General features: G+C 42.5%; 1 pseudogene; it reads left to right on the top strand.

Moving 5' to 3' along the window:
* The first annotated feature begins 70,212 nt into the window (after positions 1 to 70,212).
* On the top strand, positions 70,213 to 70,701 carry LOC129650971 (enhancer of rudimentary homolog; annotated as a pseudogene).
* The last annotated feature ends 217,657 nt before the right edge of the window (positions 70,702 to 288,358 follow it).

The following is a 288,358-nucleotide window of genomic DNA, read 5'->3' as shown; positions in this document are numbered from 1 at the left end:
TTCATATGCTGAATTATCTCAGTCTTTGGCACAAGTCTTCTGCCTTCATCTTTACCCTTAACTGTATACATTCATTCATTCGGTATTTATGAGAGCCTGTTCTATCAGTCATGCAGTCCTTTGTCCTCCTATTTGGTGGTCTTGATTATCCTCCTAGAAGTAGGATATAGAATTCAGCATAAACTCCAACTAACCCAAAACCCAAGGTCTTGTTGCCCTTGACAGTCTATCAGTTGACAGTCTATCATTCTTCAGGACTTCCAGGTATAAAGCGTCCCTGGACCACTTGAAACTACACTTTCCCAGCTAATTGGAAGTCTAACTACTACTTTCTGCTTGGCTCACAACTGCCTTAATCACTTCTTTCCAATTTCCCTGGCCCTATGGATCAGCATTTACAGAGGGTCACACCCGGCTCTCAGGCCCCACTTTCTCCTGGTTATACTGTTTGGAGCCAATCATCATCTCTCACAGGAGAGTCCTCATGATTACCAGGGAGCTCTAGAGCAGTTTCTATTTCATAGTCAAGAACTTTCAGAAAATTCTGTGAAGGCTTTCCCAATAGCCCTAGACAGGAAAAAAAAAAAAAAGAGTTGGTGGGAGAGATATTGCCTGTTATTTTGCTTTACCAACCTCTAGATATTCACCATCTTCTTTTTAAATGAATCTTTCTCTTCTGGAAGTTCTGTGAGATTAGGATCAAATTGTGTTTTTAGGGATCTGCTTGCTACTGCTGCTAAGTCGCTTCAGTCGTGTCTGACTCTGTGCGACCCCATAGACTCCACCAGGCTCCCCCGTCCCTGTGACTCTCCAAGCAAGAACACCAGAGTGGGTTCCCATTTCCTTCTCCAATGCATGAAAGTGATAAGTGAAAGTGAAGTCACTCAGTCGTGTCCAACTCTTAGCGAACCCATGAACAGCAGCCTACCAGACTCATCCGTCCATGGGATTTTCCAGGCAAGAGTACTAGAGTAGGGTGTCAGTGCCTTCTCCTAAGGATCTGCTTAGGATGGATAATTGTATTAGACTAAATGATCATCTTCCCTGATGACTCCATGACAGGGTAACAGAATGAATGAGTGTTAATCAATTGGAAGACACAGAGATGACAAAGGTAAGGTTCCTGACCACAGACAGGCCTTTACAATCTTTGATAATCATGGTCTAGCAGGAAAATGGTCATGAACATGCTCCACTTGTGTACATGCTCAGGGGAAGAAAGTGTCAACTGAAAGAATAAGCAAGAACTGCAGAAGCCCCAAGGAAGGAGACATTCTTTGTCTAGAAGGCCCATGGAAGTACTCCAGAGAAGAGGGTTCCTGCAGAGGAGGGGTTGGGGGGGGGGAACAGCTTCTACTCTTCCTTGTCTTTCAGAAGTAAGATTTACCAAACATCCCTTTAGAAGGTCCTGTTGGTCTGCATTGGTATTGAATTCTATTTTCAGGCCGACTTGGTATGATGCTTCTCAAAGAGGTATATTCTAAGTGAATTGATGTTTTTCTCAGACTGTAACATGTTGCCTTCACTGTACCTCCTATGCTTTTCTCCCCAAGACAACTAGTGCAAGCAGATCTAACTTCTCCCTAGCAGTTCAGAAGGGATTTTTTGCTTGTCCATAGAAAACAAAAGAGGTTGATAGCATTGGAGTTTCAGGCACTGTGGAACCTGACTGCTATGGAAGGTCAGTATTTTGGAATAGAGGTACCTCTCTCATCCATTCCGATAGAATTAGGTGATAAGTACGTGTAATTGTTGGAGAGGAAATGGCAACCAACTCCAGTATTCTTGCCTGGGAAAATCCCATGGACAGAGGAGCCTGATGGGCTACAGTCTATGGGATCACAAAAGAGTTGGCCATGGGGTCCCAAACGAGTCAGACACGACAAAGTGACTAACCAACAAAATGTGTAATTGTACCTTTGGAGGGGGGTTCCACTTAATATCACTAGTCAGACAGCTTTGATTCTTGTCTACTTCCAAACATCCTTGAAATAAATTATCCAGATACTTTTCCAGTTCATGGACAAGAGATCACTTTCCTCTCTTTGCTCACAATACAGATGGAGTCAGGGAGGGTGGACAGCATAATAAGAGTATTGCTACATTTGCTACATATTGGAGAAGAGTGTGCATTTGGAACTCGAGGCTCAGCACTCGGGTCTGCCATGCTCACAGAATGACTCAGACATTACATTTTTATAGAACAGCCACTTTCATTCACCTAAAAGTGATCTTTACTTAATAATAACAGAGCTGGTTAAGTTGCTATTCGCATCACCCACAGACCATCTTGGAAAAATCTTATTTTAAACTCTTTGGCTTGTCCTACCCAAACATGAGGGAAAATGCTATGCTTTCCTCCAAGAGCTCATTATCTAAAGAATCGGCTGTTCCCACTGAAGATTCAGGAATTCTTGAAATTATGGCTCTTCAGGCTCTTCCTGAAGAAGGGAGGGGACAGTATTCTGAGATTTTTCATATGCTTGAGTCTCATCTCCTCTACTGAGCTTTCTCTGACTATTCTAGTTTCATTGATAGTCTCCTCAAATTCATTTTCTTTAGAATCTTGTTGACAACCATGAATGAATGGCCTTGGGGCTGCACATAAAGGTGTAGTCATTTGATTTTTATAATGAAATGTATATTTATGTATTAGTCTTACCTCTAATTTTATCATAAGTCCTAGATGGCAGGGGCCATGCCCCGATGTGTAATTCTTTATATAACATATAGTTGCCTATGTAATATAGCATCTCACTTAGGAAATACCTAGGGAAAAAAGAGAATATAGGCAGTTCATTGGGTTGGAGGTACCTCTCTATTTTTATTACACTTGACTTCTACTTTTGCCATTTATCAATGTATTATAGTATCCTAATAGTGTCTGGCACTAAATGGGTGCCCAATAAATTTTTACAGAGTCATTAAATGATATGAGGACTCAGAATTCAATGGTTATTTTTTCCTAACTTCTCCCTCACAGAAAACAAACAAACAAAACTCAATAACCTGTTTATATCTAGAAATGTTAGAATGGGAAAAGATGTTGAAAGTGCTACCTTTTCATATTCTTTATGAACACTAATTCCATTCACAACACAGTTAGTGAAAAATCAAGAAGCTCTCTAGTTTTCAGGGCAGTTCAGTCTCTCTAGGGACACCTCTAACTACTGTAAAACCTTCCAATGTATGCCCTATTCCTAAGCAATAGGTTGTTTCCATAGAATTGATAACCAAAACCGAAAACTAAAGAAAGAAAAGAGGAGACTGTCCTTAGTGTTCTGGAAGAAGCCTCCCACATTTGGGGTCTGGGCTAATAAAGAGATGATGAGGCAGCCTTGCAACCACCTACCATAGTCTCTGATTTCACATTGCTCCCCACAACCCATTCCCAGTCTATATGCGTGCGTGCATTGTGCTCAGTCTTGTTCGACTCTTTGCGACCCCATAGACTCTAGCCTGCCAGGCCCCTCTGTCCATGGAACTTTCCAGGCAAGAATAATGGAGTATGTTGCCAATTCCTACTCCACCCAATTTATATGAGAAGAGGCTAAAAAGGGAAGCTGAATGTGAAATTATTTAAATTGTATGCCCTTTAACTCAGTTTTAGCCACACACCAGGCTGTGCAAGGAAGTTTCAGGAGAACCAGTGTAGCTATTGAAATATACCTGCAGGAATGGACACCAAGCTTTCACTCCCATGCTGGATGCTTATCGAGCTATACAATACATCAAGTCCACAGTGGTGCTGCCCAGGAGTGATGAAGGGAAACTGACATGAGTATTTTGAAGGTTAGGATGTACATAAAGATAGAGATGGTGCCAGATTCCTTCCTGGACATTTCTTACAGAAAGTGGCTTGCTAGAATAGGTCTAAATCAGGAAATTTAATATGGACTATGTGTGGGGGTGGTGGTTCTCCTGGGAAAAAGATGGGACAGTTTCCACTCCAAGAAGAACTCAGAAGTTTCAGGAGTCCATCTGAACATTCAGATGAGAAGAAGAACACTATCAGCCCTATGAAGAGGGCTTGGGAGCATGACAGCTCCCTGCTTCTTGCTTCTCCCAGGAAACATGAGAACTCCCCTCTGAGGCATCCATAATTACTGAGGAAACCAAATACTACCCCCAAGAAATCTAGGCTTACAATTTCCACAGCCATCACTGGATCAGGGATGCCACAAATAGCAGAAGAACCAGACTAACCTAGGGACCATATAGTCAAGACCACCTCTTCCAATATATTTTGTCCTCTTGTATCAGTCTCTGACAGCAGCAATAACAGCAACAGGAACAACCTAGAGAGGGAGCAAAGAGGAACAAAAGCATAAACTATAGGCCCATCACACTTAAGATCCTGAGCTAGGCCAAACCTCAGCTGAGGGAAAGGAGAGAGATGATAACATTTAAATTTAAAATGGGCTTTATTGAATTAACAAAAAAAAATACTACAACATATGTCATTGAATTTTGACAAAACATTAGATTTATCAAACCATGATTGAAGGCATTCATTAAAAAAAAAAGTTTATGCACCACTAATTTTGACCATTCAAGAAACTAGGTATATTACCATTGAGCCAAAATAAGATTAAAAATGTTTATGCCCCACTAATTTTGACCATTCAAGAAACTAGGTATATTACCATTGAGCCAAAATAAGATTCCCTATAACATCCACCCATTGATCCTAGTCCTTCCATCTAAAGTCACACTCAACTTCCTCTTTCATATAAGGACCCTTGAGCTACCGAAAGATGGTTGCTTGTTCTTCTCTAGACTGCACTTGTGCTGTTTTATTAACTGTTTTCCTAGGCTTTTGCTTCCAGATTCCTTACTTTTCTGTGACTCTCCTTTGAGTAGTCTCCTGTTTGTCAGGATCTGTTTAAGAATGTGGGGACACCCTATGTACGAGACAGCAAAAGAGACACTGATGTATAGAACAGTCTTATGGACTCTGAGAGAGAGGGAGAGGGTGGGAAGATTTGGGAGAATGGCATTGAAACATGTAAAATATCATGTATGAAACGAGTCGCCAGTCCAGGTTCGATGCACGATACTGGATGCTTGGGGCTGGTGCACTGGGACGACCCAGAGGGATGGTGTGGGGAGGGAGGAGGGAGGAGGGTTCAGGATGGGGAACACATGTATACCTGTGGTGGATTCATTTTGATATTTGGCAAAACTAATACAATTATGTAAAGCTTAAAAAATAAAATTAAATTAAAAAAAATTAAAAAAAAAAAAAAAAGAATGTGGGGACAGAAAGTATATCTAGCATTCCTGCTAGCCAGAATAGAATAGAATGGGAAAGCGTACTTTCTCTTGATCTGGAAGCCATGTGTATTTGTACATGCTCAGTCATGTCTGACTCTTTGTGACCCTATGGACTGTCCCCCCAACGTTCCCTTGTCAATGGAATTTTCCAGATAAAAATGCTGGAATGGGTTGCCATTTCCTCCTCCAAGGGATCTTCCCAATCCAGGGAGTGAACCCAGGTCTCCTGCATTGCACACAGATTCAACAAATGGCAAAAAACAAAACAACAACAAAAGAAAACTCTAGAGTAGCTACATTGCTCTCAGACACACAGATTTCAAAGAAAAGAATATTAGCAGGAATGAAGAAAGTTATTTTTAACATACTAAAGAAGTTAATTCATCAAGAGGACATGACAATTCTATATGTTTATGCACCTAATAACAGAGTTCCAAAATACATGCAGCAAAAACTGACAAATAAATCCACTTTATGTTTGGTGATTTCAATACCCTTCTCTCAATAATTGACCAAACAAGTAAAAAGAAAATCACTAAGAATATGAAAGACTTGAACAATCCTATTAGCCAACTTGACCTAATTTACATTTAAAGAATATTTTATCCAACAGCAGAGTACCATTCTTCTCAAGTGCACACAGAATATTTACCAAACTAGACTGTATTCTGGGTTATTAAAAGTGTTTCAATACATCTAAAAGAATTTAAGTTATACCAAGTAGGATCTCTGGCCATTGTGAAATTAGGTAAAAAATCAATTAACAGAAAGATATTTGGAGAAGGCAACTGCAACCCACTCCAGTACTCTTGCCTGGAAAATCCCATGGATGGAGGAGCCTGGTAGGCTGCAGTCCATGGGGTCGCTAAGAGTCAGACATGATTGAATGACTTCACTTTCACTTTCACTTTTCACTTTCATGCATTGGAGAAGGAAATGGCAACCCACTCCAGTGTTCTTGCCTGGAGAATCTCAGGGATGGGGAGCCTGGTGGGCTGCCGTCTCTGGGGTTGCACATAGTTGGACATGACTGAAGCAACTTAGCAGTAGCAGCAGCAGCATTTGCTTACTAAATTGTTCCTTTGAATCATGCTTAGATCAAAAAATAAATTGAAATGCAAATTAGAAATTATTTGAATTTAATGAAAAACTTGGGGACAAGATCTAAATGTTAAATCTAAACTTCCAGTTTCTAGAAGAAAAGAAGAGAAAATAGTCGTGATTTTGGATCTAAGTCAAATATGTCTTAGATATGATACCAAAAATTTATTTATAGAAGAAAATAAGGCAATTAACTGGACTTCAGTGACAAAAATGAATGAACTATTGATAAATACAATAATATAAATGGATCTCAGAATAATTATATTGACTGAAAGAAGTCAAAAAGTGCATATTGCATGATTCCACTTATACAAAGTTGTAAAAAGTGCAAATGAATCTATAGTGACAGAGCACACATCAGTGTTTGCCTGGGGAAAGAGTCGGGGTGGAGCTTGACAGAGGCACTGCAAAGGAGGAGATAATGACTGTTCATTATCTTGATCATGATGATACTTTTATAAGTGCATACACATGTCAAAACATACCAATTATACACTTCGAATATGAGCCATTTATTGAATATCAATTCTGTATCAGCAAAGCTCTTAAAAGATCCTTTGTAGTGAGCCTTCTCATAAACCCATCTCACAGACGCCAAAGCTTAGCTACAGAGATGTGAGGTCTTTCAGTTTTTATATCTAGATGTGACCAAGCCAGTATTTGAACCCAACTCTGACTTTAGAGTTCATTGCCGCACTAGAATAATTCTTTCCACTTAAAATGTTACCTCACATTCAGGAGGCTCATATTAAGCTAGTATTTCATTAGATGAGTGAGGTCTTTCTCGTGTAAGCTGTGAACACGTGGTGTAACCTGATGATCAAGGCTGCTGCTGCTGCTGCTGCTAAGTCACTTTAATTGTGTCCGACTCTGCGCGACCCCAGAGACGGCAGCCCGCCAGGCTCCCCCGTCCCTGAGATTCTCCAGGCAAGAACACTGGAGTGGGTTGCCATTTCCTTCTCCAATGCATGAAAGTGAAAAGTGAAAGTGAAGTCGCTCAGTTGTGTCCAACTCTTCACGACCCCATGGACTGCAGTCTACCAGGTTCCTCCGCCCATGGGATTTTCCAGGCAAGAGTACTAGAGTGGGGTGCCATTGCCTTCTCCATGCTTAAGGCTGAGCTTTTGTCAATTCTCTGACTGTATTTGCTCCCTAAGTGATATCAATCAGCCCTGTATGGTCAAACACCATCTCTATGCTTTATAACTTTCAAATTTGCACCTTCATCCCTAAGTTCCAGACTTCTGTATCCTATGCCTCAGACACAGAAAAGAATTACCCCTAATGCTATGGACTGAATATCTGCATCCCCTCCCCCAATAAAAACCTAACCCAGCAATGTGATAGTATTAAAAGGTGGATCTTTTAGTGGGTAAGTCATGAGGTCACGGGGCTTGGATTTCATCCCTTTCTCCTTCTGACACCTGAGGGCGCAGCTAGAAGACAGTCTTCAATGAACCACGAGTGGATTATCACCAGACCTGGAATCTGCCAGCACCTTAATCTTGGCCATCCTGCTTCCACAACATGAGAAATGAATTTCTGTTTATAAGCCAGCCAGTCCATGGTACTTTGTTATAGTGGCATGAATGGACTAAGACATTTAACAACAATGAAATATATGCTGAAAGACACTTCATTGACAAAAGGGACCCATTGAAGGAACCATCTCTAAAAATAAAGTAGGTGAGTTTATAACAAGAAAAACCTTGCCAGGCTTCATCTCATAAACACCTGGAAAGTGAAAGTCTCACTCTTTGTGAACCCATGGACTATACAGTCCATGGAATTCTTCAGGCCAGAATATTGGAGTGGGTAACCTTTCCCTTTTCTAGGGGATCTTCCCAACCCAGAGACTGAACCCAGGTCTCCCACATTGCAGGTGGCTTCTTTACCAGCTGAGCTACCAGGGAAAACACCTGGAAGCGGACAGGAAAAATTTTTCTTCATTCTTTGTCATCTTACTCAGGTCTCAAAGACCCGCGTCTTCATGTTCTTCATCAGAGAAAGTGATTCTTCCATTAGCAGGAGTATAACCCATATATCCTGCATGTTGGCCAATGCTAGAATCTTTTAGGCTTATAGAGAGCTACAGTGAGAACAAAGTCACAGAAGCATGTCCTGATGACTCAGAGGAGGAGCACTACTCCAAAAACATCTACTGCAGGATGAAAAGAGAAAATTCAGGAAACTGTTTGACATTTTCAATGAAATGCAAAATAATTGGTTTCCAAAAAAAAAAAAAAAAAAAAAAAAAAGCAAATGATAAAGAAAAGAAGTAAAATAAATACAGGCAGAAAATTATAAGGTAAGGACCAAATGGGACAAATATAACCAGATGAATTTAAAAGGAAAAGAAATAACATTGGAAAGAATTACAAGAAAACTGAAAAATGAAGAAGCAAAATTAAAATCCTTTTTTTGAGAAACTGGCCCAGACCAGAGATTCTGGAGAGACATGGTGACTAAATGCATTTTAATATCCTGGATTGGATCTTTGATCAGCAAAGGAACATGAGTAAAAAATTAATGCAATTTAAATAACCGGAGTTTCGCTAGTAATAATGTTATGTTCTGTGACTTCCCTAGTGCCTCAGCTGCTAAAGAATCTGCCTGCAATGCAGGAGACCTGGTTTCAATCCCTAGGTTGGGAAGATCCTTTGAAGAAAGGAATGGCAATCCACTGCAGTATTCTTGCCTGGAGAATTCCATGGACAGAGGAGCCTGGTGGGCTATATATAGTCCATGGAGTTGCAAAGAGTCAGACACAACTGAAGCAACTAACACTCTGTTCTAAGGTAGGTTGAATAATGCCTGCCCCTCCTCTCACCTCAAGATGTCCACCTCCTAAGCCCTGGAATCTGAAAATGTTACCTTACATAGCAAAAGGAATTTTGCAGGTGTGATTAAATTAAAAATTTTGTGATGGAGGACTATTCTGGATTATCTGCATGAGTCCAATGGAATCACAAACGTCCTTCTAAGAGGAAGGCGAGAAGGTCAAAAATGCAAGATGAGACCACAGAAGCAGAGGTTGGGGTGATTTGCTTTGAAGATAGAAGAAGGGACAGTAAGACAAAACTGTCAGCCTCTAGAAATTGGAAAAGGCTAGGAAGTACATTTGGCCTTAGACCTCTGGAAAGAAAGCAGACCTGCCATTACCTTGAATTTAAACATCTGAACTCAGAGGAAAGGGTTCCTGACAGTCTGTTTTCATGGAAGTAAGAAACTGGTACACTTACTAGTGTCCACTTCCCAGTGTGACAAATGTTCCACCATAATGTACGATGTTAACCTTTGGAGGAACTGGGTGAAGGCATATAGGAATTATTTGTATTATCTTTGCAACTTTTCTAAAATTTAAAACTATTTCAAAAGAAAAGCTCATTTAAAAACTTCTTTTTTGGAGCCCTAAAAAACAGAAATAAACCCTGAAAGAAAATCACTTAATTAGTGTAGAGATCAACTCTGAGTCCCTCTTGGACTACAAAAGAAAAACACATAAAAATGGTCACCAATAAATTACAGATGTGGAGATTGCATTTGGACAACCGGTGTTTTGGAAGAAGATATCAGAATGACAAAAAATAGAAACAATAGATTTACTGTGCTAGAAGAAGATATTTCAGACTAAATAAAAATCTGAGATTCTAATCCTATCTGGCTTTCTTTCTCCTTAAATAACAGAAAGGAAGAAAAAATCCTATAAAATGTCACACAGAAAAGCTAATTACTGTGGTGGGCACCAGTCAAGTTGACTCCTAGATCTAAATGATTTCCTCTTGCTGAGCATGTCCTTAGGGTACAGTGCTAGGTCCCCTGCCAATTGGCATTCCATATCATTCCAAGGCTGTTTGATATTATGATATAGCTGGCTTAAGCTGGACCAGTCTGATTTTTTTCTCCCAGAAATGGGAAACTTTGAATCAATGAATTGTTGAAAGTATTCAAGTTAAATTACCTTAATAACATCACCCTACAAAGATCTATGAATCTGTGTGTGTGTTTGTGCTCAGTGGCTCAATCGTGTCGACTCTTTGCAACTCTATGGACTGTAGCTTGTCAAGCTCCTTTCTGTCCATGAGATTTTCCAGGCAGGAATACTGGATCTACTCCGGGGGATCTACTTCCCAATGCAGGGATCGAAGCTGAGTCTCTCGCGTCTCCTGCATCGGCAGGCAGATTCTTTACCACTAGTGCCACCCATGAAGAACTTGTAATTACCTTCTTTCCTGACTTTCCCAAATTTAGGATTTCAGCTCTTCCTTCAATTCTGTAAAATTATCCTTTCAATAAATACCTTGTTTTCTTAAGTCTTAGTCCACTTGGACTATTATAACTAAATACTTATAAAAACAGAAATTTATTTCTCACAGTTGTAGACTGGGAAGTTCAAGATCAAGGTGCCAGAATAATCGCCCCCTGGTGATGGTCCACATTCTGGTTCATTGCTGGTGACTTCTTGTCTGGCTTCACATGGAAAAAGGGTAGACAAATCACTCTGGGCTCTCTTTTTTAAAAAATAATCTCATTTGTGAAGGCTCCATCTTCTTGACTTGAGCACCTCCTAATACTGTCACAATGGACATGAATTTGAGCAGACTTGGGGAGAGAGTGAAAGAGAGGAAAGTCTGGGATGGTGTAGTCAATGGGTCGTAAAGAGTCCGATATGACTTAGCAACTGAACAACAAACAACGACAATACCATCACACGGGGCATTAAAATGTTAACATATGAATTTTTTTGCAGGGTGTGGGGTACAAGTATTTAGACCATAGTAGTTAATCAGTCATTTTCCTTTTCTTACAACCAAAAATGACTTTAATTATACAGTTATAAAAGAGTGAGATCATACTGGCCTCAGAATTCTCCTCTGTAACATTGAAAATCAGAAAGTAATGGAGCAACCTTACATGAAATTATAAAGAGAGGGAGCCTATTTTGCAATAATTTTATAGTTATTAAAATTTTCTTGGCAGAGAAAGACACATATCATATATCATTTATATGTGGGATCTAAAAAAGTGATACACATGAACTTATTTATAAAACAGAAAAAGACTCACGCACATAGTAAACAAACTTATGGTTACCAGTCAATCCTAGAGGAGATCAGTCCTGAATTTTCATTGTAAGGACAGATCCCGAAGCTGAATCTCCAATACTTCAGTCACCTGATGTGAAAAACTGACTCATTAGAAAAGACCCTGATGCTGGGCAAGATTGAAGGCAGGAGGAGAAGGGGACAACAGAGAATGAGATGGTTGGATGGCATCACTGAATCAAAGGACATGAGTTTGAGCAGGCTCTGGGAGTTGGTGATGGACAGTGAAGCCTAGCGTGCTGCAGTCCATGGGGTTGTAAAGAGTCAGACATGACTAAGCGACTGAACTGAACTGATGGTTACCAAAGGGGAAAGGTGGGAGGGGGGATAAATTTGGAATTGGGATTAACAGACATACACTACTATATATAAAACAGATAACCGACTAGGGCCTACTGTATAGCACAGGGAACTATATTCAATGTCTTGCAATAACCTATAATGGAGAAGAATCTGAAAAAGAATATATATTCACATATAAATATTCATATATATATATATATATATATATGTATGACTGAATCACTTTGCTATACACCTGAAATATAGTGAGTCAACTATGCTTCAATAATTTCTTTTTTCTTGGCAGATTTACACCTGCCAAGATAATATAGCACCCAGATATACCTCTAGTAAAAAATTACTTAAAAATACATTACTATCCTGGACAAAAATAAGAGTGAAAGAATGGGAAAATTACTCCAATATTCTTGCCTGGAAAATTCCATGGACAGAGGAGCCTAGTGAGCTATAGTTTACAGGGCTGCAGAGAGTTGGACATGACTGAATAACTGAGCACACACACACACACAGTATAGAAGAAATAGTGATGTCATGCAACCAGTAACACATAGAATTAAGCCTTAAAATTTCAAATCTGGCTCAAAAGGAATGCATGCATAAAAGTGTCTCTTGAAAGGGAGAATTTATATTGTAAGATTTAATAATTTGAAACTGATAAAGTAGCTGCAGTTTTATTAACAGATTATATTACATTATACTAACAAAATTATATTAATAAAAACGTGCAAAGGTGAAAGGTAAAGAATGGAATAAATAAAAAATGTTCCCAAACTCTTGCCTGAGGGATATACAAATATAATGCTGATTCATTTTTCACTTTGATAATTACAGATAAATAGATTTAGAAAATGCTTTTGAGAAACATCACAAACAAATCATCAATGTAATAAGTTATATAATTTAAGAATAATAGGCATGATAAAAACCAAGCTAAATATAAATCACATAATCAAAGACATTAAGTAAAAAAAAAAAAGAAAAGAAAAGAAACAACATAGAAAACTCCAAATGATAAGATTTTAAAAGTAAGACCGAACTTTTAATTACGGCAGTGGCTGAAACTGTAAATAATAGTTTAACTGTATTTGTTGCTGCTGTTCAGTTGCTGAGTTGTGTCCAACTCTTTGAGATCTCATGGATTGCAGCATGCCCCAGGCTCCTCTGTCTTTCACTATCTCCTGGGGTTTCCTCACATTCATGCCCATTGAGTTAGTGATGCTATCTAACCATCTCATCCTCTGCAGCCCCTTTCTTTTGCCTTCAATCCTTCCCAGCATCAGGGTGGCCAAAGTATTTGAGCTTCAGCTTCAGGACCAGTTCTTCCAATGAATATTCAGGGTTGATTTCCTTTAGGATTGACTAGTTTAATGTCCTTGCAGTCCAAGGGACTCTCAAGAGTCTTCTCCAGCACCACAATTTGAAAGCATCAATTTTTCAGTGCTCAGCCTCCTTTATGGTCCAACTCTCATATCCATACATGTGTATTAAATATATTAAACTCTTCAATTAAGTCAAAGAGTTGGAGATTGGCCCAAACAGTAAATTGTTTCACTAAGAGAAGACTAAACAAGACAAAACTATGACAAAACTAAGTGTGAATAATGAAAAGAAATGAATAAACATATACCAAAGGAAATTTTTTTCAAAAGACAGCTTTAATATTAGACAAATGAAAATTCAAGGCAAAAAAGCATATTATATAGAAATGGAATTCTGCACATAAATTTCAAGCTGTTCAGCATATTAGTGTGTGTAAAACACATCTTTTATTTTTAGTGCTTATGAAACTTTATAAACTTTTATCATTTAATAGGCAAAAAAATCAATAAATTTAAACGATTCCTGTAGGTGATATTCTTTATTAATAATAATATATAGTAATTCTAGAAAATAATAACAAGTTTATATTTTAAAATTCATAGTCATTCATAATTAAAAGCCATGAAAAATTCCTAATTACTTCTTTGTTCAAAGAGAAAGAAAACCATGTGATTAGAAACTATGTACAAAAGAGTAACAAAGTAAACGTTTCATGTCAAACTATGGGATATAGCCCAAACTGTATTTCAAATGAAATTATTAATCTTAAATGTTTATATTTTTTTAGTTTGAAATGATGAAAATAAATTGAGTATTCAACTAAAGAAGTTAGAGGAGGAATATTTCACATGAAAATTAAGGAGAAGGAATTAATAAAGTTTTATTTTATTTATTTTTAAAATTTTATTGAAGTATAGTTGACTTACAATATTGTGTCAATTTCTTCTGTAAAACAAAGTGACTCAATATGAATTTATATATGAGTGTGAAGTCACTCAGTCGTGTCCAACTCTTTGTGACCCCATGGACTGTAACCCACCAGGCTCCTCTGTCCATGGAATTTTTCAGACAAGAGTACTGGAGTGGGTTGCCATTTCCTTCTCCAGGGGATCTTTCCAACCCAGGGATCGAACCTGGGTCTCCCTCATTGCAGGCAGATGCTTTACCATCTGAGCCACCATGGAAACCCCTATATATATATATATATATATATTCTTTCCATATATTTTTCATTGTCACAGGAAGTTCCCTGTGCTATATACAGTAAGGCCTTGTTAATTATCTAAACACTATTTAAAATAGCCAAGACATGGAAACAATCTAAATGACCATCAACAGATAATCATATAAGAAGATATCCAAAGGAATAAAGATTTTTTTAAAGTACTGAATTCAAAAAAACAAAGGAAGAATTCAATATAATAGGGTATCCTCTTTTCTTTACATCACATTGCTTCTATACAAATAAATAATACAAATATTTATTAGAGAATTATCTAGCTTATTTTCAGTGTACTAACATTAAAAGAAAATAGAAATAGAAAGAGCAGAGGATACATCACTAAATTGGGTTTTGACCAACATCCAGACTCAAACAACGCTGGGAAGTCCCATGTCACAGGACATCTGGAGTCCCAGTTGGGAAAAGGTCCCTGGCAGCATGTCCGCACCATGGGTGAGACTTTGAAGATTGCAGTTTGGGGTTCCCGACTATAATCCCAGGACACAAACTGGTTTCATTGTAAATATGTGAGAGAGAATTGCAGCTCTAGTTTCACATTAATGCTGTTGGTTTTGTTGTGTAAAACTTGGAATGTTGTTAAACCTGGGTCTTTGTTGGCCAGACTCCTTCCACGGGCTCAACAATCTCAACATTTGTCCCCCATCTAATCTAAGATTCCAGTGCACCAAGGCTTGCACTCAGAGCAGGTTGTCACTCACAACCAGGGCAATGTCCAGGCAGGTTAGAAGCAAGGTCAGAGGCCTCCTCTGCTTTGTCTCTGAAGCCTGAACAAGACTATTTAACTTACCTGTCAGAAGGGTGAGCTTCCACTAGGAATTTAAGGAACACAGTTTGGCCGAAAGTAAATCGGAATCCACCGTACTATTTGCAGTGCAACAGAACACTGGTCTCAGTTCAGTTCAGTTCAGTCGCTCAGTCGTGTCTGACTCTTTGCAACCCCATGAATCGCAGCACACCAAGCCTCCCTGTCCATCACCAACTCCCGGAGTTCACTCAGACTCATGTCCACCGAGTCAGTGATGTCATCCAGCCATCTCATCCTCTGTCGTCCCCTTCTCCTACTGCCCCCAATCCCTCCCAGCATCAGAATCTTTTCCAATGAGTCAACTCTTCATGTGAGGTGGCCAAAGTACTGGAGTTTCAGCTTTAGCATCATTCCTTCCAAAGAAATCCCAGGGCTGATCTCCTTCAGAATGGACTGGTTGGATCTCCTTGCAGTCCAAGGGACTCTCAAGAGTCCTCTCCAACACCACAGTTCAAAAGCATCAATTCTTCGGCACTCAGCTTTCTTCACAGTCCAACTCTCACATCCATACATGACCACAGGAAAAACCATAGCCTTGACTAGACAAACCTTTGTTGGCAAAGTAATGTCTCTGCTTTTGAATATGCTATCTAGGTTGGTCATAACTTTCCTTATAAGGAGTAAGCGTCTTTTAGTTTCATGGCTGCAGTCACCATCTGCAGTGATTTTGGAGCCCCCCAAAATAAAGTCTGACACTGTTTCCACTGTTTCCCCATCTATTTTCCATGAAGTGATGGGACTGGATGCCATGATCTTCGTTTTCTGAATGTTGAGCTTTAAGCCAACTTTTTCACTCTCCACTTTCACTTTCATCAAGAGGCTTTTGAGTTTCTCTTCACGTTCTGCCATAAGGGTGGTATCATCTGCATATCTGAGGTTATTGATATTTCTCCCAGCAATCTTGATTCCAGCTTGTGCTTCTTCCAGCCCAGAGTTTCTCATGATGTACTCTGCATAGCAGTTAAATAAGCAGGGTGACAGTATATAGCCTTGATGTACTCCTTTTCCTGTTTGGAACCAGTCTGTTGTTCCATGTCCAGTTCTAACTGTTGCTTCCTGACCTGCATACAGATTTCTCAAGAGGCAGGTCAGGTGGTCTCATATTCCCATCTCTTTCAGAATTTTCCACAGTTTATTGTGATCCACACAGTCAAAGGCTTTGGCACAGTCAATAAAGCAGAAATAGATGTTTCTCTGGAACTCTCTTGCTTTTTCCATGATCCAGAGGATGTTGGCAATTTGATCTCTGGTTCCTCTGCCTTTTCTAAAACCAGCTTGAACATCAGGAAGTTCACGGTTCACATATTGCTGAAGCCTGGCTTGGAGAATTTTGAGCATTACTTTACTAGTGTGTGAGATGAGTGCAACTGTGCGGTAGTTTGAGCATTCTTTGTCATTGCCTTTCTTTGGGATTGGAATGAAAACCGACCTTTTCCAGTCCTGTGGCCACTGCTGAGTTTTCCAAATTTGCTAGCATAGTGAGTGCAGCACTTTCACAGCATCATCTTTCAGGATTTGAAATAGCTCCATTAGAATTCCATCACCTCCACTAGCTTTGTTCATAGTGAAAGCTTTCTAAGGCCCACTTGACTTCACATTCCAGGATGTCTGGCTCTAGGTCAATGATCAAACCATCATGATTATCTGGGATGCGAAGATCTTTTTTGTACAGTTCTTCTGTGTATTCTTGCCACCTCTTCTTAATATCTACTGCTTCTGTTAGGTCCATACCATTTCTGTCTTTTATCGAGCCCATCTTTGCATGAAATGTCCCCTTGGTATCTCTAATTTTCTTGAAGAGATCTCTAGTCTTTCCCATTCTCTCATTTTCCTCTATTTCTTTGCATTGATCACTGAGGAAGGCTTTCTTATCTCTTCTTGCTATTCTTTGGAACTCTACATTCAGATACTTATATCTTTCCTTTTCTCCTTTGCTTTTCACTTCTCTTCTTTTCACAGCTATTTGTAAGGCCTCCCCAGACAGCCATTTTTCTTTTTTGCATTTCTTTTCCATGGGGATGGTCTTGATCCCTGTCTCCTGTACAATGTCAGGAACCTCATTCCATAGTTCATCAGGCACTCTTTCTATCAGATCTAGGCCCTTAAATCTATTTCTCACTCCCACTGTATAATCATAAGGGATTTGATTTAGGTCATACGGTCTAGTGGTTTCCCTAATTTCTTCAATTTAAGTCTGAATTTGGTACTAAGGAGTTCATGATCTGAGCCACAGTCAGCTCCTGGTCTTGTTTTTATTGACTGTATAGAGCTTCTCCATCTTTGGCTGCAAAGAACATAATCAATCTGATTTCGGTGTTGACCATCTGGTGATGTCCACGTGTAGAGTCTTCTCTTGTGTTGTTGGAAACTGGTCTAGGATCCCCAAATGAATGTACATACTGTCACCTCCCAGCCTTACCTCTCTGCTACTTGGTCTTAACAAGCAACCTTGTCAAATAAAAATAATACTACAGCAAGCAATTATATACAGTATAATCATGGTGATAAAACAGTTACTGGTGCCTTCTTTTCACCAATTTATATTTTACCTTACTTGCTGCCATGTACAATACTGGGTCACCTGAAAAACAGACTGAGAATATTCATAGAACAAGAGCAAAGGAAGGGCACCCAAAATCATTGGTTGGTGAAGATTTAGACATTTGACATTTCAGTTATCAAAGTAGTCATCAGATTTGTGTTGGGCTTCCTTGGACTTATATTAGTTTAGTATTGGCTTTACTGAATTACAGGATGGTTTTAGTTCCTAGGACACCTAAAGATTTTCACTGGGCTCTCTCCATAAGCTTTATCTCACATCATTCCATGTAGCAAAGATGATAGGTTCTCTGGAGGCACAGAACTCTGGCTTTACATCCTAGCTCCACCAATTTCAAGTTGTGTGACTTTGGCAATGTTTCCTCTTGATTAAATGGGGTCTTTAGCTGATATTCTCAACAGCAAACAGATGTAGTTTTCCTATGAGAGTTTAGTTAAACAATTAATATAAAGCTCTTGGTAGAGAGCAGGAATCTGGTACATATTCATTTCTTTTCCGTTGATGGGTGCAACCTTCTGTGTGCTCGGTGTGCCCCTCATTTTGTGGGAAAGATAAGGACCATGCTCCCAAAGATAAGGAGTTCTTAACCAGCCTCCATACTTCCCACAAAACTGAGAGTACTGTTTTCTTACCATGCTTCACTCACCTTTTTCCTCTTCTTTCTGTTTTTGTCAGCTCTAATGACCCGGCAGAGGACTGACTCCTGTAAAGTTCTAGTGAGAATAAAGATTTAGTAGTAGTAGTCATGTCCAGTCATGTCCAACTCTTTGTGACACCATGGACTGTAGCCCACCAGGCTCCCCTGTCCATGGGAAATCTCGAGGCAAGAATACTGGAGTGGGTTGCCATTCCCCTCTCCAGGGATATTCCCAACCCAGGGATCAAACCCAGATCTCCTGCTTTGCAGGCAGATTCTTTACCACCTTAGTCACAAAGGAACCCCCTGAGAATAAAAATCTGGAGTCCCCCCAAACTTCAATTAACAAGGGTAATTTCTGGCATATCCTTTGTCTTCTGCCCCTTACAACAGCCAGCAATATGCAACTTTCACCTGCTGCTTCTTCCCTTCACCACCTCTTAAGTGCTCCTGGACCACAGGTCCAGTTTAGGTCAATCAACACGTCTGCCATCCAGAGGACATTCCAGCCTCTCCCAGGGCATGAGACCCTTAAATCATTAAAGCCATTCAATGTTTTTCAAAATGAAAACACTTCCTCCCTTTTGAAAGTTTCTAGCTATCAAAAATATCTGAAAGATGCTCTTATGATACCTCTCCAAAAATTTTTAGATGACATTTTTGTAAAAAAATTTGTTTTCTACTTTCAACTCTCTCAATTTTCAATATCCATAGATTCAGAGAAGTATATATGGTGGATATTAGAAAGGGGACAGGGCTGGTTGACAAATCCCAGAATTTGCCTAGAATTTTCCTTTTTGGAGCAAGCAGGCCTGGGCCTTTTCTATTATGATGAGTTTTCTCCCAAGATGAGAAATAGATTTCTGATAGGCCCTTGTGTATCTGAATCTCCTTGATGAATACAGCCAAACTCCATTGTTCTGTTCACTGATGCCACAAACCTGCTTCCTTGAGGTTTTCTTGGCAAACTCAACCTCAATGGGCAAGTGTTCCTATATGGAGGCTTAGGAATCTCTTAGAAAACTGTGTATATTTTACATTGAAAAATAGAAGACAGAAAGACAAAAGGGAAAACAAACTGTGGAATTTAGTAAATCATTATCAACACCTATTATTAATAGTAGCCATGTCGAGAAATAGAATATTATCAGGCCCCTTCCTCATAACAGCTCAGACGGTAAAGCATCTGCCTACAATGCGGGAGACCCGGGTTTGATCCCTGGGTCGAGAGGTTCCCCTGGAGAAGGAAATGGCAACCCACTCCAGTATTCTTGCCTGGAAAATCCCATGGATGGAGGAGCCCGGTAGACTACAGTCCATGGGGTCGCAAAGAGTTGGACACGACTGAATTCACTTCACTTCACTTCCTCGTAACATAACCCATCCACTCCCCTAAAGGCAGCCATTATCCCAACTTTTATGATAAACACTTCTTTGCTTTCCTTTATATTCTGTATTAGTTTCCTAGAGCTTTCATAACAAATTACTGAAAACTGGATGGCTTAAAACAAGTGAAATTTATTTTCTCACAGATCTGAGGACTAGAAATTTGAAGTCAAGGTGTTGGCAGAGTCATACTCTTTCTAAAAACTCCAGGGAAATTTTTTTCCTTTACTGTTCCTAGCATCTGGTGGCTCCAGGCAATTTTGGCATTCCTTGGATTGTAGACGTACCACCTTAATTTCTGCCTGTCTGCACATGGCATCTTCCCCATGTGTCTCCACATGGTCTTCTTATAAGGACATTCATCACTGAATTTGGGCTTGCCCTAGTGCAGGATGACCTCATCTTATCTTAATTACATCTTCAAAGACTCTGTTTCAAAAAAATTGTGACATTTCCATGTGTCAGGAGAATATGACTTCTGGGACAGCACTATTCGACCCAGTGCATATTCTTAGCACTTAAATACATGCATTCCAAAGTACTCTAGCTTCATGTTCCCTGATTTTGAACTTTATTATATGGTATAACATATACACACTATTATATATCAAATAGATAACCAACAAGGACCTACTGGATAGCACAGAGAACTACACTCAAGTTTTTGTAATAACCTAGAAGGGAAAAGAATCTGAAAAATAATATATATAACTAAATCACAGTGCTACACGTCTGAAACTAATTCAATACTGTAGATCAAATATATTTCAATTTAATAAAGCACAGATTAGTAAGAAACATAAGAAGACCACAATAAGAGGACCTCATTCATTCTGTCAGTATTTTTGTTAATTATATATACATATATATATTGCAGTATTGCTGAATCTTTACAGTTGTCGTCCGACTCTTTGCAACTCCATGAGCTATACAGTCCATGGAATTCTCCAGACCAGAATACTGAAGTAGACAGCCTTTCCCTTCTCCAGGGGATCTTCCAAAACCAAGGATTGAACCCAGTTCTCCCACAAGCAGGTGGATTCTTTACCAGCTGAACCACCAGGGAAGCCCTAATAAGAGATAGGTAGGCCTTTAAAAACTTAAATTTCCACATTTGTAAATGGGAAAATATGTTAATTATGCTACCCAGTTTTTGAGACTCTAATGAAGAAATGTATATATAAGTACATTATAAATTATTGTGGACTTAACAAGTTTAATTAGAAAAATGGGAGTGGGGTTTCCTAGTGTTTCAGTGGTAACGAACTCACCTGTCACTGCAAGAGACACAAATTTGATCCCTGGTCCAGGAAGATCCCACATGTCTAGAAGCAACTAAGCCCAAACACCACAACTATTGAGCCTGTGCTCTAGAGTCCAGAACCCCAGTTACTGAGCCCAGGTACTGCTACTACTGAGGCCCGTGTGCTCCAGAGCCTGTACTCCACAACAAGAGAAGCCACTGTAATGAAAAGCCCATTCACCACAACTAGAGAGTAACTCCACTCCCCGTCAACTAGAGAAAGGCCCATATATCAGTGAAGGTCAGGCATAGACCTAAATACATAAATAAATAAAATTATTTTTAAAACACATTTATAAAAAATAATGAGATGAAATTTTAAAAAATAATATCATACAGTATGTATTCTTTTGCACCTGTTTTCTTTCAATCAACATTAAGTTTATGTTATTTAACTGTCAGTATCAGTTCAGTGTTCAGTCATGTCTGGCTTTTTGCAACCCCATGCACTGCAGCACACCAGGCCTCCCTGTCCTTCACCATCTCCCAGAGCTTGCTCAAACTTACGTCCATTGAGTCGGTTATGCCATTCAACCATCTTGTCCTCTGTCATCCCCTTCTCCTCCTGCCTACAATCTTTCCCAGCATCAGGGTCTTTCCTAGTAAGTTGGCTCTTCACATCTGGTGTCCAAAGTATTGGAGCTTCAGCTTCAGCATCAGTCCTTCCAATGAATATTCAGTAGTGATTTCCTTCAGGATGAACTGGTTGGGTCTCCTTGCTGTCCAAGAGACTCTCAAGAGTCTTCTCCAATACCACAGTTCGAAAGCATCAATTCTTTGGCATTTAGCCTTCTTTATGGTCCAACTTTCACATCCATACATGACTACTGGAAAAACCACAGCTCTGACTACACAGACCTTTGTCAGCAAAGTGATGTCTCTGCTTTTTAATATGCTATTTAAGCTTGTCATAGCTTTTCTTTCAAGGAGCAAGTGTCTTTTAATTTTGTGGCTGCAGTTACCACCTGCAGTGATTTTGGAGCCCAAATAAAGTCTCTCACTGTTTCCATTGTTTCCCAATCTATTTGCCGTGAAGTGATGGGACCAGATGCTATGATCTTAGCTTTTTGAATGCTGAGTCTTAAACCAGCTTTTTCACTCTCCTCACATTCATTACGGAGAAGGCAATGGCACCCCACTCCAGTACTCTTGCCTGGAAAATCCCATGGATGGAGGAGCCTGGTAGGCTGCAGTCCATGGGGTCGCTAAAAGTCCGACACGACTGAGCGACTTCACTTTCACTTTTCACTTTCATGCATTGGAGAAGGAAATGGCAACCCACTCCAGTGTTCTTGCCTGGAGAATCCCAGGGACGGGGGAGCGTGGTGGGCTGCCGTCTATGGGGTCACACAGAGTCGGACACAACTGACGTGACTTAGCAGCAGCAGCACATTCATCAGGCTTTTTAGTTCCTCTTCACTTTCTTCCATAAGGGTGGTGTCATCTACGTATCTGAGGTTATTGATATTTCTCCTGGCAATCTTGATTCCAGCTAGTGCTTCATCCAGCCTGGCATTTCACATGATGTTCTCCTCATATAACTTAAATAAGCAGGGTAACAATATACAGCCTTGACATACTCCTTTCCCAATTTAGAAGCAGTCCATTGTTCCAAGTTCGGTTCTAACTGTGGCTTCTTGACCTGAATACAGATTTCTCAGGAAGCAGGTCAGGTGGTCTGGTATGCCCATCTATTGAAGAATTTTCTAGTTTGTTGTGATCCGCACAGTGAAAGGCTTTAGCATAGTCAGTGAAGCAGCTGTAAATATTTTTCTGGAATTCTTTTGCTTTATTGATGATCCAATGGATATCGGCAATTTGATCTCTCATTCCTCTGCCTTTTCTAAATCCAGGTTGTACATCTGGAAGTTCTTGTTTCACATACTGTTGAAGCCTAGCTGGAGGATTTTGAGCATTACCTTGGTGGCATGTGAAATGAGTGAATTGTGCTGTAGTTTGAACATTCTTTAGCATTGCCCTTCTTTGGGATTGGAATGAAAACCGACATTTTTCAGTCCTGTGGCCATTTCTGATCTTTCCAAATTTGCTGGCATATTGACTGTAGCACTTTAACAGCATCATCTTTTAGGATTTGAAGTAGCTCAGCTGGAATTTCATCACCTCCACTAGCTTTTTTCATTTTTTTTTCATTTTATTTTATTTTTAAACTTTACATAACTGTATTAGTTTTGCCAAATATCAAAATGAATCCGCCACAGGTATACATGTGTTCCCCATCCTGAACCCTCCTTTCATAGTGATGTCTTCTAAGGCCCACTTGACTTTGTAGTCCAGGACATCTGGCTCTAGGTGAGTGAGCCAGATTAAGAACTTTTTTGTATAGTTCTTCTGTGTATTCTTATAGGGCTTCCCTAGTGTATTCTTACAGGGCTTCTCTGGTGACTCGGATGGTAAGGAATATGCCTGCAATGTGGGAGACCCGGATTCAATCCCTGGGTCAGGAAGATCCCCTGGAGAAGAAAATGGCAAAGGCTACAGTCCATGGGGTCACAAAGAGTAGGACACGTCTGAGTGGCTCACACTTTTCTGTGTATTCTTGCCACCTCTTCTTAATATCTTCAGCTTCTGTTAGGTCCATACTATTTCTGCCCTTTATTGTGCCCATCTTTGCATGAAATGTTCCCTTTGGTATCTCTAGTTTTCTTAAAGAGTTCTCTAGTCTTACCTATTCTATTGTTTTCCTCTATTTCTTTGCATTTTTCACTTTGGTAGGCTTTCTTATCTCTCCTTGCTATTCTGTAGAGCTCTACATTCAGATGGATATATCTTTCCTTTTCTCCTTTACCTTTCACTTCTCTTCTCAGCTATTTTGTAAGGTCTCAGATAACCACTTTGCCTTTTTGCATTTCTTTTTCTTGGGGACGGTTTTGATCAGTGCCTCCTATATAATATTGCAAATCTCTGTTCATAGCTCTTTAGGCACTCTGTCTATCAGATCTAATCCCTTGAATCTATTTGTCACTTCCACTATATAATCATAAGGGATTTTATTTAGGTCATACCTGAATGGCCTAGTGGCTTTCTCTACTTTCTTCAATTTTAGTCTGAATTTTGCAATAAAGAGTTCATAGTCTATGCCACAATCAGCTTCCAGTTTTGTGGGGTTTTTTTTTGTCTGTATAGAGCTTCTCCATCTTTGGTTGCAAATATAATCAACCTGATTTCAGTTTTGACCACCTGGTGATGGTTATTATATGTGCTGTTATAGTTTTATTTATCTCTAATAGAACATATAAACAAAGTATATTCATTTTCATTGCTGCATGGTATTCCATTATATGACTATCCCTTATTTATCAGTTTTACTCCTAATAGCTATTTATGTTTTTCAAGTTTGGGTTTATTATCAGTATGTGCCACATACATTCTTGTCCGTGCCTCCAGGTAAATATGTCTATGCATATCTGTTGAATATATACTTGTAGTGGTCTTCCTCAGTGGCTTAGCAGTACAGAATCCATGTGCAATGCAGGAGATGCTGGTTTGATCCCTGGGTTGGGAAGATCCCTGGAGGAGGGCATGGCAACCCACTCTAGTATTCTTGCCTGGAGAATTCCATGGACAGGGGAGTCTGGTGGGCTAACAGTCCATAGGGTTGCAATAAGTTGGACATGACTGAAGCGACTGAGCATGCATGCCTGTAGTAGGCTGAAAATAGCTCTCAAAGATATCAAGTCTTAATTCTTGTCATTAGGATTCCCAAATACATGTTATTTTATTTGGGTAAATGTCTTTATGTTAAAGGTCTTGAGATGAGGAAGTCATTCTGAAATCTCTACATAGACCTTGAAAACAATCAACCACAAGTGTCCTTACAAAGGAGGGATGAGGGAGTTTGACACAGGCAGAAGAGGAAGAGACAATATGACCATGTAGGTGGAAATTGGAGTGACGCAGCTGGAAGTCAAGGAATGCCAACAGCACCAGAAGCTGACAAAGTCAAGGGACCAGTTATCTCCTAGAGCTTCCAGAGGGAATGCGTCTTGTTGTCCTCTTGATTTTGGCTATGTAATACTGGTTTCTGACTTTTTGAAATATGAGAGAATAAATTTAGTTCATATTAATCCACCAAATTTGCCAACAAAGGTCCTTATAGTCAAGGCTATGGTCTTTCCAGTAGTCACGTACAGTTGTGAGAGTTGGACCATAAAGAAGGTAGAGCACTGAAGAATTGATGATTGTGAATTGTGGTGCTAGAGAAGACTCCTAAGAGTGCCTTGGACTGAAAGGAGATCAAACCAGTCAATTTAAAAGGAAATCATTCTAAATTCCATATATATGCGAGACAGCAAAAGAGACACAGATGTATAGAACAGTCTTTTGGGCTCTGTGGGAGAGGGAGCGGGGGGATGATTTGGGAGAATAGCATTAAAACATGTATAATATCATATAAGAAATGAATTGCCAGTCCAAGTTCGATGCAGGATACAGGAAGCTTGGGGCTGGTGCACTGGGATGACACAGAGGGATGGTATGGGGAGGGAGGTGAGAGGGGGGTTCAGGATGGGGAACACATGTACACCCGTGGCAGATGCATGTTGATGTATGGCAAAACCAATACAGTAGTGTAAAGTAAAAAATAATAATAATAAAAAATAAAAATTCATTAAAAAAATAAATAAATAAAAAATAAAAGGAAATCAACCCTGAGTATTCAATGGGAGAATTGATGCTGAAGCTGAAGCTCCAATACTTTGGCCACCTGATAAAAACAGCTGACTTATTGGAAAAGACCCTGATGCTGGGAAAGATTGAAGGCAGGAGAAGAGGGTGACAGAGGATGACATGATTGGATGGCATCACTGATGCAATGGACATGAACTTTGGCAAACTCTGGGAGATGGTGAGGGACAGGGGCGTCTGGCATGGTGCTGCAGTCCATGGAGTGGAGAAGAGTTGGACTTGACTTGGTGACTGAACAATCAAGTTTGTGATAATTTTGCGGTTACAGCAGAATAGGACATAATATAATACCCCAAATAGAATTGTTCAGGCACAGGTATGCCTATTTTCAAAGTTGGCATATTAACATTTAACAGTTTTCTTAAATGGTTGTAGCACTTTACACCATTAATATAGAGAAATCCCTGTTACCCTATGTCCTGGAAATGGAGCAAAGGCCCTAAGATGCAATTAAATTATTCTGTGCAGGCTGCAAAGATTTCAAGCCAAAGGCACCTGCTCAGCATTTCATCTACATCTTTCAGGATGATTACCTGTTGTGGGAATGAGAGTTCTAGTTGGATTAGTGAGCTTTCCGGTATTAGACTTCTGAGACTAGATAAGCTATCTTGTCTGGAGTTTGGAATTGAATAGGCCCAGGAGAGACAGGGCTGGCATCTACTGTGCAAATCCAGTTCACAACTTTAGACAAAGACGGAATTCAAGAATTAGGTTTTATTAATTTAGGAGGTAAGCTATGTTTTCTCAGCACAAAAGGAAAGATAGGATCTCTTAATTACTGGGGCTCAGGTAGCCAGTAGCTTCCTCTTTTTGGGGTACACTGAAATGACTAGATATATATTTAGCAAGGAGTACCAGAGGGCCTAGGAATAAAACACCCAGTCAGGGAGAGGCCAACTTACAAAATCCATGCCATGCATTCTGTTTGTTCAGAAGCCACTCTGTATTTTAGAAGATGCAAGTAACAAGATGGGAAAAGCTCAGGGACAGAATTCCTTCTCCCAGAAAAAACAGCATACATTAGCAGTAGGTGACTGTTACAGGTGATTTGGTCAGGATATGCCAGGGAAAGGAAGCAAACATGGGAAAAGGCATTAAAATAGAAGGTAATGATGAGTTTGAGATAGAGGTTCCATAGGAGAGCTTTTGGGTGGCAGGGCTTTGGCTTCAGAAACAGCAGAGGAACTGGGCATACATGTAAGGAGGGAGAATAGATCAAGGTAGAAATGAGCCAGAATGACACTTTCCAAAGACAAGGATTCAAATTTTAGATAAGTTGATGCTGCCAAAAAAAATGATGATATATCAGGAAGATGGGCAAAGGAGAGAAGAACAAGAATGAGGTTTGCAGAGACTCAGAAGTCCAAGACACTAATAGAACATGGCCAGGCAATTCTTGAGCCTCTTTGGGATCTGCAAGGTAGCTTGCCACAGAAGTTATTGAAGTGATAGAATGGTGGCATAAGAAAAGTATAGATTTTAGAAATAGACAGACCTGAGCACAGATCTCAGTTCTATTGTTTACGACCATGTGCAACCATGTGTGACCATGTGCAAGTGAGTCAGCCTTTCTAAGCTTCAGTTCCTCATTTGTAATTCAGGAACAATGATATCATAGGCTTGTTATTATGATTAAATAAGACGAGGGATGCAGAGAGAGTCTCATGGTGGCTTAATAAATACTAAAAATCCTCCTCTGCACCACCTCCTTCTCTGCCCACCTTCCTCCTTGGTCATAATGAAACAAACTCCTGGGACCTGTGAAGGCTATGGCTTGGTGGGCAGGAAAATACCCACTGATCTGGAAACACCAGTTTTCAAATCCATACCAGCCAGATTAATTTCAGACTTCATCCCCTAAAGACAGAATTCTGGTTTATTTTTTCTCTTGTGCTCAGTTCAGTTCAGTTCAGTTCACTCAGTCGTGTCCGACTCTTTGCAACCCCATGAATTGCAGCACGCCAGGCCTCCCTGTCCATCACCAACTCCCGGAGTTCGCTCAGACTCACGTCCATAGAGTCAGTGATGCCATCCAGCCATCTCATCCTCTATCGTCCCCTTCTCCTCCTGCCCCCAATCCCTCCCAGCATCAGAGTCTTTTCCAATGAGTCAACTCTTCACATGAGGTGGTCAGAGTACTGGAGTTTCAGCTTTAGCATCATTCCTTCCAAAGAAATCCTAGGGCTGATCTCCTTCATAATGGACTGGTTGGATGTCCTTGCAGTCCAAGGGACTCTCAAGAGCCTTCTCCAACACCACACTTCAAAAGCATCAATTCTTCGGCACTCAGCTTTCTTCATAGTCCAAATCTCACATCCATACATGACCATTGGAAGAACCATAGCCTTGACTAGACAGATCTTTGTTGGCAAAGTAATGTCTCTGCTTTTGAATATGCTATCTAGGTTGGTCATAACTTTTCTTCCAAGGAGTAAGCGTCTTTTAATTTAATGGCTGCAGTCACCACCTGCAGTGGTTTTGGAGCCCCCCAAAATAAAGTCTGACACTGTTTCCACTGTTTCCCCATCTATTTCCCATGAAGTGATGGGACCAGATGTGATGATCTTCATTTTCTGAATATTGAGCTTTAAGCCAACTTTTCACTCTCCACTTTCACTTTCATTAAGAAGCTTTTTAGTTCCTCTTCACTTTCTTGTGCTAATCAGAATAAATTTATAAATTTGCTGATAATGAATGAAATCAAAATATGGAGGGTTATATTGAACCATGCAACAAAGGCAGTGAGGACAAGAAAGGCAGGATCTGACACTGGATAAATCAGGAGGAGCTTTAAAAGTCTTCTTTGAAAACACCAAGTAGTGCCTAGAGTGATGTGATGAACATTCAAGTAGAATGGTGCAGAACTGAGGACCTCATTGGGTGACCCAGGGATCTCAATTAATGAGGAGAAGACCATGGAGACTGGATGCCTCCAACTGGGAACGGTTTTTCCAGAAGAAGGGCAATTGCTTTCTTCTTGTCACATATGCCTTCAACAGGACCTGGTTACTCTACCACTTTTAAGAGATACAGTAAGTCCCTTACATATGAACCTTTAAGCTGTGAACTTTCAAACATGCGAAAGTGTGTTTGCATGTCCAGTCATGTAAGTTAGTTCACGTCTTACATGTAAGTTAGTTAACGTCTGGCATACATTGTCATGTGTGTGCATCCTCTACAAGTTGTCTTCTGTGTATTTTACTGCAAAGTACCATACAGATTATAGTCATACAGTATCTTTATTTCAAGCCCGGGATGCCTGGAAGCAAGCGTAAAATCAGCAGCAATGTAGTTGGTATTGTTAAGAAGCACCAGTTGTTACACTGTCCTATTGTGCTTTTCAAGGCACTGTACTGGAAGATGAGTTATTTTTGTGCTTTTTCTGTGTATTCACATTGTGCTTGTTTTTTATGTATTCAAACTTTTGTGTGAAAAGTATTATAAAGCTATTACAGTACAGTGTTATACAGTACTATATAGTCAGTTGTATTTGCTAAATACCTTGGCTGGGAATGGCAGCCCACTCCAATATTCTTGCCTGGAGAATTCCATGGACAGAGGAAGCTGGAGGACTATAGTTCATGGGATCACCAAGCATCAGACTTGACTGAGTGACACAGTAGGCTAACTTTATTGGACTTAAGAACAAATTGACCTTACAAATGCATTCTTGGAACAGAATTCATTCATATGTAGAGGACTTACTGCACAGCAAAATATTTCTGAATACCCCAATTTCTATTAGCAATTTTATCCTTCCTGAATAGGCCTTCCTGCCATAGATAGGAATCCATGAGTTTAAGTTCTATACAAAACAAACAGGGCCAGTCAACATTATTCTCTATCTCCTACTGCAACCTGCTGTTTTGTGCTTCTTATCGCCAATGTCTGAGTAAAGAAATCATTTAGTGACTCATAACTGATTCTGTTTAACCTTCCAGCTGTGAGGCCCATGTCCCACCCACTGAAAGGACCTCAGAATTCCACTTAAACTCACCAAATTCCCATGATAGTAGTAGTATAAAGGTTAAAACCCTGAAAAGAGAAATGTTAAATGAAAAATAAAGCAGAAAGTTAATCTGCTTGGCATCTTGTTACCTCTCTTCTGAGTATAATATGGGAAACTGCTAATTGCTTGATTTACTGCAATAATCATTCTGCCAACAGCAATAAATAAAGGTAATTAATTGAAGGTAACTCACTGCCAGGAAAGTTAGTAATTACCAGGAAATTGGAGACAAGTTTTCTTCATGATACCTTTATTTTTTTTAACTTTTTATTTTCTATAGGAGTATGGCCACTTAACAGTTTTGTGATAGTTTCAGGTGGACTGCAAAGAATCTCAGCCATAAATAAATATGTATCCATTCTCTTCCAAATTCCCCTATCATCTAGGCTGCCACATAACATTGAGCTGAGTTCCCGATGCTATATAGGAGGTCCTTCTTGATTATCTATTTTAAATATAGCAGTATGTACATGTCGATCCCAAATTCCCTGACTATCCCTTCCCCTCATCTTTCCCCCTGGCAACCATAAGTTAATTCTCTAAGCCTGTGAGTCTGTTTCCATTTTGTTAGTAAGTTGATCTGTATCATTTCTTTTTAGATTCCACATGTAAGGGAATACGATATTTTTCCTTCTCTGTCTGACTTACTTCACTCAGCATGACAATCTCTAGGTCTATCCATGTTGCTGCAAATGCTATCATTTCATTTTTTTAATGGCTGAGTAGTATTGCATTGTATATATTTCTTCATGATATCTTTAGAAGAGAAAAATAAAATTCACTATCCTCTTTCCTGAGTATCTATCATGTTTGTATTTGCTTGCCTTAAACTGTCTGCAGAAATACTCTTGAGTTCTATCATTTATTTCCTTTCCTTCCCTCCATCATGATGACTGCATACTTGTGAGCAAGAGTAAAGTGAAATGAAAGTCGCTCAGTCATGTCTGGCGCTTTGCGACCCCATGGACTGTATAGTAGTCCATGGGATTCTCCGGGCCAGAACACTGGAGTGGATAACCTTTCCCTTCTCCAAGGGATCTTCCCAACCTAGGGATTGAACCTGGGTCTCCTGCATTGCAGGCAGACTCTTTACCAGTCGAGGTATGAGGGAAGCCCCTAGAGCAAGAGTAACTAGGGCATATCTATCTATACCTCCTGCTACCATGGGAAGCTGAAACAGCTTTAGATTGTGTGGTCAACACAGTGGGGTTTATGAATATATCCAGAGCTTTCTATTGGAAGGGATCCACTAAGAGAAACAGACAGGAATATCTTGCTCTGATCACCCAACATGTTTTCACTTATTATTTTTTTTTAATCCAGGGCTCTTTCTTAAACAAGACTTACAAGTGGCATGTTGTAATGGAAATAGAATGGTCTTTGGAGTTGGAGACCTGGGTTTATACTTGATAGCTGAGAAAATTTTTAAATATTTTTAAACATCTTGGACCTTCAGTTTCCTATTATCTAAAATAAGAGCCAATATATTTTGCATAGCATTTATTTTGGAAATAAATGGGACAGTTGCTGAATAAATATTAGCTTCTCTTTCCTCAGCCTATTATTAGAACTTTCCTTTAAAAATTATAGCAGTCTTTCTTTGTTTTCCATCTTGAGTTGGGTGCTGGAGAGTTTAGAGACAAATTTATCTACCCCTTTACTAAACAAACATACAATATCTATCATGTATACTAAGCACTTATAACATCTTATCTTTGCTATTCTGATTTTTCTTTTCCCCACTTTCTTCATTTGAATATTCTGAACTTTCTTTCAACTTTTTGTATATAGAGTCACCTTGAATCCTTTCCAGATAAAGTGTTTATGAATACACACATGTATATGCATATACAGATTTAATATATGTATGTATGCTTCTGAATATATGGTATATAAGTTATATTCTACATTATTCTCTTTCTCATAGTCAGATACAACACTGTTTTGTTCACTAGTTGGTTTTTAATTAATTCTTTTTATTGAAGTATACTTGATTTATAATGTTGTTAGTTTCAGATGTATATCAAAGTGATTCAGTTATACATGCATATGTATCTATTTTTTCAGATTCTTTTCCCTTATAGGTTATTATAAAACACTGAGTAGAGCTCCCTGTATTATACAGTAGGTCCTGATTGATTATTTTATATATGTGCATGCTAAGTCGCTTCAGCCATGTCCGACTCTTTGTGACCCTGTGGTCTGTAGCCCATGAGGCTCCTCTGTCCACGGGATTTTCCAGGCAAGAATACTGGAGTGGGTTGCCATGCCCTCCTCCAGGGGATCTTCCCAATCTAGGGATCGAATCTGCATTTCTTAAATGTAAGGGTGCACACATTTCTCATGTACCCTTTGAGAATACATTGAAAATGTATCCCCTGTATGGATAAATGCAGGCTTCTCTAGTGGTTCAGATGGTAAAGAATCCACCTGCAATGCAGGAGACCCAAGTTTAATTGCTGGATTGGGAAAATTCTCTGGAGAAGAGAATGGCAGCCCACTCCAGTATTCTTGCCTGGGAAATCCCATGGATTTTAATCTTCTTGGATATGCAGGATCTTCAAGCAACAGTGCTACTTAAACTATAACTCAAAACTGATAACCTTGGGATTGTTATTTAATATACGAATGAGAGCAATATGTATATCCAAGTAATGTGTATGTTATCTCTAAAATCCACAGAGACCCTCCAAGCATTTAACATCTCTCTGAAAGATAGGGGAAGCAACGACAGCAAATTTTCTTCACTTTGGAGAGACAGTTCACATGTACCTGGATGAGATGAAAGATGCCTGCATCATCATGGAAATTGTTTACATCTGTCTAAAACGCAATTGTTCTTATAGATGTCCAACAAACACATAAAAAGGTTCTCAACATCACTAATTATTAGAGAAATGCAAATCAAAACTACAATGTATTATTTACCTCACACTGGTAAGAATGGCCATCATCATAAAATCTACAAACAGTGAAAGATGGAGTGGGTGCGAAGGAAAGGGAACACTTATGCACTCTTGGTGGGAGTGTAAATTGATACAGCCACTATGGAGAATATTATGGAGGTTCCATAAAAAGTTAAAAAAAGAGCTGCTTTATGACCTAGGAATCCCACTACTGGACATACACCCAAAGAAAACCATAATCCAAAAAGATACCTGCGCCCTAGTGTTCATAGTGGCACTGTTTACAATACCCAGGAACATGGAAGCAAACTAACTGTCCATCAACAGAGGAATGGATGAACAAGATGTAGTATACTATCTTATAAAGACGTGGTATATATACAGTGGAATATTACTCAACCATAAAAAGGAACAAAATTGGGTCATTTGTAGAGCCATGGACAAACCTAGAGAGCATCATACAGAGTGAAGTCAGAAAGAGAACAGCAAATGTCATATATCAATACCTTTATGTAGCATCTAGAAAAATGGTACAGATGATCTTATTTGTAAAGCAGAAGTAGAGACAGATGTAGAGAACAAATATATGGATACCAAGGGGACATGGGGGAAGGAATTGGGAGATTGGGATTGACAATTATATGCTACTGATACTGTGTATAAAATAGATACTAATGAGAACATACTGTATGGCACAGAGAACTCTGCTTAATGCACTGTGGTGACCTGGATGGGAAGGAAGTCCAAAAGTGAAGGGATATAGGTATATGTATGCCGCATTCATTTTTCTGTACAGTAGAAACTAATACAACTTTGTAAAGCAACTATACTCCAATAAAAATTAATTAAAAAATGTGATGCAGTGAAATGGTAAAAAAAAAAAAAATTAAAATAAAATACATATGTCCTTTTTGGTTACATACTACTTTTAATTCTGTAAGTTCTATCAAACCTAAACATAGTAATTCAGGGAGTTATTATCCTTCCAAAGGGGAAAAGTAGTGTAGGGAATATTTGCTGAACAATTATCAAGTCTATTACATCACCCCTGCATATTCTAAACATTGATGGTGCTACTACTTTTTGTAATTTCTGCAGGATTGCGGCCTTATTTATTGTTTGCTTATTTGGAGAACTAAAAAGCTTTTTCTATAATCACCCTACTTCATGACTTCCCAGGACATACTGCAAAGTGACTTAAGTTAGAGGTTTTGCGATTAGGAGAAAAAGTGGGGATGGGCTATTAGAAAATTAGCTTCTTCTTGCAAGGTAATTCATTTAAGTGAGATCCTTACAGGATCTTCAGTCAAGACAGGAACATCCTAATTAGACAAGAAAAAAAGGATGCTGATTTGACTATTAAATTATGCTTCAGATGGGCTTGGAGGGCATCATATTTTTAATTTTCTGATTTATGCTAAATATCTCATTGCAAGTTTTGGAGTGCCACTCTTCCCCCATAAATATATTAGCTTTAACCTGAGAAACATAGTGAAGCTATGAATACAATGGGTATTATACCTGATACTTACAAGATCAAATTTTAAGCTTGGTGTTGATGGTCTCAACGTTTATTTATTTATTTTTTTGATTTTTTTTAATGTGGACCATTTTTTTAAAGTCTTTATTGAATTTGTTGTAATATCACTTCTATTTTTTTGTGTTTTCATTTTTTGGCCGTAAGGCATGTGAGATCTTAGGTCTCCAACCAGGGATCGATTGCCAGGGAAGTACTTCTTAATCTTTAATATGGAAGAAATTGGTGTCTCTTAGTACACTTATAGAAAGTGCCTGCTTTTCCTGTTTAGAAATTAGAAGCTTGATTAGAAGAATTTAGAAGCTTGATCCATTCCCTTTCTTTTATTTTGAAGCACTAAATAAAAGATAATAATAATTGAAATGTATTGAAAAATAATTGAAATAATTGAAAAATCCTTCCCACCCAACAGTGATTGATTTGCTCTTGCCATTCACACTGTTTAATGTAACTTATCACTTGATTTCACAAAGTTTTGCCTTCAATAGCCATGTTACAGAAGACCACAGGTGATCATTTGCTGAGCAGTTTCACCACTGCAGGCCACTGTCAGAATTCTGTCCTATATCATGTTTTGAACCTGGACTGGCAACTCGATTCATACATGATATTTTACATGCGCTGGGAAGACCCAGAGCGATGGTATGGGGAGGGAGGAGGGAGGATGGTTCAGGATGGGGAACACATGTATACCTGTGGTGGATTCATTTTGATATTTGGCAAAACTAATACAATTATGTAAAGTTTAAAAATAAAATTAAAAAAAAATACAAAAAAAATACAAAAAAAAAAAAAAAAAAAAAAGAATTCTGTCCTATAGTGGAATTTGGATATTGACTTCCCCCAAATTAATAAGAACTGATTATCAATTCCAGACTTGAGGGTCTGTTGTCTTTGACTACACTTCATGCCAATTTCTGCAACAGTTAGTTCTTAATTGCAACCAACAGTAATCAACTTTAGTTGGGTTTACAGAAGAATTATTTTTTTTTCCAAAGGAAATTGGGTGACTCACAAAATCTTCAGGAAGATCAGAGAATGAGAGTTGATGGCTAGAAAGCCAGGAACGCAGCCCCAGATCACATCACAGAACTAATGAGAGGAAAAACCAGTGATCCACAGGTTGCCTTGTGGTTTGCCACAGAAACTGGACACAAATCACAGATGCCACTGTTGCCCTTGGGTGCAGACGTGGCTGCTGTTGATCTCCTATTGTCACCACTCTCTAACAAAAATAGATTTTGTGGGCTCTTTTTTTCTTTGTTGCTAATTTATGAGTTTGTGTGTCTAGTTGATTGAGCCAGATCATGTATCTTTACTGAACTCGAAAGGCAATCTAGGATTATATAATGATTATATAGTGGCTAGTGATTATATAATGGCTTTTGATAACGTATCATAGGATATTCAAACCTCTTATGATTATACAGTGGAAGTGAGAAATAGATTTAAGGGCCTAGATCTGATAGAAAGAGTGCCTGATGAACTATGGAATGAGGTTCGTGACATTGTACAGAAGACAGGGATCAAGACCATCCCCATGGAAAAGAAATGCAAAAAAGCAAAAGGGCTGTCTGGGGAGGCCTTACAAATAGCTGTGAAAAGAAGAGAAGTGAAAAGCAAAGAAGAAAAGGAAAGATATAAACATCTGAATGCAGAGTTCCAAAGAATAGCAAGAAGAGATAAGAAAGCCTTCTTCAGTGATCAATGCAAAGAAATAGAGGAAACCAACAGAATGGGAAAGACTAGAGATCTCTTCAAGAAAATCAGAGATACCAAAGGAACACTTCATGCAAAGATGGGCTCGATAAAGGACAGAAATGATATGGACCTAACAGAAGCAGAAGATATTAAGAAGAGATGGCAAGAATAGACAGAAGAACTGTACAAAAAAGATCTTCACATCCCAGATAATCACGATGGTGTGATCACTGACCTAGAGCCAGACATCCTGGAATGTGAAGTCAAGTGGGCCTTAGAAAGCATCACTACGAACAAAGCTAGTGGAGGTGATGGAATTCCAGTTGAACTCTTCCAAATCCTGAAAGATGATGCTGTGAAAGTGCTGCACTTAATATGCCAGCAAATTTGGAAAACTCAGCAGTGGCCACAGGACTGGAAAAGGTCAGTTTTCATTCCAATCCCAAAGAAAGGCAATGACAAAGAATGCTCAAACTACCGCACAATTGCACTCATCTCACACGCTAGTAAAGTAATGCTCAAAGTTCTCCAAGCCAGGCTTCAGCAATATGTGAACCGTGAACTTCCTGATGTTCAATCTGGTTTTAGAAAAGGAAGAGGAGCCAGAGATCAAATTGCCAACATCCACTGGATCATGGAAAAAGCAAGAGAGTTCCAGAAAAACATCTATTTCTGCTTTATTGACTATGCCAAAGCCTTTGACTGTGTGGATCACAATAAACTGTGGAAAATTCTGAAAGAGATGGGAATATCAGACCACCTGATCTGCCTCTTGAGAAATCTGTATGCAGGTCAGGAAGCAACAGTTAGAACTGGACATGGAACAACAGACTGGTTCCAAATAGGAAAAGGAGTACATCAAGGCTGTATATTGTCACCCTGTTTATTTAACTTATATGCAGAGTACATCATGAGAAATGCTGGGCTGGAAGAAGCACAAGCTGGAATCAAGATTGCTGGGAGAAATATCAATAACCTCAGATATGCAGATGATACCACCCTTATGGCAGAACGTGAAGAGGAACTCAAAAGCCTCTTGATGAAAGTGAAAGTGGAGAGTGAAAAAGTTGGCTTAAAGCTCAACATTCAGAAAACGAAGATCATGGCATCCGGTCCCATCACTTCATGGAAAATAGATGGGGAAACAGTGGAAACAGTGTCAGACTTTATTTTGGGGGGCTCCAAAATCACTGCAGATGGTGATTGCAGCCATGAAATTAAAAGACGCTTCCTCCTTGGAAGGAAAGTTATGACCAACCTAGATAGCATATTCAAAAGCAGAGACATTACTTTGCCAATAAAGGTCCGTCTAGTCAAGGCTATGGTTTTTCCTGTGGTCATGTATGGATGTGAGAGTTGGACTGTGAAGATGTCTGAGTGCCGAAGAATTGATGCTTTTGAACTATGGTGTTGGAGAAGACTCTTGAGAGTCCCATGGACTGCAAGGAGATCCAACCAGCCCATTCTGAAGGAGATCAGCCTGGGATTTCTCTGGAGGGAATGATGCTAAAGCTGAAACTCCAGTACTTTGGCCACCTCATGTGAAGAGTTGACTCATTGGAAAAGACTCTGATGCTGGGAGGGATTGGGGGCAGGAGGAGAAGAGGACCACAGAGGATGAGATGGCTGGATGACATCACTGACTCGGTGGACGTGAGTCTGAGTGAACTCCAGGAGTTGGTGATGGACAGGGAGGCCTGGCGTGCTGCGATTCATGGGGTTGCAGAGAGTCGGACAGGACTGAGCAACTGATCTGATCTGATCTGAATAGGATATACATTATATAATGGCAGTCAGTTTCTGACTCAGAAGATGGGGAATTCCTCCAATGTATAAGGGGATCGGTCATTATATGGCTAAAATCATGCCCATGACACTAAGACATTAGTGTTCTACGAAAGAAAAATATTTTATCTGGTTGTTTGCATGAGTTTTGGATAATTTTTTTTTCCCCCCAAAAAATTCTGTTCCTTTGCCAGTATATTTGTGTGTTTATGTGTGATGTGTGCGTGCACATGAGTGAGATGTAAAACCCCTGGAAACCTACCTCTCAATAGTTTCCATCACATATACATACACACACATGTACACGCACTGTTTAACTATTTCAGAATACCTTCATCTGGCGCCACAATAAGCTTGATATTTCTAATATTCTTCTTGTCTGGCTTTTAAAAGCCAAACAAAAAGAGACATCTCATCAACCCCAGACCAAACGCACCTGGTACTTTCCAGGCAAAGCTGGGCCTAGGAATCACCCTGGGGAGGAGGCAAACCACAAAAGCCTGGAATTTATAAATAGCTGAGTTCGGAGGCTTGGCTGGTGATGATAGATCTCAATCAGGGATGAGACACAGCTCATAAGCACATGCTATGCTTGCCATATGCCAAGCGTTTGCAGGGTTCAGACGTCTCTCCATGAGTCTGAGAGAGTCTGACGGCCTACAACAGCTGATACAGACAAATTGGCTTAGAGAAAGGGAATGACATCTAATGACCCCATTCCAGAGCCTTGATAAAATGGCACCTCATCATCCTGCTAGTCTGCGTGAAGAGGCTTTACTAAGTGGCCCGTGCAGTCTGGGCCACACTGCAACTGCTCTCAACCAATGAAGGGAGGCGGAGAGAGTGGAGAGGCTTGTTCAGAACAGACGGTGACTGAGAAGCATGTGGAGAAGTGGGTGGGTGGGATGGGAGTAGAAGAGACACCGGGATTGAGGTTTAAATACCAGGTGCTGCCTGGCATCCTATTACCTCCAGCTATTCTACCCTCTGGGAAGATTTCCCAGTCTAATTATAATGTGGTTGTCAAGCTGTTTTCCCCGATCTGTGTGACCCAAGACGGGCTTGGCAGGATCATTTGAGCACTACAATGTCTCACCATATAGAGGAAATTTACAGACAGTTCTTGGCCTCTTTCCTAAGAATACTTGCATAACAGTAGAAAGCAAGGAGGGAGTTCATATTGACCCAACGGCTTTGCTCAATCCTACCCTATCAGAGTGAGATTGTTAATCTGACCTCTCTCTTTAACCTGAACCTTCCCCCTTTCTTTTTTTTTTTCAATGATTCCATTCTCATTGTCATGCCTGACACCTCCCATCAGAAATTAACCCCCTGGTGCATGCCTGCATTTTAGTTCTATAAGAGGAAGCCAGGAAGTGAGGCAATACTAATTTCTGGACAATGGATGATCCAGGTCACAAGGGTACTTGAGAGGGAATATTTTGACACCCTGGGAGATGCTTTCACCAACCACACGTGCCAAAAAAAAAAAAAAAAAAACAGTTTCAAAAATCTTAACTGTGGCCATCTACTCTGCAAAAACCATAGGCCATTCTTTAAATATCAGTCTTAATGACTGTCAGAAATGGAATTGAACCCAACCATCTTCCTCTGTGCCACCTTTTCTCCTTTCTCCTCTTCTTTTCCCTTCTTCTATCTGTTCTTCTGTCCCCATCTTCTCTCTTTTCTCCTTCTCCCACCTCTAGCCCTTCATCTACCCAAATAAACTTCTCCCTTCATTCAAGGCCAAGTTTTGAGCAGCCTGCTCTGACTGGAGTGGACCAGGACACGTTAAGTTCCAATCTGTTGCTTAGCACCAAGGTTGCTTGGATACATCTCTCAATGACTACTGGCCTTTGCCTTTGACTACTTATGCATGTAAGCTATGCAGTGAATACCCCTGTTCAGAGAAGCACTGGGCCAGAACCAACTTTCACAATCTCCTTTTGAGTGGCCTTGGTGGTGGCAGGAGTAGCAGGTTGTTTTAAAAGAAAAAAGACCTGATTTTTTTTATTGCTGGTTTATCAGTGATAAAGAACTAGATAGTAAGGAATGAAACAAAATCATGCAGTGAACACAGCTCTGGGGCTGTCTTCATACCAGGATAGGAGTGAGTCAAGAGAAATATACCAGGATCTTCAGGAAAAAATAATTCCTATCCTCCTCCCCCATGAATCATCACCCGTACCTGTGATCTGTATTCTTAAGAGAAAAAGTGCTGGTGAATGTGTGTGCCTGTGTGGATGGTGAATGCATGTGAAGGGGATGAGGAGAGAGAAAAAGAAAAAAAAAATAGAACCTTTCCACAAATGTCAAGGCAAAGTGAAGAATTATAGTCTCTGTGCATAAATACACCAAGGAGATAGAAATGGTACTTAGAGTTTGCAGAGGCCATCATTTTATTGGGTTCTCAGGCATACCCTTGGGAAGTGACAGTTTCTCTGCCCCCCATTCTTATGTCCAGGCTTCACTTGTGCTAGAATCCTTTAATTCAATCTCTATGTTCCATCTTGTCTGAGAGACTGTGCTTGGGGATAAAAAGACCAAGGGAAAGGTGGATATGATTGAAATAGTGTGCAAAGATGCAGAAAGTGCCAGACCAAGGATGAGAATGAACTGAAGATGCAGATGGGGGTAAAGGAATGGACAGACCCCAGGAATCCTCTTCTGTAGGAGGAAAGCATTCCCAGGGTGGTGAGCAGAAAGCAAGACTCAGGGTCAAGATGGAGTGAGAGATAGAAGGGTGAGTAAGGGCTGATTAATGATCTGTGCAGTCGAATGAGGGGAGAGGGCGATATCCAAGGGCTAACAGGGGTAGGTGAGGTGGGGTAAGAGCATGCTGAGCTTATCTAAAGAGATTAATACAGAAACATACATGTCATACTATACAGTTCAGTTGCTCAGTCATGTCCAACTCTTTGTAACCTGATGGACTGCAGCACGCTAGGCTTCCCTGTCCTTTACCATTTCCCAGACTTGCTTAAACTCATGTCCATTGAGTCGCTGATACCATCCAACCATCCCATCCTCTGTCGTCCCCTTCTCCCCCTGCCCTCAATCTTTCCCAGCATAAGGGTCTTTTCCAGTGAGCTGACTCTTTGCATCAGGTGGCCAAAGTATTGGAGCTTCATCAGAACTTCCAATGAATATGTGTTAAATCGCTTCAATCATGTCCCGGTCTTTTCAACCCTACGGACTGTGGCCTGCCAGGCTCCTCTGTCCTTGGGGTTTTCCAGGTAAGAATACTGGAGTGGGTTGCCATGCCCTCCTCCAGGGGATCTTCCTGACCCAGGGATCGAACCCAAGTCTCCTGCATTGGCAGGTGAGTTCTTTACAACTAGCATCACCTGGAAAGTCCTTGCAGTGAAGAGTCAGGTTTGATACATGTCCTAGTGCTCTGCATCCTTGCTGTAGCATTTTCCCTTCTTTTCTAAGTGATGGTTATCACTACCCTGATCAAGTTAATGTATCTTTGCTGAATATCTATTCTGGGTATAGTCTCGTACATGGAGGACACACACAAGGCACAGCCCCTGCCTTGTTGAGAGTCTAGTCATAGGGACACGATGGAAAGGAATAAGAATGCAACATGTAATGAACTTCACGGCGGCAAGAATATTACAGAGTGAGTTTACATGAGCTCACAGAGGAGAGATGGAGTGAGCTAGAAATAGAAAAAGAGACATTGGAATACCCTTAAGAAGAAAAGGTGAGTTTTAGTGATGTGGCACTGAGTAAGAACTCACCTTTCTGAACTTCAGGTTCATCCTCTGTTAATGGGAAGACAGGATCACTAGATGACTTCTAGCGCCAGACTTCACATGCTATGGGTCTAAGATGAGACCACACCCAGTGTGCTTCTGAATCTGAAGGTCTGCCCATTGACTTTCACGCATCACTCACTTTCCCTTGCCCCTGAACGTCTTCTTTGCAGCTGCACCAGCAAACTTGAGGTTCATTCCCAGTGTCAAGTGGTCTTGGCTGAGGCTTGGGAGAGAGGAGATGTGTGCAGCAGAGAAGAGAGCTGTGATGGTTTTTGCCAAAATAGGGAAAGTTTCTAGGCACCCCTTCCCTGTCCCATATCCTTGTGAATAGTGTCAAGAAACTGCAGGTGTGTGCTTGCTTGTATCAAGCCTCAGCCCTATTAATGACCAACAATGGGGCTGAGCCTTCCTTTCTCCCTACTTCTTCTATACGAAGCCCCTGACATATAGTAGCCATTGTTGTCATTTGCCCTGATTTCAGTATTAGCACATTGCTCAAACTTGGGTACTCTGCTTGTCAGCAGGGTTCCAAACTTGGAAAGATGTCTTAGAGTTTCTGAGAAAAAAGATTGATACTTGGAAGGGAAAAATAATTTGCCCCACATCACCTAGCTAGTTAGACAAATTGCAGAAAGCTGGGTTTAGAACTCAGGTCCTTTAATACCCATCCTGCAGAAAGTCTGGGTTCCAAGACCCTTGGCAGTAGGTAGGGGCTTACTAAATACTTGATGGAGTTGAGATTTCACTGGGTCTGAATGATAAAGGTTAAGGGAGTGTGACCTTGTTCTTGTTTAGTCACTAAGTCATGTCTGATTCTTTGAGACCCCATGCACTGCAGCACACCAGACATCCCTGTTCCTCACTATCTCCTGGAGTTTGCTCAAACTCATGGACATTGAGTTGTGATGCTATCTAACCATCTCATTCTCTGCACCCCCATTCTCCTCCTACTCTCAATTTTTCCAAGCATCAGGGTCTTTTCTAATGAGTTGGCTCTTCGCATCTGGTGTCTAAACCATTAGAGCTTCAGCTTCAGCATCAATCCTTCCAATGAATATTCAGGGTTGATTTCCTTTAGGATTGACTGATTTGATATTCTTGCAGACCAAGGGACTCTCAGGAGTCTTATTCAGTACCACAATTCGAAAGCATCAGTTCTTTAGCGCTCAGCCTTTCTTTATGGTCCAATTCTCACATCAGTACGTAACTACTGTGGCCACACCACTTCTAAACAGTGCATTAGCTAGTTCTCTCTCACATCAGGGGCATTTTTTTTTCTTTTCTGACCCTAGAGATGAGCTCCTTAGTAGAAAGTCAAACAGAAATTTTCCTTTGGAATGGAAACTGAGTTCCTGTAGAATCAAATTCCTCTGCTGAGCTTATGATTAACCTCTTTATCCAAAACTTTATTTCCTTTCTTGTCCTGGACCTTTTCCCCTCAGGACTAAAAGGAAAAATCAAAGAAAAACCGGGTATGGTGGGCATTGAAATCAAGGACTCTGCTGGACCCTCCTGGGTACAAAAGTTGTTCTGTGTCCGCATCTCTTGCTTTTACAAAAAGGCTTTGGTCTCCTAGGCTTTCCTTGAGTTACAAAGAGCAGCTTCAAGCAGTTACTAATTAGGAAAGTGAGAGAATGCAGAAATGAATTAAAAGTGGTCAAGAAACAAAGTGTAGTGATAAAACAGAATCCTACATCTTCCTCAAGGGACAAGCATAGTGATCTGAAACATGCCTTCAAGTTGTTCTCCAGGAACAAAGGTCCCAGCCCAGTGATGGATGTTGACTTGATGCTGAGCACAAGCACAGAGATCCCAGACTGGATGGAACCAGGAAGTGGATGATGAAGATTTCTCATCACCCTCTTCCCTCACCATCAACCCATCAGAAGAAAGCTATGTCCCTTGCAGCCCTTGCCCCAAGTGGCATATAATTGTTGATAGTAGTCTCTTATGATCCTTTGTATTTCTGTGTTGTCTGTTGTGATCTCTCCATTTTCATTTCTAATTTTATTGATTTGATTTTTCTCCCTTTGTTTCTTGATGAGTCTGGCTAATGGTTTGTCAATTTTATTTATCCTTTCAAAGAACCAGCTTTTGGCTTTGTTGGTTTTTGCTATGGTCTCTTTTGTTTCTTTTGCATTTATTTCTGCTCTAATTTTTAAGATTTCTTTCCTTCTACTAACCCTGGGGTTCTTCATTTCTTCCTTTTCTAGTTACTTTAGGTGTAGAATTAGGTTATTTATTTGGCTTTTTTCTTGTTTCTTGAGGTATGCCTGTATTGCTATGAACTTTCCCCTTAGGACTGCTTTTACAGTGTCCCGCAGGTTTTGGGTTGTTGTGTTTTCATTTTCATTTGTTTCTATGCAAATTTTGATTTCTTTTTTGATTTCTTCTGTGATTTGTTGGTTATTCAGCAGCGTGTTGTTCAGCCTCCATATGTTGGAATTTTTAATAGTTTTTCTTCTGTAATTGAGATCTAATCTTACTGCATTGTGGTCAGAAAAGATGCTTGGAATGATTTCTATATTTTTGAATTTACCAAGGCTAGCTTTATGGCCCAGGATGTGATCTATCCTGGAGAAGGTTCCATGTGCGCTTGAGAAAAAGGTGAAATTCATTGTTTTGGGATGAAATGCCCTATAGATATCAATTAGGTCTAACTGGTCTATTGTATCATTTAAAGTTTGTGTTTCCTTGTTAATTTTCTGTTTAGTTGATCTATCCATAGGTGTGAGTGGGGTATTAAAGTCTCCCACTATTATTGTGTTATTGTTAATTTCTCCTTTCATACTTGTTAGCATTTGTCTTACATACTGCGGTGCTCCCATGTTGGGTGCATATATATTTATAATTGTTATATCTTCTTCTTGGATTGATCCTTTGATCATTATGTAGTGACCGTCTTTGTCTCTTTCACAGCCTTTGTTTTAAAGTCTATTTTATCTGATATGAGTATTGCTACTCCTGCTTTCTTTTGGTCCCTATTTGCATGGAAAATCTTTTTCCAGCCCTTCACTTTCAGTCTGTATGTGTCCCCTGTTTTGAGGTGGGTCTCTTGTAGACAACATATGTAGGGGTCTTGTTTTTGTATCCATTCAGCCAGTCTTTGTCTTTTGGTTGGGGCATTCAACCCATTTACGTTTAAGGCAATTGCTGATAAGTATGATCCCGTTGCCATTTACTTTATTGTTTTGGGTTCGAATTTATACACTGTTTTTGTGTTTCCTGTCTAGAGAATATCCTTAAGTATTTGTTGGAGAGTTGGTTTGGTGGTGCAGAATTCTCTCAGCTTTTGCTTGTCTGAAAAGCTTTTGATTTCTCCTTCATACTTGAATGAGATCCTTGCTGGGTACATTAATCTGGGCTGTAGGTTATTTTCTTTCATCACTTTAAGTATGTCTTGCCATTCCCTCCTGGCTTGAAGAGTTTCTATGGAAAGATCAGCTGTTATCCTTATGGGAAATCCCTTGTGTGTTATTTGTTGTTTTTCCCTTGCTGCTTTTAATATTTGTTCTTTGTGTTTGATCTTTGTTAATTTGATTAATATATGTCTTGGGGTGTTTTGCCTTGGGTTTATCCTGTCCAGCAATCCCACTGCTGGGCATACACACTGAGGAAACCAGAAGGGAAAGAGGCATGTGTACCCCAATGTTCATCGCAGCACTGTTTATAATAGCCAGGACATGGAAGCAACCTAGATGCCCATCAGCAGATGAATGGATAAGAAAACTGTGGTACACACAATGGAGTATTACTCAGCCATTAAAAAGAATACATTTGAATCAGTTCTAATGAGGTGGATGAAACTGGAGCCTATTATACAGAGTGAAGTAAGCCAGAAAGAAAAACACCAATACAGTATACTAATGCATATATATGGAATTTAGAAAGATGGTAACAATAACCCTGTGTACAAGACAGCAAAAGAGACACTGATGTATAGAACAGTCTTATGGACTCTGTGGGAGAGGGAGAGGGTGGGAAGATTTGGGAGAAAGGCATTGAAACATGTAAAATATCATGTATGAAATGAGTTGCCAGACCAGGTTCGATGCACGATACTGGATGGTTGGGGCTAGTGCACTGGGACGACCCAGAGGGATGGTATGGGGAGGGAGGAGGGAGGAGGGTTCAGGATGGGGAACACATGTATACCTGTGGCGGATTCATTTTGATATTTGGCAAAACTAATACAATTGTGTAAAGTTTGAAAAAAAAAAAACACAAAAAAACGATCCACATTAAAAAAAAAAATCTTAAAAAGAGAAAAAAAAAAAATCCTACCTTGAAAGCCATCAGAGAGTTTAGGTCTTTTGAGCATGAGCTGCCCATTCTCCTTGGCTGATGCCCTGCAATAAACCTTTCTCTGCTGTAGACTCTGATGCTTTGGTTTGTTTGGCCTCACTGGGAATCAGGCATGTGGACTTGAGTTCAGCCACCAAATGTGAGGATTCTTATTTCTCCCATGTTGTTGTTGTTCAGTCACTAAGTTGCATCCAACTCTTTGCAACCCCATGGACTATAGCACACCAGGTTCCTCTGTCCTCCACTATCTCCTGGAGTTTGTTCAAATTCATGTTCATTGAATCAGTAGTTCTATCTAACCATCTCATCCTCTGCCATCCCCTTTTCCTTTTGCCTTCAATCTTTCCCAGCATCAGGGTCTTTTCCAATGAATCAGCTCTTCACATCAGATGGCCAAAGTATTAGAGCTTCTGCTTCAGCATCAGTCCTTCCAGTGAATATTCAGAATTGATTTCCTTTAGGATCAACTGGTTGTATCTCCTTGTAGTCCAAGGGACTCTTGAGAGTCTTCTCTCATATGTTCGGCTGAAGTCTGTTGATTAGGGCACAAGGTTGGCTAATGGGGAGAAACATTAGCAAAAAATGTTCTTGCTCAACATCCATGTTACCATCTATGACCTTAGTTTTCTGATCTTTGAAATATTAAGATGCATCAACCTAAGGGACTTGTTAAAAAAAGACACATTCCCAGTGTCCTCTTAGGACACATGGAATGAAAATGTCTGGGGCTATGGTCCAGGAATCTGCCTTCATAACAAGCTGCTCAGATGATTCTAGTGATTCTGGTGTGCACATTACCCCACTGCATAAGCCTTGAAATTCCTCTGGCCTTATACTATATATGAAGGGATGCAAGGAAATATTTCTCAAAACCAAGAGGTTTATACTCTCTAGGTGTCCTCATCTAGTAGAGAAGTAAGAGAAAGAAAAGCAGCAGTTGTAAAGGCGAGAATTTCCTGGGGCGCCATTGTTTTCTTGCTAGGATTTCTGCGGAATGAGAAAAACTTCAGGGCATTGGGCCATCCTTTTAAGATCAGGTTGTCTGAAACCCTATTGCTTTTTGTTTTCATTTCCCTTCTGTTTTCCCATCCCCTTTGATGAAGCCTTGTGTAAACGTTTCAGCATGGTTGCAATTGTGCTATAAAGTATTGTGGTTTGGGTCATGTTTTGTCTAAGACATGGTACATGTGCGTGTCTGCATGCTCAGTCACTTTGGTCATGTCTGACTCTTTGCAACCCTAAAGACTGTAGCCTACCAGGCTCCTCTGTCCATGGGATTCTCCAGGCAGTATGCTATAGTGGGTTGCCTTGTCCTCCTTCAGGGGATCTTCCTGACTGAGGGATCAAACCCATGTCTCCTTCATTACAGGTGGATTCTTTACTGCTGAGCCACCGAGGAAACCCATGCAGTGCATAGTTAGAGGGAAATTCTGATCCTACCCTCTATATCCCCATCTGAGATCAGGTCATAATCAGTGAGACACTCTAAGAAGGTGAAATTCAGCTGCCATAAGCAAAACTATTCTCCTTCCAAAAGGAATTTTCTTCCAATGTTTGTCTTGAAGGTCACCATATTAATTTTAATTACTAAAGAGAATTTTCCTTCTAGAAAATCCTACGGGGTGTGTGTGTGTGTGTGTGTGTGTGTGTGTGTGTGTGTGATACAGAGACTCTGAGATTCTCTGCACACTCACTGAGGGAACACCAACATGTCAGTCACTGCAAATGACACATGTTGATCATCACTTGGGACCTTGAAAGAGGAATGAGGATTCGTAGCTGGGAGATGGAAACAAGTCCCTGGAATTGAGCCTTCATCAGAACATAATTCAAAAGAGGCTTGGTTGATACCAAGGCCAGTATACCTGTGCTTGCTGTTCTTAGGCTACAGACTATAGATGCAGTGCTGTGCCTCCCTGTGGGGTCCTCTGTCCCCACCCAGGGCAGGACACTCCAGATTTCTCAAGAAAAGAGGCATCTGTTAGAGAATAGAGAGCCAGTCTCTCTGATCAGAAGGCAAATGGTAGCCATGGGGAGATTGGTTTCCCTCACAAGTGAGAGCAAAAGTGCTGCCTGTGATAAAGAGCAGGGATGTTCAGGCATGTACCAGAACCAGAAGCCACCATGATGATCACCATCAAAGAATCTAGAGGCTGGGGTCACCAATGGTTAGCACTATCATATTGACTATTCCTGTAAGGACTCTGGAGCAGTGAAGCAAATGGGTAGTTCTAGGAGTCTACTCAGCTCCTCTTTTTTGCCCTGAGAAGATAGCTTTCCCTAGGGCAGAGAAGTCACTGAGCTAATGCAGCCCCATGAATCACCTTTTGTAGGTGGTATATTTCCACAAAGGTATTTTGAATTTGTAGATACAATATAATGCAAAGACATATATACATATGTGCATTTCCTATGGTTCCAATAGTTCCAAAAGTCCAATAGTTCCAGTTCTCCTGCTGGTCATCACCTATGAAGCCACATGTGTGGTTTGTGTGTTCATGCATGCTCAAGTATGCACCTATAGATGCCCACACATGCGCCTCCTCACACACATACGCATCTGTGCCCACATGGTGGATGCTCTCAGCTGCAGTGCCAGGTGGAGCCCCTGCCATTCACATATAATGAAACACACAGATTTGCCTTCTGTTCGGGGTGTTTTCACTCCTTTATCAACCACATTAAATGTTACAAGCACTTGACTTTATGACTCCTTCCATCTGCATATTAAGCAGCTGACACAGGCAGCGTCCTCTTAACAGTGGTCTGTGCAAGCCCGCAGTGTTATTTAGAGTCCTGCCTTGAGGAGAAAAGGGTCTTTCATGTCAGGCCAGGTAGCCTTTGACGGCAATAGGATTCTTCGCATTTCAAAGCTGCTCTTCTTTTCTTAGAGTGGGGGAAAAAAAGGATTGGGAACTAGACTTCTTGCCACCCCTATGCAGAGGAATAACCAGCTTCTCAGCTGCTATATTTGCTTGTTCTCTTAATAAGACCCTGGGCTGCATATTACCTAGAAAGTTCAGGTGTCCTTTTCAAAGCCCTTTTCTCCTGCTGTTGGAGGTGAGAGTGCCTGTGTGTAGGGAAGGTTGCTATAACTTCTTGCTTAAAAGTCATCCGGAAGGTGACAAAGCCTCATTAGGAACTTGCTGATCACCAGATCGAGCTCTGACTCTGGGGCCAGGGAAACCCCTTGCTCGCCTTTCTCTCTGCTTCCCCTTCCTCCCTCCTTTCCTGTCCTCATCTCCTCCCGTATGCATTTTCACCTCCATTTAGACTCTCTCACCCTCATCCTGTTATCCCTTCTCCTGACTTCTGACCTGGACTCCATCTGTATTTGTTAATGAGGAATTCTGGAAAGTCTGTAGTCCGAGTCCCAGAAATGACAGGCAGGCTCAATTGCTCATTTTGAAGGTGAAGAAATGAGCAGCAGAGGAGTTCAGCAGAAACCCTCCACTGTGTCCACACTCCTCCGTGTGAATGTCCTCTCGTCTGATCTTCCAACCCCCTACTTATTTCCCACATCCTCTCTCTGCAGCCTGCCCGCCTGGTCCTCTGTTTTCCCACCAATCTCCGTGACTTCTCGGTTTGTGAGCAGCTTTGCAACGTCAGGGTGTGATTGAGAGGCTCGGGGACAAGCTGCCAGGGAGGCATTCTTGCTTTGCTTTCCATTTCTCTTCTCCCATGGCCCACCAGCCAGGTATGAAAACAACCATGCCCTGGGTTTACACAGAGCCTCTCATCCAAGAAATCTCAGAACGGTTTTGCCAGCAAGTCTGATTACACTCATTATTCTGGACAGGGAAAGCATCTTTTTGGGAAGGGAAGTCAGTTGCCAAAGACTGTTCTAACTACCCCAGGGAAAAGCTACAGGATGACTGGGCAGCTCTCCCACTGGCGTCCTGGGCTGCCTGCTGGTCCTCCCTAGCTTTGGATGGATAGATTTAGATCATGGGGACCACAGCCCAAAAGACATTTCCAGAACAGAAATCCAGCCCTAAAACTGTGGGATGAATTAGGATGAAGTATCTCCCTCCATATCAACTCCTTGCTTTTTGGTTAAGTAGAAGATAATCATGAGCTATTGCAATCTCTAGGGCCCCTATTTTGGTGATATCCAATTCATTAAACTCCATAATCCTAAAAGCAGACTGTCCCATGAGTATCTGGGTGTCTCACCTGATTGCTACTCTTCTGTGAGTCGAGCCAGCCCAGGAAAGTGCCAGAGTCTTTTTTTTTCCCTTTTGAAAGTGTTAGTTGCTCAGTCGTGTCCAACTCTTTGTGACCCCATGGACTGTAGCCCACCAGGCTCCTCTGTTCATGGGATTCTTCAGGCAAGAATACTGCAGTGGGTTTCCATTTCCTTCTCCAGGGGGTCTTCCTGACCCAGCGGTCAAACCCAGGCCTACTGTCTTGTAGACAGATTCTTTACTGTCTGAGCCCTCAGGGAAGCCCCAGTGAAGCATGCAGCCATGTCTGACTCTTTGTGACCTCATGGACTGTAGCCCACCAGGATCCTCTGTTCATGGAATTTTTACATGAACATAAATGCTGCTTGGACTGCTTCCCTACCACTGAGCCTCCTTCTTCAAGCTGAGAGGCTAGCAGTCTGTGTATTTTAAGTGAAGCAAAGAAATAAGGAGAAGGATAAATGGAAGAAAGGAGAGAGAGAAGGGAGAGGAGGAAAGGAAGAAAAGACAATAGAGAAAAACAGGAGGAGAGGAGGTCAGTTTGCTGAATTTGCAGAGATCACTCTTGACTGGGTGTTGATTCCAAGTATGTGGGAGTTTCAGACATTGTATTACATCATGAGTGTACCCCTCCTACCATCTTGTCGGGGTTTTTACGTCTTTGGATGTAGAATATCTTTTTTGTAGGGTCTAGTCATTTTTTTATTAGTGTTTGTTCAGCAATTAGTTGTGAATTTTGAGTTCTAGTCGGAGAAGGTGAGCTCAAGGTCCTCCATTTCGCCATCTTGTCTCTGACTCTCAGATACTGTGTTAGTTCAGTAGGGCTGCCCTGACAAAGTAGCACAGGCTGGGTGGCTTCAACAACAGAAATGTATTTTCTTACAATTCTGCAGGCTGGGAGGTCAAGGGGTGCTAAGGGTTGGTTGCTCCTGAGGCCTCTCTTATTGACTTACAGCTGGCTGACTTCTCCCTGTGTCCTCACATGGTCCTCTTTCTGTCTGTCTACGTCCAAACTTCCTCTTATAAGGATGTGAGTTGTGTGGACTAGGACCCAGGATGGACCTCCTTTTAATTGAATCACCTCTTAGAAGGATCTCTCAAAAGTAACATTTTAAGATACTGGATTGGGGCAGGGAAGAGCGGGGTTAGGACTTTAACATACAGATTTGGAGAGGACACAGTTCAGCCCATGAAAGACAAATTATCTCTAATCTTGATGATACCTTTCAGTCATTATAAGTATCCCCATTTTAAAGCTGTGAACCTGGAACATAAGAGAGATTGGAAAACACACCTGAAGTCACATAGCTAGTAAGCAACAGAGATGGAAGGCACACCAGTCTCATCTCTCCAATGCTGAGCCACTGCAGCCGTGCCATGTGGCTTCTGGACAGGGGAGGGGTGGCCAGATAGTGGACAAAAAGGAACATGGCTTCCAGAGCCACACCTACCCCGGCTCCTTCCATCACAGCTTGACGATGACCATGACAATGGTGAACATCTCTCTGTTTCAGATATCTCATTTTTGTTTATAAGCCCTGCAATAACAAATCATGGCTAACAATAAACAACACGTCCCTTCCTCATGGCCATTCTGCATGTCATACACAAATGTGAATGGGTATGATAGTCTATGGCAAATATTGAGTTATATTATTATTTACTACATCTTTTCAGAGTCATCATATATGCAAATGTTGCTTCCCAGGTGGCTCAGTGGTAAAGAATCGGCCTGCCAATGCCGGAGGCACAAGAGATGTCATTTCAAACCCTGGATAGGGAAGATCCCCTGGAGGAGGGCATGACAACCCATTCCCATGTTCTTGCCTGGAAAATCCCATGGACAGAGGAGCCTGGTAGGCTACAGTCCATGGGGCCCATGGGGGTGGGCTACAGTCCTTGGATCACAACTGAACAACAGCACACATGCACACACTTGTGCAGGACACAAAAGGTGGGGCATAGAAATCTAAACCCCTGACAAGATCACTTGGCAACGGGTTTGGTTCTCCCCATTGTAATGACTACGATTTAGCTACAGTGCAGTGCCATCGTGAGCTGTGATACTGGTTTTATCACCCCTATGTAAACAGTGATATCTCTGAGGGCAGGCAGGGGGGTTATTTTCCACTTCTCCTGCATCTCCACAGAGCCTACCAATGTGCTGGCTGGTAGCAGATCTTATAAATCCTCTGTGAGTGAGGGAGGGACCTGCAGAGGGAGAATTTAATAGCCACGCAAATAAGTTCTTATATTAGTTTGGCATTGCCACAATGATGCTATAACAACCAGCCACAAAATATCAGCGTTAAATAACAGTAAGTAACCATCTCTCAGGAGAAGGCAATGGCACCCCACTTCAGTACTCTTGCTTGGAAAATTCCATGTGTGGGGGAGCCCGGTGGGCTGCAGTCCATGGGGTCGCTAAGAGTCGGACACGACTGAGCGACTTCACTTTCACTTTTCACTTTCATGCATTGGAGAAGGCAATGGCAACCCACTCCGGTACTCTTGCCTGGAGAATCCCAGGGACGGGGGAGCCTGGTGGGCTGGCATCTATGGGGTTGCACAGAGTCAGACACGACTGAAGTGACTTAGCAGCAGCAGCAGCAGCAACCATCTCTCACTCATGGGTCTTCAGGCTCACTGGGCAGCTCCCCTTAGTAGGGTGGGCTTGAGTGGCTCTGGTCCATGCATCACTGACCCTTTCCCTGCTAGTGAGCCAGCCAGGGCATGCTTTTCTTAAGGAGGTGGCAGAAAGCAAGCCCCACTGCTCAAGTACATTCCAAGACCCTGTTCATATCTACTGAATTTTGTTCAATGCAAATCCCTTGATTGTACCCCAAGTCAAAGGGTAAGGAAGTGTGCCTTTCCCACAATGAGGCAAGAGTGTGGTTCCCAGGAAGAGTGAAGAATTGGGACCAACAGTCTAATCTATCATGGTTCTTCTGAATCCTCAGACATTGTTAATACTCTGCCATTCTGCTCATCCTGTATTCCCCATTCATAGGAACTGTTGGGAGAACACCAGCCTTTTTTATCTCTTTCAGATAATGTACCAAGAGCGTCACTCCAGTATTCTTTCCTGGAGAATCCCCTTGGACAGAGCAGCCTGGTGGGCTACAGTCCATAGGGTCACAAAAGAGTCAGACATGATGAAGCGACTTAACATGCACACAAACACATACCAAGAGCATATTTCTTGTGTCTAGAGATTGATTACAGGGAGCCATGACATAGTTGGATCTAGAAATGAAACCAGAGGATTAACATCCCCAGCACCCAATCTCAGAAAAGTCATCTGACTGGGCTGTGCATGTCATGCTTTGGAAATCACGAGAAACACTGGATGTTGACCTTCTGTGCAAGATAAGCTGAGTTCATCCCCATCACTGGCTGTGACCCACATCTCCAGCTAAAAAAGTAAAACTAGTGATCTATAACCCAGAGGCCGGGAAACCCTTGCGGGGCTCCCCATCCCTCCTCCCCAGTGTTCTGCTGTTCAGAGAGGTCATTTTTAAAGCTTTTAATTTAAAGGGACTTTCAAGTGCGGTGCTTAGGCAAATACAATTACAAGGAGATATGATAAAGTGATTTTTTTAAAGTGGACAGCCTGAGGCAGAGCCAAAGGACAGCCACAAGTCTGTAAGAGCTGCTGGAACAACCAGTTTTAAGGGAATTACAATTTGGTACAATCTTAAGTGGCAGAATCTCCTCTCCCACTAATTCCTACCCTAAACAATTGAATAAAGCTCAGTGTCTGGGGAATATTTTCCATCTTATTACTGGCACATTTTCTTTAATAGACATCTGTGGGTGGGCACATGATAAGTGACCAGGTGGAATAATGCATATGCAAGGGATTATATATGTGCAATTATGATAAAATAGCTATCCATTTGCTCATCTGTACACACGCTTAGAATAACCCCCCTTCTTCCATGAAGATTTGATGTGCATGAGCATGTTTCTGTCTCAGGTTAACAGCATTCTCTCCCAACTGACTATCGTGAGCATGTTTCTGCAACTCCAAGTCAGACACACCATCGGAACAATAATGCTTGTACCACTTCAGATTAGAATGAGTTCCTGGCTCTGCTGGTTTCAATGTGAACTTGGGGAAGTCACTTAATCTTTTACAGTATCCATTTTTCATCTATAAAAGTGGGGTTAATGACCCTTGCCTCGGAGGATTGTGGTGATGAATATCAGAGATAATATACTTGTACTTGGCAAGCAACTTTTCAATAAGTTAATTTCATTTCATGCAATGGGGATGCTGAGAATGGATACTCTCAATGTTCACAGGGATGGGACTTTTGAAAGTCTGGATATATGGGGGTTGTACAGCTGAAGGTTTAGCCTCCTAAAACAGGAACAGAGACCACAGCTGTAGCTTTATTGGTCATTTGGGAATTGATGTTGCCATTTTCATTTTCATAGTGCCTAAGGAATGGGGTTAGAGAATGAAGTTTCCACCAGCATCAGCAGCAGAGGGTGCGAAGGTGGCTGTGGTAATTGGGGTACAGAGAGGCAAAGAGGGTCCCAGAAGAGCCTGTGGGCTAAGGCAGAGACAGTCTTGGTAGGTGGATCCCCACAATCAGGTCTCTGCAAGACCACTCAGGCTTGAGTCACTCTAGTAGATGGACCAGCATCATTGGTATGGAATTCAATGTTTTTAGTAAGAGGTTTCAACACCTTTGGGCTTCCCTGGTAGCTTAGATGTTAAAGAATCCAGGCATAATCCCTGGGTTTTCAAGATCCCCTGGAGAAGGGAATGGCTACCTACTCCAATATTCTTGCCTGGAGAATCCTATAGGCGGAGGAGTCTGGTGGGCTACAGTCCATGGGGTCACAAAGAGTCGGAGACAACTAAGCAACTGATACTTTCACTTTCAACATTCTCAATGTTATTTATAAATATATTTACCTCTTTTTCATCTTTACATGAGGTAAATAAGGTAAATAGTTTGTCAATCTTATTTTCTGGAGGAAGAGACTGATTTTATAGGTTAGTGTACTTTGTCTGAGGTCACAGTGAGCAAACTCTATCTGACTCCATAACCTACATATTGGCAGTTCTGCAGCAGTTAAGGCTCCAGCCCCCTGAGAGCAGGAAGCAGGTCCAACCCAGCAGGCACAGAAATGCACACAAGCATGAATAAAGAAAGATCTCACAGTTTCAACGCAGCTTAAAGCACATTCTCTCCAGGTAACCTTCCTAGACTGCACCAGTACCGCCTCTTTGCCCCTCTCAACACCTGTGACACTTAGAATTGGATCCAAACAAAGTCCATCCTTGAGCCATCTACTCTGTGATTGTCTTATTTCTTGTATTGGACCATTTTCCCAAGGCATTCTACCCATTTCTCAGAAAAGCTGAAATACCTATTTTTTCTGTAAATCCCCTTAGATTTAGAGAAACACAAACCTCAGCCCCAAAGATGCCTATTACTATATTTTTAAAATCCTCTAGCATTTGTATAGCAGACTTGTTTCCTCAAGCCACACTATTTGCCATTCTTTGTGATGATGGCTGCTGTGAGCTCTTTTCATAAAGAGAGGCCCTGTAGCTAGAATATTGGTGAGAGCCAGGTAGTTCAATGGAGGAGAAATCCAGAAATGTTGTCAACTCAGCTTAATGTCATTTCAGACCCATCAGCCCCCATCACACTGAATCAGAGAAAGGCGTTGGTTTATAGTGGTCCTGCAGGAAGCAGATGGGTGGATAGTGACCACCACTGTGGGCTTTTCAGGTGGCTCAATGGTAAAGAATCTGCTTGCAATGCATGAGACTTGGGTTCAAACTCTGGGTGGGGAAGACCCCCTAGAGAAGGAAAATGGCAACCCACTCCACTGTTCTTGCCTGGGAAATCCCACAGACAGAGGAGCTTGGCAGGCTACAGTCCACAGGATCACAAGAGTCAGACATTACTGAACAACTGAACATGCGCACATGATCACCACTGCAGGCCTACACACACTCTAGATATTGTGTAGGTGCCCTTCCTAAAAAAAAAAAAAATATATATATATATATATATATATATATATATATCCTTCTCTAAATGATCTCAGTGTCTGAAAGTCTGCTGTTCATTTTAGGTTCCTTTGGTTTTGTATTTTTTTCTGTTATTTTTTATGTTATTTTTTCTGTTAAATGGAGAGTTTGTTCATTAAACTATTACCAAGTTGGATTAGTGAGTCCTCTTGAAAGGCAATGAAGGAAGCAAAAGGAGAGAATTTCCATAAAGGAATGGGACAAAGGGTGCAGATCTGATGAGGGGGCGGGGACAGATGAGAGCTAGTTCTGGTATTAATGCATAGGAGGCTGCTTGGTGACAGAAGAACATTTAGGAAGAATAAAGGGAGGACCAAGCCATATCCCTGCTTTAGAGTCTCATTGGCATCTCCAAGCCTCCTGGAGGTTATCCTGGCCAGGGGCCCTGCCTCATTGTGTGATGCTCCATCCCATGTAACTGGCCTCCTTCCATACTGCCTCTCATACGCTGCTACCCCAGGGCCTTTGCTTGTGCTATTTCATCACCCTAGAGCACCATTTTTACCTTATCTGCCTATATATCATATTTATTTCTCAGGGTTAAATTCAAGTGCTGTTTCTAAGAAAAAGCTTTCTTGGATCCTTTCAAGTTCCAAAGTATTCCTCTTCCCACTCTATCTGTCTATTATTTACAGTTCTCCAACCTAGGCTATGAGTACCTGGTATCTCAGACGGTAAAGAATCTGCCTGCATTGCAGGAGACCCTTGTTCAATCCCTGGGTCGGAAAGATCCCCGGGAGAAGCAAATGGCTAGCCACTTCAGTATTCTTGCCTGGAGAATTCCATGGACAGAGGAACCTGGCGGGCTACAGTCCATGGGGTCGCAAAGAGACACGACTGAGCAACTAACATGTTCACTTTTCTCAAGAACAGAGGCTATAATAGCCCCAAAACCTAGGGCAGTGCCTGCTAGGGTAGAGATTCCAAACCTTCCCAAGGAAGAAGCAGAAAGGAGGAGAGAAAAGGGTATGGAAGAATGGGCTTGGCAGGGTGCCACCTGGGCTTTTCTTTCTAGGACCAATCCCTGTGACAGAATCATTTGCCTTCAGATCAAGAAAAATAAAATCCACTGGGAAAGAAGTAAAATTTATTTGACTCTATCAGGTGAATTATAAAGAACCCAGACCCTCTAGCACTCCCACACTGCAAAATGAGGAGGGCAAGATTTACCACCCTGCCACCTGCTTGAGGTTCTTATGACCTTCACATTTGGAAAATCCATTAGATCTTTGAGAAGTGAGAAGAAAATCCTTGTCCATCATTCTTAGTGAACATCCACGATTTTCATTGCTTATTAAAAGTTCCCCAGAATCTTAGACTGGGAAGAAGGCATTTAATGCATCGCCTCCCTTTTTAGATTGGCATGAAGTCTCATAACAGAGCCGACACAATAAATAATTGTTGAATGAATAACAGAAGGAATTGTTGAAGCCTGAGGCTGCGCAGTTTATTAGAGTCAGACCTCATTTAGAAGCCAGGTCTCCTGTCCCCCAGTCAAATTTACTAAGAGATCACCCACCCCTCATGGTAACTTCTGTCTCATTGCAACTACTAAGTATCACATCCACATTCTTTTCTGTTTAAAATGCCGATGTGTGCTACTTCCATTTCAAAAGTAAGGCACATGAATCATCGAATCATTGAACTGCAATGAATCACTGAATAACAAAAAATGTATTCCATGTGGTAGATTTCCAAGCTGATTTTCCATCAGGTGGATAAACATGATATATCGAATAGAAATACAGTCCCAGGTACAGTTTTGCCTAATTTTTAAATATCAGAATTTTGTGGCAGACTACAGCTGCTGGGGTCTCCAAGGCAAGGAGGTGGATGAAGATTAGGGAGTATGCTTGTGTGGGCTGATTCCAGAGAACTGGAGGCCGTAATCTTCAGGCTTCCTCTCTTATTTTTGTTTTAAATATTTCACTGAAGTGATAAAGGGTATCTCATGAATCTGAAGGCAGAAAAAAAGGATTTTGAAGGCATGTAAAATAATACTGTTCTAGAAACCCTGTCAAGTCTTTAAGAAAGGGTCTCCGTCTCTGTCTCTCTCTGTATTTCTCCATCTTTGTCTCCCTCTCTATGCGTCTCTCTGTCTCTCTGTCTCTTGGTCTCTCTGCCTCTCTCTCTCTCTCTCTCTCTGTGTCTTTCTGTCTTTGTCTCTCTCTCTCTCTCTAGGTCTCTGCCTCTCTCTCTCTCTCAGTTTCTCTGTTTCTCTGTCTTTGTCTGTGTGTGTGTGTGTGTGTGCCTCTCTGTGTCTCCCTCTCTTTCTCTCTGTCTCTCTATTTCTCTCTCTCTCAGTCTTTGTCTGTGTGTGTGTGTGTGTGTGTGTGCCTCTCTGTGTCTCCCTCTCTTTCTCTCTGTCTCTCTATTTCTCTCTCTCTCAGTCTCTCTATCTCTGTTTCCCCCGTCTCTGTCTCTATATCTGTGTGTGTCTCTCTCTGTCTCTGTCTCTATATCTGTGTGTGTCTCTCTCTGTCTTTGTCTCTCTCTCTCTCTGTCTCTTTCTCTCTCTCTCGCTTGCTCTGTCTCTCAGTCTCTCTGTCTCTGTATCTGCCTCTCTCTAGGTCTCTCTCTCTCTCTGTTTCTCTCTCTCTGTCTCTCCCTCTCAGTCTGTCTCTGTCTCTCTGTCGATCTCTCTGTCTCTCCCTTTGTCTCTCTCTCTCTGTGTCTCCCTGTCTCTGTCTCTTTTATACTCCATTTCTGACTACAGTCCAGGCAGTGGAAGATAGAAGGTAGAAGATGAAGAAGGGCTTCAGAGAAAGGTCTGTGTGGGGTAGAGGATGAAGTGGAGGCATACCTCCAGGCCAAAGGAGCTAGAGTAATGCTGCAAGTGAGCAGCATCACACTGGAAGGGGAGTGGCTCAGGGCTCTGCCACTGGACTGAATGGGTGGGAAGGATTTCCAGGAATACCACACAGGTAGTCATCAGGATGTCCGCAGGGCACTTGCAAAAACTGTTGGCAGTGGTTACAGCGCTGCCAGTGATGCTATTCTCTCAGATAAGACAGAGGCTGGGAAGGCTCCTACAATGAGTTAGAACTGCATCTTGACCCACTAACTTGGCCCTTCTGATGATGGAGCCTGTGAGCCTTTCCCCACCCAGTGCACTCAAAGCCACAAGCTACTGGCCTTTTATTGCCATGCATAGGAAAAAAGTTTGCTTCCAGGTTTCCCAGCTCTCATGATTCCTCCTTCAATCCCTGCTTCCCCCACCCCTCGCCTTCCAAGTGACCCCATTCCCTGGAACCTGGGACATTTATATGGTCTCCATCTTTCTCCCTTACCCCAGCTATTTCTAAAGAAAAGGGTCTGATCAATAAATCCACCATGGGATATAAAACACTAATAAAGTTTAATAACTTGCCTCTCCCAGGAGTATTTGCATTTTAACAGGGGAATTGCAGCCTAAGCTAAAGGAATTAGGCTGTAATGGTACAATTTCAGGCACCATCAAGCAGCTAAGGGAGGTTTTCTGGGGGGATAGGGGGTCTCCCTAGCACCTCTGGGGCTCTCCTGTTAGATGCTACCTCCTCCAAGGTCGACCAGTTGATCAAGAGAGCAGGAGTGCTCACACTTTCTGAAGTTTCATTCCTAGCCCAATCTGTAGGCTTACCTTTCTGGAACTGCTTACTCCTTTACCCTGCCCTTATTCTCTTGTTCACCTATTGTTTCAGCCTGCAAACTCTGACTGGCCTGCTTTGTGCCTGGAGACCCCCTGTGAACTCGGCAGTTCCAAAGATCAGAAATAGCTTAGACCCAAAAGTCAACTTGCCTAGACTCTGCTCCTGCTGCTGTGTGCCCCTCCTTCAGACTCTTTCTCTATTAAAAAAAAAAAAAAAGATAATCATATCACCTACCTTAAGGATTAGAATGAGATGCTGCATGCAAAGTTAAATAATAATTGCTTGGTAAATATTTTATATTATTATCATAATATGAGTATCTATAGATTCCAGGAGCCTGTAGCCCAGAAGCAGAGTGTTATGCAAATAACTCCAAAGCCCATAGGAATTTTCTCTCATTCTTCCAGGCTAAATGGAAAAGAGTCATCCTGCTGGAGCAGCTCATTCTCAGGAGGGGCAGAGGAGGGAGCAACCAAGAAACAGCCAGTCTGGTGTCTGTGGATCGGAGGCAGAAAGCAAGATGGAGGTCACTTTTGCAGACCCTTGCATGTCAGGGAGCATTTACTGTCTTCTTCAACAGACGCCCCATCTGTGCTTTGAGAAGACAATTCTGGCCAGGTAGGAGGCAGATAAGAAGCGAAGAGAGCACTTAGGTGGCTATTTGCAAATGAGGCAGATCAGACCTGAGACCGTAGATGGATGCAGACAAGGAGGTAATAGGTTTCCCAAGATCTTACAGCTCTCTTTCTCATACTGTTGGTTGATACATTCCAAAGGTGCATTTGTGGGTATTCGGATTTCATTTTGGTGGCACTGAGTATCAGTTTATAAGCAAAATACAGTAAGCCCAGACATATGAATCTTCTAGTTGCGAACTTTCAAAGATGTAAAGTTTAAAAATAAAATAAAATTAAAAAAAAAAAAGATGTGAAACTTTGAAATGTTGTTCCATCAACATCAGGTGTGAGTAAAATCTCAGCTTGCCCTCCATCTCCTATTGCTGATGAATCTTCAGCTCTACCATCTCCCACCTCCTCTCCCTCCTCCAGTCAGTAACTCTTCTTGCCTGTTCACTTGATGCCAGCCCCTGTATGCTAGCTGTTGTACTGGACTACTGTACTTTTCAAGTGCTGTACTGAAAGATTTCTTTATTTTTAGTGTTTGTTATGTATTATTGTGTATAAAGTATAAACCTGTTAGAGTATAGTACTAAATAGCCGATTGTGTTAGTTGGGTACCCAGGCTGTCAGCCTTACAAATAATTGGGCTTAGGATCTTGCTCTTGGAACAGAACCCATTCATATGTAGGGCACTTACTATATTTCTATTTTAAATATTTTAAGGATTTGCCTGTGTTCTCAGGAAGTTCCCACTCTCTCCCAACATCAAAGATACCTTGCATTGTCTTTCTCCTTTTAAATCTTCATCTTTCCTGTCATTTCTGGGTATCTCCCTACAGTGACTTTGGGACCAATATATGTATTTTTTTTCAAGAGCTGCATAGAGAAGATACTTTCTCTGACTGTGTTCCTTCATACTCCCCATGCCCTCCTTCCATCTGAGCAAATCTTCCTCTAGAGTTTGAGGCAACTTCTGAAAAAGAGTGACCTCCTGGACCTATTCCAAAAGGGCAAGTGCATCAGCTCTTGTTACTTTTATGAGTCTGTGGGCTCACGCAGGGCCCTGTGAGCCATGGGTACCCCACATGTTATATATAACTGAGGGGCATGAATGGGATTTGATCCAGCAGCACCTCCATTCTGACTCCCAGTCATGCCCTCGGGAATGGAATGATGGATTGGAGAGATTCAGGTAGCCTAATATGAACATGGAACGCTCCCTCTGATATTTCATAGTTTTATGAAGAATAAGGGCAGAGGGAAGTACGAAAAGGGAACAGAAATCCAGTGGGTTCTTGACTAAATCCCACTAGATTGAGGACCGCTAGAAGATGAGTCAGAGAAGGCAGTGGCAACCCACTCCAGTACTTCTGCCTGGAAAATCCCATGGATGGAGGAGCCTGGTAGGCTGCAGTCCATGGGGTCGCTAAGAGTCGGATACGACTGAGCGACTTCACTTTCACTTTTCACTTTCATGCATTGGAGAAGGAAATGGCAACCCACTCCAGTGTTCTTGCCTGGAGAATCCCAGGGACAGGAAGCCTGGTTGGCTGCCGTCTATGGGGTCGCACAGAGTCGGACACGACTGAAGCGACTTAGCAGCAGCAGCAGCAGCAGCAGAAGACGAGTAGTGGGTCTTATATTTGTGTCTCTACATCCCAGATCCTCAATGCCTGGCATAGTATAGAAATTCAGTGATAAAATGAGATCACTGGAAGTGTCGGCTGAGGGCATTGGAGGGCAGAGAGTCACTGCCTTGCAGCTGGGGTCAATAACAGACATATCCTGGCCCAATTTCCAAACCAACTCTGATTAGAGGAAACAATGAGTTAGTCACCTTGGCCTGCCAGAGGATGCAGTCTAGAATTACCCTTATTCCTCTGGGCCAGGTTTCTGCTGTATCTGGCAAGGGTCCTGGGCACCTGCTTATTCAACTCCCTGAGCATCTGCCAACCCCCAGCCTCAACTAGTAGAGAGGTGACTGCCATCCTTGATGGCCTGCTGCCTTCCCCATACTCTGGACCTTTTATATATTGACTATAGCCCAAACCAAGCCTGTGTTAGCTCTAGATTTCTGTGTGTCTTATATATTCTATATTAACTGTAGGGCTTCCCAGGTGGCACTAATGGTAAAGAATTCGCCTGCCAAGCAAGAGACAGGGATTCTATCCCTTGGTCGGAAAGATCCCCTGGAGAAGGAAATAGAAACCCACTCCAGTATTCTTGCCTGGGAAATTCCATGGACAGAGAAGCCTGGAGGGCTACAGGCCCTGGGGTCACAAAACAGTCTGACACGACTTAGCGACTGAACAACAACAACAATCCTACCTGGGGCCCAGCTTGGCTCACCTTCACACCTGCCTGCATTTTGACACACCAGCTGGAGCTCAGAGTCTCACAGAGAGGCTTAGAGGAGGCAGGCAGATCCCTGGATAGATGTGAGCCTGTCCCCTCCCTCTCGGCCCAAGGATCAGTGACAGTTGCTCAGAGGGGAACAGTAATGGACTTTTTATTGCTTGTGCTTCATTGCATTTGATCCTAATGCCAGAAGGTTATTGTTCAGATTTTTTTTTTTCAGGTCAATGCTAATTAACTTTATTAATGCATTTTTGGTAAGGGGAAAGCAATAGAGCTATGTTCTGCTCACATTTGTTTGGCCCTTACTGTCAAGCAGCATTGGGCTTAGCATGTCTATTTAGAATCTGGGGCTAAGAGGCAGTGACCTTTCTGGATGGTCCAGAAAATTGAGTGTAGAGCCCACAGGGCTGAGAGAGGGCCATCTCCTAAGGAGAGAAAGTGGGGAGAAGGTGAAGTGGCACAAAAGAGATAAAGACAAAATAAACGAGTGAAATGGAAAGAAAGGCAAGGCAATGTGCTAGAAGGACCTCTGAATTTGAAAACTTCCCCGATATAATATTTAACTTGTAGAGAGTGAAAAAGTTGGCTTAAAGCTCAACATTCAGAATACGAAGATCATGGCATCTGGTCCCATCACTTCATGGGAAATAGATGGGGAAACAGTGGAAACAGTGGCAGACTTTATTTTTTTGGTGATGGACAGGGAGGCCTGGCGTGCTGCGATTCATGGGGTCGCAAAGAGTCGGACACGACTGAGCGACTGAACTGAACTGAACTGAACTGAAGTTTTCAACATATGTTAGTTGAATTTTAATGGGATCAGTGTGACTGAGGTGTGGTGTTTCTTTTTTTCATTAATTTTTTTTCTTTGAATATTTACTTAGTATCTATTGCAATCCAGGCATTGCAGTAACCAAGGATGTAGCAGAAAGACATAAATACTAATAGGACCTCACATTCTAGAGGGCGAATATGTCCCAAAATAAAACTACTCAGTACCTTATATTTTTATTGGACTTTGCCTAATTGCTACCTCTTCTTGTTGACCCCATAGGGTAGGAACCATGTCTTATACCCCTTGGCATCATCACTTTGAGCCTCCAATCTACTTGTAATACATGATGTAATACCACTACATGTAATACCATGATGCTAACCCAAGGAAAGGGTTCCAGAAAGGACCCTACCACCTTGAGAGAAGGGGCAAGAATATGAGACAATGGGGGCCAGCCCAAGATCCAGAAATACCCTATTCTCTCTTCTCTCAGATGGGAGCAAGACAGAGGTCAAAGTTTATATCTTGAAACTTAGGAACCCATCATGTTGGAAGAAGAGCTTGAGCTGCACGGGTCTGAGAGCCTTTGAGCTCTCTGCAGCTATGTATGCTTCATACCTTAATCAGAGAGATTCTCTGAGAGATACTTATTAATTTCCTCAACAACCACGCACTGGGGGGATGCCGTCATCAGCCTTGAACCACGTAGGGAGAGGGACCTTGAAGGCAGGGTGTTTGGGCACCACAGAGGTCCTTGGCTAAGGTCAAAACTAGGCACCTGTTTTGGAATCTAAGGACTAAAGAGAGGTCCAGGCCATTGTGCATTTCCTTTGGTAAAGGAAAGACTGTAAAGGAAGACTTCCTGGTTGCCCAGTGGTTAGAATTCTAAGCTTTCATTACCGAGGGCCTGGGTTAGATCCCGGGTTAGGGAACTAAGATCTCACACACACAAAGAAAAAAAAGAGGTGGGGGAAGAATGTAAAGGGTAGGATGAAGAAGTTGAGGGTCTCAGGGGTTACTGAAGAGTTATTTCAGTTGGCACGTTCTCCATAGCACACACAATGTCTTCTTTCTCTCTCACACACACTAACTAACGTACACACGCCACAAATAAAGACTCTAGACTCCTAAAATATAATTCCACACAAACTATGTCCAACCCCTACTCTCAGAGAGCATGAGTGTCTATAAGAGAATGGGAGACCAGTGCACAAACACACATGCTCACAACACACTGCTGGGCGCGCGCACACACACACACACACACAAAGATCCAGATGAGGAAACAGCCATCAGGGGGCTCTGCTGCCTTACTCTTCCCACTGACTTTTTTTTTTGACAAATACATAAATAATAAAATAGTAATAAAAACTCCATTACAGTTTGTCTGCTGACATGGAATGACTCATCTCCGTAATTCTGCTTCCATTTCCCAAGCGGCTCCGAAGATCACAGAAGAGATTAAATGTCCTCATGTGTGATTGGGAACATTTGCACAGCTGAGAATTCACAGCATGCAGTGCCAGGCTGAGCCGTGACTGGCTGCCACACTGGGCAGGTAAGCAAGCTGACTGATGCTGGGGTGACCTGAATTCAAATCCTGGCTCTGCCACTTCTATTGCCTGGCCTTAGGCAAGCTGATTGGCCTCAGTTCCCTCACCCCGGAAGATAAGAATAAGGGTTTACCTAGCTGGACTCTGTGAGCCTTAGTGAGGTAATTTTCATTGATTGAAGTGTCTCTTATTTGTTAAGTAAATGAATGTCCTTTTGGTGTTAAACAAATGAATATTCTAAACATTTCCCTAGTGTGTCTCTGAATATTAATGTATGGTCTCGGAGTTCTCCATTTTATTTCAGCAGTCCTCCTTAAAAATGGAGCTTTCAATTACTTATTTGTTTAAATTAAAATGATTTAAGATGAATTATCTTGAATTCTGACAAAAAAATTAAAGACACTCTAGGACATCTGAGAATTTAACCTAAGAAGATTAAAAGATTCAAATCCTGTGGATGATAACCCATAATATTCATACAGGAATCTTACTTTTAAGATCATCTCTCATGTAGTAGGGGGCTTCCCTGATGGCTCAAGCAGTAAAGAATGTGCCTGCAATGCAGGAGACACAGAAGACGAGGGTTCGATCCTTGGGTCAAGAAAATCCCCTGGAGGAGGAAATTGCAACCCACTCCAATATTCTTGCCTGGGAATTCCCATGGACAGAGGAGGCTGGCGGGCTACAGTTCATGAGATCACAAAGAGCTGGAAACAACTACGCTCACAAGCCACCTCAGGTATTAGGTCCTCAAAACACACGGTGATGAGTGGAACGGTGGAAATCATGGAGGCAGCCAAGCTTCAGAGCTGACCTGCCCGCGAGTGGGAAGGCTGCAGAGCCCGTCAAATGATGTCTGGACCAGGACAGAGTCAGCCCCAGCTCTCAGCCTCCAGACTGGCCCTGACTCCAGGAGGCTGGCCCTGTGACCAGCAAGCGGTCACAGCATAGGTCACTGTGCTGGCCTGGTCAGTACCACCTACCACCCATGCTCTGCAGCATCTCACACTGCATCACTGCTATCTCATCTCAGGCCATGGTGAAGCTAGCTATGCCCATGAAGGAGCCTCGACATAACCACAAACTGCCTGCAGGCTCCCGGCACCCACACCCCTCCCAGGCAACTTGAGCATGTGTATCAGTGTATCAGACTAAACTCTTCCTTAAATCCTACAGCTTCCACCCACCACTCTGCTTCACACAGCCTTTTTGTCTCAATTATTTGAAAGTGAAGATCCTGATTAAGAGTGTATTTAAAGTCTTGATAGAAATTTCTAAATTGTTTTACCTAATCACCAACAGTATATGAGAGCGTCTGTCTGCCTCACACCTTTCCCAGTTCTGAGTACCCTGTATGTGTATGTGTGTGTGTGTGTACATGTCTGTGTGTGAGAGAGAGACAGAGGAAGGATGGAGGGTAAATCTTAGTAATATTACCAGCAGGGAACACTCTTGGGAGTAGTCTTTCTGAAACTGGAGAGATGTGGAAACTGATTCTTCTGACATGAAAGGGCGTGAAGGCCATTTTCCTGGACCGGATAGCTGGAGAGTTCGTTGTCAGCTGGAGGTGGGAGGATACATTCTCCTTATGCTTCTCTGTTTCCCCAGAGAACTCTGGGGATTTGAAGCAGTACAGTTGCTATCAGTTTCTTTTCCTCTGCTTCTGTCTTGCAGATCCCATTTTATTACAGGAAAATCCTCAAGCAGAAAGTGAAGAGGCATGTTTTCTGGAGATTTGATTTCCTTCTTTTATTCTTTTTTTTTTCTAATTGAAGTGTAGTTGATTTACAATATTGTGTTACTTTGGGGTGTACAGCAAAGTTAATTGGTTACACAAATATATACATATACATAGGGGCTTCCCTGGTGGCTCAGTGGTAAAGAACCCACTTACCAATGCAAGAGACTCGAATTTGATCCCTAGGTCGGGAAGATCCTCTAGAGAAGGAAATGGTAACCTACTCCAGTATTCTTGCCTGGAAAATCTCATGGAAAGAAGGAGCCTGGTGGGCTACAGTTCGTAGGGTCACAAAAGAGTTGGACATGAAATAGCAACTAAATAATAACAATCAGTTCAGTTCAGTTCAGTTCAATCGCTCAGTCGTGTCTGACTCTTTGCGACCCCATGAATCAGAGCACGCCCTGATTCATACCCAGAGCACTCCCTGTCCATCACCAACTCCTGGAGTTCACCCAAACTCATGTGCATCGAGTCGGTAATGCCATCCAGCCATCTCATCCTCTGTCATGCCCTTTTACTTCTGCCCTCAATCCCTCCCAGCATCAGGGTCTTTTCCAATGAGTCAGCTCTTTGCATCAGGTGGCCAAAATATTGGAGTTTCAGCTTCAACATCAGTCCTTCCAATGAACACTCAGGACTGGTCTCCTTTAGGATGGACTGGTTGGATCTCCTTGCAGTCCAAGGGACTTTCAAGAGTCTTCTTCAACACCACAGTTCAAAAGCATCATTCTTCAGCACTCAGCTTTTTTCACAGTCCAACTCTCACATCCATACATGACCACTGGAAAAACCATAGCCTTGACTACACTAACCTTTGTTGGAAAAGTAATATCTCTGCTTTTCAGTATGCTATCTAGGTTGGTCATAACTTTCCTTCCCAAGAGTAAGCATCTTTTAATTTCATGGCTGCAATCACCATCTGCAGTGATTTTGGAGCCCAAAAAAATAAAGTCTGACACTGTTTCCAATACACACACACACACATATATACATATATTTATACATATATATGTGTGTGTGTGTGTGTTTATTCTTTTTGAAATCCTTTCTAGAGATCTGATTTCCTGATTATTCAAACTTTTATTTTATTTTTAATATACACTGATATACTGCTTGCTCCTTGTCAGGTGATACATTAATCATGTTGCAAATACTAATTCATTTAATACTCATGGAAGATCTAAGAGTGGATCCCAATATAGCCTGTTTAAAAAAATTAAAACAACCCAAGTTGCCTCTATTTATAGGAGATGAACTCAGCATGTCCAGTTCCATATCCATGAGCTTATCAGCTTCTCTAGGCTTTACCTAACATGCTTTGTTTTGGTATAAAACCTTGTCACTGAAAAGCTTTAAAATTTTTATGTACACTTCAGCAAGTGAAGTGGAGTGAAGAAAATAGAATTTCTCTGGGGTGACTTGAGAATCCCACAGGGTCTTGAGGTCATTTTGATGGGTTCCTGGTCCCAGTGGACAGACCTGTGGCTTGGCCCAACAGCAGGTTCAGGAACCCGGGGCAGATGTGTCTTGATCCAAGAACTACACCCCTGCCCACCACTCACTGCCAGAAATTGTTTTTTGTTCTTTTTCATTTTCTGCTAAATTGCTGCTACAAATTTGCTTCTGGAAAGAACACCAGGTTTTGAAATAAGACACATATCACTGTTTCATTGCCATTAGCTGGCTGACTTTTAGCAAGTCACTTATTTTTTCAGAGGTCTTCACTTTTCTCATCTGTAAAAATATCATGTTGGCCAAAAAGTCCATTTGGGTATTGATATGATAGTATAGGCACATCCAATCGAAATTTTTGGCCAACCCAATAGGTTGCCACATTTGTAATGGTTAAAGAAAAGATAACTTATCACTACTTAAATCAAAGGTTGACAAATGTTTTCTGTAAATGGCCAGATGGTAAATATTTGAGGTTCTGCAGACAAAGAGATAAGATTGAGGACATTTTGGCTTCTCTGTCCATGGACTTCTCTGGGTGACCATATTGGGGTGGGTTTCCATTCCCTTCTATGGGAGATCTTCCTAACCCAGGGATTGAACCTTGGTCTCCTGCACTGCAGGCAGATTCTTTACCATCTGAGCCACCAGGGAAATACCAAATATTTGAAGCTCTGCAGGCAAAGAGATTAAATTGAGGATATTATGTAGGTTCTTACACAAGAAGAGAGAAAATAAATTTCATTAAAAAGAATACATTTGAATCAGTTCTAATGAGGTGGATGAAACTGGAGCCTATTATACAGAGTGAAGTAAGCCAGAAAGAAAAACACCAATACAGTATACTAACACATATATATGGAATTTAGAAAGATGGTAACAATAACCCTGTGTACGAGACAACAAAAGAGCCACTGATGTATAGAACAGTCTTATGGACTCTATGGGAGAGGGAGAGGGTGGGAAGATTTGGGAGAATGGCATTGAAACATGTAAAATATCATGTATGAAACAAACAAAAAAAATTTGTTGTTGACAAAATTTAAAATATGATCATAATAATTAATACTATGTAATTAGAATACTTAAAATTGAGGTCAGTATTTCCAACTTTATTAAGGCATAATTGACAAATAAAAGTTGTGTATATGTAAAGCAAACAAAGTAATGTTTTGGTATATGTACACATTAAAGAATCATTACCACAATCAAGCTAATTAACATGTCCATAACCCTGTATAATTTGTGTATGTGTATGTGGTGAGAACACTGGGTATCCCTCTCAGCAAATTGTGAATATAGTTTTTTACAATGTGCATGTGTGCCCGCTAAGTCGCTTCAGTCGTGTCTGACTCTTTTTGACTCTATAGACTATAGCCCGCCAGGCTCCTCTGTCCATGGGGTTCTCCCGGCAAGAATACTGGAGTGGGTTGCCATGCGGCCTTCAGAGGATCTTCCCAACCCAGGGATCAAACCCTTGTCTCTTACATCTTCTGCATTGGCAGGCAGCTTCTTTACCTTAGCACCACCTGGGAAGCCCCAGTTTTTTGTTTTTTGTTTTTTTTTAAATACATGTCAACTAATAAAATGGAATTGGGGTGGGGAGGGATTGCATTTCCCTCATTTGGGGGTTCAAAGTTAGCTTTTTCTGTCATCAAATTAGTTGAAAATATTCATTTGTGGGAGGAAAAACAAAAACAAAAACCTTTAGATTACAGGCTGTAAAAAAGAAAAAAAAAAAGGACCAGATTTGGGTCACTGGCCGTGGTTTACTGGCACCTGACCTAAATCATTCATGGGTGCATCATAGATTTTTAACAAATACCTGTTTCCTTCTCCATGAAGTAAGCTGACTGGATCGTACTTAACAGAATGGCAGCCCTTTAAAGGGAATGATGGTTTCAAAAACCTTCTAAGACTTTCTCCTTAGTCATCAAATCTCACAGCTGGCTCCAACTGTCCATTACAGTGGAAGCAGCAGGTCTGTTAAAAAAAAAAAAAAAAAAAACCTGTGTCTCAGTTTTTCTCTTCCATAAAATGGTGATAAATGTTTTCTTTATGTTTTATAAGCCAGTCAGGCTAATGGTGGTAAGTGGTAATTGTATTAGAATAAAGCGAGAAGGAGAAAAAACTGTATTTAAAAAAAATCATTTACAAAATATATATCTGATAAAAGCCCTATATCTAGGTTTTGTAAAGAACTCTCAGGGGATTGGCTGTGGGTGGTGCTGCAGATAAGCTCCTGTGTGGCGACAGCAGGAGACTTTGTCCTGACGTTTCATGCCATTGTGTGGGTACAGCCTACCAAGAGGCCAGAAGGCAGAACTTCCACTGACTATGAATCTGTGAATAAGTGCATGGAAGGTATTTGTAAAATATATGAACAGCATCTGAAACAGCCCCTCTATCCCATATGATATCAGTCAGTTGTTTGATTTTATTGATGACCTGGCAGACCTCAGCTGCCTTATTTACCGAGCTGATACCCAGATATACCAGCCTTATAACAAAGACTGGATCAAAGAGATCTACCTGCTCCTTTGTGGACAGGTCAAACAGGCTGGGAAATAGTTTGAATATGGAAGCATTAGGGAGATGGGGGTGGGCTTGGAGCACAGGTGTGTGCAGCGTGCTGTAGTGGAAGTTTTGTATTATAGTAATCCTGTTTCCTAGGTCTTCCCAGGGGGCACTAGTGGTAAAGAACCTGCCTGCCAATGCAGGAGACACAAGAGACATGGGTTCAACCCTTGGTTAGGAAGATTTCCCTGGAGGAGGGCATGGCAACCCACTCCAGTATTCTTGCCTGGAGAATCCCATGGACAGGATACCCTGGCGGTCTACAGCCTGTAGGGTCAGAAAGAGTTGGACACAACTGAAGCAACTTAGCACAGATGCAATCCTGTTTCAATTTTGGTAAACCTTAGCTAGGCTTGAATTTATTAGATAAAATGTGATGATCTTGTTCAATCTGAAACCACTTTTGCCCCTTCCCCCCTTCTTTTTACTTAAACATTTTTATGATGATTTAGATGGAAATTGGTTTTTGTCAGTTAATGTTGGTTCCAGTCTCTCAAACTGTTCATACTTGCTTTATAATATTCACTGTACTAACCCTTATTCAAACTGAGGTGAAGGTGGTGGCACAATTTATTTATGTCCTCCAGATAAAGTCTTAGTGAAAAACAAATGCTCTTTAGTCATATATATATATATATATGACTCTCAAAACAATAAAAAGAAAATAATTTAAAAAGTAGGCAAAATATTTGAACAAACACATCATCAAATAAGATATAAAGAAGCACATGAAAAGGTGTTCAATGTCATAAATCTTAGAGGAATGCAAATAGAAATCTCAATGAGATACTGACACACCTTGATCAGAATAGCTAAAATTCAAAACAAACACACAAAACCGAACCAGAAAAGCAAACATTATCAACTGTTAAAAATCTGAGAACTGAAGCTCCCACAACCTTGCTGATGGGATTGGAAAATGGTACAGCCATTTTGGAAAATAGTTTGCCAATTTCTAAGCTAAACATGCGCATGTCTGTGCTCAGTCACTCAGTAGTGTCTGACTCTTTGCAAGACCCTATGGTCTGTAGTCTGCCAGGCTCCTCTGTCCATGAGATTTTCACAGCAAGAATACTGGAGTGGATTGGCATTTCCTCCTCCAGGGGATCTTCCCTGACCCAGGGATCAAACCTACATCTCTCGTATCGGCAAGAGGATTCTTTACCACTGAGCCACCTGGGAATCCCAAAGTTAAACATACACTTACCATATAACCCAGTAAATACCCTAGATGTGTACCTGAGAAATAAAAACCTATGCTTCCACAAAAATCAGTATGTGAATGGTTGTGGTGACTTTTTTCATAATGCCTCCAACTAGAAATAGCCTGTCTATCAACTTGTGAATGGATAAAACTGTGGTATAGCCACACAACTGAAAACTAGTTAACAATAAAAATGAAGGAACTACTGATTCACACAATAATGTGGATGAAACACAAATGCATTCTGCTAAGTAAAAGAAATCATATTCAACAGGCTGAATATTATATAATTTCATTTATACGACATCCTGGAAAAAGCAGAATTACAGAGACAGAAATTAGATCAGCAGTTTCCAGGAACTGCAGTTCGAAGAAGGGTGGATTAAAAAAAGTGGCAGAAATGTTTTAGTTCTTGACTGTGGTGGTGGTTAACATAACTGTATGCATTTGTCCAAACTCATATAACTGCTTCCTCCCCCAGACTGTGATTTTATTTTATCAGAATGTAATTGCTTCACCATTCAATATCATGGTAATTCAAGTCTATGCCCCAACCAGTAATGCTGAAGAAGCTGAAGTTGAACAGTTCTATGAAAACCTACAAGATGTTCTAGAACTAACACCCAAAAAAGATGTCCATTTCATTATAGGGAACTGGAATGCAAAAGTAGGAAGTCAAGAAACACCTGGGGTAAGGGGCAAATTTGGCCTTGGAATATGGAATGAAGCAGGGCAAAGGCTAATAGACTTTTGCCAAGAGAACACAGTGGTAAAAACACCCTCTTCCAACAACACAAGAGAAGACTCTACACATGGACAACACCAGATGGCCAACACCAAAATCAGATTGATTATATTCTTTGCAGCCAAAGATGGAGAAGCTCTAAATAACCAGCAAAAACAAGACCAGGAACTGACTGTGGCTCAATCATGAAATTCTTATTGCCAAATTCAGACTGAAATTGAAGAAAGTAGGGAAAACCACTAAACCATTCAGGTATGACCTAAATCAAATCCCTTATGATTATACAGTGGAAGTGAGAAAGAGATTTAAGGGACCAGATCTGATAGAGTACCTGATGAACTGTGGATTGAGGTTTGTGACATTGTACAGGAGACAGGGAGCAAGACTATCCCTAAGAAAAAGAAATGAAAAAAAGCAAAATGGCTGTCTGAGGAGGCCTTACAAACAGCTGTGAAAAGAGGAGAAGCCAAAATCAAAGGAGAAAAGGAAAGATATAGCCATTTGAATGCAAAGATTCAAAGAATAGCAAGGAGAGATAAGAAAGCCTTCTTCAGTGATCAGTGCAAAGAAATAGAGGAAAACAATAGAATGGCAAAGACTAGAGATCTCTTCAAGAAAATTAGAGACACAAAGGGAATATTTCATGCAAAAATGGGCTCAATAAAGGACAGAAATGGTATGGAACTAACAGAAGCAGAAGATATTAAGAAGAGGTGGCAAGAATAGACAGAAGAACTGTACAAAAAAGATCTTCACAACCCAGATAATCATGAAGGTGTGATCACTGACCTAGAGCCAGACATCCTGGAATGTGAAGTCAAGCGGGCCTTAGGAAGCATCACTGCAAACAAAGCTAGTGGAGGTGATGGAATTCCAGTTGAGCTATTTCAAATCCTGAACGATGATGCTGTGAAAGTGCTGCACTCAATATGCCAGCAAATTTGGAAAACTCAGCAGTGGCCACAGGACTGGAAAAGGTCAGTTTTCATTCCTATCCCAAAGAAAGGCAATGCCAAAGAATGCTCAAACTACCACACACTTGCACTCATTCCACATGCTAGTAAAGTAGTGTTTAAAATTCTCCAAGCCAGGCTTCAGTGATACATGAACCGTGAACTTCCAGATGTTCATGTTGATTTTAGAAAAGGCAGAGGAACCAGAGATCAAATTGCCAACATCTGATGGATCATTGAAAAAGCAAGAGAGTTCCAGAAAACATCTATTTCTGCTTTATTGACTATGCCAAAGCCTTTGACTGTGTGGATCACAATAAACTGTGGAAAATTCTGAAAGAGATGGGAATACCAGACCAACTGACCTGACTCTTGAGAAATCTGTATGCATGTCAGGAAGCAACAGTTAGAACTGGACATGGAACAACAGACTGGTCCAAATAGGAAAAGGGGTATGGCAAGGCTGTATATGGTCACCCTGCTTATTTAACTTATATGCAGAGTACATCATGAGAATTACTGTGCTGGAGGAAGCACAAGCTGGAATCAAAATTTCCGGGAGAAATATCAATAACCTCAGATATGCAGATGACACCACCCTTATGGCAGAAAGTGAAGAACTAAAGAACCTCCTGATGAAAGTGAAAGAGGAGAGTGAAAAAGTTGGCTTAAAGCTCAACATTCAGAAAACAAAGATCATAGCATCTGGTCCCATCACTTCGTGGCAAATAGATGGGGAAACAGTGGAAACAGTCTCAGACTTTATTTTTTGGGGCTCCAAAATCACTGCAGATGGTGATTGCAGCCATGAAATTAAAAGACACTTACTCCTTGGAAGGAAAGTTATGACCAACCTAGATAGCATACTGAAAAGCAGAGATATTACTTTTCCAACAAAGGTTAGTGTAGTCAAGGCTATGGTTTTTCCAGTGGTCATGTATGGACATGAGAGTTAGACTGTGAAGAAAGCTGAGTGCTGAAGAACTGATGCTTTTGAACTGTGGTGTTGAAGAAGACTCTTGAAAGTCTCTTGGAGTGCAAGGAGATCCAACCAGTCCATCCTAAAGGAGACCAGTCCTGGGTGTTCATTGGAAGGAATGATGCTGAGGCTGAAACTCCAATACTTTGGCCACCTCATGCAAAGAGTTGACTTATTGGAAAAGACCCTGATGCTGGGAGGGATTAGGGGCAGGAGGAGAAGGCGATGACAGAGGATGAGATTGTTGGATGGCATCACCGATTCAACGCACATGGGTTTGGATGGACTCCGGGAGTTGGTGATGGACAGAGAGGCCTGGCATGCTGCGGTTCATGGGATTGCAAAGAGTCAGAAATGACTGAGTGACAAATGAACTGAACTGAGACAGCATATTAAAAAGCAGAGACATTACTTTGCCAACAAAGGTCTGTCTGGTCAAGGCTATGGTTTTTCCAGTATTCATTTATGGATATGAGACTTGGACTATAAAGAAAGCTAAGCGTTGAAGAATTGATGCTTTTGAACTGTTGTGTTGGAGAAGACTCTTGAGAGTCCCTTGGACTGCAAGGAGATGCAACCAGTCCATCCTAAAGGAGATCAGTCCTGAGTGTTCATTGGAAGGACTGATGTTGAAGCTGAAACTCCAATATTTTGGCCACCTCATGCGAAGAACTGACTCATTTGAAAAGACCCTGATGTTGGGAAAGATTGAAGGCAGGAGGAGAAGGAGATGACATAGGATGAGATGGTTGGATGGCATCACCAACTCAAGGGCCATGCATTTGGGTGAACTCCAGGAGTTGGTGATGGACAGCAAGGCCTGGTGTGCTGCAACCCATGGGGTCTCAAAGAGTCAGACACGACTGAGCAACTGAACTGAACTGAATTGCTTTACATTGTTGTGTCAGTTTCTGCTGTAGCATGACATGAATCAGCTCTGTGTATATCTATATCCCCTCTCTCTTCCCACTGCCTTCCCCACCTTCTGAATCACCACAGAGCACTGAGTTGAGCTCCCTGTGCTATGCAGCAGCTTCCCACTAGCTATCTATTTTACACATGGTAGTTTATATATGTCATTTCCAATCTTCCAATTCATCCCACCCTCTCCTTCCCCTCCCCATGTCCACATGTCTGTACTCTACCTCTGCTTCTGTTTTCCTGCCCTGCAAATAGGTTCATTTGTACCATATTTCTAGATTCCACAGATATGCATTAATACACAATATTTGCTTTTCTCTTTCTGACTTACTTCAGTCTGTATGACAGACTTTAGTTCCATCCACATCTATACAAATGACCTTATTTCATTCCTTTTAGTGGCTGAGTAAATGCCATTATATATATGTACATCTTCTTTATCCATTCTCTGTGTTTGGATGTTCAGGTTTTTTATTGAGTTTAGCTCAATAACCTGACTTTAGTAAGAAAAAATAAGCATCCATCACATAGGGAAGGTTCACTGGTAAGCCTTAGATTTCAGGCAGTAATGTGTCACAGGTCATGTCAGGAATAGGTGAAAGGGGTATTAGGTCCGGGTGACCTGGAGATTGCAAACCATAAATCTGATTGTTTCTTCTGGAAGGCCATTCATCTGCTCTCTTCTTCCTCTGTCTTTCCTGTTCCCCACTCAGTGGTCCTCAGTTCCAGCTCTGCAGAACACCTCCAGTGTGTCCTTCTACTCCAATACTCCGCCAGAATATGGGCCATGTGGAAGAGAGGCCTCCCCATATCAGCCCCCACCCCCAGCAAGCACACCTTTGTGTTTGGGAGAGGAAGACTAGACTACAGGTAGAGCCAGTCATTATGCTGGTTTCTGGCTGGTGTGGGCATGTAAATAGAAGGAAGCCAGTGCAGGAAATTACAGAAATCATGAGCTCTTGTTCTGTCCAGGCCAAGTTTAATCAGGAGGGCTCAGCTTATATTTGGGCTATATTTTGTAGCCCTCAGGAATGATCTGAACTAAAGTCAATGAACATCTCTATTTCCAATTGAATTGCTGTCTTGGTATGATTGGCGAGCCTCTGAACAAGGAGTGTGGGTGTGCAAGGATGGACTCTGAACAGCCTTGGGGATCCCACCTCTATCTCAAGGATCCTGGGGAAGCTATGCTGAGACTGGAATTCAGGTCTTTCACAGGATGCCTGGTTAATAATTGGGCTTCCCAGGTAGCGCTAGTGGTAAAGAACCTGCTTGTAAAACAGGAGACATAAGAGATGCAGATTTGATCCCTGGGTTGGGAAGATCAACTGGAGGAGGGTATGGCATCCCACCCCAATATTCTTGCCTGGAGAATCCCATGAACAGAGGAGCCTGGCAGGCTACAGTCCATAGGGTCACACAGAGTTTTTTATATATATATATATGAATCACTGAATTTTAAATCAACTCAATCACTTGTTAACTGAATCACTAAATTGACTATAACTTCAGTTATAAAAATAAAAAATTATAAAGGAGCCTCAAGACATAGCCCTGCTGCCTTGCAGCATAGAGATTAAGAGCAGAGTTCTCACCCAGACTGGCTGAGTTTCTGCTGTTTCTCTGTCTCTTACCACTCACAGCAACACAAACCCTCTAAACAAACCTTTGAGCCTCGGTTTTCCCATTTCTAAATGGGAATGCTAGCAGTATCTATCTTGAATTGTTATGAGAATTAAACACGGATTGAAAAACTGAAAGCTCTTAGAATGTTATTTAGCTTATGGTAGACAGATGAGAAAAGACAGATTCATTGCTATTTGCTGGTCAAATTCTATTCAGCCCTGACTTTGGAAGGGAAATCTGATGTAAGCAGCACTTTCTGGAAGGCAGCAGGAGATGGGACATATGTGGGAAATGCATCCTGTGTGATATCCGTCACAGGCTGCAGGAGGCCAGTTATGGGGAACATGACACCTACTGATTTCTGTCATCAGTCACCAGAGTTGGTGCTCCCTTGAGCTCCCTTGCCCATAAGAGACCACTTCTAGGAAGGGTGGCAGAAGGCAGGTTGAAAGGGTGTCTGACAATGAGGACTGTCCCATCCTTTCTCCAAGGCTCCCCGCTGCCCAAATGCAGCTATCTCATATTTATTTCCATGGCTCTGGTTTTCTGATACAAGCCTGGCCTTTTGAGAAACTGAAGATCCCTGACGCAGTGAATGTGATTTAGGATCCAACTCACAGTTCCCACCTCGTGCTGAAGATGTTACAAATCGTCCCTGGAGGCAGGATGTCTCCATATTGAAAACGAGAACACAGCAGTGCAGGAACAATCAACAAGGCCAAACACCGTCTCCTGACCTTTACATCAGTAGTGGGTAGCTCGGTTCTGAATTAATGAAGGATTATCATTTCAGGCCAAGCACCACACCTCCCACCTCCATCCCCAGCTGTTCAGTGCCATCATCTTCTGCCTTGTGTGTTTCTACTCTGGAAAACTGCCAACACTCTCCAGCCCTCCAGCCCTATACTGGTTTTACTGGTTTTTCTCATTGTCAGGTGGAGTCTCTACTCAACAGTACTTTTCTTTTTTTTTAATGTTTTATGTGGACCATTTTTAAAGTCTTTATTGAATTTGTTACAATATTGTTTCTGGTTTATGTTTTGGTTTTGAGGCTGCAAGCCATGTGGAATCTTAATTTCCAAGCCAGAGATCAAACCCACATCCCCTGCATTGGAACGTGAAGTCTTAACCACTGGACCACAACAGAAGTCCCTCAACAAAGCTTCTCATTTCAATTCCTTCTGGCCAGTATTGCTGAGACAGAGTGCTAAGGCTCTAATTTGGTCTAATTTGCTGATGCTATTCAGCATTTCCTCTCTGATTATGGCTCTCCTACACCCCACAGATTTCTTAGCTTTTCTATTAATACCTTTGCAGCTCACCCTCTTCTGCAACACACTCCAGCTCTTAAGGAGCTGTGCTGGGAAAGCGGTCAGAGTGATCCTCACCAAACTTGACCTTGCTTGACTGCTCCATCAGTCTTTCCCAAAGCAGAGTATCACTCACACTGGAAAATTCCCTCTGTTTACCCCACAACCCCCTCCAGCTACTGCTCTGTTCTTTTCCTTTACTCCAGTGACAAAGTTTTGTAAAATTCATATTTATTAGCTGCCTCTGACTGCTCATTTTCCGTTCATACATCAGCCCCCTTCAGCTGATTTTCTGCAATTGCTTTCACTTACTCGCCTCTAATCCAGGACACAAATGACCTCCATGTTGACAAGTCTGCTGGAGACTTTCCTGTTTGATTTTACTGGAACATTTAGCACTGTTGATGACGCCTCTTCCTTAAAACTCTCTTCTCTTGATCTCTTTGGATGCCATGCTCTCCTAGATTTTTCTTTCACATTTTTTTACTCAATTGCAGCCTCCTTTGCTGCCATGACTTCCCAGGACCTTGAGGAGAACTGCTATGACTCCTTCTTTTCTCTCTCTTCCTGCCTATCTCATCTGTTCTCCCTGTTGCAAATGCTCTCTGGGTATTCAGTTCAGTTCAGTTACTCAGTCATGTCTGACTTTTTCTCTGGGTACTGGCAACTTCCAAATTCATATCTCCAAAGTAAACCACATGTCAGAGCTTCAGTCTTGTATATTTAATTGTCTACTTAACATCTCTATTTGGTTTTTTTAATTTAAAACCTTAAAAAATTATTTTACTGAAGTATAATTGATTTACAATGTTATGTTAGTTTCTTCTGTACAGCAAAGAAATTTATATATATATATATATATACATTCTTTTTCATATTTTTTCCATTCTGGTTTATCACAAGATATTGAATATATTTCTCTGTGCTATACAGTAGGGCCTTGTTGTTTATTTATTCTATATACACTAGTTTGCATCTAATAATCACAGACTCTCAATCCATCCCCCTCATGTCTCTTTTCCTCCTTTGCAACCAACCACAAATCTATTCTCTATGTCTATGAGTCTGTTTCTGTTGAATAGATAAGTCCATTTGTCATATTTTAGATTCCACATACAAGTGATATCATATGATATTTGACTTTCTAACTTCACTCAGTATGATAATCTCTAGTTGCATGCATGTTGCTGTAAATTGCATTATTTCACACTTCTTTATGGCCAAACAGTATTCCATCACATGTATGTACCATATTTTCTTTATCTGTTTATCTGTCAATGGGCATTTAGTTTATTTCCAAGTCTTGGCTATTATAAATAGTGCTGCTCTGAACATAGGTGTGTATATATCTTTTTTAATTATAGTTTTGTCTGGGTATATGCCCATGAGTGGGATTGCTGGGTTATATGGAAACTATTTTTAAATTTTTGAGGAGCCTCCATACAGCTTTCCATAATGGCCACACCAACTTACATTCCCACCAATAGTGTAGTGGGGGTCCCACATCCTCTCTGGCATTTGTTATCTGCAGATTTTTTGGTGATGACATCTCTGTTTGGATTTTTGACTTGTTTAGGCTTAACATGTCTGACACTGAGCTCTTGATAACCCTCTCTACTAGTTCCTTCTCCAGTCCTCCCCATGCCAGAAACATAAGGGTCAGTCTCGATTGCTCTTTCTTATCTCCCAGATGTAATCCATCAATGTGCATGCATGCATGCTAAGTCATTTCAGTCATATTTGACTCTTTGAGATCCCATGGACTGTAGCCCACAAGGGTTTTCTGTCCATGGGATTTTCCAGGCAAGAATACTGGAGTGGGTTGCCATTTCCTCCTCCAGGGCATCTTCCCAACCCATGGATAAAATCCAAGTCTCTTTTGTCTCCTTCATTGGCAGGCAGGTTCTTTACCGCTAGTGCCACCTGGGAAGCCAAGTGTTCTCAATTTTATTTCTAAAATAGATCTTGGAAACCTCAACTCCTTTCCTCTCTATGATGTAATCATCATTGGCCAAAACCATATCAATATCCTTCCAACTGGTCTTCCAAAATTCTCTACAGATGCCATCAAATCCATCCCTCACATTAGAAGAATCCACTGGAAACACCAATCATCTTCTCTATTGCAAGGCTGATAAAACCTACCCACAGAAGCATGGTTCTGATCTCATTCATTCCCCGCACTCATATACACAAAATGTTTAAGCGATGGCCTACCCCTTTGCCTTCCTTTCATTTTCTCTTTTTATTAGATTCCTAGAATATTTCCACATATTGGAACCCCATACTTTTTATGCTGCATGGCTGCATGCCCACTGGAAAATCTAGCCTAGTAACCAAAATTAGGTGATGTGCTATCAGGGTTGGGTCCGAACATGTCTTTTCATTGTTCTTCTCAGTACATTTTTGGGTTCCAGCTTAGAGTCAGATGTTAATCCTACATCATTTATTAGTTCACTCTGGAGAATTAAATGGCAACCCACTCCAGTGTTCTTGCCTGGAGAATCCTGTGGATGGAGGGGCCTGGTGGGCTGCTGTCCATGGCATCGCAAAGAGTCGGACATGACTGAAGAGAATTAGCATGCATACATGCATTGGGGAAGGAAATGGCAACCCACTCCAGTATTCTTGCCTGGAGAATCCCAGGGACAGAGGAGCCTGGTGGGCTGCCATCTATGGGGTCACACAGAGTCAGACATGACTGAAGAAACTTAGCAGCAGCAGCAGCATGGAGAATTAATTGTTTGAAGAAAAGCTGAGAGCCATGGAACGGTGTATAAGCAGCTGTCGCTATCAACTTTGAGGAGCATGTAGAAAGCTCCAACTCTATCCCAAACCACTCTCCCAGTGACTTGCATCCAACACCTGGGGTTATCTTAATAGAGCCGCTCATTTAACATTGTCTTCAGTGGAAAGAATAAAAGTTGATTTACCAGTCAATAGTAATTCCAAACGGAATGCATGGGGCTTTATTTTAAAAAGACATCTAGGTGGGAAGACTTAATAAAAGGAAGGAAAGAGCTACTTGCCACAGGCTGGCCAACCTGGAGATGAGACAGGACAGCACTAAAAGCTCAAGGTCACTCTGTGCAAATGGCAGGTGGAGAAGAGCTGGCTGAAGTGGGCAGTGGGCACCTTCCCAGTGTTGCCAAAGGCTCTAAAGGCTTATCTTTCAGTCACAGGTTTTCTTTTCTCCTTGGTTCTCACCAGCCTGTGATTCTGTCTGCTCCAGTAGACAGTAATCTCCTAATGAACTAAGATGCTTCCTCACCATTGTCCCCTCAGCACCTCTTATACCCAGCACACAGTAGTTCCTCATTAAATATGGTCTGCATTCAAGGAAGAAGAGTTGCTGTGTGTTACTCTGGGAGTGGACAGGGGCAGTGAAATTGGAGATACAGGGTTATAAATGGGCAACATCACCAACCACAGATTCCTCTGGAATTTCTTTGTGTCTGGTCCTGTCAGACATTGGAGGAAATTCAAGAGTTAAATAAAATACCCTACCCCTTGATCTAATCGAGGACTTCTAAGTAGAAATGAAGTAAGTATAACAGGGTGCACAGTAAGAATTCTGAGAGAGAAGAATAAACGAGCTGGAAATATGTCTACAACAAAGACGGCACCTAACAATTTCAGACAGAAGCCAGGAGAAAATGTCATTTTGGAAAAAGATGAGCAAACAACCTACACAAAGACAGAAAGGTAGAACCCAGTGTAGCTCATCTTTGAGTCAATGAGGGGCCCACCTGGGAAATCTGAATGGAATCAGGACTCAGAGGCTGGGAAAATAAGCAGGTTTGCTGGGGATGCAAATCAGGGTGGGTCTAAATCATCAGGCCCCAGGGGTCTGGGTGTATAGGGGTAAGTTAAAGACCTAAAGCAAGATGCTGGAAGAACTATGTTGGGATCTGGGCTGTCACTTCAGTTTCATGCTCCTTCTCAGTACCTTCATTGTATCCAACTCTTTGTGACCCCACGGACTGTAAACCACCAGGCTCCTCTGTTCACGGGATTTCCCAGCAAGGATGGGTAGCTATTTCCTTTTCCAGGGGAATCTTCCAAATTTATTAAAACAAGGATCTCTCACACCCTTCTCAGCTTCTGATTTCTCAGAGACTCAACTGGGAACCCGTGTACCCAGGAACTGTTCCAGAAGCACGGTTTCTATGAACTCTAATGTGCAAAATGGAGAAGAGAGAGACTGACCAGACTCCTTGGAAAACTCCTTGGAAAAGCCTCTGATTATAATCCTCCCTCAACAGTGTTGGGGGGTGGGGGGTGGGATTGCATGAGAGCAGTGAGCCTGCAGGACAAAAGTCCTGAGTCTTGGATAGGGTCCCATCACTTCATAGGCTGTGTGACTTTGTACAAGTGACTTCTGTTCCCCAAATGCCAGTTTTCCATCTGAAAAAGGGGCTATGGATATCTGTTTCCAAAGTTGAAAGCATTTGATGGGAGAGCATCCCTGGAAATGCACACCTGGGTGATCAGCAGAGACTCTGTGCCCAGTAACTACGCTGAGCTTCCAGGCTGTCATCGAACCAAGATCGCATCAGGCAACCACAGTGGCAACCTCACTCCCAGGTGGAGTTGAGGATGGCTGAGTCCCTTCGCCAGGGCTCAGCCCCTGGAGCCAGACCCCCTCATTAATGCCTTTAGTGTTCATTTCCGCTCTGTTGAGTCCACTGTCAGTGACACTGCAACCTTCCTACGCAGGGGCCTCCAGTCACGTGGCCATGAGAGAACTGGAAACAGTGATTAATAAAAACCCAGGACCTCTGCCCTTCTGGGGAGGGTGCTGTCTCCTCAGCATGAATATGCATAGACCCCCTGGGCTTACTTGAAGCCTGGAGAGAGGACACGGTGGGCTGGCCCACAGCTGAGAGTGGCAGGCAGGCTGGTCACCGGGGAGATGCAACAAAGCCCGCTCTGCTCCTCACTGAGTGGAGCAGAGCAGGCAGCTTTCAGCAGCAGCGCCATCAGCCTTGCCATCACCCAAGAAGACAGGCTGGCAGATGTGAACATAAATACACCCCCCTCTTGCCTCACCTCAGTGCCCTGAGGAGCTATTAGAGACTTAAAATTACCATTTCAGTAAATGGAGAGAGAGAGAGAGAATTGGAGAGGAAGAGGCTGTATTTGTTAACTTGGGGACATTGTTGGCTTTTCTGACTCCTTTTTCCTCTGTGGCACCCTGGGGAGGGTGGAGACAGGCTGGGTCTTCAGAGGTGCAGGAGCGACACCTTCAGATCCTGCCCTGTCCCTTCTCAAACTCAGATTAGGATCCAGCCTCGCCTAAAGCCAAAGAGACATCCATACCATATTGCAGAGGGTTCTGTGATGCCAGGGAGCTAGGAAGGTGTCAAGCCTGAACCCCCTTCGGGTCCCCACCCCCAAGGAGAGGGGCTGGGGCCTGAGTTCACAGAAGTTTTCTAACCCTAAGTCTGGTGGAGCTTAGATTCATTACAGTCATTCAATAACTGCTTATTTAGTTCGAATGAATAAATTCTAGATGTTTAGTAAATATTTGGTGATGGATGATTGATTGAATCAAGCAAGGCATTTGAATCCCCTTGTACAAGACAACAGTCTCTGGAAAGAATCATCTAATATGCTAGGTAGTCACTTAAGCCTAAATATGTCCCATCATGACTTAAGTGCAGGTTTGAGTGGAGAAGGGGAAAGAAATGTGCACGCACACACACACAAAACATATGCATGACTCCACACTGTGGTCATGCAAACACACCCACCAGCAGCCCGTGGCCCTCGTTTATTCACACTGCAAGTGTCAATGGATGACCTAATTTGGCATCGTGTGTATGTAGGTGATGGAAGGTGAGCCAGGAGGGGGTCTGCCCCCATGGCATGAACCCTCCTGTGGGGAAGTCAGAATATAAACAAGGAAAGGAACAGGGCAACTGGGGATCTAGAGAAGCCCTTAAACATACATCTTCCTTCCTGCATTCTGAATTTCTTCTTTAGCTCCCATGAACATTTAAAACAGCACAGCAGAATGGGTAGCTAGCTTTCTAGGGTACAGGGCCAAATCTAATCTCTGAATTGTTGTCTTATTGCCCTGTATCTCAACAACAGGACCAGGAGAGTCAGCCTGCCCTGCAAAGGAGAGCGTTAAAAAGCTGCCTGTGGCCCACACTGCAGAGCCTGGATTTGAAGTTGTTTCTTAAGCCTGGATGCCTTTTCACTCAGCTCCTTTTGGATTTAGGCCAAGAGTGTCAAGGGGGTGGGTGTGTTCAAGATCCAAGTGGATTTCCTTTTCTCTCCTTGTGAAGGAATGGCTTATTTGGCAGAGAAGGTACAATCTGAGAAGGTCTTTGTGCTTGGCTTAGTACCCTAGATTCACCAGCTTGAAATTCCTAGTACTTTTGAACCAGGGAACCAGCATGTTTATCTTGCACCAGGTACTGTAAATTATGCCATTGGTCTGGCTTTCAAAAACTGGGTAGAGCTTGACTTTGGGTTCATCAGTTATCTCCTGGAAATTCCCTTTCTTCTAGAACATGAGTCAGCATTTGTTCTAAGCGTTCTTCCAAGCCTGATGCCCCAGGAAGGATACTTTGAATGTCAGTCCCAGACTAAGTGTCTGAGACCTGGAGATCCAGTTCTTGAGAATAAAACAAGAATGAGTAAAGCCCCATCCAGAACCCATCCATGCTGGTGCTCCTACTGTGATCGAAATCTCTGCACTTTATCTAAGATGTTAGGAGACTCTCTGGAGGCACTTGGTGAATGAAGATCCCAGCCTTTCTACTGGGGTAATAAAATGTGAGACAAAAACACACAAGCAAAATCCTTCTTCTCTTTGCTACCTTTACCACTTGAGCTGAATGCTGCATCTAGGAAATAGCTCAAGACTGAAAGAAGAGGCAGAGAACAGTGGTCTGATTGTTTACACCCTTCCTTCTGTTTGGGATCCTCTGAAAGCTGGGAGCAGACTCCATCAGGAGGAAGACTCAGTGTTACAGATACTTTAGTTTAATCTATGGACAATCAGTCAGGATAAGCTTGGTTATTCTGAGGCAACAAATGATCCCTAGCTCTTTCAGAATCAAAGATCACTCTGGCTCATACTCTGTGTCCAGGGAGAGCTGGCTGTGGGACTCTGTTCATCCTGGCCACTCAGCAACCCACATTGATAGGAGCTTCATCACAACACAGGCTCACATGATCACTATAGCAGGAAGCAGATGTGGCAAGTGGTACCCTGCATCTTGGAACTTCACTGGAGAGAGGGACTTGCCTGGTGCTCCAGTGGTTAAGACTCTGTGCTTCCAAAGCAGGGGGCATATGTTTGAGTCCTAGTCACGGAACAAAGATTCCATATGCTATGTGGCGTAGCCGAAAAAAAAAAAAAAAAAAACCTCACTGGAAGTGACATACATAATTTCTGCTCACATTTAATTAGTCAAATCATGTCCTGTGGTCATAACTAATTTTTATGACAATCCTACTGCATGTTCAGAAAGAGAGAAAACTGGAAATAGCTATGAGTAAAATCAACAACTATACCCACGTGTCAAGGCTGAATATCCTTCGTCCCCACCACACCTGGCATTATGGAAAGAGTGACAAAGAGCAGGGTTCTGGACAGAGTCTTTTCTTTCCATTCTTATTAAAAAGACTTACCTTTCCTACTGTCCTCAGGGATAATGTAAGCAGTGAGTAGTGGATGAAAAAAACAGATAACATTTGTTGAATACTCAGTGCCAGGCGCTGTTGTAGCACTCCAATCCTCATGGCAGGGCTATAGCATAGATCAAGTATCAGCCGCTTCACAAATGAGGAGGCTGAGACACAGAGGACTGTGTAACTAATCCTAGCTTATGCAGGCAGAATCTAGGATGTAGTACGTGAAGTCCAGTCTAAAGCTGGCTCTTAAGCACTGTGTTGGGCTTGTGTGCTAAGTCACTTCAGTCATGTCCAGCTCTTTGCCACCCTATGGACTTTAGCCTGCCAGACTTCTCTGCCCATGGAATTTTCCAGGTAAGAAATACTGGAGTGGGTAGCCATTTCCTCCTCCAGGGGATCTTTCCAACCCAGGGATTGAACCCATGGCTCTTACATCTCCTGCACTGGCAGCTGGGTTCTTTACTCTAGCACCACCTGGAAAGCCTGCACTTGATAGGAGGTTCTCAATAAGCTTCCAAATGCCATCCTTCCTCAGTATTGACCCACACTTCTGCCTCGGACTTCACTGTCAGGGGCCTGTCAGGGGCCTCCAGGAGGTCAAAGGAGCATCATTGCTTTCTCCTGGGACCCCACACTCATAAACAAGTATCTGGGATCTGTCAGGTCTCGTATGACCTCATCTTTCTGCTCATGAGCTCAGAGGCCAAGGCACAGGCTGCCTGAGCCCCAGAACCTCCCAAATTCCAAGAAAAAAAGAATAGTTCTCTGTGCGAGCCTTCTCTTCACCCCAGTCAGCTTCTCGTCTGACTTGGAGAAACACAGCCAAGGGTGGGGCTCCCTTCCTCCTCTAGCTCTCTACCTGAAACACTCAGGAGCCATGCGTTTCACTTCTCGGAGGCTATCTTCCATAAAATAACATCTGTCACTGACAGCCGCCCTTGAGGGCCTTGCACTGGGGGCTCTTTCTGCCAAGAAGACAGGGCTCCAGAAAGTTTGGGGGGCTCAGGAGATGCCTGTGAAAGGATCTTAAAGGCCAGAGCCTCACAAATGAGGAGGGGGAGCCCAAGTGGAAAACGAGACCTCTCTGTGTTCTGTGTTGCTCCGGAGAACAGACTAACAGGCTCGCGCTGTGTCCACTCTGGCTGTGAGCTCCTCCGAGACACGGTTTCCTGTGCCCTTCTTTGCCAGCCTCCTGTGCCCACCCAGATGAATTACCACTGAGCTCAGGGGTCATTCCTGGGATATGGGAGATGATAAGGGAGGAAGATAGAGATGCCTCAGGTCATAAGCTAAAATTTGCAACCTGAGCCCATACTGTCCAGATTAACACCCCTCTCTCCAGAAGACCATAGACTAGAGCAAGAATTACCCTCCTGGGCAGAATTTGAAGGCCAGCAGCAGATCCACTGCCTCCTAAACATAAAATTCAATGCCTTGGTCCTTAGGGACACTTCTTTGAGTAAATAGAAAGACACTGACTTTTCTTCAGTATTTTCCAACAACTAAATGCTCCCATTTGGTGATGGTGCTCAGTCATGTCCAACTCTTTGCAACCATATGGAATATAGCCCACCAGGCTTCTCTGTCCATGGCATTTTCCAGGCAAACATACTAGAGTGGGTTGCCATTTCCTCCTTCAGAGGATCTTTCCAACCCAGGGATCCAACCTACATTTCTTGTGTCTCCTGTATTGGCAGGCAAGTTCTTTACCACTCAGCCAGCTGGAAAGCCCTGATACTCCCATTCGGTCTCCCCTAACTCAGGGTGAATAAGCTTATCAGTTTTCCCCCTTCTCACAGACAGGGGTGGCCAGGCAGTATGAGAAGGTCACGGCGGCTGGCAAAGTGCAAGGGGAAAGGGACATGAGTGGAGAAAAGCCCACATGGGTCATGGGCCTTGCAGTGCAGAATGGGAAAAGGCCTTCCTTCTGGGGACCCTAGGGGTCAAAGGGCCTGCCCCACAGAGGCACCTTGCAAGGTGTGGAGAACAAGGCAAGCATACACCATAGCACTGGAGTCTCCAGTTTCATTCTGCATTTAAGAAGGGGGAAACAGGCCCAGAGAGTGCAACTGGATCACTGCTCTGGGCCGACCAGACTCAGACTCTGACTCCATGGACCACTGGGTACAGGTACATCAGAACCTAGGGCACCTGGATGAAAACCCCAAGGGGACAGGTCAAAGGTCAGATTTAGCAGGTCTACCTGAGTGCCGAAGAATTAATGCTTTCAAACTGTGGTGCTAGGGAAGACTCTTGAGAGTCCCTTGGACAGCAAGGAGATGAAACCAATCCTAAAGAAAATCAATCCTGAATATTCATTCTGTTCTGTGAAGTCGCTCAGTCATGTCTGACTCTTTGCAACCCCATGGACTGTAGCCTACCAGGCTTCTCCGTCCATGGGATTCTCCAGGCAAGAATACTGGAGTGGGTTACCATTTCTTTCTCCAGGGGATCTTCCCGACCCAGAGATTGAACCCGGGTCTCCTGCATTGGAGGCAGATGCTTTAACCTCTGAGCCACCAGAGAAGCACTGATTCTGAAATATTTTGGCTACCTGATGTGAAGATTCAACTCATTGGAAAAGATCCTGATGCTGGGAAAGACTGAGGGCAGGAGGAGAAGGGAGCAACAGAGGATGAGATGGTTTGGATGGCATCACCAACTCAATGGACATGAGTTTGAGCAAGCTCTGGGAGATGGTGAAGGACAGGGAAACCTGGTGTGCTGCAGTCCATGAGGTTGCAAAGAGTCAGACATGACTGAGCAACTGAACACCAACAACAACCTGGCACTCAGGCACATGAGGTGACTAGATGCTTCCCAGCCACTCAGAGAACCTGACCCAGCCTTGGATCTACTGCCTGGGGCGCCCCCTGGAGAGCTCAGCCCAGGTTGGCCTGCATCCCTGATGCTAGCTTCTGGGTAGCCTCTCTGAGGGCCTGGGGTGCTTGGAGAGGGGTCAGCTGGGAGCCCAGGGATGCTGATCTCATTATGCCTGGAACAAGTAGCAGGCACAGCATGGGTGCCCAGCTCAGATCAGAAGAGGATTTCAGGGCTCCATTTAACCTAATTGGGCCAGCAATCCTGTAGTACAAAAACCCAGGCGCTGCCTGTTTTGTTCCACTCCTTGCTTTAAAGTCTTGCCTCATCGAGTTTTTAGACAAGAGATGCAAGCATTTGGTTGCTCATATTTAATGTGTAACACAGGAGATCAAAGAGCAGATAGAGATGGAAAACATCGGGGCAATAATTAGGGATTACGCCAAGAGCCATGCCAGCTCCCCTCCCTTCCCAGCACCCAGCCCCACTCATTCCTCAGCCCTTCTTTCATCCTCTCCTTAATTTTCTCCACCCTCCCTTGTCTCTTTCGTTCATCTCTGCTTCTCATAGCCTCCCTTCCTCTTTATCTCTCCATTTCACCTCCTTCCACCTTTGCCATCTCCTCTTGTCATGACAATCACCCACCCACCTAAGCTCCTGCTGTCTTTCCCAAATTAAAGATCCTTCAATTGGGACTTCCTTGGTAATTCACTCATTAAGAATCCATGCATGCACTGGAGGGGGCATGGGTTCAGTCCCTGGTCTGGGAACTAAGATTCTACGTGCTGTGCAGTGAAGTAAAAAAAAAAGAAAAAAAGACCTTCTGATCTTCCAGGAATCCCCCCTTCTCTGCCTTCTCTTCCTCCTTCCCTTTTCTTTCTGCCATCTTCTCTCTCTGCCTCTCTTTCTCTTTCTCTCCCATCCACACTGCCTTGCCTGATACTAGAGTCACCATGACAACAGGCCTCCATGACAATGACAACCCAGGGAACATGGCTTCTTTCCAACAGGGATTCCAATGCTTACTGGAGTCTACTCCCTGACTCCTTAGCTCAGGTGGAGAATGAGCCTCTCCACAGTTTTGCAAGGCCAACAGCAACCATAGAGTGGGAAAATCAAAGAAGAAGTGAACATGGGAGAGAGTGAAAGAAGAGCAGAGAGTTCCAGTTCTCTGCTTCCTCTCTGATTGGGACAGAAAAGGACCACAGACAGCAAGAGGGAGAGTTATAGAGAATGGGGTGTCTCTTTTCCCATCCTGCAGGGCTCAGTAGAAAGGAACTTAGGGTCAGAAACAAGAACAAGGAGTACAACATCCAGAGTAATGTGTGTGGCAGAAATTTCTCTTCCAATAAATGAGAGTGAAATAAACACAGCTCCAAACTCCTTTGCCTGGTTCTTGAGACTCTTAACATTTTATTATTCTACCTTGATTGGAAGGGCTGATGCTGAAGCTGAAGCTCCAATCCTTTGGCCACCTAATGTGAAGACCTGACTCATTGGAAAAGACCCTGATACTGGAAAAGATTGAAGGAAGGAGTAGAAGGGGCTGACAGAGGACAAGAAGGTTGGGTGGCATCACTGACTCAATGGACTTGAGTTTGAGTAAGCTCAAGGAGATTGTGAAGGACTGAAGCACTGGTGTGCTACAGTCCAGGGGGTCACAAAAAGTCAGACACAACTGAGCAACTGAACAACAACTTTGATTTGGAAGATATTCCCTGGCCACATGTGTACTAAGTGTCTATTTCATATGCAATCCAGCAGTGGGATGCAAAGAATAGCATATACCCTGACCTGAAAAAAAAAAAAAAAAAATAGATGTGACAGTCTTTTGCAAAGATCCTAGGTAAGCAACCATATATTCAATCCTTAAGGCTAAAAGAAGTAAATAACAGATCGAAATAAAAAGATGCAAAGAGACACAGCACAATCATTTCCTTATAAATTATGAAACAAATGTTAAGTTCAGAAAGAGTCCTTGCCAACTAGGTACTCTGACAGGCTTTAAGAAATGGAGTTCGAGTTTTCTCTGGTAGGCTTAGTAGGGTCTAAGTAGGCAGATGAGTTTGGGGAGGGCAGCCCAGGCAGCCTGGAGCAATAACTTAGCCACATGAAGAGAGGACTTGAATGCCAGGCTAATTTGTTTAGACTTGATCCTGTAGTTTACGGGGAAAGCACTGAAGACAGATTGCACCTACTTACCCACAAATTAAGAAGTTCAAAACACATGTAATTCATTTTACAAAAAGTGAGTGGTACTGAGAGATATTGCTAGAAATTCTGTGCATGGAAGAAGGGGTATCTAGATGTGGGAGTGACCCCACAAGCTGACTGCCCCACTAACCTCACTCCCCAGCAATGAGGACACTTGGCCACTCCTCAGCCCGGTCATAGCAAGACTTGCTGACTTACTGGCCACCATGATATCACCTGCTTCATGCTTGATGCTACATAGAAGAGATGGGGTTTGCCTTGGAAAGCTTATTTTCCTTTTCCAGAAAGGAAAATTCAAACCATGTCAAACACCTATAGTATCTTATTCACAGAAAATATAATCAGTGTACATACACGCATGCTCAATTGCTCAGTCGTGTCCAACTCTTTGCGACCACATGACTGTAGCATTCCAGGATCCTCTGTTCATGGAATTTCCCAGGCAAGAATACTGGAGTCGGTTACCATTTCCTCCTCCAGTGGACCTTCCCGACCCAGGGATCAAAACTACATCCCCTTGCATCTCCTGCATTGCAGGAGGACTCTTTACCTCTGAGCCACGGGGGAAGCCCCTCTGACCAGTGTATGGTCTATAAATTTCAGTCTCGGAGCTGGAGATGAAACGAGGTCAGGGTGGCCTCTCTGATGCGCAAGGTGAATGATCCGGTAGAAAGGAAGCATAACCAGAAGGCCATGCTGGGGCCTAGCTCTGCCACCTGCCACCCAAGGGACCTTAAATGTCAGATAACCTCTCTCAGCTTTAATTCCTTCATTTAAAAAATGGCCAAAATCCAATGGAACCTGTTCATCTCATCAGGCTGCTATGGAGATGGACAGAATAAATAATAAAAGCAAATGCCCTCAGGATGGTGAAAGTTACCTCTGACTGATGGAATGCATGTCCTTTGCCATTGGTGGGTGACCCACACACCTGGTCTAGGAAGCCCCTCTGTGAAAATAGATGTGATCCATTGGGCCTCAAATTCCTCATTGGTCAAAAGCAAAGGTAGAACTAAAGTCCTTTTTTTTTCTCGAAAATGCAGGGCAGTGAAAAATGACTCAAGGTGGGGCAAGAGCAGAGCATGAAGCTACATTTAATCAGTGAGAAATTTATTTCCTTTTTAATTATCTTTCAATCCTTCAAGTCTCAGCTTGGCTCGAATTTTCAGTTAACACCTCTCTAATATCTGCTAATTTGTCTTTCCAAAGAAGAGAGAGTAGGCCTCCGGCTTAGAACCTTGGCAAGCAGCAGTACCTACCTAGAATTTAATGACTTAGCCGAGTTCTCCTTGTATTTCTTTTCTGCCTTCCACTTAATGGGAAGTAATATTGGTTTTTCCATTTACAGTAACGATGGTTTCCTTTCTGGACATGTTTACATAAAAAAGTGAGTGCTATTAAAGGAAACTATCATATCAATAATAGTGCAGAGATTATACAGATAATGGAAAAATCAAGGCAGAAGTTTGAGAAATGCTGGGCCAGCTGATCCCTAAAATTCTTTCCAGTTGTTTCTTTCCCCGACACTCTCCCTCCACTTTCTGATAGGGGTGCAATTCCCACCATGGCTTGTCTCTACCTTGGAAAGAATCAGACCTTCGGAGACCCTCATTTAGAACAAGAACAACAGTGAAAACAAAAGGAGGGCCTTAGAAAGTTCGCACAGTACATTCATGTATGATCTCCCATTTGATTTCCACCATTGTACAAAAGAGAAAAAGGAGACACCTCTGCATTTACACAATTTGCCTAAAATCATTCTGTAAATGATCAATCAGGGCTCTAACAACATTCCTTCAAAGCCCTGATTCTTTCCAGAATTTCTCACTGTTTCTATACCCCCATCATACCAGGCTATGAGATACCAAGAGATCCTTTTGAGTTGAAAAAAAAAAATTAATGGGATTTCTTCACTGCAGGGAAGAAGCCAGCTCCTTCACCCACAGTTATATGATGGATACTACACATTATACTTTAACAGAATGGAAAGAGGAAAAGTCCCAGCCTGCAAACCTTTTACTCTTTTAACAGGAATGGCAGGTAGAGCAGTGAAGAAAGATGTAATTGACATCTTCCATTGACGTCACAGCTACTGCCTCTTTAGGGAACTTTCTTCTTGGTCAGAAATCCCTCTGCCATAATCCTTTAAATGAATCACATTGAAAGGATCATCTATTACTCATCTAACAAACACCACGTACCTTTGATGTGCAAGAGTGTAAGAGATAGGCCATGAACAAAAAGACTGCAATCTTACAGAAGGGATTACCGTTGAGCACACAAATTACTATAATACAAAGCAGAGTATGATAAAATAATCATGATTATGAGCTATTTCGATATTTGGCAAAACTAACACAATATTGTAAAGTTTAAAAATAAAATAAAATTTAAAAAAATAAATAAAAATATACATTGGTGAAGATTTAACTGTGTGCAGTTGTGTGACTCATTGGAAAAGACCCTGATGCTAGGAAATATTGAGGGCAGGAGAAGAGGGCAGCAGAGTATGAAATGGTTGGATAGCATTGGCGGCTCAACAGACTTGAATTTGAACAAACTCTGGGAGATGGTGAAGGACAAGGAAGCCTGGGGTGCTATAGTCCATGGGGTCACAAAGAGTCGGACACAGCTTAAAAACTGAACAACCACTGTGTGCCAGGTACTATTCTAAGTACATTACATATGTACTGTACATTATATGTACTGTACATTATATATGTACTGTACTCAACAACCACTGTGTGCCAGGTACTACAGCAATGTAGTCCTACATTGGTATAATGTACCAATGTATACAGGTACATTATATATGTACTGTACTCAACAACCACTGTGTGCCAGGTACTATTCTAAATGCATTATATATATACTGTGTGTGTGTGTATATATATATATATATATATATATATATATATATATAATACATCAATCTGCAGAACAATTCTATGAGATAAATACAACAATACGCCAGTTTTTCAGATGAGGTGACCAAGGCTTAGATAAATAAGCTGCTCAAGGTCAGCCAGGTCCTAAGTGACAGAATCATGCTAAATGCACCTGACTCCGGGACCTGCAGAACCACCTACTCAGTGCCTGCCAGAGCTGCATTCTCTGCTAAAGCATCTTTATCCACTAACCCACTTTTACTCTCCATCAGGCAGTGTGGCAACGTGACTGAGGGCAGACCTGGAACCAGGCTGCCAGGCTTGAATCCCTGCACTGGTGATCCCGGTTCTGTGGCACTGGGGAAGTTACTTAACTTCTCTCTGCCTCCATTCTATCTCTAAAAGAGGTTAGTTGTATAATGGTTTGTTGTTGTTGTTGTTCAGTCACTCAGTCATGTACGATTCTTTGTGACCCATGGACTGCAACATGCTAGACTTCCCTGTCCTTCACTATCTCCTGGAGTTTGCTCAAAGTCATGTCCATTGAGTCGGTGATGCCATCCAACCATCTCATCCTCTGTCACCCCCTTCTCCTGCCCTCAATCTTTTCCAGCGTCAGGGTCTTTTCCAATGAGTCAGCTCTTCGCATCAGGTGGCCAAATTATTGGAGCTTCAGCTTCAGCATCAATCTTTCCAATGAATATTCAGGGTTAATGGTTAAATAAGTTAATAAATGCAGAGTGCTTAGGAGCCTACCCAGCATGTAGTGCATGCAAGAACTAGATGAGTAAATGCTATTATTATGATGATTTAGATATTATTAGTCTCATCTTATGGGCAAAAATACTAAGATTCCAAAAATGAAGTAGCTTGGGCGAGATTTTATGTCTGCTAACTCTTTCCATTATGTAAATGAAGTAGTGTTTAGATGAACAAAAAATTAATTTCAATCCAAAGGAGAGGATGAAGGGAATTCAGAGGCTAGATAGACTCTGGTTTCCAAGTAGAGGCAACATGATGGAAACTGCAGGGAAGGAAAGATTGGAAGTGGCCAGTAGATTCATTGGGCCAGAATGGGGGCCCCTAGGAAAGAACATTCATCTCATGGGAAGTCTAAAATGACAAAAGATGTGGAAAGCTATGGAGAGCTTCAATCAAAGGAGTGGTATCAGAACCAGCAGCAGGTAAAATATAATGACAGGAAGGACAGAGTAGAGACTAAGAAGTCAGAAAGACACTGACTCGACCCAGCAAGGGGTTTTGTACAGGTAGGGGCACTAAAAATCAACAGGTGGAATGTGTTTATATATGTATTCATTCATTAAAAACCTGTTGTGTACATGTTAAAACACAAGGCACTAGGGATACGATGCTTACTGAGCAAGGTCCAATCCCCGTCTACAGGAAGCTACATACAAAATTGAGTCAGTAATCATAGTGCAGTGATAAATATCACCATTAAAATAATATTGATATATGGAAACTAACACAACATTGTAAAGCAACACTACTGCAATAAAAATATTTAAAAAATTTTAAAAACATATTCTTCTTAGTAAATTTACCAAGTTATGCAAATATCACCAAAATCCAGTTTTAGAACATTTTAATCACCTACATAAGATCCCGCATGCTTATTTACATTTATTCCTTGTTCCTATCACCAGCCTTTGTTCTACTCTATTAATCCTCTATGTCGCTTGATTTGCCTTTTCTTAAAATTTCTTATAAGAGGAATCACAAAATAAAAAATAATAGTGATGATGACATAATGATAAGTGTGACAAAATCATGTAGGAGCAGAAACTAACCTAGATTAGAGGGATCAGAAAAAACTTCCTAAAGGAAAAGATAGCTAAATGATGAGTAAAAGTTAGCCAGAGGAAAGATGTGGGCAGTTTGTATTCCAGACCTGTGCAAATGCCCTGAGCATGTAGGTCACAGTCCTGTCAAGAAGGAGAGTATGTTGGTGGGAATTGATTAGAGAGAAGAGGGAATGAAACCTGTAGCAGGAGCTAGATCATGTAGGGCTTTTGAACCAGCATCAGTGGATCTCTATCATAGGGACCAAGGAGAGCCATTGAATAGTTTTAGATAGAAAAATCATAAGATTAGATTTATTATTTAGAAAATCCACCACTATGTGGATTGGAGGAGGCAAGAGACATTGAAGGAGATCCAAAGGAAGACAGAGTTGTAAACCTGGTTAGAGAAGACAGTCTCTTTTAGAAGGACACTGTGATTGAAATAGAAAAGAATGTATTTAAACCTAAGTTCCGAAGGTATGAATTGAAAAGATTTGGTGATGATTAGATGTTGGGTTGTGTAGGAGGGAAAATGAGTCCAGTCTCCAGAAATATGGCACTGCCAAAGCAGGAACAGTAAGGTCGGGCAGAAGCAGTTGGGGGATGAAATAGTTATGATTCTCTAGATAAACCATATATAAAAATGGAGAGAGAGAGAGAGGGAGGGAGAGAAAAAATGTATTTTAAGGGATTGGCTCTTGGAATTTGGGGGCTATCAAGTCTGAAAGCTGCAGAGCAGGTTGCAGGCTGGCAAACTAGAGAAGAATTGATGTCACAGTCTTGTGTCCAAAGACAGTCTGGAGGGTGAATTCCTTCCTTCTCAGGGACCTCAGACATTTTTTTTTTTAAACCTTCAATTGGTTAGAACAAGTTTTACCCATGTTATAAATGATAAATTGCTTTATTCAAAGTCCTCTGGTTTAAATGCTAGTCACATCTAGAAAGTACCTTCACAGAAATATCTAGACTTCTGTTTGACCAAACAATTGGACACCATAGCCTAGGCAAGTAGGTACATAAAATTAACTGTCATGTGAGAGAAAGATGATTTGATATCTAGATCATCTGTCACAGTGGGGCATCCTGGAGGAAATGTTGACAAAACTGGTTCAAGTTCAGAAATTGGGTGGTGGATCTGGGGGTCTTGTTCTAGAAGCAACTCTGGGAGGGAGAGGCAGTGAGAAGGAAGAAAAAATATGACAGAGAATGTGCTCCCTACTGAGAGGGAAGAGAAGCCAGAGTAGGAGACTGAAGATGAGGGCAGAGATCATTGCAAACAGGAAGACGTGGTCCCAGAATATTTATTCTAGAGAGGAGGATAAGACACTCCACTGAGTTTAGATCCTTTAGTTATTTATTCAACAAGCTTGCAAAAGAATGTATTTGGGGTGTCCCGCATGCCAAGCAGTCCCCTGCCCGCGCCTTTCCAACTAGTTCCCAGGCAGATTTCTTGCATTTTTGGCTTCCTTAGACATTCCTCTGGTGTATCACTCGCCTCAAGACTTCCAGTAAGTCTTCTGGATCAGGCACGCCCAAAACCAGCTCTTCCTTTCTTGAGTGTACCCCAGGGCCCCGTGTTCTCATGCTGTGATAATTTGTACATCTTAATGTGCTCCACACATTTCATGCTTGCTGCTCCAATTTCCTCAAATAGATCTCTGGCTCCTCAGGGAAGGGGGATTAGGTCTTTCATACTGTTAGAGCTTAACAGCCACCCCCAGGCCACTGACACACCTCCTGCAACCCTGGAAGAGTGTCGTGTGTCCACAAGTCCCAGTCAAATGGCTGGTGGACTGTCCCACTGCCTCACTGACCAGCTATCTCCCTTTGTGTCCCTCTCCAGGCTTCCTTCTCATCTGCCTCCAGAATAACTACCTTTCAGTGACAGGCAGCATCACACTTCTCTGCCATGATTCCTTCTCAGCATCACCTGTCAAAAGAGTACCTCTAACTTCCCCAAAAGAGTACCTCTAACATGTGTCTCAAAATGGCCCTTCAACATCAGGCCTGTGCCTTCTCTTCTCCTGATTTTTTCATTCAATATTCTTTCAAACAATTATTTACAGAAAAAAAGTAGACACAGGTGATCCAGAAAAATAGGAAAGATGCTTGCCCACATTGGCTTACACTCTGGTGTGGAGAGAAAGAATTAAATGAATAGGTTTTAATTTCAGATGGTGAGTGATGAGGGGCTTCCCTGGTGGCACAGATGGTAAAGAACCTGCCTGGAATGCAGGAGACCTGGGTTTGATCCCTAGGTTGGCAAGATCTTCCAGAGAAGGGAATGGCATCTCATTCCAGTATTCTTGCCTGGAGAATCCCATAGACAGAGGAGCCTGGTGGGCTACACTCCATGGGGTTGCAGAGTCAGACACAACTGAATGACTAACACACACACACACCGTGAGTGATGAGAGCTATGAAGGTTCTGGAGCAAGATAAGAGAATGAGAGGGAATGGGTGCTGCATTATACATGGAGGAAGGCTTCTCTGAGAAGGAAGCAGGAGGAGAGGCCTGCTTAGGTGAGGCTGAGAAGCATACACTAACTACCTGGAAGGGAGGTATACAGAAAGAACACAGACCCAAATGGGTCTGGGTCTTAGACCCACCCCACAGGGATGGGTCTAACACAGGTCTTAGATGGGTGTTCTCATGTCCCTTTTCATACCCTTTCCATCTGCAGAGGTTGGAAATCTTAAAAAAAAAAAAAAAAAATTCCCAGAATCCCTTGCAGCTATGATATTGAAAACTAATTAGGTTGTACCAGTGACCTCCACTAGCACAAGACATGGAAGGTGGAAGTGAGATGGTGATCTCTTCCCATGGTTTCTGACTCACTCTTCTTGGGCAAGTCATGGCTTTCCTGCAATGGTGCCTCTGCTTGTTTGTTCTCTGACTTCCCAGAGCCCAGAGGCTGCTCCCAGGGTGCCCATTGCTCCCAGAGATCCCCTCCACAGCCCAGCTCTCAGCAGGTACTGACATCTGTTTCTCCTGCTGCTGCTTTAAGCCATGGGACACACATTCTTCCCACATTGCCAGTTCCTGGTGCTTCACCATGCCTCACTGGTGCCCTGAGCCTGCCCTCACCTGGGTCCCAAGTCCCTTCACTAAGCTCTCTTTGGATAATCTCCCAGGTGGGCTGTCTACTTCCTGAATAGAAGTTAGCCCAAGAGGTGAAGGCCTGGAGCCTTCCAGGCTGAGATGCCACTGATGTGAAGTGAGTGGTTCAAAGGAGCAAGAGGGGACCAAGGGAAATGAAGCATGGCAGGGCCCACAGAGCACAGAGTAAGGGACTGGTAGTGTGCTAGGCAGGGGCTGGTCACACAGGGAGTAACCAGGCATAGCCAGAAACCAGAGGTCTCATCCTGAAAGCAAATACTCTTTCATATTCTATCCCACTGTGCCTCCAGGACCCACACTCTTTATGTGCTTACTCTTTCCTATCTCATCCTCCTTTTGTTTCTGGTATTTTCCCAGAAATCCCACAGGGAAACGTGGGCTTAAAGAACCACCTGAGGGAAACTTCCATAAGTGGTTAAGAATTCACTTTCCAATGAAGGGGACATGGATTCGATCCCTCATCGGGCAACTAAGATCCCATAGGCTGTGGAGCCACTAAGTCCACATGCCGCAGCTATAGAGCCCATAGATTCTGGAGCCTGCCTGCCACAACTAGAGAAGAATCTGTGCACTGCAATGAAAGACCCACATGCCACCACTAAGACCCAGTGTAGCCAAAAATAAATAAATATTTTTTTTTAAAAAGAGCCACCCTGGATGGGAGGGGGATTTGGGGGAGAATGGATACATGTATATGTATGGTTAAATCCCTTCACACCTGAAACTACCACAGCATTGTTAATCAGTTATACCCCAATACAAAATGGTTTTGGTGTTAAAATGAATAAATAAATAAAATGCTTTAAAAAAAAAAAAAAAGAGCCACCTGGGGAAAAGGGCAGATGAGCCAGGTCCCCCCAACTTTGCTTCTATCCTAACCTATCACCCAGCCAGGAGGAAAGAGCTCTGAACTCTGCCTACAGTGGCTCAGGGAGGTAGATATGAAGTCTACCAACACCATGAGCTGGTCAGTTTCATTCCCTTCTCTTGGACCAGCATCATGGCCAGGGCAGCCAAAGCTTCCTCTCAAATTTCTCATGCTTCATATATATGGAATCTAGAAAGAGGTACTGATGAACCTATTTGCAGGGCCACAGTGGAGATACAGACATGGAGAACAGACTTATGGACATGGACAGAGGAGGGGAAGGAGAGGGTGAGATGAATGGTGAGAGAGAGTAGCATGGAAACATATATATTACCATATGTAAAATAGATAGCCAATGGGAACTTTCTCTATGACTCAGGGAACTCAAACCTGGGCTCTGTGACAGCCTCTAGGGGTGAGAAAAGGTGGGAGTTGGGAGGGAGATTGAAGAGGGAGGGGGATATATGTATACCTATGGCTGATTCATGTTCATGTATGGCAGAAACCAAAGCAATATTGTAAAGCAATTATCTTTCAATCAAAAATAAATAAATAAAAAAATTTCTCATTCTTTCCTGTAGTGCCTGCCACCCACAGCTGCTCCTCTGAAGTGCCAACAGAGCAAAGGCTCAGGTGCACTTGATTCTGTTGTGTCCTCAGCTTTTAATGCACTTAGGATTGATGACATATTTCCTCAGCCTTAAGAGCTATCATCAAAACCCCATGTCATGAAAAGGTTTCCAAGCTGCTCTTAAAAGCCTAAACCTCAGCATCATCTGGGGGCATTCAATGGAGTGTCAGTTAGTTTGAAGAGAGCTTTGCATTAAGGTGAAAACTCTCAGGGATACTTGGCAGGTCAATAAGTGTTGGCCTCCAGGTTTCTAAGACAACTTTCTGACACTGGGTGAACCCTTCCCTTTCACCTCACTCCATGTGACTATTTTTGGAAATCTTTCTTTGCCTAAGTTGAAATCTATGTCATTCAGAATCATTACCATTTTAAACTCAGTGTGAACTCATGAAAAATCTAAAATTGTAGAATGTTAATGAATGCAGCATATATGCTTTAAAGCAAGTTGAGCCCCTTTCCATTTGTGATCTGTTGTAATGAACATGTAGGCATCATGTAGGATCCACATACTGGAGTTATACCAGGCGCAGGCTTAGGAATTGTCACATTACTGCTACTGCTAAGTCACTTCAGTCGTGTCCGACTCTGTGTGACCCAATAGATGGCAGCCCACCAGGCTCGCCAGTCCCTGGGATTCTCCAGGCAAGAACACTGGAGTGGGTTGCCATTTCTTTCTCCAATGCATGAAAGTGAAAAGTGAAAGTGAAGTCGCTCAGTCGTGTCCGACCCTCAGTCACCCCATGGACTGCAGCCTACCAGGCTCCTCCATCCATGGGATTTTCCAGGCAACAGAACTGGAGTGGGGTGCTATTGCCTTCTCCACTTGTCACACTACTAATGCTTAAGTGCCAAAAAGTCTCTCCCTGCAATGCTGATTATTCTGTTTATCAACACAACCAAGTGTTCGAATGCACCATTCTTGCTAGCCAAATTCTACCCATCCTTCCAGACCAGTCCAGGCCCTACTTCTTCCATGAAGATAGTTCTGTTCTCATTGATCTTCCTCATCATGACTTGCCATTGGGTTTATTATCTTTCCCATTCATTTGGTTTGACCAATTAGAACAGTAGACTGATGGAATTTCAAACATGGTACATGCTGAGTCACTTCACTCATGTCTGACTCTTTGCAACCCTATGGACTGTAGCCGGTCAGGCTCCTCTCTGTCCATGGGATTCTCCAGGAAAGAATACTGAAGTGGGTTGCCATGTCCTCCTTCAAGGGATCTTCCCAACCCAGGGACTGAACCTGCATCTCCAGTGTCTCATGCATTGGCAGGCAGGCAGTTTCTTTACAGCTGGTGCCACCTGGGAAGCCCTCAAACATGGTAAGGACCTCTTAATTGGGAGGTAGTTTGAAAATGGAGGGAAGTATTTTTGGTTCTCATAATACTTCTAGAGCAGCAGTAGCATGTGGTGGAAAGAGAGCAGGGATGTGAGAACTCCTGCAATGCTGGGGACAGATCTTATACAAACCTTGAATGTCCTGCTGGATACCCAGAATGCATGCCTTGACACATGGTGGGATCTCACATCCAAGACACGCCTTCCACAATGCCCATCACATCCCATCCTGTGTCACAACATCAGGCGTTATTTTGACACTACATTTATAATTAAAGATCAACCCTTTTGTGAGAAATAACATGCTTCCTCATTTTCTCTGCTTCCACAGCCTATAATTTGAATGGTGTGCTGTCCTTGCTTCAATTAAAGCTATTTCTCTCTTTCTCTTTTCATATACAAATAAGTCTGCTCTGGTACTCATTACCCTTACATGTGTTTTAGTCCTAGAATATAAGCATGTACCTCTGCTCTTTCATTTAATGTTCCTCTAGCACAGAATGGCTTCTAATCTCACTTCTCTTAAATCCAAATGTTCGTTATAAGCAGGTGCAACTATCTGACTACTTCATTACATCACCTACTGCAGTTATGCCTGAAAATTTACATTTTGAAGTATACATTATTTATTTGAAAATGCCTACTTTTTTATTTCTCCTTTATATTATAGTTAGGGCATTATACTGATTTTTATTATGTATATAAGTACCTTACAATATCTGCAAATTTCATTTCGATTTGGTAAATGAGGCATTACAAATTATTTGTTATAAAAGGGGATATTAAATACAATAAGTTTGAGAACCACTGATCTATTACAATCCTTCATTCTACAGAAGGAGAAAGTGAGGTACAGAGAAATTAAATGGCCTGATCAGTAAGTTGCTGATCTGGAATTAAAACCCCGATCTGACTTTCAGTTCAGTTCTCTTACTTTGTTCTCTAATTTTAGCTGAACATTGCACAGCTCTTATTTCAACTGTAGGATTACACTCACAATCTCCTTGAGAACAGAACCATTTCATGCCTTCATTTCTCTGTAATCATCACAGTGACTAACACAGCATTAGACATATAGTAGTTACATGATATATATTTAATATATTGGTTGGGTTGAACTGAATTGCATTAAATTAAAATGAAATTATGTGAACCAAATAGGGGAGTGTTAATGCTTTATGGCAAGTAGTGCCTTGCAATGAGAAGCAATCAGAGCCATCAGTTCTGGGCCAGGAAGTCACTGTTTGCAAAACTGTATCAGATGCCCCTCGTCACCTCTCCTTTCCCTCACCTGTTAACAGGCTCTTGCCATGAATGACATTTTTGCCTCCCTCTTCTCACACGTCTTGGCTCAGGACACTTCCCAAAGACCTATCAGCATTTATCTCCAGCTGTTTGTTCATTGTTCATATCCTTCAGGATATAGATGAATGCAGTATTGGAACAGGTCTTCCAGGCCTGAAGAGATTTTCAAGGAAAGAGCTAAAAGTCTGTTTTCAAATTTTTTTAGATGCTGAATAATTTTTTTACTGACTCTTTCCAAATGTGTTAGAACATTTGGTCTAGAGTGAGATGCTGTGTTGACATGAGACAGGAGCTAATTTTATGTGTCAGTGGGAATGGCACCAAAACACTGAGTCAGAAGCCAGATCTAGTGAATGTGTGTGCACGTGTGTATGTGTGTACATACATAAAAGAAAGGAAGAGAAAAGATCACTTCTACTGGGTTATACCTAATTCAGCTACAAAAATGGAAAATGAGTCACAAGGAGGTGAGAGATACATGAAAAGGTATCAAAAGCTATTTGCAAAACTATGGGGTCAGAAGACTTGAGACCAGACAACATGACCTACAAGGACAAATTATCTGGGACAGTGATAGAAAAATAAATATCATGGGTCTAGACATTGCATAAAGGAAGCTTAAAATCCTTAAATTCTGCTTTTGTAAATGACACTTTCAAATACACACATACACACACCATTGCTACCAGCACCACGAATAACACCAACATTAACCATAACCAAAATAGTCCTGCTTTTGACATGATGAAAAAAGTTATGAAATCATCGTTTCCATCCTAACAACCAACAGAAAATAAATTATGCAAATAGTAAAAAAAAAAAAAACAGAAACAGACTCATAAGCATAGAGAGCAGACTTGTGTTTGCCAAGGGATGGAGGGTGGGAAGGGATGGACTGGGAGTCTGAGGTTGGTAGATGCAAACTATTACATTTAGAATGGATAAACAACCAGGTCCTAATGTACAGCACAGAGAACTATGTTCAATATCCTGTGATAAACCAATAATGGAAAAGAACATAAAAAATAATGTATATATGTGTATAACTGAGTCACTTTGCTGTACAGCAGAGATTGACACAACATTGTAAACCAATCATATTCAATGTAAAAAAATTTTTTAAAAGAAAATAAATGTTGTTTCATAAAACCATCAAAGAATTGAAAACTCAAAGAACTCTCAATGAGCTGCCAAGAGAGAACTCCCAAGGCACCTCAGACCTTCTGAAGACCTCCAGTAACTGGGAAACTGGCAGGACTAAGTGCAAACACCCACGGTGCAGAAAGCAGTCAGTAGGACTTGATGGTAAAGAGAATTCACTGCTACTGCTAAGTCACTTCAGTCATGTCTGACTCTGTGCAACCCCATAGATGGCAGCCCACCAGGCTCCCCCCAGTCCCTGGGATTCTCCAGGCAAGAATACTGGAGTGGGTTGTCATTTCCTTCTCCAATGCATGAAAGTGAAAGTGAAGTCGCTCAGTCGTGTCCAACTCTTAGCAACCCCATGGACTGCAGCCCACCAGGCTCCTCCATCCATGGGATTTTCCAGGCAAGAGTACTGGAGTGGGGTGCCACTGCCTTCTCCAAAAAAGAACTCACTAATGACCCCAAACTTGTCAGTTAGGCTGTAGGGTAGAGAGAAATCTCCCAGATATCTGGAAGCCATGAATCAGAGGTAAATTTCCAGAATCTTACCAGCTGTGACGTCTCTTAGTTCCTGATGTAAAGAAAATGTCTACTTTGTTCTCAAGGCATTTGTTCCAGTGGTGAAGTAAGTAAAACTAAAGGGATAACACAGCTGAGACCCTTTTTGACCCAGCTTAGTCCACCTTAGGTTGACTTAGCCATCACTCTCATAGTGGAACAGAAAAACAAGACTGAACTTTTATGGATACAAACATTATTGAATTCAGTGTTTAGTGTTCTCCTATGTGTTATAAGTACACAAAAAGGAGAGAAAATGGAGCTCAACGTCGACAGTAAACAGCAGAAGCAATATCAAGAGATGGCCTGGATAATGAAATTATCATAAAGAGACTCTAAAAAGATTATGATAAAATGGAAAGGAGCTAGGGGAAAGGTGAACACACATGTGAAGAATGGGCAGTTTAGCAGAGATGTGGAAATGATTTAAAAAAAAAAAACAGCAAATGAAAATGCTAGAAATGAAAAATGTAAGATCATAAATAATTTGTTAAATGGATTAGCAGGATGCTGAACACAAAATGTCATACCAAAAGACCATCCTGAATGGTCTAGTTGTTTTCCTTACTTTCTTCAATTTAAGTCTGAATTTGGCAATAACTAAGCAACAGTCAGCTCCCGTTGTTGGGTTGAAATGGGTCTCAGCTGTGTTATCCCTTTAGTTTTACGTAGATTACCTCTGGAATAAATGCCTTGAGAACAACAGGACTAGATATGATAGACAGAGTGCCTGATGAACTATGGACAGAGGTTCGTGACATGGTACAGGAGACGGGGATCAAGACTATCCCCAAGAAAAAGAAATGCAAAAAAGCAAAATGGCTGTCTGAGGAGACCTTACAAAAAGCTGTGAAAGGAAGAGAAGCCAAAAGCAAAGGAGAAAAGGAAATATATACTCACTTGAATGCAGAGTTACGAAGGAGAGATAAGAAAGCCTTCCTCAGTGATTAGAGGGGGAGGAGCTAAGATGGAGGAGGAGTAGGACGGGGAGAACACTTTCTCCCCCACAAATTCATCAAAGAACATTTAAATGCCGAGTAAATTCCACAAAACAACTTCTGAATGCTGGCAGAGGACATCAGGCACCCAGAAAAGCAAACCAAGTCTTCGAAAGGAGGTAGGAAAAAATATAAAAGACAAAAAAAGAGACAAAAGAGGGAGGGACGGAGTTCCATCCTGGGAAGGGAGACTTAAAAAGAGAGAAGTTTCCAAACACCAGGAAACCTTCTCACTGCCGAATCTGTGCCGAGCCTTGGAAGCACAGAGGGCAACATAACAGGGAGGAAAAAAAAATAAACAATGAAAACCCGCAGATTACGAGCCCTACGGTAACTCCCCCAGCGGAGAAGCAGCACAAACGCCTGCACACGCCATTAGCAAGCGGGGGCTGGGCAGGGAGGCGTGGCGCGGGCTGCATCGCTTAGAGTAAGGATCTGGCCTGAATACCCTGAGCGCTATTTGAGCGAAATAATTTGGGCTAGCAAACCAGACTGTGGGATATCTACCACGCGAAAAGCCAGCCCTAACCTAAGACACCACCAGGCCCGCTCACGGAACAAAGGACTGAACAGAGATAGCAGGCTGCAGACTATCCCCCTCCGGTGACAGGCAGCCAGAGCCGGAATGGGGCAATCGCAGCCCCAGAGAGACACTATCTATAAAACTGTAAGCAGGCTTCTTTGCTAACTAAGACTTCTTGGGGGTCTGGATGGTCAACATCAGCCTGAGAAGGTGTGCTGGTTGTACACCTAGATAACTGAGCGGAGGGGAGGCAATAAGTCACAGCAATCACGCTCGCCAAACACCTCATCACCTGAGCTGCTTGGATCTGGGAAGGGCACAAAACGCAGGACCAACCGAGTCTGCGCCTCTGAGGACTACCCGAGTGCCTGAACCTGAGCGCCTTGGACCTGGGAGGTGCAAGCAGCCCAGGGCCAGCCACGGATGGTTCCCGGCAGAGCAACCTAGAGCCTGAGCAGTGTGGGCAGGGAGGCTACACGCGCCGTGAGCGGGGGCAGACACAGTGTGGCTGAGGCACTGCGAGCACGCACCAGTGTTATTTGTTTGCAGCGTCCTTCCCTCCCCACAGCATGACTGAACAAGTGAGCCTTAAAAAAAAAAAAAAAAAAAAAGTGTCCTCCACCGTCCCCTTTGTGTCAGGGCAGAAACCAGACACTGAAGAGACCAGCAAACAGAAGAAGCTATAACAGAGGGAACTGCCTTGGAAGCTACAGGCAATAGATTAAAACCCTGTGGTTAGTACCGTCTACATAGGAAGGGGCCTATAGATCTTGAGAAATATAAGTCGGACCAAGGAACTAGCCGAAAATGAACTGAACCCACAATACCGACAAAACCAGAGAAAGTCCTAGATATATTTTTACAATCATTCTTTCTTTCTTTTTTTTTTAATTTTTAAAAAAATTTTAAGTCCTCTATTATTCCTTTAATTTTCACTTTTATAACCTACTATTACTTTGCAAAAAAAAAAAGACCCTATTTTTTTAAAGCAAACTTCATATATATATATATTTTTTTATAATTTTTTGACCTTGTTTCTTTTTTTTTCTTCCTCTTTTCTTTAACATTGTATTTTTGAAATTCCAAACTCTACTCTAGATTTTTAATTTTAGCTTTTTGGTATTTGTTATCAATTTTGTACCTATATATATATTTTTTTCTTATAATTTTTGTGACTTTTTTTCCTCTCTTTCTTTCTCTTCTTCTTTTATATAACATTGTATACCTGAAATTCCAAACTCAACTCTAGATTTTTAATTTATGCTTTTTGGTATTTGTTATCAGCTTTATACCTATATTTTCTTTATAATTTTTACGACTTTGTTTTTTTTTCCTCTCTTTCTTTTTCTTCTTTTTTTTTTTTTTTAACATTGTATTTTTGAAATTCCAAACTCTACTCTAGATTTTTAAATTTTGCTTTTTGGTATTTGTTATCAATTTTATACCTATATTTTCTTTATAATTTTTGTGACTTTGTTTTTGTTTGTTTGTTTGTTTTTTTCTCTCTTTCTTTTCCTTCTTCTTTTCTTTAACATTGTATTTTTGAAATTCCAAACTCTACTCTAGATTTTTAATTTTTGCTTTTATGTATTTGTTACCAATTTTGTACCTTTAAGAACCCAATCTTCAGTACCCATTTTTCACTAGGGAGTGAGATTACTGGCTTGACTGCTCTCTCTCCCTTTGGACTCTCCTTTTTCTCCACCAGGTTGCCTGTGTCTCCTCCCTAACCCCTCTATACTCTACCCAACTCTGTGAATTTCTGTGTGTTCCAGACGGTGGAGAACACTTAGGGAACTGATTACTGGCTGGATCTGTCTCCCTCCTTTTCATTCCCCACTTTTACCCTCCTGGCCACCTCTGCCTCCTTCCTTCTTCTTCTCTTCTCTGTATAACTCCATGAACATCTCTGAGTGGTCCAGTCGTGGAGTGCACATAAGGAAGTGATTACTGGCTAGCCCACTCTCTCCTCTATTGATTCCACCTCATCTCATCCGGGTCACCTCTAACTCTCTCCTCCCTCTTCTCTTCTCCATGTAATGCTGTGAACCTCTCTGGGTGACCCTCATGGCGGAGAAACTTTTCATCTTTAAAGTAGATGTTTTATCAATGGTGCTGTATAGAAGGAGAAGTTTTGAAACTACTGTAAAAATAAGACTGATAACTGGAAGCAGGAGGCTTAAGTCCAAACCCTGACTCCAGGGAACTCCTGACTCCAGGGAACATTAATTGACAGGAGCACATCAAACGCCTCCATACCTACACTGAAACCAAGCACCACACAAGAGCCAATAAGTTCCAGGGCAAGACATACCAAACAAATTCTCCAGCAACAAAGGAACACAGCCCTGAGCTCCAAGATACAGGCTGCCCAAAGTCACCCCAAAACCATAGACATCTCATAACTCATTACTGGACACTTCATTGAACTCCAGAGAGAAGAAATACCGCTCCACCCACCAGAACACCGACACAAGCTTCCCTAACCAAGAAACCTTGACAAGCCACCTGTACAAACCCACACACAGTGAGGAAACGCCACAATAAAGAGAACTCCACAAACTGCCAGAATACAGAAAGGACACCCCAAACTCAGCAATTTAAACAAGATGAAGAGACAGAGGAATACCCAGCAGATAAAAGAACAGAATAAATGCCCACCAAACCAAACAAAAGAGGAAGAGATAGGGAATCTACCTGATAAAGAATTCCAAATAATGATAGTGAAATTGATCCAAAATCTTGAAATCAAAATGGAATCACAGATGAATAGCCTGGAGACAAGGATTGAGAAGATGCAAGAAAGGTTTAACAAGGACCTAGAAGAAATAAAAAAGAGTCAACATATAATGAATAATGCAATAAATTAAATTAAAAACACTCTGGAGGCAACAAATAGTAGAATAACAGAGGAAGAAGATAGGATTAGTGAATTAGAAGATAGAATGGTAGAAATAAATGAATCAGAGAGGAAAAAAGAAAAATGAATTAAAAGAAATGAGGACAATCTCAGAGACCTCCAAGACAATATTAAACGCTACATCATTCAAATCATAGGGGTCCCAGAAGAAGAAGACAAAAAGAAACACCATGAGAAAATACTTGAGGAGATAATAGTTGAAAACTTCCCTAAAATGGAGAAGGAAATAATCACTCAAGTCCAAGAACCCAGAGAGTCCCAAACAGGATAAACCCAAGGCAAAACACCCCAAGACATATATTAATCAAATGAACAAAGATCAAACACAAAGAACAGATATTAAAAGCAGCAAGGGAAAAACAACAAATAACACACAAGGGAATTCCCATAAGGATAACAGCTGATCTTTCCATAGAAACTCTTCAAGCCAGGAGGGAATGGCAAGACATACTTAAAGTGATGAAAGAAAATAACCTACAGCCCAGATTATTGTACCCAGCAAGGATCTCATTCAAATATGAAGGAGAAATCAAAAGCTTTACAGACAAGCAAAAGCTGAGAGAATTCTGCACCACCAAACCAACTCTCCAACAAATACTAAAGGATATTCTCTAGACAGGAAACACAAAAACGGTGTATAAATTCGAACCCAAAACAGTAAAGTAAATGGCAACGGGATCATACTTATCAGTAATTACCTTAAACGTAAATGGGTTGAATGCCCCAACCAAAAGACAAAGACTGGCTGAATGGATACAAAAACAAGACCCCTACATATGTTGTCTACAAGAGACCCACCTCAAAACAGGGGACACATACAGACTGAAAGTGAAGGGCTGGAAAAAGATTTTCCATGCAAATAGGGACCAAAAGAAAGCAGGAGTAGCAATACTCATATCAGATAAAATAGACTTTAAAACAAAGGCTGTGAAAGAGACAAAGATGGTCACTACATAATGCTCAAAGGATCAATCCAAGAAGAAGATATAACAATTATAAATATATATGCACCCAACACGGGAGCACTGCAGTATGTAAGACAAATGCTAACAAGTATGAATGGAGAAATTAACAATAACACAATAATAGTGGGAGACTTTAATACCCCACTCACACCTATGGATAGATCAACTAAACAGAAAATTAACAAGGAAACACAAACTTTAAACGATACAATAGACCAGTTAGACCTAATTGATATCTATAGGACATTTCATCCCAAAACAATGAATTTCACCTTTTTCTCAAGTGCACATGGAACCTTCTCCAGGATAGATCACATCCTGGGCCATAAAGCTAGCCTTGGTAAATTCAAAAAAATAGAAATCATTCCAAGCATCTTTTCTGACCACAATGCAGTAAGATTAGATCTCAATTACAGAAGAAAAACTATTAAAAATTCCAACATATGGAGGCTGAACAACACGCTGCTGAATAACCAACAAATCACAGAAGAAATCAAAAAAGAAATCAAAATTTGCATAGAAACGAATGAAAATGAAAACACAACAACCCAAAACCTGTGGGACACTGTAAAAGCAGTCCTAAGGGGAAAGTTCATAGCAATACAGGCACACCTCAAGAAACAAGAAAAAAGTCAAATAAATAACCTAACTCTACACCTAAAGCAACTAGAAAAGGAAGAAATGAAGAACCCCAGGGTTAGTAGAAGGAAAGAAATCTTAAAAATTAGGGCAGAAATAAATGCAAAAGAAACAAAAGAGACCATAGCAAAAATCAACAAAGCCAAAAGCTGGTTCTTTGAAAGGATAAATAAAATTGACAAACCATTAGCCAGACTCATCAAGAAACAAAGGGAGAAAAATTAAATCAATAAAATTAGAAATGAAAATGGAGAGATCACAACAGACAACACAAAAATACGAAGGATCATAAGAGACTACTATCAACAATTATATATCAATAAAATGGACAACATGGAAGAAATGGACAAATTCTTAGAAAAGTACAACTTCCAAAACTGGACCGGGAAGAAATAGAAAATCTTAACAGACCCATCACAAGCACGGAAATTGAAACTGTAATCAAAAATCTTCCAGCAAACAAAAGCCCAGGTCCAGACGGCTTCACAGCTGAATTCTACCAAAAATTTAGAGAAGAGCTAACACCTATCCTACTCAAACTCTTCCAGAAAATTACAGAGGAAGGTAAACTTCCAAACTCATTCTATGAGGCCACCATCACCCTCATACCAAAACCTGACAAAGATGCCACAAAAAAAGAAAACTACAGGCCAATATCACTGATGACCATAGATGCAAAAATCCTTAACAAAATTCTAGCCATCAGAATCCAACAACACATTAAAAAGATCATACACCATGACCAGGTGGGCTTTATCCCAGGGATGCAAGAATTCTTCAATATCCGCAAATCAATCAATGTAATACACCACATTAACAAATTGAAAAATAAAAACCATATGATTATCTCAATAGATGCAGAGAAAGCCTTTGACAAAATTCAACATCCATTTATGATAAAAACTCTCCAGAAAGCAGGAATAGAAGGAACATACCTCAACATAATAAAAGCTATATATGACAAACCCACAGCAAACATTATCCTCAATGGTGAAAAATTGAAAGCATTTCCTCTAAAGTCAGGAACAAGACAAGGGTGCCCACTATCACCATTACTATTCAACATAGTTCTGGAAGTTTTGGCCACAGCAATCAGAGCAGAAAAAGAAATAAAAGGAATCCAAATTGGAAAAGAAGAAGTAAAGCTCTCACTGTTTGCAGATGACATGATCCTCTACATAGAAAACCCTAAAGACTCCACCAGAAAATTACTAGAACTAATCAATGACTATAGTAAAGTTGCAGGATATAAAATCAACACACAGAAATCCCTTGCATTCCTAAACACTAATAATGAGAAAACAGAAAGAGAAATTAAGGAAACAATTCCATTCACCATTGCAATGGAAAGAATAAAATACTTAGGAATATATCTACCTAAAGAAACTAAAGACCTATATATAGAAAACTATAAAACACTGGTGAAAGAAATCAAAGAGGACACTAATAGATGGAGAAATATACCATGTTCATGGATCAGAGGAATCAATATAGTGAAAATGAGTATACTACCCAAAGCAATTTATAGATTCAATGCTATCCCTATCAAGCTACCAACGGTATTCTTCACAGAGCTAGAACAAATAATTTCACAATTTGTATGGAAATACAAAAAACCTCGAATAGCCAAAGCTATCTTGAGAAAGAAGAATGGAACTGGAGGAATCAACCTACCTGACTTCAGGCTCTACTGCAAAGCCACAGTCATCAAGACAGTATGGTACTGGCACAAAGACAGAAATACAGTTCAATGGAACAAAATAGAAAGCCCAGAGATTAATCCACGCACATATGGACACCTTATCTTTGACAAAGGAGGCAAGAATATGCAATGGAGAAAAGACAATCTCTTTAACAAGTGGTGCTGGGAAATCTGGTCAACCACTTGTAAAAGAATGAAGCTAGAACACTTTCTAACACCATACACAAAAATAAACTCAAAATGGATTAAAGATCTCAACGTAAGACCAGAAACTATAAAACTCCTAGAGGAGAACATAGGCAAAACACTCTCCGACATACATCACAGAAGGATCCTCTATGACCCACCTCCCAGAATATTGGAAATAAAAGCAAAAATAAACAAATGGGACATAATTAAACTTAAAACAAAGTTCTTCTTCTGCACAACAAAGGAAACTATTAGCAAGGTGAAAAGGCAGCCTTCAGAATGGGAGAAAATAATAGCAAATGAAGCAACTGACAAACAACTAATCTCAAAAATATACAAGCAACTCCTACAGCTCAATTCCAGAAAAATAAATGACCCAATCAAAAAATGGGCCAAAGAACTAAATAGACATTTCTCCAAAGAAGACATACAGATGGCTAACAAACACATGAAAAGATGCTCAACATCACTCATTGTCAGAGAAATGCAAATCAAAACCACTATGAGGTACCATTTCATGCCAGTCAGAATGGCTGCAATCCAAAAGTCTACAAGCAATAAATGCTGGAGAGGGTGTGGAGAAAAGGGAACCCTCTTACACTGTTGGTGGGAATGCAAACTAGTACAGCCACTATGGAGAACAGTGTGGAGATTCCTTAAAAAACTGGAAATAGAACTGCCTTATGATCCAGCAATCCCACTGCTGGGCATACACACTGAGGAAACCAGAAGGGAAAGAGACACGTGTACCCCAAAGTTCATCGCAGCACTGTTTATAATAGCCAGGACATGGAAGCAACCTAGATGCCCATCAGCAGATGAATGGATAAGAAAGCAGTGGTACATATACACAATGGAGTATTACTCAGCCATTAAAAAGAATTCATTTGAATCAGTTCTAATGAGGTGGATGAAACTGGAGCCTATTATACAGAGTGAAGTAAGCCAGAAAGAAAAACACCAATACAGTATACTAACACATATATATGGAATGTAGAAAGATGGTAACAATAACCCTGTGTACGAGACAGCAAAAGAGACACTGATGTACAGAACAGTCTTATAGACTCTCTGGGAGAGAGAGAGGGTGGGAAGATTTGGGAGAATGGCATTGAAACATGTATACTATCATGTATGAAATGAGTCGCCAGTCCAGGTTTGATGCACGATACTGGATGCTTGGGGCTGGTGCACTGAGATGACCCAGAGGGATGGTATGGGGAGGGAGGAGGGAGGGGGGTTCAGGATGGGGAACACATGTATACCTGTGGTGGCTTCATTTCAATATTTGGCAAAACCAATACAATATTGTAAAGTTTAAAAATAAAATAAAATAAAAAAAAAAAAAGAAAGCCTTCCTCAGTGATCAGTGCAAAGAAATAGAGGAAAACAATAGAATGGCAAAGACTAGAGATCTCTTCAAGAAAATTAGAGATACCAAGGGAACATTTCATGCAAAGATGGGCTCGATAAAGGACAGAAATGGTATGGACCTAACAGAAGCAGAAGATATTAAGAAGAGGTGGCAAGAATACACAGAAGAACTGTACAAAAAAGATCTTCACAACCCAGATAATCACAATGGTGTGATCACTGACCTAGAGCCAGACATCCTGGAATATGAAGTCAAGTGGGCCTTAGGAAGCATCACTACGAACAAAGCTAATGGAGGTGATGGAATTCCAGTTAAGCTATTCCAAATCCTGAAAGATGATTCTGTGAAAGTGCTGAACTCAATATGCCAGCAAATTTGGAAAACTCAGCAGTGGCCACAGGACTGGAAAAGGTCAGTTTTCATTCCAATCCCAAAGAAAGGCAATGCCAAAGAATGCTCAAACTACCGCACAATTGCACTCATCTCACAGACTAGTAAAGTAATGCTCAAAATTCTCCAAGCCAGGCTTCAACAATATGTGAACTGTGAACTTCCAGATGTTCAAGCTGGTTTTAGAAAAGGCAGAGGAACCAGAGATCAAATTGCCAACATCCACTGGATCATGGAAAAAGCAAGAGAGTTCCAGAAAAACATGTGTTTCTGCTTTATTGACTATGCCAAAGTCTTTGACTGTGTGGATCACAATAAACTGTGGAAAATTCTGAAAGAGATGGGAATACCAGACCACCTGACCTGCCTCTTGAGACACCTGTATGCAGGTCAGGAAGCAACAGTTAGAACTGGACATGGAACAACAGACTGGTTCCAAATAGGAAAAGGAGTACATCAAGGCTGTATATTGTCACCCTGCTTATTTAACTTAAATGCAGAATACATCAAGAGAAATGCTGGGCTGGAGGAAGCACAAGCTGGAATCAAGATTGCTGGGAGAAATGTCAATAACCTCAGATATGCAGATGATACCACCCTTATGGAAGAAAGTGAATAAGAACTAAAAAGCCTCTTGATGAAAGCAAAAGAGGAGAGTGAAAAAGTTGGCTTAAAGCTCAGCATTCGGAAAACTAAGATCATGGCATCCCATCCCATCACTTCATGGGAAATAGATGGAGAAACAGTGGAAACAGTGGCAGACTTTATTTGAGGGGGGGGCTCCAAAATCACTGAAGATGGTGACTGCAGCCATGAAATAAAAAGATGCTTACTCCTTGGAATAAAAGTTATGACCAACCTAGACAGCATATTAAAAAGCAGAGACATTACTTTGCCAACAAAGGTCCGTCTAGTCAAGGCTATGGTTATTCCAGGAGTCATGTATGGATGTGAGAGTTGGACTATAAAGAAAGCTGAGCGCCAAAGAATTGATGCTTTTGAAATGTGGTGTTGGAGAAGACTTTTTTTTTTTTTTGTCTGTCATGGGTGTTTTATTTATTTATTTATTTAAATTTTATTTTATTTTTAAACTTTACACATGTGGCGGATTCATTTTGATATTTGGCAAAACTAATACAATGGAGAAGACTCTTGAGACTCCCTTGGAGTGCAAGGAGATCCAACCAGTCCGTCCTAAAGGAGACTAGTCCTGGGTATTCATTGGAAGGACTGATGTTGAAGCTGAAACTCCAATACTTTGGCCTCCTCATGAGAAGAACTGACTCATTTGACAAGACCTAGATGCTGGGAAAGATTTAGGGCAGAAGAAGAAGGGGACAACAGAGGATGAGATAGTTGGATGGCTTCACCGACTCAATGGACATGAGTTAGAGTAAACTCCGGGAGTTGGTGATGGACAGGGAGGCCTTGAGTGCTGCAGTCCATGGGGTCGCAGAGTCAGACATGACTGAGTGACTGAACTGAACTGAACACAAATGGGGAAAGGGTCCATGAACCTAAACACACATCATTAGAAAGTGTCCAAACTAGAACACAAAGACAAAGATGGGTAAATAAAATACAGGTAGAGCAGAGCATCCTAGATGTGCTGCGTAATAGCAAATGCTTGAACATACAAGTAATTCAAGTCCCAGGGAGAGAAGAAAGAGAGTGGGGTTGCAGAAATATTGGAGGAACAATGGCTAGTAAGCTGGAGGGACAATGACTGACAGATCCCAGAAGGTCACTGAGCCCCAAGCAGAATAATTGCTACAAAAGCCACACCTAGGCACCCTTTAATCAAGCACCCCAGTATTCTTGCCTGGGAAATCCCATTAATAGAGGGATTAACTGATTCACTTTGCTGTGCAGCATAAACTATACAACATTGCAAATCAACTATACTCCAATAAAATTAATTTTTACAAAAAGAGGCAATGGGATGGTATATTAAAAGTGCTGAAAGGAAATATCCAACCTGGAATTCTACCTAATGAATATATTCTTCAGTTTTTGTGTATCTCTCTCTCTCTCTCTATATATATATATATATGCATATAAATATAATTATATATTTATATGCATTAACTTATATGGCACCCGACTCCAGTACTCTTGCCTGGAAAACCCGATGGATGGAGGAGCCTGGTGGGCAGCAGTCCATGCAGTCGCTAAGAGTCGGACACGACTGAGCGACTTCACTTTCACTTTTCACTTTCATGCATTGGAGAAGGAGATGGCAACCCACTCCAGTATTCTTGCCTGGAGAATCCCAGGGATGGGGGAGCCTGGTGGGCTGCCGTCTATGGGGTCGCACAGAGTCAGACACAACTGATGTGACTCAGCAGCAGCAGCAGCATATATGCAATAATAAACCAAATTATATACTTATGTATAAATATATTGTATATATATTTTATACGTAATTATATGTTGCATATTTAATTCAATTATACAAATTTATACATACTTTTGATATAAATATGTATTTTTATATTATATTTGCAATATATTTCCTGTATATATAAAAGTGAAGATATAGTCACTAGGTAAAATTCTTAGTTGATATGTGAATATATCACAGACAATGTATATAAAGGACTACTGTCTTTCTAAAGAAACAGCAATGAATCATACACAGTTATAAAATATAGGCAATAAGAACACAAAGTGCTATATAAAATTATACAATTGGAGACTCATATACTTCTGTGAGCCTGGTGGGCTACGGTCCATGGCATCGCAAAGAGTCGGACACCACTGAGCGACTGAGCACAGCACAGCACATACTTCTGTGACATAGTACAGCATATCATTTTGTGCTAACTCTATTACTGAGAATTTTTGAGAGAATAGTAAATGTATGAATTTCAGACAGGGTTAGACTTGAGTTGACTTTCTCCTGCTTTTAGTTCAATGTATACAAAACCCATATGTACGTGTTGATCCAGAACATATTTTACTTTCCTTTTTTCTGGCCCAGTGAAATATCTCAATTCAAAAGCATAATTTCTCAGCCATTCTGTTAATTTTACTAACACAGACCGATACACTGTAATATTCAAAGGTAGCATGGTACAGTGGAAAAAGTATTGAATTCAGGCAGCCAAGAGTCTAAATTCCAACCCTATTGCTTGTGCGCTGTATGACCTTGGACATGTAACTTAAACTTTCTGAACTCAATTTTCTCATCTGTAAAATGAGACCAATAATTCTCATTTCACAGGATCACAGAGGCTCAATAAATGCTGATTCTTCAACCTTCCTCAAGCTCCAAATCTACTTGCCAACCAAGAAAACCTAGTTCAATTCTCTATGTATCTGTTGACTTGCAACCTCTGAAAATATGACTTTATATTTTTATATATAAAATACTGCCAGGGAATGATATCTTGGCTTAAAAAAAGAAGGTAAAAGAGAAAAATTAGCATTATTGGGAGCTTTAAAAGCCACACTTGAATGAGCCATAGTGAGCACAATGACTCAGAAACAAGGACATTTTTCTGCAGATGCTCTTGGAGTTCTCAAGTACTTAGGAGTCAAATCTGGCAGATTCATAAGAAGATTCATAAAGTCTTAGAAAGTTGTAAAGCATGTGAGGGAAGAAGCAAGAGAAGAAAAAGTGATGCTCCCCTGAATCTATGCAACCTGGCAGAGTGGTAGGAACAGGTGTCAGGGACAGACCTCCAAGGGGTCTGCTCTCTGAAAGTACCCTTTTCCTACCATTTACTAACTGTGGGACTCCAGGCAAAGTCCTTGACTTTTTTGACCTTTAGTCTCTTCCACCATGAAATGACCTAATAAAATTCACTTTCTAAGATTGCTGGAAATAATAAATCAGATCAAGCATATAAAACAAAGTTTGAAAACTAGAAATCTTTAGGTCAAATCTGGTAAGCAAATATGTTTTGCTTAGCCTGAAGAATGCAGGATAACATTTTCTATTTTTTAATTATTTGCCAATCATTATATATAAAAGAATTCACACACTTAAAAAAAAAACAACTGCATTTCTGCACTCTTCTGAAAAACTGAAAGATCTGGTAACATTTCACGTAAATTTTCCCCAAAGACTGACCAGTTAAACCTAAGTACAGTAGTATCTATTTTCTGTATATGGGGTTTATTTTCTTCGGCTCTCCTCAGACCCCACTGTTCCTCACTGTCTCACTTGTGAAAAGTGAAAGTGAAGTCGTTCAGTCATGTCCAACTTTTTGTGACCCCATGGACTGTAGCCTACCAGGCTCCTCCATCCATGGGATTTTCCAGGCAAGAGTATTGGAGTGGGGTGCCATTGCCTTCTTTAGGTGATCTTCCCAACCCAGGGATCAAACCCAGGTCTCCCATATTGCAGGGAAACCCTTGTACTTATACTAGTCTCACTTGTACTAAATGCCAATTCACTCTTTTATTTCACTTGCCTGACCCTATGGAAACTGTTTTCCATAGTGATGTGAAGTGTCTAGCACTCCAGTTAAGGGTGAATAGATATCCTCTTTCCACTCTGCTATCCACCTTGATGGCCAAATGGGGTTCAGAGAGAAACACAACTGGTAGAATCATTTCCTTAAAACTCAGCCCCTTTTCTTAACCTTAACCAGCTATCCTCACTTCAAGAACATAAATAAGAAAGAGGGGGGAGGGAGGTCATAACACTTTTTTGGCTGAGAAACATAGAATCCTTTCTCAGAAGGCTGGACTTAAGTGCTGGCTACAGAAGACCATCATGATGCATCTAAATAAATTTAAAATTTTTTTCCAGGAACCCAGGGTCTCTCTCAGAGACCCCATCTGAATTTGATGCATCCCATTTGTGAGGAAAAATGTGGAGGCCCTGCGCTCTGAAGTTCAGGAGGAGTGGGAAATCAGAGGCAATTCTCCCACAGAAACCCATTAAAATTCACTTGTTCTTGACTCTTGTCCAAATCCATCAGTGCTAGTTTCATTAAAGGAAGCCACAATCCTCCAGAGGGTAAGGCAAGAGGGGCAGAGCCTGTTTCCATCCAGGGCATTACGAGCTGCAGGGGAACTCTGGGAAGAAGGAGGGGAGAGATGATGGGCTGGAGGGGAGGTAGCATGCTAGAGGCCCTCCATGGGATAAAACCCCTTTCAGCAGATGAGTCTATCGTGACAGCACAAGAGAGCTGGAATGCATTTGAGAAAAGGTGATGCAACTGGAAATTCTGCAGTTCAGCCTCTGGCTTAATGTGGCAGGCAATAGATGTATAAATCAAACAGGTCAGGCAAGAGTCACTGGGAGCTGGCAGCAGGTTTGTTAAGATGACAAGCATTCATAAATCCAGGGCTTCAGCATCTGCTGTCTATAATTAAAAATTGACTGGAGGCATCTGACCTCCCTTTTTCCCCAGAGCACTCAGCTATGGACATTGGGGGAAGCCAGAGTCCTTGAATGAGTATTTGGAAATGACAAAGTCAGAGACATGGAGTCCAGGAAGGAGCTCTTAAAACTCAGTGTTCTGGGATCAGATGATGGCCTGTAGAGATAGAATTGTGGATCTTAGCAGAAGCAAGGACATGTGACTTCTAAGGACCTTAACTTTCATATCTGGAATTCTCAGATATCACAACTGGAAGAGATTAATAGGGTAGATAATTCAACCTCCTTTACTCTACTACCACTACTACTACTAAGTCGCTTCAGTCATGTCCGATTCTGTGAGACCCCAGAGATGGCAGCCCACCAGGCTCCCCCGTCCCTGGGATTCTCCAGGCAAGAACACTGGAGTGGGTTGCTATTTCCTTCTCCAATGCATGAAAGTGAAAAGTGAAAGTGAAGTCGCTCAGTCATGTCTGACTCTTAGCGACCCCATGGACTGCAGCCTACCATGCTTCTCCGTCCATGGGATTTTCCAGGCAAGAGTACTAGAGTGGGGTTCCTTTACTCTAGTTTTTATCAATAAGGAAATAAACTTCTTCAGAGAACAAGTCACTTTCTCAAATTCTCAGGTTGGAAGAAGGGGTGATGTTAAAACTCCTGACTCCAAGAACTTTATAACCCCAGGCAGCATTCTTTGCCTTATCCCCTTGCCTGGCCTCAAGATTCCTAAGCCATGAAAACTTGGGCAAAGAAGTAGACTTATGAGCTTTGCCCCCAAGGACCCTCTGATCCATTTTCTGTTTCATGAGAGTCTTGGCAAGGCTCACAATGGCGACAGCCCCTAATCCCCTTACTCTGAAATTCAAGCCTTGATTACTGGAATTTACTTTAATAATAAATCTACTATTATTTGTTTACAACCTACTATAGACCAGGCATTCAGTTAAGCACTAATGTGTTTCATTTAATCTTTATAAAAAACCCCACCAAGTGACCATGCCCACTTTATAGATGGACAAAAAAAAGGTGTGTAGTAACTTACACAAGGTATCATCATAAGTAAACAAGAAGATCTCCAGGTCTGCCTGAAGATGGAGCCCTTACTCTGGGCATCTCCCTGGGCTCTCCTACTTCAGCTCCTCATGCCCTGTCCTCCTGGACAACTGGTTTACCCATGGCCCTCTACCAATAGTATATCATTACTATCAATCATAAAAATGGCTTCCATCAACTACATAGGGGATGCGTTTTGTTATCTCAAGGTATCTAAAAAGTTGGCTTCCTCCTCTCTTCTACCAACACTTCCCTGACCAGTCAGCACTATATTCATTTCTCCCTCTTGTCAACATTCCCCTTTAGTCACCAAACGGCTCTGTCAGCAGTTCAATAGAGCCCCCCAACACTGCTTCTTTCCTTTTATTCCCAGATATTTCATATTTACACTTGCTCTAAGTTATATGATTATTCTAAAAGAGGTGCCTGCCTGATGTTTCTGTAAAACAATACATCTTTTGCAAGGAAGGGAGGAGAGAAAGCCTCATCACCACAAGGGGTAATCTCTGCCTGTGCTGATGCAAAGTCAAAGGGGTGAGCCATTCATTGCTTACACATTCAAGTCTGACCTCTGTTATTGGGCAAATGGAAGAGAAAGTAATTAGTTTCTTTAATGGCTCAGAAACACACCAAAAAAGGGGGGTGGGGGTGGGCAGTGGTGATTGTTCAAATCAGCAGGTTTGGAAGTTTAATTTCTTTGTATTCATTAAGCTTCAAGATCTTTTTGACATGCTTCATTATAATACAGTGGCCCAGCTGGAAGAGCCCTATTATCAAGTTATGAAAATGATAAATTATTGGGACAGAGGTTATTTGTTTCTTGAGCTGCTTTTTGAAAATTCTGGGCATAGAATATCTCTATGAAAGGGAGGAATGGTGAAGATATTTGTTTCCCTCTGTTAGACAGTATCCAGAAGAGAAAGCAGAAAGTTTTCCCCAAGCCAACCTGACAATGTCCCTCAGCAGGTGAGCCTCACTCTCTTACTGAGGCCTTTCTCTAAGATTAATGACAATGGCAAGAGAGTTGGCCAAAGCTCCCTGAGACTTGACATCCCCCCAAAGTCCCCTAGCATCAGGATTTCTGGAAGTTACTGATGGAACAAGAAACTGGTAAGCCCCTTTGCCCATAGTTCTTTTCATGTTTAAAGCAGACAGTGTGCTGCAATGGGTAGCACATGGCCTGGGGTTCAATCGATCCCAGCCTTCTGCAGTGTTCACAAATGGCTAACATCTCTGAGCTTTCTCTCTTGCTAACTAGGAATAAAATGATCCTGCAAGATTATTGTGATGACTTAGAATTTTCCATGCAGTATGAATATATTTATTTATGTATTTACCCTAGCACAGTGCCAGACCCATAGTGGGTACCCATGGATTGCCCTGGATTAGTCACTTCATCCTGCTGAGTTTTGCCTCTTTTGTCATAGCCAACATGAGTCTGTGTAAAGTACTTGACCATATCCTCCAAAATATTGTATTAGAAAGTCATGCAGATTTCACTTAGATTTCATGCAGAGAGAGGAAGAGGTTTTATATGTCACACAAAATAGCAGAACTGTAATGAAATTTTCCATCAGACTTTTCTGGGGAGGTTGCATAGCACAATCTATGTTAATGGCACACTGTGAAGATGTGTAGTACACGGGTTTCCAGCTTTGCCTCTTGTGGGTTCTTCTCCTAAAATTCCTTGCCTATTGACAATGGTCTCATGTTCTCTCCCCTTCATGGTAATGTCTAAAATAATTTTTATTATACAATTCCATCTACTTTGGACTTTACCTTCAAGCTCGACTAATAAAAAGCTCACTAGTTTGTTCAGGAAGACCTTGCTGTGGTTTTCACATGTTTCTTAGGGTGTTCAACCCTAGTATATTATTAAAAGTAGTCACACTTTCCTTGAAGGAGGGTGTGGAGCTGCTGCTCATGGTGGTACACAACAACTAAGAAAAACTTCCATAAGGCTTACTCATGCTCACCAGAGATACAAGGAGCATCTGCTTCAAGAGTGTTTGCTGCAGATCTGGTGTAAGGAGGGTGCCCCAAAATGAGGATAAACCCTTCCAGGAAGTGCACCAGTAACTTCACAAGGACCAACAGCCTCTGGGCAGAAACAGAGCTAGGCTTGCAGCCTTAGGTAATGTGTAGGCACATATAAGGAGGAGGGCATGGCAACTCACTCCAGTATTCTTGCCTGAAGAATTGCATGGACAGAGGAGCCTGACAGGCTACAGTCCATAGAGTCTCAAAGAGTCAGACAGGACTGAAGCTACTGAGCATGTATGTGGGCACATATAAATTGGGGACAGTAATCTATTCAGTCTCAGAACCATAGAATATTATTGGGGATGCCCCTGCTTTACAAAGACACTTGTTAATTGGTGTTTTGAATAAGTTCCAATGGAGAGACTATGCTTGAGGGGGAAAAAAAAAAAAAACCTCATAAACTCCTATTTTGTTAAGAGGATGTTTTATACTGTAAAAGACATTTTGTATAACTTATTTCACTTAAATATTACTATAATTCTGTATTTTTAAATATTATTTATTGTTACTATCTTATAGATGAAGAAAAAAAGGAAAGTTCATAGCTTGCCAGAAGATACACCTCTAGTGAGATATTCCAAGTCCAGTGCTCTTCCCATTCTGTCTGTGGTTGCACTAGTTACAATCTAATGCTGCAGTATAAATCAACCCAAACTTCATAGCTTAAGGAAGCACCCATTTACCATCTCACAGTTCAATAGGTCAGAAGTCTTCCCAGGCTCAACTGAGTCCTCTGCTCAGGATATCACAAGGCCAGCAACAAGATGTCATCAGGGATATACTCTTTTCTAGAATCTCTGATGGAATCCAGTTCATGCAGTTGGCTGGCAGAACTTAGTTCCTTGAGGTTGTAAGACTGAGGTCCCTGGGAGAAGCTGAGGACTTTCCTCTCAGTGTCTTAAGTGTGCCTTCATTTCTTCTCATATACACCCCCTCTGTTGTAAATTAGCAATGGTTAAGATAACCCCTTCTGCCAAATCTTTCTAAAGTCTTCTGCCTTTTACAGGGTCCCTGTAATAGATCTAGTCCTCCCAGTTAATCTCTATATTTTAAGTCAACTGAATAGAGATATTACTTCTATCCGCAAATCTCTTCCCAGCAGCACCTAGATTTAGTATTTGAATAGCCAGCCATGGCTCACTCAGCAGGTATGTTGGGGGGGGGGCGGGGTGGCAGGGAACAGGGCATCAGGAAAATCCTACATACCACAGGAGTTCTTTGTCTTTAATTAAGAATTCCATGCAGTATGTGTTGACAGAGGCAATGCTTGGGCTTTTCTCTATAGATTCTGGTTTCCCTGTTTAAACGTCTTCTCACTTAACAGGCCCCCCTCCCACCTCCTGGCCCTATTGTGACTCTGACTTGAGTGATCCTGGGGCCATCCTTTGAGGAGCACTGTTCTACATTTAGTTATACCAATGATAATTTCTCAAAACTATGCACCAGTTTTCTTCTATTTCTACAAGTATTAACTCAATCGTCACAACAAACATTATGAGTTTAATACTCTCAGTAACCCAGTTTTACAGGCCCAAGAACTTAAGTAATTTGCTCAGTATCACTGTTAGTAGGTGGAAGAGCTGGTATCTGAACTCAAGCAGGTTGGTCCCAAATTTATTTTCCTAACTATTATGTTGTATCATCAATTAAAGCATACATTTACTACAAGCCCTGAACACAACACAGCCCTAAAGACAAGTGTTACTGATATATGATATGAAAAGGTATAAAGGCAGCAGGCCAGGTGAAAGGATGCAAGTGTTAGTCGCTCAGTCATGTCCAAGTTTTTGGGAGCCCATGGACTGTAGCCCTCCAGGCTCCTCTGTCCATGGAATTCTCCAGGGAAAAATACTGAAGTGAGTCAACATTCCCTTCTCTAGGGGGTCTTCCTGACCCAGGGGTCAAAACCCAGTCTCCTGCATTGCAATCTGAGCCACCAGGGAAGTCCCTGGGTTAGTCAAAACAATCCCAAGCCATGTTAGATCTACTTCCTGCTTATCCTTGAAAAATGTTATATTTGTCACATACATCATTTGTGATATTTGCTTCAGTTGGCTTGTGGTCAAGATCACCATCAAAAATTGGGATTGGAGGATGACTGTAGGGTCTGTAGTATGATCAGGAAGGCGCTCATCCTAAAGAAGCCAGGTTTCCCCAGGGTACAAGACATCCCAATAGTGCCTGCAATGTTCAGAGATGGCCACTCATAGTACATAGACCAAACAGAGCATCAGCTCAAGAATTGGCCTCCTGCTCTGACAACTGATAGAGATCCAATATCACTTGACTTCAATGGACTGTCATCACCATTCACTTGTCAGCTTCATTGATGTTCCTGGACATCATCAGCAAACCTCTCACCACAGCACAGCAGTAGAGTAAGAATTAGGACTTTGGGTCACTATTCCACTGTGAAACATTTTCTGCTGTAACAGTAAACAAGAATATCACAGTCATCAGGGATTCCGGCCTTTCAAATGTAAATTTATGAGCCCAGAAAACAATACCAGCTATCCAGTAGCTATCAACTCCTTCTCCTGTAAGCACTGAGGAGCTCAGGGGGATGCAAGAAAGTGCAAAAGGCAGCCATCACCACATCTGCCACCCTTAGTGTGAATGAGGAATTAAGAACAGGAACAATCAAAGAGCAGAATTTGGCCCGAGATAGATGAGGTGCATATGAAAGAAGTTATTTCAGTAAGCCCATATGCTTGCATCTTCCCATACATAAAAGAAAGAAAAGAAAGTGAGGTCGCTTAGTCATGTCGGACTCTTTGCGACCCCATGGACTGTAGCCTATCAGGCTCCTCCATCCATGGGGTTTTCCAGGCAAGAGTGCTGGAGTGGATTGCCATTTCCTTCTCCAAGGGATCTTCCCGACCCAGGAATCGAACCCGGGTCTCCCGCATTGCGGGCAGATGCTTTACCGTCTGAGCCACCAAGGATAGGATGTATCTGGTTTTCCTTGCTTGCTTGCTTGCTAAGTCGCTTCAGTCGTGTCCGATTCTTTGCGACCCCATAGACGGCAGCCCATCAGGCTCCCCCGTCCCTGGGATTCTCCAGGCAAGAACACTGGAGTGGGTTGCCATTTCTTTCTCCAATGCATGAAAGTGAAAAGTGAAAATGAAGTCGCTCAGTCATGTCCGACTCCTAGAGACCCCATGGACTGCAGCCTACCAGGCTCTTCCCCCCATGGGATTTTCCAGGCAAGAGTACTGGAGTGGGATGCCATCGCCTTCTCCGCTGGTTTTCCTTAATTAACAATAATCTTTTAATACTCAGATTACCTGCCCCTTACTGTAAAACTTCTATGTAGTGTGACTTCTCCCCCAGTCTCCTTGGAAAACAGTTCTCCAAGGGTCACCTGGGATGCTTGAGGTCCTCATAGTTTCCACCAAATAAATCTAACTCTCAACTTTTAGGCCACGTATAGTTTTTCAGTGGATACCACAAATGTACTACTTCCATATTCCTTGTTTGCTGAGTCCCTCTGATTCTCATGGTTACAGTATCCAGGTACCATTTCATTTGCAAGGCCTCAGTCTTGCTGCTCAGTGTGTGGCCTTGGGAATGCTAATAATTGGTAGCAGACCCTCAGCAGAACCCTGCTCACTGTCCCAGACCCAGAGCACAGGTGGCTGGTTCTTGGGTACAGCATCCAGCCAGCACAGGGAGGACCCAAGCAAGAAGTACAATGGGAGCTGCCCTCCTCACTGCCTACCCACAAATACTACACATCTTCCCTTTGCAGGTGGTCCACAAAAAGACTAATAGTTTCCAATCTATCGTGATGTAATAAATGACCTGCTATATTACACAATCTCTGGAGGGACTCATATTCAAAGAGACAAATCCTGCCACTAAATGGTAATTAAAAAGGAATCACAAGCATTATTTATGCCTCTTAAAGAATATGAAAGGGGATCTAATTCATAAGCCAATGTAACTCTGTTCAAAGCCCCTTTGTCTACTTCCCAATTCTCTTACATCCATGGCTGTTTCAAGGCGTTTACATGCAATCTCCCGCACTCTCTCCAGATCCTCCCACTGAGCTTCTCCTCCCTTCCAGGGCAATGTAACATGTTGGTCAGTTTAGCCTCTCTGCTAAACTCAATCCTTTTTCTCTCTCCTTTCAGGCCAGTCAAGTCTCTCTCTACTATTCTCTTGATTCAGCATCACAGTATCCCAATAGATTTAGAAATATGCTACTGTTGTAGCCACGTGTTCTGGGAAACAAACTCACTCAGAAGGACGATGCAGATAGTGAAGTGCAGTTTATTACACCAGCGGGCCCAAGGCAGAGTCTCCTCTTAGCCAAGGACCCTGACCAGTTTTTCTGAAAACCTTATATACCCTAAGTGTATGTGCCCAAACCCACCTCCCCAAGTTCCCTGAAACTAGTCCAAACAACAGAAAAAGAAAGATACAATCAAAGTTAACCCATGATTTATACGCCTTAAGCCTAGGTAGTTAACAGTGGACAATTATCAATAGGCTTGTGGTCATACCCCAATAAGCATAATAGAATGTATGATTCTATTCGATTACACAGATAATTAAGGTATTCTTTTAGGCGATGGAGAGCCCTGGGGCTCTTCCTTCTTGGGGCCTGGTTTTCCAGTTGGTATGTTGTTTCCATAGATACTGGGCATATAGCTCTAAGTCCTCAGTCCTGCCCAAGATGGAGTCCTGCTTTCAAGATAGAGCCTGTTCTGTTTCCTCCTTCATTCCCCACTCTTGATGCTCTTAACGCATAGTATGAGCATCATTCATAACGATATATTGCACCCTGGCTCTCCGATCACCAATTTGGGAGAACGACACCAACCTTTGTGTTACAAAGTTCATAATACATTGTAAAATGAAGGGTCCACAGAGCAGAACTATCAAAGCAACTATAACAAAGGTAAATATAGTTTTCCACCAATTACCCTTCACCCAAGATAGTACCGAAGTCCAGAAAGGAATGTTTTCATTTGACATTGCTTTTACCTGTTTTTTCATGACATCTAAAGCAGCTGATACATTTCCAGATAAATCAGGAATATATATACAACATTCAACTTTAATTATAGCACAGGTCCCTACTTGAGCAGCTGTGAGCATGTCTAAAACCATTCTAATTTGAATTACCGCTTCTGTTACTTTTATGAAACTGGTGTTTACATAATGTGTAACCCCATGACCTGAGTCTATTGACTGTAGGTCTGGTTTACACCTAGAGAGCAGGGAGAGATTATGGTCCACAAGAGAAAGGAAAATCTCTTTTTGTTGTCCCAGAAAAGAGTAGACTGGTTTAAAATCTCCTTGGTGGAGCAGTGACACCCACCAGGGAAGTCCATCCATCATAGACAGAGGAATAGCCCCACATACCCAATAGTTGAGGTATTGTGGAAGTCCACATAGGAATGTGCACGTTGATGAGACCAAGCAGCAGGAGTTGATTATGCGACTTCATCCTGAAGGGGCTCCTCCAGGATCTTCTTTTTCTTCTTCTTAAGGATGATCTTGATCTCTCAAGGGTCAGCAGGGTCCCTCTGTGCAGTCCACTCAGCGTTTTCTGGGTCTGCATGCTTTGCTCTCTTCACCCTCTCTTCATCCAAGGGGCAATACCTGCAACTTAACTGCAGTAGGGGTAGATAGAATAACAGTATAAGGGCCCTTCCACCAAGGGGGCTAGTAAATCATGTTTCCAATCTTTGACCCATACTTGGTCACCAAGCATAAACTCATGAATCTGTTCCCCAAGGGGGAATGGCACCCTTTTTTGTACAAACTTAGTTACCTGATTTATTACATTATCCAGTTCCATCTGCTGTGAAATCCTATACCCCCTTACTTGAGGCAAATTTGTTGACACCTGCTTTATTATGGGAGGGGGCCTCCCATACACAATTTCATATGGAGAATAGCCTTGGGACTGTGGGGTCATCCTGAGTCTGAGCAGAGCCATCGGAAGCAAGTCCACCCAGGAGCAGTCAATCTCTACGATCCACTTGAAGAGTGTCTCTTCAAGTGTCTGGTTAGTTCGTTCCACCATCGCAGAACTCTGGGGCCTATATGCAGTGTGCAGTTTCCATTTGATGTTTAAAGTTTTGCTTACTTGTTGTACTAAATCAGCTACAAAAGCTGGGCCATTGTCTGATCCAATGCTGGTAGGAAATCCAAATCTGTGAACTATTTCCCTAAGCAGGCACCAGTCTACTTCTGATGCTCTTACAGACCACATAGGCAAAGCTTCTACCCATCCCGAGAACTTAACGGTAGTGTCCGTGAGGTTTCATTTCAGTGAAGTCCACTTCCAGGTGTTCAAAGGGCAGCGTGCTTTTCAGCTGAATCTCTGGAGGTTTTTGTCTGTGCCGAGAGGCAGCATTACCCTGTGAGCAGGCAGTGCAGTTCTGAGATTCTGTCCTACGTAGGGAAGAGAGGCAGGGAACCAAAAAATATTTTTGAATTAGCTCTTCCAGTTTATCATGGCCTAAGTGGGTCACTTGGTGTGTTTGGCTTACCAGAGTGGGTGCCAGCTCCTCTGGTACCAATAATTTGCCACTTGGCAATTCCTATCATCCCTTTTCAGTCTTGATAGCCCCTTCTGCTTTGGCTAGTTGGTTTTAGGCTTCAGTGTATTTTGGAGACTCCAGCGTTAGCTCAGGCAGCTCCGCCAATATGAGAGCTTTAATAGGGGCCTCACTTGTCATCCTCCATGCCCTTGGCTGCTTGTTTAGCAGTCTTATCTGCCAGTCTGTTTCCCTGAGCCTGGGGGTTATCCTCTTTTTTATGTCCTCAGCAGTGTATGACTGCAACCCTTTCTGGTTCCCAGATAGCATCTAATAGGGTCAGAATTTCTTCTTTATTTTTAATATATTTTCCACTAGCTGTCAAAAGACCTCTTTCCTTATACAGAGCCCCATGTACATGTACTGTGGCAAAAGCATACCTGGAGTCAGTGTACATGTTTACTTTCTTGCCTTTTCACAGCTGGAGTGCTCGAATCAAGGCCCATAACTCATCTCGTTGAGCAGACCAGTGTTGTGGCAAGGAGCCAGCTTCGATGATAATCTTTTCTGTGACTATGTTGTAACCTGACAGCTGTTGTCCTTATTTTATCAGGCTAGTGCCATCAGTATATAGGACCAATCAGGGTCTGGAATCGGTTGGTCTCGGAGGTTGGGTCTGCTAGTGTAGACCTCTTTTAAGATTTCTCCACAGTCATAAGAAGGTCCATCCTCTCCCACTGGCAGGAGAGTGGCTGGGTTTAAAGTCTGGCAAGGCTCAATACGGAGGTTAGGGTTCTCACATAGCAGCCCTTGATATTGAATAATCTGGGATGTTGACAGCCAATTATGGGGGTCCCCTCGCAGGAGAGTGTTGACCTCATGTGGGACTTTTATGATCAAATCTTGGCCCAGATTCAGCTTGGTTGCCTCCCGGACCAGTAAGGCAACCACAGAAAGTGCCCGTAAGCATCCCAGCCACCCAGTGGCAACATTGTCCAGCCATTTCGGGAGATAAGCCATGGGTCTGTCCCATGTCCCCATAGTCCGAGTACAACACTTCCATAGCCACCTTGTCCTTTTCAGTCACATAAAGAGTAAATGGCTTAGCAAGGTCTGACAGGCCCAAGGCGGGTTCTGACATAATTGTACAGAGTTTGAGTTCTATTACCACTGGGACTTGTTTTGCAAACCTGGGGGGGGTGGGAGGTTGTCTTCTGCCCAGACCTCAGGGAATATGTTGAGTAAACTCTCTCTCTCCACAGTTTAGACCGTCTGGTTTCCCTTCCGGGAGATCATGCAACCTGAATTCATCTTGAGGTGTGTCTGAGAAAAAGAGTAAATAGGTGGGTGAGCCCACTCGAAGAGTGGATCTTTCGTGGGGGGAAAGGTCACTTGTGCCCCCAATTTAGACAGCAAGTCTCTTCCAAACAAAGGTACTGGGCATTTAGGGATGTATAAAAATTCATGAGTCACTTGGTGCCCCCCAATCTGACATTTTTGGGGTAGGCTTGAGACACGAAGGCTGCGTTTAATCACTGTCTGAGACCCAGCAGCCTCTGGATCTATTGGTGTATAAAGTCTATAGGCCTTGCACAGTCTTTCATAGAACTCAGAGGGTGATTCACTTTCCCTTAGAATCACTTTGGAGGATTTTCCCATACTCATAGCTTTTCAGGCCCCCCTCTTGAGACCTTGTAAAATAGTCACCCGATATCTCTCCAGGTGGCCCCTCCCTTCCTCTGTGTTACAGTCCCAATTGGGCCTCTCATCGGGTGTGGCTAGTTCTGCCCACTGCTGCAGGTTTGCAGTACCCTCAGGTACCATTTCTCTTAACCATTTTCTGGCCTCAGTTAGGATCCCGTGTCTTTCCTCAGTGCTGAAGAGGGAGACTAGTAGTTGGAGTGTGTCATCCCATGTAGGGCAGTAGGTTCGAAAAATAGTCTCCATTAGCCTAATTTGGTAAAAATAGGCTATGGGGGGCTGATAGTAGTGGCCATCTGTCCCCTGAACCGGAGGCTGCTGTAACTCTCTGAAGGGCATTTGTAGCGGGGCCCTTTCCTCTGGCTCCTTAGCGGAACACAGCCTCCGTTTGATTCTGAGGAAACCCTTCTTGTCAGTACTCACTGGGAGAGGAGGGTATAGCTTGGGCGGTTCATCTGGAGCTGGATCCTGGAAGTGTTAGTCAGGGGCTTCTGCCACCAGGATTGGAGCCTGCCGAGGTGGCAGCTCTACGACCTCCGGGAGAGCTGGTGGAGGAGCAGCGGCTGCAGTAGGAACTTCACCTGGCCCTGGATCGGGCATTAAGGTGGCCTCCGGTCCTGGTGGAGCACTGGGCGGCAGGCGCATCATCATCCAGTATGGGAGAGGGGCAGGTCATCCTCGTCCAAATCCTGCCAGATCCCAGAGGGAGAAGGGGGATCAGAGTGTCTTACTCTGCTGGTCAGCATGGCCGAACCAGAACACCATATGGTCCAAGACTGTTTCTCGCTTAAAGTCCGTTCTGACTTGGTGTCCTTGATCAGGTGTGGATGAAAACACAGATGGGTTAAATATCCCACGTCCCAGGCCATCTCCAGAAAAGCCAATTCATACTCACTTATGTATCCCCCTCCTTCTAGCCTGACAGTTCTGAGGGGGTCAAGAATTTCACAGCAGACGGGACACCTCCTAGGGGAGAGTAGAATATGAGCACACAAGGACCAAGTTTCTTCTCCTAAAAATCCACTGGTGATTACTTGGTTATAATTTTCCCCAAGACGGCATGGACACACCTCCTAAATGACCTTCACAAATTTCCTTCCTAAGCCCTAACACACTCGTCGACCTGTGTACCAAGCAATTGCTGCTGCCTGCCTATTTCAGGCTCCTGTGGGTCCGTGCCCCTTCTAGTCCCCCCCAGGGGGTGATCATGCCCCCTCTTCCACCCTACTGGGTGGGCTTCTCCTCACCTGAGCGCTCAGTTGCCCTGGGGCTGTCCACTACCTGCTAACGTGAAAGGTCCAGGCATTGAGAAGCAGAATCCTTCCAGAAGGGTGAGGCGCCTTCCCCCGTCTAGAATATTCAAGCTGCAAGTCCTCTTAGTAGTCCCAAATGGGACTTGTCTCCTCAAAGTGAGGAGTTCCCCGGCCAATGCACCAAATGTTGTAGCCATGCATTCTGGGAAACAAACTCACTCAGAAGGACAATGCAGATAATGGCGTGCAGTTTATTACACCGGCGGGCCCAAGCAGAATCTCCTCTTAGCCAAGGACCCTGACCAGTTTTTCTGAAAACCTTATATACCCTAAGTGTATGTGCCCAAACACACCTCCCCAAGTTCCCTGAAACTAGTCCAAACAACAGAAAAAGAAAGATACAATCAAAGTTAACCCATGATTTATATGCCTTAAGCCTAGGTAGCTAACAGTGGACAATTATCAATAGGCTTGTGGTCATACCCCAATAAGCATAATAGAATGTATGATTCTATTCGATTACACAGATAATTAGGGTATTCTTTTAGGTGATGGAGAGCCCTGAGGCTCTTTCTTCTGGTGGCCTGGTTTTCCAGTTGGTATGTTGTTTCCATAGATACTGGGCATATAGCTCTAAGTCCGCAGTCTGGCCCAAGATGGAGTCCTGCTTTCAAGATACAGCCTATTGTGTTTCCTCCTTCACTAGTGAAACCTCTTCTGTAGAGGACAGAAAAGGAGGTGTGAGTAGGTGCAGTTGAAGAAGTCACAGGATATGGGCCTGAAGAGTGAAACATTCATGTAAGAGAAAACCCAATTCATGTCCCTTTAATAAAAGTGAAAAGAAATGAAGAAATTAAGATGAAATAAAAACTAAAAAGAATACAAATCATGATGTATATTCGTGTGTATCTATGTTGTCCATAGCATGTTCACATCTACTATTCTACTTGGTCCTTACAGTTTCTTTGAGAAATTGCCCTGGCAAATATTCTTTGTCTATGTTTAAAAGGAAGATACTAAGGTTAGGAGTTAAGAACTTATGCTAACTTATTTAATAAGGGACTAAGGGAGACCTCTATCCTAGTTTTGCCATTCAGACTTCAAGTCATAAAATCACCAAAGTTCATATTTGAAAGAGATATTACAGATTATGTCTAATTCCTTTATTTTACTTGAAAGCATTGCTCAACTACTTAGAGACACCCCTCAGGAAGGAGTCTCAGATAACACTTTGTCTTTTGAGATCCCAGAATATTAGAGAAAACATAGACACTGAGAAAATATATTTTTGCATATTTATGTTGATGGTTTACATTGTTTCAAATGTGTCCATAAATTTATATAAATCAGATACCAAAATCATAACACAAGAATTTTCTAAGCATTGCTTAAATAATACTAAGTCTGGCTGCATTTTCCTGAAATACTACAACAGCTTCAAAGTCTCTCACCAGCCACAGTTGTATAGACATCATAGATTTGGCATTCCCCAAGATTTGTTAACTATGAGACTTGTCCCCAGACCTAGGTATACCCTTGCCATTGCAGACAGTTGGATCTGTGTAATAGAATACAGATTTGTTGGGCCTTATGAAGGATTACATGCAGGTGAAGGTCAAAGGAGAAGGAGAGGGGAAAGGACATCAGATTTTCACACCTGAGTAGCACATGTCTCTTGCCTCCAAGCTTGGAACAGCATCTCCTTACCTCCTCCTTGCTTTAGCTCCTGGCACACTTGTCTTGTCCAGTGACCACATTCTAATTACCTTTGGAAATAGGTTCACCAGGGTATGAGTCTCAGGAAATTTTTGAATCCCTTTGCAAAAGTATGAATAATCATATCTATTTCAGATGGTGGTCATAGAGATTCCATGAGCTAACAATAGAGAAAAGAGCCTAATACAGTAGTATTTGGCTGAGTAAATACATTCTTCATTTCTGATTGCTCTGGACATGGAACTCCAAATTTTGGCCAGCAACCTCAGTTTGGCCAGTAATAGAAGTGAGACTGTGCTGTGCTTGGTTGTTCAGTCATGTCCAACTCTTTGCAACCCATGAACTGTAGCCCGCCAGGCTCCTCTGTCCATGGCGATTCTCCAGGCAAGAATTCTGAAGTGGGTTGCCATGCCCTCCTCCAGGGGATCTTCCCAATCCAGGGGTTGAACCCAGATCTCCCGCCTTGCAGGCAGATACTTTACCATCTGACACACCCGGGAAGCCCAGAAGTGAGACTAGAACTTTGTAAATGACAGCTATGGCTTCAGCTTAGCACTGGAAGGCTCTGCCTTTCTGGAGAAGGACAAGCATCATGGAACAGTGCTCTGGGCTTACAGCATGCCCTACACCCTTTCTCGGCCCCTGGGAAAGCCACATCCAAGCCTGGCTATGTGCCCACAGTGTAACAGAAAGCCACTCTGAGAGGCTGGGCTCCCTTACACCCAACTAAGCTGCACATTTTCATCTTTTTTATGTGTTCGGGATGTTACACTAATTGTGATGGATGTTCTCTTTGTGCTCACACTGAGGGGCGGATGATGAAGCCATAATGTAAGGTAATATGTCTATTAAAGATTTAAAATAACCCGCCTGGTGGATGATTCCTCACTCTGCTGGCAGATTCAAGCTCCTTGGGAAGAAGTTGGTGCTAAATTAGAGATGGCAATAGGGTGGGAGGGAGGGGTGGAGGGACTCAAGGGATATTTTCTAACTTCTGGAGTGCTGTCAAACTGATCTATCTTTTCTTCATTTAATTAAGGAACATCTTTTGTGCAAGGCTTCAGCACTGGCTCTGGATACACATGGATGGGCAATGACTTTGGAAGCTCTCTATTCAGGAGCAACATTAACTAGACTTAATGAAAAAGGTCATGGTATTTACGGAGTCGTGAATTAATTGTCTCTCTCTCTCTCTCTGATGTCCAAACCAATGTTAGAACCCTAAGTTATGAGAACTTATGAGTATATCATTAGAAGTGGCTCCTGGGACTGTTTGGCCCCCACACTTCAGAGGTGGATAAAACATGTTGATGTATGGCAGAAGCCATCACAATATTGTAAAGTAATTATCCTCTAATTAATATAAATAAATAAAAATTTTTTAAAAAAAACATAGACTAATGGGGGCATAAACTTCAGCAAACTCTGGGAGGTAGTGAAGGACAGGGGTGTCTTGCATGTTGCAGTCCATAGGCTCACAAAGAGTCAGACATGACTTAGCGACTGAACAACAACAACAATAGGGGGTCCCTCTGGTGGTCCAGTGGTTAACATATAGTTAACATATGGTCCAGTGGTCCATATGGTTAATCCATATGTCCGATGCAGGGGACATGGGTTGTATCCCTGGCTGGGAAACTAAGACCCCACATGCCATGAGGCACAACCAAAGATTTTTTAAATATTTAAAAAAATTTAAAAACCTTAGACTAATAGGCCCAGAGGTAGTCTCAGCCATATCTATTCCTAGCAGATAGAATTTTGGTATCTTCTGCAACTGTCTTCCTGCCTGGTGGTCTCTGTTTCTCTAAAAAGCAAGATATGCATGTCCACCCCAGTCAGAACCTTTGGGCCATGTGGCTGTGGCAGCTTGTAGGTTTACTTAGGAGAGACATCATGTCAACAGATGACCTGCAGGAAAGCCAGGTCTTATAGAAGATCAACAGCCTAGACACACCACTAGTCTCAGTTCTTCCTCCTGGGCTCCAAAATCTCTGACCAGACTTCAGTCTGCCTACCTAGTGTCATTCGTCACCCACTGTTCCCTTCATTGCTAACTAACCTCTGCCCTTCACTGTCCCCTCTTACCCATTTCTATGTCTGCTCCCTCCCTCACTCAAACCCCATCCTGAGTGCCTGCCTCTCTCCCTTCTGTCTCTAATCCTTTTTGAACTTCTAGGTAGACATGATGAATGGAGGAAAATAAGCAACATCCCACCCTAAAACCGGCTGAACCTAACCACAATAACAAAGGATCACTGTCAGCAACAAAAAATAAATAGACATGACCTCATGTCATACAATTTTTAAAAGTGGTCCCCAAGAAAATGGATAGAGGAAATACTTGTCCATGGCTCATCATAAGTCTTTCCCCTCCCATACACACCTCCAACAAATGATATGAGACAAATGTAGTAAGTTAATAAAATCCCAAGAAAGCAACCCCATTTAGAAAGAGGCAGAATTAAAGAGTGAGTGACTGAGTACCCAGCTCAGGGCAAAAGCAAAGAGATGCTCTCTGGAAGGAAATTTTCATATTTCACTGCAATAAAATAATCATATCTAACATGTTTTGAGCAAGTGTGGCAAAATGTACATGCTCAGTCACTTCAGTCACATCTAATTCTTTGCAACCCCATGGACTGTAGCCCATCAGGCTCCTCTGTCCATGGGATTCTCCAGGAAAGAATACCGGAGTGGGTCGCCATGCCCTCTTGCAGGGTATCTTCCCCACCCAGGGATCAAACATGCATGTCTTATATTTCTTGCATTGCAGGCAGATTCTTTACTGCTGAGCCACCGGGGAAGCCTGTGACATGATGATACACCAGTATATGCAACATTCTATTTGAGACTCATAAGAATCTTATGATATTACTAGCTGCATAGTTTACAGAAAAAAATTAGGACCAGTTGATCCTAAGCATTATACTGTCTCAACAGAGGCAGAAAAGCTACCCCTTGGATTCACCATTTATCAGAATTCCAGTCTAAGTCACGAGAATGATCTAAAACAAAAGGGTGTTTCCCCACAAGAGTAGAATATATCCTTGATCCATATAGGGTAATCTATAACAGAGTATTTTTTTTATCTCAGAAGAAAGACTAGGCTTCTAGTTTTCCAAAGAATCTTCACCCACTCCAGCTGAACTTTTTGATTTGACTGAGCCACCAAGGTAATGAAAAGCAGTAAGAAAATGATATTTCTCAAATTTGGCTCAGAAGGGAAGTAAAAAAATGTATCAATAAGATGAAGGAAGGACTTCTCTGATGGTCCAGTGGTTAAGAATCTACCTTACAATGCAGGGGATGAGGGTTCAACCTCTGGATGGGGAACTAAGATCCCACATGCCATGAGGCAACTGAGCCCATGAGTTGCAACTAGAGAGAAACCTATGCACCACAATGAAAGATCCTGTATGCCACAACTAAGACTTGAGGCAGCAAAATAAATAAATATAGTTTAAAAATAAAAATAGAGGGAAGTGGAGTTGCATTAAAAAAAAAATATGGGTGAAATGTTAAGAAGAATTTACCCCCACCTCTCCATGACTGTCAGAGTTTCCCATACTTGGCATGAGCACAGGAGCAAAGTGAGCATGTCATGGTGACTGTGAAAATCTATCACACAAAAACCAAGAAAGAAAGCAAGGCTACAGGGGACAGAAAAATAACTCAAGTGACAGAAAATATAACCTAAGGAACAGAAGAAGATTCCCTGCAAGGGCTGCAGGCTATGGAATAATTTGATAATAACATGAATTCTATTTCTTACAAAGGAGTTAAAGACAGGATGTCAAAAGAACAGAAGGACATTAAAAGAGGGATTGCAGAACTAAGGGGACAGAACACCCAAACAATATCATTACAGAACTAATAATTAGAGCAGCCAAAACAGAATAGACATGGCTGAAAATTTAATTAAAGTCTTGAAATGAAAGTCCTTCCAGAGAGAATGTAAAAGGAAGGAAAGGAAAAGATAAAATGAGTACAGATAAAGCTACAGATATCAAGGGCAGGCAGAAATGATACAACATATGGATGAAAGGTATTCCTGAAATAGAGAACCCAAAAATTGCAGCAAAAATTATTCCAAGATATTTTTACAGCTAAATGTCCTTAAATGAAGGAAGAAAATCCAGGCTTCCTTTGGACGTCTCCAGAGCACTATCCAGTGCCAGAAAATAAAGGGATAGATCCATTTTTAGCAGTAAAATCACCAACCAAACCACAAAAAGGCGGAAAAGGTAGCACAAAATAGACCACAAAAAGGACATTTATTTACAGTATGAGAGTTGAAGCAAGAAAGAAGTCAGTTGCCTTGCTCAGCTTCAGTTGGGAATGTGAACACTAGGTGACTCAAATTTTTCAGTGCTCAGTGCATTGTCTTCGAATTACTGCAAGTATGCCATGAACATGAATTTGGGGGTTGCAAATGTATTTTAGCTAGTAGGTGAATTTGCAAATTCAGAACATATGGATTATATAGGTCAACTGTATTCATTGAATACTTCTTTTGTGCTAATTTGCTCAGTCGTGTCTGACTCTTTGCAACCCCATAGACTGTAACCCTCTAGGCTCCTCTGTCCATGGGATTTCCCAGACAGGAATACTGCAGTGGGTTGCTATTTCCTCCTCCAGAAGATTGTCCTGACCCAGGGATCAAACTCACATCTCCTGCATTGGCAGGCAGATTCTTTACCATTGAGCTACCTGAGAAGCCCGAATACTTCTTACTTCCAAGTAATCCTCAAGGCCCTGAAGTTACAAGAATGAACAAAAACAAGTCAAAAAAGAAAAAAAAAACACCCTTCTCTCATTGAGCATATATTCTAGGAAGGGAGAGACCATGAATAGAATAAACACAATAATTACTGTAGAAAAAATAAGCAGGGTAAGGGAAGTGCAATTTTAAATTGGTAGTCAGAGTAGATCTTAGTGATTGATGCCTGAACAAACATTTGAAAGAAAAGAGGGAATGGGCCTTGCAGATACCTGGAGGAGGAGTGTTTCAAGTAAAAGAAACAGCCACTGCAAATGTCCAGTGACTGCATGCTAAGTCACTTGAGTCATATCCAACTCTCTGAAACCTCTGGACTGTAGCTGGCCAGGGTCCTCTGTCCATGAAATTCTCCAGGCAAGAATACTACAGTGGGTTGCCATGCTCTCCTCCAGGGGATCTTCCCAATCCAGGGATCAAACCCTCATCTCTTACATCTCCTGCATTGGCAGGCATGTTCTTTACCATTAGTGCCACCTGGGAAGCTCTCAAATGTCCAGAGGTGGGGACTATTTGAGGCACAACTATGAAGAGGCCAGTGCGGCTAGAGCAGAATGAGAGGAAAGTCATAGAAGGTAAATTCAGAGAGATAATGAGGTCAGAGTGTTGGTCCCTGCAGGCCATTGTAAGCATACTGACTCTTACCTGGAGTGAGCTGGGGAACCGCTGGAGGGTTTTGAGCCTTTGAGCACAGGAAGGCTCACTCTGGATGCTGTATTGAGAATAGGTGGTAGGTGGGAAGACAAAACAGTGAGTAAAGGACCATTAGGAGTCTATTACAAAAGTCCAGGCAAGATTAGGATAGTGACAGAAATGGTGAGAAGGGGCCAGATGCTGGATGTATCATAAAGGAAGGGCTAAGGTGGTTTCAGGACAAGTGGGATTTGGATTTCGAGAGCCGGAGTCAAGGATGACATCCAGGTTCTTCTTCTGTTCAAATGGAAGGATGACATTGTCCTGAGCTTTGATGGAGAATCATGTGAAGAAGGGTTTGGGGAGTTAAGATCATTCGGACATGATAATTCTGTTATTGCTATTAGGCATCACTGTTGACTAGCCACTGGATGGAATCAGGAGTAAAGGGGAAAAGTCTGTGATGGAGATACAAGTCATCAAGGCAGAGCTGGACTGTGAAACTACAGATGGGATGAGATCACCTAGGAAAGCATTGTAATAGAGAGGAAATGAGGTCTAAGAACTGAACCCCGATGCACTCCAACAATAAGAGATAAAGGAGAAGACGAGCAAATAGAAAAATAAATTGAAATATTACCAGTAAATTCAGAGTAAAACTAAGAGTGTGCAGAGTTTAGGAAGCCCAGGGACAAAAGCATTTTCAGGAAGAGGAAATGAATAGCCATGAAGTGGTTACTAAAAGGTCAAATACTATTAGCTTTAAGAATTGGTTATGGATTTAGTAACAGTTAAGTCATTGTGACCTTAAACAAACAAGAGTCGTTTTCTTGGAATAGTTGAGGGCAAAAATCTTGTTGGGCATGAGATTAAAGAAAATGGAAGCTCAAGAATTGAAGATAGTGAGTAGAGAGAAATACTGCTAGGAGTTTTGAATTCTTATAGGCTAAAAGTCACTTGATAATATATTATTAATAATTATTTTTTAGTGTTCAGTTGACTGACACTGTTTACTAGCAGTTTGATTAGGTTCTTCTGCACTTTTGCTGAAAGCAAAGGATTGGAAACCACCTTATATAAAAATGAATAGGGGTGTGTGTATGTGTATGAATTTTTATATATTTACTTTCCATTTCTGAATGTATTAGATGCATTCCCTTTTTCAATTTCTGGGAAGAATACCAAAAAGACTGTTAAATTTTATTAAAAGACCAGTAATTGTACCCATTGCTTTTTTCCCCCATTTTGTTATTTAGCATGATATACACAGATAAAATTGGAAAAATTTAAATTGTTGCTAATGTCAAGACAGCTCTGACCATACAATATTTTTCTATAAACTGCTTCTATCTCATCCCATTCTTTAAGTTTAAATTTTGCTTACTCAGACTAGGGGGAACTGTCTGCCTCATAACCTAATTGGAAACGTCAGTCATCACTGTCAAACCACCAGGCCAATCAGACTCGCTTTCTGTCATAAAATATCTGACTTCATTTATCAATTCAAAATTAATGAATAGATTAATATACATTTCAGGAATATTATTGAAAATCACTGAGTAATATATTATGGGACTTGGGCTTTTTATGAGAGATTACTAAAAGCAGTCAAATCAAGATTAAACTGATATAAAACTAATATAGTCTGTCTTTATAATTTATGAAAACAATAATAAATCTACATGCTGTTGCTCGCTACTTAGTTTGAAACAATGCTGTGTAATTTGTAGCCAAAGAAACATGTTATTTAAGAAGCAAGAAAAATAAAACTCCTGGTAGTCCTTTGGTAAATGTACGTGCATGCATGCATTGAATCTTTCAGCTCTTGAAAATCATTAAGTAAGAATTATGTATATAACTTTAGAAATAATGTCATTAATATTGTGAAGTGTGATCAAGATTTTCCCCACATATTTCATGAAAGAGAAATCTACATACTGGTAATGACAAAATGGTGCAGCAGCTAAAATATCATTTTCTTTTATTAATCAGAGTTAGAAAATAGTAAGAAAAAAATAAGCAGAGAACTGACTAAATGGAATAAATATTTCATGATAGAGTTTGATAACCTAGATTTTAACTAACTTGTTGAAGGATACACACACATTGAATTTAAAAGAAACCAGGGAAAGCTTTTTCCCCAGGTTTTATCATTTGGTAGCCTTGGAAAACATTCCCATTACATTTAATAGAATCCGTGTCACTAACCTCTACTGTTTCAGCTGTTCCAAGGTGCTTTTCTTTCCAGATAATGACACTTCCCAAAGATGAGTACTGAGAACAGCTGAACATAATTGCTTGTGATTAAATTTGTGAAAAAAAAGAGACATTTTTAGCATTCAATATTTCTTACCAATTTTCTCCTCTGCTCTGCTCTCACCATTTTCTCCTACAACAGCAAAGCATTATTTGACAAAAGCCAGACTTGGGAGAAGTGAGGTCGTTAAACAGAACTGCCATCACTCTCATTGTCTCAACCCTCCCCAAAGAGGCTAACATACTCCATTTCTATCACCATGCTTCATCCTTAACAGGAAAAATGTATAGAATCAGTAAAAAGAGGAAACTGTCCCATGAGTTTCTAGTGCTTTCATTAATACAGGAGGTTTGGCTTCCGGGAGGTGTTTATATCCTAGAGCAATCAATCAGAGTAAAATTGGGGAAGGATGCATGCCTTGGTTTTGTAAAATGGAAAAGGGCTATTTTTGAAAGGAGAAGTAGGTAGAGAGAGCAGAGAGGACCTACCTAATCCAGGAAACTGTGGCGGTTGAAGATCTGGAAATTAATTCCCTAAAACAATCAGTAGAGTCACCCCTGGAATAAAAGCTTAGAGCTCCTGATATCACAAGTTCACTCTGACTCCTCAGAGGATGACTGAAAAGTGGCTTATGCAGAAGAGATAGATAAGGAAACGAGTGCATGGTCCTAGGAATTTGCAGTCTTTAGGGTATGACTTTGAGCTTCCCCGATGGCTCAGCCAGTAAAGAATCCACCTGCAATTCAGGAGACAGAGGAGACTTGGGTTTGATCCCTGGGTCAGGAAGATCTCCTGGAGGAAGAAATGGTAACCCATTTCAGTATTCTTGACTACAAAACAGAGGGGCCTGGTGGGCTACAGCATCTGGGGTCACAAAGAGTCAGACATGACAACTTTGTAGGGTGCGACTGCAGAGGCAGTCCATCAGTCTTTGGGAAGTAATGGAAGAGAAGGGAGAACAAATAAGAGAAGAAAAAAGCAGAGAAAGTTCTTGGAGGGAAAAAAGCAAATGGATGGCATTAAAAGTTCAAGATTAGTATCCCAATTTCTTCCCCCTCCTATTTAACCACTAAGTAGTATATACCGGCCCACTCCAGTACTCTTGCCTGGAGAATCCCATGGACGGAGGGGCCTGGTGGGCTGCAGTCCATGAGGTCGCTGGGAGTCGGACATGACTGAGCAACTTCACTTTCACCTTTCACTTTCATGAATTGGAGAAGGAAATGGCAACCCACTCCAGTGTTCTTCCCTGCAGAATCCCAGGGACGGGGGAGCCTGGTGGGCTGCCGTCTATGGGGTCGAACAGGGTCGGACACGACTGAAGCGACTTAGCAGCAGCAGCAGCAGCAATATATACCGGAATTGGTAACAAGTGCAAAGGAAATGAAGACTGAAAACAAGGTTCATTACAATCAGGAGCTGCGCAGGGAGAATGAACGGTTTCTAGGCTCCTGCATCTGTGACTCCAGGTCTCTTGTTGCTTAAGAGGCGATGCCAGCTCCTAAGGCATGGCGTGCAGGTGCCGTCTTCCTCCAGTGACCCAGAGCGCACGTGTGTTGTTTTCACTACAACTTGACCAAGCAAACAAACATGGAATGTACACTCTTTTTAATGGTGATGTTTAATGAGTGTGACAGTGTTAATAAACTATAGGTATGTCAGCAATCATTGCCTGCCACCTATCATAACACCTCAGGCTGTGAGGTAGACAAGGGCCCTCTTTAGGGAGGTCTGTCTGAGACACCAGGTGTGCCATAGAGAGCCCTGGACATCACCCCCAAGTCCCAGGAGCTCATCATCATCCCCGAGCTCAATCGTGTCTGACTCTTTGCGACCCCATGGACAGTACCCTGCCAGGATCCATGGGATCTCCTATGCAAGGGTACTGGAATGGGTTGCCATTTCTTTCTCCAGGGGATCTTCCCAACCCAGGGATAGAATCCACATCTCTTGTGTCTCCTGCATTGGCAGAAGGATTCTTTACCCACTGAGCCACCTGGGAGGCCCTTGGATGACATATTTGGACTCCATTGTGCCAGGGCCATGTTCTGTTTTCCAGAGAACCCCATATCAGAGGGACTGTTGTGGATTTGTCTTTTTATTTTTTAAAGAAATGGAAATAATAAACAAAAAATGCTCTTATAAAAACTTAAATAGAATCAATAAACCACAGTTTTCAATGGAAAACTTGGCACTAAAATCTTGGAATAAGAAATATTCTGAATAGTAAAGCAAATGCCAGAATTTTAAAGACAGAGAGCTTGAATACTATCCATTAAAAGTCTATGTTTGTCAAAACTCTAACAATTTATCAAAGAAAACTGGAAAAATATTCACCAAAATGATTTTAAAAAGCAATTAACTTTTAATGGTGGACATTTAAGTGATTTTTACTCTCTTTTTTGTAAGTTTCTATATTCAGTGTTTTAATCAAGGAATATGGGTCTTCCCTGGTGGTACAGTGGATGAGAATCCACCTGCTTATGCAGGGGACATGGGTTCAATCCCTGGTCCAGGAAGATTCCACATGTTGTGGAGCAACTAAGCCTCTGGGCTGCAACTATTGAGTCCATGAATCACAAGCACCTAAAGCCTGTGCTCCACAGCAAGAGAAGCCACCACGTGGAGAAGCCTACGAGCCACAACTTGTTGTCCCTGTTCACTGCAACTAGAGATAGTCCATGCACAGCAATGAAGGCCAAGCACAACTAAAAATAAAAATAAATAATTTAAATAATGCAGTCACTAAAGCCAACTGGTTCACATTTTAAAAAACCAGGAATATGTAATTTTTAAAATATTATAAGATGTCAAAAATGAAAAAGCCAATGAAAGAAAATTTTCAAAGTGTCAAAAAAAAAAAAAATGAAAGTAAGGTTTTTCACTTGATGGTGAGGTAGGGTTCTGGGAGTGGAGAGTCAGGGGATAAGGAGAGGTTTCATGAGCACAATCTTAGTCGATGAGAAGATTCTAAGACACACCAAGCACTCACATGAATGGACAGAAGGGGAGACAGTTTTTCCATGGTTGTCATAATCAAGGCAAAAGTCAGCAAGTTAAGCCACAGAATCCATCAATTTGTAAGACCTTAGTGTGTATCCATTCCATACCCAGCCGTTGAGGGCTCTGGGCTCCAGGGGGCTTGACCACTGCCCTCCTATTACCTAGAGCCATGTCCTTGGCTCAGTGTGGCCTTCAACAAGTCACATGGCCACCATACCATAGGCACACTTTCTATTTTACTCTGATTTATATGTGTGAATCAACATCTGTGTATAAGACTGATCTAGATGGTCGAGGGTTGGTGTGACTGCATAGAGGTACATGTACGTATGTGGATGGTTGTTTTACATGTGTGTTTCTAAATCCATATATGAGTATCTTTATGCTTGTGTGACTGAATGTAAGTGTGTGTGTCCTTGTGTCAATGTGTGGAGGGAGTATATGTGTATATTTACTTACGTGTGCAAGACTACTGGAGTGGGTTGCCATTCCCTTCTCCAGGGGATCTTCCAGAGATTGAACCTGGGTCTCCTGCATTGCAGGCAGATTCTTTAATGTCTGAGCCACCAGGGAAGTCCACGTGTACACACAGGCATGCATAAATGTTTCCATGCATATGTCTACCTGTATAGGCTGAATCCTTCAACCCACCTGATAAGCAGACCTTGCATGATATATATTTACCTCCATAGGCTTATCAAGGTTTCTGTTAGAAGGACCATTATATCTGTGCTTGATGTAATCTGTGCCCTGATGCCAGTACTTAGCTCAACTCCTCCTTCTTTAAATCACAACCAAATGAACCTCTCCATCCTTGACTAGACAATGTCCAAGGGAAACTGGGACTCTGTGGCTCTCAAACTCCCTGTGCAGCTGTCTCCCCTCTCACCAGAGTTTTTCCTCTCCCATATCATCTAATTAGACTCACAAGGGAAATTGAGACTTCACCTCTCTTCTGCCCATCCCTTCTGTCTCTGCTGTGCTCATTTCACCCTTGTTCTCTCCCACAGAAGCTGTCACTTACAGGTCATGCCTACCTGGGTGGGGGGTGGGGTGTGGGGGCGGTGGGGAGGGGAGCTGCTGCTGCATTGGACTGGTCACGCACATGACATCAACAGGTCAGATCTTGTCATGGACACCCTTTCATGAGAAGGACAACTGATTTGAAGAAAGGAGGGAAAAACCCTGACTTCATAATCTGAAGCAAGTTGGGCAAGTGAAAATAGGTGTGCCCTGGTCAATACTTCAAGGCTTCATTGGAGCCAGGATTGGGTCATCGCCACCCTATTGTTATTGCTGTGACTGTTTTTGTATTATCTGTGGGAGGAAATGTGAAGGCCCCTGGCCTTCTGAGTGGTCATGAAGAAGAAGGTAAACAAGCACTCAAAGTTATAAAAGGTTAGAAACGTGTAAAAGAAGTCTTGAGGTTGGGGAAGAAGGAGAGCAGGGCAGAGATGGAGGAAAGAAGAACAGAAGTCTTCTTAGCTCACAAATTCAACTTTTTAACTAGCTATTAAGAAATGAGGGACTTCCTTGGACACCCAGTGGTTAAGACTTTGCCTTTCAATGCAGGGGTTGAAGGTTCTATCCCTGGTCAGAGAGCCAAAATCCCACATGCCTTACAGCCAGAAAACCAAAACATAAAAAGACACCCAGAAGCAATATTGTAACAAATTCAATAAAAGGATTTAAAGATGGTCCACATCAAAGAATCTTCAAAAGAAAGAAAGAAAAGAAACTGCTGGTTCTCAACACATGCAGTTGTATAGAAGATTTTGCTCACAAAGTCCTTCTGGTGTTGGGGGGAGTCCCTGTCTTGATAGACTTTCTCCAGCTGCTGCTAAAATGTCCGCTGGGTTGCAGCTGGGAGAAGGGGGATGGAGGAAAGGCAACGCTATCCCTGGCACTTCCTTTGACCTGCAGTTCTGAGGTTCAATGTGTCCAGCCATGCCTTGGGGCTCTTGTGAGAATGCAAATCCCCAGACCACTTCCAGCAACTGACTCAGTAAGCCTTAGAAGGCATCAGCATCAATGGTCTTCCAAGGAATTCAGATGCTGATGGTACATGGGTCAGTCTTGGAGAAAGTCTGCCTTCCACCAGAGAAAGAATTCAGTTACAGCATATACAGTGAAATAGGAGAGACTTGGACTTGGGCCTTAAATGGACAATAAGGGTGCAGACTGGGGGCTACACATGCAGGAGCAGAATGGAGTTTCAGTTCAAAACTGGAATCCTAAGGCAGGAGAGGCTGTGGAGCTAGAAGAGGCTGCTCAGTCTTCCGAGGAGATGAGTACCAGTCTGTTCTGTGGTTTTTGGGTCAGCCATCTCCCCTCTCTCAGTTTTACTCATCTGTAAAATGAGAATGTCAGTTCTGATACTTTCAGATTCTATTGACATGAAATAATTTCCCCTTTTGCATTTTCTTTGCTCCTTGTTCAACTACTTCTTTGTTTCCCCTGGTTGGGCTCCTAAGACTGGGAGAGGATTGTGACTCATGTCTTCCCACCGAAGAGTTCTTTTTCTCCCCCTGTGTGGTCTTAGGGAAAACAGATGTGAACTGCTTTGTGGGTGATCTTAAACCCTTAGCTTGGGGACTGCTCTCAAGGGGATAAAAGGCTGATAAAAGCATATAAACAGGATATTAGCAAATGATGGTTTTTTCCAGTAGTCATGTACAAATGTGAGAGTTAGTCCAAAAAGAAGGCCAAGAGCTATAGACTTGATGCCTTCGAATTGTGTGGTGCTAGAGAAGACTCTTGAGAGTCCCTTGGACTGCAAGGAAGTCAAACCAGTCAATCCTAAAGGAAATCAACCCTGAATATTCAATGGAAGGACTGTTGTTTAAGCTGATGCCCCAATAGTTTGGCCATTTGATGTGAAGAGGCAACTCATTGGAAAAGACCCTGATGTTGGGAAATATTGAGGGCAGATGGAGAAGGGGGTGACAGAGGATGAGATGGTTGGATGACATCACTGACTCAATGGATATGAGTTTGAGCAAACTCTCAGAGATAGTGGAGGACAGAGGAGCCTGGCATGCTGCAGTCCATGAGGTCACAAAGAGTCAGACATGACTTAGTGACTGAACAACAACAGCAAGTGGATAAAGAAGGACCAAACTTCATTCATAGCTTCTTTTCTTCTCTAAGCATCAGCAACTCCAATTTCAGATACAAAATTTGTGGGAAACTGGAAGGCTGCCATGGGACTTGATTCAACCATGTTACCTGAACTTCCACTGTTGGAGACATAATCCTTTCAACTGTGCCTTGTGCTTTTTATTTCAGTGCCAAATGGCCAACCAAAGGTAGATAGGTCATTTTTAACCACTGACAGTTTCAAATAGAGAACTTTATATTTCATATTTCCTCATTTATAATCTCTTTATATAAGCTAATGCACGAGAGAGAGAAGAATATGTGAAAATAAAATAAATGTAGCAGATTTTTTTTTTTAAAAAAAAGCAAGACTTAAATTTTCATTGTTATATAAATAAAGACTATGCAGTCCTGGGCAACTGCTAGCCATAGATTAGACACTAGGCTCTTAGGGTCCTTGAAGGAAAAGCATACATGAAAATAAGGTCACTTACAGTATGCTTAGTGGAGATACTAGTAGCCATGCCCTCCAAGAACTAGAAGGCTCTTGAATCAAGCTTGTGGAATACCTATTACAAACCACATGTACCTGTGTGAGGACTCACAGAGATCCAGAAGGTAGAGGACAACAGTCCTTGCTCTCAAAGTACTAATAAATGTAGCTCGTTGTGGAGAAAACACACTTACAGACATGGGCGAGTGTAAGCATACTACAAAAGAAACCTCATAGTTGTATGCTAAAGGTACAAATTGCTCAGCGAAGGGAGGCAAGTAAGTGCCTGGGGAGTCAGAGGAGGTTTGTGAAGAAGGCTGGACTTTATCTGGATCCAGTAAAATCATGTTGACTGCTGAGGCTGGCAGGAGGTCTTTGAGGTTGGGAAAATTCAAAGGAGGTTCCAGTATCCTGACAAGACTAGCCAGGCTGAAGAGAGGGAATTTTCAGTATGCCTGTCTCCTGGGAGGGGCTTCCGAAGAGGCGCTAGTGGTAAAGAACCCACCTGCCAACGCAGGAAATGTAAGAGACATGAGATGGATCCCTAGGTTGGGAAGATTCCCAGGAGAAGGAAATGGAAACCTACTCCAGTATTCTTGTCTGGAGAATCCCATGCACAGAGGAATCTGGTGGGCTACAGTCCACAGGGTCAGAAAGAATCGAACATGACTGAAGTGACTGAGCATGCACACACATCCCCTGGTGAGAACTTCTCTTGTCTTACTTGAACAAATGATGGAGAAACATTTCCTGCTCTGGTCTTTCTTGCTGCAGCAGAAAGGTGAACTAGGGGTGCAAGGGAGCCCAATCCACATGTAATTTGTTGAAACAACATTTATTAAGCATCTACAATGTGCCAGGTATCGTGTTATAGGAGACAGGATGGTGCACAGAACACGTGCTTGCCCCATCTGTCTGCTAACTTACCCTTGATGGGAGAGTCCTAGTCACCTAGGGGAAAAGGAGAGTCAGGTCCTCTTCACGGTGGGCACAAATGGGGTGTGTCTGGGTAGTCCAGTTACATTCCATACAACCTGTCTTGAGAATCCACTGGGAAAATATTTCATTTTTTTAATAGAAAATTAAACAAAGTCACATAGAGGGTGAAACAAAATGACTTCTACAATTACAGGCTTTATAAACTGCAGGAAAATTGAAACAAAAATAAGCCACTTTACTTACCTAAAAGCAAGAGCCAAATGCAGTGTTGGGCTTCTCTTCAGTTGTCTAGCAAACTGCACAGACTTTCTCCCACTCTATGTATTTGAGCAAATATACCACACATGCAAGCATTTATTTCTCCATTTCTTACTTAAGTACCCTTATAGATTTTTTTTTTCATATATCTGTCTTTCACTAAATTATAGAGCCCTCAAGAGTAGCAATAGTGTGTTTTAGTTCTCATACCTCCCACTGCTGCAGATCTTAGGAGACAAAGTGATTTAGAGGAAGAACCACATGGTCCCAGTCCAGGCTCTCATCAACTGGCTGTATGACACTGATGAGTTATTTCCCTTCTCTGAGCTTCAATATTCTCAGTTACATGAGACTGTTGAGTAGGTCAACTCTAATAATACTGATAACTGCCATTGAATGTGCTCATATAATGTGCCAGCCACTTTACATATATTCTTTCTAATTATCACAAGGACCCTGAAAAGCACTACCTCCATTGTGAAAGTGAGGATTGTCAGTATCAGGGAGTTAAGCAACTTTTTTTCACATGAGAATAAAGTGGCTAAGGCAGGACTACAAAGTCCAGGCTCTTTACTCTATACCCCACAGTCCAAGATCTTTGTTCATGCTTCCACTTCCATGATTGCCTACTTTCCAACCCCAGAGTTCTTTCCACAGAGAAGCTGGAGTAGGAAGTTCAGGTATCAAGAGGTAGAATCAAACTCGCCATGGCTGAAGCCAGTCCTCTGGGCTCTCAGAGGGAGTTCGGCATTTCCCAGATGGAGGCAGGACCATGTCCTTCTCCCTTCTTGTCTCCCATTCCACGTGTAAGCAGGGAGTATCAAAGGAAGTTCTGTCTCTAGCCCATGGGTTCAATCTTGATCCTGTAAGAGCTGCATAACAATTCTACCTGAAGTATATGTGGGTTAAGGGAAGCTGCTGGAGGTTGAAGATTATTGTTCCCTATGGGCTTAAATTTTAATCACATCTGCACATGTTATACACACACATACACACATGCACACACGCTTTCCCACAGAATGTTGCAATATGAGTTGTACTCTTACAGTACTTTTGATTGTTCTGTTTATTTTTCCTATTATGGTGACCATTTTTCCTGAACCCCAAAAATCAAAACACAGCAGTCCGTCATATGGTAGTCATTCTGGCTTATGACACATGAACAGAATCATGTGTAATCAAGATGTCCCAGAAAGTGGGGATTTATGGGGTTCTCCTAATCAGGGGAGAGGTTTTTGTTTTTATCTGTGGCTTTGCTCTGCCCCTCCACATTTTTCAGAACCCAAGATTATTCAAGGGCATGGTTGTCTCTTTTCTAGACCACCTATGGACCAAGGCTGTAAACACTATAAAGATGTTTGTTCTGGAAACTGGAATTTAGTCTGAGAAATTATTTTTTCCCCTTCCTTTTGATATCATACCCAATTTGCCTGCCACGGGTTGGTTTCCTCCACTGTGTCCAGAAGGAGGGTAGGCTTAAGGTCAGGAATGGTTTTTCAGGAGGTCCCTTGTTATCTCTAGAGTTATGTGCCACTGGTGGTGGGGGTGGGCTGGTGGCTGGGATGATCCCAGGCACAGAGAGAGAAAAATGCAGAAGAGGCACTCTGCTTCTCTGAATCAGGCAGTAGGATCCTAAGAGTGTGTGTGTGCTAAGTCACTTAGGTTGTGTCTGACTCTTCATGACCTTATGGACCATAGACTGCCAGGCTCCTATGTCCTTGAAATTTCACAGGCAAGAATACTGGAGTGGGTGCCCTTCTCCAGGGGATCTTCCCAACCCAGGGATCAAACTCACGTCTCCTAGGCCTCCTGAATTGCACGTGGATTCTTTACAGCTGAGCCACCAGAGAAGCCCCTAGGATCCTAAGAGGAAATGGCTGCAAATCTTGGGGACAGAGAAAGTTGCAGATGTAGGCTGGAGAATGAATGGCTTTGGAAACCAGGCTTAGAGGCCCATTGAGAGAACCTGTCACCAAAATTGAGCACTGAGTTTGGCAAGAGGAATTCAACTGTCTGAGCTATCCAGCTTCCCTTTTCAACTGGCACAAGAAAGCTCTCAGGGCATTTAGAAATGGGTTTTCATGGTGGCAGTGGATTCATCCACAAGATATTGAGCATCTGTATGGGCTTGGCTCTGCTTGACACTGTAGAAGAGAAAATGAAATGTAAGTCTGCGGAGACCTGGTTCTTTATCCATGAGGCTATTTGGTAAGGTGGAAAGAATCTAGGCTTTTAAGAAAGAAAGAACAGAATTCAAAACCCATAAATGTCACTTACATTGCATAAACTTTGGCAAGTTACTCGATTTCTATGAATCTTGATTTCCACATTTGCTAAGTAGGGAAAACTCCCTCATAGAGTTTTTGTGAAGTCTAAATGAGCAACATAGGAAAAGGGCAATCTACATCAGGTCATTTTTAAAATGCTCAAAAATGTGAGCCTTTGAAGATCTCCCAATTGAAAAATAACTACTCCCACAGCTAACAGCATGCTCAACAGCAAACACTGAAAACTTTTCCTCTAGAATCAGAAACAAAACAATGATGCTCATTTCCATTATTTGTACAGGCTTATCTTGAAGATGGGCTTCCCTGGTAGCTCAGCTGGTTAAGAATCTTCCTGCAATGCAGGAGACTCCGGTTCGATTCCTGGATCAGAAAGATCTCCTGGAGAAGGATTGGGCTACCCACTCCAGCATTCTTGGGCTTCCCTGGTAGCTCAGACGGTAAAGAATCAGCCTGCAATGCAGGAAACCTCGGTTCAATCCCTGGGTTGGGAAGATTCTCCTGGAGGAGGGCAGGGCAACCCACTCTGGTATTCTTGCCTGGAGAATCCCCATGGACAGAGGAGCCTGGCAGGCTACAGTCCACAGGGTTGCAGAGTTGGACATGACTGAGCGACTAAGCACAGCACAGCACATCTTGAAGATATTGCAGGTTTAGTTACAGACCACAGCAATGAAACAAATATCACAATAAAGTAAATCATACTGTTTTGGTTGCTCGGTACATAAATTGTGTCTGCACTATGCTATAGGCTCTTAAATGTGCAATGGCATTATATCTAAACAAATAATGTAATACCTTAATTTTTAAAATTACTGTATTGCTAAAAAAAATGCTAATCATCATTTGAGCCTTCAGCAAGTTGTAGTAGTAACATCGAAGATCACTGGTCACAGAGCACCGTTAACAAACATAAGAATAATAATAATAATAATGAGAGACACAAAGTAATCAAATATTGTTGGGAAAATGGCATCAATAGACTTGCTTGACCCATGGTTGCCGCAAACCTTCAATTTTCAAAAAATACAATGTGTGAGAAGCACAATGTAGCAAAGCACAATAAAATGAGGTATTCCAATATTCAACATGGCCCTGACATTCTATCCAGGGCAATTATGCATGAAAATGAAACAAAAAAGCATTCAAATTGGAAAGGAAGAAAGAACATTTCCTCTGTCCACAGACAACATGACCCTACATGTAGAGAGCCTTAAACATTATGCACACACACTCACACGCTTTTAGAATTAATAAACACTCAGCAAATTTGCAAAATTAGAAACAAATTAACATATAAAATCAGTTGCATTCCTGTACATTGACAATGAACAGTCCAAAAAGGAGATTTAAAAAACAATTTCATCTACTATAGCATTAAAGAGAATTAAATACTTAGAAATCAATTTTGCAAAGGAAACATAAGTCCTGTACAATAAAAAAATATAAAATATTGCTGAAAGAAATTAAGAAGACACCGATAAGTGAAAAGATACACCACATTCATGGACTGGAACACTTAATATTGTTTAGATGTTAATACTACTACGCAAAGCAAATGTACAGATTCAAGGTTATCCCTATAAAAATTTTGATGACCTTTTTGTAGCAGAAATAGAAAAATTCATGCTAAATTCATATAGACTTTCATAGGACCATAAACGGAGAAGGCGATGGCACCCCACTCCAGTACTCTTGCCTGGAAAATCCCAGGGATGGAGGAGCCTGGTAGGCTGCAGTCCGTGGGGTCGCTAAGAGTCGGACACAACTGAGCGACCTCACTTTCACTTTTCACTTTCCTGCATTGGAGAAGGAAATGGCAACCCACTCCAGTGTTCTTGCCTGGAGAATCCCAGGGACGGGGGAGCCTGGTGGGCTGCCGTCTTTGGGGTTGCACAGAGTTGGATACGACTGAAGCGACTTAGCAGCAGCAGCAGGACCATAAACTGTCAAAATAATCTTGGAAGGAAGCAAACTTAAAGCCTGCATATTTCTGTATTTTAAAACTTCCTGTAAAGCTACCATAGTCACAACATTGTGGTGCAGACATAAAGATGGATATATAGAGCAATGGGATAGAATTGAAAGCCCAGAATTAAACCTCTCACATATTTGGTCAAATGACATTCAACAGGGCTGCCAAGACCATTCAATGGGAAAAGACTGCCTTTTCAATAAATGATGCTGGAAAAACTGGATATCTACCCACAAAATAATGAAGTTAAGTCCTTACTTCATAACCATATACAAAAATTAACTCAAAATGGATCAAAGATTAAAAGGTAAAACTTTGAAACACTTAGAAACGATATAGAGAAAGCTTTATGACATTGGATCTGGCAATAATTTTTTGTATATGACACCAAAAGCACAAGCAACAAATGAAAAAAAATGAGTTAGACTACTTCAAAATTGAAGTGAAAGTGGAAAAAAACTAGTAAAAAAATACAAATATTGTACAATTCCACTTATAGGAAGAATCTAGGGTAATCAAATTCAGAGACAGAAGATAAAATGATGAAGACCAGGGGCTGGAGAGAGGGGATGGAGAGCTATTGTTTAGTGGGTTCAGAGTCACAGTTTTGCAAGATGAAAAAGGATAAAGGCGATAGCTGTGCAACAGTGTCAATGTCCTTATTACCACTGAACTGGATGCTTAAAACGACTCGGACAGTAAATCATGTGTGCTCAGTCACTCAGTCGTGTCTGACTCTTTGCAGCCTCATGGGTTGTAACCCACCAGGCTCCTCTGCCCAAGGAATTTTCCAAGCAAGAATATTGGAGTGGGATGCCATTTCCTATTCCAGGGGATCTTCCCTATCTGGGATCAAACCCAAGTCTCCTGCATCTCCTGCAATGGTAGGCAGATTCTTTACCACTAGCGCCACCTGAGAAACCCAAGACAGTACATTTTCTGTTGTATGTATTTCACCACAATTTTTAAAAAATCTATCAATTAACAGAAACTAGAGCAATTTAAATACCTTACACTATGAGAAGTTAGAGAATTGAGGCATATTTGTGGGATGACTTCCCTTGTGGCTCAGCTGGTAAAAAATCTGCCTGCAATGCAGGAGCCTGGGTTCGATTTCTGGGTTGGGAAGATCCCCTGGAGAAGGAAACAGCTACCCACTCCAGTATTCTGGCCTGGAGAATTCCATGGACTGTATAGTCCAAGGGGTCACAAAGAGTCGGACACGACTGAGCCACTTTCACTTGTGGGATGAAGCAGTCATAAAACACTTCATGGAGGATTTGTGAATGATTTGGGTAAGAGGATAAAGAAGTGAGGGGACATTGCAGACAGAGAAGAGTATGAGCAAGAGAATATAAGAGAATGAACGTGGTGCTTGGGAGATGAACAAAAGGGGCCAGCCCCAGTGCATGAACCAGAGGTGTAACGTTGGGAAGTAATGAGGTAATAACCCTAGGGTAGGGTTTTAGAATCTGAATGTAGATGGCCTTGAATAACACCTGACGGCAGAGTTCTGGCACGTGGGTCTCTGGCCTGGCCTGGCCTCTCTCTGAGTAGTGAAGGAGGCAAGGAAAGGTGAGATCACATGTTTGCAGGGTATCTCATGATGTTATGAAGAGAAAAGAAGAAAGAGAGAGACAAATCTAGCATATTGGACACGTGAAACAGATTGTGTTTTAACATCCTTCTCTGTAAAACAAAGTTATTTTCAGTGATGATAATGCAATAAAATAAATATATGTCATGAATAAATTAAAATTTGGACTTACCAAATAAATACTCTTGAATGTCTCAATTGTCATTCTGTTTTTACTTTTTGTTTTTTAGATTAATTTTTATTGGAGTAAAGTTACTTTATATTGTTGTGTTCATTTCTACTGTTTTGCAAAATTAATCAGTCAAACATATTCATATAACCCCTATTTTTGGACCTTCTTCCCATTCAGGTCACCGCAATGCATTAAGTAGAGTTCCCAGTGCTACAGTATGCTTTCCTTGTGGTTGTTCTTCAGTTGCTAAGTTGTGTCTGACTCTTTACAGTCCCTCGGACTGTCACACACCAGGCCCCTCTGTCCTCCACTATTTCCCTGAGTTTGCTCAAATTCATGTCCATTGAGTTGGCGATGCTATCTAACCATCTCATCCTCTGCTGCCCGTTTCTCCTGTGGCCTTCAATCTTTCCCAGCATCAGGGTCTTTTCCAATGATGCTCTTCACATCAGTTGGCTAAGGTATTATTCTCATTAGTTATTTTATTGTTATTATATTACTATCATTATATTATTATTGTTATTGTTGTTCAGTTGCTAAGTCTTCTCCAACTCTTTTGCAACCCCCATGGACTGTACCCTTCCAGGCTTCTCTGTCCATGAAATTCTCTAGAATTCTCAAGAATACTGGAGTGGATAGCCATGCCCTTCTCCAGGGGATCCCCAGGGATCAAACCTGGGTCTTCTGCATTGCTAGCAGATTCTTTACCATCTGAGCCAAGTCTTTAGAGTAATGTCTAATTAGGATTTTCTCCTGTTTTTTTATTTTTTTTAATATTGATATGCAGGAGATGCTTGTTATATTTTGGAGATTAACTCTTTCTCAGTTGCTTTATTTGCAAATATTTTTTCCCCATTCTGAGGGTTTTAAATCGTAACCACAAAAATTCTGAGAGGGTCACGTGGAATGACAGAATTGAAGTGGCTCACACATTATGTTTCCTCAGCTTTACAATTATGGTACTATCATTTTTTTAATTTATCATTTAAAGATAAGACTATATACTGGGAACAAGTTTGGATGATTAATAGCTTATGTATTCACTCTGGAAATAAACAGGTGTATTTAGGCCACATGTATCTGGAGTTTGTACAACTAGAAGTTGTACAAATTAACTTCCATTTGAAATGCAATGTTTGTTAAAAGTAGTAAAAATGTAACAATTTGAAGCTCGCATGTATATTATTAAAACTCAATAGTAACTATAGCAATTATTTCAAATATAGAATTATTGGAAGGAAGATTATTTTGTCATTGATTGAGTAGAATGGGTTTCCCAGGTATTACCAATTGTAAAGAATCCACCTGCCAATGAAGGAGACAGGAGACACAGTTTTGATCTCTGGGTCGGGAAGATCCTGTGAAGGAGGGCATGGCAACACACTCAAGTATTCTTGCCTGGAGAATCCCATTGGCAGAGGAGCTTGGAGAGCTACAGTCCATATGGGCGCAAAGAGTCGGACACGAAGCGACTTAGCACACATGCATTAATTAGAATTGTCAATGAATTGTGATTACAAAATGGTGAACAACTTTTAGTCAGTATTGTTATAGTGTTGTTATATTTTTAATTCTGTACAGACAAAATATATCATTATCACCTATACCCAAGGCAGGCAATGGCCACTGAACTCCTAAGCCTTTGGCCTAACACTCAAGGGAAAATCAATTAGATGATGCAGAAGAGGAGTGAGTGAGTAGCCATAACCATTTTTGCCATACAAAGCCCTTCAGTTATGCCTTGTACCCTTTCAACAACAGAGCACTCCACTGGCCTCAGGAGTTCCTTCCACTTGAAATTCTGACAACTCATTCAGCAGAGTGCATCATTTCCTGGCTAATTCCTGGGCTAAGAGCCACAGCAGGAAAGCACACAGAGCAAGTTCATCGGTATGCTTTGATTTCGAAAGCTAATGGTTTATTTAACTAGCAGGTTATTTCTTAATTACAAGCCCCTAATAGGCTGAAATTGTGTTTGGATTTTATAAATTAATTTCACAAAGCTTGCATTTCAAAACAATATGTCAAGTTCAGCTCATTCTTACACAAACCTTTCTAATAAAGGCAAAGGGAATAAGCTTTTATTTATAAATAAGGCTGTAAACAATCAGCTTTTAGATGAGAAGAATAACTTGACACACATTTACTCTACAGATGTTTATTAAGGGCACAGTGTACTGAGGGCTTGAGATTTAAACTGATTAAAATAAACTCCCTTGTTCCACAGGGTTCAGAGTCTAGAAGAGGAAGCTGGTATGTAAAAATACATCAACTACACCACCATCACTTCAACAAAACCATAATGTGTCCAAGTCTGTTCAGCACCTTTTGGAATCTTGTACATGCCCTGTGTTCCTGTGGCTATCCCAGATCTCACGGGGTCACACCAGCCCACCTGGCCAAGTTTCCAGGCCAATTCTCATGCCTCTGGTTCCCATTCCTCTGATTGCTGCCACCCTTTCAGACAGAATTATTTTTTAATTCCAATGTGATGTCCAGCTCAGGTTTGTAGAATTTTTATTGGATTAGCCAAAATGTTCATTCTTTTTTCCCCCATACAATGGCTCTAGTAGCGCTTAGTTGTCTTTAACTTCATTTGAAGCAATTTTGTTAGATTTATTGTGACAGCTGTCATATCAGTGTGCATTAAAAAGACAAAATCAAAATTGGTAAATTGTTATATAGCCATTTTAATATTTGAAGAAAGAAGAAAAAAGCAACATTTTCAGCATGTTATACTTTATTAATTCAAGAAAGGTAAAAACACAACTGAAATTAAAAAAAAAAGAAAATTTGTGCAGTGTATGGAGAAGGTGTGACTGCTTGGGTGTGTCAAAAGTGATTGGTGAAGTTTTGTGCTGGAAATTTCTTGCTGGATAACACTCCACAGTCTGATAGACCAGTTGAAGTTGATAGCAATCAAATTGAGACATTAATTTAAAATAATCAATGCCATACCTTGTGGGATATACGCCATATACTCCAAATATCCAAATCAAGCATTGAAAATCATATGCACAGCTTGGTTCTGTTAATCGCTTTGCATTGTGTGCATTCTGGGATGTCTGCATTCCACATAAGTTAAGGGATAAAAACTCTTGACCACATATCCCATGCAATTCTTTACTTAAATGAAAAAAAAATCCATTTTTAAAGCAAATTGTGACAGGCAATGAAAACTGGATACTGTACAATAACGTGGAATGGAAGAGATCATGGGGCATATGAAATGAACCACACCAACCACACAAAGGCTGGTCTTCATTCAAAGAAGGTGATACTGTGCATGTGGTGGGATTGGAAGGGAGTCCTCTATTATGACCTCCTTGTGGAAAACCAAACAATTCCAACAAGTACTACTACCAATTAATCAACTGAAAGCAGCATTTGACAAAAACATCCAGAATTAGTCAACAGAAAACACATTATCTTCCATCAGGATAATGCAAGACTGCATATTTCTTTGATGACAGGCAAAACCTGTTACAGTTTGGCTGGTAAGTCCTGCTTCATCTACCATATTCACCAAACATTGCACCTTTGGATTTTCAGTTATTTCAGTCTTTACAAATTTCTGTTAATGGGAAAAAAAAATTGATTCCCTAGAAAACTATAAAAGGCACCTAGAACAGTTCTTTGGGAAGATGGAATTATGAAGTTGCCTGTAAAACAGCAGAAGGTAGTGGAACAAAATGGTGAATATATTGTTCAATAAAGTTCCTGGTGAAAATGAAAACTGTGTGATTTGTTTTTACTCAACAACCAAAGGAACTTTTTGACCAACCCAAGTTCCATGATCTGTGGCATGTGAGTTTTCTTGGTCCCAACCTGAGTTCCAAGACCCCCAGTTGAATTGGGAGCCATGTTGTAAGCCCCAACTGTGGAGAGAAATTCAGACGTGGCATGTGTGATTAGTACACTGATGGATGAAAAAGTACTGCTGTGGGACAGGGATGGGGGTGGCGTCAAAAGAGATTGTGATCAACTGTGCAGATATCATCAATACCCTTAATTCCTTCAGAATCCAGCACATATTTACTGAGCATCTAATAGGTGCAAGACAATGTGCTAAGCTCTGATGGTGTAAAAATAATAAAAATACAGACCAGGTTCCTGTCTGGATGCGACAGTCTTTGTAGAGGTCGAATACTAAAAGAACCACTAAAAGAGTTTTATTATCAAAGAGAAGACATAGCCTACAATGGAAACATGAAACAAGAGGATTTAACTTATACTGGGGATTTGGACCAGAAAGACCTCTCAAAGGAAATGTTATCTAAGCTTGAGTAGGAAATTAACCTGGGGGAAAAGGATAGTAAAAGGGAAGGAAGCAGCAAAAGCATGGTATGTTTGGGGGAAATATAGGAATTCCACCATGAATGGAGATGGGGATCAAGAGAAGGAAAGTATTGTTAGATGATGTTACAGAGAGAAGCTAAGGATAAAGGTAATACTGGAAATAAATCTTTGATGAAAAATAGAGTGTTGCTATGACGAAGTAAGAAGACTAATACAGGATGAAAGAGAGTTGCAGGTGCAAAGATACACTTTGGTGGTCATGTTTTGGTAATAAGAGGTGTTTTGGTATCACTGGAATGTTTAGCACATGGCAAAGAATAAAGCTAAATAAATAGGCAGATATCAGATCATAAAGCATCTTGATAGACGAGTTCTAAAGTTTGACTTCGACGTGCAAAGAACAGCCCTAAGGACATGGGGGGAGGGGAGGAGAGAGCGGGTTAGATGTATGGAGAGAGTAACATGGAAATTTATAATATAATTGGTAAAATAGATCGCCAATGGGAGTTTGCTGTATGACTCAGGGAACTCAAACAAGGGCTTTGTGACAGCCTAGAAGGATGGGATGGGGAGGGAGACAAAAGAGGGGTTTGGGAGGGAGGGGACATGGGTGTACCAATGGCCAATTCTTGATGACGTATGACAGAAAACCACAAAACTCTGTAAAGCAAATATCCTTCAATGTTGTGGCCCAGCGTGAGGCACTCCACCCGTGGCAAAGGTCATGAGGAAGGAGGCTCGACATACACAAAGGCGGGATCGAGCCTCAGGAGTCCCCCTGGAAATTCTCCAGCATCTACCCCCATAACCAGAGCCTGCCTACTTTACTACTTTGTGCTCTCACCTACACCTCTGACTTTACAGGGGGCTATCCCCCGCCACCTCTTTTAACTTAGAGCTCCAGTTAATAATAATTCCTGGGCATGACAGGGGTGTTTCAACCTACAAACTCCTCTGAAGGTTCTCTAGCCTGCCTGACAGGCTTGTCCGGCCACATGTGATTGCTCACAGCCTCCCAACCGTGAGAGGCACGAGATGCTTTAAACCTTCTAAAAACAGGTTCTTTAGAGAAGTTAGAAAACTATTAGTATACTATAGTGGGCTGATTAGAAATTGTATTGGTGAAGGGTTTTTCATTTGTTAAGCCAATGCTTACTGCTAAGTCTACACATCCCCTGCCCTTATACACATTAATGAATATATAGAAGAAATAAGTATTAACCTTTGATATAAATCACGTTAGACCTTAGGCTAAGTAAATTCTTTCCTTAACTAAAACCCACTACACCCTCACTCTATAGGAATGTAACTTTATTTGGGTGGTGTCTGTTTTAAGAATAATCACTCCTGGAGAAATGTGTTGACTGACCACTGTCACAAGGAGAGGGTCATAAATTGTCAGCAGGCCCCCCTGGCCAGAAGATGATGTAACACCCCTAAGACCTCTGTAAACATTTGTATGAAGCACCTGACTTTAATAAAAGTCAGGACTGCTGATCCCGCATGACTTTTGTATAACATCTCAGTGTATAAAAACAGACTCTGGAAAATAAAGAATTGGGATCAGTTCCTCAAAATACTGGTCTCCCCATGTTGTTCTCTCTCTCAAACTCTGGCTGAGTCTCCATCTGGAGCGAGGAGCCCGCCATGCTTACTAATTATGCCTGGGCTTCTAAGATCCGACCGGGGAGGCCTCAGTGTCTCCTCTCCTTCGGGAGAACGGAAGGATGCCTGCGACCTACGTAAGTGGCGCAAGCTTCTTGTCTTGAAGTTTTATTGGTCTCCCGCGTAAACCAAGCTACTCAGCCTCTTTTCTCCACTGAATTTTCCTGCTGAGCTATCCTCATTCTATTACTCTTTATATCTCTAATTAGTGCTCGCTTCGGCAGCACATATACTATATCTCTAATTAATATTTAATTAAAGCTGTTGTTTCCTGATCGCCGAAGCCGTCTCCCCTTCGAATACCCTGGATCAGCCGGGGCTGGACCTCGGCACTTCAATCAAAAAATAAAGTGGCAAATGGGGAAAGAGGTATTGAAGGGCTTCAATTAGAGAAAATTCACAAATAATTTATGCTTCAGGAAATTGACTTTGGTGGTATTATATAGATTCAAACCCAGTTAAAGGTCTGCTACAATTTCTAGGAAAAGATGGTGAGGTCTGAAGTGATGGTATCAGCGTAGATGAAGGGAGAGAAAAATTTTGAGAACCCTTTAAGAGCTAGAGTTGGCATAACTTAATGACTCATTCTTTGATCAGAAGGGATAAGATGAGAAAACAAGAATGACACTCAGGATCTAGCCTTGAATGATTGAGATGGTGCTGTTAGTGTTGGTCAGAAAAACATAAACTATGTTATGCCAATTCTAGCTCTTAAAGGGTTCTCAAAATTTTTCTCTCCCTTCATCTACAAAAAGTTATAACCAACCTAGATAGCATATTGAAAAGCAGGGACATTACTTTGCCAAAAAAGGTCCGTCTAGTCAAGGCTATTGTTTTTCCAGTGGTCATGTATGGATGCGAGAGTTGGACTGTGAAGAAAGCTGAGCGCCAAAGAACTGATGCTTTTGAACTGTGGTGTTGGAGAAGACTCTTGAGAGTCCCTTGGACTGCAAGGAGATCCAACCGGTCCGTTCTGAAGGAGATCAGCCCTGGGATTTCTTTGGAAGGAATGATGCTAAAGCTGAGACTCCAGTACTTTGGCCACCTCATGCGAAGAGTTGACTCATTGGAAAAGACTCTGATGCTGGGAGGGATTGGGGGCAGGAGGAGAAAGGGACGACAGAGGATGAGATGGCTGGATGGCATCACTGACTCGATGGACGTGAGTCTGAGTGGACTCCGGGAGTTGGTGATGGCCAGGGAGGCCTGGCATGCTGTGATTCATGGGGTCGCAAACAGTCAGACATGACTGAGCAACTGAACTGAGATGAACTGAATATTTTATAGTAGGGCTGTTTGGGGGGCCATGTAACAGGCTACTGGATGTGTTGGGCCAGAGCTGAAGAGAAAAGTCTTTCAAGACAAAGTTACAGTAAAAAAAAAAAAAAAAAAAGGTAAAATTGCTCAGTGAATATGTAAATTAAGAAGCAAGAAAACCAGAAAATGAGTCAGAAAGCATTCAGAATGAGGAGATATTCAAGCCACCTGACTGAAAGAGGGAGACTAAAAGGAGTATGTGAAGTACAACAGAAAAGCCAAAAGAGAAGGCATTTTCATTATAGGAGGTTAAAACTTCATGTTCAAAAAAAAAAAAAAACCCAAGGAAAAATAAGAGAGACTTCCCTGGTGGTTCAGTGGTTAAGAATCTGCTTTGCAATGCAGGGGACGTGGGTTCAATCCCTGTTTGGAGAACTAAGATCCCACAAGCTGTGGGACAGCTCAGCAGGAGCTCCAGAGCCCTGGTGCAGCCAAATAAATAGAAGAATATTTAAAAAAAAAAAAAGAAAGAAAGGATAAAGAAAGAGGAGATGAGGAGGATTTGGCAATTAGGGAGGAGGTCAAAAGGCAATTAGGGAGAAGGCGTTTGTCAAAATGCCTTCAGGAGTCTTACATTTAGAAAAAGTTAAGGGCTCATAGGATGATGTGACAAAACCAGATTGAAGCTTGGGTGAAGTGAAGGAGGAAGCTGTGAGTGGAAAGTAGGGTATTAGAGTTTTATATTACAGAGGTAGAATCTCTCAGCATGTGATCTTGGGAGGCGGTTGTGAAAGGGAAGTTGGAGTGTCAATCACTGAATTAGGGAGGTGAGGAAATTACCAACACAGCACGGCAGTCATTCAAAATGAAAGCAAAGGGGATGGAGAGAAATACTCTTGGACAGCTGTCTAAGACCTTGAAGAATGTAAAGGGTTAAACATGAAGACTGATGGGGAGTAGTGAAAAAATAGGGCAGAGTGCAGCTGAAAGCCTGCATCTCTGAAGAGGGGTTTAAAAAGTAGGTCCAGGAATACACCTTTGCAGCAATAGCAATAAATTGTTGGAAGGCTAACAATGTCACACAAAGATGAACAAGTTCTACAAGGGGGCAAGCACAGGGTATCAGCAAGGATAGTGGAAATCTTTATTTTAAGAGTGATTAAAATAATTTAAAATTTGTTTATAATGTAGCAAGTTTTCAGAAGAAAGAGCAGAAAGAGTTAAGATAGAGGACAGAAGTTCAAGAAGAAGTAAGCCAAAGAGGAGAAGGGCAAGTGAGTGAATGAAGAAGCTTTCATCTTGACCAAACTCCAAAAAAGTCCAGGAGGACGGGAATCAATGGAAACAGCTTCAGTTCACACTCTCAGGTGGAAATGTGTCATAGATAGTTGATGACTGGAAGCTCAAGAACTTCCCAAGTGTGGAACTTGATGCCTAATTTCTGAAATGATTCTTTCTCAGTCTGTGTTGAGTTGAGACAGTGATAGTTCACACATCTGCCAACTGTTTCTTCTTGCCGTGAGAAGCAACCTGTATTTTATCATTGGCATGCTATATTCTTATGGCATACGAATCTCATGTGTCTCACGGACATAACTCTCTACATGCCAAGCTTGTGCTCTACTTCATAAACTTATTCCTACATTCAGTCATAACTCATGTTAATATCTTACACAGATGTGAAATTTCATAGTCAATTTGAATGGCAAAAGTGCCATCAAAATTATAAATAGGATGAAGACAGCTTAGAGATTTTTGGCCAACAAATACGACTGAAACCACATTATCTCTTCCCTTTGTTTAACCTGTATAAAAAGATATTTTGACATTTCAGTAAGCTGCTCTTACTTTTTAAAAAATTAATATCTGTATCTTTCCCATTGTCTCAACTTTGGGTGAATTCCATTTCTTTTTCTGATTTCATTAGTTGCCTGAGCACAAGAAAAACCCTTTCATTTTCCTCTCAAGCCACCCACATCTTTATGCTTGAGCAATTCACACACAGATCACTCCCTCACCATGGCTGCCTCATTAAGGACTACAGAGAGAGACATTCAGAACCTCACCTGCCGGAGGAAGAGTTAGAGCAGTCACACAGCCTGTTCCTCTGGGGCTTACAAGGGAATTGGATTTACCCCAGTCCTATGAGGGGCTTCCCTCGTGGCATGGTGGTACCGAATCCACCTGCAAATGCAGGAGACATAATTGGCGCAAGTTCGATCCCTGGGTCAGGAAGATCCTCTGAAGTAGAAAATGGCAACCCACTCCAGTATTCTTACTTGGAGAATCTCATGGATGGAGGAAACTGATGGGCTATAGTCCACAGGGTCACAAAGAGTCAGACAAGACTGAGTGAGCACAAGAACACAGCCCTCTGACAGCTGCCCTCAAGTAATGGCCGAAGCAGATCCAACATGTCAGAATCTGCTTGGATTCACTGACGTGGTCCTCACCTGGAAGAGACAGCATGTGGGGAGTAGGGGAGAGAAGAGCCAGGTAGATAAACAGAACCTCATTATTGTCATCATTTGCAAGCTCAGCCTGCTTCATCCTTCCTCAATGGAGTATGAAATGGGACACACATTATTCCCTGTTAATTAGTTGGCCTGGTAGCACCACATTTGGTACCCAAGGTCTGAAACTCAGGTCAGCAACAATTATCTGAACAGGGGTTTGGGGAGATAATGAATCAGGGGAGAGCCCCTCCCTGGCTAAGTTGTTATTGTTTAGTTATTAAGTCATGTCAGACACTTGTGACCTCATAGACTATAGCCCTCCAACTTCCTATGTCCATAGGATTTCCTAGGCAAGAATACTGGACTGGGTTACCATTTCCTCCTTCAAGGGATCGTCCTGACCCAGGGATTGAACATGCGTCTCCTGCATTGGCAGGTGGATTCTTTACCACTTCCCTGGCTTAGTACCTATATGTAAATTGATCTTCAGTCTCTTTGCAGTTATCTCAGGGATTGGACTTCAAATGAGAAGGACCTTCAGCCTCATTGAGGGTGTCATGATGCCTGAAATTATCACAGGGTAAAGGCACTGGAGTTCCCCAGCTAAAGAACATATAAGCTACTCACCAATCTGTAGAAAGATGACATGGGCTTCAAACTGAATAAAATTTTGTTAATAAAATGAAAGAGTTACAGTCTAGGAACTGTGATATGGCGTTGGAGAATTTTCTGCTGTTGAAGGCAGTGTCCACAATGAAACTACATGGGTTTTAGAATGAGGCAGAAATAAATCAAATTCTGGCTTCTTTACTTCTAAAGCTATGAGAACTTGGGCTAATTACTTAACATCTCTAAGTCTCTATATTTTCATTTGAGTAATATACATTATGAGAGAGAAGATAAGTTTCAAGAATTAGATCAATTAAAATATATATAACATACATATTATATACATATGGCATTAGGAAAATTATATTTTCTATAGTGCTTCTTATTTTTAGCTTATCTCCTGTTCCCTGGAAAGGCTCTGAAGGAATGAGATTTAGGATATATATTTGTTTGGAAGTTAAAGGGAGTCAGACACCAAGATGGGGCAACTCTCAGTGGGAAAAATCTAAGAACACTTCAGAACAGGAACTGGCTGCTGTACAAAAGAGGTGATCAGTGAAAGACAAGTAGAGAAAACTTAAGAAATGGAATGTTACAAGGTAAATCAGTCAAAGGATGTGGGTTTGAGCCTTGGCTTGGCTGCTTTTTAAGTTGGAAGGCCTAGAACAAGTCACATAATTTCTCTCTACCTATTTTTACTTATCCACAACAGAGAAATAATACGAGTAGCTTCCTCATAGAGAGGGTAACCAAATTATTTTATCTTTCAAAAAAGGACACTTTTTAGAGTTAAATTTTTCTGGAACAACATGAGTAAACCAAGACCCTCTTGAACAAACCTAAATATTTTATTTATTGGGTTGAATGCGTGAGGTGACCTAGTACTTGTAATTGGTTTTGCTTCATGCCTGTCATGTTGCAAACACTCAACAAATATTGCTGTTATTTTTGCTGGTAATTTTATCTTCCCAAGTCCAAGTCCCTAAATCTATCCAAGCCAATTTCCTTGTAAAATGGGGATAATACTATTCAGTTCAGTTCAGTTCAGTCGCTCAGTCATGTCCAACTCTTTGCGACCCCATGAATCACAGCACGCCAGGCTGCCCTCTCCATCACCAACTCCCAGAGTTCACTCAGACTCATGTCCATCGAGTCGGTGATGCCATCCAGCCATCTCATCCTCTGTCATCCTCTTCTCCTCCTGCCCCCAATCCCTCCCAGCATCAGGGTCTTTTCCAATGAATCAACTCTTCGTATGAGGTGGCCAAAGTATTGGAGTTTCAACCTCAGTATCAGTCCTTCCAGTGAACACCCAGGACTGGTCTCCTTTAGGATGGACTGGTTGGATCTCCTTGCAGTCCAACGGACTCTCAAGAGTCTTCTCCAACACCACAGTTCAAAAGCATCAATTCTTTGGCGGTCAGCCTTCTTCACAGTCCAACTCTCACATCTATACATGACCACAGGAAAAACCATAGCCTTGACTAGACGGACCTTTGTTGGCAAAGTAATGTCTCTGCTTTTCAATATGCTATCTAGGTTGGTCATAACTTTCCTTCCAAGGACCATTTGCAGTGATTTTGGAGCCCCCAAAAATAAAGTCTTACACTGTTTCCACTGTTTCCCCATCTATTTCCCATGAAGTGATGGGACCAGATGCCATGATCTTAGTTCTCTGAATGTTGAGTTTTAAGCCAACTTTTTCACTCTCCTCTTTCACTTTCATCAAGAGGCTTTTTAGTTCCTCTTCACTTTGTGCCATAAGGGTGGTGTCACCTGCATATCTGAGGTTATTAATATTTCTCCCGGCAATCTTGATTCCAGCTTGTGCTTCTTCCAGCCCAGCATTTCTCATGATGTACTCTGCATAGAAGTTAAATAAGCAGGGTGACAATATACAGCCTTGACGTACTCCTTTTCCTATTTGGAACCAGTCTGTTGTTCCATGTCCAGTTCGAACTGTTGCTTCCTGACCTGCATATAGGTTTCTCAAGAGGCAGGTCAGGTGGTTTGGTATTCCCACCTGTTTCAGAATTTTCCAGTTTATTGTGATCCACACAGTCAAAGGCTTTGGCATAGTCAATAAAGCAGAAATAGATGTTTTTCTGGAACTCTTTTGCTTTTTCTATAATACTACTATTCCCTATTACATAAAATTATTGTGAAGGATTTAGTAGAATAATGCTTATGAAGCACTTGCCACAGTGCTTAGCATATAGTAGATGCTTAATTAAAGTAGCTAATATTATTGATTTCAGGGTTGGGGATGAATGAGATAGATAGGAGAATTCTACAACTTCTGAAATTACTTTCTTTAGTCAGTAGAATTGGTAATTCACACATTTCGTAGGTGTTAGTCCTTGCTATTAAAGGAAGCCCAAAAGGAAATTTAAATAAACCTTCACTTTAGTTAATAGTGGTGAGTATAATGTAATGAAAGGTGCACTGATTTTCAAGTCAAAAGATTTTGTCCCAGTTCCAAATTCATATTTACTAACTGCATGGCTTTAGGCAAGTCACTTAACCTTTTTAAGTCCCAGTTTTTTAATCTATTAAAATAAAGATGTCTCTTAGTGTTGCTATGTGGATCAGCTATAAGTAAACTGTAAAATATATTAAAATAGATGAGATTGTGTTTGATAAGGACACATTTTACATTAGCTCTACTCTAGCTAAGGGGGCTTCCCTGGTGGCTCAGAGGTTAAAGCGTCTGCCTGCAATGTAGAATCTCGAGTTCGATCCCTGGGTTGGGAAGATCCCCTGGAGAAGGAAATGGCAACCCACTTCAGTATTCTTGCCTGGAGAATCCCATGGAGAGAGGAGCCTGGTAGGCCACAGTCCACAGGGTCGCAAAGAGTTGGACATGACTGAGCGACTTCACTTTCACTTTCACTCTAGCTAAGGAAGTACTTCCTAACCTTCCTCGTGTCTTTTGAAAAAGTAAGGCATAAAGAATAGATCATCTTCCCCACCCAGAGCTAATGCTTCCTACTTTCAGTTCTCATCTATTTGTTACTGCTGGCCACTTAATATATTCTTAACACATTGAGGAGCACACTAGACTTCAGAAAATCATCCTAATGTCATGTTCAGATATTCTCTTCATCCCTACTTCACTTAGTTAATGCTTCTAGACCACCATCACCCCTGTCCAAAACATATTACATTTTGTTGTCGTTGTTCAGTCACTAAGTTGTGTCCAACTCTTTGAGACCCCGTGAACTGCAGCAAGCCATGCTTCCCTGTCTTTCACTGTTTCCCAGAGTTTACTCAAACTCATGTCCATTGAGTTAGTGATGTTATCTAACCACCTCATCCTCTGTTGCCCCCTTCTCCTCTTGCCCGCCATCTTTCCCAGCATCAGGGTCTTTTCTACTGAGTGGGCTCTTCACATCAGGTGGTCAAAGTATTGGAACTTCAGCTTCAGCATCAGTCCTTCCAACGAATATTTGGGGTTGATTTTCTTTAGGATTGACTGGTTTGATCTCCTTTTAGCCCAAGGGACTCTCGGGAGTCTTCTCCAATCCATAATTCAAAAGAATCAATTCTTCAGCACTCAGACTTTGTCATGATCCAACTCTCACATCAATACATGACTACCGGAAAAACCATAGCTTTGACTATATAAAACTTTGTCAGTAAAGTGATGTCTCTGCTTTTTAATACACATCTGAATTTGTCATGAATTTTCTTTTTTTTTTTTAAATTTTGTGGCTGCAGTCACTGTCCACGGTGATTTTGGAGCCCAAGAAAATAAAATCTGTGACTATTTCCACTTTCCCCCATCTATTTGAAGTGATGGGACTGGATGCCATGATCTTAGTTTTTAGAATGTTGAGTTGTAAGCCAATTTTTTTGTTGTTACATTTATAGAATACTAGTTAAATTACTTCCTCTTAGCATAAACATTAACAAATCTAAAATTCACATTTCAATCATGATTAGGTTTGGATTAAGTTCATCATAGATGCTAAAAACAGCATTTCCTAGTTAATACCATCAAATAGGCCATTTCTTTCACACTTCCAAGCACATAAATCTTGGGAATGTGCATACACACACACACACACACACACACACACACAACAAGGTCTTTGCCAAAAAAAAAAAAAAAATGGCCAAATGAACAATAAGGAATTTACATATATAGCTTATTATTTATGGAGTTTTTGATTAAAGGAAGGTTCTAAAGAAATTCCAAACCTTGTGCTGGCCCTTAGTCTTCCTCACTCTCTTTCACTGTATTATTTTCCTCCTTATTTTCTCTATAGATTAGTGTTGGACCAATAAGAAAAGACCTCTGATCAAATTCCAGGCTCTCTTACATGTAAAAGTTTGGAACATTTCTGACACACTCACTAATAAAAAGGCAGATCTTAATCCTAGTCAATAAATTGAACTTGGTCTTGGTGTTAAAATTCTTTCTTAGTAGCTCATCTAGATAGAACTGGAGATAAATAGCTATGCAACAAACATGTTTGGAAGCAATTTACATTTTTTTGAAAATGCGTCAATTTTATGTGGTTGTATTAGAATTTAAAAGCCTAGTTTTAGTGGCTTGGGTACTGAGGTACCTGAGAACAGAACCACAGATTTTTAAAATTCTCCCAACAATTTTGGGCCTTGACTTTCACCATCCAAATTATTTGGCTGGAAAATAGGAAAAGCAATGTGTTTTCTATATCACAGGTAGGAGTATAAAGCCACAGTTGTGCATTTGGCAGTGGAACAACCTGTCCCAGCAGGCCACTTTCCAGAATGCACATTGGTATAGAGAATATCCAAAGACTGAGAATTAGCCTGTCAACCTTTCAGCACTGTGGACAGTTCATCAATGCAAGGTAGAGAATCTGGAGCTCTAAGTCTGTACAGCACCTTTCCAGTATGAAACCTTTAAAGAAACAATGAGGAGAGGTAGAAACCACTGTCTTCAGGGTACATAGAAAGTGAATTCAAAGAGGTTATGGGATTTGCTTCATCACTTAGTACAATCAGGTAAGATTCACAACCAAGGGTCCCAATATACCAAATCTACCCATATAAACATGCTGTGTCAGGGAAGAAGAAATTTTCCTCTACCCTTCTAGGTTTTTCTGGCTGGTCTAAGAATTAAGTTGACAGGTCTTTCCTAGTTGCACAGCAGATAGAAATCTTCCTGCCAATGCAGGGGATATGGTTTCCATACCTGGTCCAGGAAGATTCCACATACCTCGGAGCAACTAAGCCCACACTCCAGAACTACTGAGCCTCCATTCTAGAGCCTGCAAGCTGCAACGACTGAGCCTGGATGCCACAACAACTGAAGCCTGTGAGCCTAGAGCCTGTGATCCACAACAAAGAAGCCACCGCAGTGAGAAGCCCAGGTATTGAAATGAAGAGTAGCCCCAACTTGCCTCAACTAGAGAAAGCCCACCCAAAGCAACGAAGATCCAGTGAAACCATAAATAAATTATTTAATTTTTTAAAAAATGAATAAAGTTCATATGAGACAGATTAACAGGAGAAAATCAAACAAAAGTTAATAGCATGTATATGTGCGAGAGATTCATGAAAGCTGTGTGTGCGTTGTTCTCAGTCGCTTCAGTCATGTCTGACTCTTTGTGACCCCATGGACTGTAGCGGACCAGGTTCCTCTGTCCATGGGATTCTCCAGGCAAGAATACTGGAGTGGGTTGCCACGCCCTCCTCCAGGGGATCTTCCCACCTGGGAATTGAACTTGTGTCTGCCTGCATCTCCTGCATTGCAGGCAGATTCTTTACCCACTGAACCACCTAAATAACACCAAATAGCTAAAATCCTAGCATTGAATACCATCTTCAACAAAGACAAAAGTTAAGAGTAATTGTTTGGGACTTCAAAAATAAAACAGCTCACATGGAGGCAGGAAAGCAAAGATGTTGTGAACAAAAGTTTGCGGGGCCATGCAGAGTTGATGGGCCACTGGGCAGACTCAGATCGCTAAGCCTTAGTCCATACTCTTTGCAGGTATCTCTGGTGATAGCTCTACTCAGGGAACAGTTCCTCTAATTTTTTTAGTCATTTAGAGGAAAGGTCAGTGGTTTTTGTTTGTTTGTTTTTAATTTTTTGGACATGCTATGCAGCATGTAGTATCTCAGATCCCCAACCAGGGATTGAACCTATGTCCCCTGAAGGAACATAGGTAGCAGGATCTTAAGCACTGGACCACCAGGGAAATCCCAAAGTCAGTGTTTCTTTCTGAGTCTTTGGGGCTTGATTTTTCTCAGCTTGAAATCATCCACATGCCAAAGAGACATTTTGGGGTAGCAAGTTTTGCTCTGCTACAGATGCAAAAAAAAAAAAAGTGCTAAGAGGAAAATGGGAGGAGGATTCCTAAAAGTCCAGTTTCACCCATATGTGAAGGGTTTTCCAGAAATTGTCCAAGAGGGAAATGAAATGAGGATTTAGCAGCCAAACTCAGGCAAAACCTCAGTTAGATTATAGCTTTCTGTTATAGTATGGAGAGTATAAAATATGATAAAAAAAATATTTGTTTATGAGCAAAACACCATTGGCAATGTTTTGTGTAATAATTAATTGAGAAAATTTCCTCAGAATAATGCATTACCTTTATCTCTTGCTTACACAGAGACATGTGTGTGTGCATATGCCTATATAGACATGTGTTCCTACTCTCTCATGAAGTCACACACTCACTTCAGAATCCTTTGCTTTAGGGTCTCGCTCAGGGGTCCTCTTTATCCTTCTTTTCATTCTCTCTCCCCTCCCACTTTGTTCCCAGTTTAGTTTCCTAACTCAAAGGATCTCTCAATTGTACAGAGAAAATAATGAAATAAGCTGTCAGCACATGGACATTGATAAAGCTTCAAGGCAACATTACTGGTGTGAGATGACCAAAGAGGTCATCTGTGGAACTCAGTAGGAAAGAAATGAATGGAGCTAATGCTGGAAAGACTTATTAAAACAACTGAATGCTGCCTTGGAGTCAGCTCTTGTCCTAGGCAAGAAGCTTGCCACCTTGGAGTTTTCATTCTTATGGGAAAAAAACAGATAACAAGCAAGTCTGCACAAAATATAATACATTCTAGAAACTTGTATTTCTAGGACAAACTCCGGGAGATAGTGAAGGACTGAGAAGCTTGGCATGCTGCAGTCCATGGGGTTGCAAAGAGTCTGACACGACTGAGTGACTGAACAACAAAAACAAGAAACTCATATATTCCGCTAAAAAAATACCTGAAATAATGAGATAAAACTACCTGGAGGCAGGAGGTATAGAATGGGCTTCCTAGGTGACTCTGTGGTAAAGAATCCACCTGCCAAGCAGGAGACATGGGTTCAATCCCTGTGTCGGGAAGATCTCTTGGAGAAGGAAATGGCAACTCACTCCAGTATTCTTGCCTGGGAAATCCCATGGACAGAGGAACCTGGGGAGCTATAGCCCATGAGGTCAAAAAGAGCCAGACATGACTAAGCAACACAACAGCAGCAACAGCAGCATAGGGTATAGGATATTTTGAATAGAGAGGCCAGGAAGATCTTCTAAGGAGATGGCATCTGAGCTGAGAAAACTTATCCCAATGGTAACCATTAATAATTGAAAGCAGATGCACATGTTTGCGAGCTCAGTCGCTTCAGTCATGTCCAACTCTTTGTGACCCCATGAATTGCATCCCACTGTCCATGGGATTCTCCAGGCAAGACTACTGAAGTACATTGCCATGCTCTCCTCCAGGGGCTCTTCCCAACCCAGGGATAAAACCCAGGTCTCCCATATTGAGGGCGGATTCTGTACCACCTGAGCCATAAGAGAAAGGGGAAGGGCTAGTAAAGCCCTTCCAGTAAAGATTTCTGGGCATCACACCCAGAAATTTTGAATCCATAGTTCCGGAATCAGGCCCATGAACTTGCAGGTGCCTGAAGAGTCACCCTGTGGAAAACACTGCTACAGTCACTGGCACGGACTCTCTTAGGATGTCCTCGAGTCTGCTGTCAAAGATTCAATGTGCCTAAAACAGGCAAAAATAAAGTCCATAATAAAAAAAAAAAAAACATGGAAACTTAAATTTTAACTAAAAGCCAGAGAAATAGGGATGCTAATTCCTAGAAATGAAATTTTTTTCAAATTTAAAAATATGAAGCATATAATCAGATAAAGTGTAGTTGTAACTATAAACTTTTAAATTTTATTTTAATTGGAGGATAATTTACAATTTTGTGATGGTTCTTGCCATACATCAACATGAATACATCAGCTATAATTACATATGTGTCTCCTCCCTCCCGGACCATCTCCCACCTTGCTCCCCATCTCAAACCTCCAGGTAGTCACAGATTACTGGCTTTAAGTTCCCTGCATCATACATCAAACTCCTGCTGGCTATCTATTTTGCATATGATAATATACATGTTTTAATGCTAGTCTCTCAAATCATCCCACCCTCTCCTTCTCCCAAAGAGTCCAAAATTCTGTTCTTTATGTCTTTGTCTCCTTTGTAAAATCATTGGTACCCTCTTTCTAGATTCCTTATATATGCATCAATATATGATATTTGTCTTATAAATCAAGAACATTATAAACAAACTCTTAATTTTTTTCTTATTACTTTATTACTTGTTAGAAATATCACTGCTTCTTCATTCAACAAGTAAAAATGGTAGAATAGCACAAAGGAAAAAAAAACAAACCTGAAATACAAGTTCGGTTCAGTTGCTCAGTCGTGTCTGACTCTTTGCGACCCCATGAACCACAGCACGCCAGGCCTCCCTATCCATCACCAACTCCCAGAGTTCACCCAAACCCATGTCCATTGAGTCGGTGATGCCATCCAGCCATCTCATCCTCTGTCGTCCCCTTCTCCTCCTGCCCTCAATCTCTCCCAGCATCAGGGTCTTTTCAAATGAGTCACCTCTTCACATCAGGTAGCCAAAGTATTGGAGTTTCCGATTCAGCATTAATCCTTCCAATGAATATTCAGGACTGATTTCCTTTAGGATGGACTAGTTGGATGTCCTTGCAGTCCAAGGGACTCTCAAGAGTCTTCTCCAACACCACAGCTCAAAAGCATCAATTTTTCCGCGCTCAGCTTTCTTTATAGTCCAACTTTCACATCGATATATGACCACTGGGAAAACCATAGCCTGTACTAGATGGACCTTTGTTGACAAAGTAATGTCTCTGCTTTTCAATATGCTATCTAGGTTGGTCATAACTTTCCTTTCAAGGAGTAAGCGTCTTTTAATTTCATGGCTGCAATCACCATCTGCAGTGATTTTGGAGCCCAGAAAAATAAAGTCAGGCACTGTTTCCACTGTTTCCCCATCTATTTGCCATGAAGTGATGGAACCGGATGCCATGATCTTAGTTTTCTGAATGTTGAGCTTTAAGCCAACTTTTTCACTCTCCTCTTTCATCTTCCTCTGAGATAATTAACATAAATCTTTTAACATAAAGCTTTCTGATCTTTTCTGTACATACATGCTAACATAGATGTATATATATACACACATATATATCACAGAATTGGGTATGTTGTTAATATACTATTATATTTATTAAAACTGTCAAAGATAACTTTAACAGCAGATATAAAATTCAAAATATAAATTTTATAGTAACAATACAAGAATAAAATATCAGACTATGATAACAAAATGGGGAAATAGAAAATAGAAGTAAAATGTACTAATTTCTAAGTCAGGAGTCAAGAGACATACTTACATTTTTTACATTAACAGGGGAGAAAAAAACTAATGCATCTTTTTTTTTTTTTTAGCTTACAGGTTACCATTTGAAATGTTTTTTAACTGGAGTCATTATCAATCAATGGCTTCAGTCAGTCAGTTCAGTCACTCAGTCGTGTTCGACTTCGACCGCATGGACTACAGCACACCAGGCCTCCCTGTCCATCACCAAATTCCAGAGTGTACTCAAACTCATGTCCATTGAGTCGGTGATGCCATCTGAACATCTCATCCTGTCATCTCCTTCTCCTGCTGCCCTCAATCCATCCCAGCATCAGGGTCTTTTCAAATGAGTCAGTTCTTCACATTAGGTGGCCAAAGTATTGGAGTTTCAGCTTTAGCATCAGTGAATATTCAATGAATTCCAATGAATATTCAGAACTGATTTCCTTTAGGATGGACTGGTTGGATCTCCTTGCAGGCCAAGGGACTCTCAAGAGTCTTCTCCAACACCACAGTTCAAAAGCATCAATTCTTCGGTGCTCAGCTTTCTTTATAGTCCAACTCTCACATCCATACATGACCACTGGAAAAACCATAGCCTTGACTAGATGGACCTTTGTTGGCAAAGTCATGTCTCTGCTTTTTAATATGCTGTCTAGGTTGGTCATAACTTTCCTTCCAAGGGGCAAGTGTCTTTTGATTTCATGGCTGCGGTCACCATCTGCATTGATTTTGGAGCCCAAAAAAATAAAGTCTGACACTGTTTCCCCTCTATTTGCCATGGAGTGATGGGACCAGATGCCATGATCTTTGTTTTCTGCATGTTGAGCTTTAAGCCAACTTTTTCACTCTCCTCTTTCACTTTCATCAAGAGGCTCTTTAGTTCTTCTTCACTTTCTGCCATAAGAGTGATATCATCTGCATATCTGAGGTTATTGATATTTCTCCTGGCAATCTTGATTCCAGCTTGTGCTTCATCCAGCCCAACGTTTCTCATGATGTACTCTGCATACAAATTATATAAGCAGGGTGTCAATATACGGCCTTGATGTACTCCTTTCCCAATTTGGAACCAGTCTGTTGTTCCATGTCCAGTTCTAATTGTTGCTTCCTGACCTGCACACAGATTTCTCAAGAGGCAGGTCAGGTGGTCTGGTATTCCCATCTCTTTCAGAATTTTCCACAGTTTGATGTGGTCCACACAGTCAAATGCATTGGTATAGTCATTAAAGCAGAAGTAAATGTTTTTCTGGAACTCTCTTGTTTTTTGATGATCCAACAGATGTTGACAATTTGATCCCTGGTACCTCTGCTTTTCCTAAATCCACTGATGAAGACTGGCTTGGAGAATTTTGAGCATTACTTTACTAGTGTGTGAGATCAGTGCAACTGTGGGGTAGTTTGAACATTCTTTGGCATTGCCTTTCTTTGGGATTAGAATGAAAATTGATCTTTTTAAGTCCTGTGGCCGTTGTTGAGTTTTCCAAAATTTCTGGCGTATTGAGTGCAGCACTTTTGCGGCATCATCTTTTAGGATTTGAAATAGTTCAACTTGAATTCCGTCACCTCCACTAGCTTTGTTCATAGTGATGCCTCCTAAGGCCCCCTTGACTTTGCATTCCAGGATGTCTGGCTCTAGGTTGGTGATCATACCATCATGATTATCTGGATTGTGAAGATCTTTTTTTGAAATCCAATTTAGTAGATTGTTCATCAGTATCATTCAGAATAGAATAGAAGGGGCCGAAGAATTGATGCTTTTGAACTGTGGTGTTGGAGAAGACTCTTGAGAGTCCCTTGGACTGCAAGGAGATCCAACCAGTCCATTCTAAAGGAGATCAGCCCTGGGATTTCTTTGGAAGGAATGATGCTAAAGCTGAAACTCCAGTACTTTGGCCACCTCATGCGAAGAGTTGACTCATTGGAAAAGACTCTGATGCTGGGAGGGATTGGGGGCAGGAGAAGAAGGGGACGACAGAGGACGAGGTGGTTGGATGGCATCACTGACTCGATGGACATGAGTCTGAGTGAACTCCAGGAGTTGGTGATGGACAGGGAGGCCTGGCGTGCTGCGATTCATGGGGTCGCAAAGAGTCGGACACGACTGAGCGACTGAACTGAACTGAATTGACACATATAATAGAATGTTATTCAGCCTTAAATATTAAGAAAATCCTGCCATTTGCAAGAACATGGGTTAACCTGGAAGATATTATGCTAACTAAAATAAGGCAATCACACAGAAGTACAAATACTACATGATTCTAGTATGTGCTCACAGAGCAGAGAATATGATGTGGTTCCCAAGGGCTAGGGGGTAGGAGAAATGGGGAGTTGTTATTTAATGGGTATAAAGTTTTAGTTATGCTATATCAGTAAGTCCTAGAGATCTACTGTACAGCACAGTGCCTGTAGTTAACAATACTGTACCGTACGCTTCCAAATTTGTTAAGAGAGTAGATATCATATTACATGTTTCCTACCAGGCTCAGACTGTAAAAAGTCTGCCTTCAAAGCAGAAGACCCAGGTTTGGGAAGACACCCTGGAGAAGGGAATGACTACTCACTCCAGTAATCTTTCCTGGAGAATTCCATGGACAGAGGAGCCTGGTGGGCTACAGTCCATGGAGTCACAAAAGAGCTGGACATGACTGAGTGACTAGCACTTTCACTTTCAACACACTTCACAAAGCAACAAGAAAATAATGGGACACAGAGAAACTCTTGGAGGTGTGATATCTATTAGCTTGATTGTGGTGATGGTATCACAGATGTTTTCACATGTCCAAACTCATCAATTTGTACACATTAAATATGTTCAGTTCCTTGTGTATCAATCATGCCTCAATAAACATGTTTTAAAATATCACACATCATATGCAATTAGTAGTGAGGATAAACTTTATTTCATTGAACATTTTTCTCTATATACTACATACACACACACACACATAGTCACAATTTGAAAGTGTTTATACTAATAGACTAATGACAGGATACATAAACAGAACTTCACTGGAGGTTGAACTAATAAAGAAGAAGAAAAGAGCAAGCATCCTTTGCAACCTCTCTCTCTCTCTTTTTTTTTTTTTGTTCAGTGTATAATATCCACAGTCTTCAGAGTTCATTCTATGTCCTTTGCTCCCCACTCCCCATCTTGCTAGGCAACCTCATCGTTTCATTTGGCATGTAGTCAACTGGTAACAGTGCCTAGAACTCTCTCGCGCACGGTGCAGACACATAGCTATCCAACTGCCTCCTGCGTATTTCGTTTGCTTCTCACATGAATGAAATTGAACGCATCTCCTTTCACTGCTTAATCTTCCTCTAATACTCCTTCACTCAGCTTTGCTACTCCAGCCACCACTTATCCAAAATAAAACCTGGGACTCATACTAACCTCCCTCTTTTCCATACCCTGTCTCTTTCATACCCTATCCTTTCTGAGTTTCCTAGAAACAGCCTGGGGTGGGGGTGCATCTCTTGTAATGACTTAGAGAGTCTCTACTCTCAGGAGAAGGGGAGTGAAAAAAGCAAGGCAGAACAGGGGAAGAAGATAAGCAAAGGCATGGTTTCAACTGGAGACCAGCTTCATTCACCCTGGTCCCCCAGGGAATTCAGCAGGACAGTGAGCACCAAAATGCTGATCCACCTTGAGGCCAGGAGGCCACCTTCTGTATCGTCATGTCAGTCAGTCGTTGGCCACAAGCTGCCAATGGGGCAAGGGGTATGTAAGCCCCTAGATGAGATGCCTCTTGTTCCAACAGTCCCTGCTCCACAGAAAAGGATCATTGTGATGGATTAACAACCAAAGCTTACAGCAACTGGGGGAAGGATCCACCTGCCAGGTAAAGGGGATCTGGCAAGATACCAACAGTAAATGTGATGACTCTCATAACCAGTGAATCTTTCAAATTCATTGATTTATCTCCTAAATGTGATTTTAATCTACTTCTCTCCACCTCCAATGTCCTACAAAGCATTTTCACACCTCTGTTCTTTTGCTTGGTCTGGTTCCTCTGCTAGGAATTCTTGTTTCCCCATGGGAATGCTTGTGAATCTTTCCAGTCCCAGTTCAAATGTCAACTCCTTTCTGTAGTTTTTGCTGATTCACCTCTGCTTATTCTACAGAAATAGGCATTCATTTGTGCCCCTTTTGAACTTCATCTATTCACCAATTATAGGACTTAATGCTCAGACACAAATAACTACAGCACAGTGAATTATTATCCCCTTTAGATAATGGTACCACATCTCCTTAGATCAGAGATTGTGTCTTATTCATTTCTGTATCCATGGTGCAAATCACAGACCTGACACACACCAGGTGCTGAGTAAATGGCTGAATATAACTCAGTGTATGGAACGCATAACGGGAGTTGAAGCTGAATAGGAGGTATTTGTCAATGGAAACCCTGAGTTGGGTAGAGAAGAAATCTAGATACTGACACATCACTTCTTCCCATGCTCTCTCCAAATGCTACTCATCTGTTAATGCAAGCTCAACCAGTCTATTCTCTATTCTATCTCTTCCTGATCTATTTCTTTTCCTATATCTTAGAAAATTTGACAATACCACCCTATTTCGCAGAGGATAATTTATGGCAATCTCAGAGTAATTTTTAATTATTTCATGTGTGACTTCTTGAAAGCTAGGGCCTTATCTTATAGCTCTATGTATTGAATTGTGTGCAGTGATAAAAAACTGAGGGCTCAAGGAATTCTTTCTGAATTGATTATGGCAGGAAATACTTGGCTGTGGTGTTTGGAAGAAGCAGTCAAAGCAGATGAGAGTTAACACAGAAGGTAGATCATCAGCATCAATTACTACCTCCTGGCCTCTGACATAACTGCGTTGGGTATGGTCGACTGTATACTCCCTAAGCCATCTGATCTAGGAGAGGAGTCGCACCTGATTTCTTTGTTGAATAACACAGCTCCCTACTGTAGGAAGGGCTGCTGTGGCCACATGGCCATTGTTCAAAGTTAGAACACAGGGCAGTCCTTTCACCATTGAAAAGACAGAGAGAGAGAGAAAGAGATAATCCAGTAAACTTGGAAAACAGCAATGCACTGTGGGATCCAAATTGATTTTTTTCTCTCATCTGAGTCTGCATGCTGCAGGGCTGGGATCAATACGATATGAGTCCTCTATTAAAGACAACATAAAACATATATTTTTGAGGTGGGGTGGTAGAGAGAAGTCTGCTGTTTGTAGGACTGAGAGCCTGAGGGAGTCTGGAGCAGGAGGATGCTGAGGGCAAGTCTTTTTTCTGGTACCTCACCCACACCCTCTCTCGGTGCCATGATTCCCGCTGCCCATTGCTCATAGAGATAGGATATTTACCCAGTAGTCTCATGGCTAAACCTGAATTGCTCTGTTAAAGAAGGAGAGGATATGCCAGGGTTTTGTTTGTTTGTTTATTTCAGCATCTACATATTCCTGCTGAGTTTTGGCTTCCCTGTCTACAAAATTAGGATAATAATACCTAATTCTAGAAAACATTGCACTGTCTCCACTAGAAAACAAGTACCCAGCAAGATTCATGTGCATCATCAGTGTTTAACAAATATAAATGTCCCTTTGCCTTTCTCCTGTTCTCTTTGGAAGTTCAGCTCTGATTTGCTCATGTTTCCATGGAACTCTCGGTCTCCTTCCTGAGCTCAGCCTAGATTTGAATTGTTTTGCCCTATTTTGACTTTGCTTTCTTTGGAGTCCTGTAGCATATGGAGTTACAAATACCAAGCAGCAGGTGATGATGTGTCCTTGTTTATTGCCCTCTTGTTGCTTCATGCATAACATGGACTTCCCTGGGTTAAGGTTCAGGAGCACCTTCAGTTAGCATGGTCGGGTAGAGAACATCAACTCCATGAGTGTATGGACCAAGCTCATCCCGTATTCCTAGCCCTATGGGATACACAAAAAATATTTGTTTGGATTCCACATATAAGTGATATAAAAAATGATATTAATACTAATGAACTTATTAAAAAAAAAAGAAAAGAAAAGAAATAGACCCATTGACACAGAAAACAAATGTATGGTTACCAGTGGGGAAAGAGGTTATTGTTCAGTTGCTCAGTCGTGTCCGACTCTTTGAGGCCCCATGGAGTGCAACATGTCAGGCTTCCCTGTCCTTCACTGTCTCCCAGAGTTTGCTCAAATTCATGTCCACTGAGTTGGTGATGCCATCCAACCATCTCATCCTCTGTCATCCCCTTCTCCTCCTACCTTCATTCTTTCCCAGCATCAGGAGGGATAAATTAGGAGTTTGGGATTAACAAATACACACTACTATAGACAAAATAGATAACAAGCAAGGACCTACTGTATAGCCTAGGGAATTATACTCAATATTTTGTAAAAATCTATAAGAGAAAAGAATTTGAAATATATATATATATAAATATATATTAATATGTACCTGTGTGTGTTAGTTGCTCAGTCGTGTTCGACTCTATGTGACCCTATAGACTGCAGCATACCAGGCTTCTCTGTCCTTCACTATCTCCTGGAGTTTGCTCAAACTCATGTCCATTGAGTTGGTGATGCTATCTAACCATCTCATCCTCTGCCACCACTTTCTTCTTTTGCCTTCAATCTTTCCCAGCATCATGGTTATTCTAATTACTGGTATTTTTAACAGTCATGAATTGAGTTTAATCTGATTTTGTTGTAAACAACCATAACCACAAGAGAGAACACACTGACCTGAGAGACAAGAAACCGAGTTTGAAACCCATCCTGTTTCCTCTCTACCCATGTGGCTGAATTAAACCACTTCCTTTCTCTGAAGCTATTTCCTAATCTGTAAAATACTGTTATCTAATGTCTGTTTGGTATCTAATATCCAGTCTGGAAGCTAAAGTCAACTTGTTGGCATACTAAGACTGAAATTTTTGCAACTTTCCAGGCTTCTTTTTTTTTTTAAGTTTGTATGCAAGAGTGATGCTTTTAATTGCCATGGAAAATATGTCATCAAATGACAAAGTAAGCTCAGAAGGAAAAAAACATGGCATTCTTTACACCAAGTAGTACCCAAATCACTGGATTTGAAAAAGATCCACTGCTTCTTTATGTTCTACTGTAGTTTTTATCTCAAATCTCTATACATTTAGTTTTCACATCACAAAAGAGTGCTCCTAGAAGCCTAGAGACTTCTACAGCAACATGTTCATTTTATAAATAGTATAGGGCAGGTCAGAGGTAATAAATGACTTGTCTAATGTCAAAACACCAGTTATAAAGCCAGGACTTGGGTCATCTCTTTAATTTCAAACCAATGCTCTTTCTGGCATGCCATACCATCCTGTTATATAAGCACAGTTGTATCTACACTCCAAGGTCTGTGCTTGTTATGAGCCTATGAAGATGTAGCCCCAAACTAAGAAACATATGAATACTATGTGTATCTGTTTGTTTGTTTTAATTGAAAGTAGCCATGCTCATTAAAAAGCTTTTGGGGAAAGAAAATAAAAAAATAGAAAGAATAAAAAATATAGAAGCCATATATTACACCACCATTTAAACCTAATTACCAACTCATATGGTCTCTTCCCATTTCTTTTTAATTCACATATTTGTACATAGTCATATACATATAAGACATGTAACTGTACATCTTTCTCTTGTCATTTAAATTATGTCATATGTTTTTCATGTTTTTCTGTTCTAGTCTTCATAAATATCATTTGAATGGCTATATAACATTCTGTTCAACGGATTAGGATTTAGGTTGTTTACAGTTTTAAAATATATATGAAACACTGTTGCTTTAGATCAGGGGTCCCCAACAGCCAGACCGTGCACCAGAACCCCCTGTCAGATCAGTGACGGCATTAGATCTGAAAGAAAGTGCACAATAAATGTAATGTGTTTGCATCATCCTAAAACCATGCCTGCCTCCCAGTCTGTAGAGAAATTGTTTTCCACGAATCTGGTCCCTGGTACCAAAAATGTTGGGGACCACTGTTTTAGAGTATTTCTTTACTGTAAAAGCTACGAAGTAGAATTGTTAGTTTAAAAGGTACTGATCAACATTTTAAGACTCTTGATACACTCAGTTAAACTGCTTTACAAGATGGTTTGTGCCAATTTCCACTGCCACATACAGTGCATTAGAGTGATTCTATTTTCAAAAAAAGTACATACATCCAATAAAGAACAAAGAACCTTACATATATAATGAAAACATGTACAGAATCTTCCCTAGAAGAGAGTAGAAAATGTCCAAACCCAGGAAACGATTGCTGATACTTTTTTGGGATCACAAAGTGAAAAGGATAAGTAGCAAAGCAAAGAAATATTTTACAGGCACAATTTGAAAGTCTTTTCATATATTGCTTTGTTCCTATGAAGTTATTGAACTTTTCTAAAGATTTTTTTTTTCCTTTACAGTCTCAAAACAAATGAAGAAGCACTTAGATAGACTATCAGTGGAAAAAAAACAGTAGTAATTTGTCAGGAAGAAAGAGTATAATTTGAGGGGATGGGGACTCCCTGTATTTCCAATCACATGGATTGACCAATAAGAGGCAACTTCTATGACCCCTGCTCCTCCTCCTCTGTGCCACTTTGTTTTAGCAAAGCTCTGTAGGAAATAGTTGGAAACAGCAGTAAGCCTGCTATAGGCTCCCCTCTCCACCAACATCTGTGCTTCTCATTCACCTTCCCCAGAGCGCTGCCCTCTCCTTGACCTCCATAGCTCTACAGGCTGATTAGTAGCACTGCGCACTGGGAAATGAGACTCTGGGGAACTAACCCAATCCACCCACACATGCGGCGTGGACTGCCCCATGCACCTACACCAGAGTTCATGCAAGGGGACAGGAAAAAGCATCACAATGTCAGAATCTACACTAGGTCCTCTAGTTGGGGCTCTGCTTAATTTTATACACTGGCTAGGAAGAAGGAAGAGAACAGAGTGCTTCTACTTTGCACACAGTTTGAAAACAGAGTTGTATAGATATGTCCTTAAATCATAGATACACATATTTCTAATTTGATCCCTGTCTCTACCATGTATTTGTGCTGTGCTGTGCTCAGTTGCTTCAATCATGTCTGACTCTCTGTGACCCTATGGACTGCAGACCACCAGGCTCCTCTGTCCATGGGATTCTCCATGCAAAAATACTGGAGTCGGTTGTGGGGTTGCTGTGCTCTCCTCCAAGGGATCTTCCCGACCCAAAGTTTGACACTTAGTCTCTTACATCTCCAGCCTTGGCAGGCAGGTTCTTTACCACTAGTGCCACCTGGGAAGCCCACTGTGTATTTCAGTTCAGTTTAGTTCAGTCGCTCAGTCGTGTCTGACTCTTTGCAATCCCATGATTCGCAGCACACCAGGCCTCCGTGTCCATCACCAACTCCCGGAGTTCACTCAGACTCACGTCCATCGAGTCAGTGATGCCATCTAGCCATCTCATCTGTCATCCCCTTCTCCTCCTGCCCCCAATCCCTCCCAGCATCAGAGTCTTTTCCAATGAGTCAACTCTTCCTATGAGGTGGCCAAAGTACTGGAGTTTCAGCTTTAGCATCATTCCTTCCAAAGAAATCCCAGGGCTGATCTCCTTCAGAATGGACTGGTTGGATCTCCTTGCAGTCCAAGGGACTCTATAGTTAATACACTGAAGTGGCTTACACATAGCATGTATGTTTATTTCTTTATTATATGACATTTCCAATTCACAGTTAGAAGACGCTGGTACTTTCAAAGGATAAAAAAATGTAGAAACTGCAGGAAAATGTATGTTTTTTATTATATTATATAATTCTAACAGTTTATGATTATTTCACAGAGTGATAATATATTTTGCCTGTGAATGCATAAATCAAAAGAACTCTCATCACAAGTCCAAGTTCAGGTTCAACACAGATGAGTTTTTCTAGATGCCAGAAGCTAAGGGAAGCCCTCAGAGATCAAGCTCTCTAGAAAGTGTGCACTTGCAAGGAGTGCAAAATCTAACCTCAATACTGACCCTTTGGTCACATAGAATCACAAATCTCTCATATGTGGGAAGAGATAATATACAAGATCCCAAAGGAGCAAAAGGCCCCTCTTCCAAGCTACCAACCAATATCTTTCTCACTCCAGGGTGACAAGGCTGACCTTTTGCCCAGCTCAAAGTGCTCTGCAAGCTCCCTTCTCTGCTGGTCACTCAGAGGAGGCAGGGGGCTTTGGTGATAAATAGTGTCCAGAGGCTGACACAAGAACAGGAGGATCTGGGAATGGTTATCTGGGGGCATCAGATGCTGATGGCCAGCTTGCAACTACTTCCAAGAAGCCTTTCACTTCCACCTACATTCCAAGGAATTTCCTGCACATCCCTCTCAGCAGTCCTAGATCTCTAACTTGTAGGAGATTCCTCAGGAATTGCCATATGGAATCTGGTCTTTAAATCAGCCCGAGTTCTAATTGGCTCTGGTTTCTACTTGCTCCTGTGTTCTCTGTTAGCAGCTGAGCTTCATTCACAAGGAGGAGGAAATTTTCCTGATCTTCAAAAGCATTAAGGAAAGAGAAAATCAAAGAGCTCACATCTGAGCTAGGGCTCAGGGCCAAGTACTCCACTCTTCTAACTGAAGAAAGGAAGGAACATGCCCATGCTTCAGTGCTGGGAGTCAGCGTGAGGAACTCTGCCCGTGGAAAAGGTCATGAGGAAGGAGACTCGGCATACGCAAAGGCGGGATTGAGCCTCAGGAGTCCCCCTGGAAATTCTCGAGCATCTACCCCCAAAACCAGAGTCTGCCTACTTTACTGCTTTGTGGTATCACCTACACCTCTGACTTTACAGGGGGCTGTCCCCCACCACCTCTCTCTGAAAAAGAGTTAACTTACAACTCTAGTTAATAAAGTTCCTGAGCATGACAAGAGTGTTTCAACCTACAAACTCCTTTGGAAGTCCTCTAGCCTGACTGAATAGGTTCTTCCGGCCACATGTGATTGTTCAGAGCCTCCCAACTGTGAAAGGCATGAGATGTTCTAAACTATCTAAATATAGATTCCTTTGAGCAGTTAAAAGATTGATTAGAAATTGTATTGGTGAAGGATTTTTCACTTGTTGGGCCAATGTTTGCTGCTAAGTTTCCATATCCCTTGCCTACTGTGTCCCTGGCAGTGTATTGATTAATATAATTGGTGTATAGGAATGTAAGTAGTCGGAGAAGGCAATGGCACCCCACTCCAGTACTCTTGCTTGGAAAATCCCATGGACGGAGGAGCCTGTTAGGCTGCAATCCATGGGGTCGCTAAGAGTCGGACACGACTGAGCGACTTCACTTTCACTTTTCACTTTCATGCATTGGAGAAGGAAATGGCAGCCCACTCCAGTGTTCTTGCCTGGAGAATCCCAGGGACGGGGCAGCCTGGTGGGCTGCCATCTATGGGGTTGCACAGAGTCGGAAACGACTGAAGTGACTTAGCAATGTAAGTAGTAGCTTTAATGCTTGTAACCTTGGACCCTTGAGTTAATTCTTTTCTTGTTATAGCCCACCACACCTTTGCCCTATAGGAATGCAACTTTATCTAATGCTTTCAGAGGGTGGCGCCTGACTTTTCACCTTTAGAGAAAAATAAGTTTTCTGAAGAAAGGATCTTAAAATGTCTTCAGGCCCCCTGGCCAGAAGATGATGTAAATCACCTAAACTTTTGCATATGATAAGTTTGAAAGCCTGGCTTCAATAAGGATCAAGGACTGCTGACCTTCCCCCATTATCCTCTATGCACAACTTAAGGTATAAAAACTACTTTGGAAAATAAAGTGCGGGCCTTGTTCACAGAAGCTTGGTCTCCCCGTGTCGTTCTTTCTCTCACCTTCTGGCTGAATTCCCACCTGGAGTGTGGAGGCTCGTCAAGCCTACTAATTATGCCTGGGCTTCTAAGATCTGACCGGGGAGGCCTTAGTGTCTCCTCTCCTTCAGGAGAATGGGAGGATGCCTACAGCCTACGTAGGTGATGCAAATTCCTTATTTTGGAATTTTATTAGCTTTCCACGTAAACCAAGTTATTCGGCCTCTTTTCTCCACTGAATTTTCTCACTGAGCTATCCTTATTTAACCATTCTTTATATCTTTAATTCTATCGTATCCTGATCGCCGAAGCTGTCTCCCCTTCAAAACCCCTGACTCCACCGGGGCTGGACCCCGGTACTTCAGGGAGAGGGCTCTGCAGAAGGGCTCCATTGGTCCCTCAGCTGAAACATGCCCTCAAAAAGAAGAAGAGGGATTTTGAGAAGAACTAAGAACAGGGACTTGCACATGGAAGGAACATGTACAGATCATGAAGCACTTCTTTATACATCAGTTCCTTCTAGAACCACAACCATGTATTCTTCTCATTATGCTAAATGAGTAAACTAAGGTTCAGAGAGATTGTCTAAGGACGTGGATGCCCCCAGATCTGACTAGTTCCAAAGCTCATGCTCCTTCCCTGGATATAATGGAGCATGGAGCAAGTCATGATGAAACAGACTTACCTGAAGGTTGTTTCACTAGTGGCAGGAACATCTATGTGCCTAAAACCTGCCCCTTTTGGACACAACTTGTACTGAGAGAGAACCACAGACATTGCTCTTCCCAACCACCATTCTCTATTCCAGTAACTGGAATAGCCTCCAAATGGTTTCAAAGTTCCACTCCTGAAGTCTCCCAGGATTGAAGTTCAGCAAGCTAAAGACATCTTCATGTCTAATTTGGCCATGGCTCTGTCAACGAGATTAATTTAAGAAAATGCAATGAGATTAATTCAAGAAATGCATTAGGACTATGCACCCTAATCCTAATTTTTCTTCCTCCTAATTTTATTATGTGTTTTAAGATTTCTTCTTGTGATGGCCTACAAAAAATTCACACTGGCCCAAGTTAAGGGCACTACTTTGCTTTCCCTCAATTTCCCAAAGACCACACTTCCTCTCTTAAAACTTAGTACTGTATCTGGTGGCCCTAGTTCTTGTGCTCCAGGGTCTTAAAAGCTAACTTGATTGGTTCAAAGCTGTGTCTTATAACTTCATCTTCTATAAATCACCTGCCAGAACAAACATCCCCTATAGGAATCATCTCTACTTATGGCTGCAGCCAAGCTCCCATTTTCTCACTTACCTCTATGTCTGGACACATTCTGTTAGGATAAGAAATTTTAAGAAAAATGTCTCTAGTTTTGTCTTCTAACTCAGACTGAAGGGAAACTCAGACTGAAGGCATTCTCCACTGCTATCACATCCCACTGCCCTCAGGTCCTGTAGGCTGGAGGTGTCACTATGAACAGAACATAAATGAGTGGCAGTCAACACACAGACCCACACACATGACTCACAGAACCATACACGTGGCTCACAGTCCATGGTTGTGGACTGCTGGCAGAGCACTGAACTCATCCTGGGTCTGACATGAATGAAGGTCACCCAAAATCAGCACTGTTCTGGCAGCCCAATCTTTCTGGGTTCTGTGAAAGAAAGACTCCAGGAGCCAGCAGGACCAATCTAGACTTTGGACTTCTTGCCTGAAACTTGGAGCCAGACACAGAGCTCTAGAACAATGACATAAGTTCCTTGGTACACCTGATCAACCCAAGAACATAGTTTGAATATGTGTGTATGTGTGTGTTTGTGTCTATCTGTGTGTGTGTATATACATGCATACATTTAGGACACAGTTCGGAGAGGTAAAATGTAAGTGCAAAAATCCCTGTTCAAACAGCACTGCCTTCAGACTGGGTCAGTGGAGCCTGTATATGTGTGTGTGTGTGTGTGTGTGAGTGAGTGTGTGAGTGAGTGTGTGAGTGAGTGTGTGTGTGTGTGTGTGTGTGTGTGTGTACCTACATGCATTCACTTTGGAGGAGGGATGCAGAGGACCAAAGGGTGCTACAATGGATAGAAATGGGCATCAGGGTCATGTGGGGCCCTGTGTGGACTCTGGTTCTCTGCTTGACTGCTCTGCCCACTGCCAGATCTGTCTTCTCCCAAACACTCCAAAGCATGGGGTCCCCTGAGGTACAGGTTTCAGGCAACAGCCCCCATTTACCCAGGTCTGAGGGTGGTGCTGTCTCAGCAACACTTTGTGCATTTAACTTTTGCCTCCCCAAACTGTGTCTTGAGTGTAACACATTAAGCCTATTGCTGGCCCTAGAGTATACATTGAATATATATTTTTCAAATCAGATAGAATCCTGAATCTTAAAAGGTACTGTAAAAGGTAATCAAACCCAAATTGGGTCCCCATAACCACAACAGGCCCTGATTGAGATCTCATTCTCTGTCTACTAATCCTCAAGAATTAGCAAATACAACTCTATCCTGCTATGAAATCCTCCCCACCTCCAGGGCTCAAGTAAAGACTCAGAAAGACAGCCAAAGAAGCCTCTCTAAACATATCTTTGAATCCACGCATTGAGTAACATTTCTAATAAGCCCTCTCAGGCTTAATGGGGCTTTCTGATGATTCCCCATTCCAAACTCCCCTATATGTCTCACCATTTACTTCGTATAATTCCCTCTAGTAGATAATCAGGGTATTGCATTCAAAGTCACTTAAGTTTGAATAGGCTTTTCCAGTGCCCTTTGATTACTTAAATGTCTCATACTTGCTATGTTGTGCCTTTATAAGCGCTCTCTGCTCTAGTATAGTTTGGCTTAGACTCAAATGCAAAGAGGCTCATGTTCTCCGTAGAGAGAATCTTCTCAAAAAAATCTACAGCAGTCTCCATGGGGCTTTAAACCACCCATCATTAACCTGGTGACCAGACTTTTCCTTCGATAGCCATCTCTACCTCTGAACCATCCTAAGCCCTAGAACTCCTGAGGAGTTTCTAAGAATAGGAGGGATTTATTTCATAGCTTACTTCACCTTAGGCAAACAGTAGCTGTATAGTCTCATGATTTCCCTTTGCATCCAAAGAAGTGAAACCCAACTGGTAACTCTCCCAAATCTGCCTTCCTGGGAGGGCAGACCCCACTGAATCTGACACCATACTGGGGCAAGTTCTGAGCCATTAGCAAGCTTATTGTCATGCTTCTCACCAAGAAAAAAGCACCTGACTGAGGAGGTTAATGGAAAGAGAGACTTTTTTTCAATAAGAGAGAGACTCTTTAAAGAAGGAGGATAGCAAAAATCAGTTGAATCATGTGTACAATTGGTCCAAGACCCAGGGGCCTTTACAACTGGCTGAAGCATCCACAGACAGACAGCACCTGCATAGGCAACTGCTCCATTGCTGAAGAATGCTGTGTGAGTCAGTGCATCTACCCCACCCACACTTGCTGCGGGCCCTCCCTCATCTCAGATGTTCTCTTGGTCCTAAGCTTACATTCAGCCCTGTGCTGCTTCCTTGCTCTTCCTGAGTCAATCATGGGGAGGAAAGAGTATCCCTAGAACCCGAAGCATTAGTTTCCTGGGGCTGCTGCAACAAACAAACAGGGCCTTCCCTGGTGGCTCAGTGGTAAAGAATCCACCTGCCAATGCAGGAGGCACAGGGTTCGATCCTTGGGCCAAGAAGATCCCATATGCCTTGCAGCAATTAAACCCATGCACCACAAATACTGAGCCTGTGCTCTAGAGCCAGGAGCCACAACTACTGAACCCACATGCTGCAACTACTGAAACCCTCAGGCTCTAGAGCCCATGCTCCACAGCAAGAGAAGCCACCAACATGAAAAGCCCTTGCACTGCAATGAAGAACATCCCTACTCACTGCAACTAGATAAAAACTCCCACAGCAATGAAGACTCAGCACCACCAAAAATAAATACCAATATTTTTAAAAAGCAGACATTTATTCTGTCAGAGTTCTATAGGCTGGAATTCCAAGATCAAGATGTCAGCAGGGTTGGTTCTTTCTGGAGGCTTTGAGGGAGAAACTGTCCTGCCTCTCAGCTTCTGGTGGCTGCCAGCAACTCTTCACATTCCTTGGTTTTGAGATGCATTACTCCAATCTCTGCCTCTGTTGTCGTGTAGCTTTATTCCCTGTCTTCTCTACATCCCTGTGTCTGAATCTTCCTCTCCTCCTTCTCATAAAGATACCTGTCATTGAATTTATAACTCACCCAGGTGGTGACTGTCCCTTGGAAAGAAAGCTATAAAAAAAAAACCTAGACAGCATATTAAAAAGCAGAGACATCACTTTGCTGACAAAGCTATAGTCAAAACTATGGTTTTTCCAGTAGTCATGTGAGATGTAAGAGTTGAACCATAAAGAAGGCTGAACACCAAAGAATCGATGCTTTCAAGTTGTGGTGTTGGAAAAGACTCTTCAGAGTCCTTTTGATAGCAAGGAGATCAAACCAGTTAATCCTAAAGGAAACCAACCCTGAATATTCATTGGAAGCACTGATGCTGAAACTCCAATAGTTTGGCCACCTAATGTGCAGAGCCAACTCAATGGAAAATACCCTGGTGCTAGGAAAGATTGAGGGCAGGAGGAGAAGGGTGACAGAGCATGAGATGGTTGGACAGCATCACTGACTCAATGGACATAAGTTTGAGCAAACTCCATGAGATAGAGAAGAACAGGGAAGCCTGGTGAGCTGCAGTCCATGGGATTGCAGAGCTGGACATGACTTAGTGACTGAACAACAACAACAGGTGGTGTTAGTGGTAAAGAATCAACCTGCCAATGCAGGAGACTCAAGAGAAGAGGTTCAATCCCTGGGTTGGGAAGGTCCCCTGGAGTAGGGAATGGCAGCCAACTCCAGTATTCTTTGCCTGGAAAATTCCATGGACAGAGGAGCCTGGCATGCTACAGTCTATGGGGCTGCAGAGTCAGACATGATCGAGCACACACATACTCTCTAATCTAGTATAATCTCATTTTAACTAATCGCATCTGAAAAGATGCCCTTTCCAAATAAGGTTGCATTCTGTGGTTCCAGGTGGACATGAATTTGGGGAGGAATTGGGGACACTGTTCAACCTGCTACATCCCATCTTGACTTAAACCTCCTTTAGCCCCACTGCTTCTGGTCATTGCTGACTGTACCAACAGACCTTTCCCCAAAGATCCAAGACACTGCTAACGCTCCTTGACTCACCAACAAACAAGGAACAAATGCACTTGCTCTAATTTATTCTCTGCCTTTCTCAGAAGTGTTTCTGACCTTTCTCTGTAGCCCATTGCTGGAATCATACATTGTCTTAACCACCAAATCACATATAAGTCTGCCATACAGTTCCAGCTGGGCACATAATGATAAATGAAGTATATGAATGAATGGAAGCCTATTCTAATCCTACTCTAGGTAAGACAATGAAGTAGGTAAAATTTATTCTCAGAATTCTTGTCCCTAAATGTCAAAGGCCCCCTTCTACTCCAGGTTTAATGTTTTCAACCACTCAGATAATGTCCCATCTCTGCATCTCTTTGACATCCTGCCCTCCCCTTTCCAAAATGTTCCTCAGGCTACAAAAAAAAGGGGCTAACTCTATTTGACACGTTACTTCATATTATATTCTTCATAGACATCTAAGAAATTTCTATTTTAACAGAGACTCTTGATACCATAGTCACAGTAATCAAGTGATCTGGGCACACTGGCCAGGCTAGGGATTTACAGGCAATGGTATGGGTCACTACCAGCCCCTTGCATCCCACCTTGGCCAGCCACAGCACCAGCCCCCAAGCAAACTGTTCTGGACTCTGCCTCCAGAAACAGGCTCAGCCCATGTTCACTCATCTTTCTCCACCTTTTCTGCCCGCACGCCTGTTTGTCCAAGTGATCTGTGTCTAGTTCTCTTTCCTTCAGGTGACTTTATACCAACTCTTCCATTTTTTTTTTCCCTCCCAGTCCTTCATCCCCTCTCTAGTCCTTGGACAACATTTCTTTTGTCTTTTAAAAAAGGGGGAGAGGGTGTGGCTTATTGTTTTTGCCACTTAGGAAAAAAAATATTGTCCCTTAGAAAAAATTGTTGTAATTCTCATCATCAGGGACAAGGTCAACACGTTCAGTCTATCTGACCTTTAATATCACTTTTGAGACAGGGTCTCTATTTTTATTTTCTTCCCAGAGACTTTGTGATGTACAGCTACCAGTTTTTATTCACTGTCCTTTTAGTCAATTCAATCTCAAGAATTAATTTTGTAATTGCTATTGGAGGAAAGGTCAAAAGAAACAAAGAAAAGGACCTGGAAGAGCTGTTCTCTGAAATGCATTTCACCCAGCAAGACCTCCCTGGTTCTGTTTTCTGGCCCTGCTCCCAAGGGCTTTGTCCCAGACAAATGGGCAAGCCAAAAGATGAGCCCCTAAGAGGAAGAGAAGAGCTGAGGAATCAACCAGCAGCGGTCAGGCAAAATGGCACATGTGAATGGCTCTGGTGAAACAATGGCAGTGTTTCTTCTGAGCGGCTTCCTGGAGCCCTTCATCGCCCAGGCCCAATACAACTATTCCAGGGATGCTGCAGGTAAGCTTTGCACTGGTCTTCCCCATGCAGAGAGCAAAAAGGGTCACTGACTGCACAGATTCCACAGCTGTGTCCATTATTCATCCTCTGATGGGTGACCAAGGCAATGTTTTTTCATCACCAGGTGAGTCCAGTTAATCTACTACTTTAAATAGATCATTGATATTGTTGTTAAGTTGCTCAGTCATGTCCAACTCTTTGTAACCCCATGCATGTAGCCCGCCAGGCTCCTCTATCCATGGGATTTCCCAGGCAAAAATACTGGGGTAGGTTGCCATTCCCTTCTCCAGGGGATCTTCCCAAACCAGGGATCAAACCTATGTCTCCTGCACTGGCAGGTGGATTCTTTACTGCTGAGCCACCTGGGAAGCACAAATAGATCTATGCACAACTAGATTCCATGCTATGTCATTGTTGGCTGAGTTGTTAGCCATACTTCCTGGGTCTGGTTTTAAAAAGAGAAGTATAAAGATGAAACCTCTAGTCTGTGTTTTACCAACAGCCAAGTTATTGCCCATATATACTGCCTGACATTCCATCTGTAAGCCCACTGTCAAAGACCTCAGACCCTCCCATGTCCATCACAGAGGCCTTGTTTATTTCATAGAGGAATCATTAGATAGAATGACTGCTGTTGAGGCCCAGAGTAGGCCACTCCCAAATGAGCCTCAGTGATGTATAGATTACTTTGACTAAAAGGTATTTGAAGAAACATCCAACTTAAGAGGCTAACTCTCCTATTTCCTGTAGCTGCTGCTGCTGCTGCTAAGTCACTTCAGTCATGTCCGACTCTGTGCGACACCATAGACAGCAGCCCATCAGGCTCCAGCGTCCCTGGGATTCTCCAGGCAAGAACACTGGAGCGCGTTGCCATTTCCTTCTCCATTGCTAGAAAGTAGGAAAAACTATCTCTCATGTGAGAGGTGCATTCCCTGAATCTATAGGTAGAAGGATACCCTTATGGCAAAGATAGGGAATTCAGAACCAACCTACAAGCCTATATAAACAAACCTTGTTACTTCTTTATTACCTAAAACCCAAACTCTATGTAGTTCTTCACTAATTGGGCCCCTAAACCTAGTTTCTTTATCCTGTTACTTCCTTACAAATGCTGTTGTTTCCTTGTCTAAAAAGTATAAAAGCTACCTGTTTTGGACATGCATGAATTAAAATTTGTTTCTTTTTCTCCCATTAATCTGTCTTACATCAATTTCATTATTAGTCCAGCAACAAGGACTCAAAATAGGAAAAAAAAAAAAAAAAAAAACTCAAGATGGGTAAAGGGGGGAATTTTCCCATCCCCAACACCATATAATTTATCCTCCAAACTAGGACACTTTTGAGAAAAAAACAAAGATACCTCTCATTATTATAGCAGCATCATAAGGTAAACCAGAATTATTCCAGGCAAACCAGGATGTTGACTAATTAATTCACCAGGTCATACAGTCAGTTCAAGTGGAAAGTGTGGAAGGAGCATGGTGACCTGGACTTGGTGCCAGAGTCCCAGACCACCTTATCTCTGGGGTTGCATCTCCTTAAACTAGAAATAGAACTCCTGGCTTGAGAGCCCTAAACAACTGTTTCACATGAAGGCATGCAGCAAACCACTCAGAAAAGTATGCACTCATGGTAAAAATTAGAGATATGAGATTTATAATGGAGTCAGAGTTGGAAGCAGGAAGGGGAGATTTGGGGCTTAATCTGAGGTTAAGTAAGTATAGACAACAGGATGTAACATGAAAGGGAAAAAAAATAAGGCATCCCAAACAAGGAGTTCTTAATGATTCAGAAAGAATGCTAAAACAAAAGCACTGTCCTACATGCGGAGGGGTGCGGGGGGTGGGGGGTTGAGGTAGGGGGGGTGGGGGTAGTGCGGGGCAAGGAATACAGGAAGTCAGAAAATCAGATTAGCTTGTAAAGGGCCTCCAAGTGGAGAGGAAGTACTGCATACTGCATAGCTGTTAAGAGTGAAGGGCATGCATTCTAGACAGCCTGACATTGTACCCTAGCACTACACTTTTTATGTGTGTAATATAAAGAGTCTATGCTCTTGTATCCTGAGAAAATCATCATTCAAAAACACACATGTACCTGAACATTCATTGCTGCACTATTTACAACAACCAGGACATGGGAACAACCTAAATGCCCATTGACAAATGAATGGATAGAGAAGATGTGGCAAGATGGAATATTACTCAGTCATAAAAAGGATTGAAATTGAGTCATTTGTACTGATGCAGATGGAATTGGAGTCTGTCATAGAGAATGAAGTCAGAAAGAGAAGCATATCATGTATTAATGCATGTATATTGAATCTAGAAAATTGGTAGATATGAACTTATTTGCAGGGAAAGAACAGAGACACCGAGGTAGAGAATGGACATGTAGCCACAGTGGGGAAGGGGAGGGTGGGATGAACTGGGAGAGTAGCACTGACAAACCATTTGTAAAATAGATAGCTAATGGGAAGCTGCTATGTAGTGTGGGGAACTCAGCTCAGTGCTCTATAGTGACCTAGAGGGGTGAGAGGGGAGAGTGGGAGGGAGGCTCAGGAGGGAGGGGATATATGTATACATATAGCTGATTCACTTTGTTGTACAGTGGAAACCAGCACAACATTGTAAAGCAATTATACTCCAATAAAAAACAATAACAAATTTTTTAAAAACTCTATGCCTTGATTTCCTTATCTGCACAATAGGGATAATGAAAGTATCTTTTTAAATTGTATTTATATATTTTGGCTGCGCTGGGGCTTTGTTGCTGATCATGAGTTTCTCTTGTTTCAGAGAGTAGGGGCTACTCTTTAGCTGGGTTACACAGGCTTCTCATTGCAGTGGCTTCTCTTGCTGCAGAGCACAGGCTCTAGAGCATTTGCTTCAGTAGTTGTGGCACACAGGCTTAGTTACCCCTTCGCATGTGCAATCTTCCTGGACCAGGGACTGAACGTATGTCCCCTGCATTGAAGGCGGATTTTTAACTACTGGACCACTATGGGGGTCCTGAAAGTATTGTTGTGGTGATTAAATGATTCATATATTCAATGTACTTGGAATTGTTAGAGGTAATTAAGAGTCACTAAGGATTCTAAGATGGAGAAGGCGATGGCACCCCACTCCAGTACTCTTGCCTGGAAAATCCCATGGACGGAGGAGCCTGGTAGGCTGTAGTCCATGGGGTCGCTAAGAGTTGGATACGACTGAGCGACTTCCCTTTCACTTTTCATTTCATGCACTGGAGAAGGAAATGGCAACCCACTCCAGTGTTCTTGCCTGGAAAATCCCAGGGATGGCAGAGCCTGGTGGGCTGCCGTCTATGGGGTCGCACAGAGTCGGACACGAAGGATTCTAAGAAGGCAAATGGCAGAAAGAAAATACTTGGGAATGATAATCAGTGTTCTGGGTTTAGAATGGATGGAGAGCAGGCAGAGTGGAAAGAAAGAATGACTAGGAGGCTATACTGGTCCAGGCCATGAGTAGATTGCAATAGTTATGGCCTACATAAGGCCTTGCCATAGAAGGAGAATGGTAGGGCTAGGTTTGGTACTTGCAAAGAAAGAAATTATAATGCATTAGGGAAGAGTTCGTGCCAAATCCATCGATTCATTAAGCTTAAAGTCTCCCTTAGACCTGGTCTCATCTGACCTTGCTCTTAGAGGAACTCAGCTTTCCCCAACACTGAATTAAAACAATTATAAAGTTAAGTGCCTGGGCAGGAGATGATGGGCTATTGAAGGGGATTATAAGTTTTGGAGTAAAAGGGATGTTTAATTCTAGATGCCTGTTCTGGATGACTTAGGAAACTTGCCAGCCTGATCCAGGAGATGATATTTTTGAGATCTCTTCAATGAGTAAGATGATTTTATTTTCTCTAATAAATGTCCTTTTACATGGTTTAAAAACAGAGAAAGAAGAATGGGGAGGAGAAGGTATGATTGGAGGCAAAGATATAGATGTGGCTCATGTAAGAATCCTCCAGTAGCATCTAGCACTCCACCTTTCCTACACCTCCCTCCCATTGTATTCATAGTGAAGATATTGCAGTTTCCTGATGGAAACATGCCTTTAAACAGGATAGGCTCTGCCTGGTATAGATTCCCTTCCTTCCTCCTCCGTCTTCACCTAGGAAACACTTCGTTATACGTCAAGTCTGAGTAAGGAATCACCACTTCTTGGAAGCCTCCCAGATTATTTTCCATTTGTCTTCACTCCAGATCTATTTTCTGACCTGCCCTCCTCTGTGCCCATTTTTCCCAGGTGGCTGACCCCTAGAGACTGCATTATGGAGGCTCCTTTGACAGTTGACTTTCATCTGGGTTTTACTGATGAGAGATTCTAGCAGGAAATTGCAAGGTGGAAGGAGGAAGAGGTTGGAGCATTTTTCTCTGCTCCCCAACTCCTGTTTTGTGTGTGTATGTGTGTGTGTGTATTAGTCGCTGAGTTGTATCCAACTCTTTGTGATCCAATGGACTGTAGCCCACCTCCAATTTCTTCTTTCCATGGAATTCTCCAGGCAAGAATACTGGAGTGAGTTTCCATATCCTTCTTCATGGGACCTTCCTGACCAGGGATTGAACCTGGGTCTCCTGCATTGCAGGCAGATTCTTTACCATCTGAGCCACCAGGGAAGCCTCTTGTTTTGTGTCTGATATCTGTCAATAACCGCATCCTCTGAGGCTGCATCACCAAGCCCTTCTCCCATAGTTCTAGCTCTCATGGGCTTTGGTAAATGTTCTTTCTTTGATCTTTCAGCCTAGAGTGTTAGCAGCTTCCCATGGTTGCTGGACTCCAGGTACCTCAACACCTCTTTTTGGCCCCCTGCCCATGCCTCTCTAAAAAGTCCGTTCCAGAAAGTTCACTCTGTTGAACCATATAGAGTGAAGCTGATATCCTACCAGGACCCTGATCTTATTTTTCCCTCTTTTATGTACCCTTCCTTTCTTCTTCTGTAGCATCCTCTCCTTACATCCACCACACTAATTATTACAGGATGCTGTAATAGCTAACTTGCCTGTCCATCTCCTCATCTGGATTGTTAGCTCTTTAAAGACATTTTTTTTTTTTAAATTATGCTGCCTGGTACAAAGCATTCAATGAATACCTAGGTCCACTTGCCTCTGACTTATGATTTCTGAATTAATATTGTAATACCTTTCTCAAAAATAGCTGAAGAGGGAAAAACACTTGATTTAATACAAACTCAATAAGTAATAATATAAACATAGATTTGTATGACTTTTGCATTTTTCAAAGTGTTTTATGCCCATTGAGTTGTCATAACAGCTTTATGAAAAATACATTCAGCTAAACGATGCTGCTGTAAAGTCTGTAGGTGGAACCTATGGACAAGGACTAGGTCCAGGAACCAATAAACCTGGATTCAGACACTAGTCCTGTCTCTTTTCCATCCCATAACCTCACACACTACCTTAATGCTCTGTACCTTAGGATTTTACTTACAAACAGAGAACAATAGCCCCCACCTCATAGTGACCTTTAAATAAAATAATAGGTGGGAAGCATTAGAATGGGATCAGATATATAGCAAATATATATTATTAGGCAAAAGCTTAATAAATATGACTTCCTTATTCTTGATAAAATGCTAATCTCATGAAGGTGTCCAAGAAAATACTTCTCAGTTTGGCAACACTAATAGCTTCTTCTCTTAAAATAAATCTTCTTCTCCTTCTTATCTCAGAAAGATAAGTAGAGAAAAGTCCCTGAGAGGGCTTGAGTCTAAAGTCTCCTAAACTCATAAAGAAAGTGAAGTCGCTTAGTCATGTCCGACTCTTTGCAACCCCGTGGACTGTAGCCTACCAGGCTCCTCCATCCATGGGATTTTCCAGGCAAGAATACTGGAGTGGGCTGCCATTTCCTTCTCGAGGGGATCTTCCCAACCCAGGGGTCGAACCCAGGTCTCCCACTTTGCAGGCAGATGCTTTAACCTCTGAGCCACCAGGGAATCCCCTAAAGCTCCCCCCAACTTCACACTCCAAGTTTGTCTTCACGCAGACCTTCATACTGCTTGGGCATTCCTTTAACAGATATTCTTAAGCATGTTCTGACTGGCTGACCCCTTGATACATATCACAATCCATCACAAGAGACAAGGAGGTAGACATATTTGGAGGCACTCTGTCCTGAGTCCAAGTCCTGGCTCTGCTCCCCTGGTAGGCATGAATAAACCTGGCAAATTTTCTAAGCCACATTTTCGTTACCTGAAAAGTTTTAAAAATAACACCTACTCGAGGGCTATGGTTAAGAGTGATTTAAACAATAGGTGTTACATAGTGGCCATTCATAAGTGTCACTTGGATCCTCTCCCTTCTAATGGAGAGGACCTCGTGGAGAGGACCAAATGACAGAAAGGGGCTGGGCCACACAGAGGGGGCTTCCTCACTCTGTCTGCACTTGAGATCCAGAGCGTTTCTATTGTGAGCATTGTCGTGTCTCTACTTCCTATCACCTCAAGAAAGGGAGAGCAGCAGAAGAGAAGGAATTCAATAAACTTTTATCACCTGGGTCCTCAGATTGTGGTTCCAGTTACATTTTTTCTCGAACACATCAGTCCTAGAGCAGAACCAAGCTAAGAGATGAAGGCTTCCCAGTGTGGGGTTTCTGAGTCCAAGCAATTGAGGAGAACGTCCACATATAAGGTGACCCAGTGTGTGGGTATTAGAGCCCAAGAACATATAGGTGAGAAAGGATGGTGGACTGGATCTTCTTCCCAGGGAGGACATAATGGGAGAGCTCAGAAACTTGAAGGGGGTCTGAGGACTAAATGATAATCATGTTATTAAGATAAATAAGTTTCAAGGATCTAATACACAGCATGGTAACTGCAGTTAACAATACTGGATTGTATGTTTGAAAGTTGCAAAGAGGGTAGATCTTAAATGTTCTCACTGCACACAGAAAAAAGCTAATTATATGGACTGACAGAGGTGTTACCTAACATTGTGTAATGATTTCACTATATATATATATATATATAAAATCTTTACATTGTACATCTTAAACCTACTTGGGCTTCCCAGGCGACACTAGTAGTAAAGAACCCACTTGCCCAGGCAGGAGATATGAGTTATGGCTTCAGTCCCTGGGTTGGGAAGATCCCCTGGAGGAGGGTATGGCAACCCACTCCAGTTTTCTTGCCTGGAGAATCCTATGGACAGAGGAGGCTGGCAGGGTACAGTCCGTAGGGTCACAAAACATCCTCATGACTGGCAACTTAGCACAAATGTGCTTGCACAATGGTATAGGTCCATTATATCTCGAGAAGTCTGGGAAAATTGTCCTCATGCACCAATGTCAGTTTCCTAATTTTCAGGGCTGTCCGTGACAGCTTAAGATTGTTGTTGTGCAGTCGCTACGTCATGTCCGATTCTTTGTGACCCCATGGACTGCAACACGTTAGGCTTCCCTGCCCTTCACTATCTCCTGGAGTTTGCTCAAATTCATGTCCATTGAGTTGGTGATGTCATCCAACCATCTCATCCTCTGTTTCCGCCTTCTCCTCCTGCCCTCAAACTTTCCCAGCATCAGGGTTTTTCCCAATGAGTCATCTCTTCACCTCAGGTGGCCAAAGTACTGAATGTATGGCTCATAGAACTCTCTTAAATGGTTCAACTAAAGCAAATTATTTTAATTGTACAGTAAGTTCCCTACTTATAAACAAGTTCCCTTCTGAGAGCATGTCAGTAAGTCCAATTTGTTCATAAGTCCAACAGCTAACTAGCTATGCAACTAACACAATCAACCATATAATGCTGGTACTGTAATAGGTTCATAATACTTTTCATACAAATAATACGTACATAAAAGTCAAACACAAAAAATAAAGGAAACATTTTAATCTCACTGTACAGCACCTTGAAAAGTCCGGTACTACAGTCAGCACCTGGCGTACAGGGGCTGGAGTGCATGTTTGCATCTCTCAAAGTTCGGAACTTGAAAGTTTGTACATAGGAACTTACTGTACTTGCAGATTTTCTATACATATGAGATCATTTCAACATTAGAAAAAAATTATATACTGAAAAGAATCCTACAGCTAGAATTATAAATTCTATCCATGGGAAAGAGTGGTGGGCCCTGCTTCCCACAATTACATTGTATCTTAAAGGTTTTCTTTTTTCCCTTTTATTCTGTGTGCTAGCACCAGCTTGGTCATGAGTGTTTAATTTTATACCCGGTGCTGAGAACGTTTTAAATCAGATGAGAGGACTAGGAAGGCAGAGTAGGAGTGAAATAATATACTCCAGTGATCTTTATGGATTCCCAGGGCCCTGAAAATACAAACACTCATTCTATTGAAACCCCTCCCAATTTTGCCCATAACTGAAGGCATCATGGCTACTTAAGAATTTGGCTCAGTAATTGCTTCCATAAACTCTGCACTATTGCCCTCACTAGACATACTCGGCTCAGGCCACCGGCACAGCTTACATAAAACCTCATGAGGTCCCATCAATGGGGCAGCCCCCAAATGAGTGACCCTTGGTAAGGCCTCTTCAAAACTTGAATCCAACTTTTTATTTCATCTTGAGAAGAACTGCCATGCTGTTGCTTCAACCCAAAACCTTCATGAAGAGGGAGGTTTCAAGGGAATCTAAGGCACAAGTAGAGAAAAGACTAGATTTAGATTCAGATAAAAATCTCCAAGCATCACAATAGTCCCAAAAAATGTGTTGCATTTGATCAGTTATTCTGGGGCCCAGAATTCAGGAGGAAACCCATCTCCTGCTTCTGCCACCTTAGGCTTGCATCTGAATAAAGTTGAGAGTGGGGAGAGATGAAATTTTGGTTTTCAAACCTCTTAACATGAAGACTCTTCCTGTCAATGCAGGAGACCTGGGTTCAAGCCCTGGATTGGGAATACACCCTGGAGAAGGGACTGGCTACCCACTCCAGTATTCTTGCCTGGAAAATTCCATGGATAGAGGAGCCTGGTGGACTACAGTCCATGAGGCCGCAAAGAGTAGGAAAAACACAACTGAGTGACTTTCACCTCTTCATTTCAATATCTGAAGAGAATGATTTCAGAATTCAGAAATGACAGTAATAGAGTCTTTAAAGGAAACAACTTTAAGCTTCTTAAACACAAAACTTATGCTTCTTATGATTTACTACAATTTGAATCAAACCAAAAACAGAAACACTCATCTAGAGCCCCTGCTTGGAATGATACCCAGCAACAAGCCCCCCAGGAATGTACACATATAGGAATAGAGTCCATGCTGTAGCCTGGGTAATTGCTGTGGAGTCAGACAGACACAGGTTCAAAGCCCAGCTCTGTCATTTACTAATTTTATTCAATAGTTATTTTAATCTTTCTGAGTTTAAATTGCTTCAACTATAAAATTGGAATTTCATTAATACTACCTGCTGTTCAGGGTTGTTAAAAATATTTTAAGATATTAAATATTAAAAAACACTTAACAGAGCATCTGATTCATAATAGACTTCAAGAGATAGGAGCTATTGTTACAATTGTTATTGTATCATTGTTTAAGGAAAGAATCGGCTTTGCTATGGTGACAAATAAGCCCCAAACTCTCTTAACATAATAGAGGCTGATTTTTCACTCATATCAAATGTGATATGATTCGGGCAATCCTCTTCTACCTGTAGTTATGCTCTTTTAGCCTCCAAAGTTGCTGTGGCAGGGACAGAGATGGTGGAGAGGTTCTAAGAGCTGACCTGAGGGTCGAATATATCACTTCTGTGCTCACAGACTAGGGGCCAGAACTCACTCTTGCAGGCCTGACCTAAAGGCACAGCATAGAGTCTTCCTGAGTGCTAGGGAGTAAAAGGTGAGTGGGCACATAGCAGTATCTCTTCCACAGTAAGCAATAAACGAGCGTCTGTGAGCAAATAAGATCAATAAGAAAAGGTTGGCTGAGTTAAAGATCCTGAGTAGCATAGGAGAGACTTGCGTTTAAAAAGAGCAAGGAGACAGCAAGGAGGTCAAACCAGTCAATCCTAAAGGAAATCAACCCTGAATATTCATTGGAAGGACTGATGCTGAAGCTGAAGCTCCAATACTTTGGCCACCTGATAAGAAGAGCTGACTCATTGAAAAAGATACTGATGCTGCGAAAGATCGGGTGCAGGAGGAGATGGGGGTGACAAAGGACGAGATGATTGGATGGCATCATCAACTCAAGGGACATAAGTCTGCGAGATAATGAAGTACAGGAAAGACTGGCATGCTGCAGTCCATGGGGTCACAAAGAGTCGGACACTATGGAGCAACTGAACAACAACAAGGAAAGGCAGAATATAGCCAGAAAAATAAAAATGCAGATACACTGCTTTGAAAACATGGAGAAGAGAACTGTCTTCAGAGTGGGAGCAAAAGAAGGATTTCATGGCAAAAGAAGCATCTAAGTTGAACCTTGACTGATATTTAGAACTGAACACAGTCAAGAATAGGAAGGTGTTTAAAAAAAGTAAGGTGTTTTGTAAACACTCCCACAGTTCACATTTTTTAGTGTATGTCTAAGTGGGACCTAATTTTCTGAGAGAATTCAGAACGTCCACACTATTTAATCCCATACTGCTGCTGCTGCGTAGTTGCTCATCCATGTCTGACTCTCTGCGACCCCATGAACCATAGCCCATCAGGCTCCTCTGTCTGTGGAATTTTCCAGACAAGAACACTGGAGTGGATTGCCATTTCCTTCTCCAGGAATCTTCCTGACCCAGGGATCAATCCCACGTCTCTTACATCTCCTACATTGGAAGGCAGATTCTTTACTACTAGGGCCACCTGGGAGGCCCATTTCATCCCATAGCCAGAGGCAACAAGAAAAGCTAAGATGGTACCAAAGGACCTATAACATAAGAGTTGTGCAGGGTGTGACCCTTCATAAAACCAGTTGCTGTTCAAGTGTTGATATGTGTTCTCCATGGACTTGGGGGAAGACTGAGAAATTTTCTAGGTGTTCCCATTATCTGTTTCTGTCTAACAAACCATCCACAACTTAGCAGTTGGGGGCTCAGATAAGCTTCCTTTGGGTGATTTTTCTGTCCCCTGTTACATAGATGAAATCCATTTATGGGTAATTTATGGGTATTCAATTGATGAATGGGCTGGTCTGAAAAGTTCAATAGGGTTTTCTTCATGTCTGGCACTTTGGCAAGGAGGCAAGGAGACTGGACTGCCTTCCTGAGTGAAAGGCCTTGGCCTCTCCTGTATGGTAGCCTTGAAGTAATCAGACTTCTTACTTGGTGGCTCAAGTCTCCTAGAAAACAGGGTGGAAGCCGCATAACCTTTGCAGTATCAAATCTGCTATATTCTATTGCCTACAGCAAACCATGGAGTCTAGTCCTGTGATATTTGTGATTTGTAAAAAATACTTATTTGTTCACTCAGATGACCAAAATATATTTCATATATATATACATATATATATATGTATATATATGTGTGTATGTGTGGTCCTTCTCCACAGTTTATGGCTCACAGCTCCCTCAAATCTTGGAATTTCCTAAATGCAGGCAGTGGTAAAGTTGTCTTTTGTTATGTGCATGAGGTGACTTGGAAAGCACTTAAAGGCTGGGGCTTGGTTGCTAGAGGAGCCAACATTGCGATTAGAGGGTTGGAACTTTCAGTCCCACCTCCCCAAACTCCACCTCACCTCCGGAGAGAAGAGAGGGACTACAAATGGAATCCAATCACTCAGGGTCAACAATTTAATTGGTCATGCCTATGACTTCCTTGGTGGCTCAGCAGTAAAGAATCCACCTGTACTACAGGAGATGCAGGTTCAGTCCCTGGATCAGGAAGATCCCTAGAGAAGGAAGTGGCAACCCACTCCAGTGTTCTTGCCTGGAGAATCCCATGGAAAGAGAAGCCTGGTGAGCTATAGTCCATAGAGTGGCAAAAGAGTCAGACATGACTCAGTGACTACAGAACAACAATGTATAATAAAGCCTCCATAACATAAATAAAAGGATGAGGTTCATGGAGCATCCAGGCTGGTGAACAGGTGGAGGCTGGAGAGAATGGAGAGCCCCAAGAGGGCATGAAGTTCTATACCCCGTATCTTGCCCTGTGCATCTCTTCCATCTGGCCATGCCTGAGTTATAATAAACTGATGATATGGTAAGTAGTGTTTCTTTGAGTTCTATGAGCAGTCCCAGCAAGTTAATTAAACCCAACAAATGGGTTGGTGGGAGCCTCTGATTTAGTCCATCAGCCAGAAGGACAGGTGACCACCTGGACTTTCAATTGGCATCTGAAGTGGAGGGTGGGAAGCATGGTGGTAGGGGAGGAGCAATCTTGTAGGACTGAAACTTTAACCTATAGAATCTTGATTTTGGATGACTTTGGCTGGCAGTGGCTTGAAGCAAGGTTTTAATTCCTGGCCAGAGACTGAAGACACACCATGACAGGGAGAGCTCTGAATCCTAACCACTAGACCACTGGGGATCAGTGGCCAGTGACAAGGTCCTGGCCTGTCAGCAGTATAGAAATGAATTTCCTCATCGACACAGAAAGTAGTGAAATAAGTAAAATGTTCACTAGGAGGAAAAAGAGTATATGTGGATAGATACACAGGAGAGCTCAGAGAGAGAGTCACACCCTGTGGTGGTTTGAATCATTTTTATGGGGTATTTCTCCTGGTTTTCTCTGACCAATTTTCTTAATTAGCCTGGTTCTGAGTCTGTATTTGGTTTATCTCAGGGTCCTCCCATGTGTGTGGGCACATCTCTTAGCATAGATGCAGGCTAGCAAAGAGGCCTATGGGTAGGTTGACATCACCTACAATGAAGTGGCTAGTGATAAAGAATACGCCTACCAATACAGGAGATGCAAGCAATGTGGGTTCAATCCCTGGGTCAGGATGATCCCCTGGAGGAGGAAATGGAAACCCACTCAAGTATTTTTGCCTGGAGAATCTCATGGACAGAGGAGCCTTGCAGGCTACAGTCCATGCAGCTACAAACAGTCGGACGTGACAGAGTGACTGAACACACTGAATGCTATGGGTTCGGGCACTCCTCTCCCTCTTTGACCTCCAAGGAGCCTTGCTGCACATGTGTATTCTGGAAGTTCCCCTTGACCTAGAGAATAAGGAATATGTAGTCTTTTATCTCTTATCTGGGCAGGGCCTATCCTCCTCTTTCAATTATCTCACTGTTTTCATCTTGGAGTATCAGTCTATAGGGGTGAAACTTCAGCTCTTCAGCCTGGGTCCCATCTATCTCCTGCCTCAATCTGATGCAATCTCTGGGTAGATAGTGTCTGAATTGAGTTGACCTCTGAAGTGTGTTTGAGAATTGAGTGGCGTTGGTATGGGAGAATCCCCCCCTCCCCAACACACACTGGAATTGGTCTCCAAAGCATAGAGTCAAGGAAACAGTAAATTAGACTCCATCTCTTAATGGGAGAAGATTTGTAGCCTTCTTTAATTGGCCACACTGGGGTTTGGAAGGTTTAAAACATAGAGAGCTACTTAAAAAGTTAAATCATCAAACATTTCTTGAGTCTGTCCTGTTTATAGGGAGCGATGCTAGGAGATATACATAAAGCTGGTGGCAGGCAGTTTGTAGCAGAAGTTCAGCCAGTAGTATGGGGTCTCATGGCTGGTTCCAAACAACAGTGTGAGCCCAGGCAAGCCCCTCCCCTTGTCCTGCATCAGTGTCCACATCTGTTGTATGGTGTGGTCATCCTTGCCCTGCCAGTGTATGAATTCATTAAGAGTGAATTAAATGGGTAGAAAATGGCTTTGAAACCACGTGAACTACTGTACAGCCAAGTACTGCATTTTTTACCAGTCGTGAAATCTACCCTCAGAGAACAAATTGTCTGGTTGGGAAAGTGAGACTTTGCCAGCATAGAAAGAAGTGTAAGGAATACAAGAGAGAATGTGATCAAGGATTGGGTCATAAGGCTAGCAGGAGGAGAAGGGAGGCACTGGTCTGAGCTGGGGAAGGACTGCCCTACATCAGACTTCTTTTCCACTGAAGAGACCAGACCAAGACAGATTTGAAGCTTCTGGAGGAACTCTGGGATTAGCATTCTCAACAAGTTTGCACACACTGCTGTTTTGTTTCAGGATGGCTCTTCATTTGCAACAGTTGGGTTAGAGGAGACCTAGCTCAGTTGCCTTAACCCTGCAGGCCCCCACCTCTGCATCACAGTGCATGGCCACCACACACAGATGCCCTGGGACCCACACCGTCTACAGGATGGCAGCTTCTGAAGTCTTCAGACCTCTACACAGCCCGCTGGCCCTCAGCAGCACTGTCTTTGCAGGAAACTGAGTCTAACAGGCCTTGGAGCTTCTCCTCAGGTCTTCTCTTTGATCTCTGATGTATGCTTCTGAGTGACAGCTTCTGGTGGTTGCATTACTTTTGTCTAGCTGGTTGGAGTTCAGCTCTTGGGGTTCAGTTTTGGGGAGAGGTCTGTTGCTATGGGCAGTTAGCCAAGCTCCCAGGATGGCTCTGGGCCTGCCTGGAGACCCCTTTGGCTCTGGTATAGGATAGCAGGGGAAGCCAAGGGCCAGCCCAAAGTTCCCCTGGTTCCCCGAAGCTTTGTTAGGTCTCACCAGACTCTGCCTATGGCCCACAGAGGCTGGACTCCTCCAGGTGAGCCCCTCCATGCCTGCACTCAGATCTCCACCTGGCTCAGGGTCTCCCAATGCAAAGTTCCTCTCACCCAGGGGCATGCAAGTCCATACTGGTTGAAGCTTCTAACAGCTAGTTTCCAAAAGGGGACTGATGAGAATGAATCAGACCAACAGTCCACACTCACCATCGCTGGGGAGATAACTGAGGCTCCAAGAGGTAAGTGACCCTAAAGTCACAGAGGTGAGACAGAGAAGAAATCAGACTCCTAGAGTCCAGGCAGTCACTCTGCTCAGCAGCTTCCAGCAGACACCTGATTGGTTTTGTTCTTTCTCTGTTTTGTTGCCTCTAAGACAATGATTGAATTTTTCACTCAAATCCTCTAAGTTCCATTTCCCTTGTTAGTCTCACATTTTCTGAGGCCTCCGTAGGTTTACTATTCCTTCTCTGCATTTTTTCTAGTCTCCATTATTTTACTTTATTTTTTCAAGAATATCGTTCCTTATTTATTTATTCAGGTCTTAGTTGTGGCACACAGGATCTTTGTTGTATCATGCGAAATCTTTCATTGTGGCTCAGGCTCTCTAGTTGTGTCTCACAGGCTCCCGGGATCTTGGGCTTAGTTGCTGTACCGCATGTGTAATCTTAGCTGCCCAACCAAGGATTAAACCCACATCCCTGCATGGCAAGGTGGATTCTTAACCACTGGACCACACAGGGAAGTCCCCAGTCTCCAATATTTTGGATTTGCCTGCCCTCTCCCTGCTGTCAGTCTTTAGCATCATGGTGCTATAATTTTCCTCTTCTCTAGGACTCAAGTTTTTTCAGTGTTATAATAGAGACACAAGCATCATGTTTTTGTACACATGTTAGAAAACTGTACTCTGTGTTTTATTCAAACTTCTCAATATCTTTTTTCTACTTCTCTTCCACATCCTTTTCTGTGGCTTCCTGGGTCTTTTTGGGCAGACAACTGGCTAAAGAGCCAGGCATTGACATGGGCCATGTGAAGACTTGCAAATTTCTAATGCTTTCCCCTTCCTCTTTTATTACACAACTTTTTCCTTCTTGTGTATATTTTAGTATATAACTGGTCTTGCCAGCTGGGAGCCAACTCAGAGAGTTCTTCTATAGAACTGTTTCCCTTCCAGTGCAGAGGGCTTTTTGGTGAAGAGGACATGCCTGGACTTTTCTTCAGATACTGCACATGAGCTGGATACAGAGAGTCAGAGACACCCATAGTCCATCCCCATTTTCTTAGGGTACCATCTGCCTTTAACTCTTCCAAGCCAAACCTTCTGCAGTCTGAACCTCACCATGATGCCTGATAGTGGGCTTCTTACCACTGACTAAGTATATCCACATACAGCGTGAAGGTAGTTTCTGTGGTGTTTGGCCTCATGCCTGCAGATTTCCTAGCTGGCTGCATTCCCGGTGAAGTTAAAAAGTTCTTGCTTCATTGCTGAAGAATTCAGAGACACAGTGATAGGTAAGAAGTGGATTTATTTAGAAAGAAGCATACTCTATAGAGTGTGAACCATCTCATAAAATGAGAGAGCCCTGAAATATGGTGCGGTTAGTTTTTATGGGCTGGATAATTTCACAGGCTGATGAGTAGGAGGATTATTCCAATTATTTTGGAGAATCCCAGAGATTAGGGTTTTCCAGGAATTAGGCCACTACCCACTTTTTGGCCTTTTATGGTTAGCCTCAAAACTGTCATGGTGCTGGTGGGTGTGTCATTTAGAACGCTAATGTATTACAGTGAGCATATGATGAGGCTCAAGGTCTATCGAAACATGACTTCCACAATCTCGGATCGAATTGGTTCTAATCAGTCTTTGTCATACCCTATGGCTCTATCATCCTTTTCAAGGTTGTACACTGCCTTCTTCCCTCCTGTTTCAGCTGGTTGAACTCCATGATCATTGCTTCCAGGCCTCTGAAAGCAGGACTTAGAATCTGTTTCCACTGAATGCCATGGCCTCCCAGGTCTTCCCACCAGGGACATCATTGAGCAGAGAGCTCCCTATAGCTCTAAGCTTAAGTGAAGGACAACAAGGGGCCAGCCAATGAAAACTGAGGTCAGTGTTGCTATTACAATTATTATTGCCAGGGAAGGGTCTTACCTTAAACAAAGTAAAATGGCAGCCTCTGGACTCAGGCCTGCTGCTGCTGTTAAGTCACTTCAGTTGTGTCCAACTCTGTGTGACCCCGTAGACGGCAGCCCACCAGGCTCCCTGTCCCTGGGATTCTCCAGGCAAGAACACTTGAGTGGGTTGCCATTTCCTTCTCCAATGCGTGAAAGTGAAAAGTGAAAGGGAAGTCGCTCAGTCATGTCCGACTCTTAGCGACCCCATGGACTGCAGCCTACCAGCCTCCTCCATCCATGGGATTTTCCAAGCAAGAGTACTGGAGTGGGGTGCCATTGTCTTCTGCCTAACTGAATGTAAACCCTGACTCTGGCATTTGCAATAGTATCTTGGGTGAGTCAGGTGGCCTCTCTGAATCTCCCTCATCTGTACCTCATGGTACCAACCTCATGTGATTTTATAAAGGTCAGAACAGATGTAAATTGCCTAGAAGAGTAGACCTTCTCAGAGGTGAATAACCCTCTTTTCCCCCAGTGGACTGGAGATTTTGGTAGCATGCAGGTGGATGGGCTAAGAGATACTTGGAGGCACAAGGACTCCCAAAGGAGAGCTGAAGCCACAGTACATGGGCAACCCTGCCAACTGGCCCAGGGGAAATTGCCCACCTTTCCAAGAACCCAAAACTTCTCCAGAGAAAACTCCTGGCCGTTTACCCCTGGGACTGGGTGTTACAGGAACCAGACCAGTCAGCTCAGGTAAGTCTATGGGCATGCATGCATGCATGCTTAGCCACTTCAGTTGTGTGGGACTCTTTGGAACCCTATGGACCATAACCCACCAGGTTCCTCTGCTCATGGGATTCTCCAGCACAGACCTGCAAACCAGGGAACAGTCAGCCCCCTGAAGGGAAGAATCCCGCTAGAAATCAGAGCCTCTCACCAGTGTATTAGCTTAGAATAATGAGCTCAAACTGTGGCGCTGGAGAAGACTCTTGAGAATCCGTTGGACAGCAAGGAAATCAAACCAGTCATATCCTAAAGGAAATCAACTCTGAATATTCATTGGAAGGCTTGATGCTGAAGCTAAAGCTCTGATACTTAGGCCACTTGATGCAAAGAGCTGACTCACTGGAAAAGACCCTGATGCTGGGAAAGATTGAGGGCAGGAGGAGAAGGGAACAACAGAGGATGAGACGATTGGATGGCATCACTGACTCAATGAACATGAGTCTGAGCAAACTCCGGAAGATGGTGAAGGATAGGGAAGCCTAGTGTGCAGTAGTCCATGGGGTCGCAAAGAGTCAGACATGACTGAGCAATTGAACAACAGCAAAGTAAGCTCTGAATATCATTAACCCTCCCCCAACACCCCTCACCCCTGCCCCCCAGAACCTCAGTCAGATCTTGGGTCATGTTGGACTCCCCAGCAAAACAGTGAACTCCTCCAGGGCCAGCACCTGCCTCATCACCTCCCCAGAGGCCCCTGCAATGTCCAGCACAGCAGAAACACTCGATAAATATTTGCTGAAATGAACTGCCGTGTACCAAAGGTGCTGCCTCCGCTGAGTCTCTGGGACCAAGGAGCGAGCTTCCAGCGCTGAGCATCCAAGCTGCCTGTTCTCACTTCCTACCCAGAAAGAGGCTGGCAGTGGCTCCGCTGCATCTTCCGAGGTTCCCTTATGTGCAGGAAAAGTAACAGCTTCCCTCCTGATGCTTATTAACTTCAGTGCATCTAATTATCCTCTGTACAGTTGGGTAAGTTTGAATCGCCTGACCTCCTTGCATCAGTTTCAGGGTTTTAAATGATTGACAGCTCCAATTAGCTGTAATTAGACAGGATTAAAACCATCCATCAGGAAAGTTTTACAGATAGACCCCATGCTTCCTATATCTTTATTTAAGATGGGTGGGACATGTTGGTGGGGGGAGGGCATGACGATGGCAGGATTGCATTATTTTCTCTTGGGATCTCTCTCCATCTCTTTGAAAGAGACCTGAGAGGAGCACCCTGATTTGGGAAAGACTAAAGGCTAAAGGAGAAGAGGGTAGCTAGAGAATGAGATGGTTAGATAACATCACCAATTCAATGGACATGAATTTGAGTAATCTCCAGGAGATAGTGGAGGATAGAGGAGCCTGGAGTGCTACAGTCCATGGAGTCAGACGTGACTTAGTGACTGAAAAACAAAAACAACAAACAGGAGACCCAGGCCTTTAAGAGAAGACACTTCTTGCTGAAGACCAGCCCTGCCTTGGTTTGCCTGGTGTTGGGCTTGGCAACTGATAATGGAAAGAGCAAAATTCTAACTAGAGAGTAGGGGGTGGGGGAGGGGGTGGGGAAATCTTTCTCAAGTCTTTAAAAAAGGAAAAATCACAGAGGCTGTAATCCCTATTGCAAAGGCTCACCAGGAGTGCAGGCATAATGAATCTGGCTCCCCAGCACTTTATCCTGCTTTTGTTTACCTAACAGTTTGACAATGCATATTTATGCAAATCGGCAGTGGGGCAGCACTGGCTGTTCATTAATTAGCATCTGATTCCTCTGGTGTTAGCCAGGCTTCCAGAATTTGGGCTAATTTGATAAACAGTTGATTTTCCCCTCAAAGGTCTTTAACGTGCCATCTCAGTCAGGATTAAACCTGAGTGGCAGGGCCTGGCCTGTGAGACAGGAAGCCCACCGGAATGTGCGAAGGGGTCAAATGGACCGAGAGTACGGGAAACTGAGACCTTAGAACGTGGAAGCTGGAGAAGCCCTAGAGGTCAATAAGGTTGACCTGGAATTAGGATGCAGCAGGTTCAATCCCTGGGTCAGGAAGGTCCCCTGGAGGAAGAAAGGGTAACCCACTCCAGTGTTTTTGTCTGGAAAGTTCCATGGGCAGAGGAGCCTGGTGGGCTACAATCCATGGGGTCCGAAATAGACATGACTTACCAACTGAGCACACAAATAGTTGTGGATTTCCAACCTCATTTCCCTTTGGGTAGTTTAGAAGGTTTTCTGTGCAATGGGCTCGTTTAATCCTCACAAAGGCTTAATAAAACACATTCATGGAACATTATCTGATTTCATCCTCATACTATCTTATTCACATCAGCCCATTTGACAGATGAGGGAACCATGGCTCAAGGAAGTCTCAGTAAAATTGCCCAAGCTGGGATTCAAAGCTGACTAGACTCTGTGGCCCTCACCCTGTTGCCAGCTTTGCTAAGAGGCTGTGAACACCAGCAGCAGAGCTTGGAGAAGCGAACTGACAGAGGATAAAACGTCTGAGGTGGATCCAGGTGGTTCACAGGACAGCGACCTTGGAGGAGGCCAATATTACATTTTATACTGTTCAAAGCCTGTCCCCTCTGCTGGGAAATAGCAGCAGGAAAAGGATGCAAGGCCTGGACTGGAAGAGAGGCAAGGAGGCACAGGGTATTGCTCTCAGTGTAGCATGGAGCGATTGGTTTGGTGGGTTTTCATTCTGTGACACTTGGGAGCAGAAGCTGCAAGCCTGTGAACAGATATGATCCCTGGACAGTTGTGTCTGGGCCCAGCTGTTCCCACCTTGTTGTTCAGTCACTCAGTCATATCCGACTCTTCGAGATCCCATGGACTGCAACAAACCAGGCTCCTCTGTCCCACCTGGAAACAGATTTGCTCCAGACACTGCTGCTCTGCTGTGCCTGATCCCCTTCACTTCACCCCTCTGCTGTTTTTTCTTTTCTTTTTCCCTTTTTGGGGACTGCGCTGGGTCTTTTTTTGCAGGAACCAGGGGCTGCATCTCACTTATCCCCTCACCCCATGTATGGCATCTTAGTTCCTCGACCAGGGATCGAACATATGTCCCTTACTTTGGAAGGCAGGTTCTTAACCACTGGATCACCAGGGAATTCTCCCTTACCCCCACTGTTTGTGAGGCCCTTTGGTCCTTCCTGTGTCAGACCAGCACATAAAGGTACACACACATGCTCATGGCCACACACACTCACATACAGAAAAACACACACATAAAGGCAGCACCCTTGCATTGACCTTCCTCCCCATCTGCTATTCTGAGCACAGGAACCTGGCCGCCCCACAGCTGACCGCCCCTCTGGCTGCACGCCAACCCGAGCTTTATTAATACATCCATCCAGTGTACATCTCACTGATGCCGTGGCTGCTGTTTTTAGCCACATTGAGTGTGAGAGGTGAGGAGAGCACAGGAACAATTTGTCCCTGCAGGGACTGCGGGAGTCATGCCCAGGGCAGCCTGGAGCTCCGGGGAATGGAAAGACCCTCCCCTCAACCTCCAGCTGGGAGCCACCCCCTCCTCTCAACCTCTTTCCTGGCCTGGGCTCAAACTTGACAGGTTGCAGCCCCAGTTCTCATAGGTAAAGAGTTGGCAGTGATGGGATGAAAATTGACAGTGACGTGAAGTGAAATTGAATTCCCCCACTCAAGTCTCGGGGAAGCACCCCTGTGAGTCCGTTCGGGTGTTTTCTCTTCTCCAGATGCATATTATCTTCATTTTGTTTGCAGGACTCAAAGCCTAAGTGTCCGCTTACTGCCCGAAGCCAATCCTGGGCATCCCAGCCCAGTGTCCCTTCCCTGGGTGGGAGAGGCCTTAGAACAGAGCTGCTCATTCACAAACCAGCAGTAGATTCCTGCTTCTCTGCATCCTTTAATCCTCCCTAGAACCCAAATGGAGCCTTTGTTTCAAGGGAAGGAAAACAAATAGTTGGTCGCCAAGCAGTTAGGGATGAGGGTCTCCACCAGCAAAACCAAAGGATCTGGCTGGGACAACCTTCGAGTTCTAGTAAGAGATGGACACACACACACACACACACACACACCCCCCCACACCTCCCCCCCCCCCCCCCCCCCCCCCGCTAAGTGGCCCCTCTGGGCCCTGATGCTGAGCAGAGCCAAAAGGTCTCATTATGCCCTGATTGCATGCAGACCATGGAGGTTGGTGGGCTCCAGAAGATTTGAACTGAAATTAAAACAACAAAATCCATAAAACCTGTGATCACAGCCCTGCTGTGGAGAAGTTCGTGACCACATTTAGAGGATAAGCTTAAGCCCTGTGGATAAAACCTGGTTTGGAATCCCAATTCCGCCTCCAGACCCCTCCTGCACTTGCCTTCTAGGGAGGGAATCACCCCAATCTTATTAATAGCGCCCTCACCTTCCCGGGTGGCTCAGTGGTAAAGATTCTGCCTGCAATGCCAAGAGTCACAGGAGACACGAGTTCGATCCCTGGGTTGGAAAGATCCCCTGGAAGAGGAAATGGCAACCCGGGAAATCCCATGGGCAGAGGAGTCTAGCGTGCAATAGTCCATGGGGCTGCAAAGAGTTGGACATGACTGAGGGACTAAACAACATCAACAGCAATCACCTCCTAGGAAGGTTTCCTGACAACATGGGGCTGATCACTTGCCTGCTCAGCCCTCTTCACTCCGTTTTAGCATTTTTGTCAGATAAGGGAAGGCAGGGGTTATAATACCCAGTTTGCAGAGGAGAATCGGAGGATCAGAGAGGCTGAGTGATTCATCTAAATTTGCCCAGCAAGAAAGTGCCAGAGCTGGGCTAGACACTACCCGTGCCAGCCACCCCGAAGCTGAGCTGGGAAACACCTTCAAAAGGGGGTGCCTCACTGGTGTTCCCAGCTCCTCCTCAGAGGTTCCTCTGAACTTGTCCCAAAATGTAGCTTACGGCAGATTTGGATGACTTTTGTTCTGTCACCTTGACCTGTTTTTCCACCTCGATTCTGCTCCTCTCAGAATGCTGCTTTTGGAGGCTTTAGCCAACCTTTCAGGTGAGAGGTGCCTCCTTGGCTACCTGCCCCTCCCACCTGCCACAGGTGAGCATCCTGTTCTTTTCCACGTTCTACTACTTGTGTCTTCAGAGCGCCTTAGGTTGCTATTTTGCACAGAGCACCCTGTCCTCTCACACCCTGGCTCTTTGTTCTTCCAAAGCCCAAAGGGGATGAATTGGAGGGGCACCTCCCAGAATATGAAAGGCCATTTTAGAAGACCCTCCTTTGCCTCCCTTGGTACCACCCTTCCCTCTAGGAGATGAAGTACAGTACTTGAAAGAGGTCCCTACCCTCCCCCTCCTACTGCTTTGCCAGACCTAAAGCAGGGCCTCAAGCTATTTCCAAGGCTTTGTTATTCACAGACGAGGTGTTTGCTCAACTGAAATCCACCCCAGCTTCATTTTGATGTAACACCACAGCTGAAGAACGGTGCTGTTCTCCTGAGTTACCTGCTCCATGCCTCCCACTCAATCTGCCATAGGTGCAGGATGGCTGTGGAAGGTCAGGGCTCACTGCCTCCTCCCGGACTTAACTCATTCATGTGCCTTGTTGCTTGCTTTTTATTCATTTTGCCTTAAAATATATATATACAGGATGTCCACCTTTATAAAACAAATACCTTCCAATTTCACTCAACTCCTGCTCCCAAAACAGCCCTCCCCACCCTCCTTGCTCCCACCCCATCCACTCCCACAGTCCCCATCATGCACAGCATCCTCTGAAAGGGGGCTGGAATGAAGGATCCCCAGGAGCATCTGCTCCTCCCCTCAGGAAACATCCCCTGGGTATGTCTTAGGCAGGAGAAAATATTTCTCTCTGCTGAGTTTTCTTGAACCCAGCCAGAAAAACCTCTCTGTTTCAAGAGTCTTTTATATAGATCGATAGACCATGCTTGTGGCTGTTTTATTGTACCAAAGTGCTCGTGAATGCGTGGTGTCCAAAAAAAAAAAAAAAAAAGAGAGAAATCAGTAAGACAAGCGTACCAAGAGCACATTAATTATCAGGAAACACTGCCCCATCGGTCACTGGGGCCGCTGTGGGGTCAGGGACTAACTCTGGGGAGTGGGAACGACCTGCTTTCCTTACCCCACCCCGACTCATCACTTGTGGCAATTTCTGATGTTTTCAGTTCTCAGTCCCTTAAGGGAATGTCACAGCTGTGTGCGTTGGTAGGGCAGGTAGTAGCAGTTAGGATGGACGAATGGTAGAGACATACCTGCCCATCTCGTCTGACCAAGGGCTCAACATTTCGGGGGTAGAGAGTGAAGAAGGCCAAAGTTTTGGGGATACCCTCTAAGTGGGATTCACTGAACAGAAATAATATCTGCTATACTCTGACAATAGTCCTAAAATGTTGAGTGACCATATTACTTACAGCGCTAACCAGGAGGCTTTTAGGAGTGAAAGAGGGCACTTCTAATAGTATTTGCACTAGGATCTGCCCCAGGCTAGCCAGCATCATGTTGTTCCACTTTTTTTTTTTTCCTTCTAAAGCAAGCCACTGCTTTCAGGAGAAGATCTGGATCAAAGAAAAGACACATGCACACATGCACATACACAAACATGAATATTTTTGAATAAGAAATTCCAATTACAAATGTTCAGGATGATGAAGTTTGGCTTGGCAGAACTCAAGGGTAAATTGAGCTCAACAAGGTACGACATTGAAAGACTGCCCTCCATGACCAGTAAAATACTAGGAAGCAGAGCTTCTCACAGCATCAATAGGACGGGACCACCCCACCTACACTGGGCTACCCTCCACCCTCTGCACCACTTCCCCCACCCTTGGCAATGAACCTAGATTCCTACTTCACTGGGACTACCCTTAGATCTACCCTGAGATGGGCTTCCCTGGTGGCTCAGCTGGTGAAAAATCTGCCTGCAATGAGGGAGATCTGGGTTTGATCCCTGGGTTGGGAAGATCCCCTGGAAGAAGGCATGGCAACCCAGTCCAGTATTCTGGCCTGGAGAATTCCATGGACAGAGAAGCCTGGAGGGCTACAGTCTATGGGGTCACAAACAGTTGGACACGACTGAGCCACTTTCACTTTCTGTAGTCTCTCCCATTAATATTAGTAATAATGAATTTTTAAAAAAATGTCCAGATCTGAGAGTGAGATGAATAGAGAGAGTAGCATGTTAGTGCTTACACTAACATATGTAAAATAGCTGGCCAATGGAAATTTGCTGTATGACTCAGGGAACTCAAACTGTGGCTCTGTAATAACCTAGAGGGGTGGGAAAAGATGGGAGGTGGGAGGGAGATTCAAGAGGAGAGAAGGGACATATGTACACCTATGGTTAATTCATATTGATGTATGACAGAAATCAAACCAGTATTACAAAGAAATCATCAATTAAAAATAAATATAATTATTTTTAAAAGTCCAGATCTTACATCATCCTCTTGTTAGCTCTATAGTTCTTTTTTTCACAGCCAAACATCGCAACAGAATTTTTTTTATACTTTGTCTCCACCTACTTCCCATTCATGCCCCAATCTGACATTTGCCCCTATCTCAACACCGAAATAGCTCTCAGTAAAGTCACCGAAGACCTTCCTACCACTAAATCCACTGGATACATTTTTGCTTTCCTGTCACTTGACCTCTTCGCATCTTTCAACAGCCCAGCTGACTACTCTCTCTCTCTCAAACAGTCTTCTCTTGTGGCTTCTCGGCTCCACAGGAAACTTTCCTGATTTTCTTCCTACCTTTCTGCTCTTTTCTTCTCAGCTCCATTCCAGCCATCTAAGTCTACTTAGTCTTTACCTATTGGTCCTCCTCTCATAGGCTCTCTCATGCCCCATTTCCTCTTCTTCCTGCTCTCTCCCTAGGTGACCCCATTCCCATTATGACCCCAATTACCATCTCTAGACGGCTTTCAATCTCCAAGCTCCAGAGCCTGAGACGTCCAAGGCTGGCTTGGAAAGTGCTGCCGGAACAGCACAAGCATCTCAAAGTCAAGGTTCTGTCCTGGTGGTCCCCTCCTCAAGAAGCATCACTTTTAAATTCTCCCAGCTAATCATGATAGAAACTCAGGAAGCATTCTTCAGATGGCTGCCTCGTGCTTCATATCTAATCCATACCCAAGTTCATTTGTTCCTCCTAAGTTTCTCTCAAAAATGCTCTCTCTCCCTGTCACAGTTCTAGTCCATCTTGATCATATTTCTTCACATGGACTCATGTAATAGTCCCCTTACTTGTCTTCTGAATCTACTCCCTCCTCAAGGCAATCAAAATCTTATATATATATATATATACATACACACACACACACACACACACACACACATACACACACACATATATTTGTATATGGTGGTGGTGGTTTAGTTGCTATGTCATGTCTGACTCTTATGACCCCATGGACTGTATTCTGCCAGACTCCTCTGTCCATTGGGTTTCCCAGGCAAGAATGCTGGAATGGGTTGCCATTTCCTTCTCCAGGGGATCCTCCTGATCCCGGGGATTGAACCCGAGTCTCCTGAGTCTCCTGCATTGGCACGCAAATTCTTTACCAACTGAGCCACTAGGGAAACTGGTATAATAGGGTATAGAATGAGATTGGAGCTGTAGGAAAGGTGTCATAGATCATTTAAGACTTTAGAGATCATAGTAAAAATACCGTTTTTTGAAAAGTTTTAAGCAAAAAAGGAATGAGTATATATGTAAAATAAACTATATATATAATATATAATAATAGTGTATATACATATAATAAATTATATTATATATATGATAAATTATCTAAATATATAATAAATTATATAAAATTAATATAAGTAAATTTATATAATATATAATAAATTATATATACTAAATAATTATATATATATATGTTTATTCCATTTTTGGCTTAAAATTTTTCAAAAACCAGTGTCTTTACTATGATCTATAAACTCCTACATAATCAAAGGCACTTTTCCTATAGCTCCAATCTCATACCATCCCCTCTCCCCAAGTTATTATTTTTCAGAAACACTGCTTTCTCATTTCCTCAAACATTCCAACTTCTAGCCTCAGGGAAACTTTTCTCTGGCTCTGCTTATTCCATTCTCACTGCAGCTGATTCATTTCTACCTAGCCTTCCAGTCTCAGCTTAAATGCCTCACTTCCCCACCCTCAATTAAGTGCCTTTGCATTTTGCTCTTATGGCATCTTGTAATTCCAGTTTATTGCACATACAATAACCATGCTAAAGAGTTATAGAGAGACTATAAACCTCATGACCGCAGTACTTACTTTACCTGTATATCCCATTGTCTATTTTATAGTAGGTGCTCAATAAAAAGTTGATGAATTAATGAATGTTACCATTTTAAAATAATGGAAATAAACTGGAGGCTGTTCAGAAGAGAGAGATCACAGGGAAAAGACCATGACACTAAAGAACACTTAACAACACATGGAGACCTGTCATACAATTGACAATACATCTGTTGACAATACAATTACTGTCAACCAGAGATTTCTCTTTTTTCCCAAATTTCAAACTTTTTATTTTGTATTGGGGTATAGCTGATTGACAATGTTGTGGTAGTTTCAGGTGGATAGTGAAGGGACTCAGTCATATACATACATGTATCCATTCTCTCTCAAACCCACTCCCATCCAGGCTGCCACATAACACTGAGCAGAGTTCCATGTGCTATACACTAGGTCTTTGTCGTCAACCAGGTACTTCTAAGGACTTTATATACATTGCCTTGATTTATCACCAGAGCAATTCTTTCGGTTTTACTGTTATAATCACCTTCTCTTATGTAAGGGAGTTGAGGCAAAGAGGGACTAAATTCCCTCAGGGTCACACACACAGTTTATAAGTAGGAGTTGGGGGGCAGCAGAGAGGCTAGCCCCAGAGTCTGAACTCTTACCAACTCCACTACACCATTTCTAGAAGAACTAAGGGATAATCTTCTGGTAGAAAGAAGGAAACTTCAAATCCATTAACCACTGATATTGTTGTTGGCCAGTCACTAAGTCATGTCCAGCTCTTTGCAACCCCATGGACTGCAGCATGCCAGGCTTCCCTGTCCATCACTATCTCCCAGAGTTTGCTCAAATTCATGTCCATTGAGACGGTGATGCTATCTGACCATCTCATTGTCTGTTGACCTCTTCTCCTCCTGCCTTCAATCTTTCCCAGCATCAGGGTCTTTTCCAATGAGTTGGCTCTTCACAACAAGTGGCCAAAGTTTTGGGGCTTCAGCTTTAGTATCAGTCCTTCCAATGAATATTCAGGACTGATTTCCTTTAGGATTGACTGGTTGGATCTCTTTACTGTTCAAGGGATTTTCAAAAGTCTTCTCCAAGGACCACAGTTCAAAAGCATCAATTCTTTGATGCTCAACCTTCTTTATGGTCCAACTTTTACATCCGTTCATGACTACTGGAGAAACCATAGCTTTGACTATTCAGACCTTTGTTGGCAAAGTGATGTCTCTGCTTTTTAATATGCTGTCTAAATTTGCCATAGTTTTTCTTCCAAGGAACAATCATATCTTAACTTCTTGGCTGCAGTCACCATCCACAGTGATTTTGGACATGCAGTGTAAGTGAAAAAAGAAAGCTTCTTCTATGTTGACTCAAGGGACAGAATTAGAATCAATGGTGAATTGAAGATAGGGGGAAAATTTTTGCCTCAATGTAATGGGGAAAAACTTAGGATAGCTAGATCTACCCAAAAACAGAACGGACTGCCTCAGGTGGAGGTATTTAAGTAAGGCAAGAAATCAACTAGATAAATAGAAGACAAATACGTAGGCAAGTTGATTAAACCCTTTGTTGTCTATTGTAACCTGACAGTCTGTACAATTTATTTCCCACACTGTACACATTTCCATGTATTGTACTGAATGATAATAAATACTTTAGTGCCATGACCACAAATCTCCATTATCAATAAAGATTGCATTAATTTACTATATAAAAAGGTGGCTTCCTCAAATTCTTTTTGAATGAGGCAGAGGCTGACATTTTTTGAATAATTAATTGAGTACTAAGACAGGTGAATGAACTCATTTTGGAGCAACTGGCAAAAAAAGAGAGAAAGGTTTCCAGGTTGACCCACATCCAATCAGAAATTCAATTAACCAGAACGAACATTCCCCCTAGCATTTCAGTTAATCCAGGTTTTCACATAAAGCCTTTCTCCCCATCTAGTCTTCTAGCCACTTTGTCTGAGAGTGGCTAAATTCTGTATCAATTTACATGTTTGTTTACAAAATACACCATAGACTGGGGGGGAAAAAATCTCACTGGTCTAGCCTGTTGTTCCTCTGCTTCTAAGGTAATTTTGTGGTAGGCAGGGGGACGGGGGAAGAAATGAAAAAGAAAGTAAGAAAAAAATAAAGGAGCTGGTACAAGAGGCCTAAACACTGCAATTTTCCAACCATTTTCATCCAAATTGTCTGCAATTTCCCAGTGGCCCAGGCTCCAAATTACAAGTGAATGTTGGGGTAGTAATCCCACTAGAGCCCAAGCGCTGTCGCCATCATAACAGCCAGCCCCTCAACAAAACATGCAGCCTCACACCTGCCAAGTCTGCCTAGCCTCTGCCAGGGCAGAGTCCATGTTTAAAGCAGAGCAAGGCTAAGGAAACATTACCTGAATCCCTCATCTAACTTTTCTTGCTTCTGGAAAGAGTCCTCATCTAGGTCTGCAGGAATCTGTTAGAGACATACCTTTCAGGCATTATAAACTCCCTTTCTTCATCCCCTCTCTTCCCATCCCTTTACAGATGGAAAAACTGAGACCCAGAGAGGTAAGGTGACTTCTCTGAGGTCACACAGCGAGTTACTTTAGCAATCAAGTGGACACTTGGGGCTGCAGGTATCACTTCTTTCTCTGCTGCTTTCCCTCTGACTGACCTGGAAGAACTCATCTCTTTGCCAAAGCACCTTCCCTATCCATGTGAGACTAAAAGGAGCAATAGAATGTAGAAAATTCATTGTTTTTCTTTCACCTAGGAAAGTCAACTCTAGGACCTTAGAAAATAAAATCCATCCATAAATGGGAAGAAAAGTCACATACCTAATGGGATGTGAATATCTTGAGCCATTGAAAGTTCATTAAAATTCATAATGAAGCTGACAATTAAACACATAAATAATGGGGTGGCAAGCATTAAATCCAATTATTGCACCTCTGAAAATCAATTTGTGCATGCAGTGATTAATTTGTGGCTGTCATTAATTACCAACGACAAGATCAATATGCAGCTACCACTTGGCTGTCGCTGCATGTTGTCCAAGGAATGGGTCCATGCTAAAGTTCAGGTGATGCTGGGTTGTCTGGAGAAACCAGTTATGAGCTCCTTCACAAATTTGGCCTAGTAGGAAGCGTTCTGATCTATGGTTCAGAAAACTCTAACTTCTCTACCACTGAAGTGTATGTCCTTGCACAAACTGACCTTAGTAATTCCCTGCTTCTCTGTATCTGTATTATTGCCTGGCGATAATTTTAATGTCATTTACTCTATCCCACCACTTCTGATGTGCTAAAGTCAGTTAGGTACAGATTCCAATATCCATTCTACCACCTCCTACCTGTGGGAAACTGGATGTGTTATTTAATTCCTCTATTTCTGTATATAAGGATGCTGGGAAAGATTGAAGGCAGAAGAAGAAGAGGGCAACAGAGGATGAGAAAGTTGGATGGCATCACCGATTTAATGGACAGGAACTTGAGCAAACTCTGGGAGTTGGGGAGGAATGGAGAGTCCTGGCATTCTGCAGTTCATGGGGTCACAAAGAGTCGGAAACAACTTGGCAGCTGGACAACAACATAGTAGGAGGATTGATGAGATTATCACAGACAGAACCTCTAGAACAGGGCAAGGCATACAGCAATCATTATTATTATATACCAGGTTTTATCAGCATGTTTGTCTGCAAAGGTGAAGTTTTGTTCAGAAGAAGAAGAAGAAGCATGGTCTTCCCAGGCGACGCAGTGATGAAGAATCCACCTATCAATGAAAGAGATGCAAGAGATATGGATTCAATCCCTGGATCAGGAAGATCCCCTGGAGAACATGGCAACTGACTCCAATATTCTTGCCCGGAAAATTCCATGAACAGAGGAACCTGGTGGGCTACAGTCCATGGGTTCATGGAGAATCCTGGACACGACTGAGCACACACACACAATATTGGAGCTTTTTATTATCCTGGTTCTCTGATCTCTCAAGATTGTTGGGCAGGCAGGCGATCAACAAAAAACAACATATAGAAAAAAGGCTTTTGCGAGCTGAAAAGCTCTCTAGCAACTGAAGATGAATGTTTCTTCCTGATGTAGAGGGAAGGGGTTAACTCTTGAGGTCCTGGGATTAGGGCAGCATCTCTTTATCTAGAGCTTCAGGTGGGAAAGAATGACTCATCCAGCATCCCTGTGCAATCCTTTCTGGGTGGGCAAAGTGACTCTTCAAGGTTTAATCGTTAGAAACAGCCTAATCCCTGGATAAGGCTGCTGCCTATGGAAAATACTACAGGTGACAGGAAAAGTCACTTCCAACTTTCACAGTATATGGCTAACTGTTTTCTTTTTCTTTTTTTTTTAATTTTATTTTATTTTTAAACTTTACATAACTGTATTAGTTTTGCCAAATATCAAAATGAATCCGCCACAGGTATACATGTGTTCCCCATCCTGAACCCTCCTCCCTCCTCCCTCCCCATTCCATCCCTCTGGGTCGTCCCAGTGCACCAGCCCCAAGCATCCAGTATCGTGCATCGAACCTGGACTGGCAACTCATTTCATACATGATATTTTACATGTTTCAATGCCATTCTCCCAAATCTTCCCACCCTCTCCCTCTCCCACAGAGTCCATAAGACTGTTCTATTTGAAATTTATTTGTAGGAGTAAGATAGAAACACAGACTTTTTGGTGTTGAGAAAGACATTGACATTAACGTATAAATGTTCTCTATGTCTTAGAAAATTAAGGAGATGATACAAAAAGATGACTTCAAAGGGACAGCTGGAGGACTCAGAAAATAACTTTGCCAGCATTCCCATTTTGCCCAGGTGATTTTGTTAACAGGTATCAACCTGATCCACCCAAGGCTCTGTGCATGCATCCTTTGAATAGATCAAGAGCACATCCCTCTCACTCCCAGCCCCTCCTTTCCCATCCAACTCTGGCATGTGGACCAGTCTCCCCAGCATGGAGCTTCTGGAGGGCATACAACCAAGCTAACAAGCAACAATACTCTCAGAGTGCTTGATACTCTACAATAATCAAATTGGCTTTTCTGGAGAACTTGGAGATTAATGAAGCTACCCACTACCTCGCTATCACCCCCTGCCTGGAAAAAAAAAAAAAAGCTTGTTTGTTTGTTCACTTCAGGGGAGGAAAATGAGAGAGATGTAACTTCATATAGTTAAAACACTCATCTTAAATCATCTTCCCTGGAGGTAGCTCTCTGGGGCTGTGCAGGGCTTCTGCATCTGAGAGCACAAGAACATCAAGCTGAAAGATTTCATCACATGGTTGCTGGACAGCTCTCCTGTCTCTGGCTTGAGGATTCCAGTGTTCAGCCATGTCCACCTGGAGTAATGTATTACCTAGAATGCTGGCCTGTTTTCTTTTTTCCTCCAAAAAAGTGAGAGACAATCACTGCAGAGTGCATTGTTCTGTTAGTAGTGCCAGAACTCCAGATTTCTCTTTGTACTTATTTGTGGCTTGTTACAGCTTATGTGTTGGAAAGTGTTTCTCTTTTAATTGATACCAAGAGGCTGCTTGCTCCTTTAAAGCGATTCAGGACTGGAGCTGCTCATTAAAGGAGAGAATAGAAGGTGGGGCTGAGATGTAGCTAATTATGTCAGATTTGAGAAAAAGGGCAGGTGAAGGCTTTTCATCCGAGACCTTTGCAGATTGCTAAATTAAAAGAACGTCTTGTGCTGATAAACAGGTTAGAGCCAAGCAATGGAGCACAGCTACTGGGAGGTCAAGGCCAGGGTTTCTGGGGAGGTTTTTACTGTCATGGTGAGCTTTAGGAATTGATGAGCAGAGGGATGGAGAAGGCCTGGGAGGAGTACACTGTCCCTCCATCTCCCTGCATGGCTGAAGAAAGAGGGGGCCAGTCAACTGTAGGCCAAATTCACCCTGAAGCCTGTTCTGGAATATATTAATAGTCTGGGGGGGATAAAAGGGAAAGAAGAGATAAAATTATATAACGTGAGATCTATGTGGAATTCAAACTTTGGTGCCACACAGTTTTATCAGAACACACATTACTGACACATTATCCGTGGCTGCTTCTGTGCTTTAACATCAGAATGGAATAATTTTGACAGAGACAGTATGGCTCATTGGTTCAGTTCAGTTCAGTCACTCAGTTGTGTCCGACTCTTTGAGACCCCATGGACTGCAGCACGCCAGGCCTCTCTGTCCATCACCAACTCCCAGAGTTTACTCAAGCTGATGTCCATTGAATCGATGATGCCATCCAATCATCTCATCCTCTGTAGTCTCCTTCTCCTCCTGCCTTCAATCTTTCCCAGCTTCAGGCTTTTTTCCAATGAGTCAGTTCATTGCATCAGGTGGCCAAAGTATTGGAGTTTCAGCTTCAGCATCAGTCCTTCCAATGACTATTCAGGACTGATTTCCTTTAGGATGGACTGGTTGGATCTCCTTGCAGTCCAAGAGACTCTCAAGAGTCTTCTCCAATACCACAGTTCAAAAGCATCAATTCTTCGGTTCTCAGATTTCTTTATAGTCCAACTCTCACATCCATACATGACCACTAGAAAAACTATAGCCTTGACTAGATGGACCTAGTATGGCTCATAATGACTAAAATACTTAGTCTCTGGGCCTTTACAGAAACTATGTGATGCCCCTTGCCCTAAATTGAATGAGAACAGTTCCACTGAATGTTGGACAGTAGCTGTGAGTTATAGAAACTGTTGTGGACCTGGGGTAGGAAATCTGTTTTGGAAACCTGTTTCTAACTCTGGGAAAAAAATCATATCCATCTCTGAGCATCTGTAAAATGGAAATAAACAATATATATTCCATGAATGTTATTTTGAAATTTAAATAATATGAGATATATGAGAGGAAAAAACCTTGGCATGATGCTTGATATAGAGTAGACACTCAATATATAATGACAGGCAGCATTATTCACAGTACTCAAAATATGGAAACCACCTAAGTGCCCATTATGAATGAAGGTGTAAAGAAGATGTGGTATTTATGTATGATGGAGTGTTATACAGCCATGAGAAAGAAGGAAATCCTGTCATTATTGACAACATGAATCATCCTTGAAGACATTATATTTAGTGAAATAAGTCAGACAAGAAGGTATATACTGTATGATATCAGTTATATGTGGAATTTGCCAGAGCCAAACTCAGAAACAGAGTAGGATGATTATTACCAGGGGCTGGGGTCTGGCAGAAATTGGGAGATATATCTCAAAAGTCGAAATTTCCAGTTATAAGATAAATACATTCAGGGGATCTAGTGTACAGCATGGTGATATGGGTAACAATTCTGGACTATATGCTTGAATGTTATTAAGAGATTAGAACTTAAATGTTCTCAACAGAAAAAAAGAGGTGGTAATTTTATGACATCATGAAGGCTTTAGCTAACATTATGTTAGCAATTATATTGCAATACACAAGTGTATCAAATTAACACATTGTACACCTTAAAGTTATGTAAAATTATGTTAATTATATCCCACTAAAGTTGGAAAAAAACAACAGAATGAATTTTAAAAAGTCACCAAAAGTTTTTTTCAAAAGACTGCATATCTTCAAAGATCGCTTTTTTTTTGGTTCCATTTCTTCAAAGAAGTTCCGTATCTTCCTAGCCAGTCTTGCCCCAGATGATCTCCTCTCCCCTTACTGTCTGCAGTATTTGACAAACTTCTCTCTACACAACCTCTTGGTGCTAGTTTCCACAGGCATCTAGCTCACTCTCCCTTTCGGATCGTCAGGTTAGTGCCAGGCTGATACATTTCTGTTGTCCAGGAACTAGTTGAAAAGATGTGTGTACATGCACCTCTAAGTGAGAAACACCAAGTATGGTGTTCAGATTGTGTGCTAGACAATTTCATACAGCACTAGGGTGTGTTGTAAAGCAGTGAAGGCTTTACAAAGAAGGTGGGTCCTGAGCATGGACATTCTTGATTTTGATTGTACAGAATTTCTCCCAGATAGAGAGAAGTAGCACGGGGCATTCTAAGCTCTGACAATACTGTGTGAGCCAAGGTGTGCAGACTGTTTCAGGAATGGAGCGATTAGATTGCCATGGAAGATGGGAAAGTGAAGGTCTCTCAGTTGTGGCTAACTCTTTGCAATCCCATGGACTATAGCCTGCTAGGCTCCTCTCTCCATGGAATTCTCCAGGCAAGAATACTGGAGTGGGTTGCCATTCCCTTCTCCAGGGGATCTTCCCAACCCAGGAATTGAACCTGTTGTCTCCTGCATTGCAGGCAGATTCTTTACCATCTGAGCCATCAAATAAATTAGGATGTTTGGGGCTTCAAAAAATAGAAAACCAAAGTCTAACTGGATTAAACCTAGGAAAACATATTTTCTCACATAATTAGAAGTCCAGAAGCAGAACCTGAGTTCAGGAACAGCAGGACTCTAGTTCAGTTTCTCTATAGTTTCTCTTGTCTCTGCCCATCTCTGTCTAGACTTTGTTCTCAGACTGGTTTCCCATATGGTACTGGGATGGCTGCCAGCAGCATCTGAACTTCCTCATATCCAGCAAAATAAAGGGAAAAAATTCTCTCCCCTTTTCCTGAAATGAAAGCCTCTTCCACCACTCTGACTGAGCCAGCTGAGATCACATGATCACTCCTGGACCAACAGTAATCTGACTTTCTGAACTAGTAGTCTCTAGCAGGAATGGGATTACAGTGGGATTACCCTGACTGGTTTAGACTAACCAAAATCCACCCCAGGACCCAGTTTCCCCAAATGACATAGGCTGTACAGAACAGGGATGATCCCCTGGGCTGGGGGAGGGGGAGTGGTGCGGAATTGAGATACTAGAAAGAAGCAAGGAGAACTAGATGCTGAGTTAGCTATTAACACTGTCCCCTACAGCTCATAAATCACTAGAAAGGGCATAATGGAGCCAAGCTGCAGGGAACAGTGAACATCAGACTCAGATCTTTAGAGGGCATTGTGAAGATAGAAATGGTCCCTCTGACTGTTCCCTATCACAAGCAGCTCATGTGTAAATTTATAATAGCCTGAACAAACCTGGAAAAGACTGAGCTAAAATGTTGAGGAGGGGGACAAAAAAAAGTTGTTATAATCTAGACTTCACTTTGATGTTCCACGCAGAATAGACAAAAATCATGTTTAAGGGGCATCACTCAGCAACCTTGTTATTGGCCCAAAAGCTTCCTCCAGTCTTGATTACTGCTACCCGGGAAAATAACTCCTCTCTTTAGCTTTCTCTCTACTAGTGCTTACTAAGAATAGCATGCTCACTATATTTGCTTAGAAATGACAGAAATATTCCTGGTGCTTGGGTTAAGTAATTAAGATTTGCTGTGGGAACACCGAGGAACCCCATAAAATGGTTGCGTGGCTTGGTGAATGAATTACTCAGTGTTTAATTACTAAAAATTACTATCAATTACTAAATGTTACTGCAAATTACTTGCAGAATAGCACATTTGTTTGTGGCTATTAATGATTTCAATTACTCCTCACAGGTAATTGGTTTCTGCACGCAGATGGGCACCAACTGTCGAATAGGAGCTCAGCAATAAAAGAACACTGTTCTTCTTTCAGCTTCTTTCAGTTCGAAGCTGCAATATTAAATGTTGGCGCCACCTTTCCTCTGAGTTTTCTGCTACTTGCACCTGCTTCCCTTGGGACTCTTAGAGCTGGAGAGTACCTTGGGGACCTTGCCTTCTAACATCCAGAGAAGAAGCAGGACCCAAGAGATTAGTGGTTACTCAGAATCACATAGTGAATATCGGAACATTGATGAACATCAAAAACATTCTGCAAGGTGAAAGAAACTAGTCACAAATGACCACAGATTGCCTGATCCTGTTTATGCAAAATGTCCACAACTGGCAAATCTATAGAAACAGAAAGTAGATTAGTGGTTGCCTGAGGCTGAGCAAAAAGAGGGGCAGTGGGGATAGGGAAAGAGAGTGAGAAGTGACTGCTAATTGGTACAAGGTTTATTGGGGGGCTGACAAAGATGTTATGAAATTATATTATGGTACGGGCTTCCCAGGTGGTGCCAGTGGTGAAGAACCAGCCTGCCAATGCAGGAGACATAAGGGACGTCTCAGTCACCGGTTTAATCCCTGGGTTGGGAAGATCCCCTGGAGTGGGGCATGGCAATCCACTCCAGTATTCTTGCCTGGAGAATCCCATGGAGAGAGGAGCCTGGCAAGCTACAGTCTACAGGGTCACACAGAGTTGGACATGACTGAAGCAACTTAGCATACACAGTGGTTGTACAACTTTATACATATGCTTAAAAATATTGAATTATACACTTTAAATGGATGGACTTTATGGCTTATAACTTATATCTCAGTAAAGCTTTTTACAGCAAATGTGTTTAATTATACAGTTATATGGCGGGAGGGCTGGATCAAAGAGGCACCCCTGCTGACTTCCACTTTGTTGGTCCTTCCACTGAATCATCCTGCTTCAGCATATGCCCAGCTTGCTAGAAGGCATAATTCACCAAAGATGATGGCTATTTAGACTCATCATTAAAACCGTGGTCTTATTTATGAAGGGCTCACTTCCGGCTATTTGTGTACTATTAAAAGGACATAAACTATGTTCACTAAAGTGGCATAAAATGCAACAGGAAAATGCACTTCATAACAGAAAATCAAATAAAATAATATCTTTGCTTGGGTTCCCCCCCTGAAAAATAGAGCCTTTGACAAAGGCCTGCCAGAAGGCTGTTTATTTTGAGAAGTGATCCTAAGGAATAGGATAAAGGGAAATGGGGAAACTAAAATGGGAAAAGAGCAAGTCAATCCATGAGTACATTGCTGAGTAGACTCAAGAATTGTGAACAACTGGGACTCAGCCCACTAGGGATCTCTGAAGAGTGGTATACACTGGGCTTTGGAATTGTCTACACAAGATCTGGAGAAAAGATATTCACGGACTGGCTCCTGACCCCACTTTGCCTCAAGGGATGTTTAACTCCCTTTCTCTTGGAAATAGCATATGAACCAGCACAGTTGAATAGGATCCTGCAGTGTCCTCCAAGGTAGAGACAAAGAAGTCCAGGAACAGAGAGTAAGAGATAAGCTGTGCAGCCTAGTTGACTCTGGTCAGGCTACCTGTGAACACACCCTACTGCCACAGCAATTGCCAAAACCAAAAGGTGAGTCAATGGATTTGATTAAAATTGACCATTTCTGCTCTGATGTTTATCCACATAAATGTGATAGCTATCCAAAACACAGAATTCTTAAAATTCAACAATAAGAAAAATGCAGATTTTGATTAATAATGGGCATAAGGCTGAACAGATATCTCATCAAAGAATACATACAGATGGCAAGTAAGCATTGTCTTTTTTCAGTTGCTAAGTCATGTCCAGTGCTTTGTGACCCCATGAACTGCAGCACACCAGGCTTCCCTGTCCTTCACTATCTCTCAGAATTTTCTCAAACTCTTTTCCATTGTGTCTATGATGCCATCCAGCTATCTCATCCTCTGTCACCGGCTTCTCCTGCCTTCAGTCTTTCCCAGCATCGGGATCTTTTCCAATGAGTTGTCTCTTCACATCAGGTGGCCAAAGTATTAGAGATTCAGCTTCAGCATCAGTCCTTCCAATGAGTATTCAGGATTGATTTCCTTTAGGATTGACTGGTTTGATCTCCTTTCATGCCAAGGGACTTTCAAGAGTCTTCTCCAGAATGACAGTTCAAAAGCATAAATTCTTCAGTTCTCAGTCTTCTTTATGGTCCAGCTCTCACATCCATACATGACTACTATAACTTTGACTATACAGACCTTTATCTGCAAAGTAATGTCTCTTTAATATGCTGTCTAGGTTTGTCATAGCTTTCCTTCCAAGGAGCGAGCACCTTTTAATTTCATATGTCATCAGGGAATTTCAAATTTAAACGAGATATCACTACCCACTTATTAGAATGGCCAAAATCTAGAACACTGACACCAAAATCTGGCAATGATGTGGAGCAACAAGGACTCTCACTTATTGCTGGCAGAATTGTAAAATAGTATAGCAATTTTGGAAGACAGTTTGATGGTTTCTTGCAAACATATTCTTACCATACAATCTAGCAATCATGCACCTTGCTAGCTGCCCAAATGAGGTGAAAACTGAGGCCACACAAAAGTCTACACATGTATGCTTATAGAAAATTTGTCTATAATAAAACTTGGAAGTAACCAAGATGTCCTTCAGTAGCTGAATGAATAAATAAACTCTGATACATTCAAATAATGGGATAGTATTCATTGCTAAAAGGGAATGATTTATCAAGACATGAAAAGACATGGAATGATCTTAAAAACATATTACAAAGTGAAAGAAGCCAATCTGAAAAGGTTACCCACTGTATGAATCAAACTATGTGACATTCTGGAAAAGGCAAAACTATGAAGAAAGGTAAAAAAAAAAACAAAAAAAACAAACAATCATTAGATGCCATGGGGTGGGGAAAGAAAGGGATGAATAGGTAGAGCAGAGAGGATATTTAGAGCAGTGAAACTATTCTGTGTGATCTATCATAATGAATACATATTATACATCCTTCTAACACATAGAACATACAACAGTAAGGATGAACCCCAGTGTAAAGTATGAATTTCAGGTGATAATGATTTCTAGGTCCATTGACTGCAGCAAACGTTGCACTGTGATGCAAGTGTCCGTAGTGGGGGAGGCTGAGGTAGGAGTGGGGAGGATGGGTGTAGATAGAAATTCTATCTGCTTTCCATTCAGTTTTGTGCAGAAAACTGCTCTAAAAAATGAAGCTTATTAATTTTTTTAAAAAGAGAAGAAAATCAGTAAAGAGAGTGGGGATGCCAATATGAGATATTATATATTATAATAACAGAGGCTTCCCTGGTGGCTTGGAGAAGGCAATGGCACCCCACTCCAGTACTCTTGCCTAGAAAATCCCGTGGACGGAGGAGTCTGGTAGGCTGCAGTCCATGGGGTCGCTAAGAGTCGGACACAACTGAGTGTCTTCACTTTCACTTTTCACTTTCATGCACTGGAGAAGGAAATGGCAACCCACTCCAGTGTTCTTGCCTGGAGAATCCCAGGGACGGGGGAGCCTGGTGGGCTGCCGTCTTTGGGGTCACACAGAGTCGGACACGACTGAAGTGACTTAGCATAGCATAGCATAGCATTCCCTGGTGGCTCAGTGGTAAAAAACCCACCTGCCAATGTAGGAGATTTGGGTTCAATGCCTGAGTCAGGAAGATCCCCTGGAGAAAAAAATGGCAACCCACTCCTGTATTCTTCCTTGGGAAATCCCAAGGTCAGAGGAGTCCTTGGGGTCACAAGAGCTGGACACAAATTAGTGACTGAGCATGCATGCATTATAATAACAGATGCTCCATTGACAGTTCTAAAAAGAAACAAATTTAATCAAAGCTGGGTTGGTAATGGGGGACAAGTACCTTCAGAATAGAATTCACCTATGTCAGGATGATTGCAGTTTTAATGGAATTCTAGCCTTTCAGCGCTTGGGGTGAATATGACATTGGCCAAAAGTCTTGTGTGTACTCTTCAAATAACCATACTCAAGATGAGCACTCACGGTGTTCTTCCCACTCCCCAGCATCCTCCCATACCCTTAGCTATAGTTTGGTGATCTTATTCTCAGGACATTTTTTCTTAGATGACTTTCACTTCTGCACAAATCTTCCTCCTGCCTGCTCCTGGGTCTCCGTTTATGCTATTGCTTCCTTCTAGCCTATCCTCCTCAACTTCTCCTTCTCTCTCGCTAGACACAGACTAACGTAGAAGGGCTTTATATGTCTTGTTTAATCCTCATTGTAATCCAATTATAGAAGTACCTGATTAGTCTCATGTTACAGGAAATCATGGCACCCAGAGGTGAAGTAACCGTAAAAGATCACACAGCTTCTTTAAAAGTCAACATGTGTTTAGTTACTTCAGTCATGTCCAATGCTTTGTGACCCCATGGACTGTAGCCCACAAGGCTTCTCTGTCCATGCGGATTCTCCAGGCAAGAATACTGGAGTGGGTTGCCATGCCCTCCTCCAGGGGATCTTCCTGACACCGGGATCAAACCCAGGTCTCCCACATTGCAGGTGGATTCTTTACCACTGAGCCACCAGGGAAGCCCCAAACATCAACATATGACCCAGATGACCTGACTACAGACCCTACATTCTTAAACACTATGCTGTTCTGCCTGATAGACATCAGAGATACAACTGAATGCTTTAGGAGAGTTTACCACAGGCATCATTTACAAGGTTATGAGCAAGGTTAAGAGACTACAGCAAAGGATTAAGAAATATCTGGCGGACAACAACAGATGTCCCCATCACACAGCCCTAAGGGAAAAGGAGTGAATGGTAACTGGAATCTGGGCTAAGCTGTAGGAAAGGGCACCCAATGGGAGCTGTGGCCTTGGATAAAGAAATCAGTCTACATCTGCATGCCAGGAAGGAGAGAATCATAAAAAAGTATCCTGACCTCACTCTGATTTCCTGCCAGTGCTTCCCACTGACTAAACTCTAGTAAAAGCCAGAGGGAAAAAGGACACACCGATACAGTCATGGAGGTCAGTGTCCTGGACACAGGGCAGGGAGAAGGATGGAGGAAGATTCTGGAGGATAAGTGGTAAAAAAAATAAAAGAAAATATAGTGTTAAGTCTTAGCTAAGATCCAAATACCGGTCTGATTCTAGGACTGTGTTTTGTTTTTGTTTTTGTTTTTAAGAGGGCCTCAGAGGGGACAGATGCCCCAATCTTGTATCCAACTAAGCAAAGCCAATCCTAAAATAGGAGCAGGTGTAGTATCTGTCAAGGCCATCACTAATGGGCATCGTCAAGTGTTCTCATCTCCAGCACACTCAGTCCAGCTTGGCAATAATGCCCCCTGATGCTTCTCCTAACACAGACATGCCTTTGAGGATTTCACTCAGTCTAATGATCACAAATGACTTGAACAATCTCTTTAGAAAATGAAGCTGACCAAAATATCTGAATCAAACACAGATAGCAGTTCTCAAATTCCACGCTAATGAGCACAGAGAAGATTTCTAAATCTTGACCATATAGAACTAATTTACATAGTTCCAGGCCAAAAGGCTTGCAAAAAAATTATTCTAAAATACATCTTGCAATCAAATACGTTTTCCCTAACTTAAATGAGTCAAAATGTGGAAGAAATAAAAGGGTGGCCTGACCACTGTGGTTTTCTCTGAGCCCTGGCAGCTATGAAGAGCTCTGCAAGCAATGGCTGATCACATTATTGAGTTCTCACTGCTTACTAGGCCCAGTGCTGAGCACTTGGCTAACACTGATCTCCACGGCCCCGACTGAGACTCTAAGAAGAAAGTACTGGGACTTCCCTGGTATTTAGTTAAGAATCCACCTGCCAGTCCAGGGGACACAGGTTTGATCCCTGGTCCAGGACGATTATGCATGCCGCGGAGCAACAAAGCCCATGAACCACAACTACTGAGCCCATGCTCTGCAACGAGAGAAGTCACAGCAAAGAGAAGCCTGCACACTGCTACTAGAAAGTAGCCCCCATTCACCACAACTACAGAAAGCCTGCATGCAGCAATGGAGACCCAGCACAACCATAAATAAATAAATAAAAATAGATACACTGGCCTTTATCAGTGCTTATAAAAACTTTAAAGAAAAACAGAAAGTACTATTTTGAGTTTTATTTCATAAACAGGAAGCTGAGGTTTATGGTGATTAAATCAAAGACATCTTCTATGTGCTACTCACTGAACTAAGATCAGGAGAAAATGCATAGGTGAAAAATAAGTCAATGAACTTAAACTAGAGGAAAGACATTGACAAAAAGTCCTGTGAAACTTGAGTGGCAAACAGACACTTGTTTGGCAAACAGTGGCAAAAGTTTTCCAATTTTCAGAAAGCAAGTGGTCAGGGCAGACAAGGCAGTTAGGGCAGTTTTGTATGGCACAGTGGATATTGAGCTGAGGACCAGGCAAAACTAAGGGAGGAGCAGGATGATGAAGGTGGGAGCTTGAGAAGGTGCTGGACATGGTGTACATGACCAGGATGGTGAGGCGCTAGCTCCTGGAAGAGACGCATCAGAGGCAAGAAAGAAGGTCAGGGACGAGGAGGGGATCTTGGCTGCCCTTTGCCATTCTCTCCCAGTCACCAGCTCCATCATGCCTGGAGAAGACCCTGATGCTGGGAAAGACTGAAGATAGGAGAATGGGGGCAACAAAGGATGAGATGGTCAGATGGCATCACAGACTCAGTGGACATGAGTTTGAGCAAGCTCCAGGAGACTGTGAAGGAAGGGAAGCCTGGTGTGCTGCAGTTCATGGGATTTCAAAGAGTCAGTCACGACTGAGTGACTGAGCAACAACAACCATGCCTCTGTGTCTCAGCCTCACACAGCTCTGAGCCTAGCCTGCTCTGCCACTCCTGGTCCTGCCTCCTGGAGCCCTGACCATTCCCACACTGTACATTCTGCACTCCCAACAGACTCTGTCTGACAGGTTGTAAATAGCCTGTTTGAAAATTAATTGCATGTTTGGGGCTGGTGCTTGCCATTTGTATTGCTCATTCTTTCCCCAGCCACTTCCTCTTCCTATTTCCTAGGTTCAATTCCCAGGAGGCAGAACCAAGAGCCTCTGGGCAAGTGACTACAGGAGATGATGAGGCCCCATGGGCCACACAATTCAGCCAGATTTGCTGACCAGGAAGCCTCTGTGCACCAAAGACTTACCTCAAGCCATAGGACAGAAAAGACAGAATGGACTCACTCCTTCCTAAAGAATTCTTTGAGCAGCAGTGCTCTGGCTACAAAGATGCCTATCATGACCTAGAGCACATGGACCATCCTTTACTTCAGCATTTGGGGCAGCAGAAGCCAGATCTCCAATGGTGTCTATCTACTAGATCCCTCCTAGCACCCTGCTTCCTTTAGGTCCCTCAGATACCAAATGATCAGCATTCATTTACTGAAAACCTGCTATGAGCAAGGCTGCCCTAAGAATTCTGTGTGATGGATATTCCCCCTCTGAGTTGAAAACAGTGCTATCAGACACCAGGTGTTGCAATCTCCACATCCCCTCAACTCTATTGGCCTGGTCCTGTTCTGAGATAGCTGACCAGTGATGGAGCAAACTCTCCTACAAGTCCATCATTTCCATATTTGTTGCTGTTCAGTTGCTAAGTTGTGTCTGATTCTTTTGCAACCCTATGGACTGTAGCCCACCAGGCTCCTCTGTCCATGGGATTCAGGCAAGAATACTGGAGTGAGTTTGGGGTCAATTCCAACCATTGGCACCCAAACTCTTTGGCTGCTGAAGTTCACTCTAGCTTGAAGTGTCAGGGAATTGTCCCACTAGGGCAGCCTCAACCAATGACTAAGAGGCTAACAGAGGTTGATAGATAAATAGCCCTCCTCCCTCACCTCTCAGGCTGGATAACTTTGAGCTGCATATTCCATACTGGCTTCTAGATTTACCAGCAAAATCATCCTTCATTTGCCTACAGTGGAAACTTGCCTGAAAACACAGTCTTCATTGGCATTCTTCCTTTTCTGTCTACTGAAGATCCCCTGGAAAAGGGAATGGCTACCTGCTCCAGTATTCTTGCCTGGAGAATCCCATGGACAGAGGAGCCTGGCGGGTTACAGTCCATAGAGCTGCAAAGAGTCAGACATGGCTGAGTGACTAACACCAATGTTGCTAGCATCTTCTCCAGATAAAATCCTTGCATTTTTGCCTTTGTCTCAGTGTCCCCTTGGGAAATCCATATTAAGTCATTTGGCACCAGGAATGGTATCAAAATGGATATTCTCAGAATGGGATTCTGAAGTTAGATCCCTTGCTGGTCAGATGACAAGGATCCCGTTACTGATAATAAATGGGGTGAAATATGACACATTATGGTTATATAAAACACAAAACCATATGAATGTCCTGATCTGCAGATGGAAAGAGGATCGCTGAAAATCGGGTCCCTAATCTGCTTTTCAAATGTCAGAATCCTAAATGTGGCTGAATTCACAGGCGTGGCAAGTTTCCTATGCTAATATTAGAAAAGGCACGGGATTCTGAGACCTAGAATCAGTATACCTAGGCAGATGCTCTTCAGAATCATATTAATCATACCTGAGGAGCAAAATGTGGAAAGAACTCCAGAGACTCTGGAAAGACACATGTGCACTGGTTACTGGAAGTCAATCTGCAAAGAATAAGGAGCTTGGGGTGTGTGTGTGTGTGTATGTGTGTGTGTGTGTGTGTGTGCTCAGTCATGTCCAACTCTTTGTGGTCCCATGGACTATAGCCCACCAGACTCCTCTGTCCATGGAACTTTCCAGGCCAGAATACTGGAGGTGGTTGCCATTTCCTACTCGAAGGGATCTTCCCCCGCTCCAGGGACGGAACCTAAGCATCTTACATCTCCTGCATTGGCAGGTGGATTCTTTACCACTAGCACCAGCTGGGAAGCCTATTGCATCAGTGAAAATGTTAGGGGGGCAGTGGTCTGCAGCATGTCAATTTATCCTCTCCAAGGTGAAGCTCAAGTTATTGTATGTACATCTTCACCATTTAGAAAAAGGCCTAGCAGTTGGTAGTCTTCTTTGGATTTTTGAGGAGGGCAAACACAACTCTTAAGAGTGACACATTTACCCAGTGGCTCAGAAGATTGTCAGTTTTAAGTAGTGACATGTGGCGCTAGTGGTAAAGAATCCACCTGACAATGCAGGAGATGCAAGAGATGCTGGATCAGTCCATGGGTCAGGAAGATCCCCTGGAGGAGGGCATACAACCCACTCCAGTATTCTTGCCTGGAAACTTCCATGGACAGAGGAGGCTGGTGGGTTACAGTCCATGGGGCTGCAGAGAATCAGACAAGCATGCATACCCAAAACAAAAGACGGCTCTACAAAACTTGGAAAAGTGGCCCAATGCTTGGCCCATATGATTCATCAGCTCTGATGGCTTCTAGAGATATCCATGGTGCTTCCCTGATAGCTCAGTTGGTAAAGAATCCACCTGCAGTGCAGAAGACCCCAGTTCGATTCCTGTGTCAGGAAGATCCACTGGAGAAGAGATAGTCTACCCATTCCAATATTCTTGGGCTTCCCTTGTAGCTCAGCTGGTAAAGAATCCATCTGTAATGTGGGAGACTTGAGTTTAATCCCTAGGTTGGCGAGATCCCCTGGAGAAGGGAAAGGCTACCCACTCCAGTATTCTGGCCTGGAGAATTCCATGGACTGTACTGTCCCTGGGTCACAGAGTCAGACACAACTGAGCAACTTTCACTTTACATAGTAGATAAGGATGCTGTATCGCATTTCTAAAAGCCAACATTGCTGAGTTGAGGTGCAGATCTGTAGGACTCTGGAGCAAGAATGAGGCATCTACAGCAAAGCATTACAATGACTATCACTCAGCATTTAAAAAAAAAGAAAAAAAAAACAGTGCTGGGAGTGCTGCTAAGTCACTTGACTGTGGAGTATCAATGACTATGTTATTCTAGGTGTCAAAGGTGAGCTGGATAGGCTATAAGGTTGAATGGATACAGCGTAATCATTACACAAGGCAGGGTGGCCTAGACCTCCTTATGCCAACTTCTGCTACTGCATCAAACATCTCAGGCAGCTCATACCTCTGGCTTCTCCTGCTGAATGGACAGAATAACACCCAGGCTTGGTTCATGAAAGGGTCAGCTTGTTATTTTGCTACCGGCAGTGTGAAAGGGACTGCTGCCATAAAATAGCCCCCCTCAGGAACATTCATGAAAAGTAGCAAAGGGTGGAAAATCCTTCAGTGCGCAGAATTCTGAGCAGTAAATTTGTGTATGGAGGGTGAAGCAGCCTGACTTTAGGTTCCCAGGTGGCGCTAGTGGTAAAGAACCTACCGGTCAATGCAAGAGATGTAAGAGACTTAGGTTCGATCCCTGAGTGGGAAAGATCCTCTGAAGGAGAAAATGCCAACCCACTTCAGTATTCTTGCCTGGAGAATCCAGGGATGGAGGAAGCTGGTGGGCTACAGTACATGGGGTCACAAAAGAGTCGGACACAACTGAAGCAACTTAGCACATAGCACATACGTTCTTAGGCAGCGGAGAATGGATTAAACGGTTGCTTGAGAACCTGGAAGGAGTCATTGTGAGAGGTCAGGGACAAAAGCCTGGGAGAGAAGCCTGTGTGTGGACCCATGAGGGTGGGCATGGAGTTTGTAGGAAAGAGAGCATCCACATCAGGGCAAGTACTCAACAAGCAGGTGGATGGGAAGACTCAGCCAGCAGAAGTGCAGGAGTGCCCACCACCACACTGCTTACATAATGGGCTGATGAATGGAGCAGTCGTGCGGCGAAGGTGGAGGCTATGCATGGATCCAACAGCATGGACTCCTCACCAAGCCTGAGAGTCAGTATGCTTCTGGATGGCTGACTTGCCAGCAACAAAGACTGATGCTAAGTCCCATGTGTAGTAGCATCCCTCAAACCCAACAGCCACTTGGTGATGAACTGACGACACTGGATTCCTTTTGGCTGGAAGAAGCAATGATTCCAGATAGATCTGCTTCATACATATTTGGCGTATTGCATTGTCGTTTTATCCCCAGTCCATCTGCTAGCTCCATCATTTGAGACCTTGTAGAACATCTGATGCTTTGTAACACATCCCCGTATCATTCCCTCAGACCAAAGGATATATTTCAAAATAAAAGAGATATGACAGTGTGCACAGGACCCCTGAGGAGATGGGGTCTGAGCCTACATGGCCAGAAACGGCATTCAGAATCCCTCCACAGGATAGTGTGGTAAGGATAACTCATTGCCTCCATGAAACTCCAGACTCCCGAGCTTGTGCGGCCACGCTGCTAGCGCCACTGGCACTGGATGGTGGCTCTAGCCACTACTTAAGAATCAAGATGCTCCCATCATCTCTACCGTAAGCAAAAGATGACCTGCTGTCCCTGCTTCTTGGCCTCATCAGTCCTGAATCGAATCAGCAGCAGATGTGTTTGTCTGACAATTTATGCTTTGGGCGGAGGAGCCCTAACTCTGAAGGAGGTTGGGAAAACAACTGTGTGGTGTTTTCTAATTCTATGGCAGAAACAGGACTCTAATTCCCACCCTGATTCAATAGCATGCAGAATTCTTTGAACATTGGAAAGAGTATTAGATGCTAGACAACTGAAATAAATGACAAATATCCCACATATATCTTTTTAACATTTTCATTTTTTGATTTTTAATTGGAGGATAATGCTTTACAATTGTGTTGGTTTCTTCCGTATATCAACATGAATCAGCCAAAGTTATACATAGGTCCCCTCTCTCTTGAACCTCCTTCCCACCTCCCACCACATCCCACCCCTCTAGATTGTCACAGAGCCCAGTTTGAGCTCCCTGACTCACACAGCAAATTCCCACTGGCTATCTATCAACACATATTTTTTAAAACTCATAACCACTCAGTGTGTTAGCTGTGATAAATCCACTAGAGTCTCAGTCTCCTCCTCTGTAAAATGGGGCTTCATGACCAGCTCCAGCTTATGCAGGAAAGTGGTAGAAGGATCAAACTCGGTCTTCTGATTGCTAGCCCTGTGTTCGTGGCATAATACCCTGCTGTCTTTGCTTTCAGTTCAGTTCAGTTCAGTCGCTCAGTCGTGTCCGACTCTTTGCAACCCCATGAATCGCAGCACGCCAGGCCTCCCTGTCCATCACCAACTCCCGGACTTCACTCAAACTCATATCCATTGAGTCGGTGATGCCATCCAGCCATCTCATCCTCTGTCAGCCCCTTCTCCTCCTGCCCCCAATTCCTCCCGGCATCAGAGTCTTTTCCAATGAGTCAACTCTTTGCATGAGGTAGCCAAAGTATTGGAGTTTCAGCTTTAGCATCATTCCTTCCAAAGAACACCCAGGGCTGATCTCCTTTAGAATGGACTTGTTGGATCTCCTTGCAGTCCAAGGGACTCTCAAGAGTCTTCTCCAACACCACAGTTCAAAAGCATCAATTCTTCGGTGCTCAGCTTTCTTCACAGTCCAACTCTCACATCCGTACATGACCACTGGAAAAACTATAGCCTTGACTAGATGGACCTTTGTTGGCAAAGTAATGTCTCTGCTTTTCAATATGCTATCTAGGTTGGTCATAACTTTCCTTCCAAGGAATAAGAATCTTTTAATTTCATGGCTGAAATCACCATCTGCAGTGATTTTGGAGCCCAAAAAAATAAAGTGACACTGTTTCCCCATCTATTTCCCATGAAGTGATGGGACCAGATGCCATGATCTTCGTTTTCTGAATGTTGAGCTTTAAGCCAACTTTTTCACTCTCCTCTTTCACTTTCATCAAGAAGCTTTTTAGTTCCTCTTCACTTTCTGCCATAAGGGTGGTGTCATCTGTATATCTGAGGTTATTGATATTTCTCCCGGCAATCTTGATTCCAGCTTGTGCTTCATCCAGCCCAGCGTTTCTCATGATGTACTCTGCATAGAAGTTAAATAAGCAGGGTGACACTATACAGCCTTGATGTACTCCTTTTCCTATTTGGAACCAGGCTGTTGTTCCATGACCAGTTCTAACTGTTACTTCGTGACCTGTGTATAGGTTTCTCAAGAGGCAGGTCAGGTGGTCTGGTATTCCCATCTCTTGAAGAATTTTCCACAGTGTATTGTGATCCACACAGTCAAAGGCTTTGGCATCCTAAAATTCCTAAAGCAAAATCCCTCTGTCCATGCGATTCTCCAGGCAAGAATACTGGAGTGGGTTGCCATTTCCTTCTTCAGGGGATCTTCCCGACCCAGGGATCGAACCCAGGTCTCCCGCATTGCAGGCAGACACTTTAACCTCTGAGCCAGCAGGGAATGGAGACTCCCTAGGGATCCTACCTGGCCTTAATGGTACATTCCTGTCTACTATGCCCCTATTGCTCCCGCATCAGTGATACATACAACCAGGAACCCCACTGGTAAAAATCAATGACAGAGAACTCCCAGATCCCTGACAGTCACAGGAGAGCTGCTTTTAGTCTCTGATGGGCTGAGTCCATAAACAGGTGTGTGGTGTTATTTATAGGGTGCCTGGCTCCCTTGCTGCTTCTGAAGGCTGTTTCCTTGCCACTCATTATGGCCTCTGCAGCGTGTAAGTTCTGTGGCCAAAGGTTCATATAACCAGGAGTGTATTTATGGCAGTTCCTACTGTTTCTTAGGAAAATATTGATTTTCTAACAACAGAATGATTGTAGGGTCATTAAATCAGACTAGACTATCATAAACTCTAGGATTAACCAAAGAGTAGTTCTACCTTTTCTTTTATTGTCTCATGGGCAATTGAGGGTGGCTCTGTCCACTTAAGACAAATAGGAACGCTTCATCTATTACCTAATTTGAACAAACTGCCATGATTCCCCACCCCACTCACTGGATAAGTAATTAACCATGCTGCTTTTATGTTAAAGATTGACTAACAGACGTGAGGGGGCTTCCCAAGTGGCTCAGTGGTAAAGAATCTGCCTGCAATGCTGGAGACATGGGAAACATGGATTTGATCCCTGGGTTGGGAAGATCCCTGGAGGAGGGCATGGCAACCCACACCAGTATTCTTGCCTGGAGGATCCCATGGACAGAGGAGTGGGTCGGACATGCATGAAGTGACCAAGCATGCATGCACGCAACAGGCACAATGAAGGCTGGGTTTTATACAAAAAATCCAAGAGCTCCTAATGGAAGCTGTGCCCCCATTATTCAGGCTTCAAGTGGATCATGCTGGCAATGGGAGATGGGTCTCCAGTCCCTGCCCTGACCAGAGGATGTGTGGGCTCATTATCCGCCTGTTAAAGTCTTAGTTAGAAGAGCAGTCAGTGAGGTGAGGATTTCTTTTCTCCCCGCCCCACCCCTTTTGGGGAAGATTTCTATCTTTCTTCTTTATTGATTGCTTGCTTTCCATTTTATATCCTTTCTCCCTTGCCTGAAATGAGAAAAATGAGCCCTTGCCATGGGCTTTAAACTTTACACCCTGACAATATCTCCCCCTTATCTAATGCTGGGCAAGAAGCGTCAGCCCAGAGGACCCTGGGTAATGCTACAACAGATTATGTCATAAAATGGAGAGATAAGCAAAAGAACCAATCTAAAAGACGCAGCAAAATTTACCTTTCCACCACCCTCTGCTCCCCTTTTAGAAGAAGGCTTTAAATCAATCTCCCTTTGCCATAAATTCTCTTTCTAAAATTTGATAACAAGTGCAATATTTTCCTTGAGGATTGGGTTCTAAAAAGACAGAGGTTGGGGGTAGGGAGCAAGCAGGGTTTAGCAAAGTAATAAAATGCCATGATTGATCCCAGTCAGTAGGGTTGCTTGGAATTACCGCTGTTTTCGGCTGGTAAGCATAATCCAGCCAAGCCATAAATTGTGTTTCTTCCAGTAGACAGTCGCCTCTCTGTATTGATCCCGATTTGTCATTCTATTCTGGTGTAATTGCTCCCTGTGATTAAGACTCCAGGTTGGGAAGAAAGTCTGGCCAAGCCTGGAGTTTAAAAGGAAAAACCAACCACAGGACCAGAGTACTCTGCTGTCTTGACATTGGAAACTGGGGCTGGGGTGTAGGAGTTTAGGAGGTCTGGAGACTCAGAGTGCCCAGGGCCAGGCAGTGGAATCAGGATCCTGGTTCAGCCAATTAGCCCTCCTCCAAGGGCTCTACTAGTCAAAGTGCTCACTGGGCCTGCCCAGGTGTTTATAATTACAATGAGATTTCACAGGCAGGATTAACACAGGTGGGATATGAGTTCCCTAGACATATCAAACCCAGGGTATGAGGCTTCTCATCCTTATCACAGGCAAAAAAAAAAAACTCAAGCAAGGACTCAATGTGTCATACTCCAAGGTCACTAAGCAGAGCTATTCCCCACCCAATTACTTCACCCAGAAACAAAACCTTCCAGTCCAAACTGGAGCCCAGCCTAAGAGAACACATGACATAACACTATAGTTAAGTCCCTGAGCCCCCAAACTTGGAATTTGGGTATCCTGGGTTACCCATGCTTCATGTAGAAAAGCTTACAGCTACATTATTTATAGATTGGCCAGAATGCAAGAACACTCATTTATCTCCCTCACTGGCTGTGTGACTTTAAGCAAGTGGCCTAACCTCTCTGATCTTCAGTCACCTCACTAGCAAGCTAAGAATAATATTATTTGCTCTATAAGGTTTTTGTGAAGATTTCCATGAAATAACACAAGAAAGTACTTAACATAAAAAATAGTTATTATTATTATTATTGGTATTATTATTATTATTCCCAACCTTAGCTTGAGTAGTCTGCAACTTCCCCATAGATTTTTTAAAAGCCTGCTACAGAGATATTTGGAAAACTTCTAAGCAAAGAACATTTTCACAATAGAAGGAAATGTACATTTTGATACCTTGGAGTGCCTTAGCCAAACCCAAAGAAACTAATTTGAAATAAGGTTATGTGCCTTTAAATAGGAGCTCAAATAGATTCTCGAGCACTGCACTGTCAAAAGCCAGCTCAACTTTATTTAGTTCCAGTCTTCTCAGAGATGGGAATGGGAATTCTTCACTCCATGAACTCGACAATATTGCAGTTAAATCATCTGTATGTGATCCGCTTGTCTGGTGGTGGGGCCATTTGACTACCTGCTTTAAAGAAAATATTCCTCAAACCTAGAGTTATTTTCCCCTTCTTCCTTCCCTTTCTCCAACTCAGTGATTTAAAGGAGGTGGTGGTGGAGACTGAGGCTGTCAAGCCATCATGACATGTCAGGACAATCTCTCTATTATTCTCTTACATTCTCCAGGCTGAGCTAAGGGAACTGCAGTGGAGTTGCTGTGTCCCTCCCAATCCAGTATCAAGGGGGAGATCTTTGCTTCTGAGTCTCAATCTCCCATTTTGACTTCTGCACCTTACCTGTGGCCCCCAGATCCTTCCCACCCATCTAACTTTGCTCAGGAAAAGGGACTGCTTCAAGCCCTAGGATAGGAAAGTGAAGGGTAGAATCAGGCTATTGGCATCTCAGACCTGACCTCTACATTTGTAAGCGGTGACACTTGGGGGAATCAACCTTTCTGTTCCTCAGGGTTCTCTTCTCCCAAATAGGGACAATCATGCCCAGAGTTCCTATTCTGTAGGGCTGATGTGAAGACCAGATATGTGTTTTAAATTACTGGAACATGGCAGACATCAATAAATGCTAGCTTGTGTGAACTATTTGAGGGCAATGATGGGAAGGAACATCAGACTCAGGCACATTAAGTAGAGAATAGGAGATAAGCAGTGGAGAAGGAAATAGCATCCCACTCCGGTATTCTTGTCTGGAGAATTCCATGGCCAGAGGCACCTGGCAGGTTACAGTCCAGGGGGCAGCAAAGAGTCGGACATGACTGAGCGACCGAGCACACATACACAGGAGCTAAGTAGAGATGGTGAGCAGAGAAGTCTCTTTCCAAAATGCGGCTGCGAAAAAATAGCATGGTCACCATTGGCCTCTCCTTGGGAATCCAAATTTTTTCATTTTTCCAGCTGGTTTTTTGGTCAGATGAATAATTTCTAAATATTTCTGTAAAGGAAGAAATTTTGAGAAAATATTCCAATTGTGTTTCATCTTCTCTCAAAAGTACTGCAAATTGTGTGGCATTTTTCTTGCTACCTTGCCTGAATGGGGAGATTATGAGAACAAGATCATACAGAAGGCTTCAGAATTTTATGGGATGAAGATACTGGGTATAAAAATAAAGGCACCTTTCTACCTTTGTTTCTCCTCATCCTCCATCCTGAGATATAAGTGTAGACATCATTTGGGGTACCATTCTCACATCTGGCTGCTCATCAAATCATTTGGGAAGTTGCTAAAATATAGATTCCTATCTCCCTTCTGAAAATTTTCACTCAGTGCCTTTAGGGTAGCGACCAGAATTTGACATCACTCAAAAGCTGTCAATACCTTGTTGACCAAGCAGGATCGGGGAAAGTACTGAGATCTCTCATTTTAAATGAAACTTGGCAGAACCTCTGTCTCACAAAGTGTCCCTAGCTAAGCTACAGGCATCGGGGGAGCATAGGATTCACTCTTCAGACTCTGCCTGGGGAAGAGCATGGCAGTGCCCCTTGAACAGTGTCTCCCAGAAACCCCATAAGACCAAACATTTAGAGAAGAGTTAACACCTATCCTTCTCAAACTAGCCTAAAAAACTGAAGAGGAAGGAATGCTTCCAAACTCATTCTATGATCCCAGCATCATCCTGACACCAAAACCAGAAAAAAGACATCACCAAAAAGAAAAAAAAAAAAAATACAGACCAATATTACTGATGAACATAGATGCAAAAACCCATGGTTCCCAGAGCCTCCCTGAGACTTGCCAGAGGGTGAGTTTCCCCTCGTGCTGCCACAGGCAATCCAAGAGGCAGGGGATGCCAGGATGGCATGCCTGATAGAAGCCTTGATTTTGTTCCCCTGCAGAATCAGGGTGACTTCTTCCTACTGGGCAGCCAAGCCCAGTCATTACTGAAGACTATCAAGAGAGGAAAAACAAAGTCCCTTCCCTCCAATTTGAAAGACAGCAGCACCACCTGATCTGCTTGCTCAGCATCCTTGGTACGGGGCAATGGAGGTGCTATAGATAGACAGACACCAGCCCAAACTAGGCATCGAGATCATATGAGGCATCAAGAGGAAAAGAGCAAAACCACTAATGCTCTGGACTCTATTCAGAATCAATCTGCCATAGGCATTTATCCCAGAGAAATAACTACTTTTGTTCACACAAAAACCAGTATATGAATATTTGTAGCAGCTTTATTCACAATAGTCAAAACCTGGAAACAACCCAAATGTCCTTCAGTGTGTGAGTGATTAAATACTCTATGGTCCATCTGGCAGCATGGAATACTATGCAGCCACCAACAGGGATACATATGGAAACCGGCAACATTTTGGATGGATCTCAAGGGAAATATGCTGCGTAAAAAGAAACCCAAGCCCCCCCCCAACAAAAAACTATACACTGTATGATTCTATTTATATAACATTCTTGAGAGGACAAAATCATAGAAATGGAGATAGATTAGTAATGACCAAGGGCTGCTATAAGAAGACAACATGAGGGATCCTTGACATAATGGAAATTTTCTGTGCCTAAATTATAGTGTTGATCACACAAATCTACCCACCAGTGAAAGTATAAAACTGCACTGACCTAAACACACACACACATACACACACACACAAATGTGTCCACATAAACTGGTGTAATATGAATTAGATGGTTTAATTATATCAGTGTCAATCTCCTGGTGATGAAATTGTACTATAGCAATTTAAGAGGTTATCACTGGGAGATACTGGGTGAAGGGTATCCAGGAATGTTCTGTGTTATTTCTTAAAACCACATTGCTGTTGCCATTGTTGCTGTTCAGTTTTTAAGTCATGTCTCACTCCTTTGCAACCCCATAGACTAGAGCCTACCAGACTCTTCTGTCCATGGGATTTCCCAGGAAAGAATACTAGAGTGGGTTGGCCATTTCCTTCTCCAGGGGATTTTCCCCAACCAAGGTTCAAACCTGCATCTCCTGAATTGGCAGGCAGATTCTTTACCACCAAGCCACCAGAGAAGCCCACTGCATGCACACCCACAATTATCTAAAAATTAAAAAATCTTTTTAAAAAATGCTCTATCTGGGACTTCCATGGCAGTTCAGTGGTTAAGACTACAGACTTCCAATACAGGGAGCGAGGGTTCAATCCTTGTTCAGGGAACCAAGATCCCACATGTCATGTGGCATGGGTAATAATAATAATAAACTTAAAAGTCTTATTTAAAAAAAAACCTGTATCATGCTTAATCTCTTTCTCTTTTAATGTGGGCTGGGCTTTCTTCCAAAGAATAGAGTATGGAAAAAAATTAGTAACATTACAGTGAAGATACCACCTTTAACACATGGTCATCATCAGTGTTATTAACAAAGTCCTGTTGATCACATACCCCTTACAATGAGTGATGAAAAGGGGGTATTCTTCACCCAAATCCATAAGCCCAGTTTAATCATAAGAAAACATCAGACACACTCAAATTGAAGGATATTCTGCAAAATTCCAATACTCTTTCATGACCTTGACATTTCTGAAACAAAGAGAAAATGAGAAACTGTCACAGATCAGGAGAAAACAAGAAGATATGATGGCTAAACACAAGGTGGAATCCTGAATTGGACCCTGAAATGGCAACAGGACCTTAGTGGAAATACTGGTGAAATCTGAATACAGTGAATTGCTTAGTTAATATTAAAAGTATTGAACCAACATAATATAATGTTGTTCATCTTCCTGGGTTCACATAGATGTCTCCCACCCCTGTAGTGAAAAAATATACAAGATGAGTTATTTTCTGTCCCTTCCTGAGAGACCCTGGTGCCAATTTAGCTGGGACTTACAATTGAACAACTAACACTTCTTGCTTTTGCAGTCTGTTAGATTCAAACTCAGCTAAGTATGTGAAGAAGCCTGAGCTAACCTGCTAGATGAGGATGAAAGGAAACATGACCCATTGATCCAGGTCACCCCTGTCAAGAGCCTGCTAGCCACCAGATTTGTGAGTGAGGCAATCCTAGATGATCCTCTGGCTAGCCAACCCACCAACTGACCCCAGATATTTATAGAGAAGAAGCATACATTGGATTGTGGCCCGATTTACCTACTCACAGAAGTGTGAGCCAAAGAGATGGTTGCTTTGGGGCATTTTTGAAAATTAACCAACATGTCAGCTCTAGAGCTATATATCTCATTTTTTATCTGATGGCACCCCACTCCAGTACTCTTGCCTGGAAAATCCCATGGGCGGAGGAGCCTGGTAGGCTGCAGTCCATGGGGTCGCTAAGAGTCGGATACGACTGAGCAACTTCACTTTCACTTTCCACTTTCATGCATTGGAGAAGGAAATGGCAACCCACTCTAGTGTTCTTGCCTGGAGAATCCCAGAGACAGGGGAGCCTGGTGGGCTGCCGTCTATGGGGTCGCACAGAGTCGGACATGACTGAAGCGACTTAGCAGCACATATCATTGAAAAAGACTGCGATGCTAGGAAAGATTGAAGGCAGGAGGAGAAGGAGACGGCAGAGGATGAGATGATTGGATGGCGTCATTGACATAATGGTCAGTCTGAGCAAACTCTAGGAGATAATGAAGGACAGGGAAGCCTGAAGTACTGCATTCCATGGGGTTGCAAATAGACACAACTGAGTGACTGAAAAACACCAGAAACATATCAAATATAAAGTTTAATTTTACATTCATATCTTTCATTTATTTCCCAAAATAATCATGTGAAGTTAGAATTATCATCTCTACAATACAGAAACATGAGGCTCAGAGAGGTTCAGTGACTTGCTTAAGACTGCACAGCGAGTAGCAATGCTAAGAGTTGATTCCAGGCCTTCTGGGGACAAGTCCAGTGTTTGACTTTTTAATGTTTCAGTCCCTGCTTATTTGCTATCTTATATTTTAACATACTTTTCATTAATATATCCTACATCTCAATCTAGACAATGAGACTTTTTGATCTAGCCTGTATCTTAATCTTTTTACCATCCTTTACAATATCTAGCACATGTCGATCTCAGCATACTATAATTAAATTGTATTAAATTAACCACTCAAGAGTTTCTGATAGTCTCCTCTCTCTGCAACCTATCACAATGCCTTGGCTGTGGTCATTCACTGTTTGTTGCAGATATTGATGCTGTCTGTAATGTATTCTGACCCTGGAACTGCTGGGTGCAGAGAAGCCAGAGTGTGGCCATTTTTCAAAAAGATGAGGTTATTATTGGCTCTCTCTCCTCTTTTATTAAAAAAAAAAAAAAGGAATGTGGCTAATTAGCTCACATCTTTCTTTCCTTGGCCAGAGCAGTGCAGAATGAATGAATGGCTATGATAGTGGGGAGAGAAGACAGGTAGCCAGGGAGCCACACTGTGGTCCCAGGAGGTGGGCCAGGCCGCGCCTTGTGCCTTCTTCCCCACAAATGATGCCTCACTCCAGACATTCAGCAAAGCTTGGTTGACTTTGCTCATCCTGAGTGACAAGCAACTCCAGGTACATTCTGGACCCTGACACTGACTAACAAGGTGAGCTTATCCAGTCACTTAACCACCCTAGTCCTCAAAATGTTCATCTGTTCAGTGGTTATGAGCATACAGATGAGCTCATGTGTGGCTTGGCACACAGTCACCACCCTAGAGTCACTAATCCCTTTCCCAAACTCATGCTAGGGTGTCAGATGTCTTTGTTTTTCTACAATAACCAACATTTCCCCCATGTCATCCTTTGGGTAAGTTCAGATTTCCATTTGCAATAGCCAGGTTTCTTAAAATAAGATTAGTAACTTCTCCTTTCTGACTGGATTCCCAGAACCAAGAGTTGGGAGGCAAACAGGATTATAGACCCAAAAGGCTGTGCGTTGCATCCTGAAAGCAGACGCTCGTGGTTTCTGAGCTGGGCCTACTCCAGTGGTCTGGGAGGGACAGGAAATAGGAAGGTTCTGCCTGGTTATCAGAGCCTGAACTGGTGTCCAGATGTGCCATAAAATTCGAGGAGCCAGGAAGGGTCCTCTCCTCTTCACTGCCACCGATTGAAATTCTACACCAGGGGAAACCATACTTACAAGGTGCAGAGCTATTTTGTCCTTGGGAATCTGAATAGAAACCAATAAGCCCTGGAAATCAGAGAAGGCAGTGGCACCCCACTCCAGTACTCTTGCCTGGAGAATCCCATGGACAGAGGGGCCTGGTGGGCTGCAGTCCATGGGGTCACTAAGAGTCAGACATGATGAAGCGATTTAGCAGAAGCAGCAGCAGGCCCTGGAAATGGTGGGGGTCCATGAACTTTGAGAAGGACCCCAGCCAGAGAGGGTTGATGAATTATATTTGTTTGGAGGAGGAGGATGATGCATGAGGAGAAAAGAAAGAAAGGATTTCTGAGAAGGAAGAGGATGGGACCACACACCTACCTTAAATTTCCGCCAAGTGTGAGCCTGGAGTGTAAGGTGGGCTCTGGCAAGTGAGTCAAAAGGGATCATGTAGGGACTTGCCTCACAATCCTGGGGTTAAGACTCCACACTTCCACGCAGGGGACACAAGTTCAATCCCTGGTTAGGAAACTAAGATTCCCACATGCTGCACGATGCAGCCAAAAAACGAGGGAAAAAAAGAGGGATCGTGTGTATTCAAAGTGAATTTGGGAAGAACAAAATGTTTCAAACCAATGATTTCTCAGTCTCTTTACCGTGCTGTCAGTAATCAACCAAATTCTTCTAGATAATTCTGAATTTATATTTTCTATTAGACCACATTTGCTTTTTTTGTTTGTTTGGAAAACCTCAATGAAGAAAGGCTACTAGTTTTGTGCATTCAGGGACCTTGTCAACTTTGCTCACCTCTACTCATCCATACCTAACTCTTTGCCTTGAACATAGTAGGCACCCAGTTAGCTTTAAAAAAAAAAAAAAAATTGTTGGAGTATAGCTGCTTTACAATGTTATGTTAGTTTCTGTTGTACAATGAATTAAATCAGATATACATACATCCCCTCTTTTTTTTTTATTTCCTTCCCATTTAGGTCATCAGAGAGCATCAGGTAGAGTTCCCTGTAATATTTGGTAGGTTCCCATTCAGTTCAGTTCAGTTCAGTCACTCAGTCGTGTCCGACTCCTTGCGACCCCATGAATCGCAGCACGCCAGGCCTCCCTGTCCATCACCAACTCCCGGAGTTCACCCAGACTCACGTCCATCAAGTCAGTGATGCCATCCAGCCATCTCATCCTCTGTTGTCCCCTTCTCCTCCTGCCCCCAATCCCTCCCAGTATCAGAGTCTTTTCCAATGAGTCAACTCTTCGCATGAAGTGGCCAAAGTACTGGAGTTTCAGCTTTAGCATCATTCCTTCCATAGAAATCCCAGGGCTGATCTCCTTCAGAATGGACTGGTTGGATCTCCTTGCAGTCCCATTAGTAACCTGTTTTATATAAAGCAGTGTATATGTTTCAGTCCCAATCTCCCAATTCATCCCACCCCCCTTTTCCCACTCAGTGTCCATAGATTTCTTCTCTACGTCTGTATCTCTATTTCTGCTCTGCAAATAGATGCATGTGTACCATTTTTCTAGATTCCCCATATATGTGTTTTTTTTAACTGCACTGATCTGTTGAAATGAACTTCTCTAGGAAAGAGCAAAATCACCTTACCTAGCAGAGGCCATTCCCCAAGAAGCACTGCACCTTCAGCAGACTGCACTCAGTTCTAGAAATGCAAGCTGCATCCCAAGAGGGTTGTGGCAAGGGAAGCCCTGAGGCCCTGGTCACAGATGAAGCAGAAGTTCCCTTTGAGATCCACTCCCCAACCCATCTCTACCCCAGACCTGCATCAGGGGCTGTGGCTGTAGGGAGAGGAGCTCCCGGAACAGAGTCTGGATGGCTGGATGGTCGCCCAGGGCTGCCCTCTAAATCATCTCAGCCAATCAAGCACTTAATGTTCTCTGTTCCTCAAAATGTTGCACGTCGGCGCTGCCTATGTATCTTTCAAGTTTTATCTTCAATATCTTATAAATCATCCATTAAATACCTCCCAACTAATGCACATGGCTGTTGTTTTCAGCTAGGCCTGGAAAGTGCACAAATCAGTTTTACTGCATATTAGTCCTGGCCAGCGGGCTCTAAAAAAAAAATAAGAGGGAAGCCAGAGTAAAGAAAGGCGGCTCTTCACAGCTCTGTTGCAGCTGCTGGTATGGCCTGGAGGCCAGTAATAAGGGTGATAAAGCAGGTGTTGGCACCGACACCTGATCACAGAATTCCTTCTGAATGCAGGTGCCACGGGTGTTCATCCTGCAGTGTACTGGCCTGTGAAGCAAAAGCCAGCCACTCAAGTACCTACTGTGTGCTGTTTTGTCCAAGCCAAAGGAGGGAGCTCTTTACTGGGAAAAAAGGGGATTGGCCTGTGGGTTCAGATTTTCACTGAGGGACTTCCCTGGTGATCCAGTGCTTAAGAATTCACCTTGCTTCTGATTTTTGCTTCATGTATCTTTGTTTCTTTATTGTGAAGGTGTATAATGGTTTATGATATCTATCTTCTTTGTGAATTGTACCTTTCATCATTAGAATATTCATCTTTGTTTCATTTAAAATAAATAAATTCATTAAAAAAAAAATCAACCTTACAATCCAAGGGATGCAGGTTTGATCCCTGGAGGGAGAACTAAGATCCCACAACGAAGCTCAGACGCCACAACTGCTGAGCCCGTACACCACAACTAGAGTCCACATACTGCAATGAAAGATCCTGCGTGCCTCAGCCAAGACCTGATGCAGCCAAAAATAAATACATAAAATAATTCCTAAAAAGTAGAAAAACACTGGTTTGGAAAGAAACTATATTACTACAACCATAGAAATTGTTCAGTGGAGCTCGCTGTATCTGTACAGGTAAAAGAGAAAGACAGCTATGAATGCCAGCAACACAGAAGGGAACATTGCCAGGTGAGAAAAGCAAGGCATAGAACAGTACATGCAGCAGTGCGGCCCTGTTTGGGATGTACAGACTGCAGACGTGCACATGCGCACTTACAGAAAAGCTCCAACGAATACACGCTAAAACTTCAACCATAATTTTCTCTAGGGGTGTTGTGGGGAATGTTAGTGAAGTCAGGCTTTCATTTTGACTCTAGTATCTGAGGTTTTCTTTTTGCAAAAAAAAAAAAAAAAAAAGAAAGTGTTTGCATGTTGTATCATTAAAAAAAAAATAGAGGATTGAGACCTTTGCTGTTATGTGACTTAAGTGGCTGAAGTGCATTCTCGAACTCATTTTCCTTTTCAGCATCGCTTGTGAAATCAGATGTTGCTGTGGAAAGTCTATGTCATTGTTTAGTCACTCAGTCGTGTCCACAGACTTTGCGACCCCACAGGCTGTAGCCCACTAGGCTCCTCTGTCCATGGGATTTCCCAGCAAGAATACTGGAGTGGGTTACCATTTCCTTCTCCAGATCTTACTGACCCAGGTATTGAACCCACATCTCCTGCATTGGTAGTCAGAATCTTTACCACTGAGCCACAGGGAAGCCCATGGAAAGTCAATACCAGCCCAGGGAGCACCCAAATGTTACTAAGGGCCTTGCGGGGAGCCCTTGTCCTGGACTGAGTGTGCCTGCCCCTGGACTGTGTGATGTAGGAAGTGCCAAGTAGCCCGTAGCCTGCAAACATCTCCTCTACCAGCCCGCAGGTGTATTCAGAGTGCCCTCCATCATGTGAAATCATCATTCCCACTGGGTCTGCATGAAAATGCATGTGGCACCTGGAAGCTATGAAGAGGCAAACTCCTGGGAACCAGAATGGATTTCCATGCCATATTGCTGGAAAAGAAGACAGCAGAATTTTGGCTGCAAAACCCTTGCACAAAATCATGTGTGACTTAAAAATCAATCTGTCAGAACAGAGCAATCATAGTAATTTTCAAACTGTGGTTATATATGATCCATGTTTGTACTGAGAAAAAATACAGACTGTGCTTTAGAAGAGAGCTGGCCTAGACCATTGAGACTCTGGACAACTGTATGTATATGGCACTAGTGGTAAAGAACCCACCTGCCAATGAGGAGACTTAAGAGACTATGGTTCAATCCCTGGGTCAAGAAGATCCCCTGCAGGAGGGCATGGCAACCCACTCTAGTATTCTTGTCTGAGAATCCTGTGGACAGAGGAGCATGGCAGGCTACAGTCCACAGGGTCACAAAGAGTCAGACACAACTGAAACAACTTAGCAGTCATGCATATATATATATATATATATATATATATGTAATTTTTTTCTTCCCTGAAGTAAAGGTATATAGATGAAATTGTAAAGCAATATGTCACTTTTTGAGATGTCATTGATTCAAAGGAAGGGAGGACATTTACAATGGGGAGAGATGAGATGTGTCAGCCAAAAGTGAGAAGACTTCTTCAAATTAGTCTCAAGTAACATTTATTCAGCAGCTGTTATGCGACAGGCTCTGTGCTAATCACTGTCATGTACATATTGTGCTAAGTTTCTTCATCTCTAAACTCAACAGAAAGACTTTCAGAGCACAAATACTTCAGGTATCTCAGAGGCTTTGTGCCCAGAGGCACAGAGACGGGAAATAAAAGTTATTCTGCCAAGATTAGGTTCAGAGATGTTCAGCCTGGGACCAGAGGATGAATTTTTAACCCCAAATTGAGGGAAATGCATCCCAATGTATCTGTTAAGGTTTAGTTCAGCAGCAATGGGAGACCTGGAAAATAGCACTATAACTGGGGTAGAAATGTGTCTTCCAGGAAAAGAATTCCTGAGACATTTTGCAGATGCTCTGTGATCACCAGACATCCAGGTTTCTCCAGGCTCTTTACTCACCATCCCTAGATGTGGACCCACCTTAGTAGCTCAGGAGTGCTGCCTGAGTGTCACGTCACCAGCATCAGGATGAACAGAGAAAGAAGGAACCTTTCAAGAAGTTCCACACAACACATCAATTTCCAACCATTTGGCCAAAACTTAGTCGCATCACTGCACCTGGCTGCCAGGAGGCTAAAGACTGCAGTCTTTGTGTTTTCTAGCTTTCTTCCTAGAAACGTGTGTAGCTAAAAACCAGACTCCTGTTATTTGTGTTGTTGTTCAGTCACTCAGTTGTGTCAAACTCTTTGCAACCCCATGGACTATACAACATGCCAGGCTTCCCTGTCCTTCACTATCTCCTGGAGTTTGCTCAAACTCATGTCCATTGAGTTGGTGATCCCATCCAACCATTTCATCCTCTGTTGCTCCTTCTCCTCTTGCCCTCAATCTTTCCCAGCATCAAAGTTTTTCCCAATGAATTGGCTCTTCACATCAGGCGGCCAAAGCATCTGAACTTCAGCTTCAGCACCAGTCCTTCCAATGAATATTCAGGGTTGATTTCCTTTAGGATTGACTAGTTTGATCTCCTTGCTGCCCAATGGACTCTCAGGAGTCTTCTCCAGCACCACAGTTCAAAAGTATCAGTTCCTCGGTGCTCAGCCTTCTTTATGATCCAGCTCTCACACCTGTACATGACTACTGGAAAAACCATAGTTTTGACTAGACAGACCTTTGTCAGCAAAGTGATGCCTTTGTTTTTTATTATGCCATCAAGGTTTGTCATAATTTTCTTCCAAGGAGCATCTTTTAATTTCATGGTTGCAGTCACCATCAGCACTGATTTTAGAGCCCAAGAAAATAAAGTCTGTTACTGTTTCCATTGTTTCCCTATCTATTTGCCATGAAATGATGGGACTGGATGCCATGAACTTAGTTTTTTGAATGTTGATTTTTAAGCCAGATTTTAAACTCTCCTTTTTCATCTTCATCAAGAGGCTCTCTAGTTCCTCTTTGTTTTCTGTTATTTGTGAGTGAAGATTAAATATTTGGCAAATAAAATGGCAGACTCAGCCATACCCAGTGACCAGGAAGTGAGAAAAATACTTTAACCTGGTACAGAAAAGATGCTTAAAAATTGTACATTGGTATGAACTGAAATGAATTGTTAAGAGAAATAAATGGATATGGCCAATGGTCCCCAAAGAGATGACTTATAGGTGTGAAATTCAAGGCCAGTATCTTGAGGCATGAAGAAGTAATCCATTCAAAGATGAAACTAACTGCAAACTATCCATTTAAGGTCTGCATTGTTTTGGATTCTGTCATCATGGGCTTTACATGGAAATACTGGGTTTCATAACTAGATGAAACCTAGGGGTCTACTCGATATCAGGAATGATATCTTTAACAATCTTGGCTGGGATTTTCATCATCTTGGAAAATACCTATTATAAATTGCCCCCTCTTTTCTTGGCGATTAAGCTTGAGTGTAAATGAAGCCTCACACAGGTCACACTTCAACACTGTCAGGACCCTGGAAAATTCCCCAGTCACCACCTCCTGTCTCCTTTGTTCATCACTAGATGGACATCTAGGTGTTCATCAAGGTACCATGAACCAGGGACCTCATCCAGGCTTATCATTAGATGTTAGATGTCCCCAGCATCTAACACAGTGCTGGGTACCCAATAAAAAACTTAGAATGAATAAATGAATCTATTCTTTTAGCTAGCAAGTGAATTCTTTGAGCAAATGAATCCTCAAAAATTCTGTGTTTATCAATATTAGTCCACCGGAGAGGAGCTAACTGATACTCTGTTTTGCAAATAGAATCGAAACTCCTGTTACTCACACTTGGGGTGCCTGCTGACAAACTTCCTTGTCCCCATCGATCTCTGATACCTACCACTTTCAGCAGTCTGTTCCCCTCATACCATGTTGAGTGCAGAGCCTAGAATTTATTCCTGACTCTTTATTTTCCTTGTCCACAAATCCCCTCCAGTTTGAGGCCAAGCACAAGACAATTTTGCACACTTTTCCATCCATATGTGCTTAGTCGCTCAGTCATACAACTTTTCTTCATTTCATTAAAATCAGAATGTTTCTCATTTACATTGCTCTTAGGGGTTACCAAAAGCCCCCTTCCATCTAATATTCCATTAGGTTGTTTCCAAATTCTAGCTCCATTCTACAAGAGATCCTTGGGGAAGATGTTTGTCTCACTCTACATCATGCATCCAGAAGTAACAGAGCTGAGACTCCAGCCCTGGCCATTCGATTCCAGGACCCATGTCTTTCAACGGGGCTATATGGCTCCTCATGCCAGTGGGTGTCCTGGGCACATTGCTCCACAATCTTCCTGTCCTGTCTTGCAGCCCACGCCAGAGAACTATTCTCTCCTTGTTTCCCATGTTCCTATGAGCACACACATAGCTGGCTTTCCCCTTTCTCCCTTCTTGCTTTCTCATCATCACCCACAGTGAATAATGCTCTTGAATATATAGGACCTGACCCACATTGCTTATTGGGTTATAAAATCACAATGGCAACTGCGAAGATGTGGGGTCATCTTCTTCTTTACAAACCTGGAAGGTCACTATGGGAAGCTGTCTTGAGTCAAGTGCTGCAGAAGTAGAGAAGAGGTCTGAGAATCAGGACACTGAAAAATCTAATCCTGGGCCTGCTACCAACCAATTGGACAACCTTAGAAAGTTGTGTCTTCCCCCAGGGTGTCAGTTTCTTAGTCTGCAAATAGGGTGGTTGAGTTTAAAATCCCTAGTCCATCTTTCAATTAAAAGATCCCCTCTGTTGTTGACTTACGCTTCCATTGGCTTCATGCCCCGCCCCCCTCACCAGGGGACACTGCCTAATCAAACTCACTATTCTGCCCAGAATATACTCCACCCTGTCCCTGCATCTCCAAGAATTGAGACGGGCACTCATTTCCCGACTCCATCAACCTGCTTCACAAAACACTTCTCTGGCCAGGCCCTATGAGGTGCCATCACACCCACAGCTCACAAGCCAGCCAGCCCTCTGAGAGGAGGCTCCGAGGTGCACCAGGGTCTCGGGGCTGTACCATTTACAAGTGCTGCCACCTCCTGGACTTCTTTCTCTGGGCACTCCAGCTGGAGAGCCTGTCCAGCTCCACGAGCTCCCTGGAACCAGTGATGCATCATGGTTAAGAGCATTTGCTTGTTATTTACACTATTGTCCCCAGGACCCCATCTATTACCTAGAGCCCTCTTTCTGATGTAATTGAGATTTTTTTTAAAGTTAGATGCATGAGAGTCCCATGTCTAATCACTCACCCTGCATGCCCAGGCTCTAGGCTCCAAGCCAAGGTTCTGCAAAGATAATAAATACCAGGCACTGAAACCAGCCCATCAGGCCCTGGTTCTGAGAGGCTGCAGCTTAGACCTAGCAGGAGGAGACTCTTGTCTCATCCTGGAACTGAGGCTTGGGCAGCTTCCACTATTTACTTCTGCTGGAAACCCACTGAGAGGGAAGCAACAGGGGGTAGCTTCATCCAGTCCACAGCTGCCTCCAGCTCTGCCCTGATTAAATCTGTAACCACCTTCTTACCTAGGGAGGCTCTGACCTAGATATTTATAAGATATGGGTGGTACTAAATAACAATCATAGAAATATTAAAATTTCATCATGTTAGAGATAGAAGGAATGGGAGAGATCATCTGAGTTCACAAAACACAGGTGAAAAATCCCCTAAGAGGTAACTTTTCAAGTGGGGAGGGAGGAGGGTTCACGATGGGGAACACATGTATACCTGTGGCAGATTCATTTTTATATTTGGCAAAACTAATACAGTTATGTAAAGTTTAAAAATAAAATAAAATTAAAAAAAAAAAAGTTCAATCAGCCAGTTATTGGTTAAGCTGGAGTTAGAGCTGGGGTTGTCTGATATAAGCCCAGTTATCTTGCCCATCACTCAATGATAACTCACTTATTTTAAAAAGGCATAGCAGAAGAGCATGACAATTGGCAGGGAAAAAATCCTGGAATCTTAATTTTATCAAGTGATTTGATGCTCACTAAGCTTCTTTTCCACAAATGTAAAATGTGTATGATATGATCTTGCATATAAGCTTGTTGGGTGTCCTAAATAAAATAACAAATATGAAGCACTTAGCACAACATCTTTTACATAGTAAATGCTGACTATCTATGACTATCTCTGTTAGCCTTCATTATTTATTTATACTATTAAAAATTCTGCCCAGCTATTTTGACAACAACAACAGGCCTCAAAATGCCTCAAAAATACTTATCATTTAGAAAAAAAGGACGGGCTTCCATCATTATATGAATATAGGGTAGAAGCTACAAGCATCCACATGTTGCAATTACCAAAAAAGATCACATCTCCTCCCAGGTAACACAAAGCTATAGTACAAACTCAGGTGCCAGTTCTGGCTCAACATTTGTGGATTCAACAACAAAGCTGAAAGTCTGTATTCAATCATTAATTTCCCGAGCAGATTCTGAGAAAGCAAGAAAAGACACCTAGTTAACAAAATATTGCACAGCATTTATTACATGCCAGGTGCTACTCTGCCTTTCTTTGGGACTGGAATGAAAACTGACCTTTTCCAGTCCTGTGGCCACTGCTGAGTTTTCCATATTTGCTGGCATGTTGAGTGCAGCACTTTCACAGCATCATCATTCAGGATTTGAAATAGCTCAACTGGAATTCTGGAGAAGGCGATGGCACCCCACTCCAGTACTCTCAACTGGAAAATCCCATGGACTGAGGAGCCTGGTAGGCTGTAGCCCATGGGGTCATGAAGAATCGGACATGACTGAGCGACTTCCCTTTCACTTTTCACTTTCATGCATTGGAGAAGGAAATCCAACCCACTCCGGTGTTCTTGTCTGGAGAATCCCAGGGACAGGAGAGCCTGGTAAGCTGCCATCTACGGGGTCACACAGAGTCGGACATGACTGAAGTGACTTAGCAGCAGCAGCAACTAAAATTCCATCATCTCCACTAGCTTTGTTCGTAGTGATGCTTCCTAAAGCCCATTTGACTTCACTTTCCAGGATGTCTGGCTCTAGGTGAGTGACCACACCATAGTGATTATCTGGGTCATGAAGATCTTTTTTGTACAGTACTCCTGTGTATTCTTGCCACCTCTTCTTAATATCTTCTGCTTCTGTTAGGTCCATACTATTTCTGTTCTTTATCGAGCCCATCTTTGCATGAAATGTTCCCTTGGTATCTCTAATTTTCTTGAAGAGATCTCTAGTCTTTCCCATTCTATTGTTTTCCTCTATTTCTTCACACTGATCACTGAGAAAGGCTTTCTTATCTCTCCTTGCTATTCTTTGGAACTCTGCATTCAAATGAGTATATCTTTCCTTTTCTCCTTTGCTTTTCATTTCTCTTCTTTTCACAGCTTCTCTGTTTCACAGTTCCTCTGTCTTTTCACAGACAACCATTTTGTTTTTTGCATTTCTTTTTCTTGGGGATGGTCTTGATCACTGCCTCCTGTACAATGTCACGAACCTCCATCCATACTTCGTCAGGCACTTTGTTCATCAGATTGAATCCCTTAAATCTATTTGTCACTTCCACTGTATAATCATAAGGGATTTGATTTAGGTCATACCTGAATGGTCTAGTGGTTTTCCCTACTTTCTTCAATTTAAGTCTGAATTTGGCAATAAGGAGTTCATGATCTGAACCACAGTCAGCTCCCAGTATTATGTTTGCTGACTGTATAGAGCTTCTCCATCTTTGGCTGCATAGAATATAATCAATCCAATTTCGGTGTTGACCATCTGGTGATGCCCATGTGTAGAGTCTTCTCTTGTGTTGTTGGAAGAGGGTGTTTGCTATGACCAGTGCATTCTCTTGGCAAAACTCTATTAGCCTTTTCCCTGCTTCATTCTGTACTCCAAGGCCAAATTTGCCTGTTACTCCAGGTGTTTCTTGACTTCCTACTTTTCCATTCCAGTCCCCTATAATGAAAAGGATATCTTCTTTGGGTGTTAGTTCTAAAAGGTCTTGTAGGTCTTTATAGAACCGTTCAACAACTTCAGCTTCTTCAGCATTACTGGTCTGGGCATAGACTTGGATTACAGTGATATTGAATGATTTGCCTTGGAAACAAATAGAGATCATTCTGTCGTTTTTGAGATTGCATCCAAGTACTGCATTTTGGACTCTTTTGTTGACTATGATGGCTACTCCATTTCTTCTAAGGGATTCTTGCCTAGAGTAGTAGATAAAATGGTCATCTGAGTTAAATTCACCCATTCCAGTCCATTTTAGTTTGCTGATTCCTAAAATGTTGACAGGAGAAGGAAATGGCAACCCACTCGTGTTCTTGTCTAGAGAATCCCAGGGAAGGGGGAGCCTGGTGGGCTGCTGTCTATGGGGTCGCACAGAGTCGAACATGACTGAAGCAACTTAGCAGCAGCAGCAGATACGCAGATGACACCACCCTTATGGCAGAAAGTGAAGAAGAACTGAAGAGCCTCTTGATGAAAGTAAAAGAGGAGAGTGAAAAAGTTGGCTTAAAACTCAACATTCAGAAAATTAAGATCATGGCATCTGGTCCCATTACTTCATGGCAAATAGATGTGGCAACAGTGGCAGACTTTAGTTTTGGGGGCCTCAGAATCACTGCAGATGGTGACTGCAGTCATGAAATTAAATGATGCTTACTCCTTGGAAGGAAAGTTATGACAAATTTAGATAGCATATTAAAAAGAAGAGACACTACTTTGCCAACAAAGGTCCATTTAGTCAAAGCTATGGTTTTTCCAGTAGTCATGTATGGATGTGAGAGTCAGACTATAAAGAAAGCTGAGTGCTGAAGAATTGATGCTTTTGAACCGTGGTGTTGGAGAAGTGTCTTAAGAGTGCCTTGGACAGCAAGGAGATCAAACCAGTCAATCCTAAAGGAAATCATTGGAAGGACTGATATGAAGCTGAAACTCCAATATTTTGGCCACTTGATGGGAAGAGCTGACTCATTGGAAAAGACCCTGATGATGGGAAAGATTGAAGGCAGGAGGAGAAAGGGATGACAGAGGATGAGATGGTTGGATAGCATCACCGACTCAATGGACATGAGCTTGAATAAACTCCAGGAGTTGGTGATGGACAGGGAGGTCTGGCATGCTGCAGTCCATGGGATGGCAAAGAGTCGGACACAACTGAGCGACTGAACTGAACTGAGGCACTACTTTAAATGTTTTACAAAAATTAAAGGAATTAACCAAACTGAAATCAATGAGAAAATTAAAGCAATAAGAAGAGATTGTCCATGATATCTACACATGCACCAGCACACGCCCACTCTGCCTTCTTTCCTGTCACTGTACATAGGCCATCTGTGCTTTCGACTAAGGCTGTTCCTTCCCTTGTGCACTGGATCCCATCCCCTCTTACGTTTCCATAGCCATTCAAGCCTCCCCTCTCTCCTTTATTTCATTGGATCATACTAGATCATTCAAAGAAGCATAAATTTATGCTATTTTTTCTCCTATTCAAAAACAAAACAAACAAGAAGTACTAACAGTGTTTCCCTGGTGGTACAGTGGATAAGAATCTTCCTGCCAAAGCAGGGACCCAGGTTCCATCCCTGGTCCAGGAAGATTCCATATGTCACGCAGAGCATCTAAGTCCATGCCACATCCACTGAGCCTGTGCTCTACAGACTGAGAGCCACAACTACTGAAGCCTATATGCCTCAACAAGAGAAGCCACTGCAAGGAGAAGCCTGCCCACTGCTATGAACAATAGCCCCCACATGACGCAACTAGCGAAATCTCATGGGCAGCAATTAAGACCCAGGACAGCCATAACTCAACAAATAAATAACTAGAAACAAAGAAAGACAGAAGCACAAATGAATCTCTCTACTCCACTTACCTCCAACTTTTGCTTCCTTTCCCTCCTCTGAGCAAAATTCTCTGAAAGAGTTCCCTGTATTCACTGCCCCCAGTTTCCCTTCTCAATGCACTCCAAACAGTTTTCACTCCCAGTGTTCCACCAAAACTGCTTGTCAGGGTCACCATGGATCTCTTAACTGCAAGGTCAATCTCAGTCTAAATCTTATTGGATCTATAAGCAATAGTTGAAACAACAGACCACTCTAATTGGAACTCTTCCTTCTTCCTGGTTTCAGGGAACCACAGGTACCTGGTTTTCCTTATATCTCTCTGACTGCTCCTCTTCAGACTGTTTGCTGATTTTTCATCATCACTTCAGATGCTAAATGTTGATGATCTGAATCAATTCCATGGCTTAAGCATCACTAATAAACTAGTGCTTCCAAATCCAAATGTCCATCAATGACCTCTCTCTGACCTCCAGATTCATCTAATAGCCTTAAATATCTACCTCTAACATGTTCAGAAAGTGAAGAGGAACTAAAAAGCCCCTTGATGAAAGTGAAAGAGGAGAGTGAAAAAGTTGGCTTAAAGCTCAACATTCAGAAAACGAAGATCATGGCATTTGGTCCCATCACTTCGTGGGAAATAGATGGGGAAACAGTGGAAACAGTGGCAGACTTTATTTTTCGGGGCTCCAAAATCACTGCAGATGGTGACTGCGGCCATGAAATTAAAAGATGTTTACTCCTTGGAAGGAAAGTCATGACCATCCTAGATAGCATATTGAAAAACAGAGATATTACTTTGCCAACAAAGGTCCATCTAGTCAAGGCTATGGTTTTTCCAATAGTCATGTATGGATGCAAGAATTGGACTGCGAAGAAAGCTGAGCATGGAAGAATTGATGTTTTTGAACCGTGGTGTTGGAGAAGACTCTTGAGAGTCCCTTGGACTGCAAGGAGATCCAACCAGTCCATTCTGAAGGAGATCAGCCTTGGGATTTCTTTGGAAGGAATGATGCTAAAGCTGAAACTCCAGTACTTTGGCCACCTCATGCGAAGAGTTGACTCATTGGAAAAGACTCTGATGCCAGGAGGCATTGGGGGCAGGAGGAGAAGGGGCTGACAGAGGATGAGATGGCTGGATGGCATCAGTGACTCTATGGACGTGAGTCTGAGTGAACTCCGGGAGTTGGTGATATACAGGAAGGCCTAGCATGCTGGGATTCATGGGGTCACAAAGAGTTGGACATGACTGAGCAACTGAACTGAACTGAACATGTTCAAAAATTAAATTTCTAAAATTTGTTCTCTCCTAAGCCACATATGATCTATCAGCTGACTTTGCTAGCTCTAACTTCATTTAGTTTATTTTCATCTAACTCAAAGTCAAAATATTTCACTATGGTACACATAGTTCCACAAGAAAAGCTGTTTAAACTAATAAGTAAATTGAACAAGGGTGCCATATCAAGATCAAAGTAGTTTGAAAGTCAATTGTTTTTCTATATGTCAGCAATGAACAATTAAAACATAATTTTAATACTATTTACAATAGCATCAAAAACTATGGGCTGCATAGGAGTAAGTGTAATAAAATATATACACTGAAAACAGCATTTGTGAGAAGAAGTAAAAGTGAAAGTGAACTCACTTAGTCGTGACTGACTCTTTGCTACCCTATGGACTATAGCCTACCAGGCTCCTCCATCCATGGGATTTTCCAGGCAAGAGTACTGGAGTGGATTGCCATTTCCTTCTCTAGGGGATCTTCCCAACCCAGGGATTGAACCCAGGTCTCCTGCATTGCAGGCAGACGCTTTACCTTCTGAGCCACCATGGCGCTAAAGGTGATTTAAATAAATGAAGAGGTATACTATATTCATGGTTTGGGAAACTTGGTATTGTTAATTCTCTCCTAAATGGAGCTATATAATCACTGCAACTTCAGTTAAAAGCTGAGAAACATTTTTGATAGAAATTAACAAGTTTCAAAGAACCTAGAATAGTAAAACAACTTTAGAAAGAATAAATAAAGTTGAAAGATTTAAACTACTGTATTTCAAGACTTGCTATAAAGCAACAATAATCAGGACAATGTGGTATTGGTGGAAAAATTGGTATCAGATGATATTGGAAGAATAAACAGTATCCCCAATATTCTAACCATTAATGGTGCATGTCGGGAAAGTTATGTGGGTTCAGTTACCTCTCAGTCAAACACACTCCTTATAGATGTAATGTACTAGGATCTGTCAAATTTGGAAGGTTCCTGCCTCCACCCCAGCACACTATAGCACAGAACTTTGATTCTGTGCTTTGATTCTGTTAGGGTCATCACGCAATGTTTTAGGACTTTGGGATACAAAGACTAGTCAAAGTGGTTTTATTGTTCTTTCATTTGCATTAAAAACAAACAAAAAAAGATAATATCCACACTGCTCCTGGGGCTTCCCAGGTGGCGTTAGTGGTGAAGAACCTGCCTGCCGAAGCAGTACATGTAGAAGATGTCAGTTCAATCCCTGGGTTGGGACGATCCCCCCGAGAAGGGAATGGCAACCCACTCCAGCAAGCATTCTTGCCTGGAGAATCCCCTGGACAGAGGATCCTGGTGGGCTACAGTCCATGGGGTTGGCAAAGAGTCAGACACTACTGAAGTGACTTAGCACACACACACACACACTGCTCCTAGCCCTTGATGGCATTGACATTAGAGTAGTCCCCCGTTTTCTATGATTTTGCTTTCCATGGTTTCATTTACCATGATCAACCATGGTCCAGAAATGCTAAATGGAAAATTCCAGAAATAAACAGTTCATAAGTTTTAAATTGTGCACTGTTTTGAGTAGCATGATGAAATCTCTTGCTATCCCATTTTGTCTTGCCAAGGACCTGAATCATCCCTTTGTCTGGCATATCCTGCCTCTTAGACATGTAGTAGCCTTATTTTACTTAATAACGGCCTCAAAGTGCAAGAACAGAGAGGTTGGCAACATGGATATGCCAAAGAGAAGCTGTAAATTGCTTTCTTTAAAGTGAAAAGTTGAACTTTATAAACTTAATAAGGAAAGAAAAAAATCATATACTGAGCTTGCTAAGATCTAAGGTAAGAATGAATCTTCTATCCATAAAATAGTGAAGACGGAAAAAGAAATTCATGCTAGCTTGCTGTCACACCAAAAACTGCAGAAGTTACTGCCACAGTGCATGATAAGTGCTTAGTTACAATAGAAAAGGCATTATATTTGTATGATAAGATATTTTGGAACTGAATCACTTTGCTATACAGCAGAAATTAACATTACAAATCAACAATGCTGTGCTGTGCTGTCCTTAGTTCTCAGTTGTGTCCAACTCTTTGCGACCCTATGGACTGAAGCCCGCCAGGCTCCTCTGTCCACGGGGATTCACCAGGCAAGAATACTGGAGTGGGTTGCCATGTCTGCCTCCAGGGATCTTCCCAACACAGGGATCAAACCCAGGTCTCCCACACTGCAGGCAAATTCTTGATCATCTGAGCCACCAGGGAAGCCCAAGAATACTGGAGTGGGTAGCCTATCCCTTCTCCAGGGGATCTTCCTGACCCAGGAATTGAACTGGGGTCTCATGCATTCTTTACCAGCTAAGCTATCAGGAAAGCCCAAATCAACCATACTTCAATTAAAAAAATTAATTTAACAAAAGATATTTTGAGAAAGAGAGAGAAGAGACCACATTAACTTTTATTATTATAAGCATATTATTATAATTGTTCTATTTTGTTATTAGTTATTGTTGTTAATCTCTTATTATGCCTAATTTATAAATTAAACTTTATCATAGGTAGGTTTGTATAAGAAATATAGTACATATAAGGTTTGGTACTACCCATGTTTTCAGCCATTTGCTGGGGGTCTTGGAATGCATCCCCCTGAGATAAGGGGGGTGGGTTACTGCTGTACTTTTCAAATCATGTCATCTGGAGTCGAAGCATTTTTAAAAAATCAAAACTTATTCACACTTCAAAACCAAGTTCCCTTGGCATGAAAGGTAAACAGTTTCAAAGGGGAGGGATGTTTGGAGTCCCACTCTTATCTCCTCTGGATAAAAGTCAAGGGCAAAAGGTAATGACAACCACTAACTCTGTTACCCTGTTTAAGGCACAAAATGGTCTCTATTCTCCAATTAGAAAAAAAAAAAAAAAACACTAAAAAGGAAGTAAGAATAATCTGGGCAGAGAAGAACTTCTCTCAGGAATTTTGCAAACCTTGCACATTCTTTCTTCTCCTTCGTTTATACATAAATTTGTTTGAATGATGGAGACTTTGTGTCTGGGAAATTCCTGAGATCATTGAAAAAGTAACAAACTATGCCTGTCTCAGATATGGAAAATTCTTCCAAGCGTTTTCTCAATCATTAAAATTTACTGCCAGTTGTGAGTTGCCTTTTAATTAACTTGACTGTTTTGTTCTTCACTGGGAGATCAGCCCTGGGATTTCTTTGGAAGGAATGATGGTAAAGCTGAAACTCCAGTACTTTGTCCATCTCATGCAAAGAGTTGACTCATTGGAAAAGACTCTGATGCTGGGAGGGATTGGGGGCAGGAGGAGAAGGGGACGACAGAGGATGAGATGGCTGGATGGCATCACTGACTCGATGGATGTGAGTCTGGGTGAACTCCAGGAATTGATGATGGACAGGGAGGCCTGGTGTGCTGCGATTCATGGGGTCACAAAGAGTCAGATACAACTGAGCGACTGAACCGAATTGGCCCTTTTCAGATACAGTAAGGTTGGAAACATTTGAGAAACTGTATCTGTGGTGAGGGACTGTCCCATCAGTGTACATACTACATGGATTTGGAGAGAGGCTCTGGGCTCTGAGCTCGGATGTATTCATCAAGTACTCTTCAGAGTTGACAGAGGGGTAAGTGGCATGATACGGCCCAAAATTCAAAATGTGCAGTTACCTTTGGCCCTTGTGACAAACATGCAGTGTGCTACAAAAACACAATACAATTTAAATAAAATCTCTGTATCAGTGCTAGGGAAAACATATATGTGTATATATATATATATATTTGGGGATTGGCTCCATGGATCTTAATGAGAACAATTTGAGTAAAAAGAGACAGTAAATAAACAATTATTTCTATCATTCCTATGAGGAAAAAAATAGGTGTGTGTGTGTATGTGAAATGAAATATTTTCTGCTATACAAGTAAACAAGTTATGTTACAGACATCAGAGATTCCAAATGCAAATTTCGGAGCCCAGGTAAAACACCAGCCATCCAGCAGTCATCAGCGACTTCCTCCCCAGGATAAGCTGAGAAGCATAGAGTATTCGAGAAAGCACAAGAGGCAGCCACCCTTTACAGTAAATGAGGAATCAAGGATGAGAACAATCAAAAAGTAGGATTTGGCCCCAAATATAGCTGAGATGCGTGGGCTTCCTGGGTGGCACTAGTGGTAAAGGACCCGCCTGCCAATGCAGGAGACGTAAGAGACACAGGCTCCATCCTGGGCTGGGAAGATCCCCTGTAGGAGGAAATGGCAATCCACTCCAGTATTCTTGCCTGGAAAAGAAGCACAACTGAAATGCATATGAAAGAAATTATTTCAGTAAGTCTGGATGCTTGCATCTTCCCATACATAAGAAGAACGCTAAATCCCTTAATGTGAGAGATGTGGTTTTCCTTAATTAACAGTAATCTTTTAATATGCAGATTACCTGCTCCTTGCTGTAAACTTCTATATAGCCTGGCTCCTTCCCCCGCTCCATCTCCTCGGAAACAGTTCTCTCGGGGTCACCTGAAATGCTGTCTCCTGGGCTTGAAATCCTCATGATTCCCATGGAATAAGACTAACTCTCAACTTTCCATTTTAGTTTCAGTTGAAAAAAAAAAATTTATATATATATATATATACACACACACATTAATTACGGGGACTTCCCTAGTGATCCAGTGGTTAAGACTCCATGCTTCCAATGCAGGGGGCTCGGGTTCAATCCCTGGTCAGTGAACGAGATCCCGCCTGGTACAACTAAGAGTTCACCTGCTCCAACTAAAGATTCTGCCTGCCACAACAAAGATCAAAGATCCCCACAGGCTGCAACCAAGACCTGGCTCAGCCAAACAAACAAACCCACTCCAGTATTCTTGTCTGGAGAATCCCGTGGACAGAGGAGCCTGCCAGGCTACAGTCCATGTATATATAACACACATACACACATATGGATATGTTACATAGTGTCAGTGCTCTTCATGCCCATAAACAGAGGTTTTTTGGTTTTGGGTTTTTTTTTTTAAGCTCTCCCTTAACAAAATGAAGCAGCATTAGTACAGTTTGAGGTCAGGACAACATTTCATGTCTTGCATGCTTTTCTGTAAAACCTTACAGAGCACCGGACAAGTAAATGCTTAGTAAGTATGCATAAATGTATCCATTCATATTTATGACTACTCATGTTGTTAAACTTCCAGCTTTAGCTGCCTAATGTTCATAGCTTGAGAGACTCCACCCATTCATGGGTAATGCTTGGGCATATATTTTCTTCTAATGATCTGTTATTTAAGATAAACTGTTAATTAAGATCTTTGGCCCTGATCAGAGATATCCGGACTTCCTCGAGTGATGTGTAGAAACACGGACACCTCAACACCTGCAGGGAACACAAGGAGCCGTCATGGGTTAAAGGCCCATAACAAAGCAAAACTCTTCCTTAGTCAAAAACTGACCTTGGAAAGAAAAGTAACCTTGCAAATAAAAAGTCACAACCTTATACATTTTTAACAGTCTTGCTGGTGAATGTGTCCTTCAAATGTTACCAAGGTTTCTCAACTTGCAGCTAGAAATAAAGTCACCAAAAAATCAATAACTTGGAGTTTTCACTCTTCTAGTCCTACAGGAAGTTCAAAGATCTCACCCTCATCACACATATCTTGAAGAATTTCTAGGCCCTAAATGGAGATTTTCCTTTACTCAAGACCTGTGTGTGTATGGGGTGGGACTGGAGGGGTAGGTGCAGTCAACCAAAAGTGTCCACCATGTTCCTTCTCTTCAAGGGACAAAACCTCTCAGAAAACCACTGAAGAGACTCATCACCACTGCAGTGGAGAACTCCCCTGTTGTTGACTTCACGCTTTGCTTTGTCCCTGCTTTCTCCCACACTGCCCTCAAAAATCTTCCAAAAATAGCATTCTGCTTCTTGCCCTAGCCCTTCTCTTCTTAGGAGCCTTCTGTTAATATTTCCAACAAGTGGCACAGAAATGGCATGAAGTTATCTATTCCTTTCCCTCTCTCCTCTCACAAAAAGATCAAAACTCTTCTCCCTCAGACAAAACAAATTTCTATGGGTAACTTGGACCAGAGAGGGACAGTAAGTCACTTTGCTCATAACAGTGGCCTTCCCAAGGTACAATGGGACAGTCACTTGTGAAACCCACGATCACAGGTGGTGACACCCAGGTAGAACTATAACAGTCCCAACCTCAGGAGCCTGGCCTCCCCAGGGGTGACTGCCTGGAGAAAGAAAACAAGAAGAGTGACTAGTTACTATACCTCTAACAACAAAAGTCTTGTCTTGTGGGCGTTGTTGAGAACATAAAGGAAGCAACCTAGCCTCTTGGACGGGATGCCTTTTTCTCTTGTGGTGATTACCCCCGCCACTTGTGACTCAGGAGATGGACCAGGCTTCTTCCTTCATTTCATCTCTCAAACTCTCCATCTCAGCTCCTCGAGTGTCTATAATCCAATCTGCTACCCCAGTCCCTCCCCACCTCCATCTTACTCGCAGCCCTCCCTCCTTCCCTGGCTTTGAAGATCCAGTTTGCTTCCCATATCCTGTCAAAGGTGCTCCCTTCCAGGCTTTTCCACTTTCTTCTATCACCTTCATGGATCTTTTCCACTCTCTCTGGCGGGAACGCCTTCATTTCACTCCATCTCTTTGGTTGCACAGTATGGTTGGGCCTTTTCTACTAGAGACACTCAATAAATCCAAAATGCTTCAAATAAATGCCAGATACTAAGTCCTCTTTACAGCTAGCATCCCTTTATAAGGCTGAACCTCTGGACAGAAAAATGTGTTTGCCCCTCCCCCTCACCCTTTCTCACACCTGCCACCTGTTTCATCATTACAGATTCTATTAGATTTTGGTATCTTAGGGGTTATCCAGCTTGAGGATTAATGTACAAATTGAGAGAATGACTGTAAAAAAAAAAACCTTTGGCCAGGATTCCAGCTTCTGCTCAGGAAGCTGTGGTATAATTAAATGCCGCTCTAGTGGGAAAGATGTGTTCCTGAGCACCCATGCGCATGCACACACATCCACGCCCCGCAAAGCCTAGTGCTGGCAGAGGCTCGTGCCTCTCCAAGCTGGACTGAGCTCCCAAGCGGGAGAGGACCATCCTTCATTCCTGACACTGCAGTCCATTAATGTCTGCTCACGCTGAGACAGGACAGAGAGGCTGTAAAAAGGCGTTCTCCTCAGAGTTCTGATGAGGGAGCCTTTCTCCTGTCTTGAAGCTTTGGATCACACAATCTGCAGAAGGAAAGAAACAGTTTTTAAAATGGTAGCCAAGATATGTTTCATCTGATATACATTCCAACCCTGAGCTTTTCATTCAGAAATCTGGGCTCTAGCTGGCAACTTCTTCAGGGCCACGCTGCTAATTCCTAACAGTTACCCCAAAAGAGACTCAGAACCTAATGCCAAGGTGCCCACAATCCCTGTCCAGAGCTCTAAGAAAGCACATGCCTGGGACAGGTCACTCTCAAGCTAGTGATTAACTCTCCATCTTTCCACCTTAGCTGTTTAGGAACTGGGGGAGGCTGGCTACTGACCTGTATAGGAACAGGTCTATTCAAGCTAATCTGATTTATGAAAACCACATGGAAGAAGAAAAAAGATAAGGGCTTTGGGAAGGGCTATTTGTGTTACAAAAGGACTGTCTGTAAAATGATATACTGTGGAATTCCCTTATGCAACAAACACTTATATTACATTAAAATATGAATCTATTTACCAAAATTTCAAAATTTCTACAACTTTTCAAGAACATGTTATTATGGGGGGAAGTACAGAGCTGCCTAAATAATGTCCAAATGGCATCCCTGGGGTAAGTTAAATTGTAGAACCAAAGTGAATTTTCATCCATATTGGTAAAAACGTGCTCCACAACATATTCAAAGAATATTAACCCAATGTGAGGGGCTTCCCCGGTGGCTCAGGTGGTAAAGAATCTCCCTGCAATGCAAGAGATTTGGGTTCAATCCCTGGGTCAGATACCCTGGAGAAGGGAATGGCTACCCACCTCAGTATTCTTGTCTGGAGAATTCCATGGACAGAGGAGCCTGGCAGGCTACAGTCCATGGGGTCTCAAAGAATTGGACATGACTGAGCAACTAACCGCCCCCTACCCCCGACCCACACACATACATACACATACACTGTCATTTGAATGACAGTTCAAACCCTGTATGAACTGATAGATTCTTATTTTAAAAAATCAGAAATTACACTCGTAAATAAGTCAAATAAACTCCAGGGTTATTCCCTCCCTTTGTAGCCAGAAGGCATGTACTCCAAGAAGTAGGTATGAGACAAGCTTGAGTCCCACTTATGGAGGCAGGAGTGTGGTCCCAGCACCCAAAGTGGAATGTTCATTCCCAACTGAATTGTATTCCCGTCCCTCTCTCTCACCCCATGGGGGACACACTTTGTCAAAACAAGACATGGCAGCCAAGAAGCCATGTCTCTCCAGGACAAGATGAGACATGCATGCATGCATGCTCAGTCACTCATTCGTGTCCGACTCTTGGCGACCTTTGGACTGCAGCCTGCCAGGCTCCTCTGTCCATGGGATTTCCCAGGCAAAGATGCTAGAGTAGGCAAGGATGCTGGAGTAGGATGCCATTTCCTTCTCCAGGGGATCTTCCCCATCCAGGGATCGAACCTGAGTCTCCTGCATTGGCAGGCAGATCTTTTTACCACTGAGCCACCGGGGAAGCCCAAAGATGAGACAGATAGTATCAGAAGCTCCTGTGTCCAGCCTACCCATTTCCTGCCCCTGAACTGAGCATGGACAGGAGGTGGCAGGGTCAGCAGAGAGCCTTCCTCTCTCTTGAAGCCCAAGGTCATGGATGGAGCCTGAGGCAGACACCTGAGTGTGCAACTCACCTTCTCATTCTGTTGTCACCTCTTGTGTCCATGGCAGCCCCTCTTCTCCCTGCCATCTTTACAGGACCCACAGGACAAGACCCACCTAAAGATTTCTTGGTTTTTGGTGTGAGGATGATGGTATACGCACAGCCAGGCATCTCCCTGCTCACTCCTAGTAGGGCATGGACTTTAATTGTGGTTTTTCCCAACTTTTTTTTCTGCTGGTGCAGCGGCTTCTTTGCAGTCTCAGGCCAGAAGAAATCTTTTCATTATGGCTCACAGCTGTGATCCTCGGGTTAAAAGAAATTACTCATGAAAGGGCAGCCTGGGGTAGAAAGCAGTAGCATCAGAAGAAACCCAGGCTTCCAAGGGAGAGGGAACTTCAAGGATTTATTGACATGAGGAAGATCACAGCCCTGGCTTCAGGCCCGGCTGCTGACATTTGAGATAGATTTAGGCACTGCAGTTTGGCTTGGAATTATTTTTTAACTCGAGCTAAGAGTTCGGAATGAGGTGTTCTGATCTGCTCATGATGGTTGTGCCGAGGCCCAAGCAAAATTAAAGAGAGAAGAACAATGAGAACCATTTCCTCTCCTCTCTTCCTCTCCTTTCTTCTGCATTTGAATTCCCTCCTGTAACTTGGCTCCCTCTACCTCTGTTCCTTGCTCCTCTAATCTTACCTCCTCCTGCCTCTCACAAGTTACCTAGGATGGCCCGAAGAGAGGAGCAGAGCAGAGCTACCCATGGCTGGAAGACCAAAGTAACAAGTGTCTGTGCTCAGCCCTGGCTTACCTGTCAGCCCCCATCACCCTGCCCAGCACCCAGCACAGGCAGGGAAAGCCTGGGCCAGAGAGACTAAAGGACTCAGAATGTCTCCTTTGTATGGTATTTCTTACAGAAATCAACCCTGAATATTCATTGGAAGGAGTGATGCTAAAGCTGAAGCTCCACTACTTTGGCCACCTTATGGGAAAAGCCAACTATTGGAAAAGCCCCTGATGGTGGGAAAGATTGAAGGCAAAAGGATAAGGGGGCAGTCGAGGATAAGATGGTTAGACAGCATCAGCGAATTAACATCCATGAGTCTGAGAAAACTCCAGGAGATAGTGAAGGACTGGGAAGCCTGGGGTGCTTCAATCCATGGGGATCCCAAAGAGTCAGGCATGACTTAGAAACTGAACAACCTGTGTGGGAAAATAACCTAAAAAGAGTGGCTACATGTATATCACTGAATCACTTTGCTGAACACCTGAAACTAATACAACATTGTAAATCAACTATACTCCAATGAAAAATCACTTTTTAAAAGAAGCAATTCATTGCATACAGGATATAGCTTCTGGATATATTGGGTTGGCCTAAAAGTTGGTTTGGGTTTTTCTGTTCATCTTACAGAAAAAACTCGAATGAACTTTGAGGCCAACCCAACAATTCATATGAAAACTAAGAAGTCAATTCTTTATTAATTCAACAAAACTTATAAAATAAGTGTCTGATTTAAAAAAGAGAATCTACCCTAAAATCTCTGTATCACTAAAGCTTTGCCACAACCCCTGGAGCACTAAGAATGTTGTTGTTTCCATTTTGTGAAGCAGCCCACAGACCTCCTTAGGACATATTCACAGAGCCAGCAGGCTGCATCACACAGGAGGAGAGCCAATTGTGGTGTTGAGTCTGGTCTGTCTGATGTTGAAATTCCAAAGTCAGAGGTTAGAGTGGGGCAGATACTCAAGATCAATTACTGCATCCCCCTTGCTTTCCAGGAGAGAATGCTGGAACTCAGAAAGGGACAGTGGTTTCTCCAAAGTCACACAGCAATACTGAGCCTGCAACCAGGTCCGCTGCCTCTTACAACAGGGAGAGGAACACATGTCATTTTTTCTATTTCCTACTAATCATTAAGCTAGGTGAGGGCCTCCACTGCTGACCAAGAATATACTGGTGTTCACTGAGCAACTGTTAATGTGCTTCGGGCACATACAGGGATGCCACCTGTTCTGTCCCGTCTACTATTCTCTATCAGTTCAGTTCAGTTCAGTCACTCAGTCGTGTCCGACTCTTTGCGACCCCATGAACTGCAGCACGCCATGCCTCCCTGTCCATACACCAGCTCCCAGAGTTTATCCAAACTCATGTCCATTGAGTTGGTGATGCCATCCAACCATCTCATCCTCTGTCGTCCCCTTCTCCTCCTGCCTTCAATCTTTCTCAACATCAGGGTCTTTTCAAATGAGTTAGCTCTTTGCATCAGAAACACCCAGGACTGATCTCCTTTAGGATGGGCTGGTTGGATCTCCTTGCAGTCCAAGGGACTCTCAAGAGTCTTCTCCAACATCACAGTTCTCTATACTGTGAGCTATATTTTATTATCACTTTTGAAACCCTGAAGCCCAAGGCTGTTGAGTGACTTGTCCAAGATCTCAAAATGAATGAGCAAAAGCCTGAGATTCAACCCTAATTCTATCTGTCTCTACAATTTCCTTCAAGTTCATGGGACCAGAGCTAGCACTAACTGCGGTCCATAAAAGGGATGTTCCAGAAGAATATTTGCCTCTCAGACGAAACCGTTCACCCCTGAGGAAAGCCAAGTACAATTGTATTTAGAATCCAAGGCCCTGTGCTTGATGGAAAGTGACAACTTGCTCCCAGTAAGCTTACCCCCACCCCATTCCCAGAATCTCATTTCTGGTTCTCAGGGGAGACGAGCTGAGTGGGCCAGAGTGTATGTCTTCTAGCTTTGCTGCAAGTGAAAATGTCTTTTCGGGCTGCATTTTGACGGCTCTCAGTGGGATGATTTATGCGATGATGGAAAAGGACTGTTCTGTTTTTCTAGTGGATCCTGAGAATTTGGCAAGAGCTGCTGGGGCTGTTATTCAAATAGATATTTCATGCACTGCTCTGAGATTCTATGCTATGTTCACTGCTACGGATTGTTTGAATGCAATGTTGTACCTCATCTATCTGGGGAAACAGAGCCTAGGACAGGGCTGTGAGCAACACCCAAGGAGGCTTCCCCCTGCCCTGCATTCCTGGAGCAGGTCCTTCCCTGGGCAGAGCCATCTGAGAATCACTGTCCTCTCGACAATTTGGGCTACTGTATAAATATTTGAGAAGTGAAAACCTGGTGGCTGTGTAGGGAGGAATAAAAGAAAATCTCTTTGCACCTTCTCCTTACTTTCCATTTCAGTCTTCTCCAAAAGTTAACTTGCATCAGGATCTCCTGGAAAACATTTTCTGGGTCCTGTGCCCCCAATCGGAGAAGGCAATGGCACCCTACTCCAGTACTCCTGCCTGGAAAGTCCCATGGATGGAGGAGCCTGGTGGGCTGCAGTCCATGGGGTCACGAAGAGTCAGACATGACTGAGTGACTTCACTTTCACTTTCCACCTTCATGCATTGGAGAAGGAAATGGCAACCCACTCCAGTATTCTTGCCTGGAGAATCCCAGGGACGGGGGAACCTGGTGGGCTGCTGTCTATGGGGTCGCACAGAGTCGGACACGACTGAAGCAACTTAGCAGCAGCAGCAGTGCCCCCAATGATTTAATTCAATAGATCTGCCAGGAGGCCAGAAACTAGCACTTTCATAACTGTCCCACATAATTCTGATCACATGTCCAAGGAGCCCCAGTTTGAAGACTCACCCCTGAGTGCCTGGATCATGAGGTCTGAGTTTTGCTGTGTTCAGAAGTAGATGGTGGAGAGGGTTTGCCTGCTGTAAGGAGTGTGGGTCTCCATTCAGCCACACCACCAGCAAGGGGCACTCCAAGTTGGTGAACACATTCATATATTGGGTATGGTGACATACCCCAACTTCTCAGGAACAGAAAGTCCTTTACTCCCAGCTGTTGCCCTGCACATCACTCTATCTGGGGTTTCATTTGTATTTTTTATCATATCTTTTAATAATTGATAAACATAAGTGAAACGTTTCTCTGAGTTCTGTGAGCTGGTCTGAAAGTGTGAAAGTGTTAGTGGCTCAGTCATGTCCCACTCTTTGTTGACCCCCCGACTGAAGCGTGACACGCTCCGCTGTCCATGGAATTCTTCAAGCAAGAATGCTCGAGTGGGTTGCCATTCCCTTCTCCAGGGGATCTTCCCAACCCAAGAATCGAACCCTGATCGTGAGCTGGTCTGCTGCTGCTGCTAAGTCGCTTCAGTCGTGTCCGACTCTGTGCGACCCCATAGACGGCAGCCCACCAGGCTCTGCCGTCCCTGGGATTCTCCAGGCAAGAACACTGGAGTGGGTTGCCATTTGCTTCTCCAATGCATGAAAGTGAAAAGGGAAAGTGAAGTTGCTCAGTTGTGTCTGACTCTTAGTGACCCCATGGACTGCAGCCTACCAGGCTCCTCCGCCCATGGGATATTCCAGGCAAGAGTACTGGAGTGGGTTGCCATTGCCTTCTCCCGTGAGCTGGTCTAGCAGTAACTAAATCCAAGGAGGAGGACATGAGAATCTCTGATTTTTAGCCAAGTCAAACAGAAGTTTCAGATGACTTGGGGACTTACTACTTGTGACTGACATCTGAAGTAAGGGATACTCCCAAGGGACTGAACCCTTAACTTACAGTATCTGATGACTTCTCCAGGTATAGATATGTCAGAATGGAGTTAAATCGTCAGACACCCAGCTGGTATTGTACAATCGTTTGGTTCGGGTAAAAAGCCCTCATATACCTGGTGTTAAAAGTGTCAGTGTGGGAGTACTGTTAGAGCAAAGGTGAAACCTAGTACAAAGAGTGAGTTTTTTCTTTACAGGCATTTTTGTTGTAGCAACCCAAACTGACTAAGACAAGCAGGTATTGTTATCAGCATTTTACTTGTAAGAAAACTGAACTTGTCAGGAAACTTGTCCAAGGCCACAGAGCTAGTAAGCAATAAAATTGAAATACAAAACTAGGTCTGACTTCTAGTTCAAATATCCTTTTATGCAGCTCTTTTTTCATTAATGCATTCAAAAATATTTACAGCATATGGATCACTACTAGCTTCCCTGGTGGCTCAGACAGTAAAGAATCTGCCTGTAATACGGGAGACTGGGTTCAATTCCTGGGTTGGGAAGAGTCCCTGGAGAAGGGACTGATTACCCACTCCAGTATGCTTGCCTGGAAAACCCCATGGACAGAGGAGCCTGGCGGGCTACAGTACGTGGGGTCACAAAGAATCGGACACAACTGAGCGACTCACACTATCAATACTACATACTAGAAACCATTCTAAGCATTGAAAATACAGCATTGAATATGATAAAATCCTTGTACCAATGGAACTTACTTCCCAATATGGGAAGATATATTATAAAGAAGTAAACAAAATAATCAAAACAATAGCAGATAGTCAAAGATCATGAAGAATACATTCTTTTTTCAATGTGAGTAACATTTGCTTTGAAATCTAAATGGCAAGGCAAGCCAGTCATGTCATGCTGCTGCTGCTGCTGCTAAGCCACTTCAGTCGTGTCCAACTCTGTGCGACCCCATAGATGGAAGCCCACAAGGCTTCCCCGTCCCTGGGATTCTCCATGCAAGAACACTGGAGTGGGTTGCCATTTCCTTCTCCAATGCATGAAAGTGAAAAGTGAAAGTGAAGTCGCTCAGTCGTGTCCGACTCTTAGCGACCCCATGGACTACAGCCTACCAGGCTCCTCCATCCATGGGATTTTCCAGGCAAGAGTACTGGAGTGGGGTCCCACTGCCTTCTCCGAAAGAGCCAGTGAGGCTAGGGTAAAATCAGCAAGGGAAAGTGAACTAAGAAATGAGGTAGAGACTTTGGCAAGGACCAGGGCACACAGGTCCAGGATCTAGGATCTTAGTCTGTATGTGGCTAAGGTCATTCTTTTCTCAAATACTTATCTGTAAGAGGCTAGATCTTCCTCAAAAGCTTCAACCAGAACAACAAATCACAACAGATGTTTATGGAAGTGGATATGAGACTCCACTGTCTTCTATTAAGCCAGGCATAACAGGGATTTGCAAAAATGTGAAACATTTCTGTTCTCACCACATTTGTTCTTTGCTTTGGAAAAGATAGTTATTTCTCTTGGGGTGGAAATGTGCTATTTATGTAAACATGCAAGCAGTGTATTGTTATTTTTCAATGAATTAATAAATATTTTTTGGCTTTAATTTCTAAGATAATTAATACTGACAGATATAATCAGCATAAACCAACCTCCTTGGAGTCCTCAATTATTTCTAAGAATGTACAGGGTCTTGAGACATTAGAACCACTATCTTAGTGATGCAGACAGGAATGAGGTGTCCAGGAAAGAGGTGATCGGGGCATCTGACAGCCCTCCCTTCTGAACTCTTCCACACTGATCATGAATTGCATTGCGAAGTCACATCTTTGACCAGGTGGGGACTGCTCAACCAGCAGCCATGGCGGAGGACTCTCCCTCCGCACTGCGCATGGAGGCAAGGGCAGCAGACAGCTTTGTGCAGAGGCGGAGGCGGCATGCCAAGGCGAGAGTGGGCTGTGCTGGCCCCTCTCCCTGCAAAACCAGCATATGTTTAGCCACATGGCTCAACAAATGAGAAAAGAAATCACTGTCTTCTGTAAGGTGCTCCACGCCCTGTGCAAGGGCCGTCTGCACTGCTGGATGATAATAAACCCTCAGTGCATTTGTTACCACTTAAAACATTTTCGAGGTGCACGCTGAGCATGTAATTGCTGTGCTGGGGAAAGCAGGGGCTGAATGCTAAGTGCAGCTGGCTGCAGCAGGGAGTAGCAAGGCTCCAGAGATTACTTCGTTGTTTTGCTTGTCTGGCAGATTCACAAGAGGTAGGGCTTCCGAGGACATGTGCAATGCCTGCTGGTGGTTTCTGATCTGGCCAGAGTTGGGGGCAGAAGTCGGGGTGTCTGGTGGATGGAGGTCCCTATTGCCAAGTCATCCTTCAGAAGCTCAGTCCAGGTTTCTGGACCAAAAAGAAAGCCTGAAATGTTAAAGCCAGATAACCCTGGAAACCATCCTGCCCAGTCTTTGCCAGAATGTTTTCCTCAAATCATCAATCCACCCAGATGCTTCATGAAAAGGAAAAAAAAAAGGAGAGTTGGGTGGTCAAAGGAGTTTTGGAAAAGGAAAGTTATATCTGTTCTCCAGTTGGATACTCTCTGTGCATATTAACATAGTAATAATATCTCTAAGAAATCCTGCAGTGAAGGAACCTGCTTAACTTTTTTCTGATATGCATGCTCTAAGGAAGAAAATGACTTGCCCAAGGTCACACAACAAAATTCAGAATTAAAACCCAAGTCCCTTAATGTCCAGTCAAGCAATCTTTCCCTGTAGCACAGTGAAAGGAGATTTGTTTGGCACATGTTCCAAGACCTTCTACCACTGGGATTAAAGACAGAGGTCAGACTTCAACCATCAGTTTAGATCATCCAAATATTCTAACCCTTGTCACCTTCTAGCTGCTGGTAATCTAAGAAGAAGACAGGAGTGAGAAGACAAACACAGGGAGGAAGGGATTGAAAAAACTGTCCTCTAGTCCAAGTTGCAACTGCGCATGGATAAAAGAAAACTGTGTCTCTAAGAACATCAACTGAGATTCTTTCACCAACACGTAACCATCAGAAACAGGCTGGAAAGAGATAATTTGATTACATTGTAAATTAGAGTTTTGCAAATATGCATTTAATTTAGAATTAATGAGATGTATTTTTTGTGAGTTAATTGAAAAAAAATGATTATTAAACACAAATTCCCTGATGTTTGACAAGTAGGTAGTAAATACCCATTTTGCACATGGCAGTTAATTCCCAATAAATATGTCTTTTTCAATAACCAGCTGTTTTATTTAACAAATAGATTGCTGTCTGGTGAAATCAGAATGAAGAATAAGAAAAAATTTGCAAAGAGCAGGGCTCAGCACCCCTCACCATCTGCCCTGGAGACTGAGTGGATAAGAGAAGTCCCAGGACAGTCCCTGAAAGCCTGCCCAATCCCCACCTCCCACTCACAACACAGTTTCCAAAATCACAATTCCAAGCAGTCAGGGGATAGGCTGACAAAACAATTAGACTTTGTGTGTGGTGTTCTTTGTGTTAGGCATTCCCTTCCCTCAATGCTTGTTGCCCTGGCAGGCCACTCAAACATCACTTTTTGCACCAATGCCTTCAGTTCATCTCTTTTTCCTAAGTACTCCTACATCACTGTGCATGTCTTTCACAACATTTATAGCACCACAGTAAAACCTGTAGATTCCTAGAGGGCAGGCTCCTGGAGCATAGTAAAAACAACTATAAGAATAATAACAATGATCTGGCAGAGGCTGCTATTTGTCTTCTCCATATCCATTTCTCCTTTACATTTGTACCAAAGCTTAGGTCCTACTGACTGTAATGGATGTAATGGATCCTAGGTCCTACTGACTGTAATGTAATGGATGGGTATAAGACTACATTTCCCAGCTTTCCTTGCAGCTAGGTGTGACCATGTGATTAAGTTCTAACCAATAAAATACAAGCAAAGTATCAACTTGTGAAATGGCTTCTTAAGGGAGTTGATTCAGCTTCGAGGTGGTCTTTTTTGTCTTCACCTCATCCCCCAACCTCATCTCACATACACACACACTTGTTGCTGTTTAGCTTATGGAAGTGATATTGGATTATGATGTAACCTTGAGGATAGAAACCACAAACTGCGACTGTTAAGGCAGAAATAGAGGTAGAGCCTGGGTCCGTTGTGACCTTTTTGGCACCACCATGTTATTCTTGGACCACTGTCTCTACTCCCTTTCATGGGAAAAAATGAATGAGAGAGTTTTAAAGCCACTATTATCACTATTTAGTTAGATATAGTTGAACTGACTTCTAATTCACACAAATGGTAGCCAGAAATATTTATGAATGCTTACAGTATGTGGTTAAGTGTTTATATTTATTCCTATCTCACCCACACGATAACCTGTGAAGTCTACATCTGTATTTTATAGGTGAAAAAAATATCAGATCCTCAGATGTTAAGTAGCAAGTCCAAGATCACCCAGCTAGTAATTAATTAGGTTTAAAATTGCATTGATGTTTATCTGATTACAGGGTTTGAATTCTTAAGAAGCACAGCCCCTCAAATGAATGAAACAGTGGCTGTTCAGAGAAGCCATCAGTCTGAGAATGGTACTGGGACCAGCTCAGCCTTTAACTGCCCTCAGATAGATCATGTCACCTCTGTGTGACTCAACTGCTTACCAGTAAAACGATAATATCAGCTTCTCTTCCTTGAGCACATTCTATCTGCCAGGAACTCTTTTAAGCTTCTTATAAGTATTGACTCAGTCAATGCTCACAACATCACCATGGGATTGACTCAGTCAATGCTCACAACATCACCATGGGGCAAATGCTATTACTGATCTCACTTTATAGATGAGGAGATTGAGGCCGGCACAGGAATTTAAGTAACTTGCTCAAGATCACAACCTTAGCAAGTATGGGTAGAAGCAGAGTTAATAGGACCCGGGTCCATTCCTCTGTCTGACTCTGTGATGTACCCTGGGATCTTCCTCTCAGATTCCTCACAACTCCAAGTATTACCCTGTACTCATGAGGAAATGGAAGTTTTAAGTACAAAATGATGGAGTAAGGATTCAAAACGAGGTCTACATAACACAAAAGGCAAATACCTCCCCCAACTCCTTGGGTCCTGGGGAAAGTTGGGGAGGTCAGTGACTGAGGATGGGACTGTGCCCCATCTAACCAGCTCTAAGCCCTGTGCTGAACAAGGGAGGACACACGGTCCACTGTGGAACTGAAGGGAAGCCAAGTAAAGTCGATGCAGGATGCTGAGGAAGCCCAAGAGGGGAATTTTCCTCACCCACTGCCTGATCCCCGACCCTGAGCCCCCACAAAGAGATCTCAGTGAGATCCCTGAGCACAGAGCCACATAGTTCTCACCCACCGCTGAATCAGGAAGAAAGCCGGACCCTTAATGAGCATGTAGGGATTGTATCAGTTTCCTGTGGCTGCTGTCATGAATTATCACAAACCTGAAATGTATTCTCATGAACACCAGAAATGTACTCTCTCAGTTATAAAGGCTAGAACTTTGAAATCAAGGTGTCAGCAGACCAGGTTCCTTCCAAAGGCTCTAGAGAAGCATCTTTCTTCACCTGTTCCCAGATTCCAACAATCCTTGGTGTCCTCTGGCTTGTAGATATATCACTCCAGTGTCTGCCTCCATCGTCACGTGGCGTTCTCTTGTGTGTATCTCTGCGTGTCCTGTCTTCTTCCTGCAAGGATACCAATCATTGGTAAGCATCCTCCCCAACCCAGTATGACCACCCCTTACCTGGATTACATCTCAATGACCTCAGTAAATAAAGTGACTTTCATAGACACTGGGATTAGCACTTGAGCATATCTTTTTGAAAGACACATTTCAACTTACTAGGGGATGATTTGCTAAACTGAATTGAATAGGTTTATTCTCTGCAAAGGAATTGTTTTCCTGTGAAGAGGTGGGGCCAGCTTTCTCAGTGGTGAGATGTGAATGTCTCCCACAGAAAACATGTCCTCGTGTATGTCCATGTATCTGTGTGTGTGTCTATGTTTGCTCTGTGTGTGTGTGTCCCTTGTGGCCTGCCATAATTTGGAATTCCACCCTTAGAGATGAATTTCTTGGGCAGTCTCCTAAGAGGCTATCCATTAAGTTAAACTGTCACTCACACTGAATGTCAATTCATCAGACCGAAGGGCATTGAGAGGGTGGAAAACATGATAGGAAATGCACAGGGAGCTTGCTGGTGTGTGGAGTGCTGCCCTAGTGATGCAAGTCTGAGAAGGTCTGGGCTAGCTTCTTAGGAGGCAGCACCAGGAAGGAGGAGTGAGATCAAACAAGGAAAGGAGGTACTGAGTTGGGCTCAACGACTTTTTCCTAATATATTCTAAAACCCCTTTCAAACATTAGGTGCTCTCACCCTAGTCTTCCCAAGAGATGGTGCTGGGAGTGAGCTATGCCATGCTCCTACATTGATGTGTCAGAGGAGGGGATGGTGTGGGCAGGAAAGAGAGGTGGGAATGATCTCAGAGAGGCAGCAGTGTGTGGTGGCATGAAGCAAGATCTTAATTCTCTGCCCAGGAATTAACCTCGGTAGCCTGAATGAAGGGTTTCCCTGGTGGCTCAGACAGTAAAGAATCTGCCTGCAATGCAGAAGACCCAGGTGAAGGAAGATCCCCTGGAGAAGGGAACGGCAACCCATTCCCAGTATTCTTGCCTGGAGACACCCATGGACAGAGCCTGGTGGGCTACAGTCCATGGGTTTGCAAACAGTCAGACATGACTGAGTGACTAACACTATCTTTACTTTTCAGCCTGAATGAAAACCGGGAGTCCTAGTCACCAGGCCAGCAAGGCCTAAAGGTTAGAAGCTATTTTTCCCTGGATCTTACCCTCAGTGAAAAAAGCATTTATCATGGAGGCAAAAGCTGTAAATGTATAAAGTTTATTATTAGAGACATAGCACAACAATAAGTGGGAAAGCACACAGATAAACAGTTTAGTTAAGACAGAAGCAAGACAGAGATTCACATCCTGAGACAAACGATGTGCCGGTCCCCCCTACTTAGGAGGAGCACAGAAAGAGGTGGTTAAGTCATTTATATAGGGCAGTTCTTCCAGGTTTTTTTTTTTTTTTTAATCTTTATCTAATTTTCTTGTTACTTTTTCCATACCTGACCTGCCCTAGGACACTCCCCAACATGCATGAGCAACTTTTGCTCAAGATGGATTCCAGCCCAGAGGCCTATGGGAATCACATATTAGCATCACATATTACGGGGTGGTGCCCCCTCCTCATAACCCGCCAAAGAGCCTTTCTGTGCATGTGAGATGATTCCTTTGCCCCCAGGAGGGGGATATATGACCTCCTGATCCTGCTTATTTAACTTATATGCAGAGTATATCATGAGAAACGCTGGGCTGGAAGAAGCACAAGCTGGAATCAAGATTGCCGGGAGAAATATCAATGCAGATGACACCACCCTTATGGCAGAAAGTGAAGAGGAACTAAAAAGCCTCTTAATGAAAGTAGAAAAGGAGAGTGAAAAAGTTGGCTTAAAGCTCAACATTCAGAAAACTAAGATCATGGAATCTGGTCCCATCACTTCATGGCAAATAGATGGGAAAACAGTGGAAACAGTGCCAGACTTTATTTTCTGGGGCTCCAAAATCACTGCAGATGGTGACTGCAGCCATGAAATTAAAAGACGCTTACTCCTTGGAAGCAAAGTTATGACTAACCTAGATAGCATATTGAAAAGCAGAGACATTACTTTGCCAACAAAGGTCTGTCTAGACAAGGCTATGGTTTTTCCAGTGGTCATGTATGGATGTGAGAATTGGACTGTGAAGAAGGCTGAGCGCTGAAGAATTGATGCTTTTGAACTGTGGTGTTGGAGAAGACTCTTGAGAGTCCCTTGGACTGCAAGGAGATCCAACCAGTCCATTCTGAAGAAGATCAGCCCTGGGATTTCTTTGGAAGGAATGATGCTAAAGCTGAAACTCCAGTACTTTGGCCACCTCATGCAAAGAGTTGACTCATTGGAAAAGACTCTGATGCTGGGAGGGATTGGGGGCAGGAGGAGAAGGGGACGACAGAGGATGAGATGGCTGGATGGCATCACTGACTCGATGGACGTGAGTCTGAGTGAACTCCGGGAGTTGGTGATGGACAGGGAGGCCTGCTGCTGCAGCTGCCGCTGCTGCTGCTGCTGCGTCGCTTCAGTCATGTCCAACTCTGTGCGACTGCATGGACTGCAGCCTACCAGGCTTCTCCGTCCATGGGATTCTCCAGGCAAGAACACTGGAGTGGGTTGCCATTTCCTTCTCCAATGCATGAAAGTGGAAAGTGAAAGTGAAGTCGCTCAGTCGTGTCCGACTCTTAGCGACCCCATGGACTGCAGCCTACCAGGCTCCTCTGTCCATGGGATTTTCCAAGCAAGAGTACTGGAGTGGAGTGCCATTGCCTTCTCCACAGGGAGGCCTGGCGTGCTGCAATTCATGGGGTTGCAAAGAGTTGGACACGACTGAGCGACTGAACTGAACTGAACTGATCCTTTATTCAAACAGGGCTTACCACCCCTCTGCTCCTGCCATGACTGTTATCTTAAGGTGCATGACTGTTTTCTTAAGGTGCCCACAGGAGACAAAGCCTGGCTACTTACCCTGTTTCAGTTGTTGCTTCCATTTCAAAGAGCAAACAGAAGACTGGTTGTAGATATCTACCCTGGAGCCCACCTACCCCTGTTTCAGGAAATGCAAACAGGAGGCTAGTTATAAGTGTTAAGCCTGAAGCCCATTTTTTTCTTGCTCCAAGAAATGTAAACAGATGTCCACTTGTAAATGCCTAGACTTAGCATCTATCTCCAGGGAGAAGA

The sequence above is a fragment of the Bubalus kerabau genome, chromosome 4, assembly GCF_029407905.1.
Source record: "Bubalus kerabau isolate K-KA32 ecotype Philippines breed swamp buffalo chromosome 4, PCC_UOA_SB_1v2, whole genome shotgun sequence".
NCBI classification, from domain to species: domain Eukaryota; kingdom Metazoa; phylum Chordata; class Mammalia; order Artiodactyla; family Bovidae; genus Bubalus; species Bubalus kerabau.
The sequence above is the reverse complement of the archived record's forward strand: the minus strand, read 5'-3'. Positions and strand labels throughout refer to the sequence as shown.